This window comes from Suillus paluster (genome assembly GCF_016628075.1).
Source record: "Suillus paluster strain FC165 chromosome Unknown EDB91scaffold_16, whole genome shotgun sequence".
In the NCBI taxonomy this organism is placed as follows: domain Eukaryota; kingdom Fungi; phylum Basidiomycota; class Agaricomycetes; order Boletales; family Suillaceae; genus Suillus; species Suillus paluster.
The window spans coordinates 5,249-272,347 of record NW_024537576.1 but is presented as its reverse complement, the minus strand read 5'-3'; the positions used below and the strand labels follow the sequence as shown (position 1 = coordinate 272,347).

The window sequence follows — 267,099 nt, the reverse complement described above, 5'->3', positions numbered from 1 at the left end:
CTCGAGTTCATTCAATTGGATACGTACGTGCACCAATTGCTAGGATGGTTTAGTATTGATTGATCACCTACTCGGAGGAGTGACTGGGTTGCTGGGTCTGAATCACGGGTATAAAGGCAGGGCATCAAGATCACTGGCCTCATCATTCTATCGCACTGACTTTTCCATCTCATCGTCGACCATGTATTTTCCTGAACCCGACAGAATCTATTACCTCCAAAGTTCCAACATACCGGATTGTTATGCTACCATCATCCCAAGCGATACAGCACTTCGTAGAGTACCTCTCAATCCCGACAAGTTCTACCAGAAGGTAAACTCAAAGATTGTCAAACTTTCCTGCCACCCTGAGCGCTCACGTCAAGAGTAGTGGCTCCTGAAGTACGTTGACAATGACGGCGACTCCGCCGACAACTCTCAGGTATTCTGCACTTTCACTGAGGTCACGGGTGCGCGCTCATTGGGTGTAAACTCCGTCGATCAAGTAAGTGACCAACTGTACGATTTAAATGGATGCTTAGATATCATATGTAGTTCGAACCTGTCTACACCTTCGACAACGCGCAGACCTGGATCCTCAAGAAGTCTCTCGAGGGTTACACGTGAGCAACGATCGTTCTTGTGTTGATTCTTCGTACTCAAACTCAAGGGTCGTAGTATCGGTCAGCGCTCTGGGGACAGTGAATTTGTTTGGACCGCCAGAAAGGAAAGCGAGCCGGTGCGTGCATTTCCCTTGTTCGTAAAGTGTCTCTGATTAGTCCAGTGCAGATTGTGATTGCCAGGGGCATTGTGAATACCGAGAGCTGGAGGTTTGTACCGGCACCTGAACAATGAGCAATGGAACACGGAAGCTGCGTCGCGTATTCGCTTGTTTCTGAGATCAGGTAGTAGTTAGTGTACGATTGGTCTACGCAAATGCAAGCGTGACAGGCGGTGCCGAATTCTTTCAATTCATTTGTTTTCCATTGAGAAAAGCTAGGTACAAGATTCTACTAGTAAGCAAGATCGGACGTAACTTGAATCGAGCAACCGATGGGGGTAATTTATTTCGTCGTCCTAAGTAATCTGACTCCAGCTTGGCTGGCCTGGGGTAAGAAGCACATTGGAACATTCTTCATACGTAAATAGCAAAGAATAGAAGGGTAGTAACATCACGATGACGTAGTTTATCGACGTGGAAGAAGGTATTCTACTAGTAGTGTGTCATCGCGTCGAGTTTGATGAACACGTGAATGCCTGCAGGTATGCGGAAGGAGGAGACATGAAGATTTTGTCTGAAAAAATAACAACTTGTAGATAGAGCGTGAAGGACACGAATCAAATATCCAGGTAGAATGAATTGACCCGCCTTCAAGCTTCGAGTCCGATAGATTGGCGTTCCAAGCTACAGGGCACGACAGTGCGAGTAAGCAAACGAACAAGGGAGATGGGCTGGATATGGGCTGAATGGTAGACAGAATGACTAGTGGGACAAGTCGGAGAGTATGCATACGAGAAGTGTGGATGAAGTTTAGGCGAGAGGGAGAGGAGAAATGGGAGAGGATGCATGATATGCTGCATGTGTAATTGATGGCTTGTCCACACGATGGATGCTGGTCCTGATTCCACTAAGCGCTAAGACCAAAATATGAGACTAATGGCAGCGGGAGAGCCTGTGCTAAGGGGCGAGCGATGTCATGGTCAGTCATCAGCGGGGGTGGTATCATGGATCAGGCTGCTGGAGCGAACATGGGAGTTTCATGCCAGTGGCGCCTTGCGACTCTTAGGATACTAGTTGTATCACTTATACCAGCAATATAGCAGACTGCAAGGTAATAATAGAATCCGGTGTATTTCGTAGTGCATATACCGAGTCCACAGTCGCGAAAAGCGAATCCGGTCTGTACGAGTTCGACTGAGCTGCCAGTGATACTACGGGAGAGAATGACCGAGAGCGTCGTGGAAACAAAAGCGACGATTCGCGCCAGTATGACAGCTCAAAAGTAAGATGAGAGCCTGCATACTTATGCAGCAGCTAACACGATGAGTGATGAAGAAGGCATGACTTGAAGCAACAGTCAGAATGCGCAGAGTGACTCACATGGTACCTATGCATCCTGTTGGCTTCAACGAGCTTGTGTCTGTCCTTGAGGCCTGAGGTGCAGGAATTGTACTTCCACGCTGTCGTCCGACGCATTTTTCACTTGCATACGCGGCTGGCAGCGAGACGCGCGCGACTTGGACTTTGCAGTGTAGTGGTGACTGGGGTCGAGGATCGGCTTACTATAGTAAACGTTATCGAGCATCAAAGACGTGGCTTGCAAGGACTTGCACAACCTACAGCGTTGGACTGAATTAATCGCGTGCACATTCGCATCACCCGTTGATCCGCTAAGGCAGACTATCATCCGGGTCTCAGCCACAACAGAGACACACTCGTTTATTTTTATTTTTATTGGAAGTTTCATTGTATTTGTAAATTGCAATAAGCGCTTGCAGTTTTGTTCACTTTTAATTTCGTCCTCGGTAGGCGCCACCCAAGCCACACACTCGGCCTTCAACTCGATGCACCAACCCCTTCTACGGCCACAAATGGGCGCTTTCGCTTTCCCGTTTAATACCATCCTTCGTCCTCCCACTCTCTTCAGGCCGTTCTGCCTTGCTTTATCAGAATATTCAGGTAAACGTTGTACCCATGTATGTCATTCGACGACAAACAACAATTCTGGCTAGCCTGAGTTTATCAGATACATGGCGAGAGTTGCAGTCACATCTGTCCGCCTCGCGTTCATCCCATTGGACACGCAAGTGGACCAATCAGAGGGAGTGAATGAATTGCTGGGTCTGAATCATGGATATAATCATTAATGGCATTCAAGACCACCGGTCTCATCAACTTGTCATCAACCATGTCTTATCCTAAAGCCGGCATCTATTACATCCAAAATCTCAGCACATCGGATTGTTTCGCTGGCACTAGTAATATCTCCCAGGAAGGAGAAAGTGTACTTCTTGGATAAGCTGAAGGATTTTAGGACCCTCCTGTCACCCTCAGGAACGCTCACGTCAAGAATAGTGGAGCCCAGTCTATGTTGAGCAATCCGAGGACCAGGCACGCTGTGTTCTCGAGCAGGCTGGTGTTACATTAACATCAGGTATAAAATCCGTCCAACTAGTGCTGCCGTGGTCCAGTCCCGAACCACAGTTCGAACCTGACCAATGGTCAGGTTCGTCCTTGGTTCGGTCCATGGTTCTGAATTTTGCGCGGACCGAACCGGAACGAGGTTCGTGGTCCGCTGTCTCCCGAATGGTTCAGACATAGGTTCGGACGTTCCTGAACCATTCCAAACCCCAAACCGAAGGTTCCTTGCGACATTGGCGAGGCACACACTTATGGTCATTTTGACTTCTGGATCCTCGAGATTTGCACCGACTTTGAATTCTGTCTGGTTCCCCATGGTCACTTTGACTTCTGGGATCCTTGAGATTTGTATTGACTTTGAATTCTGTCCGGAGGCTCACATCCCGCACCTCCTGCTGTCCAATAAAGCTCAAGGTATGAAATTTGAATTAACTGTCAAATCAAGCGCAATAAACTCAATAAACTAATAAGGATGCCAAGGATATCGTCTTTTACAACAATCCCGACAATAGTGTGTGGCGATCAGTTAATGCTTATCGCAACTATCCTAACCCCTGACACAGGACTCTGCACAGCTCATGGCACCAGAAGAGGGAACCGACAAGCTTCCAAGCGTGACCTCTGCCCATGCTGATGTATTTTTGACAGACCCGTCCCCCTCTCACGGTGATCGAAATGTGAGTGAGCGGTCTTGCGGAATGCCTCGTACTTCTCAAATCACCCAGATCAAGGTCAGACAGCCTGTGGCGCTGAATCAGATGTGCGTGATACAAGTTTCTTTAGCCTGTTCATAATGCAGAATATGCTATGACCAAGATTTCGCAACCCATGCGACCAGCAAGCCTGACTCGGAAGCGGTAGATGCAGCTCGCCTAGAAGCTCAAGAGGCTGTCTCTGAGTTAAAACCTGTTTTTGGGCCCGTGCAAGCTGTAGTGTCAGGCATCAATAACGCAGCGATTTTGTCATTAACGTTGCAGCACAGATCCATCCATACGCCAAGGCAGCATGGGGTGTTTTGTTGGTTGTTTCTAAGGTATCCAGCTACAGTGTACCCAATATTTCCGACCGCATGCCTGACCAACATATATTTCTGACAGACAATCATCTGTCAGACAACTCGTGACGACTCTATCAGCCAGCTCCTTTCAAAAATGGATGAAGTCTACATATTTCTCACAGAGAACGATCTGGTGGTATCATATCAATGAAAAGTGTTGTTGTGCGAATATGTCAGCAGACCCTCGAGTGTTCCTATTTTCTCCATGATTACTCCAAGAGCAAGAATTTCTGTGAGCCGACAAACTACATTTGGTTGTCGGTGAGCTCACGCTAGCTGTTTTTGCAGGGTCCAGACTCGGCAGAAACGTCGTATCGGAAGCCGATGACACAGTGACAAGATACAACGCCATGTTTGATGACCTCATGAAACAGTTTCGGGATAGGGCAGCACGAGATACGGTGGTGGTCATGCACCAGATGTTGGAAGGTGTCCAGCAGTTGAGTAAGTGCTTGATGCAGTCGAATCTTCATTTTTTGACATCCGTGCTCCAGGTGAGAGCGTGGACCTGAGCGAGATGAAGGGTGCAAAAGGAGCAGGATTGGACACTAGAAAGAAGTGTTTACCAGGGACGCGAGAGGACATCCTGGATGAGATCATGGCTTGGATCAACGACACTGCGGATGATGCTCATACTGTGTCTATGTTTTTTTTTTTGCTAGCTGTAAAAAAAATTGGGTTCGGTTCGCATTCGAACCGAAAAAAAAACCGAACCTGACCATTTTGAACCGTTCGCAAAGGTCCAGTTCGAGGTTCGGCGAGTCTAGTAGAACCGGACCTAGGTTCGGTTCTCGGTTCTTGCTCAACCCTCTATGAACCGGACCAAACCGGAGCGCGGCAGCACTACGTCCAACCTGTAAGTTGTCTACTGTAAGATTGAAATCGGTGCTTAGATGCTGTCTGTAGGGTCAAACTGTCTACGGTTTGGACATCACGCAGATCTGGATCCTCACGGGGACTGTAATGGGTTATACGTGAGCGACGATCATGCATGTTTTTGACTCTTCAGGCTCAAGCTAAGATGCACAGTATTGGCCAGAACTTTCACGACCCAGATTACTGTCTTGGTACCTCGGGAACGAGAATCAGTCGGTGCGTGCACATCCCTTATTCGTAAAGTGTCTCTACTTAACCTGGTGCAGGTCGTGATCAACATCGACGAGCACAGAGCTGGCAACTCGTGTCAGTATGAGAATCTGCATGTGATACAGAAGTCGCATCGTGTTACATGTATTCGCTTATGACACGTTCAAGGTTAAACGTTAATTATTCAAGGATCTCGTGACACGCCAGCAAATCAGAATACTGTGGTTAGATGTGCGAAGCGCCTAAAACTTAAAGAGTCTCTGTCATCTACTGCGGCGTGACCTGCTGACTTGTTGCTGGCTACTAAAGTTACAGAACACGCCAATTGCCGGAGGATGGATATGGTTCTCAGTATGTATGTAGAGTCTCCTCTACTACTACACTTCTCTCCTTATCCAGTTCCTCTCACACCTCGTCAGCGTCCAGAATGAATCAGAAGGACATCAAAGAGTTTGTTGAAGTAACTGGCGCTGCCTGCCTCAAGTTCACACTTACATTAATGTCATACCTCAGAATAACCTCAAAGACAACGGCTTCGTCATCTTCATCCGGACTTCACCGCCTTGCTACTACTCCCAGCAAGCTCTGGACTTCTTGCAACAACACCCGGAGCTCCATGGTAAATCAGTCGAGTAAGTGATTCGCTTGATCGGACCCTCAATAGCTTGACAAGTGCGCACAGCCTTAGCGAAACCGGGGAGCAGCAGGCCATAATCGGCTACCTTGGCAGCCTCCCTGGTTCTGCGGCCACATTCCCTCGGGTTTTTGCTAGTGAGTTACAAACCATCTAGCCTGTCCCGCTTCTAGGTGGTGCTGACGACATGATCTCGCGAAAGACAAGGAATTAATTGGTGGTATGCGCATATTTTTAGGAGTTGTATTGCATGAAGGCTGATTTATCCCACTAGGCTATTCGGATTTGGAGGGCTTGGGTGCATCTGGTGTAAAGGCCATTCTCCAGAAGGCGTGAGTACGGACAGCCTATGTTAGCAACGACAATGCTTAATGAGACTGCAGTTCAAGATTGTGACCACGTGATGTCGTACAAGCAGTTTACTTCTGAGATTGGGCAAGTAGATCAAGTTGTACGATTGATCTACACAAATACTGGCGTGTCAAGCGGTACCGAACATTATCGAGTTCACTTGAAGAAAGACATGGTCAGTGACTAGGTACGACATGCAGGACGAATCTAGATCAACAAAATCGATGAATGGAGTGCACGGAATTATCCAAACATCTCAAGTTCCAAAATCTGAGAAGAACATCTTATCAGCAACAGAGCTTCATGTACTTACCACTGAGTACTACTGTTATCACCGGATGTTACCTGCCAATCTATTTCCGCGACACACCCAAAGTCCGAACATGGATGGTCTCCCCCTAGCCAGACCAATCGAAGCAAGATAGTCGTTCCTTCGCATTAGAACACGGACCCACGTGCCTGAGTATTACGGACCGGGATATCAAACTAATCTCTACGAAAAATGTTGACCCATTACTTATTCGTTCACATCCTGGCTGATCCAGCCTCGCTCGCCCGTTAGCATCACCCGACTATCCGCTGGCAGGCTATCAGATATATCATACCGTACCCATGAGTTCGTTAAGCGCCTGTAATATGGTCTGTTCTAAACTTCGTCATCGGTAGGCGCCACCCAAGCCACACATTTGCTCACTATGTATACGAAGCTGTCATTCTCCTCCACGTTCGCCGCTCCTGTTCTCCTCCAGTGCTTGAAAGTGCACTTCCCCACCGCTTGGGGATCTTTGGGACATCAATCATTTGTCTTTTCATGCTCGTTTCCAAGATATGGATGACTTCACTTGATCACTGGTATATTGAATCCAACCTTTCAGCCTTTGTCTTCCGAGCTGATTTTGCTTCATCTCATTTCCGTCCTGCACAGACTCTTAGTGTTACGCCTGCACTCTACGACTGCCATCGCCTGCTTGAAGACCCGTACGCACGGGCGTCTGGGCAGTGGGTCCTACTCCGCTGTCTCACAACTCTATGCCCGTTCTTCGCAAATTGACATGCGTGAGGTGCGGCATCGTCGGTTCCGCGACACTTCGGTTACGATCTATCGAGAGTCGAGACTGCGTGTACTATGTTTTCGTGCGGTGAGGCTTTCTATCAGCAGAAGCCGAAAGCAGGGACTAGCATCATTTTGCACCAAATATTGCGTCATCCTGGTTTCGGCAAGCATGTACAACGCCTTTCAACACAAGGGAATGGTGGAAACCATGAACGGGTGGGAAAGATAGATCCACGATATACGTCGGTAGATGGGTAAATGAGAAGCACATCGCTCACTGAAGAGCTCATTTAGGTGACGCATGTGATGTTCTACAAGCCGAGGATCAGTTCTCAAATCACGTATGCAAGTCCCTGGATGCATTACAGGATCACGACACCACCCCACGCTACAGATTTCTTGGTTGATAGGAGTCACATGGTTGATTTCCAGCGTCTCGTCGCGCTGAGTTTGAAGGACACGACAATGCTTGCGGGTTGGAAGGAGGGATCATTGACTTCCAAGCTACCGGGCATGATGACGCAATTAAGAAAACGACGAGGGTGAACTGAGTGGTGGACAGAATGAGTAGGACAAGGGTATGCGGTGCATGTTGTCGATGACTTTTCGACACGATAGACACTGGTCCTGATTGCACTAAGCGCTGAGACCAAAAGACGAGATTAACGGCAGCGGGAGAGCCTCACACAAGTCGTTTAGCGCGCTGTAAGGTAATGGATAGAATCCAGTATATTTCGTAGTGCGTACAATGGGTCCACAGTTGCGAAAAAGCCGATCCAGTCGATATGAGTTCGACTGAGCTGATACCTTGGAAGAGAATGATCGAACGCGTGGTGGAAACAAAAGGAACGGTTCGCGCGGGTGTGACAGCTCGAAGGTAAGCCTAACGACTCATGCAGCAGATAATGCAACAAGCGACAAAGAAAGCGTGAGCGTGTAATGCGACTCGGAGTAAACGTGTAAAGAGAACATACCTAGGCACCACTGTTTGCTGCAACGAGCCGGCGTCCGTCCCCGAGGTGCAGGAGGTGTACTTCCACGCTATCATTCGGTGCATTTGTTGGTTCACCCCACTTGCATGGCTGGCAGCGAGACGCACAGAGCCATAAGCTCCAGTGGTAGTTGGTTGTGGCTTGGACTTTGAAAAAGTCAGAGATTGGGTACAGGCTTCGATGGTGTAAATGAAGCACTATGGGAGTCATTCGGGGGAGCGGCTGGAACGAGTATTGGAAGGACGTTCGTACACGTGTTTTAGTAACGTCGAGGGACATGTGCACATGCTTAGGAAGTGTTGCTAGGACTGGACAGCGGGAGTGGCTCAGAGCTCAGGAACATCGACTAGTGAGTGATCAAGCATTTTTTTGATGCGATGTGAATGGACTGAAGGACTGTGGCAGCCTCTGAAGTTCGTTGTCTACTTTCGTAGTAGTCACGGTTACTGTCGGGCTTCGAAGAAAACAAGTTGCTCCTGCTCCCCAGTCGATTGAACTCAATCGAATGTCTTCAAGAAGCATAAATGCCAGGAGCATAAGTAATATCAATATGAAAGCAGGCCTGTATATCACGAGGAACTTCAGATTCCCAGACAAGCGGCTTGGTCATACATAGCACATGATTCATGCCTGTCATTTCAACGTCCCGACTTGGGTCCTCAGCTGGGCTAGATATTAATCTCCAAGGGCTTGAAGAGCCCACAATTGCAACCAGCAGGAAACGCAGCCACTCGAAGAGAAGAGTCATTCACTGTCGTCCCAGTTCGCTCTCGAGCCAAGTTGAAGTAAGTATGTCTCTCAATGTTCATATTCATCCTATCGTTTACTTAAAATCTATGTTGTCCTTACTTATAGTCTCATGTTCAACTCACAGACTGAGGTTACTACGCAACAAATGGGTAGAGCCTCAGTCAAGAAGATCATGTTTGCCTTGCACCTTGAGGCTGGAACTTCCTTCAATGAAGAGTGCGTGGTGTAATAGATACAATGACTACAGAGGTATTGCCCTTCTCTTCTGTCCTCTCTTCCTGAACTCCTAGCATGCACGCTTTCTGTACTTAAGTAAGTCTTTGGCTGTTCCTCGGTCGCTCTTCCTCGCTTTGACGGATATATGTTCAGGTGACTTCATGAAAAATGCCCGAACTGTTGCATGCATATTTCGGTAAGTCTTTCGCTTCCAGTCGCTCTTCCTCGCTTGACTGAATGTTCAAGCAAACATGCACCCATGTGTCAACGGCGGACGATATTCCCGGCCGGTTCATTTAATCAATTATGGGAATGACGAGAGTCGCACGAGATCATGCCAATGTACACGCAAGTGCACCAATCGGAGGGAGAAATTGAATTACTGGGTCTGAATCACGGGTATAAAGGTAGGGCGGTCAAGATCACTGACCTCATCGTCCTATAACACTAACTCAGGTATTTTTTCAATGTCTGGATCATCATGGGCCGATCGCCAGTGTGATCTTAAAGAAGGCATCTATTATATCCGAAATTCCAGCTTGGATTGTTATGCTGGCATTCTCCGCAATGGTAGTGACAACGCACTTCGTGGAGTGTCCAATGATCCCAAGAAGTACTACATGAAGGTAAGCCGAACAACTGTAGGACCCCCTGTTACCCTGAGCGCTCATGCCAAGAGTAGTGGCGCGTGGTTGATTCTGTAGATTGGGGCACCCGTAAGGTCTACTCGATCACCGAGGCCGATAGTGGATTCAACTTGGGTCTGGATGACTCGGACCTCAGACAAGTAAGTGGTGTACTGTAAGATTGGAATTACTGCTTAGAAACCGTCCGTAGAACAAACCTGAGGCTGTCCAGCGCAGCCGATACAGCGGCATCTGGTACTTCTCGAAGACTGACACAGGTTACATGTGAGCGACGATTATCCTTTTGTTCACCGTGCTCAAGCTCAAGGATCGCAGGATTTTTGACGGTCGTGACAAGGTGTGGAACCTCGACAAGAGAGGCGAACCGGTGTGTGCATTTCCCTTATTCGTAGAGTGTCTCTGCTTAATCCGGCGCAGATCATACTCTCCGACAAGGATATCTTCGGCGAGGGTGCCTTCAACAGAAATGCCATCCGCAGACGTGCCCTCGAAAAATATCCGAAACCCCAGAGCTGGCAATTCGTGCCAGCCAATGAAATCCCATCCATCATCGATTATCCCACAACCGGCGTATATTACATCCAAAATCTCAGCAAATTGGATTGTTACGCTGGCGTTCGCAAGGATGACTGCGCACTTCGTGGAGTAGCCAATGATCCCGAGCAGTACAGCGTGAAGGTAAGCTGATGGACTTTAAGACCTCCTGCCACTCTGAGCGCCCGCGCCACGAGTAGTGGCGCGTAATTTATCTGCATCCCAGTGAGGACGATCCAGACTGGCACGCCCACCGTATCATCGATGTCAATGAAGTATGCGGTTTGGGCATGGGTGGTGGCGTCGGACAAGTAAGTGGTGTACTGTAAGATTGAAATTTCTGTTTAGACATTGTCTGTAGAACCCAACTGTCCTCCCCGAGCACCACCTTGGGTTGTGGTTCATCAGGAAGACTGGCACGGGTCACATGTGAGCGACGATCATCTTTGTTTTTACTCTTCGTGCTCAAGCTCAAGGGTTGCAGTATTTCTCCGTTCCATGACGACAAATACACTTTATACCTTGGCAACAAAGACGAGCTAGTGCGTGCATTTCCGTTGTCTATAAAGTGTCTCTGCTTAATCCAGCGCAGATCGTGGTCTCCGACGAAGCAGATCCCCAGAGCTGGCGATTCGTGCAGGCTGAATAACACCGTGTTGCTGAAAGCAACCGCATTGGGAGAAGGTTGGGAGAGGGCAAGTATTACCACCCTGAAACAATAAGAATGCAGTCCGTCGTTTCGAGTGCGTAATAAGTTGTTTGCAGGTGCTGAAGATGAGATTGGGCATGTTGTGTATCGTTGATGCGGACTAGAGTGGTGGTGGATGGTTGTACTTTGATAGGTATAAAAGAAAGATGACTGCCACATCCTACTCCAGGTTATTTACTAAAAATCTATGTTGTCCTTAAGGTCTCATGCGAGGGTTAATCTGAAGAGCCCTGCCAGTGTGAGAGGAACATTGTTGGCATGTTCCCGAACCTCAGCTTTTACCCAGTGAAGTCGCCGAGGCCCCCCACGCTCTCAATTGTTCAGGCTGTAATACACCCACAAGGTTCAGCTAAATTGGAGCTAAAATGGTTAGAGACTCGTGTCACTAGTCAGGTATTTACCCCGCACCTCGAGGCTGGGGCTTCCTTTTGAAGGGTGCATGTGTGACCTACAGATGTAGGGTCCTTCTCTTCGGATCTCTCTTCCCGAACAGTGACAGTTGGACTCCAGTTGATGCCGACTTCTGAATGAAAGGGGTTGGCATGCACACTTTTGGTATGCAAGTCTGTAGCTTCCAGTTGCTCTTCCTCGCTTTGACGGAATGTCCAGGGAGTAAACGTCGTGGATGCATAGTCGAGTTTTACCTCACATCGCCCCTCACTGATCAGCAAGACCATGCCCTGCACCTCGCTAAGCCTTCCTTTTGAAGGGTCCATGTGTAATATTACTACAGATATGGTCTTTATCTTCTGATCTCTTGTCCCGAACAGTGACAATTGGTATGTTCAAAGTGGCTTCTTTATGGAATGGGCTGGAATTGTCACATTCATATTTCGGTAAGTCTTTTGTTTCCGGTTGCCGTTCCTCGTTTTAACAGAATATTCCAGTAAACTTGTACCCCTGTATGCCCTTCGGCGAACGATAATCCCGGCCGGTTCCAATCAGTTACGGGAATGACAAGAGTCGCAGTTGTAATTGTCTGCCTCGAGTTCATGTCATTGGATGCGTGAGGGGACCAATGAGAGACAGTGATTGAATTGCTGGGTCTGAATCACGAGTATAAAGGTAGGGCAGTCAAGATCACTGACCTCATCGACCTATCACACCAACTCACAAATGCATTATCCTGATATAAGGTTCAATTATCGTATCTACAGGGCCACCCCAGACCCAGAGCATTATCGCGTTACCAGTGCCTGGGCCATTGGCGAGGAACACAAGGTTATAGCACTGGAACCCGATGTCTTCGACGAAGGCTCCTACGATAAAGTAAGCAGAAGGATTTTATGCTCCTGCCACATTGAGCGCTCACGCCAAGTGTAGTGGTCGTTCACATATATTAACAATGATGACGACGACACTCGGAGATTATGCACCATCACCACATCCGACAACGAAAAGACCTTGGTTGCATCTGCGAGTGTTGTTGGTGTAAGTTGTTTCCTGTAAGACTGAAATTGCTGCTTAGACACCAACTGTAGGACCCAGATGTCAGGGCCGAAGACGACGAGAGTTACCAGCCGCGAATCTGGATCCTCAGAAGGACTCCAGCGGGGACATACACGTGAGTGACGATAATCTTTGTTTTGACATTTGTGCTCAAGCTCCAGGGTCGCAGTATCAGCATGCTGCCCTGGAATTCAGATGGCCCTGAGTACAGTTGGTACCGCGAGGACGACAACAGGGTGTGTGTATCCCCTTGTTCATAAAGTGTCTCTGCTGAATCCAGTACAGATCGCCCTCAGGGTGAATGAGGAAGGCGTGGCGGCCCAGACTTGGGAAATCACACAAGCATAATAAGCGCTGGGATACAGAGGTCGTACCACGTATTCACTTAGTTTCTGAGATCACGTAGTTTTTGTACGATTAGTCTATGCAAAGTTGCCTCCCATTGAGAGAACACATGGTCACTTGTCACGAAATGCAGATCACTAAGTGCTAGGTTGAACATAACTTAAATCGGAGTAAAACGTCTTCAGCAATCTCAGCTCCACTGGGGTACGGAGCACGTAATTGAAACATTCTTCATGGGTGACTGCATGCCGAGTTTATCCTGAAATAACGAAGAAGGATGATCGAGGCGGAGGAAGAGATGTAATAAATGAACGAAGCGGTACAGAATGATAATCAAAAATGCGCGAATAAAGAAGAAATCAGCTCCCTGTCCCATGGCCTTCAGCACGAATGACTGACATATAGACGGAGCTCTCTGACGAGAAAAGCATTACCACACCGGAGATGATGAAGTCGACTAATTTCATTCTGCATAGCACTGCCAGTACATACCTGGGCGAATGGGTGGCTTGACGTCCGCTGTACATCTGAATCCTCAGGAAGACTGAAGAAGGTTACACGTGAGTGATGAGCGTCCTTGTTTTGACATTCGTACTCATGCTCCATGGTCGCAGTCTCGGCAAGACGTCCAAGGATTCACCCGAGTATACTTTGTACCGCGCCGAAGACGAACGCGATAGGGTGCGTGTATCTCCCTTGTTCATAAAATGACTCCGCTTAATCCAGCGCAGCTCAAGCTCCAGAAGAACGACGAGGGCACGGAAGCCCAGACTTGGGAATTTGTGCGAGCAGAATAAACAGAGGTCATGTCATGTATTCACTTACTATTGGTTTCTGAGATCATGGAGTTGTTGTACGATTGGTCTGTGCAAATACTGGCGTATCACTGCAAATTGTTCGGTCGCTTCCCGTTGATGAAGACGTGGCCAGTCAACGCCTACGACATGTAGGATTCTAAATCAGTACGGTCGAACATGTTAAACTTGAATCGAGCAAACAGGAGTAAAATGTCTTAAGCAATCCTCAGCTCGGCTGGACATTCTTCATACCTATAGCATGCCGATAACGTAGTTTATCCTGAAAGAATGAAGTGGAAAAAGCAATGTACTTTAAATGAACGAAGCGATCAAAAATCAGGTCCAGAATCATAATTGGCTCGAAGAAAGAAATCAGCTCACCTGTTCCACATCTTTCTTCTCGTAGAGAGCCACTTGACTAGAATGCACCATCTCATCGGTGAAAGTGCGTAAAGATCGGAAGTGTGAGAAGGCGAGGGCTTGATGGAAAAAAATCGAGTAATAGGCTAAAGACCGAGGGGCCAGCGCAATCCGTATTACAGTTATATCTGCGACACACTTGTGTCAACCTACATATTTCTGTAGTTCACATTGAGAGAACGACTCCGTATCTAAATCGAGACCGCTGCCGGAAAACAAAAATAAACATAGTACGGACCTCCGCACCAGAGCAGGGTGGATCGTGGAAAGACGAAAGACATACGACCCATAAATAAGCTCGCGAGCTCTACTCGTAAAACGGATCAGCGTAGGCCCTCAACCCTCCACCCACCATGTCATCCATCGCCGTCATTTCTGCAGGAGCCATGGGCTCCGCAGTAGCCAAACGTCTCGTCACCGCAGGATGCACCGTCTACACAAACCTCGACGGGCGCTCAGAAGCCGCTCATCAACGAGCACGAGACGCAGGAATGGTAGATGTATCTTTGGAAACATTGGTATCGAAATCAAGATGGATCCTGAGCATAGTACCCCCACGCGAAGCGTTTGCTTTCGCAGAGAAGATACGAGGAGTCGTTGATCGGCGTGGAGAGTCACCGTCCAATACCCATCCCCGCGTATTCGTCGACTGCAACGCTGTTAATCCGGAGTCTGTGAAACGTATTGGAGGGCTGTTCAAAGGGACGTCTATGAAATTCATCGATGCAGGTATAGTGGGAGGACCACCACGACCTGGGTTCGACCCCACTTTTTATGCTTGTTCAGAAGGGGAAGAGATGCTGGAAGAGTTCGCCGCGTTATCGCAATACGGACTCCGGGTGTCCTTGTTGAAAGGTGACGGTGCTGGAGTTGGTGATGCAAGTGCTTTGAAACTTTGCGAGTCGGTGAGTGATTCGTTTCGGTAAAATCAGACGGGGCTTACGATCCTTGTCATGATAGATGATGAAAAAAGGCTCTATAGGCCTCTTCATGACGATGATGTTAAGTGAGTCCCTCTTTTGAATCAATTTGCACCTTCATAATATCTGCCGTGCCATGAACAGCTGCCCATCGCTCGTCACCTGCGACTGCCAACGCCCTAATGAAAGAACTCAGCATGTCACAACCCGCATTGATGGGCAGGCTGATCCAGACTGTGCCAGAAGGAATTCCAAAGGCTTACCGATTCGGATACGAGATGGAGGGGCTGGGAGAGTTTGTCGGAGGTGGGGAAGCAGATATATTCAAAGGTTTTGCCAGGGTATTCGAAAGAGTTGCGGGATCGCTGGCAGGAGACAAAGCGGACATCGAGACTCTAATGAGAGGCGTAGAGAAAGCTGTGGAACTGCAAGAGACGTCGAATTCAAAGTAAACGTCGATTTCCTCGTAGTAGCACAGCGCGCTGAGCACTAGAATGGCTCTCGATATCAATATCAATCAATATGACTTTGCAGAGACCAGAGACCAAATGCGCCTCTTTAGTGGCAGGCTTCACTGGCTACCTGTTACTAGTTAGTAAGTACTAGGTTAGACAGATTTGTGGTCAGCACACTCCTTTGGCGCGGTCGCCATGAATGTTTCAGGCAGGAAGACATACGCACCGAGTACTATCACATAGTACGCAAAATGCGTGTCAAGGCTATCAGGGACGCGAGATCAATGGCAGATCACAGAAGAACGATGTATTGAGGTCAGTCATATTATTGAATAACTTCCCATAGGCAAAAATAATGCGACATAGATTATAATTTCACATTTTAGGAAGGTGTGCCGCGATGCCGGTCGTTATTTCGTCACCGTTTGAAATTCAACAAGGATCCACGATCATCCACCCTCGCATTGCCTTTTCTACGACTTGCACTTGCCGCCAAACCACCCATAGATGTAACTCTATGCCAGATTCGGGCAGCTGTACGCCGGCACTCAACTTCATTCCGTTTGTCTGTGCAAAAGGTATACCCTGTTTGTATTTTTCCACTCTCCCCAAAGGTGCTGGAGAGGTTCACAATGCTATACATAATACTTAGATCACATGTCGTCACTAATGTCATTTGTTCATCATTTATCGCAGTTGCATTGCGGTTTCGACACTCCAGCTCTGGTGGCCAGGAAATGCTGGGCAGATAATTGACTATACTCCATTGACCTATGGTTTCGTATTTTGCATAGATTAATACTTTTTTTTTGCTCATTTTGCAATTCGTTTTTGAACTCCGGTAAATGTTAATCCGCCTTATTTAGCCGACGGGAAGTCATATCTACCAAAGCATGCAAATTTCAAAACACCACCTGTGACATCGTCCACCAAAAACCAGAGCAGTGAATAAACGGGGATAATGTGTCACTAATGAGAACGTAGGTTACTCTGAGGGAAAGAGAGAGAAAACGAGCGAAAGAATTCCGAAGCAGGAGCAAGTAAAAGAATAAAATATACCCAACAAAAACACTAGCAGTCGAAGTCCAGATTCATATGTAGTAAGATCATAGTATCGAATAAAGAAATCAGTTATCTTGTTCCATCGTTTCTTTCTCGTATTTCTTCTTCAACGAGCTCACTGGAGATCTGTCAGTACAGGTTTGGACGAGAGGAATACAGCATTGCGTACCTTCTCGTGATAGTTGACCCGAGTTCAGCCATCCAGTTGGGAAAGCTGCCACGATCTGCGCGAATGAGCAATCTTCTGAGGTTTGTCAAGGAGAACATACCTTCTGATAGAGAATCTTTCTTGAACCCTGTTCACTAACGAGCGCATTGCTGCCGTCTAGATCACTGAAACTACAGTCAAACACAAGGGTGAAACTAGATAACCATGACGCCTTACTTCTTCTCGTTCTCAAGCCGACAGCATTCATTACTGAGCATCACGAGTTGCCAGACAATAGACTTCATCTGCTCTGTCAGACGATACTTTTGTGCCGGGGGATGCGCATCCCTAGTACCATCCGCCTTGCCTGTTCCTGGCGCATTGTCACCATCGGCACCGCTACCGGCACCGTCGTCATGGTGCTGTGCATCTGCGGCACTAGGCGTTGTTGATGCGGCGCCCGCTTCCGCAGATTCGTTCTTGGCTTTCTCTTTGCGACGCTCTGCGGGAAGGAACATGTCAATGAACAGGGATAAAAGCGTGGACGGACGGGACGCACCCCAAGCAACGACGCTCTTTTCCCATTCCTCTTGAGCTTTCGAGAAGCCCTCTTTCGTGAGTACGGCGAGTTGCTGGAGCAGCTCGTCTTGTCTGTCAGTCAAAATCTTGAAGTGGTCGGTAAAGATAGTGCGTTTGATGAGCTTCTGTGAAATAGCGCATTGACGCGTGAGTGTGAAAAGCGGGCTTTATAATATTGCGAACGTACGGTCATAGTGAAGCGATTGTAGGGGAACAGCACAGGCATAAGATTGAAAAAGTCCTCGTCGTACTCGCCAAGGTTTACAGCCTTTAGGGCGACGTCGGCGAGTATGGGCTTTACTGAGGGTGGGAACTTGCCCTTGACATCCCAAGATTCTGTGACGACATAAGACAAGCAAGCGTTGGTAGTGAAATATACGTACCCTTAGATATGGCAACCTTCAGGTCTTCAATGGCCAACTGAAGCTCAGCATGGAAGTCGCGCTGTTGCAAGTGAGTGCACGGGCATTGGGTAAGTCGACACACGTACGATATCCACAACCTTCCTCTTCTTACCATTCTCCTCGACCACTGTATAGTTCTTGCGTTTCTTGCTGGCCTTGTCTTCACCAAGCAAGCTAATGGGATGCTCCTTGGTGCCGTCCTCCTTGGTAGTAGGACCTTTACTTGGACCTGCTGTAGCAGCTCCTTCAGCAGGAACTTTCTTGGATTTGGGCTTCTTGGGCGTCCTGCTGCACAAATGAGATGAGCAACGAAGGCACATCATATCACATTACAACGCGTACCTGTCTTTCATGAGGGCAACTTCACCACTCGACACGTAAAAACCTTGTTGCTTTGTTTGGGCAAAATGTGTGCGATTGTCGATGTTCAACTCGGAGTCGTCGATAAAAGGGTCATTAACGTCGTAATATTCGGATGTGGTATGTTTTTTCTAAGAGCCCCTTAGTGTTGATCGAATACCCCTTGTAGTGGTGCGAATTACCTTCTTCTTTTTTGGTTTGTCGTGAGCATCGTGGTCGTCTTCGCCTTCGCTTTCGGATGTGTCAGCTTTCGGGGGCGGTGGAGTGGGCTGACGTTGACCGGTTGTCTTTGCCATGCTAGCAATATCGACCTCATAATTATCTGGACCTCCAAGTTTTATTTGAAGTCGAACAGTTTGAAGAGGGGGTGGCGGAGGAGGCGGCGGAGTTGGAGAAGGTGAACGAGGACGAGGCGCTTTTGACTTTGGTTTGATGGCAGTTGCGCCTATGGTAGATACAGGCTTGGAGCCGGTAGCCGATAATGACGACTTTAATTTCTTTGACGGTGGAGGTTTGATATCGCTATCGTCAATGTTGTTGTGTACGTCGCGGTCTGTTAGGTAGTCGAGAGAATTGTCACGACTGTTGTTGTTGATAATGTCATTTGGAACAGAAATTGAAGTGTTCCGACTTGAAATTTGAGGATGAGGATCATTATCATGCATTTCAATGTCTTCAGACATGATTTTTTTCAGTGTTGAGGACGTTGGAAGGTGGGTACGAGGAGACGACGATGTTGCGGTGGAAGTTGCCTAAAAAGGAACGTCTCAGGTGTCGTTCTTCCCCTTTTCTCAGCATCTTCAGCCTCCATTTTTTTCCAAGTGCGAAGCAAAGGGAACTGCAGTTGGCCTGGCAAGACAATCCGGATTGCTGACTAACAATTTCCCATCACCTAAAATCTTTCATTCCGGCATCTCCCGGTGGCGCAAAACGACATGTTCTCCTCCTCCCCTCCTTCCAAATTCTACGTGCAGTGTCTTGTAGAAAAATCTACGGGTGTGTCTCGTTCTTAGTAGTAATTGATGGCTACATGTCTTCTTACCTTCTATTCAATCGCGGTCCCAGTTTAAGCTTGTTATCAGCCAATCGAAACAGCTCGAGGTTCCTTAGAGTTCACGTGCCATATTCAGCGTCAACATCTCTCCTCCTCCCACGTAGATCATACCCGAACATTAAGACGACATTCGCGACACGTCAGAATCATACAAGTACTAGCGATATGGCTTTACTCCAGCACACCGGTTCATCAACCTATTACACGGAATTAGTAGAGCTTCCGGTTCCTGTATCTGCCGATTTCGTTGGTGGTGATGGTGCGTCCATCAACACAATCAGTAGTCGTTGAGAGTAATATATAGACACCTGCCCAGTTGTACGAGTCACTTATTCTGTTCGCGATCACGAACGTAACATCAAGCGATCTCTTACCAAGACGTTCCCCGTCATTACTTCTGATGATCAGATAACCTCTGCCATCACCCATGATTCATCTGAAGTCAAGGCGTTCACAACGTCTCCCTCCAAGTCTCGTCAGGCAATCCTACGAGAGGTCGGTAATGGCACACATACAAAACGATTCGTCGAGATCTGGGCAGGCACCCAGATGGAGGCATCCTTAGATGTCACCAAGTACCATGATGTCTTTCATACAGATGGTAAGTTGAATGAATAAAGGCCCCCAAATACCTGCTCATCAGATGCCAGATGTTTTGTCGTCGCTTTCTTTCTCACCATCAGAGACATCCCTGCTATACACTGCCGAAGCAAATGTCAACGGCGACGACGACGCTTCAGACGATCCTTACCCAAAATTCAGATATACCCCGAACTTTGGAGAACCATCTCGCACCAAGAAAAGACCCACTATCTTTCTATTCCGCTGGACACGGTCCACAGCGTTCACCAGGGCCGCTAAACAAGACATGCTACTTTTGACCCTTTCAATGGCGCAGCCTACCCAAGTACCTGTCTTATTCGGACAAGCTACTTTCGCAACAGAAGATGTCATCTTCGCCACTGGACACGACCATACCAAAGACGGTCGACTACTTGGGGTTAAAGGGTGCTTCAACCGTCCAATGGGCATATGGGAACTCAGACTTCCCGAGTCCGCAAGCTTGCATGGAACCCCCTTCGGCACTACAATCTCGTGCAACTCTTTGAGGCTGACACCACCAGAACGCTCTTGCCGTTCGCCTCGTGTGTTTTTTGCTGACAATCAGACACCCTATAAACTCTTTTGGTTCTCAAACCCCGTTGGTGGTGCTCATGCATCTTGCGTTTCTCTGGAATCTCGCGATCTCATCACTGGTACCCACAAGGTTCTCGTGGACACCGTCATGGAGCCTGCCCCCGAAAACAACTTTCCAGGACTTTATACCGAGTATAATATACCTTCCAGCCCCTTTCTACGTCGCGGAGACAATGTATTCATCGTGCTACAGTCCTTATGGCGCTCGCGCACAACGGTGCTCTTCATTGATAAAGAAACGGGAGAAATCACAGACGAGACAAAAATGCGCGACAGCGAACCCATGTACAGTTGGAACGTACTTGCTACAGATGGCAAGACGCGCTTCATCTGTTCGAGGAGCACGCCTACTACCCCATCTGAGGTATTACTGGGATACTTTGATCCGCATGGCAACCTTAATTGGAAAGTCCTAGATAAACCAACGATCTCTGTAGAAAGTACGTTCGAGTCAATTCGAATCCCTTCCAAGTCTCATCGTGCCTTTCAGCTGAGAAAGCGCTCAGCGACCTTGCTGCGTCAATTATACCCATCGGTGCACGTCCTCCGACAGAGACTCTCGTCATTCAGTCAACGAAGCTCTCATCAACGCCTGGTCCCAAACCTGTCTGCGTAACCGTTCCACATGGAGGACCTCATGCAACGTCGACGACAGGATTCTCTCCAGCCACCGTCGCACTAGCCCTAGAAGGATGTAAGCCCCTCTTCCAAGCTATTTTATTACTGATACTACCAGCACGGTCACAGATACCATCTCTCTACCCAACTATACCGGCTCCATGGGATTCGGCGAGAAATACATAACAAAACTTCTCGGGCATTGCGGGTCGATGGACGTAGAAGACGTGGTAGAAAGCGTCAACGAGCTCGTCCGACTTGGCATTTCAGAGCACGGGCGACAAGTCGTCCAAGGTGGAAGTCACGGCGGTTTCCTCGCTGCGCACCGTAAGACCCTTTCACCAACAATGACGCCTTTCTCACACACTTCACACTTGCAGTCATAGGACAATACCCAAAGCTATTCAATGCAGCAGTCATGCGCAACCCTGTCATTTCCGTAGGTGAACTCACAGGGTCCGACATCCCCGACTGGATCTACGCCGAATTCGGACTCGAATTCACCCCCCAGTCGATCATGACGCCCGCCACGTTCAAAACGCTATTCGAAGCATCGCCAATCGCGCATGTCGATCACGTGCGTGCACCGGTTTTGTTACTACTCGGGGAAGACGATATGCGTGTGGTTCCAACGCAGGGAATGCGGTTGTATCATGCGCTAAAGGGGAGAGATAGGGCGAGTGGAGATGTTGACATTCCCGAAGGAGACGCATCCGCTTGAGGGGGTTGAGGCTGGGAGGGTTTCTTGGGAGGCTGGGAGGGATTGGTTTAAGGCGTTTGCGGAGGAATGTTGACCGCGTAACGGAATGCCTGAATTAGGTTAGCCTACATACCTCAAGACTGAAATTACAAGCTGTGTAATATTTCGCTGAATAAATTTTATCCCGAACAGTCACGACTGAGGTGAGTATATCCTACCAACACTTGTAGAACTTTACTGACAAGTATTAGTGTTTCGCATTGTTACTAGTCAGTACTTAAATTTCAGTTGTTCCGCTCATGACTGAGTGTTCGCGTTGTTAGGTACCCAGCGCATCCATGGATCCGAATGAACTCGTTCGTCTCATGGAGCTTTGTTAACAGAGATGATCCTCATGCCTTAGATGAAGTAATATCTCTTCACTACGCTGCGTTAAGACACTACAGCACGGAACATCCTCAGCGAGGGCAATTGCTGTGTAACCTGGGTTCCGCGCTGTTGACTCGTTTCAAGCATCGAGGCAATGGCCAAGACCTTGATGAGACCATGTTACTTGAGAGGGAGGCCCTGACTTTGTTTCCTGTCGGTCACGCAGCTCGGTTTTGGCCATTACATAATCTGGGTTTCATACTGTTCACCAGCTTCCACTGCACCGAGGCAACGTCCAAGACTTGGATGAGGCTTTTGTGATTCTCAGCGAGGCGCTGGGGTTGTGCACGATCAATCACCCAGATCTATCCAAGTCATTGAATAACCTTGGGAATGTTCTCTTCGCCCGCTTCCAGCTCCGAGGCAATGGCCAAGACTTGGATGAAGCTATCACGCGTCACTAGCGAAGCGCTGGCTTTGCAGCCCGTCGGTCACCCGCATCGATTCATGTCAATAAATAACCTTGCAGAACGACTCTCCACCCGCTTCGACCACCAAGGCAATGATCAAGACTTGGATAATGCCATCGTGCTTCACAGCGAAGCGCTGGCTTTGCACCCCATCGATCACCCGGATCGGTTCATGTCATTTAATAACCTTGCGCGTATTATCTACAACCGCTTCCAGTACCGGGGCAATGACCGAGACTTGGATGAGGCTACTTCGCTTCAGAGGGAGGCACTGAGGCTGTGCCCGGTCAGTCGCCCAGATCGGTATCCGATATTGAATAACCTTGGGGGTTTTCTCCGCGACCGCTTCATGCACCGAGGCAATATCTAAGACTTGGATGAGGCCGTCGAGCTTCTCCGCGAAGCGCTGGCTTTGCGCCCCGTCGGTCACCCAGATCGCTCCGGGCCATTGAATAACCTTGGGGGTTTTCTCTCCACCCGCTTCGATCGGCGAAGCAATGACCAAGACTTGGATTATGCCATCGTGCTTCACAACGAAGCATTGGCTTTGCGCCCCGTCGGTCACCCAGATTGCTCCGGGTCATTGAATAACCTTGGGGGGGTTCTCTCCACACGCTTCAAGCGCCGACGCAATGACCAAGATTTGGATTATGCTATCGTGCTTCACCGCGAAACATTGGCTTTGCGCCCCGTCGGTCACCCAGATCGCTCCAGGTCATTATGTCGCGTTGCGGATTGTCTTGTCACTCGCTTTGAGCACCGAGGCAATGCCCAAGACCTCAACGAGTCTCTCGAGAAATACCGCTATGCATTAACTCTGTTGAAGCCAGGCAATCCTTCTCAATCACATGTCCATGTGTCAATAGCTCGGGTCTATCTGCTGGTCCATCAATCAGGACTCGATGGCATTGGCGAGGATATCGATACTCTGAATGCCGCAATACGTCACCTCAAGGCATCAATAAATATTATCTCTGGAGGTTTGCGATTTCGCTTGAGAGCAAGTCTACTCTGGGTTCTCCTTGTTGATCGACATACACATGTCACTCAACTGGAAGCGTATGCAACTTCCATGCAACTTCTGGACGCTTACATGTCTGCGACAGCTTCGGTGTCATCTCGCCATCATGCCATGAAGGACTTCCCACACACACTTGCAGTCGATGCTGCATCGTGTGCTCTTCGTCGTGGCGATGTGTACCGCGCTGTGGAGTTACTGGAACAAGGCAGGACTCTTATCTGGACCCAGATGGCGCGATTCCGCACACCTCTTGACAGCCTCCAGGAACACGGAGATCACCCACAAGCACTGATGAAGAAATTCCGAGACCTCTGTTCCCTCCTCGATAAACCTCCTGTGAATGTTTTAGAAGGAATGCAAAGAGTTGATGTAGAAGCAGAAACTACCCGGTACAGACGTCTGGTGGAGGACTGGAATACAACCGTGGGAAATGTTCGGAAGGTTGAGGGCTTCGGTCGCTTCCTCCTTCCCCCCTTGTTCTCCGATCTTCAAGATGCAGCTTCTGATGGGCCTATCATTGCTCTCGTTGCAAGCAGGTTTTCTTGTGATGCCATCATTATCCCGCACAAACAACCTCCTGCTAGCATTCAACTCCCCACCAACTTAGAAAACCTCGGGAAATTGGTGAACGCACTCCGAAAGACGGTTGAAAAGCAGACCGGTCCCAAAGAGACCCAACCGGTGCTGATAAAAGCTTTGCGGGAGTTATGGGATGACGTAGTCAGTCCTGTGGTCGAGAACCTGGGTAGATTTGCACGACCAGGATCCCGAATATGGTGGTGCCCAACTTTCGTCTTCAATTTCTTGCCGTTGCATGCTGCTGGCGAATACAAGCGTGGTGGAAAGTCCCTTTCGCAGCTATATGTTTCTTCATACACTCTATCCCTCACCACGCTGATCAGGGCTCGCAGAAGTCACGACATATCCTTGTCCGCGTCTTTTGCTGCTATCGGCCAGAACCAACCTCCAGGATATTTACATCCTTTGGAAGCTGTCGAGCCTGAGCTAGAATTGGTGCAGAGTCTTCTACCCTCTTCCCCGACCATTTCCTTCACCAAAGTCACAAGTGTCGAATCGACGAGATTGAGAGTCCTGCGCATGTTGCAAGGTCATCACTGGCTCCATTTTGCTTGTCACGGAACACAAAGTTTCGAGGAACCATTCAGGTCGGCTTTTCTCATGCGCGACGAACCGCTTTCACTCCTCGGCATCACACAAATGGATCTTTCTCGGCATGAATTCGCATTTCTTTCCGCCTGCGAGACCGCAGTCGGTGACCCTAAGACTCCTGACGAAGTGGTACACCTAGCAGCTGGCCTACAGTTTGCTGGGGTGAAGAGTGTCATTGGTACATCATGGAAGGTCAAAGATGCCACTGTGCAGCGCTTGGTTGATGCATTCTACAAAAGATTTTGCGGGGGTGGCACAATGGATTCAGGAAGAGCTGCCCGAGCGCTGCACCAAGCGGTCCAGTCGTTAGCTTCTGACACGGACATGCCCTTGGACCATCGCATCGTGTTTGTGCATATTGGAGTATGATCATGTTTTGTGCGTCATTTCACCGTATCGATCAAGGCGGCCTTCTGACGACCTCACGTGTAACATCCAGCTGAGGCTATCGTGCAGCCTGTGGTGAAGGAATTACATGCTGATATTTCAGACTTTAGCCTGAGGACTGTACACCGGTACCTAGTAATCAGATATGTACACCTAATCTCGACTTTTATTTGCATTTCTCAGTCTGTTGCCTCAAAGCCTGTGACCGTGCCTACCGTATAATGCGTAGATAAGGCGAAGTTCGAAGTTGTAGTATACCATGTCTGGCAAAGGTGAAAACGAAACACGGTGGAAATGTAACATGATCCATGCGTAGTTGAGACATTAGGGTGGCTCTTAGCTTGAGCTTTAATTGTTAAATGACTGCAGGATAAATGAGGATGCAAAATCACTGAAGGATCGTTGGAGGCACTCAGGTCGGTGGCGCCAGGCGGCCAATTGGATCATGTTCCGATCTCTCATACTTTTATACAACGAGGGCCTACAACAATCCTTCGGTGATTTAACATTCTGCACCCTCATTAATGTCCTGCAGTCATTTAACATGCCACCCTAGGCATGTTGTCTCAAACTCAACTACCCATGGATTGTGTTATATTTCCACCGTGTTTCGTTGTCACCTCTGCCACCCTGCTTTTTCTCTTATGCCCACAGTGTGACCCGATTAAGCCTTTCGAGATCGTCTATCAATGATATCTTAGCGCCAGTCAAAAGGTATATAAGGATGTTCAATGATAAAGGCTCTGCCCATCATCTTAAAGGCTCCGTTGCTTTCCAACATCGTTGGGATGAAGTACGCGTCACGAAAGTTCATCGACCTCATTCAGGGCGCTGCATCTAAGTGGGCCAACTGGGATCCACCAAAAAAAATTGCAGTATGTAAAGACTCTGCTACTCGGCTTCAATTGAGCTAACACAAAACACAGGTGGGTGACTATGGGTTGATCGACAACAAAACCGGAGAATTCGAGTGGGAGGGGAACATATATCGCCCACATTTCCAGGAGCAACTCAAATCCTCAAAGTACAAGATCGACTTAGATCTAGCGGATCCGGCACTTCAACCCCAAGAACAAGAGAGGGGATGACCAATTTATCATCAAATCGCGGGGTGTCACTACCAAAAAAGTCAATATGTCTTCTGAAGTGTAGGTCCTATTGCAATACTTGGCTCATATATCTGACTGTATTGCAGTGGTGTGCAGAGTGTACTGAATGTCGCCTTTGAAGCCGATTTGCAGTTTGATGGTAGAAAACGAGCAGCTGTGCTGGTTATGCACGAGCCAAGATACAGCAGCCTTCCGAATGACGAACGCATCATCGAATTACTCAAGTCCATGCCTGATATTCTCAAAGGGAAGTTCATCGTCACCGAAGTGATATCTTGCGCAGCGTATATGATGCATTTGTCTGAAAAGAGTAAGTCTGGTGTGCGAGTTCAAAATGTCTGCGCTGTGCTCACTTGGCGTAGAGGCGTATAGCATTTCTGCAACACTCAAAGCCAATGTACCTGTCGCGCCACCTGCCACTGCTGGAGGTGCAGTCGGTTTCGCCTGGTCTTTAGAAACTACCAATGGCGTATCTCGTCAAGGAAGCGACCCGGCTGCAAAATACGTACCCTTGTATAGGTTGAAACAGCCTCGTTCTAAGTTCTGGCTGTGGCCTTATGGTCACCGCGGGGATGAGAAAAATGACGATCCGATCGACAGGTGAGTTCAAATTGTCTCGTGACTCAGTGGTGCAATATGGGAACTTCTATGCAGGTGGGAGGATGTCGAGCCACCTTGGGACCCTCTCGACGACGAGGGCGAAGAGGACGAAATATATGATGCAGTATGTTTTCAGTTCCGTTTACTGGAACCTGATTTGATCCGTCTCACTCCAACAGGAGATGCATGGCGACTTCGGCGTTTTCAATGATGGCTATCCTGAGTAGGTGTTGCTCCTGCACAAACCTTATGTGTCTTATGTACCTCTCGTAGTGACGATGACGACTACTCACCAATACCTGGGGCTCTGATGCATAACAAACTTTAGAGGGCACCCGAGTCTATAGGACCTCTTGTACATCAATTTGCTATATTATACACGACTCGCTCGGGTTCGGCTGGTATTGTTGGAATATGGAATCATTCACGCTGTCGCAGACGAAAACAGAACACGCTGAACCTATTCAACACGAAAAATGCTGTCTGTAGCTGAAGATTTTTGTGACATACGTGGCACAGCACTCGTCTATCGAAAGTCTCCAGATGTTCTAGGAACCAGAATTCCGAAGGTCCTGGAACGTATGGTTCGAGGTTGATACATTGCGATAATATCAAAAGAAAGAAATATCAAAGGGGACTCGGATGAGCACATAAACTCAAAGTTTACTCTCCAACAAAACAGGCTCTCTGGTTTGCGTTCGTAAGCACACATTTTTGGTTATGTGTTCAGCATCTCCACTAATCGCTACTGAAGTCGTAAGCGTTCATTTCAGTGGTTTTGCAGATGTGGGACACACATAGTTTATTGCCTCCGTGGTAGATGGCCAAATGGATATCCTATCAGCACCCTGACGAGATGTAAGTAAGTACCGTACAGGTTCGAAACGCGCCTGCTTCATCGCCAAACACAGACTACTAGTGATAGTATTCGCCAAATACGACATTCTCCGGTGTCAGATTTGAATGTGACTGCACATCATATCGAGTCGTGCGTGCGTGCGTTTGCGTCTAGCAAACCATCCCCCGTGCTCTTGGTGACTCTCTGCTCGTCCCTGTCGAAAGAATTCAGAGCACAATTTGAGCATTGACATCAATGTACCTGCATGGACCACCATCCTTCCAAGACTTTACCTTCTGCCAGTCGCCCACCAAGTGCAGAAGTGTCTTAATGTGCAGCTAGTCGACTCGGAACTCACACCCGTATGAGTATCCTATACAGACGGTTGGCAATTCAGGGGCTTGCTCGCACCTGGGGATGCACAAACAGCGCACATACATGCACAGCGGTCTGGAAAGGGGTAATAATTCTCCGAGAATTGGCGATCATGCATAGAAAGAACCACTGGTATGGTGTCGAGGGGAAGCACTCCATGTCAGGATCTCTGTATCCTGCAGGCGAGATGCATGTACGAAGGCGGGTCCGAAATACCCCATATCGAAGAGAGAGCTGGATGTATAGGAAAAGATAAGCAAAAGTATCATTACTAGGGCGTTGATGGTGGCGGGGTTCATAGACTTTTCATCAGCGGGTCAGCAGATTGGAGTTGTAAGCGACTCGGTCGTCAGACATGATGCGAGTAGCTGTAGATGATACTTACCATTCTACCTCGCCATTATATGCATAACACGAAGACAATACAGTAATCTATGAGGCGATCAGAACTTCAGAAGGTGATGGCGCTATTGAACGTTAATTAGCTATGATAGGGTGTAGACGCCTGAGCCATTCTTAATGTGACTGTGATGAGAGTGGAATCTAAATGATCGGGCTGCAGGTATCGATGAGCCATTGGAGTCCAAGACAATGTGAAAGCACGAAGTTGATCCATGCCATCATGATCGACTTCCATGTGCCGTCGTTGGCAAAATACGGCGCGGGATGGGGAGGCCCGACGCCGACTGTTCGAAAAATTCAACCTGAGCGCACATGCGTCGTTGAAACGTTGGCCTGAGGCGGTGATACGGTGGAACGCGAAAGCAAGCAACAGGACACGAGGTGCTTTCGAAACTGAACTTTAAAAGTGAATTTCTGCGAAATTTCAAATGGTTCGACGTACAGGTACATACTGGAAGTTAATCTTGGCTACAGACCCTGCTATGAGGCAGGTAGAGATCTGCCAAGACTCAAAGCGGAGTCGTAAACGCAAAAGAAAACACAACGGACTCAAATTCTATACGTGGTAAGAGCCAGGTGTCCGACGAGACCGGAGGCGTGTTGATCCCTGCAATCTACATTGCACTATTTTGCACTTCAACAGAGCACATGCATCGTGATATAGAGCGCTCCGTAGCGGTAAATCCTTTGAAAGCCGGCAGCAAAGCGGTTTCGAGACCAAAGTGAGGCGAGGATCGGGCAAAGACTGGCGAGGAGGGATATGGGAAGAGGATTACTAGGGGAGGAGGATGGAAGCAGTTTCAAGCCGATGGAAGCTGTCATCATGGGGATACACTATGTAGCAGCCCCGACAGGAACCCATGTGATATCGCCAAGAAAACGATCAAATAAGGGAAAAGGACATCGACGAAGCCCTGCGAATAATCTGCGGGATGTCACGGTAGGTGAATGACAATGCGAGGCTTCTATTGTCAGAGAGCGAACGTGCAGCCAGCTTGACATTTCTTCCAAAAGAAGGTCGTTATCAAGGAAGATGGAGTGACGGAGGAAGAGATGCAGGCTTCGGAGCTGCGTGAAACCAGCGAATTGAGTAACAGCTGCCAAAAAGAAGTCTGAGGGCTCCTGAACTCCTGGATCGTAGACCACCATAGAAATGTGTTCAAGGGTCTGCCATGCTTTGCACTGGGACAGTGCACGAAAGAGCTGCTCAGCCTCTGTCCAAGGCAATGCAACGACAGCCATCTCGAACCTTTTCAGCGCGGGGAATACCGAGTGTTGCAGGACTGTCATGATGTACGCGGCCGTATTCGTATATGATGAGAGAGTCGTGAGGTTGAGGAAAGGTGCGAAATTGAGATTATTGAGGTTCGAGAAGGCACATTGCTCCCCCCCTCTAATCCTAATTGTGAGAAGGGTAGGAATGTTGGAAATATGCTCCCATGCTGCCCAGTCGAGCGATGGACCAGATAAAGTTACAAGCTGCTTGTACAACGGACACTGTCAGACAGCAGGGGCAGCTCATCGTCTACGCTGAAATAAGAAGAGGGCTTGATGGATAGGTCCTCCAAAGCAGCACAGCGGGTGACAATATATTTCAAGTGCGGAGGAACGGCTGGTAGGGCACAACAACGCAACGTGGGGGACGGGAATAGACGCAAGTATCTGCTTGAGTCTAGAACGGTTATTAACGACAGCAACCCCAGGAACATGCATGTCTCGATGAGGAGGATTGAGAGAAGGTGAAAATTTTGATCAGATTCCCATGATAGATTCAATGAGCAGACACGGGCGGCATGACGCAAAAATTGACAGGTCTTATGCTCAAATAATGGCTGGAGGTCTCGAGAGTGCCATGACTGCATTTAATAGATGCTCGGTGAGTCAATGAACAGAGCGCGAATAGGTCGCACTGACCGTAGACCATAAATCGTGACGATATATGATGATCGGATGTAGCCTCGGTACACAACCTAGCAGCAGTGGGTTAATTCATCTATATCAGCCCAGAGCAAATCTGTTGCAGGCTCGTGGAATAATTTGCACGTTCTGGCAAGTGCGCAAGGGACCTCCGGGACAATGATTTGTCGACAGTACCATACAAGGCACATTTTCTGACATGCACGAATACATCGAGGAGTATTTCGGAAACAAGTAGAGTGCGATGCATCACGAGTAGTAAACGTTTAAACAAGTAGTATGACAACAGGAGTCCTAGCGCAAAACGCACAAAACAGACACAAACAACCTTGCAAGCCCCAGAGCAAATCTATTATCACGGCAAACTCATCTGACTGGCATGCTCCCACGTCCACTTTTCTTCGTCGATGACCGGGTCTCCGGTTTTGAACTCCTTGAACATGACGCCATATCGCGGCTGAGGTGCATCATGTGTCAATGAATTTCTTTTTAAAAAAATGGTACAGTAACCTACAAGGACATTGTCGCTTTTAGTGACCTTCAAGTGGTACGTCTTGGCATTGCCTCCTACAGAGTCATTGACAGTGATTTGCAAACTGCATCAGACAATCATTATGTCCACGTCAGTAGTCTGAGATAGGTTTGAATGACGACCTGATACACACGGTGACCCTTTAGATATTTCGATTAGTGTTCCACACTGCCAATCAAAAGTGCCCGCGGCGACCATTTTCAGTTTCGGCGGCAAGTTAACCTGTAAAATCGGTGAGATTCGAATGAGAATACTTTATAGGCTCTCAGACAGACTGACTCGGTCATTCCATCCGAGGTAAGGATTAGGCTCGCGAGGCTCGGTCACGATTTCCATCGGCCCACCCACTTCCATGGTTTCGGTGTTAAGTGGCGCCCTCCACTATTGATATCCCTTGTCAGCACTAGGCTCGGAACATTTCTTCCATATAATAGCCACGTACTTTTTGATTTTTCTTGTCTGTGGTAGGCGGGGCTACAGTAACCTCATTGTTCTGCAACGTTAACACGTAGCCGGAGTACTTGACGTTTGTAAGAACACCCTCGATCACGAACGACATGACGCTACTTGATTCGTTGTTGGAGAAATTGGAGGGAATGCGAGTGAGTTGGTCTTCAAACCTATGATTGCAACATTACATATATACGTCCTGGCACGCAGGCTCGGCATTCTGCTATCCCGGCCGAGCACCACACGCGCCCCTGAATCATGTAAGTGATTCAATCCAGGTGAATAACTGTAACCCGGATTTGCTGTAACTCATCGCCTGGTGATCGGCCATTGTGATGAAATTGGTAAATCACCCTGGCACTTCCATTGCAAAAGAAGTTACAAACATTCCTCCTCTTCGCTTGCGAGGAATGCGATACGAGAGGATTGTTACAGAGATCCACCGATTTCTCGGCGACCACTACTAATACTATAGGGGACTAACGTTCATTACAAAAGAGGTTACAAACATTCCTTGATCGTTTTCGCTTGCGAGGAATGTTTGTCATGGTTTCTCGGCGGTACAGTGTTAGCCTATCGGGAAAAACCTCTCGCGTCTAAGGGCCAGCTAGATAGATGTAGACCCAGTCACTCAGGCCAGTCTCCATAATACAAAACTACACCCATCTATATAACAATTAATGAAAATGTATTACATTCTTCGAGGACACTGCTGCTCGTCCAATGACGAGCCGTGACTAGTCCGAACAGGTGTATACTTGCAAATATTTGAAACAAGGATTGCACTGGCAACTCTCTCAAACGAATGAAACGAGGAATTTTGTACATGCCGCATATAACATTGTAGCGCATGTCAGTGATTTATATCATGTGTCAGCAGTACGTTGGAATATGGTGGGGGCCGACGGATGTGATTAATGAGTAATGATCTACCTTGTTCGTCTCCACCTCTCTCCCTAACTTGGAATCTAAGGTATAGATTACAAACCGCAGCAAGATGTCAGCCAAGATCCGCAGAAGAATTGGGAGATTCGAGATGCCTGTTGACATCATGCCACGCGTACCGGATGTAGCATCCAGGGAGTATAGGGAAGATGATATGAGCGACGGCTTCGCTGTCCGCTACGTGAGAGGAGCGCACATCCAATGTTTGTAGGGATGTGTGTTGGAATGACTGGAGTCCAAGTAGTTCTGTAAGGATTACCCAGGAACTGCAAATGATTTGAGCTGCCGGTTGATTTCGTCCCACACCAACTGGCTTTCACTGTTGCGATAGCGAACCACGGAAACACGAGGAAGTACCGAGGAAAGAGTACACATCCAGCATGTGTAGGGTGGGATGTTGAAATGAATCAGCTGTAGGATCGATGTATATTAGAGAGCTCTTCCGTCACCGTAATAGAGCTTGAAATGTAGGTTCGAACTTCGTGGCGAGTCAGTCACGGTGTGGTTTACCATCCCGGACGGTCCCGCAGTCAGCCCGTCAGAGTCCACTTTAAATTTCTAGTAAAACCCCCACATACCTTTCTTCGGTTTGGAGCAAAGGCAGACGAGGCCTAGGACACGCGCTCATTAATCAACCAACTTCACACTTCACAGTCATAGGACAATACCTCGACCTATGCGATGCCGCTGTCACATTGCAACCCAGTCATTTCATACCCCCCAGCGGCTCATGACACATCTCCGATCGCGCATGTCGACCGCGTGTGTGCGCCAGTTTTATTGTTGAAGATGATTAGCGTGTGGGTTCGCGAGTTTTCGAAATTTCAACATTGGGGTTCGATGCTGGTACAAGTTAAGTATCAGCTGCGAATCCCAAAGCCCAAAATCGGAGAGAGAGATGGCATGCATAACATGTTCTGGTAGCTCCCATCATGACTAGGGAGGTCTCTAAAACTGCAGACCTCCCCATTCACGACAGGTCTTCAAACCATAATGCATGAGGTACGAACCCGGAGACCAAGTTCTGAAGTGGTCAGTGCTGAATTCAGAATGTGGGGTAGTAGGGTACCGGAGTTTGTAAATTTTCGTCTCGTTTATTTCAATTTGGTCTCGAGGGCTTTTCAAAGTCTGGCTGCGAGTGGGGGGCAGCAGCGGGAGGCCCGCCCGGAACTTGGAGAGAGCCTGAAGGATCTGAGAACCTGTCAGTCAGCAGCAGGGCGTTGAAGGCGACCAGCGAGGCCTATTTTCTGGTCAAAGAATCGCCAGGAGAGCTGGGGGTGGACATGGGTGAGAGAGAGAGAAGTGGGGGAGAAAGACAAAATTCGAAGGTGCCAGTGGGTTTTTAAGAGGGACGCCGCTGCTGCTTCTATCAGCGCGAAGCGCACGCAGCGAGGATCCGCTTTCACCATCGTTGCGAGACGTGGCGGTTCGAGTCAAGAAGCCACGGCAAGTGCCGTGCACCACGTCCCGCCGCCCGTTCTTCGGCGCTCGTTCCTTCACAACCTAGGGCCTTTTCTTTCTTTTTTCAATTTGGGCATGCTCGAAGTTTGAACTCAAGCAACGCGTCCATTTCGTGTCCTGCCATTTATATCGGGTATCTGATCTGACTACTGCTAATAGTGGCACTGTGCAGTACTTACGAGCAATGTTTCACATGTCCCAGCTCTGTCCGACAACCGACAACTGCAATCACGGGAATACAACAACGAGGCCTCATCCCGAAGAGGCTGCGGACATTACTCGGGAGTTTCTTTCGGAGAACCATCCCCAGCATTTCTTGAACTTTAGATAGGTATCACGGTTGCAAGGTAGCGTGTCACTGTTACATTATACCATCACTTCAAATCATAAATGACCCTACTAGAATGTGACTTGCTTGCGCTGCCACATGATCAATGTTCCTCCGCAAACGCCTTAAACCAGTCCCTCCCAGCCTCCCACGAAACCCTCGCCGCCTCCACCCCGTCAAGTGGATGCGTCTCCTTCGGGAACGTCAACATCTCCACTCGCCTATCTCTCCCCTTGAGCGCATGATAAAACCGCATCCCCTGCGTCGGAACCACACGCAAGTCGTCTTCTCCAAGCAGTAACAAAACCGGCGCACGTACGCGATCGACATGCGCGATCGGCGATGCTTCGAATAGCGTTTGGTACGTGATGGGCGTCATGAGCGACTGGGGGGCGAATTCGAGTCCGAATTCGGCGTAGATCCAGTCGGGGATGTCGGATCCTGTGAGCTCGCCTACTGAGATGACTGGGTTGCGCATAACTGCTGCGTTGAATAGGTTTGGGTATTGTCCTATCACTGAGTGTGAAGTTGGTTTATTAATGAGCGCGTCGCTGTTGGGTGGAGAGAAGGGGTCTTACGGTGCGCAGAGAGAAAACCGCCGTGACTTCCACCTTGGACGACTTGTCGTCCGTGTTCTGAAATACCGAGTCGGATGAGCTCGTTAACGCTTTCTACTACGTCTTCTACGTCCATCGTCCCGCAATGCCCGAGAAGTTTTCTGATGTATTTTTCGCCGAACCCCATGGAACCGGTATAGTTGGGGAGGGAGATAGTATCTGCGGGCGTGCTGGTAGTAATCAGTAGTCGCATAGTTTGGAAGAGAGACTTACATCCTTCTAGGGCTAGTGCAGCATTGGCTGGTGTGAACGCTGTCGTTGACGTTGAATGAGGTCCTCCATGTGGAAAGGTCACGCAAACAGGTTTTGGGCCGATCCTCGACGAGAGCGTCTTTGACTGAATAACGAGGGTCTCTGTAGGAGGACGTGCACCGATGAGTATAATTGATGCAGTGAGGTCACTGAGCGCGTTCTCCGCTGAAAGACAAGATGAAACATTGGCAGGAACCGAAATGACTTGAACGTACTTTCTACAGAAATCATTGGTTTGTCTAGGACTTTCCAACTGAGGTTGCCATGTTCATCGAAGTATCCCAGTAATACTTCAGATGGGGCAGTAGGCGTGCTCCTCGAACAGATGAAGTGTGTCTTGCTGTCTGTAGCAAGTACGTTCCAGCTGTACATAGGTTCGCCGTCGTGCATTTTTGTCTCCTCTGTGATTGCTCCTGTTTCTGTGTTAATGAAGAGCACAGTTGTGCGCGAGTGCCATGTGGAGTGGAGCGCGATATATACGTGGTCTCCGCGACGCACAAAGGGCCTGGAAGGCATGTTATACTCCGTATAAAGCCCTGGGAAGTGATTTTCCGGGGTAGGCTCCATGACGGTGTCCACGATGATCTTGTTGGTACTATTAGTGAGATCGCGAGATTCCAGAGAAACACAGGATGCATGAGCGCCGCCAACGGGGTTCGAAAGCCAGAAGAGCTTCACGGGTGTTTGACTGTCGTCGTATAATACACGAGGTGAACGACAAGATCGTTCTAGTGGTGTCAGCTTCAGTGAGTTGCACGAGATTCTAGTGCCAAAAGGCGTTCCATGCAAGCTCGCTGACTCGGGAAGTCTAAGCTCCCATATACCCGTTGGACGATTGAAGCACCATTTAACCCCCAGTATTCGACCATCTTTGGTGTGGTCGTATCCAGTGGCGAAGATGATATCTTCTGTTGCAAAAGTAGCTTGGCCGAATAAGACAGGTACTTGGGTGACCTGCGCCAGTGAGAGCGCACAAAGTAACATGTCTTGCTTAGCGGCCCTGGTAAATGCCGTGGACCTTGTCCAGCGGAATAGAAAGATCGTGGGTCTTTTCTTCGTACGAGATGGTTCACCAAAGTGCGGGGTATATCTGAATTTTGGATAAGGATCGTCTGAAGCGTCGTCGTCGGCGTTGACATTTGCTTCAGCAGTGTAAAGAAGGGATGTCTCCGATGGAGAGAATGAGAGCGACGATAAGACCTCTAAATCAGATGAGCATGTATTTGTGAGCCTTTACAAAGATCGTTCAACTGACCATCTGTATGAAAAATGTCATGATACTTAGTAACATCCAAGGATGCCTCTATCTGGGTGCCTGCCCAGATCTCGACAAATCGTTTTGCGCCTGTGCCATCGGTGATCTCTCGCAGAAGTGCCTGACGAGACTTGGAAGGAGACGTTATGAACGCCTTGACTTCAGAGGAATCATGGGAGACGGCAGGGGTTGTCTGTTGGTCAGACTCAGAAGTAATGATGGGGAAAGTCTTGGTTAGAGATCGATTGGTGTTACGCTCGTGATCGCGAACAGTAATAAGTGACTCGTGCAACTGGGCGGATGTCTACTATTAATGTGAAAAGTCACTGATTGCTATGTTGACGGACACACCATCACCGCCAACGAAATCAGCAGTCACAGGAACGGGTAGCTCTGCTAGTTCCGTGTAAAACGTTGATGGACCGGTGTGCTTGAGTGAAGCCATGTGTGAGTGAGTGGTATTGGTAAATGTATGATTCTGACGTTTCACGAATGACCCGTCGGTATTCGGGTATGATTTACGGGGGAGCAGCACAAGACATACTGGCGCTGAATTTAGCACGTGCCATCTAAGCCTGAGGAACTTTGAGTTGTATCGATTGGCTGATAACAAACTTAAATTGGGACCGCGGTGGAGTAGCCGGTAAGAAGATGTGGATATGATAGATGCACCACAGAAAGACGCACCTAGGCCTGTAAATTATATTTATTCTGCAAGACACCACACATGGAAGGAGGTCAGGAGGCGAATGCCGGGAAATGCCGGAATGCACCCGAACATCATTAGACTTTATTGAACTTCATATGTGACATTGTGATTGCTGTGCAGCGCTGCACAACGCTGCACATAGGGTTAGGGTTTTGCTGATGTTCTGGTAAACCCCCGCATACCTTTCTTCAGTTTGGAGCAAAGGCAGATACTGCAGACGAGGCCTAAGTAGTTGTGCCGCGGCCTGGCTATGGCTGACTCAGGCTCGGCATTTACTGGATAGGCTACCGGCAGTTCGGCCAAACAGGTGAGCCAAGTCACCAGTAAGCTCTTTAGATTGGTTCAAAGTGTTAGTCAGCCATGCAAACCAGCTATGAATCGAGAATGTATGAACACTGGCTTAAAACGGCTTAAGCCATTTTAAGCCAGCTCCAACCAACTCACAAATGTGTATGAAAACATTTTCTCGTTCCCTCAGGCTCCAGGACTCAAGATTGCAGTGTTGATTGGATTGTGTACCATGAGTAAAGTCCCTGTTCGAGTCGATGGAAGATTTAGACTGGGAGATGTTCTGGGATCTGGTTCATACAGTATGTAACTATGTCATTCATATGGTGACTATGTTGATTCAGACGGATTCTCACTTAGCTGTCATGTACTGTGCATGAAACATCATAAATAATGATGTAGTTGCCATCAAACTGGAACCCATTGTCAACAATTTGTCTTCTCTGCAGCACGAATACCACATTTTGAAACAACTCGAAGGTGGGGTTGGCATACCCCATGTACTTTGGTTCGGTAGAGAGTTGACGTACCATGCTCTGGCTCTCAACCTCCTTGGTTCATCACTGCATGATATATTCCTCATACACAGTCAGAAATTCAGCCTTCATACTGTCGTCAATCTCGGTGACCAACTGGTGAGTTGGTCTGTGGTGGGTTGTTGCAGAGGCTAATACATTTACTCAGCTCTCACGTTTCGAATACATTCACTTGCACAATTACGTCCATGGTGATATCAAACCACAGAATGTCATGGTGGGTCTCAACGATTTGAGGCACACTGTCTTTATTATCAACTTCGGTATTGCGAAGGAGTACTGCAACACTTCAACTAGAATGCACATACCATTTCACCATGATCAATGTCTTACTGGCACCCTCGCATTTGCCTCAATCAACAACCACTTAGGAGTCGAGCCAGGTCCCCACAACGATCTCGAATCACTGACATATATGTTGATATATTTCTTATGTGGCTCCCTCCCATGGTTATCTGATGGCCATGAGAAGCTTTCTAGCGCTGCCATACTCGAGCATAAAGTAAACACTACCATTGAAGTCTTGTGTCATGGAATTCCTGTCGAGTTCGTGAGTATTCTCATTTACTCGCGCTCTCTTGCATTCTCAGAGGATCCTGACTATGACTATCTTTGTTCATTACTGCATGGTATTCGTGCCACATTGCCCGCATCAGCTACGTGCTTGCTCGATTTCAGCAAGCCCAATGATCTTTCCACACATACTCCTGCAATCCCTGATGAATATCAGGTGACCGAGGTGACACCCCCATATCCACTGAAGGCAATGCCTCTTTGCCGATCAACTCGTATGTGAGTAGTCCATTTCATCTCACTTGTGAACTGAAGTTCAAGTTATCTGGAAGTTTACATCCACATAACAGCTCCCAACCACATGCCCCAACTTCAACTCCATGCAGCAAAAGTAGCTGACACTGTTGATGGAACACATGTAGCTACTAGTACTTATATGTACATAAAATGAATGCATGTATTCATGTTGCTACAGCCCCAGTGAGTCTCGTCTAGTCTGGGCTGTAGGATATTTATTATTAGCCAATTATGAGTCTCCCACCACCATGCTCTAATTGACATTGCGCAGTTATGGAACCTCCATGAGGTACTTGCCATTAAACCAATGAGTCACTTCCCTAAGTTCCCTTTCTGACTTTATTGCAATGTGATATAGATCCAGGCTAGTGTTGCTGTCGAACTGAAGTGACCTCAAGGTAATTCGGGTTTGGTTTGAAATTGAGGCAGTTCGATACAACTTGATTTGTTTACACCTCATTGTAGATAAGCATTGAATTAGGAACGAACTGCCAAATGAAATGCTAAATCTGGCCTGTGACTTGGTGATTTGTTAGAGTAGTACTCCATCAACCTCACATCTCTAGCATTTCCTCAATGTATTCTGCTCCTCCGTTTCCCATCCTCGAACCTTTTGGTCTAGAACATGATTATACATATTTTCATCAGACCGCAGTACTGCTTTAGCACCAGAGGACAGGCACCTGCAATGCTGTACAATACAAATGTTGAGCAATCCTCCAGCGTGGTTAGGTGACCAGTGTCTAGGTCATTGTATAAATTTGTGCGTTGTACTGTGAGTTTAGTATTGTATTCACCAAACATGAGTTTTCACCAGTGGAACAGTTCTGCAGCTTCTGCTACTAGTATCTCTTCGGCATCTGAGCAACAGCATCATCACTCTCACCCAGGCTACATGAGTCTGCCATGGTCCGCCGCTCATGCACATCCACCATTTTACCCTCAAGATGCTCTGCATGAGCTTGAGCATTATGAGCGTGAACCAGTCACATTCAATGCGGGCGAGCGTGTGACTGATCTTGTTCGCTTCTGGGAGGTGAGCTCGACTTTTCCTTCACATAAGGAAGGCGCTAAAGTCGATTTCAGTGCATGGAAAAAGTCTATCCACTATTTTTCTGCATTGCTATGGATGTCCTGCCAGCTCAGGCATCCTCTGTGCCGTGTGAACATGTATTTTCATCCAGCAAAGAAACATGCACACTCCATTGAAGCAGACTCTCACCACAAGTATTGGAAGCACTCCAGATTCTCAAGTTTTCTTACAGACAGGAGAGACTATGTTTCACTAGGGATTTGATTGCAAAAGAGGATGACTATCGGATTTCAGGGCCTGTGACATGAAGGGCTGCAGAGGAATTGATACATAGTTACGGGGAAGTTCGACGAGCTTGCTGATCTATTACAAAATGTTGATGATGATAACATAGAATGAAACATAGCCACTTCATATCTACTTCACTTTACAAACACTTCTCATTGGCTGGAGCTTTGAGCTGTATTCATTATACTTCAGTTCATTTCACCTCGACCCATCAAACCTAGAACAAACTCCCACCTCGTTTCGATTGGGTTCAGTTCGTGGCAACACTAATCCAGGCTCATCCAGCACTCAATCAATCAGCGGCTATGTTCTCCACCCACTACTTCTCTTGCACGATGACCATCCCAGCAATACTACAGTGATATCTGGATACTTAGAAGTTTTTTCTACCTTCCACCTTTGCTCGTACCTACTGCCTACATACTGGTTCTGGGAGAGCTATATGCAGGGGCGTTGAACTTCAACTTAGTATGAATGACCAGGAAAAGTGCTTACTGAGCACTGAGCGGTGGTTGAGGTCTTTGCCTCTGATGTAATCAATTATTGATGGGGTTCACTTATATCCCACCCTGCAGTAGTTACTGCGGAATGCTAACAGGGCACCATATATTCCACTCGACATCGATCATGGGCATCTGCTATGGCTAGTCAACCAATCTGTGCGTCGCGTTTTTATCAGTATTGGGTAGAAACATTTTTCACTCACATTTCCTGCAGGGAATATCCAATCAACAACACTGTTAGGTACCGTGCCGGCTCAAGAGGCAGAGGGGTCGGGGCTTGACTTCAGCTCTTGCGCTGCGCCCTTAGCCGAGTATGTGCCCCAAATTTGGAGCGGGTCCGACGTTGTCCGACGATAGGACGAGTGGACCGCTTTGGTCCGCTTTGAGGGTCGGGGAGTAAGAGCTGCTAGCGGTGGGCCGACTAGGAACGGAGCAGAGAAGATGGGGGATGATGCAGAGGGTGGATAGGAGCAGGGGAATGTTTGGCAGGGGCGGAGAAGGCGGAGGATGATGCAGAGGGACGAGGGAGAATATTGGATAGGGGCGGAGTATATGGGAAAGACTTAGAGCACAGCTCTAAGTCGGAGTGGGGGATCAGAGGGTCGGAGGGGACGACAAGTTGAGACTTGTGTCCAGGGGAGGCAAGGTCCTACTGAGAATTCTCACAAGATGTAACTGTGAGAAGACAAGTAATATTAAGACTAAGGAAAAATATCTAAGTACATGATATGTTATATACTTTTATGTATGAGGCAGTGACCAGGATAACTATGTAGTAAAGCTATGTACCAAGGATATCATTTGTAAGTACTTTACATAGGAAAGACATAAGTCGGGGCGGATATCAATATGTACACATCGGATCAGTGATCGAGCGGTAATAGGAATTACCGGTGATCCGGAAGTAATGGTCTAAGTACTGAAAAGGAAAGGCATATATCTAAAAGGGGAAAGAGGTCCAGTTGAATGGAGAGGTTTATGGAAGGGGACCAGTTGAGTGGTTGAGCGGAAGCGTAGGGCAGAATGCGGACTTGTGATAGGACGGAGTGGAGGATGAATGGGGCAGAGGGGTCAGAAAGCAGAGCGGATATTAGTATCGGAGCGGTCGAATCAGGTATATGACAAACACCTTATGTCTAGTTTCAGCACTCAATGAACTGATCGGTTGATCATGAGGGTGAAGGCACGACCCAGGAGTTGCCATGCTGTCTAGACTCTGGCTCTTCACCTTGTACGGCCACCTACACCCTATTGCTCAGCACCCTTTGAACTTTACAAGTAAGTGGTCCAGAACTCCATACTACTTTCTACAGTACTCATTGATATTTTTCCATTTATATAAAGAGGGATTGCATTGTTGGGTCTTCATTACTACTAGTCTACTACAGTACTACCAATATGCCACTTCGCCGGTGTGCACCCAAGGTCATTACTGCTGCTCCCATTCCCACTCCAATTGTCGCTACCCCCACTGCTGCCGTCACCGCTCCTATACCCATTCCCACTGCTGTTGTCGCTGCTCCCATCTTGGCCCCTGCCGCCATCATCCCCATTGCTGTTGCAGGATTTACAAACCCACATTGAGACCGGCAGCTCCCTTGCAGATATCGAGATGATGATGCAGCTTGTGCTGGTCCAAGTCACACAGATCCTACAGTGGAAGAAGGGGAGTCTTTCAACCTTGAGGATGTCTCTGCAGACAAAGAAACGGACAGCTTGCCTGCACCTACGGTCAGGGCACCTACAGGCCCTAGCCCACTGCAAACTGCAAACTGCAGTCAACACCATCCATTCCACTACAACCGACCCTTTGGCCACCGGTGGTCGCGCCAAAAAACCTAAAAGCTCTGACAACATTCTTTTCTTTTTTAGGGAAGATAAAGTTGCTAAGCGCAGGATCTGCATACATTGCGAGTAAGTATCACGTCTGCGTCAGTGCAAGACATTTTTTCTTTCTTACATTCTTTACCAGGCAAATGAATCAAGAGGATGCCTCATACCCAGCAACATCATATGCTAACTCTACTGCCTCTGGAGGTCGTTGAATGCACATTTTCAATTGTCACACTGACCTTTACTTAGAAGAGGCAGAGCACCATGAATGGCAGATACAGATCAAGTCTTTGAATGATCTTTTTGATGAAGGTTGGACCCTTGCAATGATCCGTAGATGGTTGAAGAAGGATCCGACTTGTACCATTGATTCCCTTGGTTCACCCTCTGATTGTGATGACATGCAGCTCAGGCAGTTAGGACCTCTGCAAGATGAATTACCCGACTTCACCATTGATGAAATGCATTGACAGCTTGTCAAGTTTATCGTTGTTGATGACCAGGTGAATCACTGACTACTTTCTACAAGCTATCATTACTAATGTCTTCAGGCAATCAATCTCATCGAATGCCCTGAATTTCATCGACTGATCTGTCTTCTGCAACCGGAGTTAAACGATTCTGACATCTGTCACTGCACCAAATTGCGGGAATTGATCCTTGATGCTTTCAATGACTACTTCGAGGCCTTAAAGAGCGACCTTGCGGTAAGTGTATTACTGTCGAGAGTCCCATGAAGTGTCTTATATTTTTTCAGAAGGCGCAAGGAAAGATCTCGTTTACCTCCGACCTGTGGTCGGATTCTAATCTCTGTTCATTTATGGCAATCACTGCTCACTGAATCGCCAAAGAAGATTGGACTAATGTGCTCATCTTAAAAGCAGCACTAATAGCTTTTCACCATACCCAGGGAGTCATGCAGGAGATAGCCTGGGCTCATCCATACTGGGCCTCCTCGATCGTGCCAATGTAACAGATAAAGTAAGTATCTAGTTTTTTCAATGTGACATGCACTGACTTCATTTAGTCAGGTCATTTTACTCTTGATAATGTGGGAAACAATCATACTTCCATGCAAGAGTTATCGTGTCTATTGGAGTCACGCGGGATACATTTTCATCCTGTCGAACAGAGGATCCCGTGCTTTCCTCACATCATCAACATCTGTGTGAGGCATGTTCTCAATGACTACTGGAAAGCCGACTTTTCAGGTGTGGTTGACAGATGGGTAGTTGAGGGTAAGACCATTGACAAAGATACGTATGTTGAAGCCATCCAAGGCAAAGCCCTGGATTGGGCGAGGCTCCTCATACACACCATCCGCACATCAGACAAACAACATAATAGTTTTAGTGTAATCATTACCACAGGAAACGATGAGAAGTGGTTCCAAGACAACTCAGGTGCAATCATCCAACTCCCTGTCGTGCAACTGCTACATGACGAGCCCACAAATTGGGATTCAACCTATGTCATGCTGAACTGTTTATGAACCCTTCGCCAGGTAAGCGTCCACCCCACTAAATACATGGACTAACAGAGAACTAGGCCGTGGATTTATTCTGTGACTCCCCCCTTCAACACCACATGATCGACAAGAAGTTGAGTCTGATGGAATGGCTCGTCCTACAGGATGTCGAAGTGATTTTGGAGGTCAGTACTTACATGTTTGAAACTTGCAATCTGTTTTAGCATTTTATATTAGGTGCCGCACGCTGCTCAGCAAATGATGTCCAGTGAAAGCACTCCCATACTGAGTGGTGCAGTTCCCACTTTCAAGAAAATGATCCAGCACTGGAACAAGTTGGTCCTAATACCACACCTTGCGCCTTTAGTTGACATAGGGTTGGATTGGACGGACAAGTATGATGATCACATGAGCGCCACGAACACCTATGCTGTTGCAATGTGTCAGTCCTGTGTACTTTAATCAAGTTTAACTCTCATCATTCCTCTCATAGTCATTGATCCTACAATGCGCATGTCATGGATGGAAAAACACTGGGGCCAGCAGCGAGCCAAGGATGCCAAGAAGCACATAATCAAACTGGTACGTCTATTTCACCAGTAACAGTACAACTCTGAACTTATATCCTGCAGATGCATGGAAAGAGAGGGACAAACACCTCTGGCTCTGCGCCATCTCCAATTACTGAAGTGCCACAACAGCCAGGCACACTAGGTGCACACATCTACGGACTTCCTGATATGGAAACACTGTCAGATTGTTATGATAGTGTCCAAATGGTTGATCAGGAGTTCAAGGCTTACAGTACGGCTACCTACAGCCCCAAGGGAACAGATATACTATCATTTTGGAAGGTAAGCCTTACGTCTCTCTTGCACTTTTGTCATTGACCATGAAGTGTCAACCAGGCATCTCAGGGCATGTTCCCAACTATTTATGCTGTTGCGATGGACTACCTCCCGACACAGGCATCCACTGTTCCATGCGAGCAGGTGTTCTCATCGAGTAGTGAGACATACACCAAAAAACGGAATCGCCTCAGCCCAGTCCTGATGGAAGCGCTGCAGATCATTAAGTTCATCCTCAAAAAGGAGAGACTTAACTTTACCAAAGGATGGGCGGCATCACAGCGAGACATGGAATATGCGCTGCTACGCAAGACAGGGTCTGACTCTGATGGGTCTTTCACACTTAACACCAGTGGAGTTTCAGGCAACAGTTCTGCACATGACACTCTTCTCAATGCTATTGCAATCCAGGAGTGCGACAACATTGAAGATGCTGCTATCATCTATGGCATATTACATTGATTTTTCTCATTTTCATCAGTTCTGATCTCTTGCTTCTTGTTTACCACTACCTTTACTTGTTCTGGTGCTTGTCCTTTTTATGTTCTCCCGCCCTTGTTTTTGCGACATGTTCTCCTGCCCCCGTCTTCACAGATCTATGTCCCATTCTCCTTATCTCTGCTTGTTCCGCTTGTATCTTACGAGCATGATTGAGACTACAATACAACTAATTCGACTTAGCTTTCCGAACATTGGATTAGAAGATTCACTTACGTCAGCTTGGGGACCCATCCTGATTCATGATCGTCAATATCAGATGTGATTTTAGAGTATGTCTAATATATCTAAGGATGAAACATTTGATCCCATGGAACCAATTCACATGACTCTCCTGTCTGCGCTCCACATGAGCTCCACACGCTGTCTGATTTGCTTGAGCGCTCACTATCGTTGTGCACTCAGCAGTCTCCTATTTGCATTGGCAGTTCGCTTTCTCTCATACTCATCGTCAGAAGCAGTGCACTGTGTGCAACTGCATATAAACATGGATGGACTGCTCATTACATGTTTGGAATACCCATAACCGAAGACAGTGTGGCCCTACATTCCAACATCCATCCCTTTTCCGCATGAGCTGATCTCATTTGAAATGCAAGTGCAATCATATGGGATGAATTGCTGATGACAAATAAAGCTGCATGACAGTGTGTCCACGACTTATGCTGTTGAATCATGAATGTCTATGACAAACCTTTCGGTGGAATTCCACTCATCGGCTTGGGCGATTTTCGCCAAGTACAGTCATTGACTGTCATTTGAGTTCAAAATTTTCGGATGTCTACCACAACACAACCCGACACAATCTCGAAAATTGCTTTCGGGGATGTCATGATAGATAGCTAATCTACTTCAAACAAAATTTTGAAGAACATCAAATGAGACATTATTCCGCAATGAAAAGTGCATAAATCTTGGTGTTATCATACGTTCACCATCATTTGAGTTCACCCAAAAAGGCAGATTTATTCCCTAGTCGCGCAGATTAATATTCTTCCTTGCTATCATTTGACTCATCCTCTTCCTCGTCAATGTGGGTGAGTGCTGGCTTTGGGAGTGGGGCCTCGAGTCTCCCAAGCTTCAGTTTGACATGTGTCATGCGTTGTCTCTCCAACTTTGCCTTTGCTCGCTCTTCCTCCCACTGCCTCAACTCCTCCTTATATTCTTGCCTGCGCACTTCATTTCTCTCCAGCCACTTTGCATCCTCTATGGCATGAGCAATGGCTTTTTCTCGTTCATGAGATGCGAGCCATTTTTTCATCGAGACAGACTGTGCATGCTTGGCCATCTCGAGTGGTGAGTAAAGGTTGATGGACTGAACAGCACACTCATGGATTGCCACTGTGTTACTACTGTACTCAACAGACGTGCATGAAGTACACCTGTATCAAAGCGCGACACGATGATCCTTGATCATATATCAAGTTCATGTTTATCGGATCTCGCTTATTTTGCTTCGGTGACACTGATAAGATACTATTGAGACACTCTGCACCGGCAACATTCTGGCAACACACACACTCATCAGCTCCCTTGCGGAATAGAACAGTGATGTGCTTGAAGGTTGTTTGCATGTATTTCTTCAATTTATGAATCCGATTCTAGTTGTTTTGCTTTCAGGGACGTATAATAGTGAAAATTTCACAACAAAACATAACATCGCACAGTTGTTCGAGGTCTTTTATACCTATCATTACTGCCAATATGTAGTTAGGCATATAACTTGTATGATAGAACAAAAATGTTACATGGGATAGTATTAAATTCGAGTGTCATACAAGGTAAACGCAAATGATGGTGAAAAATCAAATGATGGTCAATGACTGTAGCGCCTGTCGTGAGCATTGGAGACCCGACTTACACCAACTTCATTGATACATAGGGAGAAGACTGCTCAGGTGTACGTCAATCTCTGGACCTCATCCATCGTGTCTCCAACATTAACGATGCTCTCAATTTCCTCTTCCCTCCTCACATTCTCGATGACCCCATGGCTTGCCTCCAGCACGCCTTTCTATCTCTGCGGAACGTGTTTGTAGCTGAAATCAACGAGATCATGTTAGTTGCCCTACCTGGAGATTATGGTGAGCATCACTGCAACCTGACAATGAAAAAAAAGACTGAGGAACATCACAGAATCGTACTTCAGTTCGGACACTCTCAAAGAAGCAGACCAAGCTCCTCCAGACACTCCAGAGCAGACTCCAGACTATCTCGCAATGTTGACCCATCCGAACACACCCCCTCATCGATTAGATCTCAAAGTGAATGCCGTGTGTGCAATACAACATAACATGTCAGTCGAAAACGGATTGGTGCAAAATGCGCGTGTTCGGATCACCGCTCTTCATCGCAGATTTGTCGAAGTTTAGATTCCTCATACCGGAGAGATACATTGCTTGCCTTGGATCACGTTCACCTTCAATCTAGCACGTTCAAGCTGGACTGTAATTCGCAAACAGTTTCCTCTGCGACCTGCCTATGCAACAACATTCAACGGATGTCAAGGGCTGACGCTAGAGAAAGCCGTGCTTGACTTGCGCACAGATTTGTTCGCACATGGTCAGCTATACACTGCATTATCGAGAGTGTGATGTTGACGAGACATTCAATCGCTGTTCGGAAGAGAGGGAGAGGAAAAGACAACAGCAAACATAGTTTACAGACATCTCTTATTGTGATTGATGATGGAAAATGCCCAAAGGTGTAAGGAACACTTGTATTGTGTAGTATCAAGGATCAAATGGTAGTGTTTCCTTTTTGGGCATTTGACCCTAAGTATTATTATTACCAATGTATTTATAATTAAGCGCAAATATATATTCTAATTTTAAAGCTGGCTTGAAGCCTGTAAAACAGGTCCATTGACTGGACCAAGCCATATATTACATAAGCTATAACTAGGTACACAGCTCGGCTAATTACAGCTCCACCCACAGCTAAAGCCAACAAAAGCTGGAACCGCGGCAACACTACATCCGTTCACTCATATAATTGTTATGACCAACATCCCTTAATCTAACTAGTAGATGTTTGGAGGCCGATTCACACCACAGGACTCGTCTGAGAGAAGAATAACAAGGGGGTAGTATTGAGAGGGAACGTCTAGGTCTACGATGACGTAAGAACGAAGAGGTTAAGTCTAAGGAGTACTACTGACTACTACCTCTACTATATACTATACTTGTGTCGGAGATATCTGAGTATGAAAGGTGGTAATGTATCTATATACGGTCATAACATTGCACCTAGGGTATGGGGTTTCTTACCAACCAATCAACTACAAGAAGGGGTTCATAGGAGTTAGGGTATCGGTGATTAAGCAGGGTCTCAGGGTACTGCTTCTATTCAGGGTGAACGGATATGAGGGAGTGAGAGAGTTCTGTGACAAGAAGTCTCGAGCGGTGATTTAAGGATCTCGATAGAAGGTAGGGTCTGGAGATGCATCGAGTACGATTGGATCTAAGGGTTTCTCCAGGGTTTTCGATAATGAGCATGCTTCTTTATGAGTGGCGCTTCTGTGATAGGAGTTCAGGGTTTTAGTTGTGACTGTGCAACAGGTTCCAATGTAAAAGGTTCGGTGAATGACAGAGGTAACTCTTAACGTGTCATGTGTGGGACGTGAAGGTATGCGATGTGAAGAGGTGATGACTTTGAGAGACGGCTCATAAGGGACTCTCGGTTGTGGTTCGATCATAGAGGCATACTGATGCTTATGATGTAGCCGGTGCCTGATCGTAGGACTTTTAAGGATGTGATGAGCGTCGGATGTCTAGGGTTTCAGATATAGATGGATGACGTCGATATAGTATAGATGTGAATTGAAGATAGTGATCGTTAATCGGTTATCCATCTTATCTTATCAGGGATCTTATCTAATCTAATCTTATCGGATAGATGACTTAGGTTTTGATAATTGAATTTTAGATGCAGTAGGGAGCATTCATGACATTAATACAGAGTTAGGTCACTGTAGTATGTGGCTGAGTTTGCTTCTATTTTTGCATGCAGTTTTCATTTACGCAGTCCAAGCTTGTTGATGCTTTCATCAATCAGAACTAGATGTGACCTGTGGTCAATCAAAGCATCAATGCATTCAAAGAATTGGAAGAGGGTCCCATCAAGAGACAGGGCCATATAAGGTGGGCGGTTTCAAAAGGGGCTATGCACATATCATCTTCAGAGTCTGACCCATCATCAAGTACTGATGACAGCATAACAGTGCCTACAGCTCTGACAGCAGCCATGGTCTTAGTCTTTGGTTTGGCTGTGATGGCATCAGATTCCATAAGTGTCTTGTAGGAGGATGCTTCAGGCGCACCATCAGTGCATTCCTTCAACTAATGCAAGACATAGAACTTTTGGCACTTGAAACAGCCTTTGTGTTTCATCAGCAAGGTGCATTAGGCTTCTGACAGAGTCCCTAGACAAGAAGATGATGGGTTGTACGTCTTTGAGGATGTCATTTTGTTGGAGGATGTGGTACACTTTGAGGACTTGTATAGATCCTTGTCAATCTTTTTGTGGGAGGCAAGATCCTCAAGACATTTGTCGTCAAGATGCTTGACCTCCTTGATCCATTTCTTAAGAGTCAGGTTGTCAACGAGTTTTTCTCTGAGTACGGGGATAGTGAGCTCATCACAGATGTTAGCTTTGAGTTGGTTGTGTAGTTGAACGTTCAACAGGTGAGCTGTGTTGCCATACAGTAGCACATTCTGATTCTGTAGCTTTAAGGCCCATTCATAGAATGTGCAGTTGCCTTGTTGTGATCCCAGAACCTTCCTGCAGAGCTTGGTATCCCAGTGGGTTTTGAGCCAAGCATCTTTGAGAGCAGCCATATACTCAGCAAAAGTTCCAGCATCTAGAACAGCTCACTGAGCCAGATACTAAGTGTGTAGATGTGGGTCCAGCATTCCAAATGCTATCATCTTCACTTGGTCTTCAGTGTTGATTCCTTTGTGCATGAAATATGTAGCACAAGCATTGTCCCAGTTGCGGGTGACCTCAGGTGTAAGTTCACCTGCCAAGAGTTTTGGTGGCTTGCTGGGAGCAGACTGTTAGACACTAGCAGATCTAGTCATCTTGCAAAAACAAGAATATGGTATATGCAGGTTGTCAGGCTCTGAGTCTAATGAAGAGTCACAGTATACAGTTGTAGGAGTGACATGCTTGATGGGCATGTTATCCAAAGATATAGACATTAGAGGAGACAAGGGTGGATCTGGGGGAGGTGGTTGTTTTTTGTTCTTCGCATGCTGTCACATGCTCAAGGGTTCAGAGATGGTAGGTTTCCTTCGTATGGAAGGCAGTTTGACAGGTCAGGTAGTGGGCAGGTAGCCTGGCAGTTGAGAAGTAGTCATTATAATGAGTTTAGGAGATCAATGAGTTTCATTTCTGTTAAAAAAAAAGTGAAACCTTGTCAGGGAAACGACAAGGAACACTAAACAAATCAGATGAAAGTAACAGGACAAAACTGTGGATTCTTTGAGTGTTGTACAAACAAATATGTGATGGTAGGTAGGAGACCCAAGTCTAAACCAAATGGTACAAAAGTGGCAGAATATAAGGGGATGGGTCACATGATATATGATAAGGTAAGCATGTAGTAAGCAGTCAGCTTACAAATGCTCACTTAAAATGGGAGTGGTTCTGACATTTGACAGCTTGTCACACCTTGGCTGTATCATCACCAAAATTCCTCAACCCAGACATGGCTATACATAGCAATGTCAGACCTACCACATCTGCCACAACTATCTGGCGCAAGCCCTCAATGTCAGACAATGTTAGGAAACTCAACTCTGCCATTCCACCTGTCATATGACAATACCCTGGCATTAGGCTGGTGTCCCGATATATCAGACATTGCTTGGTATATCAGGCATTTCAATTTCACTCAGATTGATCAGACATTGCAATCTTGTTCCAATACAACAAGGCATTGCATTGAATTAATGATGGTACAAAGAAGTGAGATGCAATTGAGTACATTGTTCCAAGCCTATGTATGCGAATGCAGGAAATCAAGAGCAAATACCAGAACCAGGAAATGTGCAATCCATCAGTGGGTTAATGATACAGGCAGCAATTCAGTAGCAAATGAAAGCAAATGTGCATTGTGAATACATGAGGTGTGGACAGCTACTTCCTTGAACTTCTTTGCAACTTGGCATGCACAGGCGCGGGTGCCTTGCACTTTGAATGGCCACCAGCCTGCGGTTCAGGATCCTTCAAATTAATTGGAGCGTGGACTCTTGCTAGGTGACCTAGGTCATTATCCCTTCCTTCACAAAATCTGTTAGTGATGTATGTTCTTAGTGCTAATACAAAATGAACCTTGGCCAATGTGGGAACACTCAAAGACAAGTGCGATATCATTGACATGTCCATCCTGAGGGAATTCAACCTCCAGGGCATGAAGTTAAACACAAAAATTAGCATACAGAGGGATCCTGAAGAAAACCCACCCTAAATACAAAAGAACAATGCTAGCCATGCTAGACGTCACCTGCTATGAAATGTCGGAATGTGAACAAGAGTGAATGTTAATGTTGAAGAACACAATGGACATGAAAACTGACTCACCAATTCAGACCAATGCAAACTGTGGTAGACAAGCAGAAATATGCAGCAGGACACACAAACAATTAGTCGCAGCAGGCACAGACAAGCAGGGACAAGCAACAGATAAGTGCAAAATATCCATTAGTAGTAATTATGAGAGTCAGTGTGTGTAACTACAAACTGTAATGAATACATACCTCAGCAAGAGTGAAACAATCTGAAACAATGTGCCAGTAATTGGTGTTAGAAGCAACAGAGACAGCAACAGAGATGGGGTGACATAAGAGACAGGGTGACAGGGCAAGAGAGAGACAGGGTGACACAAAAGACGGTGCATGAGAGATGGGATGAGAGAGAGATGAATAGGGCACAAGAGAGGGGGGGCACAAGAGGAGGGGGGCACAAGAGATGGGGTGCAAGAGCACAGGCCTATGAGAGAACAGAAGGCCTGCAAGAGAATGGCCTGCCAAACTGTAAAACACACAAGGCAAGTGCGAGAATTTTCAAAAAAGTAGTACATACCTTAGATTTCAGTGCCATTAAGTGCATAATACACGCATATACTTACTATAATCTCAAGTTGCAAAGATTTCCAAGGGTCGCAGAGTAACTTTATGGCATCCTTCAAATGTGATATAATTTTCTATAGTATATCAATGTCATAATGAGAAATCAAAATATATTGAAAACACATACCAACGGCCCTGGGTGTTCTGATGTAAACAACATTGTCGTGGAAGTGATGTTGTATTGGCGAGGTCGAGGTGATCTTCAGTATTAGTGATGAGCATTATAGAGACAATTAGAATTTACGGTGATGGTATAAGATTGAGGGGAGATAAGGAAAAATCAAGGTGTTATTGACACTTTGTTTATTGCTGTTAGGAACCGTGCTTGGACAGAGAAGCAGAGGGGTCAGGGCTTGGCTTCAGCTCTGTCATATACCTGATCAAACCACTCCTCCGATATTAATATCCGCTCTGCCCGACCTCATACTTCCCCTGCTCTCCTACCACCTCTGCTCCGTCCATCCTCCACTCATCCCATCGGCTCCCACATTGGCTCCTATGGCTCTGCTCAACTGCCTCATTGGTTGTCTTTCGCATCATCCATTCTACTGTAAAACTCCTTTCCCCATTTAGGTATATACTTTCCCCATTTGCACATAGTACTTACTTCCCGGATCACCGGTACTTCCAATAACCACTCAACTAACTGATCCGATGCATACATATTGATATCTGCTCCAACTCATGTTTTTCACCTGTGTCTACTTACAAACGATGCTCGGTACATAGCCTCCTACCAAGTACTAACTAGTCACTGCCTCCTAAATAGAAGTATATAAAACATATCCTGTACATAGTTACTCCCCAGTCTTAATATTACATGTCTTCCCACTGTCTCTACTAGTGGGAATTCTCCATAGGACTTTGCTCCCTCTCCAGACACAAGTTTACCTTGTCATCACCTCCAACCCTCTGCTCCGACTTAGAGCCACACTCTAAGTATTCACTCTTACTTCTCCAACTCCACCAACCAACCCCCTTACTCCTCTCCATCCCAATAAACTTCCTCCACCTCCCCTGCTCCGCTCCTAGTCGGATTACCACTAGTAGCACTCACTTCCCAACCCACCAAGCGGACCTAAGTGGACCACCTATCCTATCATCAGACATCATCAGATCCACTCCAAATTTGGGGCATGTACTCGGCTAAGGGCGCAGCACAAGAGCTGAAACCAAGCCCCAACCCCTCCACTTCTCCATCCAAGCACAGTCTCTAACAAGCTCTTGCACTGCACCTGTTAGGTACCATGCCGGCTCAAGAGGCAGAGGGGTCGGGGCTTGGCTTCAGCTCTTGCGCTGCGCCCTTAGCCGAGTATGTGCCCCGAATTTGGAGCGGGTCCGACGTTGTCCGACAGTAGGACAAGTGGACCGCTTGGATCCGCTTTGAGGGTCGGGGAGTAAGAGCTGCTAGCGGCGGACCGACTAGGAGCAGAGCGGAGAAGGCAGGGAATGATGCAGAGGGTGGATAGGAACTAGGGAGATATTTGATAGGAGCAGAGATGTCGGAGGATAATGCAGAGGATAGGGAAAGGGGTGATAGGAGGATATTGATAGGGGTGGGGTGATAAGGGAAAGACTTAGAGCACGGCTCTAAGTCGGAGCGGAGGGTCGGAGGTGACAACAAGTTGAGACTTGTGTCCAGAGGAGGCAAGGTCCTACTGAGAATCCTCACAGGATATAACTGTGAGAAGACAAGTAATATTAAGACTAAGGAAAAATATCTAAGTACATGATATGTTATATACTTCTATGTATGAGGCAGTGACCAGGATAACTATGTAGTAAAGCTATGTACCAAGGATATCATTTGTAAGTACTTTACATAGGAAAGACATAAGTTGGGGCGGATATCAATATGTACACGTCGGATCAGTGATCAAGTGGTAATAGGAATTACCAGTGATCCAGAAGTAATAGTCTAAGTACCGAAAAGGAAAGCATATATCTAAAAGGGGAAAGAGGTCCAGTTGAATGGAGAGGTTTATGGAAGGGGACCGGTTGAGTGGTTGAGCGGAAGCGTAGGGCGGAATGTGGACTTGTGATAGGACGGAGCGGTCGGATCAGGTATATGACAGCACCCTTAGCTGAGTATGTGCCCTGAATTTGAAGCAGGTTCAACAATGTCCAACAATAGGATGGGCAGACCACTTTGGTCCACTTTGCGGGTCAGGAAGTAAACACTACTAGTGGTAGTCCGACTAGAAGCGGAGTGGGTGAAGCAGAGGAAATGTGGGGGACAGAGGGGCATAAGGGGATTGATTGGTTGGGTCGGAGAGGTAAGAGTAAGTACTTTAGAGCGCAGCTGTCATATCCTGTACCTCCAGACCCAGAACTCCAGATTCTCCCCTATGAAAGTCTGGGTCTCCATCCTTTCCTCTGTCCTGTTGTCTGCCTGGTGCTCCACCTTCATCTCCAGACTCACATCTATCTCCTTTTAGAATATTGCTCTCCGGTTACTGGTTGTACATCTTTCCATTTTGCTTACTGATCCATCCATCTTCACTTCATTTCCGACTTCATTTCTTTGATCCATTGTACACTTACTAATAGACTTTCCATATGCTTCGGGCATAGCTTTTACTTTGCTGACTGATTACTTACATGATATCTACAGTATATAAACTCCTGTAATACTCCAGTACCCCCTCAGTTCAAATATAATCTTAGTTCCTACTCATTCCTGCTCCTCTGGACTTGAGTCTGATCTCTTGTCAACCTCCGAGTCTTAGGCTTATTGCTTAAGACTACATCTCCAGCTCTACCTTAGGGTAGTCTATCTCTGTTCCATTTCTACTCTGGACTTGTCCGAAGTAGTCTTACTCTATTTACTCCTAGCCTTCCGGAGTTTCGCTGAACTCCCCCTGTGTCTGACCTCCAGACTTACCCGGACTTCTGTCAGACTTCCCTTCTACCTCTCAGAAATTAAGGGCACCTACTCAGGTAAGGGGCGCAGCGCATGAGCTGAAGCCAAGCCCTTTGAGTTACTCTTCCCTTGAACATGACCTTAACAGTGGCTCTAAGTCAGAGTGGAGGGCTGGAGGTGACAACAAGGTAAACTTGTGTCTGGAGAGAGCAGAGTCCTACAGAGAATTCCCACTAGTAGAGACTGTGGGAGATGAGTAATTCGACTGCGGAGTAGCCTAAGTACAGGATATTTTTTTATATACTTAATGTAGGAGGGCAGTGGAATGAGTAGTCCTTGGTATGGGGTATGTACCAAGTATACATTTTTAAAGTTCTTAACAGGTGAAAACATAAGTTGGAGCAGATATTCAATAGTAGCGTCGGATCAGTAGTCGGGAGCGGTTATAGGAATTACCGGTGATCCAGGAAGTAAGGTCTATGTGTCCAAGGGGGGAAAGTATACCTAAATGGGAAGAGGCTTAGTTGAATGGGTACCAATATGGACGGTAATCAATGAGGCGGTCAAGCTGAACCTGGCGCAGATGCGCGGAGCATGACATGTCTGAGTGGAGAACGGGTTGAGCGGAGGTGACGGGGAAAGCGGGAGGGATGAAGAGTCGGGTGGAGCAGATATTGATATTGGTGGAGTGGTTGGATCAGTATATGACAATTGCTGGAAAATACCAACTGACTTTGAACTTAAAATCACACTTGTCATTGGATTCTCACCCAAAGCCATGCCCTTTCACATATTGCGCACACCAGTAATGATATCTATTTATAAATTACCAGCATTGCAGTGTGACTTGAGACTCACCATGCTAGGCAATGACATTTCCTTTTTCATCACCACTTACTATTACTTGACTACTAATCTTGTCACCTCACTGCTATCCCCTCCCATTGTCTTCAACTGTTAAGACCATGCTCAGGGGTAAGACGGAGTCTGAGGGGCTTGACTTCAGCTTGTATGTTGCGCCCCTTACCCGAGTACATGTCCCTAATTTTGGATTGTAGTCCGACTTGAGTTCTACGAGCTTGTTAGGTACTGTGCTGGGCTCAAGAAGCGGAGGGGTCGTGGCTTGGCTTCAGCTCTTGCTGCTGTGCCCTTAGCCAAGTATATGCCCCAAATTTGGAGTGGGTCCTGACATTGTCTGAAAGGTAGGATGAGTGGACTGCTTTGGTTTCGCTTGAGGGTCAGGGAAGTAAATGCTACCAGTGGTGGGCCGACTAGGAGCAGAGCGGAGAAGGCGGAGGATAGTGCAGAAGGTGGATAGGAGCAAAGGGGGTTCATTGATAGAGGCAGAGAAGTCAAGGGGAAGACTTAGAGCATGGCTCTAAGTTGGAGCGGAGGTTGGAGGCAGGCAACAAGATGAAACTTGTGTCCAGAGGAGGCAAGGTCCTACTGAGAATTCTCACAAGTAGAGACTGCAAGAAGATAAGTAATGTTAAGACTGAGAAAACCTATCCAAGTACAGGATATGTTATATACTTCTGAGTGTGAGGCAGTGATTAGGAGACTTATGTTGTAAAACTATGTACCAAGGATATAGTTTGTAAGTACTTACACAGGTGAAGACATAAGTCGGAGTGGATATCAATATGTACATGTCAGATCAGTGATCAAGTGGTAAGAAGAGTTACTGGTGATCCGGAAGTAAGGGTCTATGTACCGAAGGGGAAAGTATATGTCTAAAAGGGGAAAGAGGTTCCAGTTGAATGGAGACATTATAGAAGGTGACTGGTCGGGTGGTCAAGCAGAAGCATTAGGAGCGGATGCAGGATGATGATTGGACAGGAGCGGAGGACAGGATGGAGTGGAGGTGGTCAGAAAGCGGGGAGGATGCAGAATCGGCAGAGCAGATATTGATATCAGAGCTGGTCAGATCAGGTATATGACAGAGCTCCCAACAGGATGTCAGGAGCAGAGGTCCTCCAAAGGAGGACCTGACAGACTACTGGGTGAGCATGGGAACATTGGGCAGAGCTTGGTCCACCTGACAGGGGAGAGTCGGAGGTCTACTGCACTGGAGCTAACAGTAGGAGCTGGAGCGGAGGAGACTGCTCGGATGAAGTCCAAAGCAGAATAGAAACACAAAGGATAGTTGTATGAGAGTATTGGTCGCAAGTCCAACACGCAGGAAAGGCGGCGGAGGCATGGGAAGTCAGATGAGCATAGAAGGCAGCTGACCTAGGGAGTCAATCCCCTAGGCCAGCAACAGGAGTTGTCAAGGGTTTTGCCCAAGAACAGGGATAAGAGAGCAGGGCTTAGAAAAGGTAATATTCAGACTATGTACTGCGATGGATCAATAATCACTCAGGTATAGGGATTACTGGTGATCCGAAAGGAGGAACTATGATACTAAAAGGAGATAGGACCAGTTGAGTGGTTCCTAGTCTAGGAGTGGACTGATGAGGTGGTTGGACGGACTGATAGTCAGGTGGATTGATATGAGTGAAGGTGGAGGAACCAAGTGGGTCGGAAAAGCTGGAGATGGTGGAGGGAGTAGGATCGGTCGGACCAATAGGGCGGAGGAGTGGAGCTCCAGATAGGGTCGGATGGTAGGGATATGGTGTCGGAGGAAATAGGGGTAGTGTTGGAGGAGTGGAGTGGAGTCGGGCAGAGGTAGCAGGGCTAGTCCTGCTGAGATGCACTTCGTGCATTGTCGGAGAAGGAGGGATGGAGCAGACAGGGAAACAGGGGGTCGGACCAGCAGTGGGAATGTTCATAGGTGGTATTGGAGGTGCTTGGGTCCAGTATATGACAGATTTACACAAAGTACACACAGCAGTGCGGCTCATTCCAAACACCACTGATAAGCAATGAATAGCATCCTTGGGGCTTGAAGACAGGTGTTGTGTTGATGTCTTGCTAATAACTCATCCCAAAAATCACATGGCTAATAATGCTAATAACCCTCTATATGGCTGCCCGTGCCTCAGATATCCATGTATACACCGCAGATCAGGTCAGGAATATCATTGTGAGACTTGAGTTGACCCACCGGCTAGCTTCTACTGACATATTATCAACTAGTTACCATACTATGTAGCAGCCATACAATGTTTAAATATTTTACAGCAATTGGTGTGAGGCTATGAGCCCTCACCTGTGCGTTGCACTTTCGACTCACCAAACCCAGTGCCCACACTGAGGGATGAGCGCATTGATGAGCCTTGCGAATACCGTCGAGGTGCATGACCACACCGAGCATCATGGTGATGTTGCATTCATGCAGATCTATTCCATTCCAGAGCATCTGGCCGCCACTCTTTTTCCCACCTCAGATCTTCCCATCTCTGCATTCATACAGTTTTCCATTCCATCTGTGACTTCTGCCCCTCAGGCTGTTCTGCCTAATACTATTCAGCAATACTTTTGTTTGGAACACCTGCACCCCAGCCCAATTGATCATGCTCTCCTATCTTCGCTGCCAATCCCAACTGAGCCAATCATTACGGCACTTGTGCATGTGGCGCCAGAGGCTTGGAATGCTGGGAAGTGCTCTGTTATATATGCTCACACCAACTCAACTTATAGATACCCCTTCTGGCTAATCGCATTTTGGGATCAAATTGCAAAAGACATTATACCTCCATTGATGAAATGGCAGGCAGCACATTGTTTTGTAGAGCAACAGTTGCGTGCCTCAGAGGCCAGTTCATCAGTCGCATCTAACTTTCAAATGCATTTATCAATGCTTCCTTGGGAGGGTAATGTTTGTGGCTTCATGGATCACTCGCCTATCAGCAAGCTGGCACAATTTGCCTCGTGGAGCTGGCTCTGCGACAACAATATCAATTTTGCTCTTGAACTCATCCTTTGGCAGATCAAAAGTAGTATCATCCTTGCCCCATTTTGCAACATTCTTCAAACCTACTTCACCAATAAACTCAGGACCACCTTCGAGGCACGTCACCGTAAAGACTATTTTGGTGCAGACGATTGCTCACAACTTTGCGAGGTTGGGCAGGACATAGCCAATGGCATGAAGACCTATTGGAATGACTTGCTTCGTCCACTCCAACCACTGGCTATCTCTTGTTATTGACAGCTCAAGCCATACAATTTACTTTGGAGACTCGTTTGGATGCCATGAAGCTCCAGATTCAATTTGTCACACAGTTGAGTGGTGGCTTGCATTCACACACATCTGTCTTGTTCGGATGGCAACCTCTTGCCTGCACTTGCCAACAAGATCAATATTCATGTGGTATACTTGCCATCAATGCCATCAGCCCATCACTTTCTTCCGGAATCTTATCCTCTCCTCTCATCCACTTGTGATGCACTAGATGGAGGTTGGATGCAGATTGGTGTGGCCGTCATTGATACCCACCTGCACACATTATCTGTGAGTAACATTTTTGTCTTTTCACTATCAGTCACTCTTTGCTAACGCTACTCACAGCAGCTCAAATATGGATAAATCTTCTTACCCCAGCCACCATCTCATGCCGCTGCTTCGACGATTTTGATGACACCAAAGTAACATTTGTGTCTTTCCGCTATCAGTCACTCTTTGCTAACGCTACTTACAGCAGCTCAAATCTGGAGAAATATTCTCACCCCAGCCACCATCTCACACCTGCTGACTTCGACGACTTTGGCGATTTCGATGACACCAACAACAGCAATAATGACAGCATCACAGGGAAAACCATCAGCGAGTCCCTGCAAAAGTCCATCCATAAGGCAGCTCCTGCTGCACCAAAGAACTCAGCAGCCTGTCAGTGTTCAAAAGAGCCCTAAAAAGTGCTCGTTTGTCATGGTGAGGTTCGAAACCGATTTTTTTTCAATGGCTAGCTAACAAATAACCAAAGTCAAATGGTAATACAAAGTCGAAGACTGATGTACCATCAAAGAAAGTCAAGGTGAGCTGATCCATTGGGCAGGCTGCACACAAGTGTTCTTGATGATGTCTTTGAGGCATATTACCCCGACCCAATGCAATGTGAAGCCAAGGACCAGCATTTTTGGTGTCTAGGCAAAGGTTGTGATTATAGCCTTGGTTATCCACAAAACCTCGCCTGTTGCCTCAAACATGCAGCCACTTGCAGTAAAGTGGATGATTCACTTCGTCAGGCTGCAAGTCAATACTTGGGTGGTGAAAGTGTTAGTGCGAAGCTTGATATCGCTTTGAAGGCAAGTGGATCACAGCAGCTGCAGGTGCCAGCGCCTAATCCTGCTCTGGGGGACGAGCAGAAGGCTGAAATTATACCAACTAAACCTACAATGATTGAGCTTGACTTCGGGAATGCAGGATGGAAGGTCCTTGGTCTTCACATGGACCTTGCCATTGTCAAACTTATCTGCACTGCAGCTCTACCACCACACATCGCGGATTATAAAGAATGGAAGGATCTGTTTGTGATTGCCAATAAATCATACCATCCATCATCGGGTTCAATCATCGCCGACAGCCATATCCCAAAGGAGGCTGCACATGTACGCGTGCTAGTCATTGAATTTCTCAATTCACACTTTAACCTGACCGTCTCATTTGATGGAGGAGGAACTGAAATGCCAGCAGTCAGTATATACCATACACTTCACGACACCAGATGGATTTGAGCTTCCTAATTCAAGGTGAGGAGAACTCTGATGAGTCACACACAGGCAAGCTCCTTACTTGGATGGTCCTGAGAGCAATTGACCTCATTGGACGTAATCATTTTGTGGGCATCACGTCCAACAATACAGGAAACACAAGGGTCGCTCGTCAACTTTTGTGTGCTGATATCAAAACTCTTATCCAAGTTCCTGATATCTGCCATCACCTCAATCTTCTCTGTAAGGACATCACACAGCTGAGCATCTTTTCATCTGTGAGTGTTCACCTTTGTTGCTCGCTCGCAAGTTGAATCAATACTTTGATTCGATGCACAGATGATCAAGAATCTTCAATCAATAATCACCTACTTCCGAAAAATTCGCATGCAGCCACTGATGCTCTGAACAAAGCCCGCAAGTCACTGGATATCGGGCGTGGTCTGGAAGGCATTGGAAAGACTCACTTTGCGACTGTTTGCGTTTTGTCCCTCTCACTCAAGCGTTGTTTCCCCTGCACTCTGCCAGGTTGTTGACTCTGGTCATGTAAAGTTCCCATCTCACAAATCACACGTCACTGGCCTCCTCCTGAGCAGCTCACCTCGTTCACTTGATTTCGAATCTCAGGTAGCTCGCTACATACTCATCATGGCTCCAATCGCAAAGTCAATTGCTTGTCTCGAGTCATCACAGACTGATTTATCAGACATTGGCCTGTACTACTTTGCAATAGGTGCTACATTAAAACAAATCTTCGACTGGTGACAACAATCCGTTCTCACCAGAAGAGGCTGGCCAGATCCGTGCGATCTTTAACTCTCAGTTCCGTGAAGCCCTGTCAGAGGGTTCAACTGATGCTCCCATCTCCACCCTCTATTTACATCCACGTAAGCATGCCAAGAAAGTCTCATTCACCACACTGACAACATCATATTACAGGCTATGTTCACAGCAAAATATTTCAGAAGAACCTAAACCCACTCACCCTCACTATTGTTCTTCCTGCATCAAGTGCGAAGACTTTAAGTTCCAAGTCTTCCGGTCCCACCATTCAAAACTATGTTGTTTTTGTTCATGTCCTCACGTTCTTGAAAGCTCTTCTTGAGGCGAAGTGGAAGGCAAAAAGAATGCAATTCTCAAAAAATTACTTGGTCATGAGGCTCAGCAACTATTTCTTTGTCAATTTGAATGTTACGCATGTGGTCAATATCCATTTGATACCCCCCTCAAAGATGGGCAATCAACACTATCATGGTGGATGCACTTGATGAGAATTCCTGAGGGGAATATCCTTGTGGTCAGTTCATCTCTCACACAAAAATATGGTTCACTTACTCCGATAAAGACACTTGCCATCAAGATATTCTCTGTTCGACCTAGCTCGATGCCAGAAGAGCATACAATGTCCATGTTTACGCACATGAACTCTGCACTGCAAAATCGTCAAGATGTCCATACCATGGTGGATATGTTGGAAATTTCCTAATTGGGTTTCGTCGCCTTGTAACATGTTGCAATGATCCAATGACAAGCCAAGGTCCCAATAGGTTGCAATAAAAGAGTGTGACATTACATTTGTGTTACAATTCATGTTACAATATTGAGTTTGTGTCACAATCATGCCTTCAATCAGGGTTTCAACCCAGTCAGCAACATTGACCATTGGCTGCAACTGTCCAAGCTGATTTTGTGGTACCTTGAAATCTAGATCCCAAGGCTTATCCAAATAACCTAAGTGTGTCTCAACGACATTGGAATACAAACAGGCAGGTTTCAATTCAATTCAAATATCATTGAGAGCAAGTAAATCCAATTGCAACTAGCACCCATCCTCAACAAAACATATTGAATAATACAGTAATAGCAGTCTGTAGGTGGCAGGTCCTTAATACTACTTCTTCTGGGATCGTTTCGGTTGGCTGGCCTCCTCACCTGCTGGCCCACTCGACACAGGCACCAGCATCCCCGCCTTCCTTCCTCAGCCCCGATGACCAGAGGATGGAGCTGCTGCCGCCACCAGTAGAATCTCTATGTCATTGGGTACTTCAGGAACCTCAATAGCGGCTGCTGGAGGGAATTCAGAGGCCACAGTGACTGTAACAGCAGCTGTGCCCGCAGATGCCACAGTTGGGGTCAGAATAGCAGGCAGGAGGGTTGTAGGATTGGGATCCAGAGCAGTGGTAGTTTTTGCAGGGCCAAGCACTGGGATGGCCAGTGCAGCAGGAACAATGACCAGTACTGCAGGTTCAGGAGGGGGGGCTGATTCAGATGCTGCCAGAATGACTATGGGTGAAATGGGGGTGACTGGTCCAGGAATATCATTGTCAGTAGTCAGGTCCAGGAAAGTCAGATTCCTTGCACCCTGCATTTGTGATGGCCAAACGCATCAGATCAGAAGGTAAAGTCTTCGCTGTCAGTGTCAGATGTCACAACATTGGAAGTCGAGGACGATTGCCAGACGTAGGTGTCGATCTTTTTGTGGATCAAGCAAATACAAGGTTGATCCCAAAGGGTGACCCACAGCTGCTTGTAGGCCATAAACATGGCAGCATATGGTAGCCGAGACTTTGCGCCAACTCCAGCTTTCATGAATGAAGTGTTGGGAGAAAGGATGAAGATCAACTAAAGAATAATAGTTAGATGCTGATTCAGACGATCGACCATAGCAGAAATAGAACTCACTGTGACCCAACCCCATGTAAGAAGACCGGGAGTACAGGATGTTGTGCCCCATTTTTGAGCATTGCACTTAGCACATGGCCACCTGGAAATGTCTAGTGAATTCTTTCCAAACATCACGATCCTAATTGCCTATGTAAATCCGTTAGCACGAAATGATATTCTTCAAAGAGTGAAGCTTAAAAAATTACCTTTGCAAGTGGTTCCCAATTACCGAACACCGTGGACATCGTGGGGTCCATCTCTTGATTTGTAAAAAGGACGGGCGGAAATTTTGACGGGGAGGAGCGACCACCAGCGGTACCTGGTCCAAGCATCTTCTGGATCTCAGGAATGGTATCCCACTTCATGAAACTCAAGTCACAGTAGGACAAATCCAGACCGAAGATACACCCTGCCATCAAGCGTAGTTTGCCAATCTCACTCGAGCACCCACCTTGGAGATGCTGCTCTAGCTACAATACATATCAATCAGTGTTTGGTTGCACAATGAAATATATGAACTAACATACCAATGATTGAAAATGAGAAGTAGGTACGAAACAATAGAGGTGATCCAGTAGAAGTGAATACACCTCCATCACAAGACAAAGTTCTTTGGCACTCTTGCTTGCGTAGCGACTAGCAGATATGATGACAGGCGGAGGGTTTGGCACGGGCAATCTGAGAATGCGGTGCTCAGGTGGGAACATCTCAGCAATAACACCATATTTGCGGGCAAAGGTCGAGAGTTCAACGTTGTAAGCCTTCAGCTCGTCAGGAACTTGCACACTCGAACGTCGACATTGATTGGATGCCAAGATTTTGTTCTTCTCTCCCAGAGTCCTATTGTTATTTTTAAGCGACTGGTTTTCTAGTTGCAGACTTCAAATGATCTTGAGATGCACAAAGTTAGGGTCACCAAATGTGAGTGAAGCAAGGCATTAACATTACTTCCATGTCTCCACCCTGCACAGAAGCTGATGACTGAGTGGTTGACGAGATCCCTACTGCGACAGATGATGGTGCATCTGATTCAGATACGTCATTGTAGTCTAACTCAGACTCCGAGTCATCATGTGCGATGGGACGCTGAGGCATCACAAGAACTGGTACAGTCGAGTAAAACACAGTGTGGAAAATAATGACGGACGGACCCACCATTTAGTCAAAAATATTGGCTGTGCAACTTGGACCGGGACCAAACAACATGATGAAAGAAAACACAAGGGCAATTACATCATGCATAGCCTTGACATGTAATTGAAATCAGCATGCGGGTGAATGACAATATGACACAAGGCAACTTACCTGTGTGGCGCCATCTCTAAGTGCTGATGGCCAGCTGGCATTGAAACTTAAATGCACCATTGGGACCAATGACAATGTTAAACAGTCTAAGCACTGTTTAATATTTAAAACCGAGAGATTCAGACGTCATGCTATTAGCTCAACATGCTTTGACCTAGAAGACTAATGATGCAGACTCACCTGCACTTGCTTGACATCCATTGAATGTGCTTGAATTGTGGTCCCAATTGGCTTGGGACTAAGATTGAGAAGTTGCAATATTGAACATTGAATTCAACCAGTGAACTTAGTGAGAAAACGCGATTAAATGCTGACATAATCATATTGACAATTCATTGAAACGCGCCTTTTTAGTATGTGGTATGAATGAAAATCTCAGAGGATGGACTAGATATTAGTTTCAGTAGGACGTAACTAATACCGTAGTAGTTACAGTGAACACGGTATTCAGAACACCTGCACCTGTATCAGAATATGAGCATGGTATCCATACGGTGCAATTGAGTTGCATTGGCATTACTACTGCCACCCACATTTGCATCAGTCGTCCCCTGCCGTTCTACACACTTCATTTGTTTTCTGCAGTGGTTGCATATGGTACCAGGCCCTTCTGGCCCAGGTCCCCATTTTTCTATGCACTTGCTGTTTTTGTAGCACCCTGGTAAACCACATTGGCGGCAGATGCGCTGGCCGATTGAGTTGGTTGGGGGGAAAGAGGTGGTGGGAGGAATAGTGGGTGGAGTTGCTGGTGTGATGGCAGGGACAATGGCATTAGGAGATGTTAGTGGGGAGCCATTGTGAGCTGGTGCTACGTCATCAACTCAAGATCCATTCATGAAAAAAGGCATGCACTGATATTTGTACTTGACCCTGGGGTGCCCGTGACGGCAGGGGCAAAATATGGGTTTGATAGGTCCTGAGTTCGCCAGGTTGATCTAATGGACCTAGTGGGATACCCTTGGACTGGGGGGCAGCCAATACAGCACAGGGAGACTGTGGCTGTTGGTCGTGGGCATTGAGAGCACTCCTTTCATCAGTGGCAGCGTCAAGGAGGTAGGTCCTCGATGTCCTGTGAAGTAGCACGGACACGGGAATCGGGATCAGCTGCTGGATCGGGAGTGAGATTTATGAGTAGGCTGAATGGTGAGGTGATGGTTGAGGTGTTGAATTTGAGGAAGCTGTTGGGGGAGGGGGAGTTACAGTAGTTACAGTCTGAGGCACCATGTATCGCAAGATGGAAGAAGACCATAATGGCAAGAAATGGGTTTGCTCTGATGAGGATCGAGGTGGCTATTAGTCTAAGGCAGGGATTCAGAGATAAGGGAGGAAGTAAGAATCCAATCACTGGCTGTGGATGTCCTGCATTTGAAGGAACATACCTGTGTCAACAACCAAAAACTCATCAGGTCTGCTGGCATCCTCTACTATCATACAACCCCGAATAATTGAGTGAACTGAAAAAAACTCTGCAGAAGCCCTAGGCTTTGTCCTTTTGTGGACGAACACCAACCGGTTGGTCGTATGGAAGAACAAGCGTGATAGCATACTGAACATCCCCTACCATACAGGTGAAAATCAACATCAATTTTCCAAAGATGATGCGAGTGTTGGTCTGCAAGATGATACAATCATATCGTGGTGAGCCGTGGAACATTGGCGTGCATCGAAGGTAGTCCGTCGACACTCACCAGTCGACAAACAACTCAAAATTGACTTTAAGGAATTGATATTCTGTGATCTGAGCAGGACTCAGAGTAAGATACAAATTATATCATTTTGGAGCTGCAAACATCATCAACTCACCATCTCGCTGGCAGTCAGTTGGATCCGTCGTCCATCCGGAAATGGTATCTTGTTGGCGGCAAATGAATGGTTCAGAAAGCTGTTTAGCTTGATCCGAAATCTGTCAAATGCTGGGTTACCCACACTACCTGCCTTGATGTCTATGAATGACATTGCTGCCTGCTTTGAACCAAGACTAAAATGCTGTGCATCAGTTGGTTCTGTCGGATCAACTTCATCAGCCTCCAGTGCAGTATCAGGTTGATCTTCTGAATTGGACACACTGAGATTCCAAGTGTCGAGGTAATCCAACTTGCCACGAATATATTCTGCAACCAGGCTGTCATGGTTGTATTGGAGAATCTTTAAAATTTAAATTATCATGCAGACTTGGATTCAGAAATCGCTTACCTGTTCAGCAAAGTTCTTGAAATTTGTACGATCTTGATAAGTGTCTTTCAACAGGCCATGCATTTTCTCATTAGGCTTGGTGCTATAGTTTTGGGAGACACCTTTCACCTCAATATCATCGAAGAGATGGGTGGAAAGATGTTTCTTAGGAAAATTCCAGGACTTCTCACAAATCTCTGCTGTATCTTCAATGTATCTCTGATTGTAAAATTTGAATCAACACCACAGATCAATAATATACTAGTATGAGGGATACATACATCCAACAATTCAGTGAGCTTTGACAAAGCTTCTTGGCCATCTTTGATGGTGTCTTCAGTATGGACCTGTAATGAAGCATAGATATTAAACTCTACATAGCTTCAGATACAATGGAGCAGGAGATATGCCTCCGGATCCGTATCACAGTCAAACACATTATGTGCTGCAAAGATGATAAGCTAAATTGATGTGAATAATATGTCAAAAAGTGAATAGTCTAGGCTTGCCTTCGATATGTCTTCGTATTTTGTTCCATCGGAAAATGATACTGATATAACCTGATTGAAGTGATTCAGGTTTCGCCAACATGGAACTGATTGAAAGCTGACAATCTAAATTAATGCCTACAAAAATCCAGCTGAAAAAATGACTCACAAGCTGTCAATCTGCACAGCAGCCTGTCGACCAAAATGTTCGACCCATTTCTACAGTTCAGCCCATGTGTGATCACTGAACAATCCCTCGTCGTTGAAGTGGATTTTATCATGAGATAGAGCCTTGTGAACATTGGTGTGCTCGAGGACATCAAATGAGCTCTGATAACAATGGTAGATTATTAAGTAAAATACAAACAAAAGAGAGACCCACATCAACATCACAAAGGCTCTGGGAACTCAAGATCTGCTCTCTTGCCTGCAATGTAGTAGACTCTCGGGCTTGAGCACGTAATGCCTTGGTGTCTACAGATGTGCAGAGAGGATACACATTAAGTGTATTAGAAAGCTCGTCATGAGGCACTAGACAGATAGGGCAAGGAAACTTGCCCATCAAACCATGAATCAATGCCATTACAGCCCTACAACAGTGAACATATCCAGATGTTATCTAATAGTACCAAAGGAACTAATAGCATTATACATACTGTTCTTTGTAGTCTGCAGAGAGTATGAGCACAATTGGATAGAAAACACGAATAACATTGTCCCAGCATTTAATGGCAGAACTGAACTTCGATAGTGGTGCAAGACAGGCAAGAATCATCAGAAACGCTGCGTGCCATACCGCATTCTTGAAGTTGACAAAAGCAGGCTTTCCGGAATGCTTCTTATCTTCCTTTACCTGTCAAAGCTCTGAGTGTTAATAATGTCAGCATCATTGGCAAGGAATTGTAGAGCGAACAATAGGTAGCCAACCAACAACATGCCCCCCACCCAAGCCTTCTCCATTCCGAACCACAATAGGAAGATTAGCACAGCGAGCAACTACAGGATAACCTTTCACATGACCAAACGACAATAATTTGGCTTTGTCGGCATACAAAATAAATGCAAGAGGTTTTGCGTCCGGTGGGATTTTTGACTACAATATTAATCCTCAGTTGGTACATGACGCAGACACTTAACAGGATATTAAAAAGGACGTGACCTACTTGATATTCCCAGAAATTATTTGCAGTCCACGGCTCATGAATGAACCGAATGAACTTCTCACCGTCGAACTTCAAAAGCCTTTGGGGATCGAAGATGAAATGCGGACCTACTTGTGGATCTTGAAGTAGATCCATAGCCCAGTCCCACAGCAAGCAATGAAATAACGGGAATGTCTTATCGATCCCTTGGAAGGGCACAACAACTTCCTCCTTCGTAAACTATTACATGAAAGGAGCACAATAAGCATAGACTTTACATATGATGTTAATGAATAGTACATACAGGTGTCATTTTGAATGACGCCACCTCCCACGTGTCTCGCACATCTTTGTGATTCCAGAGGGTAAACAATTTGAACCTACTGTGATGAACGAGTTCAATGAGCCGGTCCAGCTGCTCGTAAGAGAGTGCAGCTTCATGGGCAAGTTCTGCAACCTCGAAGTTGATACGAGTGCAAAATGGCTTCCAGGGCTCAGGATCTGCTTTCGGAACAGCTGTTGGGGCACCGGCGCCACGACCATAGTCCTCAAAATGGTACACTTGGGTAGGGTGACCACTACTGGGGTGGTATTCCACTTTTATATCATCCACATCGTGTTGAGGTACAGGTGATGCTGTTGCAGATAGTGGTGGAAGATCTATATGGATGTAAGTTGCAAACACAATAATACAAAAAAAAATCATAAAGACATACGATCGGAATCAGTCTGTCCCATGTCAGCGTCATCCGGATAGTCTATCTGATTATCGAAATCGAAATAAACATCCTCTGAACGATTGATGGTAGCTTGCATCAATGTCCGATAAATCAGTATTAATACAATGACTTACGAAGAGATGAGCTGCTGACAGATGGATGTTCACCGATAAACACACTACTCTGTTGTGCCTGTTCTCGTTCTACAATTTAGAAATTAGTCAACGAGCATGAAACCATAATAATGTTATAGACAACGTACCTCGACGAATTTCCCTAGCAAGCTCTATCTCCTCTTGCCTTTGTTCCAATCGCTTCTGGCAAGCTTTTTCGTGTGTTCGGAATCCTTGGCGATGGAAGGATTGGCCACAATGATCACAGGATCACTGCAAATCGGCAGGCATCTATGTTGAAACAGGGACAATTCAAGTCCAGTCTAAGTGTAAGGGCACCCAGTACAGGAATAGTGTACTTTTATGGAGAAGCGCTGGCAGGTGAAGCTTGAAGGATCTGAATCAGTTAAGGGCTGGTGGACTGACATTTAAATTATTATTACCAGGCGAAATTCTGATTTGACAGTCTAAGATCCAGATGGTAATATTCAGATGAATCAGACACTGTTTGTCTCTGATTCGGAGGCAACTGTAACAAGTAGAGTGGAAGATACTAACGAGGGCTGAAGTTGATGGTGAAGGAGTGTTGAGAGGATGGTGTGGCAATAATTGATTGTTGGCAGTGCTGCAGTGCTTGTTGGAACAACATTGTAATTGATGTACTAAAGTCAAGACCTGGTATCAATAGTACACATCAGTATCAATGAAGTGACTTTGGTATAAATATTACTACTGGGCATTAAGAATAGAACTTAGGTACCGATATCTTGACTTGGTATCAATATGGTTGAAACCGAGTCTCACAGGCACGCTGTTGCAACCAACTTAGGAAATTTCCGACATATGACTCAAATTAGGCAGTGGCATATGTATGATCCTGCTGTAAGTACTCACCGATATTTTCAGCTCCTTGCTCACGCGAGCATAGTCAAAATGTCCAGAGTGTCCGACCATCAATTTCTACAACCTAGATGCTTGAATATTTGGGTCAAATTTGAAAGATGGCAAACGGGAACATGATGCAATGAACAGCTTACTGTCAACCAATAGCCATGATGGAGATGAAGAGATCGAAAAAGATGAGGCTGGTACTTGGTTGGATGATATGCAGGAGAGTTCCATGACACTCAACGACATCGAATTCAATGTGGAACCCGAGATAGACTTGAGTGCTGATGGGTTCCTTGTGGTGTTGGCTGACTCAGCTCCTGATGGCACAGGGAAGAATAAGGGTAAGGGTAAGGCGGAGGAGATCCTGGAACTTGATGATGGTGATGACAAGTGGCCAGTGGAATGGTCTTAGGTGTGTTTTCTGCGCTGGCTAAGTAGCTAGAATTTGTAGTGACTTCTTTGCTGGCTGAAAACGATCACATGATGACATCACATGACTGGCTAAAAAGCTTGCTAATATTTACCTGAATAGTTTTATCCCAAACCCTAATATTCACCCTTACTTCTCCAACCTATCCAATCAATCCTCCTATCCCCCTCTGCCCCTAAACACTTTCTCTGCCTCTGTCATATACCTGATCTGACTGCTCCTCTGATATTAATATCTGCTCTGCCTGACCTCATACTTCCCCCACTTACCTACCACCTCCACTCCGTCCACCCTCTGCCCGACCCAGTCAGCTCCCACATCTGCTCCTACAGTTCCGCTCGACCACCTCATCAGTTGTCTTCCACACCATCCATTCTACTGTAAACTCCTTTCTCCATTTAGGTATATACTTTCCCCATTTGCACATAGTACTTACTTCCCAGATCACCGGTACTTCCCATAACCACTCAACTAACTGATCCAATGCATACATATTGATATCCGCTCCAACTTATGTCTTTCACCTGTGTCTACTTACAAATTGTGCTCAGTACATAGCCTCCTACCAAGAACTAACTAGTCACTGCCTCCTAAATAGAAGTATATAAAACATATCCTGTACATAGCTACTCCCCAGTCTTAATATTACTTGTCTTCCCACAGTCTCTACTAGTGGGAATTCTCCATAGGACTTTGCTCCCTCTCCAGACACAAGTTTATCTTGTCGTCACCTCTGACCCTCTGCTCCAACTTAGAGCCGCACTCTAAGTATTTGCTCTTACTTCTCTGACCCAACCAAACCCAATCCCCTTACTCCCCTCCATCCCGACACACTTCCTCCGCCTCCCCTGCTCCACTTCTAGTCGGACTACTGCTATTAGCTTTTACCTCCCGACCCACCAAGCGGACCAAAGTGGTCTACCCATCCTGTCATTGGACATTGTCAGATCTGCTCCAAATTCAGGGCATGTACTCGGCTAAGGGCGCAGCACAAGAGCTGAAGCCAAGCCCCAACCCCTCCACTTCTCTGTCCAAGCAAGGTCTCTAACAGCCTCACCCGCTCTGCTTCTAGTCAGACCGCCACTAGAAGCTCTTACCTCCCAACCCATAAAGCAGACCAAAGTGGTCTGCCCATCCTAGCGTTGGACATTGTCGACTCCACTCCAAATTCAGGGCATGTACTTGGCCAAGGGTGCAGCACAAGAGCTGAAGCCAAGCCCCGACCCCTCCGCTTCTCCATCCAAGCATGGTTCCTAACAGAAGAAGGCTATGGCACCCTTTAGGTGTTTCACCCATATCTATTTGGAATTACTCTACATAATACATTGAATATATCTGAAAGTATCTGATGTCTGTCTGACAGGTATACTACTAGATGAGTTATGTCTGATAGTTGGTATGTTTAACGTCATCATATCATGTTGATATTTCAAATGTCAGATATCACGAGGATCTGTTGTTAGTGGCATCAGAAATTTCAACTTGTCATGTGATGTCTGGATTTGGTAATTTTGGTGATGGTGTTGCAGGATAGTGATTCTCTCATTTATGGTGACACCTGAGACAGTACTGAGTTTGATAGAGGAGAATATTTGGTACATATGCTATAAAATATTTTAGACATTTCACCTAATATGTCAGTGAAACAAATAATGGGCAAATGTAAAATTAGATCTTAACTTTGATTGCCTGTCAAATTTGACTTCAATTGTTGAATCTATTGTCATTTATATTTAGAATATAAAGGGGGACATCTATTTTAGTGACAGATGTATTGCCATATTGAAAATATAATGATAATATTTTATTTGTGTAGATTCAAAGTGTAATATTCTCAATTTGTTCTGTTATTGCCCAATAAGAACACTCCATTCCAAATATGTATGCCGCTCATATTTGTCAACAAGTTTTGAAATTGCTTACCTACAATATTCATGCACAAATGCTAAATATGTCACATATCTAAGGGCAAAGCAGTTTGAATTTCAAAATTTGAACATGTCATGCCATCAAATTTAGCATATTCTATATACAGTTATCAATGGGTACTTGAGACACAAAATTGAAAATTTATGTACCACACCTATACAACACATGATAACAACTCTGTCATATTTTTCCTGACAAGTAGTCTACCTCAACACTCCAGATCTGAATTGTTAGAGAAAAATATCCAACCACTCGAGCACAACGTCCAAAACAGTGAGGGGACCTCTTTTTTGCCCATTATTGTTCCTTGAGACACGTGACTGCTTAGCTAATCTTAGCTTATATCCAACTATAGCAAAACAGTTCACACTCGTCTAAGCTCGCAACACTAGCCAACACTGTTTTCTACACCACACATGATGTTTTCCAGCTATTTTACATGTTCTGGAGAGCTTAGATACTTGTTAATACAGTTTTGATTGTTTTATGCATGATAAAGCAGTTTAGTGTTGAATAATGTTGAATAAGATGGATTATAAATTTCAGAATGAGGCTTCGGGGCGTGAAAACACACAACTCAAAAGCAATTTCCCTGATTAAGTTCATAAAAATTTTGAGACCATGTGAGAGGCAAGGTCAATTATCCTTGTGGAAGTATTTTTGAGACTATGAAGTGTGTTGTGAATGCGGGAGATGTGTTTGTATCAAGGAGTGATAGTGTCTCAAGGACCCATTGATAACTGTACAATTTGTATAAGTATCATATAACTCACAAATTTAAGGTCTGATATTGAATATACATGGTTGTCAAATGGGTCAAAATATGCACAATTTGTTTCCAAATTTATATCGCATCTGCCATTAAAACTTTTTCGGCTTTGCCTCAGGTGTGAGTAACAAGCTGCTTGTACCGCCTGATAGTTGCTGACGAAATTATTTGCAGCAGGACTTTCGTGGTGAGTCAGTTAAGTACCATCATCGGTGCGGTTATAATAACCGGGTTCATACTAAGTACTGAGGCAGTCTGCATCTCTATAACTCTGCAAGCGATGCCAAAAAATGGTCGGAGATTGATGCGGTAGTGTATTCACTGCGCGCAATCACGGTAACACGACAACGAGGCCTCATCCCGAAGAGGCCGCGGACGTTGCTCGAAAGTTTCTTTCGGAGAACCATCCCCAGCATTTCTTGAACTTTAGATAGGTATCACGGTTGCAAGGCAGCGTGTTACTGTTACATTATACCATCACTTCAGATCATAAATGACCCTCCTAGAATGTGACTTACTTGCGCTACCACATGATCAATGTTCCTCCGCAAACGCCTTAAACCAGTCCCTCCCAGCCTCCCACGAAACCCTCGCCGCCTCCACCCCGTCAAGTGGATGCGTCTCCTTCGGGAACGTCAACATCTCCACTCGCCTATCTCTCCCCTTGAGCGCATGATAGAACCGCATCCCCTGCGTTGGAACCACACGCAAGTCGTCTTCTCCAAGCACTACCAAAACCGGCGCACGTACGCGATCGACATGCGCGATTGGCGATGCTTCGAATAGCGTTTGGTACGTGATGGGCGTCATGAGCGACTGGGGGGTGAATTCGAGTCCGAATTCGTCGTAGATCCAGTCGGGGATGTCGGATCCTGTGAGCTCGCCTACTGAGATGACTGGGTTGCACATAACTGCTGCGTTGAATAGGTTTGGGTATTGTCCTATCACTGAGTGTGAAGTTTGTTTATTAATGAGTGCGTCGCTGTTGGGTGGAGAGAAGGGGTCTTACGGTGCGCAGAGAGGAAACCGCCGTGACTTCCACCTTGGACGACTTGTCGTCCGTGTTCTGAAATACCGAGTCGGATGAGCTCGTTAACGCTTTCTACTACGTCTTCTACGTCCATCGTCCCGCAATGCCCGAGAAGTTTTCTGATGTATTTTTCGCCGAACCCCATGGAACCGGTATAGTTGGGGAGGGAGATGGTATCTGCGGGCGTGCTGGTAGTAATCAGTAGTTGCGTAGCTTGGAAAAGATACTTACATCCTTCTAGGGCTAGTGCAGCATTGGCTGGTGAGAACGCTGTCGTTGACGTCGAATGAGGTCCTCCATGTAGAAAGGTCACGCAAACAGGTTTTGGGCCAGTCCTCGACGAGAGCGTCTTTGACTGAATAACGAGGGTCTCTGTAGGAGGACGTGCACCGATGGGTATAATTGATGCAGTGAGGTCACTGAGCGCATTCTCCGCTGAAAGATAAGATGAGACATTGACAGGAACCGAAGTGACTCGACCGTACTTTCTACAGAAATCATTGGTTTGTCTAGGACTTTCCAACTGAGGTTCCCATGTTCATCGAAGTATCCCAGTAATACTTCAGATGGGGCAGTAGGCGTGCTCCTCGAACAGATAAAGTGTGTCTTGCTGTCTGTAGTAAGTACGTTCCAGCTGTACATAGGTTCGCCGTCGCGCATTTTTGTCTCGTCTGTGATTGCTCCTGTTTCTGTGTCAATGACGAGCACAGTTGTGCGCGAGTACCATGTGGAGTGGAGCACGAGATATGCGTGGTCTCCGCGATGCACAAAGGGCCTGGAAGGCATGTTGTACTCCGTATAAAGTCCTGGGAAGTGATTTTCCGGGGTAGTCTCCATGACGGTGTCCACGACGATCTTGTTGGTACCAGCAGTGAGATCGCGAGATTCCAGAGAAACACAAGATGAATGAGCACCACCAACGGGGTTCGAAAGCCAGAAGAGCTTCACGGGTGTTTGACTGTCGTCGTATAATACACGAGGTGAACGACAAGATCGTTCTAGTGGTGTCAGCTTCAGTGAGTTGCACGAGATTCTAGTGCCAAAAGGCGTTCCATGCAAGCTTGCTGACTCGGGAAGTCTAAGCTCCCACATGCCCATTGGACGATTGAAGTACCATTTAACCCCCAGTATTCGACCGTCTTTGGTGTGGTCGTATCCAGTGGCGAAGATGACATCCTCTGTTGCAAAAGTAGCTTGGCCGAATAGGACAGGTACTTGAGTGACCTGCGCCAGTGAGAGCGCACAAAGTAACATGTCTTGCTTAGCGGCCCTGGTAAACGCTGTGGACCTTGTCCAGCGGAACAGAAAGATCGTGGGTCTTTTCTTCGTACGAGATGGTTCACCAAAGTTCGGGGTAAATCTGAATTTTAGGTAAGGATCGTCTGAAGCGTCGGCGTCGGCGTCGACATTCGCTTCAGCAGTGTAAAGAAAGGATGTCTCCGACGGAGAGAATGAGAGCGACGATAGGATCTCTAAATGCGATGAGCATAGTATATTCGTGAGCTTTTATAAAGATCGTTCGACTGACCGTCTGTATGGAAAACGTCATGATACTTAGTAACATCCAAGGATGCCTCTATCTGGGTGCCTGCCCAGATCTCGACGATTCGTTTTGTACCTGCGCCATCGGTGACCTCTCGCAGAATTGCCTGACGAGACTTGGAAGGAGACGTTATGAACGCCTTGACTTCAGATGAATCATGGGAGACTGCAGGGGTTGTATGTTGGTCAGACCCAGAAGTACTAATGACGGGGAACGTCTTGGTTAGAGATCGATTGGTGTTACGCTCGTGATCGCGAACAGAATAAGTGACTCGTGCAACTGGGCGGGTGTCTACATCACCGCCAACGAAATCAGCAGTCACAGGAACGGGTAACTCTGCTAGTTCCGTGTAAAACGTTGATGGACCGGTGTGCTTGAGTGAAGCCATCATGATGTGTGAGTAGTACTAGTAAATGTATGATTCTGGCGTTTCACGAATGACCCGTTGGTATTCGGGTATGTATGTGATCTACGGGGGAGCAGCACGAGACATGCTGACGCTGAATTTAGCACATGCCATTTAAGCCTGAGGAACCTTGAGTTGTATCAATTGGCTGATAACAAACTTAAATTGGGACCGCGGTGGAGTAGCCGGTAAGAAGACGTGGATATGATAGATGCACCACAGAAAGACACACCTAGGCCTGTAGATTATATTTATTCTGCAAGACACCACACATGGAAGGAGGTCAGGAGGCGAATGCCGGTGTGTATGTGTAATGCCGGAATTCGGCCGAACACCTTTAGACTTCATGGAACTGAAGTAACTTAGAGCCAATTTCCCCAACCAGAAACTTGTCAGAGGGTTCCACTGGATTCCAGCGGTATTAAATCTCGACGTCACCATGCATGGAGGAGTCACACAAGCTACTAGCCGCTGAAATCCCGCCAGCGCGATGTTGGATGTAAGACGACCTGTAATGGCATCACAATAATATTGAACTTGAACAGGGTTGCAATAGGGCAATTAACAAATATATCCGCAGAACTTGCAGCTGCGTGAAATAAAGAAACTGTCTAATCGCCGTCACATAGTTGCTTGAGCGGTCCGTCCAACTCAGAGATTGGGTTTCGATATAATAAACAGTGCGGATTTCTTTGCACTGTGATAGTGCATGGAAAAGTTGCTCAGCCTCTTCCCAAGGCAAAGTACCAGTTGTCGAGCACCCTTGTAGCGAGGGGAATTCAGAGTCTCGCATGACCGTGATTACATCGCATTCATATCTGAACCAAAGAACCTTGATGTTGAGGAAAAGTGCGAAATTGAACTTATGCCAGCCCGACGGGGAAAGGACTTTGACTTCTCCACCCAACCCATAAATCACCACGTTGGGAAGGGTAGGGAGGTCGGAGAGATGTTCCCATGCTGCCAGGTTTAGCGATGGACAACGAAGAGCTACGTGGTGCTTGCATGAACGGATGGCGTCAGACAGCAGGGACAGCTCATCTACTGTTTCCTTATGAAGGATTGCAACGGTTAAGCTCTCCAGAACAGCACAGTGGGCCATGATAGATTTCAAATCGGGAGGCAAGTCCGGTAGATAACAATGACACAGCATAGGAGGCAGGAAGAGATGTAAGCATCCGATGTTTGGAAGTCATTCCAGCCAGGATGAAGACAGCAGTCTTGGGAGCCATGTCTTGATAGGGAGGACTATGAGAAGGTGAAAATGTTCGTCGGCGAGTATACGCATTGAGTGCACACGGGGGGCATGGCGCAAAAACTGACGGGCCTTGTCCTCACATAATGGTTCGACACCTTGGGAATAGACACCGGGTTAGGTGGCAGGTGTGCTAATAAACGAAAGAAATGAATATAAGAAGAGGCAGTGTGACTAGTCCGCACTCACCACCGTGCCGGCAACGTATATGATGGGATGTAGCGTTGATCAGGCAATGCAATTTGATTGGGATGCGCGAATATGTCCAGGAGGACTTCGAAGAGAAATAGAGCGATAGACCAATATAGATGTTACTTTTTACACGCGCACCACCGTGTTCTTCGAGAACATGTCGGGCAGGTCACCCTCGCACTTGTGGTTCACGTCTTCCTGCTTCTCGACGGACACTGCGGTTCGCGAATGGATGTGCTTGTCCAATACAAACGGACGGCCCCGATGTCCCAATATAACAGATCCAACGTTGTGCTCCCACAACGCGCCATCACCAGCCGATTCAGCGCCATCTCGATAGGTCAAAGGGTGGTGTTGTCGTCCTCGGGCCTAAAATCAGATTTGGAGAGCTTTAGGAAGGAATGATTATGCAAGAGTCGTCATCATTTACTTATTCTCAGGTTTTGATTAGTATGGTCGAAGTTCATGCCACGCATGATGGTCGAGGGGTGTAGCGCAATCCAGTTGCATTCTGGATTTCTAGTGCATCGACTGAGAAATGACGGCTGGAAGTGCTAAGTAGATATAACCAAGCCTATGACTGAATGAATGAGAAGAGCAAAATGATGTAAAGTTGGTCTCACCCGATTGAGCCGTGGCCCAAGGGCCAACGTTAACACCGTGACTGATCTTCTCTTTCATCAATCTGGAAATCCTGTATTATCTGCTGGTAAAGCCTATCATCTAGGCAGCTGTATGGGCCATTGCCAGCTTTTTGCGTTTCGTGCACAATGTCGTCTGCAAACTTCCTCCCAAAATTATCTTCACCTGACGTGCAACAAGCAGCGCAGGTACATACTTCAAGTCCGCGCCTCTTTGGGGAGATTTCTTACGACGCTTCCATAGCTGATACAACAGGCATATTCGAGTGCCCAGGCCCAGGTGGATCAAAGACGGATACAGCAAGAGCTGGTCGAGATACAGAAACGACCAGAGGCATGGGGATTGATTGTACCTTTCCTCGAATATCCCGACCCAAATGTGCAGTTCTTCGGTGCACATACTGCGCAGGTCAAGATCATGCGTGATTGGTAAGTTCTTCACCTTCCCTACCTTGCAATGGTACTGATTGCTGCAGGGATTCATTTCCTGACGAAAACGCCGAACATCTGCGTGACTTGTTGCTCAAGCTCACCTCGCACTCGATATTGACTGGCAAAGGAAAGGTAGTATGCCGTAAACTATTCGTCGCAGTGAGTTCAATTTTTAGATGGAAGTTCCTCTAGTGATCGTTTGTAGATCACATCACTTGCACTCCGCATTGCGCCGGGTTCACCTTCGAGGTGGCCAGACTGGATAGTGTCGGCAGTGAATTCTCTCTCTTCGTCTGGCATGCCTCCAGAACAACTCCTTGCATTCCTTACCATAGTCGCTGAAGAGGTCGAAACGGCCGACCTTCTAGGGTCCAGTAAGTGAGTGCGGCGATTGTATTCACTCTGCATCATCACCAATCTCGTTCCAGGATGCAAATGCATCAATCTCTTCTAGACGCGTCTCCGATGGTCGTCCAAGCTGTAGTAATATCTATCACTCGACCAAGTCTCATATTGCCCGAGCTCCAATCTGCGCTCAAGTGCTTCCAAGCATGGATATACACATTACGGGCCAAGTAATGTTCTTTTACACGCTCTGTTTGATTTATAACTTAATGCGTCACTCAAGTGATATCACCCCCATCATTCCGCTGTTGATCACCATTATGACGCCCGCACCAGACTCTGGATTCGACGAGTCGACTTTCTCAGCGGCTTCTGACGTCTTGCAGGAGATCATGACAAGGTCCTCGTTGGCTGGAGGTGCGGGTGCGTCCACGTTGACAGAGCCGCTTCTTGTTTGGCTTGATGCCTATGGAGATCGCGGTGAGCCCTGTTGGTTGCGGGCGCTAAATTTTATGAATCCTCATTGTATCGGATATCCAGCTGGTTCAGTCGACGGTGTGTCTCATTCACTTTGTAAATTACTAGTCGCCCTCGGAGATCACTCCACAACATATTTCGCGTCCAACATCACGTCGTTGAAACCCGTACCCTGGAACACCCTACCAGCGCGCCTACTTCGTACAGAAGTTCTTGCATCTCCTTTTGAAATACACTGGATTACCGGGTTATTACGGTGTCGACGAAGAGGCGAGCGAGATGACTCTTGGCTTTTGGTACCTCTTTCAAGAGTCCTTGTGGAGTGTGGAGTACGAAGACCAAGCTGACGATCAGGAGGGTAGTACCTTCCCTTGTCGATGTCGAGGAAAAGGAACAATGGGCCGTTGTGAATGCGGTATATGTTCAACTCGTGGAGGTGCTGAGAAGGAAAGTGATGTGGCCCGACCAGCAGTACTCTCAGTTACTGGGCAAAAGGTGATGGTTTTGTATCACTTATACTTGCGTTGTGCTAAAACGAATTGATTTGCAGACGAAGTCGATAGGTTTCAAGTGTGAGTGAGAGCATCGTTCATAAACTCACGTGGCGTTGACGATTCACAGATATCGGAGGGACGTTGGTGATACTCTGATTAATGCGTGAATAAGATGATCGACATGCCAGTGTTTTATGTTGATGCGTTCTCAGATATTACATCCTGCGAAATGACATGATGAGGTACTACCTCGAGGACATGCAGAAGCGCTTTGCACAACCCAATGGATCCCAAGGGTGGGAGGTGAGTGCTTCTTTCCACCTATGAGACACTCATTCAATAAATTCCGCCAGGAAATTGAAGCTACTCTGCACTGCATCATGTCAATCCAAGAAGCGGTTCCGCTGGAAGACAATCCGTTCCTCGCCCGATTGTTTGGACCTGACTGTGCTCGGTCGTCTACCAACATCAGGTCAGGATCGAATACGTAGGACTATGCTTGGCTTGATTGGTAGGAGCATCGCACACACGACTTTTGATCGTCTGTTTAACCTTCCCTGTTCAGCGGCGTACTCAACATGGTTCACCACCCAGCCCAAATCACCGACACCCAGCTCAACTCCATCTCTTCTGATGAACGCCATTTCTTATGTTGTAGCTGCTTTACCAGAGCCTGCGTTATGCCTTCCGGCTGCGAATGCCCTTCGTGATCTGTGCGATTCTAACCGTGCTGCGCTGGCGCCTCATATTGGAGCGTTTGCGGAGCTGCATGCTGGATTGAGTGGTATCCCGGTCCGTGAGATGCATCTATAGTTTGCATCTTCGCTAATATGTTGACTTGAGCAGGATACGGAAAAGAGCAAGGTCCTTCAATCAATCGCGAGCGTAATACAAGCATTGCCACCTGAAGAGGAGATTCCACCCATCCATGCGATTATCAGCCCGGTAGTCGAAAGGCTTGCGCAAGCCCTCCACGTGTCCTCCTCGGTTCGTATTGGGCTAAATAGAGGACCCTGGAGGCTGAACTGTTTGTCTTGTGCAGCTCCTGGACGAAACTCGCTTTATCATCATTTCCCAGCTTCAGACACTGTCAGGGGTAGCCAAAGGTCTCACACGCACGCAAGACTCGTTGCTCATCCTTGACGAATCACCCGAAGAGAGAGCCGAGGCTGAGCGCCTACAACGAGCACGTGATGATTACACGATGGTCAAAATTCGCGAAGATCTGTTTCACCACGATAAGAAACACAGCGACGCTTTGGTCTACAGACGCTGGTGTTTCGGATGTACGTTTCCAGCTTATTGCCTCACACTATTCGACTGACAGTGAACAAGGCTTTGAGCGACTTTTTCCGCTCGATAACCTCTTTGCCCTCGGATACCACCCTGCTTTCGCTTCCTGCGGCTCCGATTTTTGAGATCATATGTCTTGCTTGCCAGAGGCAGCTTACGGCTGTGTGGCTTTCCCTGGCAAACATGCTCGTCATACAGCTTGATCCGCCGACATTGTTTACGGCCTCGACGCTTAAATCCGCACCAAGTCCTGAAGCGCTGGGGGTGATCTCGACTTTGCTGCCGCTTTTGCTTGAAACATCGCTAGGGATGCTAGGGCAGCCAGGTGCGATGGAAGCTGTAGGTGTACCCTATCGACTGAATGAGGGCACTAATCATTTGTTGGTGTAGAACCCTGATATCGTACAGGCATTTTTCGGGTGCATGGATACCGTGAGTACTGGGTGCGGAATTAGAGACTCAATGCAAGGTTGATATACATTAATTAGATCGCGAAGCATTTCCTTGTGGTCTTCTATCGACTGCCACCCGGTGCCCTCGATGCGCTGATGCAATGTGCCGTGACTTCATTGTCGCTGCAAGAGCGATATTCGCTTGTTGCAACATGCACTTTTCTGGTACTTGTGCTTTTGCACTGATGCTTATCACTTCTCAATGTTGATGACAGGAAACGCTCATCAGGCGGACGGCTAGCAGTGATGATCTGGGAGATGCAAGTACGATACTGATCCAAGGACACGGTCGGCCGATCCTCCAAGCTATTTTGTGTGGCTTCGCGGGCGTAGCGCCAAGATCCGCGACGCAAAACCTGATTGAGTTGCTGTCCATAGTGGCGTCCAAGTTCCCCGCAGAGACGAGAACTTGGATGAATGATATCTTGTTTGCGGTATGCGTTGCTTGTTGCTGGGCTGTGAGTAAGTCTGACACGGTTTCAGGACGACTTTGTGCAATCAAAAGCAAGCCCGGAGGCAAAGCGGGCTTTCGTAAAAGCTATCATAGGGTTTGTCAACGCCGTTCACACGACCTTGTTATGCTGATTATGAGCAGGTCTCGATCGCCAAAGAAAACGAGGGAGGCAGGCACAGCAGTTTACGCTTGTCGCTCGGGGCTTGGAAGGCACTAGCTTTGGATATGCCTCTGTTAATATTTGATGTGGGGTTTTCCTACTGGTCCTCTCACTTCAACATTGCGTCTGGTATGCACTTGTACTTCGTCGGCGATGTCGGTCAGTACGTTAACGTTATCAGTTCAATGCGTACCTTGTGCCAGCGTGCTGCCCGTGGAAGGCCTGCGTGAGTTCGGCGGCCACGGTGTAGCGTGCTGTATGATCTCGCGGTTAGTCTGTCAATTGGTGCGAAGCTCCCACAGCACGCAGAGATGGTTGGTATGCTTCCATATTATCGTGCGACGGCCTCCGATGTCGATTAAGTGGAAGGAACATGGATCGTCGGCGTGTCGGCTCTGCTGAACGATGCTAATGATGACCGGTTAATACGACTGAAACCTGTGATATCGGATAGTCCGGGGCTGGTCAGGGTTGGTCCGGGGAGCATATCTGATAACGTGGGGGAATCAAGGGGAGTCGGCGGAAGAGCGGCGCAACGAGGCCGGGGTCCGTCAAAAGCAGGAAGTGGTTCGGCTGTAGCGGGAATAATATTACAAATCGCGAGCTGTGATTGGCTATCAAGCGCCCATGAATCACAAGCATAAATTGGCAACTTTCGGAACGCAAATGTCCGAGCACACGCTTTTCTTCAAACTTGCTTGTCGTCCACAAACTGCTCGTCGGTCTGCTCGACGATGCCTATCCTCTCTTCCTCAACGCGCGACGCGATGCGCTCGCTGCAGCGGCTGGCCGCGGGGATGGCCACTGCTGCCCCAAGAATCGGTGACACAAAAGTTCCCATGTCGCTCCTCGAGAAGGGCGCGTACATAAACTACCAACGTATTGAGGATAGTCTTGCCGTCGTTCGTGACAGGTGAAAGCAATCATTTAATTGACTTATAGTTTGGTTTCTAATGTAATATGTGGTCCGCAGGCTTCAGCGCCCGCTTACTCTGTCGGAAAAGATAGTGTACGGACACTTGGATGATCCCCATAACCAGGACATTGTCCGAGGCACAAGTTACCTCAAGCTCCGCCCTGACGTATGTCGATCCTTCTCTTCTGCTCTGAGCAACCATTTGATTTCCATTATCCTTATCAACAGCGAGTAGCATGTCAGGACGCTACCGCCCAGGTTCGTTCATACGTCACTGCTTCGTCTTCTTGCTGACGTAATTGATAGATGGCCCTTCTACAATTCATGTCTGCCGGCATGGACACAGCAGCTGTTCCAACTACAGTCCACTGTGACCACTTGATTGAAGCCCAAGTCGGCGGCGTGAAGGATTTGGCACGTGCCGTTGATCTCAACAAGGAGGTGTACGATTTCTTGGCTACCGCAACCGCAAAAGTTAGTTTCTGTCACTTTGGGTTTTGCATTTGCTCATGGGTTCGCAGTATGGTCTTGGTTTCTGGAAGCCAGGTTCTGGTATCATCCACCAGATCATTTTGGAAAACTACGCATTCCCTGGTGGACTTATGATCGGTACTGACTCTCACACTCCAAATGCGGGTGGTTTGGGTATGGTGGCTTGTGGTGTTGGAGGTGCTGACGCTGTTGACGTCATGGCGGACATTCCTTGGGAACTGAAATGCCCCAATGTTATCGGCGTAAAGCTTACTGGCAAAATTGGAGGCTGGACTACGGCCAAGGGTGTGTGCATTCTTCAAATCGCTCTTTTCCAAGGCTGATGCCTCGTAGATGTCATCCTCAAGGTCGCTGGTATTCTCACGGTCAAGGGTGGAACTGGTGCCATCGTTGAATATCACGGTCCTGGTGTTGAATCTTTGTCTTGCACGGGTATGGCCACCATCTGTAACATGGGTGCCGAAATTGGCGCAACTACCTCGCTCTTCCCCTTCAACCGTCGCATGGTTGACTACCTCGACGCTACCAAGCGTTCCGAGATTGCCCAATATGCACAACGCTTTGCACACAACCTTAAGGCTGATGAGGGCTGCGAGTACGACCAGAACATCGAGATTGTGAGTAATGTCACTAATGTCCTCGTCGTCTTTACTAATGTCTTGCGCCTAGAACCTCTCTGAACTCGAGCCTCACATCAATGGTCCCTTCACTCCTGATCTTGCTACCCCGCTCTCGAAATTCGCAGAGGAGGTCAAGAAAAACAACTGGCCCCAAGAACTCAAGGTTGCTCTCATCGGTTCCTGCACTAACTCTTCGTACGAGGACATGTCACGCTCTGCTTCCATTGCACGTGAAGCTGCTGAGCATGGTCTCGATGTCAAGAGCAAGTTCACTATCACTCCTGGTTCTGAACAAGTTCGTGCTACTATTGAGCGTGACGGTCAAATCGGTGCTTTCGAAAACGTTGGTGGTCTCGTTCTGGCAAATGCATGCGGTCCTTGCATTGGTCAATGGGACAGGAAAGACGTCAAGAAGGGCGAGGTCAACTCAAGTGCGTCGTCCGTGTCTATTGTATTACATTATCTTATCGGCTGTTTACAGTTATCACGTCCTACAACCGTAACTTCACTGGTCGTAACGATGCTAACCCCGCCACCCACGCTTTCGTCGCCTCCCCGGATATCGTGACTGCAATGGCCTTCGCTGGTGACCTCACCTTCAACCCAGTTTCGGACACCCTCATTGGTTCTGATGGCAAGCCATTCAAGTTCTCTGACCCCACTGGCAACGAGCTTCCTCCTCGTGGCTACGACCCTGGCCAGAACACCTTCCAACCTCCTCCTGCAGACCGTGCTAGCGTTGCAGTTGCAGTTGACCCTAAGAGCGACCGTCTCCAACTCCTCCACCCCTTCAAGCCTTGGGACGGCAAGACCCCGACTGACCTCCCCGTTCTGATCAAAGTCAAGGGCAAGTGCAGTAAGTACCACCCGCTGTTGATTCCTCGCATTAGCCTGATTGGTGTGTCCAGCCACTGATCACATCTCTGCTGGTGGTCCCTGGCTCAAGTACCGTGGTCACCTCGAGAACATTTCACGTAAGTCCCCATGCCCAATAATTCACTAGACCTCCATCTCACCTTTGGATAGAAAACTGCTTGATTGGTGCTATCAACGCCGAGAACGGCGAGGCAAACAAGGTCAAGAACCAGATCACCGGCGAATACGGTGCAGTCCCCCAGACTGCTGCTTACTACCGCGACCAAGGCATCAAGTGGGTTGTCGTCGGTGACCACAACTACGGTGAAGGTTCATCTCGTGAGCACGCTGCCCTTGAGCCCCGTTACCTTGGTGGTCTTGCTATTATTACCCGGTCTTTCGCTCGTATCCACGAGACGAACTTGAAGAAGCAGGGCATGCTCGCTCTTACTTTCGCTAACCCTGAGGACTACGACAAGATTCAGCCTAACGACAAGGTTGACATTTTGGGCGTGGAGACCTTCGCCCCCGGAAAGAACTTGACTCTTGTTGCCAAACATGCGGATGGTAGCAAGGATGTGAGTTCTAGCTAGACCGTGTCTTTGTGTGGTGTTGACGTGATGTTCTTGCAGGAAATTCCTCTCGCTCATTCCTTCAATGAAGGCCAGATCGAGTGGTTCAAAGCAGGCTCTGCTCTCAACTTGGTTCGTTCGATTGATATGCTGCAGGGGCATTTCTGACCTCGTTGACAGATGGCTGCCAAGGCCAAGCAATGAACAGCGACATAGACAGAAAGAGCATGTGTCATGTCCTGACACAGTAGACCTCATTTCCCGTTCAGTTACATTCTCTCGTTTGACATTACTTATTTACTTGGTTATCCACATCACGACGTCGACATCTTTTTTTATAACATTTTTGTAATAACACTGGACGACATCAGAAAACATTTCAATTCTGGAGGATACTCTGGCTGCAGGATCAGAGCATCGTGCTACTCATCCAAAGGTTCGTGCATCGTCATCTTCCGTCTTCTTTCCAGCAGCGCTTTCCTTGCCATGCTCTCTCTCCCAGACAGGTGACCGGGCTGAGGTGCACGTAACAAATCTGATCCAAATGATATCATCGAAGACGCCGACGATGATTCATGGTGAATTGGTTTAGGTCTTGAACGTCTCCGCTGCCCACCCCTCTTTCGCGACGACACTTTGGAGCGCCCAGACTGCATCGTGTTCGTACGCGAGTTCGGAACGTCGTCGTTGAAAGGGAGTGCCTGATGCGATTGTGTGAACCCGTACCCGTAGTTCTTCAGGTTCGACGAGGCTGCAGCTACAGACTCGGAGGTGTAAACGCTGCTGGAGCTGGCATGTGAGGCACGACTCTGATCCTTTGCTATGCCAGAAGGAGCTGCATTGTGTTTCAGTGATACGCGGGACTCTTGCGTCCATACAGGTGTCATGTCTGGGCGAAGCGTTACCTGGCTATCGCTGAATCCCAGCCCCGACTGCGATATGCCAGGAGAGCAAATCTGATCTCGAGGATGGCCACCCAGTCCGCGAATGCGCAGTCCGTTTACGTCGCTATTGTCCTCTGCAGAGTATGATGATAGCTCGTGAGCAGCGAGAGGTACATCATATTCGGGATCTGGAAACTGTTGTGGCCAATGGTGTTTCGCAGAGTCCAGCGAAACGCCGCTTTCTTCGATGGTGGATGAGCGCGATGTGCGGTTGGCTGCAACAGTGCCGAAGGCGGTCATGAAGTTGGATTTGAGGGTGGAGGCCCAGCCTTCTGGGGGTGGGTATTCATGGACTATTGCTGGGTCGTGTGGCACGACGTCATCGGGGAGTGGTACGTTGTGCCAGTCTCCAGGGCTGATGACTGGAGTGTTTTCCATAACCTGTGGTAACCTCTCTCTAGGCGTGCGTTGGGCATAGCCCGGTGAGGGTAAGAATTGCGGTAGACCATCCCCTTCCAGCGGCAGGAACCGTGGTGTGGGATACTGGACGGCGCTTCTGGGTGGACCTAACACGCCTGCCCTTGTGCTGTGATACGTTTGGCCACCATGGCTCGACTCGTCACCAGAAGTCAGGTCACCAGGGGCTATATTTGCTACTTGGAGCCGCCCAAGCGTGCGTGGACTTTCCTGTACGCTGTACGCACTTGCGTGCTTGTTGAATGCGGGTCGCCGCTGCTCCATGGGTGGATAGACGTTGCCGAATGCCGCTCTTGACGGACTGTACCCTGGTGCTCGATCACAGGTTTTGTAGAAACCCGCAGCTGTTGGTGTACCGACGGGGCTGGAAAATGGATCGTTCGTATGTCGCCTGACGAGGGATGCAGGAAGGTAATACTCGGAATCTTCATGCGGGGTGCGCTCCTGCAGACTGGGTTCGTGGCCGTCCTCGAGTACGTCCCTCGCTGTCCAAAGTTCGTCGTCGTCTCGCGTCTTCCGCGCTGATGCGCGCGAGCGCAGCCACCATGCTAAGAATGCCAGGCAACAAGCGAGGACGCAGACGGTGCCCAGGATGATGGCAACGTAGAATGGGGCGGAGAGGTTTTTGGATGTGTGCATGGACGCGGGAGAGACGAGTGCTGTCGGACGAGAGGATTGGCTAGTGCTACTTGGGGAGTTGGATGGAGTGCTGGTCGTGGTGCGTATATATGAGGAGCTTGGAGTGGCGCTACTGAGCGATGAGGACATTGTGCCAGTTGAGGGAGCTGAGGTCTTTGCCAAAGCAGGAACAGTGGTCATCGATTCCCTTGACTGTGTCAACTGGCTTGCCGTCTGAGTTCCAGCTGCGCTGATAGGGTTGGGACTGATCTGCGTTTCCTGAGCGCCCTGCGGTGGCACAGAATCCGGCCTGCGGTTGCCTTCGGGGTTGAATGAATCCTCTCCATGTCCTGCTGGAGGGTCTGAATTCACGATTGACGGTTGCCCGTTTGTTCCCAGAACCAAGTGGGAATCCGCTCTGCGATTATGGCCATAGTGAGCAAAGAATGGCATGCGTGAAGCCAAAGATATGGGCATGATTAGTTGTATATGCGCACCTGGCGCTGAGCTGCCAGAGCCCTGTAGAAGATGAGGTGACTTTTCAGAATCAAGCGTACTTTCTTGTTTCTTAAATCATGGAACCTGGCTTAAAGTTTGAGTTCAGACTGCTAGTCTGACAGGGGATTACTATATTTGGCGAATTGATGGAGATATAGTTATGTTCAAGTCGTCGAAACAGCCGGCGATGTGTTGGATGCCACTGCCAGACGCGCCGAACCAACATGAGCGACGCATCATGCTAATCAAAACTCGCGACCTTGTAAAAAGCGATCGGGCTCAAGTCAAATCGATGCGAGAAGGTTGTTTGTGTATGTTTTGTATGACCGCTCTCGGGCTCGAGTCTCAATCTGATGCATCCAGCTCTACTTATTTCTGAAGTCCTCTTGGATATATTCACGCATGTGAATAAAATCCCAGGACCACCAAATGGCAGGCAACTATCCCTTGCAGCGCTTGCCAGGACATGCAAAACTTTTCACGAGCCTGCGATGGATTTACTTTGGGCTCAGTTGAATGGCATAGAACCACTGCTAGGCTGTGTAACGAGGCTACACGCGATGATATATGGTCATGTTGTATGGGTTAGTCACGCTCTCGTTCATCGGCTGACCGAGCATCTAACCGTAGTGCTTCCAGTCTGACCTCAAACCATTATCTGAGCACGAGATCAATCTATTTTTGCGTCACGCCGTCCGTGTGCGCTTGATGCACATAACATCCCATGTCCATTTTCACCTTCTCTCAGTTCTGCCCAACGACACATGCATGTTCCCAAGATTGCTGTCGTTATCAACAATTGCACGTCCAACTAAATACTTGTATCTCTTCCTGTCCCCCACGCTGCGTTGGTGTGTCCTACCGAACATTCATTTGGATTTAGAATTTATTGTGACCCGCTGTGCTGGTTTGAGGCACTTATCCATCAGGAGCTTCGATGAGAGCGCATCAGATAAATTGTCACTTCTGTCCCGCAGTGTCCGTTTGTGCAGGCAGCTTGTAACTCTGTCCTGTCCGCCGCTCGACTTGGCAGCATGGGAGCACCTCTCTAACCTCCCCACCCTGCTCGCCGTCGTGATAACTAGGACGATGATCACTGTCCCTTGCCCATTGGACCTCGTTAATCTCAATTTCGCATCTTTCCTCAACCTCACGACTCTTTATTTCTTTGTAAAAACGGCTGAATATCCTATCGCAGTTATGCAACACTCAGGATTCCCCGCGCTGAAAAAGTTCGAGATGGTTGTTCATGCATTCTCTTGGACAGAGGCTGAGCAGCTCTTTCGTGCACTGTCCCAGTGCAAAGCATGCCAGACCCTTGAACACATTTCCATCGCCTCCTATGATCCAGACGTTCAGCAGCCCTCAGGCAACTCTTTCACAGCTGTTACACATTTCCTTTGTTTCACGCAACTCCGTACCCTACGGCTCATGCTTCGTCACTTCATCTTCCTCAACAACGACCTCCTTTTGGAGGCCATGTCAAGTTGGCCGCACATCCGCTCGCTAGAGTTAGTGGACCGACAGATGGCATCTGCCGTTACATTCCGCGGATTGTTCACAGCACTCCGTCGATGTCCCCACTTGCATACACTGCATTTATTATTGGACGCCCAGCATATCGATATCGATCCTAAAGCCGAGTCATTTCAACATACTGCCCTACAAATATTGGACTTGACCTGGTCTCATGTAGCTGATGCTGAAGCTGTTGCTCGCATCATATTCTCCATGCTCCCCTGTGTTGACCGAGTTGCCCAAATAGGCACCTGGTGCACCGGGTCGCGCCCCAAGGAGGAGTGGTACGAGGTGAATAGGCATCTGAAATCTTTGAAATCTTCTGCGGTTCTTGGCTGCCATATCACAGGAGAAGCCGCGAAGTCCTGAGCTAGTGTGGGATACACTGAGGTCGGGGAATTGTCTGGGTCTGTCCTCTGCCCAACATGCGTTACGTTTCATTCAACCATTCAATGTTTCGCTGAAATACATGGCAATTCGTTCCTGTTAAGCCACACCATCGCCTGATACAGTAGTACTGTTTCCGTCGCCTACGCTCTTCTGGTTTCTTAGTTTGTAACCTGCACTGAGTGACAGCATCACTCTCGCAGAAACTTATCGGACTCTCGAAACGCATCTCGAACCTTGTGACCTGCTTTCAACGAATTTCTCGCCGCAGGGCGCTCCTTATCACCGATGATGCATGAGCGCTTTTGAGCAATGTAATCTGGAATGGATGAGTCGACATGCCTCAGGCCTCCTCATCCGCACGTCGTGTTTTGCGCCTTTGACGGCACGTGGAATTTCATGGTGTGTAATTGTAAATGAACCAACTGGTGGATGCTTCCGGTGACTGACGTCGTCTAGAGTCCCGATGGGCCATGCATCGCAACTTGGGTTGATCCACTCTGCTCCTGACGCCTGCAACCCGATTCCGCCCTTCACGAATCCATGTTATGTAAAGAAGTCGTCTATCCAAATCACTCTCAGAAATTCACGGACCACAAAAATTCGAAAATCCGCATAGCAAGCAGCGAAAAATAAAGCACCGGAGTGGGTATGGTTTAGTACCGCTGGTTTTAAAAGGCAAGACCCTGGCCAGGAAGTCGTTGTGCATCATGGAAACACGCACCAACTAGATAGCTACTACCTTGGAAACGTGCTACGGACAAGATCTTCATCTTGTATCGATAGTGGACCAGTAACAAATTGGATTTCCACAAAGTTCAAGACTCGTACAACCCCTGCGTTCGAATTGAGAATACTTATCGATTACGCACCTTCTCCTCAACGTGAGATTACTAGCAGAGCATACAACGGCGTCCGCGCATCTGAGAATAACAGAGCTCCAGTCTTACCATCCGATCTCAAGTCTCAACCAAAACGTTGAGAAGCGACAACGATGTGCTTACCTTATTTCTGGACTGCCTGGACAGGCTTGGGACCTAGTCAAGAAGGGGTATTCTGCGAATCTTACAATAGCCTCATTTGCTAAAGCTGTGACGGTTATATATGCCTCTTTCCACGCGTCCGCTGCACCATAAGCCCAGCGGCCACTTGCCTTGTTCATTTCCTGGAGGTGCCTTGATGTTGGTGGTGTGCGGGAGTTAATTCCTGGGTCTGGGATTTGAAAGCAGTCAAGCACTCTCATTCCACGAGTGAGTGAGTGACTTCTTATCAGGGCCTGGGTTGGTGATGCAAACCTACCCGTCGTCTGACCACTGCAAACGTCTCTCGGATAGGTGTAAAACGACGGTTGGAACTTGGCACCGTCGGTGACGTGTAAATCGTCGTTGTCGAAACAGAATAAGCCAGCGAGGTCATCAAATGCGTCAATCTGACATCAAGCTAACTAAAACCCGTGATTCCACTGCTCGAGTTCACTCCATGTGTAAATGATTGGAGCAGAACTAGAAGTTGCGTTCAACATAATCCCCGACTCGTGGAGGGCTCTATGATGATGATTGGAGATCGCCCAGCCAAGGACTGTGCGCGTGAGTCTTTTTCGGAGGCGGAATGTCTTCCTCGGCGATGCGGCAGAAGAGAAAGTGGAGCTCAAGAATTAGGACACTTCTGTGCTTGGTCAATAGATGAGCGGCAGGAGACAAAGCATTGGTTGGTATATGATATAGCAGCTGGTAGGGGTTACTTCGAGTTGTCGCATAGGATTGAGCTAGAGTACCGAGTGTCATGGATTGATCGTTAAACAATGAAGACGGGACATTCAAATGGAGCCCACAAGAGGATGTGCAAAGCCAGAGTGTCAGAAATAGGCGGTAGACTAAGATTGCATGTGAGAGCGTTGCCTGCGACCGGAGGACTCCAGGAAGGTTCCATAGTCATATTATGGATAACGTGGAAGGAAACCATAACAATAATGACAGGGCATGAATGATCATGAAGAAATATAACAACTGCGGGATAATGCACCGAACATGAGTGTATCCCAAACTCAGGTTCTCGAAGCGGCTCCTGAGACCTGGCGGCCAAGCAGCGCAGAAGCTTTGAAAGCTTTGAGATGCATGTTGACTTTCTGCCATTCCACTGCGAACTCGTTAACTTTGTCGACGCAAGGAAGCATGGAAAAAATGATACGAGCAACAGCTTTAGCATCTGCTATGTGAGAGGCGGTGATCAAGTCCAATGCTCGTAGGGTGGTATGTTGAAATGACTCGGCTGTAGGATCGATATCAATATTCTCGACGTTCACTAATAGCTGCAGTGTATGCAAATGAGGCCATCGACGAAGTGCCGCGAATAGTCCGCGGAATGTGACAGTAGGTATCGCTGGGGGGTCCACCGCGACTATTTCCAGCGAGCGGATGTGCGGCCAACTTGACATGGCTTCCAAAAGAAGGTCGTCATCAAGGAAGATGGAACACGGAAGAATGAGCTTTAAGGTTCGGAGCTGTGTGAAACAAAGGAATTGTGTGACCACTGTCAAAGATTTTCTGTGCTCATGAAGTCCTTGACGAATGGAGTGAATGTCGATTTTTTCCAGGGTCTGGCATGCTGCGCACTGTGACAGCACATAAAAGAGGTGTTCGGCCTCTGCCCAAGGCAAAATATCGACAATCATCTCGAACTGTTTTAATGAGGGGAATTCGGAGTGTTGCATGACTGTTATGATGTATGCAGCCCTGTCCAAATGGAAAGCCAGAGTCGTGAGGTGGAGGAAAGGTGTGAAAGTGAGATTATTGAGATCCAGTGGGAGAGGCACTCTGTTCCTCTTATGAATGATAACTGTGCGAAGGGTAGGGAGGTTGGAGAGGTGCACCAATGCCGCCCAGTCAAGCAATGGACAAGACAGAGTTACAAGTTGTTTGCACAAACAGATACTGTCAGACAGCAGGGAGAGCTCATCTGCTGTGCTCTCATCAAAACACCTGATCGATAAGTCCATCAAAGCAGTAGAACGGGTCACAATACATTTGAGACTTTCATTGATGGCCGATAGAGAACAATGCCGCAATGTATGGGACAAGAAGAGGCCCAAGTTTCTATCAGTGTTAGACTCCCAAATTAATGATCGCAGTCTCGGGAAGACGCATGTCTCTATGGGGAGGACTGATAGAAGGTGCAAATGGACGTGGAAAGATATACGCAATGAGCGAACACGGGCGGCGTGACGCAAAAATTGATGAGCCTCGTGCTCAGATAATGGATCGACGTCTTCTGACCAGTTGTACTACATATTTAGATCGGTGAGCCAAGACGTGAACAAAGCGCGACGCGTCGGCACTCACCGTTGCACCCCTACGATATATCATTGGATGTAACCTCGGTACACAGCCTAGCAGTGGTTCAAGTGGTTCAACCCAATGAACATCTGTGTTAGCCCAAAGCAAATCCATTGCAGGCTCGTGGAAGGTTTTGCATGTCACTGCAAGCGCTGCGAGGGATTGCCGCGCCAATTTAAAGGATTTCTCGAGAGCGGACGATGGGTTCGGGATTTGATTCACATGTGCAAATATGTCCAGGAGAATTTCGGTAACAAGTAGAGCCTGGTGCATTAGTTGATGGAGTAGTGGAGAGATATCGGACAAACAGTAGTCTGCATTTTTGATATCTACCGTACTCAGCACAAGTCAAAATTTGACATTCCGACGGAGTGCCGCAAGTGCCGATTCTGCAAATAAAGCCACACAACGCGAGACGCGTTGAGGAATGTATGTAGCTGCGTGTCAGTGCAATATGAGCTCTCGCAATGATCCTAATCGATACGTGTTCAACTCAGACGAAGGTCGCTCATACATCCTCAGACAAAGAATGTCTCACGACACTCATGATTTCCAGCTCGAGACTATAGGGTGTTTGTTGGATGGTGAGGATGCGAAGGTGCTGGAGGTTGAGATGGTGTGTAAACAAAGGCTTGACTGGACAAAGATATTCACGATCAGCACAATAGGAAGAAAAGATACGAAAAGCGAACCTCACGGCTCTGGCAATCAACCAGGACACTGTCGAAGCTGCCCGGAGAGAGAACAATGATATATACAAGGCTGCGAGGACTGGTGTAGCAATGCTCCTCTTGTCGCCGGAGCGCTCCAGTCTGCTGCATTCGAGAGATTCCTGCAGTACAAGAGCTTTGGGAAATGGTTATGCATGATGAGGGTTGACGAAGCTCACCTCATTATTGCTTGGGGGGGTTTCGAAATGACTACTTGGAGATAGGTTGGATGCAGGGGCAAGGTTTCCGCAACGAGTTGCCATTATTGCTACTACAGTGACAAGCCAGGCTAGAGAGCCAACGAGTCGGATCTGCAGGACCCTGTGCTTCCAGGACAGCCGTTATCGCATAATCAGACGGTCTAATTCTCACCCTGACATTCAACTGATATTTTGCACCTTGATCTCAGGGGTCAACAATCCTAATCTCGTGGAGCTGGATTGGGTCGTGGACAGCGCTGAACGACGTCGAACACTGATCTTCATGAAGACCATTAACTTTGTATTCCACGCAGCAGTTTACCTTCGAAATAAACTTGCCCGTGATCCTGATCTGGACATACGAATCCACATTTTTAACGCTCTCAATGACAAGGGATACAATGACCAAACACTCAGCTATTGACGCACGAATCACCCCGCCACTCAGATTGCTATCGCCATTAATATCCTGTCTGTTGGCATTGATGCGCCCACGTTCAACAATGTCATTGTCTAGCGTGAGCCGTTGGATCCAGATAAGTTGATGCAGTACTGGGGTCGACTGCGCTTCAGTCGTGCTAAATCCCCGCGCGCGTTTCTATATTTGACATCAGCTGCTATCATAAAAGCTGAAGAAGCCTGTCATTGCAGATCGAAGCGGAGAAAGAAAGGTCAAAATTCACGAATCAGACAGAATGTCTGCCGCCATGGCCAAGCTTCTTTTAGCGCCCTGAAAAGTCGTGTACTTCATCAGCTCTACGACAACCCAAAGGATGAGACACCATGCCAGTGCCTCTTCTGCGAGGTCAATCCACGACCACAGCGAACAGAGTCTTGCAACTGCTCAGGATATCAGCCTGAACCTCCTGCCCAAGATACAACCAGAGTCGCACCCCAAAAGACAATGAGGAACCTGCCAAGCAATATCATGGCTGCGATGGTTATTCATGCGTTTCCCTGGACAGAAGCTGAGCAACTCTTTCATGCACTGTCCCAGTGCAGAGCATGCCAGACCCTTGAACATATTTCCATCACCTCCTATGATACAGACGTTCAGCAGCCCTCAGGCAATTCTTTGACAGCTGTCACACATTTCCTTTGTTTCACGCAACTCTGTACCCTGCGGCTCATGCTTCATCACCTCATCTTCCTTGACAATGACCTCCTTTTGGAAGCCATGTCAAGTTGGCCGCACATCTGCTCGCTGGAATTAGTAGACCGACAGATGCACACCTAGTAAAGTAGGAAAGTGTCAGATAGGGTGAGAAATAGCACCGCTTTCTGCAAGGTTTTTGGTCGAGTTTAATATCTTGTATGGGAAAATATTTTAAACAGAACGCACATCTACCTATCATCTCGCTTCAACTGACAGTGGGCCTTCTGTGTTCGAGCTATGAGTGGCAGTTGCGCATCTTGAATGGGGGTCGGTGATGGTGACGCGGGTTCCCGTAGAGACTACTGGGAGAGCATGCAACAGTAGGAGCGTGAATTTGACACCCAGAGGAACACTGTTATCCAGACGTGTTCCTTCTTCAGGAGGATGATCGTCGCAGAGTGAAGGATTATTCAAGCAGGTACTACCTAGGCCTGGGGGAAGCTCTGTACCATGGGGCTCGCGGAGAGCAGAGTTCGCGAGTGATGTTCTCGCGGTTGAGCTAACGAGGGTAATATACTGTGAAGGTAAAGGGGAGTTCATCGACTGCCATGGTCAACAGAGGGTGAATAATTAGAGGGGGGGAGGAAGCTGAAAGACTCGTTACTCGAATATGAGCAGAAAAGGCGAAAATAAAGCCATGCGTGCTGACTTATTGATATCCGCGTAGAGCTCGACCCATGACATTGTGTAGCTCGCAACTCCCTCAGCTCGAAAAGCATGTCCCAAGGCCCAACCGTGTGCGCTACGCACGCAGTACTGTGTTCCGGGAAGACATATGACTGCTAGCCATGTAGCGTGATTTCTTCACCATTGATCTAACTGACTACGCACGGTTAATGGCGGCCAACTGAGCTTGAATCGCGGTGCCTGCCTTTCAATAAGAACTGTAGTGGGTACATTGCTTGACAGGGGAGAAGTAACTAATGTTCAACTTGGCCTTCCGTCGACAGTATGAAGTTCGAAGACACGAACGTCAATGGTCAAGATGTCTGTAATTCGGAGAGTCAGCAGAAATTGGGTAAAATATAACTGGCTCACCTAGATGGTTATGGGACGGTACCGAGGGGATTTTCTTGTTCGTCAATGAATGGGAGTGCCGGAAACGTACATATGACCGTACTCCTCGCCCGTCCCCCGCTACTTTACTTTGCCAGCTGAGGCAAGTGGCAACCTATCATAAGCATCAACCCCGGTAGGATAAGCAGAGACAATGCTTGTAGTACTTGTATTAGATAAAGGAGGACAGTACTCGCACGCATCGACAGCATATATTCGGTTGACATGCGAAGATACACGGCAGCTGCGTGTTACAGCCGCATGCCCAAAGTCCGTGCCCGTGAAGTTGTGGCTTCAGACTGCTCTCATGAAATGGCAATGTCGTAGTCAAAGACTCCTAGTGCGCCCGTCTAAGGCCAGCATTTATATTTGCAAAGGGAGAGCAGGCTGTGCGTGCGAGACGTCTCCGTCGCAAACTGCAAGAAGAGAAAATATCAATAGCGCTCAAACCTCACCTTCACCTAAAGACAAATAGTGAGAAGCTATGTCCATGCGTCGGTTTGATTGTCCTGAGCCAGAACATCTTCGCATGCTCATCTCTTAGAGGACCCTCCACACCGGAAGTGGATTCCTGGGTCTGGGTGTTGGAAAAAAATGCAGATCAAGAGTTCTTGCGTTACGAAATGTGACACAAAGTTCTTCCCATATACATCAATATGAACGACAGCCTTGGTAGCGATGCAGGGCTGCCAATTTGAATAGTTTGACCAGTGCAAAGCATCTCTCGGCAAAAATGATAGCGGGAGCTGTCAGTGATGCTGTAAATGAAAGAGGCATGTCAGCAGTGTGTTGGATGGCCGTAAGACGCGTCAACCTGCTGAATAACGCGTTACAATCATGTAAAAACACTGCAGCATGGCACCTCCGAAGCTCCAAGATCGCTGTTCGGTTGAATCGGTTCGTCACGGCCGCGACGGTGGGCCAAGCCTGTTTGTGTATGTTTTGTGCGGCGCTCCAGTACAAGTCAACTCCATCACAGCAACGATGCATCGAGCATTACTTCTTTCCGAAATCATCTTGGACATATTTGCACATGTCGATACAATCTTGGACCCATTGTCATATGTCGAGAAATCATCGGTTCGGAAATCTCTTGCAGCCCTTGCCAGGACATGCAAAACCTTCCACGAGCCTGCAATGAATGAGCTTGGGCTGACATCTAGGGGTTAAGGCCACTGCTAGGTTTGTGTAACGAGGCTTTATCCAATGATATATCATAGCGGAAGGGTCAGTACTAATCACACTGTTCATTCATTATCTCCACGAGCCTATCTACTAAACGCAGTACCTCTGGTCCTCTGAAGGCATTGAACCATTATGTGAGCATGAAGCCCGTCAATTTTTTGCGTCACGCCGCCCGTGTGCGGTCATTGCAAATACCATTCGACAACCACTTTCACCTTCTCTCAGTCCTCCCCATTGAGACATGCACGTTCCCGAGACTGCTTGTCGTTATCAATGGCTCTACATCCGACTGGATTCTTGCATCTCTTCCTGTCCCCCACGCTGCGTCGTTGTTTTCTACCAGCTATTCATCTGGATTTGAAATCAATTGCAACCCGTTGTGCTGCTTTGGAGGACTTGTCCGTCAAGGTCTCTTATCCTTATCAAAGCACAGCGGATGAGCTGTCTCTACTGTCTGACAGTGTCCGTTTGTGCAAGCGGCTTGTAACTCTGTCTTGTCCACCTCTTGACTGGGCAGCATGGGAGCACCTCTCAAACCTCCCTACCCTTCGCACAGTGACGATTTGTGGCGAAGTTCTTTCCCCATTGGACAGGGATAATTTCATTTTCGCATTTTCCCTCAACGTCACGACTCTTTCTTTCCATGTAAACACGGCTTCATATGTTACCTCACTCATGCAACACGTAGAATTCCCCTCGCTGAAAGAGTTCAAGATGGTCCTGCGTAGTTTGCCTTGGGCAGATGCTGAGCAGCTTTTTCGTGCACTATTACAGTGCAAAGCAACCCTTGAACACATTGACATTTTATCCCGTGATCAAGGAGTTCGGGAGCCCTCATGTGGCTCTTTAACAGCAATTACACAATTCCTTTGTTTCATGCAGCTCCGAACCCTGCGACTCGCTTTTCCTCATTCCTGCATCGACCTTGACAACGACCTTCTTTTGGAAGCCATGTCAAGTTGGTCAAACATCCGCGATCTGAAATTAGAGGACCCAAATCTTCGTTCAGCTACTATTACATTCCGCGGATTGTCCACAGCCCTCCGTCAATGCCCCCACTTGCATACTCTGCACATACTAATGGATGCTGTGAACATCGATATTGATCCTAAAGTCGAGTCATTTCATCACACATCCCTGCAAACATTGGATGTACGCTCCTCTCACGTAGCGGATAGCGAAGCCGTCGCCCATATCATCTTCTCTATGCTTCCTTGCGTCGACAACGTTATTTACGGCTACAGTGGACGCTACATCCGGTACGCGTGGCACGATGTCAACAGGCGTCTCGAATCTCTCAAATCTTCTGCGGTCATCGGCCGACATACCACCGGAGCAGCCGCATAGACCTGAGCTCAGGATATGTACATGTTTGGGCAATCGTTCTGGAGCTGTTATCGCATATTTTCATATACTTAGAATGCGGGTTTGGGAGGTGGGCACGAACAAGGTAGTTCATTCCTCACCACGTGCTTCGATCTATTGTACCATTAGTACAACTAGCTCTCATATGTTGTCTGAATATTCTTCCCAACAGAACATCTGGGAATTTGAAAATCAGTCCCCGTTCTACTGCGTCTGCGTCTATCCTGATCCGTGTGCACCTCAAAAATATAAATCTTGCACACGGCCGCATATATTACGACAGTCCTGCAACACTCAGAATTCCCCTCGCTGAAAAGGCTATCTATGCTTTGCCTTCGACGGATGCTAAGCAGCCTTTTCATGCGCTGTCCCAGTGCAAAGCATGCCAGTCTCCAGACCCTCGAACATATTTCTAGGATGCCTTACGGTCTAGAAGTTCAGGAGCCTTAGGCAACTTCTCTTTGACAGCTGTTACTCAATTCACCCATTTCACGCAGCTCCGAACCCTGCATCTGGTCCTCCGTCGTCCCATCTTCCTCGATAACGACATTCTTTTGGAAGCAATGTCAGGTTGGCCGCACATCCGCTCTCTGACAATAGAAGACTTGCATCGTCGTTCACCTAGTACCGTGACATTCCGTGGATTATTCGCAGCACTTTGTCGATGCCCTCATTTGCATACGTTGCGAATATTAATGGACGCTGTGAATATCAATATTGATCCTAAAGCCGAATCATTTCGACATACCACCCTACACACACTGGGCATGACCTGGTCTGATTCAGCAGATCCTGAAGCTGTCGCTCGCATCATCTTCTCCATGATCCCTCAGGCTTGCGTCGAGCGAGTTAGCCAGCTATTTACTGAAAACTACCTACCGCACGCGTGGCACGAAGTCAACAGGCATCTCGAATCTTTCAAATCTTCTCCAGTCCCTGGTCGCCATATCGCAAGAGCACCCTCGAATACCTGAGTTTGGGATATTTTCACTCGTGTTCGGGAATCATTGGAGTTGCCACAGTCCGTGTTCGTTTGTGCACCGTCATTGCTACTATGGTCGCGATGGTTTTTCCACGCAGTTGCGAACCCTGCGGCTTCATTTCTGAAAGCCGCGTCGAGTTGGCCGTACATCCGCTAGCTAGAATTAAAGGATCCGTCTCTTCGTCCACATACCGTTACATTCCGTGGACTGTTCGCAGTGCTCCGTCTTTCTCTCGACTTGCATACCCTGCGACTATCAATGGATGCTGTGAACATACTGATGTGTTGATGCGGTTCGTGAACTCCGTCCATTCATCTGACTGACGTTTGTGTTTGAGGTTTGGACTCTGACTTTCCCTGCCCATACAGGAAGGACAGAAGGATTTGATCGAGTGCGCAGTGCGCAGCTTCACGTTTAGCTGATTGAAAGGAGAGCTGTCGATCGAGGTCTCAACATGCCATCCCGAGCCCAGTCGTACAATTCTCGGATCTATCATCAATTCTGCGCTGTGAAATGGTCCAAGTGAATTCGACTGGGAGTGACAGTGGAGATATTGAACCGGATCGGTGCGTCATCAATTTCGCAGCACGTAAGATGGTGAGGGAGGAGTATCAGAAACAGCATTGTTCTGGCCAGGGCCCAGATTAAGATTGCAAGGATGATTCTAATAGGGGGATCATATGATACAACTGGCCAATGCAAGACGCGACTATTTGGCAATTCTCATGACAGATGATGATCTACTGGCATACACCCGGCTGTCTGCAGACGAACATTGCTTCTCCTGTTAGGTGCCTCGTCTCCCCCACCTCTTTACATCACGTTTAGCACTTATTCTTCACAGTTGCTGTAGACGGACAAGTGTCATCCCCGCCTGCAGACCCGCCGTTGGACTGATGATCGCCAGTAGGTCAACTGAGAACAATGAACTGCACAATATCCAGAAAGCACTTACGGTGTAATACATACAGGATACTAATGCGCCGCCATTCAACTTGGCACTGTAGTAACTGCCAGCCTATCAGTGACTTTGTTCAATGAAGATGTGTGTACGACGCACTAGCAAGATGTAAGTAGGCTGCTTGGGTATCCTGGGATGGTGTCGGATAGGTACACGAGAGTATTGCCAGGCTCGAACCTCGCTGCGGCTGGGCACTGTATACAGGCATTAGCGCCAGCGAGGGAGCTGAGCAGCGCAAACATGATTGAGCGGGACGTAAACATGATTGAGTTCGTGGAAGAGAATGAGGGAAATTCATAGTACTAGGCAGGTGCTTTATAGCCTGAAACTTCCAGTGTGGACGTAAAGGCGTTGCTCGCTTTTGCTGCTGAGATGCCCTACATTAGGCGAAAGCAGTTGAGCCAAAATGTATAATGATTTTCGCAGACTCGGTGAACCTGATGAGAAGCTAATGTAGTACTCAAAGGGAGATGTGCGGAACGATGGGGTCGTGGGGCACGAATGAATCTCCGGGTCCTGGAAGGCCTTGGCTCCGCGTTCCTAGTCAGATATGCACACGTTCATCGGACGATGTGACTTCCCAAACAACACTCCAATACCACCGCATCCTTGAATCGATGAAGCTCAGCACGGTCACCCCATAGATCTCAAAACTCCTGCGTAACGTTTTGGTTTTGGTCTTCCGCAGAAGGTTCGTGGTCAACAAGATTGATCTTCGTAGGGTACGATTGAAAGGTCAATGGTTATAAGGAGGTGCCAGATATTCCGGTTGTTAACTGTTTGTAGCACTATTAGAATGTCGTTCTGTGATTCGGCGACCTCAGTCCTTGTCGCCTTCTTTTAATGAATTTTTATTCACGTGACGCTTTGTGGCATTGGTTGAGTCCATCGGTCATCGTGTTGCCCCACATTAAACGCTCTACTCCAGGGCACCTGATTGTCCTATCACTTCTGAGCTCACCTGCAGGGCCTTCGAGTTTTCCTTCGTTTGCGGCAACCAAAGTTGTCAAGTGACAAGACCAGACCAGACCATGTGGCCGAAACTCGGTTGCAACCAAGTGTGGCGTTGTCACGATCGAGGATAGAGATCGAGGCAGAAAGAATAGACGAAGCCAAGAACTAGTAGGTGCCTAAGCCGACGTTCGTGGCTCTAACTTAGATGTGACTCGAGTGTCTTAGAAGTATTTGATTTCTTTCTATCACGGGCTCAGTTCACATGCTACTAGTATTTACATCTCTTTGCATAAAGGATGGCACTGGCGTGAAATTTTCGTTCAATTAGGAAATGTTAGACTTAGTGAAATTTTGCTCACTGTACACTCACATCCCCTGTAATTCATTATCATCATGCCGTTTATAACTATTTCTGCCTCCAAAAAACACAAGAACCTGCTAGAGCATGACAGTGACATTGATTCCAATGGGTCCGATGAGGATGATATTCGAATGAAAGAACTTTCGGAGGAAGAGGAACCTGACTCTGATGACGACGGCGAAGATGACGAGCTTGAGCAGTCCCAGCCCATGAAGATCCTTACACCACCTCCGACCATGTCCAAAAAGCGAAAGCGTGGAACTAAAATCTGTGACTAATGATCCCTACTACATGGACCTATGGCTTGATTGCTTCTTTTCGCAGCACCTTCCGACCCTGACCCTCTAGCAGGTGTAAAAGAGGTCACCTTCATCACGAGCATCACCTCCGCAGCTGAGATGAAGAAACCCGCAAGCAAACGTACCTCGAGGAACCAAACCTTCACACTCAATCTTGACGAGCCTTGGGACACCATGAAAGCACAGACTCGTCAAAATCTCGGATGCACTGAACCCCCGACTTCTCAGCTACGAGGATTACGAGGTCTCCTGGTTCATTCCGCGTGTCCTCCCCAAACCTGGCTTATCCAGATTGGACTTCTACACAAACGGACTTCTACGCAAACAATTGTGCTAATAGCCTGCATGCATACTGTACATTTTTGGACCTTTCATTGCTCTCGCTCGCTAGAAGTACCCTGCATGAATAAAATACCCATGTGCATCATCCGCAGTGATGATCTCCAGAACCGCCTGTCCTTGATCGTCCATAGCGTCTACCAGGTGTCCGCTCATCTTTTGACGTCTCGTCAATAAATCCCAACTCTGATGGATCATACTGAGCCATGCGTGCGATGAACGCAGCATGGAGAGTCTCGTTGCGTTCCTTGGCAATGCGCTTGAGTTTCTTGTAACTCACATCAGCACGTTCGAGCTCGCGGAAGATTGTCGTGAAATGGACAGATATGAATTGGTTTGTCGCAAGGAGGTGCATGAGCTCATCCAAAATAGTCAGGATTCTGCCTTACAAGGCGAAGCAGGCAATCAATATCTTCACGATCGAGAGCACGCAGACGACCACGCATTGCTGTGTTAGGCTGACGGTCCACGACATCGCCGGTTTCGTGCCAGAGCTTCAAAATCCGAAACCAAGTGCATCTGGAAAATCCGCAGCAATCTAGGATATCACGAAGGCTTAGAAGGTTCCGTTCATGGAGTCGGATTGCCGCAAGTTTCACATCACGACTGATCTTGCGAAATCCCATGTTGTGAAGATGATAATATAAGGGTAGTATGAGCGTACACGAGCAAAATTTCACGCCAGTGCCATCCTTTATGCAAAGAGCTGTAAATCCTACTCGTACTGTAAAGATCCTGTGACGGCTGTGAGAAGTCAAAGACTTTCGTAGACGGCACAGGAGAGAATAAGACGCTCGAAAATAACCAGATACAAGTCAAGTCAATTCAAGAACGCCAGCGTTACAAGTTCGAATTACGACTGCCTTTATACTAGCGAGTACCATAGGCTTGTGATAACAAATAGAGTAGGGAATGTTTCAGATTGCGTGACTGGGAAGTTGGTCTTGGCCTTGAGTTGTCCTGATAACCCGATATTCGCAAGTCCGAAAGCCAAACGTTCACAGATCCCTTAGTTCTTTTCCAATCGAATCAGACTGGTATATCTGGTGACTTTGCGAGAAAGACTCTATTCTATTCAATTCCATTCCTTGTGCCGACACATCAAGTCTTATCAACTTCGACTGCCGTCACACCAAGGTTGCTTACGTCTGTTTTGTATGAGCTCGACATCCAACTGATGCGGCACCGCACTCGACTTGTTCGCGAGATCCTCGAGGACATATTTGCGGACGTGGATCAATTCCTGGTGCTATTAATATTGACATATGCCAAGATACCGTTGGGTCAAAAATCCCCTCCAGCGCTTGCCAGGACATGCAAAACCTTCCACGAGCTGGCCTAGATGAGCATGGGATTCAAACCGCTGCTAGGCTGTGTAAAGAGGCTACATCCCAATACATCCAATGGTATATCATAGCGGTAGAAGGGTGAGCTCGGAGTTGCACTTTGCTCATGTCTTGGCTCACCGATTCAAACAATACACGTAACACCCGACCAGAGGCTCGTCAATTTTGGCGTCGTGCCGCCCGTGTTCGCTCATTGCTTGTACCATTTGGCGTCCCTTTTCACCTTCTGTAAGTCTTCCCCATCGAGACGTGCGTCTTCCTGTCAGTCTCCACATTTCACTCGATTGTAGTTGGGGCAAATATTGATGCCATCTCCCGATCTCTAAGGGTATACTTCTCGTGTAATTGTGTAGGTCCGAGGCAGATGAAGTTCCATAACACTGGCTTCATGGAGGGCCTACGTTTCCCGACATGTCGGAGACCTCTCTATCCGTCGCCAGGATCATATGCCACGAAAGCGCTAGGTCTCAGATCCCACCTTTGTCTTCTGCACGTATCAACTGTGATTGACATGTGGTCGGTATTCTCGACACTGCTACGAGGTGCGCCTCCATCACTACGTCCTAGAGGTTGTGTTAAAGTTAATGTTTGTATGTTTACAATTAACAATTAACATAACATGTTCTGGATTGTTTATCTGCCGACCCTGCGGTCCTGCCTATACTCTCTCCCTCAAGCGAGTCCGCTAGGTGCAACCATTCTGATAGAACTGCCGAGTACTTCCGTCTACGACATAAAAGCCTACTGCTAGTATCAGAACTACTATTCGAGATCCCCCTTTGACGCATCCCATATTACCTAGCACAAGCCATGCGTTTCTCATTCCTTTTCGCTGTTGTTGCTGAGCTGATAAAAGACACTCATGCTACTCGACTTGCGTACGTTAATTTTCATGAATGGACAAGAAAACCGGTGTATCCAGCCAATCGAAGTGCGTGTACATGTTCTTGAATATCATCCAGGAGGCTAATAGTGCCGAGGACACTCGACCGTTGCCATTCTGTCGGACCTCTTCGAGAGCCACTTGATGAGTGCGAATAAATAGAGAGGAACGTCTCAAACATGGTATTGATTTGTATACATGACATGTGTAGCTCCCTCGGCACTGATTTATTATCATTTTGCTTTCATTGGCATCTTCCGTGCGTTGTTCTCTTTTAGTTTTGTAGCCCTCGGCGCTGTTTGTTTCGTGATGGTAAGCGCTGATGGCAACTTGAAATAGCGCCGGTGAGACTCGAGTTACTTGGGCAAAGAGGCAACGAAGAGACTGGTTACAGATGGGCCTGTCAGGTATGGTGTCAACACGAAATCTGGATGAATACCCAATGCAACTACTTATAGTACATGCCACTGCACCATCTGGCGGGGCTACCTTTGCGGCACGATAAGTATCACACTACGCTACATTTCTTACTCGGTCACGAGCAGCTCATGTGTGCAAGAATGGTGCACATCGTGTTACATGTTGTAGTACAACATATTGTATAATTATAATTCCTAGAAAACAGTACGAAACATCAGCGAGAATGCGGTCGTATTTTAGCAGGAAAGCGGGTGGATAATGGCGGGAAAGTAGTTGAATGATACAGCAAACAATGCCCGCCGCCGCGTAGGTTAAATACATTATACCATCGACAACCTGCTGATCGTGTTTCAGACCTAGATATTTATCGAACAGTGGACGAATGTTCAAATCAGTAAGCATGACAGACACTCGCTGATTTTGTAGCCTCTGATTCGTAGGACTACCAAAAAGATAAGCACAGGGCCATACAAAGAGAGAAGAGACTTGCGTCTTGTTATTATGTACTAGTGCATCCCAGTAGATACTCGAATCTAGAACCCGTGAGTCTTTCTTGACCAACGCGATCGACTATTACTGTTCAAAGTGGTTGAAATCACGCACCTATAGATACACGAGTGTATCAGCCATGTATATTGACGAAGAAAAACTTACAGCAGGAAGGGCAGAGAAAGTATTGTCTTTGAGAAAACTTCATCGAAGGGATTGAGTGGGCCACTGGCAAGTATAGTGGTAGCATGACATGGTGGTAAGGGAACAAGAGGCATGTACGATCATAAAGCCGGACTTCATAAATCCAAGGCTTTATGAGTGCATCTGCACCAGATACAGTCAGTGAAGCATTGAAGCATTGCTGGAACGCAGCAGAAATCGTGTAATTGGATGTCGGTGTGAAGGAAGTGCTTGTCTTTCATCTGCACAGCGTGTACGTTCATGACTTTCACTGGAAACCGGTCAGATGGTGAGCGCGACTTGGACGCTGGTGGTGGTGGTGGTAGTGGCGGCGACAGGCAAGGCGTGGGTGCGCTGACTGACGCTGGTGGTGGTGGCGAGGTACAACGTAGTAGCCCGTCATTGTCCTTGCCGACGCCAAGGTTGTCAAATTTCAATGTTTATGTCTATTTTGTACGACACACTTCAACTAGTACATCCAACTGATCAATGCATACCGCTCTACTTCTTCCCAAGATTCTCGAGGACATATTTGTGCATGTAAATCAAATCCGGCCATTATTACTGTCATATGGCGAGATACCATTGGGCCGGAAATCCCTTGCAGCGCTTGCCAGGACATGCACGACCTTCCACGAGCCCGCAATGAATGAACTTTGGGCTGACTTAGATGAGCATGGGATTGAACCACTGCTAGGCTGTGTAACAAGGCTACATCCAATGGTATATCGTAGCGGTGGAAGGGTGAGCGCGGACGAGTTGCGCTCTGTTCATGTCTTGGCTTATCGATTCAAATACTTAGTACACCTGGCCAGAAGGCGTCGATCCCTTATCTGAGCATGAGGCTCATCAATTTTTGCGTCACGCCGCCCGTGTTCGTTCGTTGCATATATCATTCGACGTCCATTTCCACCTTCTGTCGATCTTCCCCATCGAGACATGCATCTTCCCTAGACTGCAGTCGTTAATTTGGGGGCTTCCCACTGATACAAACTTGGGCCTCTTCCTGTCCCCGATGCTGCACCGTTGTCGTCTATCGGCGATCGATGGAGGTTTCAAATGTATCGCGACCCGTTGTAATGCTTTGGAGGACTTGTCCATCAGAATCTTTGAACCCTGCACAGTAGATGAGCTGTCCCTGCTGTCTGACAGTGTCCGTTTGCACAAGCGGCTTGTCACTCTGTCTTGTCCAGCGCTCGACTGGACAGCATGGGAACATCTCTCCAACATCCCTACCCTTATCACAGTCGTGATTAATATGGGGAACAGAGTCCCTTGCCCACCGGATCTCGACAGTCTCAATTTCGCACCTTTCCTTAACCTCACAGCTCTTTCTTTATATGTAGACACGCCTGCATATATCACGACACTCGTGCAACACTCAGAATTTCCCTCGCTGAAAAAGTTCGAGATTATTGTCAACGCATTACCTTCGAACGAAGCTGAGCGGCTCTTTCGTGCACTGTCCCAGTGCAAAGCATGCCAGACACTTGAACACATTACCATGGGCACCTATGGTCCAGGAGTTCAGGAGCCCTCGGACAACCCCTTAACAGTAATCGCGCATTTCTTTTGTTTCACGCAACTCCGAACCCTGTGGCTCATGCTTCATCGCCCCATCTTTCTTGATAATAACCTTCTTTTGGAAGCCATGTCAAGTTGGCCACACATTCGCACTCTGAGCTTAGAAGAACCGCATTGTCGCCCAGCTACTATCACATTCCGTGGATTATTCACAGCGCTCCGTCGATGTCCCCACTTACAGACGCTGGACGTATTAATCGACACCGCACGTATCGATATCGATGATACAGCCGAGTCATTCCAACACACGACCTTACGATCATTGGGCTTGATCCCTTCCTCTCACGTAGTGGATGCTGAAGCTGTCTCTCGCATCATTTTTTCTACGCTCCCTTGTGTCGACAGACTTAGCAAGTGCACGGAGGGGTGGCAGATTGAAGTCAATAAGTATCTCGTATCTTTCAAAGCTTCTGCGTTACTTGGACGCCATGTCACAGGAGCCGCCTGGAATACCTGAGTTTGAGTTATATTCATATTCGGGAAACACCTTGGAGTTGCTACATTCCTTCGTGTTCGTTCGTGCTTGTCGTTGTAGTTGTAGTTGCAATTGCTTTCTCCCATCTGACAATTTGATTTCTGTATCACATGAATTTCTATCACAAATTTCTATAGATACTCTACATCTATCTCCGTCCACCTGAAAGGACCTCCCGAGTCCCTCAATCCGTTTGTTGAGGCACAAATGCCACTAATGTTCCTTCTTACGGCGTCTCCTATTACGAAATCCACAAAGCTATTCCCGGACGGCTGCACAGTCGAGAAAATCTCTCACACGAAGGGAGGGGAGGTGTACCCCGGGGATAGCCACTTCGACAAGTTGAGCGGACATGGGCTTTGGTGGTAAGCAAGATCATGTTCGTGCAGCCTGGCAAATGCGGAATTGACGAGAATTGAAGGAGATCAGAGCGTACGATGCCTGAGCTTGGTCTGCTAGATCTCGTGGCGAGCTTCGAACTAATGTCTGTACCACCCCACCAAGGATGAAGGACTAACAGGCCCCATGAACCGCGGTTAAGGTTCAGCAACTTTCAAACCAGAGAGAACCATTGGCGAACCAGGATCGACAGGAATGATGACTCTCAAGTGGCGAGCCAGGATCGGCAGCACGTAGTATGAGAACGCCCAGTGCGACTCGACCACACTTTGCCTGGATCCTTGCTACATGACAACACACCATCGTGAAACGTACACTGCTGCGTGGATGATGTATCAAAATACGCAAATGCTGAATTGGGGCACTGAAACGTCTATGCGTCAAATGCTAGAACTGGAAGATGTCAAGTACGCAACTTACCATAAGACATATCAGCAAACGCCTCGTCAATACAAAAAATATCAGCAAGTGCCTCGGAAATGGTACGCAAGACAGTCTCTTCGTCGAGCTGCAAAATGGTGCTAGCGTATGGTAGACTGTTGAAGACCTCTGAACATATTAGCGAGTAATTATAAATGAGATTATTGATGAGGTATATTCAAATGCGGGTCGAGTCGTGACACCATTCCATGACCCAACGGTGCTGTATGGATGCGCGAGACAGAATAAAACGCGGTGACGAATCGAGGGTCTGATCTTGTTACGAGTCGGGCTGTTGTTGACCAGGCAAGAACTTGGCTAGGATATAACCAGCATTTGGCGGGCACTGCCAGTTACGCGACTCAACAAAGACAAGTCAGGCTGTCAGCAATGTGTTGATGGTCGTAACTTGTAAGACGTGTCATTCTGGCCCATCATGATGGCTGCCAAATTGTAAAGGCTGTTTGTGTCCATTTGTCACGGTGCGAGTCTGTGCGAGTCTGCCGTCAGTACACTACTCCCTCGACATAGAACTGATGCCATCATGCGCTACTTGTATCAGAAATCCTCCTGGAGGTATTCGCGCATGTGAATAAAATCCTGGATTTATTTTCTGCCGACAAGAAATCGTCGTCTCGACAATCACTTGCAGCACTTGCCAGGACATGTAAAAAGTTCCATCAGCCTGCAATGGATTCGCTTGGTCTGACATGGATGGTATACAACCACTACTGGGCTGTGTCGAAAGGCTACATTCAATGATATATCGTCACAACTAAAAGGTAAGTGCATATTCCGGACTAGTAGTCGCGCATTGTCCATTCTTTTCGTTCATTGGCCCACCGAGCATCTAAACGCAGCACTCCTGGTCCTCTCGAGGCGTTGAACCATTATCTGAGCATGAGGCCTATCAATTTTTGCGTCACACCACCCGTGTTCACTCATCGCATGTATCATTTGAAAAGCCACTTTCATCTTCTCTCAGTCCTCCCCATCGAGACATGCATGCTTCCCGAGATTGCTGTCGTTATCAATGATTTCAGATCCGACTAAATACCTGCATCATTTCCTGTCCCCCACACGCGTCGTTGTCGTGACCTACCGGTCATACATCCCGATTTGAAATGTGTTGCAACACACTGTACTGCTTTGGTGGACTTATACATCAGGACCTCTCATGAGAGCAGGGCAGATAAGCTGTCCCTGCTGTCTGACAGTGTCCGTTTGTGCAAGCAGCTTGTAACTCTTTCTTGTCCGCCACTCGACTGGGCAGCATGGGAGCACCTCTCCAACCTTTCTACCCTTCGCACAGTTATAATTTATAGGAGGACCAGAGCGCCTCTCCCGTTGGTCCTCAGTAATCTCACTTTCGCACCTTTCCTCCACCTTACGGCTCTCTCTTTCCATGTAGACACCTCTGCGCACATCATGACATTCATGCAACACTCCAAATTCCCCACGTTAAAACAGTTCCAGATGGGTGTCGACGTTTTGTCTTGGGAAGAGGCTGAACACCTCTTCATGTGCTGCCACAGTGCACCGCGTGCGAGACCCTGGAACAAATCGTCATTTACTCCCTTGATTATGGAGTTCAGGAGCTCTCGGACCCCTCTTTCACAGCAATCACACAATTCCTTTGCTTCACGCAGCTCCGAACCCTCCGACTCATGTCTCGTCGCCCTATCTTCCTTGACAATGACCTTCTGTTGGAACCCATGTCAAGTTGGCCGCACATTCGCTCGCTGGAATTAAGGGTGGCACAGATGGCACCTACCGTTACATTCCGCGGGCTATTCGCAGCACTCCGTCAATGTCCCCACCTGCGTACGTTGCAGCTATCAATAGACGTCGAGAATATTGATATCGATCACAAAGCCCGAGTCATTTCAACATACCAGCCTACGAATATCGGGCTTGATCTCTTCCTCTCACATAACGGATGCTGAAGCTATCGCTCGCATCATTTTCTCCATGTTCCCTTGCGTCGACAAGGTCAGCGCGCTAATGCAGCGGTGGCGTGAAGTTAACACGCATCTCACATCTTTCAAAGCTTCTGCGCTGCTTGGCCCTACATCATAGGAGCCACCTCGAATACCTGAGTTTGGGATGTTTTGGGAATTATTAGAGTTACTACATTTCTTCGTGTTCGTTCGTGCCTGTTGTCGTCGTCCGAGCCATGGCTGGCGTTATCCATGGTTGCAATCGTATTCTCCCGTCTGACTGTTGAAATGCTTCATAACCATCGGTATCTTTTACACATTTCTGTAGACTATCTATGTCCATCTCCACCCACTTGAAAGAACTTCTCCGAGTCGCTCGATCCATGTTGCAAATTTTCCGTCAGCACAAATGCAATCCACATTCCTTCTTGCTCAGCGTCTCCTACACAATCTCCACAAAGTTTTTTCCCGCACACCAAACACTGCTGCACATCTTCACGATCCAACTTTGTTCAGTGACAGGCACTGCAAACAGTCGCAAAGCCCCGTGATTGCATCCGATACCTGCGCTCCTTGGACGTGGGGAGTATGAACGAGGTAATTGTACACAGAGCTAATGTGATGCGATAAAAAATACATGTCGTCAACGCGGAAGGGAGAGGAGGATTGCCCTAGGTATGGCCGTTCCGACTTGGCGTGTCAGGCGGGACAGTGTTCGTACCGCAACCGTACGGCACTGTAATTGTGGGGTCGACGGAAAATGATGAAATGAGAGTATTTTCAATCTTGAGCTTTGTCTGCTAGATCTTGTGGCGAACCGGGACTACCTCCATGAGGAGAACGAATGAGATTCATGCGCCATAGTGAGTGAGGGCTCAGCAGATGCGGAACCGTAGAGTGAACCATTGTTATACTAGTGACGACGAGAATTATAATCTCGGGTGGTGGACCGTCTAGTCTGCCCTAGTCAGACCAATCGAAGGAAAACAGTCGTTCTATGGACCGTCGTGGTTGTCGCGTCGACTCCAAAAGTCACGTGTAAAGCACGTGCATCATCCCTACGCGTGTTGCGTCTGCCTCGTATTCATTATCGCCTACCTGCAAGAACAAGATTTTAGAGGACCTATCTGGACATGGACGAAGATTTGGAAAGGTCAGTCATGTCTATCGCAACTTACATGGTTTCTTCTTACCAGACGAGTCAGAGTGCTTGCTTTGAGTCTCCAAGAATCACGGGCCAACGCATCATCATCGAGGGCCATTTCGATCAGTGATTCTGAAGACGATGACGACCATGACTTTCAGTCTGAGCTGCAACAAGCAATAGAAGCGTCCAAGGCTGAAACTTTGCGGTCCACGACGCAATCTGTCCATGATTCTGAGCCTCCATCTCAGAGCTCTCGGAGCACTCCAGCAGCAAGCTTTTTGTCCGAACGAGCACAGATGGAGAGAGAACGCCTTGAACGGCTGAAGAGGGTGCGTGGGCAGGATGCAGATGATGGAGGTCCCAGCTCAAAGAGGCAACACGTTTCCTCCTCTGAAATACGCGCTAATGGTAGAGCAAACAATGTTGCTTCTGCTTCTTCATCTAGTGTCTCTTCGGGCTCTTTGACAAGTTCGCGAGCAGCCGGCGCTACTAAACCCCCTATACCAACTTCTGAGCAAATGTTCTGGGATGGCGAACTACGCCCAACAGCCAACAAGCATTCCTGAACCCCGTCAAGATGGAAAGCCCACTTTCCGCCTCACAGAGGTACTGGGTTTGGTACGCGCTGTTTCTCCTGTGTGCTTATTCCAGAGGCGTGATACTGTAACTTCAGAAATCTGATATATCCTTTGCCATCATAGCGTCGTACTCGACGTCTGTCTCTTGGATATATGAATTCTTTGCGCCCTCTACTCCAGTGATTATTGTGGCACAGCCTGACCAGTCAGGTCAACCAACCATCAGGAATGTTCTTCCAAACTGGGTCATGACCGCCCCTTTTCTTCGTAACGGACGAGGTTGCCAACATATGAAAGTAGGTTTGGTGGTCCAGCATTCCACAACGCTCCATTGACTTCACCACCACCCTAGTTCATGCTTGTGAGTTCATGCAGATCACTTACACAACACTGACTGAAATTTTGTCTGGAGATATTCTACAAGACTGGACGATTACGCGTTGTAATATCCACCGCCAACCTAATCGATTATGATTGGCGCGATATTGAGAATGTGAGTTCTGCACTCAATCCAAGGGAGTCCTTGAACGGTTTTACAGGCCGTTTGGCTGCAAGATTTGCCTTTGCGATCTGCTCCGATACCCCACGATCCCAGAGTTGTCGATGACTTTCCGTCAGTCATGCAAAACGTGTTGCGTGCTGTCAACGTTCGCTCGGCGCTTGCGAACATGCTGACAAACGACGTTAGTCACGAAAGGAATCTCTCTTGCTGCACTACTAACCATGTCCCCCAGCACCCAAATCTACCTCTTCAAACTGTCAGCGACTTGCGAACGAAATGGGATTGGTCAAAAGTAAAAGTCAAACTCGTTCCTTCTATTGCGGGTAAACATGAAGGATGGCCTAATCTCATCTTGACTGGTCATACCCGGTTGATGAAGGTGATCCGTGACATGGGGCTTCGCACCGGCAAGGGAAAGGCTGCCAAGGACCTCGTTATCGAGTGTCAGGTATGTGAACATTTTCAGTTCTTCCGCGGGAAGGCTTATGTTGTGTAGGGCTCGAGTATTGGAACTTACTCAACTCAGTGGATCAACGAGTTCCACTGGTCAGCACGTGGAGAATCAGCCGAAGACTGGCTGGACGAGCCAAAAGCTAGACGTGCCAAGTTACCATGGCCCCCAGTGAAAGTTATCTTCCCCAGCTTGAAGACCGTGCATGATAGTGTTCTTGGTGAACCGGTCAGTCGTCTGTCTTTGGCGATCCCTCTTGAAAATCTCAAAATGATTAACAGGGAGGTGGCACCATGTTTTGCCGCACTAACCAGTGGGAAGGATCAAAATTTCCTCGAGAGCTATTCCATGACTCGAATAGTGCTGGTGGACGAGTACTGATGCACACCAAGGTATGCCAGTACAAGTGCATTTACGGATCTCTGACCCCTTGACTCTTCAGATGATTATAGCGACCTACCGCCAGAAGAAATCTATATTTGAGATGGGCAGTCAATCGAAGGGGAAAGGAAAGGAGGTCTCTGACAGTGAAACCGAGCCTGAATCCGACATCGAGATTCAAAACGAGCCAATCGGCTGGGCTTATGTTGGCTCGCATAATTTCACGCCTTCAGCATGGGGAACGCTGTCTGGCTCGGGGTTCAACCCAATACTCAACGTAAGTCGGTTCCAAGCCCCTTTCACGATGCTGTGCTGATGGCGTTCATCAGGTGGTCAACTATGAGTTGGGAATTATCTTCCCTCTTTACAACGCGAAGGATGTGGAGAGGGTGTCGTGCTTCAAGCGTCCAGCGAGGAAGTATGTGAGCGGACAGGATAGACCTTGGGTGAGTTTAATATCCGTGTGTTATTGGCGCGTAAACTTATGAGATGTTTGTCTTAAAGATACAGGAGGAGTCGCAGTTACTGCGGCAGATCCAGCAGTCGTGATGCTACATACTTCGCTAACATGATCATTACCTAGAAGCTCTTCGATGGTTGTCGCATACGATTCAATTCTCAGTCAGATCCAGTCTTTCCCGTAATACACAAGTTGCGAAAGTGAACAACGGTTTGGGCAACGACAAATCCAACTTGTTAGAAACTATACAAACGATTCATGTATGCTCTATGCCGATAGCGCTTAAGTTGCCGGTTCTCGGGGAGAGTGAGCGTTCAACAAAGACGGCAATATATTGATTTTTTTTAAATCTCTTGAGATGATAAACTTGAGAATTTGGGTCTCACTTAGGCTTTAGGAAGGTGAGTGACTTAACAGTCATATCTGTGCAACCTGACACTGAGCTAGGCTCGTGACCAGCCTGTGTAGCACTGAGCTTGAAAGGTGTGTATTAAAATAACAGACAGCAATACGATAGCATCTGCCAGTCAAATCGGCTTCGGACGTCAATAGATAGCTAGCATGTGAGTACATCTACATCCACAGATATATCCTTCGCAGATGTCAAGATAAAACAAACCATCAAAACAACACAGCACAACATAACTCATACATTCGTTCTCTCTACGTCCTCTTTCACCTCCCTCCTCGCCTTCTCATCACCATCGGTGCTCGACACCTCGCTCTCGCTCTCAAATTGGTAAAGTTGCTCAGGGGTGGGGTTCTGGAATAACACAAACTTCTTGAAGCCGTAGGGTATCTGCCGCAGGCCATATGCAGCGTGCGTGCTGAGTGGGACAGCGAAGATTTGATCGAGCTCCTCCAGAGTCCTACCCTTCGTCTCGCGCACGAAGAGTAAAATGAGCACCCAGAGAATACAGCACCATGCTGCGTACCATCCGAAGGCACCTTGTGGCTTGAAAGCCAAAACCAGCGAAGGCCAAGTGATCGATAGAACGAAGTTCCAGAACCAGGTGGTCGCGGTGGCGAAGGACATGCCGATGTCACGGATGTATAGAGGGAATGCCTCTGCAGAGTAAGTGAACGGCACTGGGCCTTCGCCTGGAGAGTAGAAGATTGCGAAGAGGTCTGAGGGAGTAGATATCAGCGACGATATCTAGTACCAACAGGATGACATACATATTCCAATACTAACGCCAGTCACACGACCTGTTTCCGTAGTGCTCCAGAAGGAGAAGCCCGTGATCAGAAGACAGATAGCCATGCAGGGGAATGTGAACAAAAGCAAGTTCCTCCGCCCGTAAGTGTCGATCTATGGTTTCAACTTTCAATACTTATGAAAACCGACTATCGAAAAGTCGACTCACGGTGAAAACAGCAGGCAGCGCGAACAACCAGTTAAGTGCACCGAATCCGAGGGAGGAAGCCAGTGCCGCAACCTGTGTGAAGCCAGAAGACACGAAAATGTTGGATGAGTAGTAAGCTGCAATCGCGTCAATAGCTATTTCAAAACACGAATAGGAATATCATACCAATGACGTTGACACCGCAAAACTGCTGACCAAACATGACAACCCAACTAGCAAGAGCAGCATGCCTGTTGCGCGGAATCGTGAACATCTCAACGACACGGTTGCGGCCCTTCCTCATCTCGTTCTCAGCCTCGAGCAAAACGTGAATGTAGTACAAATCGCGGGCAGCCTGAACGCGCGAGAAACGAAGCCGACAAAGCTCATTGAAAGCATCCTCGTAACGACCCTTGGAGATCAACCAACGAGGAGACTCGGGTGCAAATAGGACTTGCATACAGACGAGAAGACCGGGGATGCCGGCAGAACCTAACATGAGACGCCAGTTCAAACCAGTCACACCTCCGCTGTCCGGAATGAAGTAGAATGCCAAGTCGATAAGGTCTCCTAAAGCAATGCCGAAAGCGGTCCACATCTGCCACATCATGACGAGAGCACCACGTATGGGAGCAGGGGAACACTCTGCGGCATAAACTGGGACAGTGGCAGATTTAGGACCGATACCGAAACCAAGGAAGAACCGTGCGATGAAAAGGTGCCACCAGGAATTTGTGAGTCCAGACCAGATACATGTCAGGAAGGAGATCAAGCAAGTGACGAAAATGGTCTTTTTGCGCCCAAGATAGTGGTTGAGCGGGTGCGTCATCCAACAAGAAATGGTGGCACAGCATCTGTGAAGTGATAAGGGGCGATACTTTGCAATGAGAACGAAGCACACACAGGTAGGGTGCAGAATTGACGAGTCCAATCAACCATGAATCACGACCTGCACCACAGTTGTGAACGATGATCATTGGTGCAATAAAAAGACTTTGGCGCACGGCTATTAGTATCACCTATGCCAAACTGCTTGGGATAAAGAATTTGGGCCCCATTGATCACAGCCTCATCCATCCCCTGAACTGCAGCTGCAAGTGAGGACATCACGACCATCTAGTTTAACGGGTGAGCTATGGCTGACTCGGAATGAGGGACACCGACGTAATACAACATGGGCGTTTGCTTCCATTTGTTCGTAACTTCTTCCGTCAGAATACGTTGATCTTCATCTGTAAACATGTCTAGACGAGTGTGACCTGCATACCAAGAAGTTTAAATCAGGCAGTGAAAATATCTCGCTTCATCATACAAGTGGGATCCTGTGCAACAAGCGCCCCTTTCTTGAGCTCAGGCAGCAAATGAGTCAACCCTCTCTCCTGGGCAAAAATTTCGACCTCCGCCATAAGACGATCATAAGGTATACCATGTAGGGGGTTGGATAACTTGGCATCGGCGTTACTGACAAAAAGCGTCAGTCTGGGCGGTGGACACAGGGGCGATCTTATACGCACGCTATAGCCCTGGTTTCCGCATCCATATTTGGTGCGTGGTGGTGAGCCGAGTGCTCCGTTACGGGGTCGGATTTTTCGTTCAAGGGCGACGACATGGATATGTCAATAGGCGCGCTGGAAGGAAAGAGGGCGGAAGGCAGCCTTGCTCCTATCGGCTAATTCGAAGTTGGAATTATATAGCACGGCGCTCGGTAGCCCAAAAGAGCATAATAACTAAAAAAATAACATGCGCTATGCCGTCATCGATTCATCTCTAACATCCGAGGTTGCCACGAGCAAATCAAAAGGCCACCCCAATTTCTGCATGTATTTTTATCCAGCCATGTGACTGAATACGCTATGACCTTGCGCCTATCGTCGAGAGGACCCCAACGACTGCGTAAACCTTTCACACTAATCCGCGATGCCGCCGACTCAGTTGTGAGCTTTACTGTAACGGAGGACAAACCATTTGAGCGCGATCAGAGCGTTGCCAACTTGCCAACGTTAAAGAAGACACGTTTTATGAAATGCTAACAATTCGTCTTACGCATCACGGGTCCAGGTCGGAGCCTATAATATTCTGATGCGAGCTCGGTCTGACGGACGTATTGGAAAAATTGGAAATCTGTGGAAATGAGTATCAATATGCACTGGCCGAAGTGGTAGATTATATCAGAGGTAAGTACCACCACTGCGCAGCAACAGACTGACACGTGTGGGGCCCCGAGCGTGATCGTTGCTTGACATAAAATGGCTAGTTCGCGGAGTTGCTTTCGCAGCCATATTTGGACTCATCATTCTGCTAATGACTCAGGACTCTTCCTGTGAAGGCTGAAAATCACAGCCTGACTTCCATGGAGTATTAACAAAATTTCTGAATGTGTGGTATTGCTGTGGTATGTCAGGTTCACTTCCAACTATCCCCACATTAATCAGCAAGTCTTCTCGAGAGGTTGATGCCGGCGCATCTAATGCTTACCCCAAAATGTCCCGCTTCTTCTAGCCACAGCATCCGAACCATATCATGATATCCTGTTCATTGTTCTGACCGTGGTATCTGGGGTACGTTTCACACAGCTGTACATCCTGCTCCAAAATGAAACTACGGGTACATAACAATGTTCCATTGGTACAGCCGGTGGTCCGCATACAAGATGGCTCGGATCCAAAAATCTTACACAATGTTGTTCGAATCAGAAACAGCACGCCAACCCCATCGATATCTTCTCACAGGCGGTTCGGTTGAATGGGCATATACACCGCAGCAGTTAGTACTTTCACTGCCTCCTCCGAGTGGGGCGGGTATCGACTCGCCAGGTGTGGCTCAGCCCTATCCAGGTTGAGATCAGGCTTTAAAACGGCAAAAAGTTAACTGAAAGAAGAACTCACTCCTTCGGCATGTCAATAGAGCTACGAAGCTGCGTAAACGTATCGTACGTATGTTTCATAACCTGGTATCCATCTGTCACGGCATTCAACGTCAGTGGCATTCTCCGCGCTCCCAGGTGGAGTGGAAACTCACAACCTGACTCGCCTACCCCCGCAAATGGTAGTTCGTTTACTGGCCGATAAAAGTGGGTGAACGTCGGTCCAAGTATGACATCGATACCGCCAAGAAACATACCAGAGAGCTGTTGGAAGGTGTCATTAAAGACAATACCACCGCTTTGTGTTTCCGAGACAACTTTTAAAATTAGATTGTAACATTTCAGCATGGATCAACAGGATTGGCCAAGAAACGTACGCTGTTGCTTCACGCTGTCGTTGTCGCTAAAAGCGTACAGAACTAGCGGATGAGATCTTTGTGCGGAAAGTCAATCAAACGGCAAGTTGGATCATGGGGATGAGAAGCACTTACCGTGAATTAACGAAATCGATCGCCTGCTTCAAAGAATCCACAGGCACAATAGGCAATATCGGACCAAAGAGTTCTCTGTGAATGCCATGCTGTCAGGATCACATCTCCATCCACACAAGGCAATACTGACTCTTCTAGCAAGGAGTCGCCGTCCGCGACGTTCTTGACAATGCTAGGCTCAAGCCTCCTCCTCGCAGCGTCAGCGCGACCCTGGAGAACAATCTCACCCTTTGTGCGGGAAAGGAGCGATGTGAGGCGTTTATGGTGCGAATCTGATACGATACTTCCAAACAATGGGGAATCCAGCGCACCCTCGGGGAAGAAAGCTTTGTAATGCTTCTGGAAGGCTTTGACCAGCTCATCCTGCTTGTCTCGCTGTACGAGGACATAGTCAGGTGCCACGCAGATCTGCCAAATTCCCGTTCAGTCCGTTACGCCTTGCTGAATTAAGGGAGATGCCCGATCAACTTGCCTGTCCTGCATTGTTGCACTTGCCCCACAAGATTCTCTTTGCAGCAATATCGATATCATATGTGGAGTCAATGATAACAGGACTCTTTCCACCTAATTCGAGCGTCAGTGGCGTCAAGTGCTTGGCCGCAGCGCTGGCGATGATCCTGGCAACCTTGCCATTTCCTGTATAGAAAATGTGGTCCCACTGAAGTTCGAGAAGCTTTGAAATTTCAGGCACGGCACCGTTGACAACCTGGTACGCATTTGGGTCGAGGTACTTTGGCACAATTTCTGCCAATAGCTGCGAGAAGGTTGGGACAAGCTCGGAGGGCTTCAGTGCGGCAGTGCAGCCTGCTGCGATTGCGCCAATGAGAGGTTGGAAAGAGAGGATCATAGGGTAGTTCCATGGTCTGTTGAAGCGCGATGTGAGGAAGTGAAATTGAGATAGCACCTTTCGTCTCACGAGATTATCAACACAGTCCCCCTCGGGGCCTTGTAGAGCCTAGGCATGTATGGTCATCATCAGTCACATCGATGCATCGAATCCGATCATCCGATCGCTCACGTTGGCTTCCACGACTTCTGCCAATCAGGCACGTCAGGATATTCGGTCTTGGCCCACTCTGGGAGCTGCTCTGCACTCTTCACAGCTCTCTCAACGACAACGCCCACTTCAGCCATGAGGACCTTCTGTTTTCGGCTTTCCGAGATCCTTGTGTAGGGCATCGCAAATGAGCTCTCGTTCATTCTGCGCCATGCGTGCAAGCTGGTATAGCTGGTGCTGACGCCACGCTATAGGGGCGGGCCAATCCGCTGCGGAATGTCGCTCGAAGAGCATCTCTGATCTTCAGCGCTAATGGAATCGTGCAACAAGTGCTGAACAGATAGCACTCACCTTTGGGATTGTACTGATGGGAGTTGACAGCATGTCGATCGATCGATCGAGCGGTTAAGCGATCAAGCTAAGCTCTACCGAATAGTGAGAGATAGTGCGGCTTTGGTTTCATTCACACCAATTCACACACTGGCAAACACTGGCAAAGACAAGCAGCCGAGAATTGTGACTGTATGCATATGTGATATTAACACCCGGGCCCGTCGATGGGTTGGTGTTTGTCGATGCTTCGTGGCATACTATAGTTTCGCAACGGTTTGCGGTGAGTTTTCGCGACAGCCAAACGCGAACTTACATGTGTCAGTTCGGACCCGATAAGCAGAAGGGGGGCATCATGATATCATGATCATTGGTACAGTGAAATCGTACTCCAAGCTTCAAATTCCAGCTCGCACATAAGTAATACTAGTACAAACAACCCAAGTGTACATTAAGTACTACATACATACAAGATATAGTCCGCGCCCATTCTGTCGACCAATTCGAGATGAAAAATCACAGTTCCTCGTCAACAGTGACCCAGCTATCTCTCTTCGCAGATCTGTAACTCGACATGTCGGTCACGCCAAATTCCATTGAATAGGAGAAGACTCACGTAAGCGCGATGTTTGGAATGTCAGACTTCTTGGTTTCCAGAACTAACTTCACAGTCTTCACTTCGAAACCTCGGAATTCGAGCTTAATTGTGCTACCATTCGCCGTGCACATCAGGCCAAGTTCCCCTTTAGTGTCCTCCAGAATGTTCGTGACATACGCGCGCTTCACAGGCACATGTTGACCAACATGTAACTTGACAGAACCATGTCCACCGAACGCTTCGTACATGCGCAAGATGACAGTTGTGCTGGAAGCCTTCGGTTCGAAATCGTCTTCTCCTCTCTTGATAGTCTCCAAGAATATGTTCGGTGCACCTTCGAACCAGAATGGGAGAGACGGAGCGGCACGGCCCCCGTTCTGTCCAGGAATAGTTCTCACTGATGATAGCATCAGGCTCATGACTGCAGACATATCAGGGGATTATCCTGACCGTGTAAGGGCGAATTATAAATAAAGGCAGCCATCGGAACGTCGGATTCAAGGAAAGAGCCTATGTGAGGCATGACTGCCCACGAGAACTCGTGCCTGCCTAAAATAACATGTGAGGCTGGTTTAACATTCGTTGAAAAACTCGAGTCAAACCTTGGTCTTGCTCTGCGTCAGGAGCCGTGGCAGCTCTGAGCAGGGAGATACGAAGGACGTTGCCTTCGCATGCAAAACCATATTTGGATTCCGAGAGGAACGCAACACCATATCCATACTCGCTGAGATCCGCGAACTGATGGTTCATGGATGAGTCTTGACGGAAAACAAAATAATCAAAAGGAATACACGCACCTTATGCCCACAGACCTCAAACTTGGCAGCGTCCAACTGTTGTGTTCTTGTGCGTCGGCCGCTGAACGAAACCAAATTGGGACTCGTAAGTCGCATAAGTGTTGTTGATGTCCAGCGGTAATTCGACTGCAGTGATACATTAGAACAATGCCGCAAGAGGTGTTACTGTCACGTACATTTGAGGAACTTGTGTCTCTCATGCCAGTCAACTACGGCGTCGAAATTGAAGAAAGAGCGAGAACTTCCTTTCACCGTTGCTAGGCTTCCGCTGTAAGCACTTGCTTCTGCATTTCCGGAGTTTCTTACCAGTGATGGCATCAAGAGAGATCTGCACAGCCGGTACAATTGATCAGCATCGGAACGATGACCGTGAGGACCGCGATGGAAGGAATGAAGGCGTGGCAAGTACTAGATACGCACCGTGACATCGATTGTACTCTTCCCGTACTTAACCTGCGTCTGAACAGCGGCCCGAAGAGGCCCTTCAGCTATAACCCGAACTTGAGAGAATGAGAGTGGAGTAGACGTTTCGAGGTGGTGGAATTTCCACATCTGCAACATTCAAGATAAAGTCACGTCATCTCTGGCCCGAAATGAACAACATAATGAAAGAACGGACCCCAGGCATCCCAATAATTGGGACGATCTTCGAAAATGACCAATCCACCGGAACTTCCTTTGGGAATAAGTTCACGGCTTAGAGGTAGCATTGAGTGGGTTACGACGGTCAAGGAAGACACGACTAACCCAAGTTTCACGTCGATCAGACTGCTGATTCGTCCTTGCAAGATAGTGAGCTGGACGTTGGCGTTTCTGAGGACAAAGTGGTCCGTTCCATTGGTAAACACTATAAGGGATGTTCAGTATCAATATGTACTGGGGAACTTTATCAGACACACCAGATGCAGGCATGCAACCCGAAAACATCCCCACAGGTTGTGACGCGACATTGTTTCCAGCCGAGTGCATCAGGGCATATCCGTACTTGCCATCCGCAGATGCTTGCATAACTTGCGCTTTCAAGCGAGCAGCACCTCCGGACAGAGGAACCTTGATAACATCATGACGTTCGAATGACGTGGGATTAAACGCGATGAGCGTTTCGGATGCCGGGGTCGATAGAAGGGGCGAGGATCGTGGGAGAAGAACACTGAATGCATCCTCGAGAAGACCCGTGCACACTTCGCGAACTTCGGCGTACAACTTCTCTGCGTCCTCATAGACCATGCCGCTACAAAACATATTCAAACTTTAGCAGGACATGAAGAACTGCGACTCACATTGCAGATCCAGGCAAGACTGACACGGTCATTTTAGATACGATAGAGGTGCCAAAACTACAAAAACTTACCATCATGGACTGTCGAAAGGATGAGTACGAATGATAACTAGTACATTATGCATTATGGATATAAAGCACTTACACTGATTGAGCAACACTTTCTCCCAGCACTCATCAATGGCCTGCTTTGGATACACATACGAATGTCCCTCAGGCTTGAGGAGCGAAGTCAGGGTAGCCACGCGCTGTGATTGTTTAGGATAAGAGTGCAACCGCGGACCAGGCAAAACCGACCTCTACGTCTCTCAGAAGTATCTCGCCCTTCCTATTACCTTTCTTGATAGAACCTACCAAGCATATAATCAGCGTTGAGGGCGACAGGTAGCATTAACCGCTTACCATGAGAAGTATAGGTTCCCCTATGGAACTGTCTCTGGGCTTCAGGACTGTCTGCTGACGCTGCTGAACACACTCACTTCAAGGTACAATTCTCCTTTCCTACAAATCATGGTACGTCAGCAAAAAGTGACGACAACGGGAGGCTTGACATCACCAAACTGGTAGCGTCTTTCCCGCCTTCGAATCTTCCTCAATGTCCTCGAAGAACTCCTCGACAGAGCTTCCCATACTAACAGACGGAAGTTCTCTGTGTTCGTTAGTAGCCGCGCGAATGCGCCGCAGCTGTCAAGTATCATCAGGCTGGACTCGAAGGCCCGAAATCAATGCCCTTACGTTCTCTAGCATCTTAGGCAACGCTCCACCGCCTCCATCTCCGTTTCCAAAGACAAGAAGGGCAGTAGCGTTTGACTCAAGATTCTAGATGCCAGTGAGAAAGAAGACTCATGGCCAATTGTGTCGCCCACACCTTATGATTCGTGATCCCCTTGTTGACGTCTCCAACTGTCGCTTGTGCAGTGTAAGTATCTGCGCGGATGATTTAGTTAGCATTGGCAGGACTGCTAGCTGGACGTGATCTTACCAACGGGCGTCATATGGCAAAGCACTTGCGAGCCATCGATGCCAACCCAATTGAAGGTGGAATGCGGGAACACATTTCTTTCCTCATCATCAACAAACTAGAAAAACAACTCAAAATGACACCAACATGTTATTCCTGCCACCATATCGTAAGCTAACTGCAAACGAGGTGCATATATTCACGTACCAGCTCAACTTCTGCGTGAAGAAGTACTTCATGCCTGCATCCCTGATCAACTGCGGGTACGCTGCAGTGAGCCCGAACGAGTCCGGGAGCCACGCAGTCTCGCACCGCTTGCCAAACCGTGACTCGAAATAGCGTTGCCCGTATAGAAATTGCCGGACGAGGGCCTCGCCTGAAGGCATATTTCCATCGTTCTCAACCCACGAACCACCAATGAGATGGAATTGGTCAGAAGCCACTTTCTTTTTGATACGTTCGAAAAGCGGAGGATATTGCTACAAAGAATGCATACATAAGTAAGTGAACTGAGAGGAATGGTCAAACACACCTCTTCGAGCCATTTGAATTGCTGGGCTTGCGAACAGGCAAATCTATGTTCTGGATAGCGTTCCATCAAGTCAATCTGAGTGGACCAGGACCGCGCGGTCTTCTGCTGAGTGACTGAATACGGCCACAACCATGCTGTATCCTGTTTAAAGCACAGATATTAGAAAAATGCTCATGGCCTGCATCGGTAAATCACTAACGATGTGGCAGTAGGAAATTCCGACAACCTGGGCCTTTTTGGGACCTTCGTTGTATATCTTGTCGCCTTTCGCGTGCCAACCTTTTCCGAATACATCCTCAGCAATTCCGCGCAAACGTTTCACGTTCTCGGGATCTCCAGATTTAAATGCATTCATGATTTTATTAGCTGTGACAAGTGCCTTGTTTTGAAGGGCAGTGTTGCCAGGGACAGTGTCCACAATTTCGCGAAGAGTGTCGAAGTCCCACATTAGATGCCCTGAGTAAGTTTGAGCCGAGCGCACGGTAGAAATGTGAAGTAACATACAAGCATCTTGGTTTGGGACAACTAGGTCTGCAGACGCAAGCTGAAAGTACCTGTTCATCTATATGGAAATAAGCGTCTGCGTCGCGCTAAGGATATGACAAGTTTACATCTGGTGGAGCGATGGTGTCTCCATTCCATGGTACACCAAACATCCCGTTGCAGCTAGACTCGATGACCACAGCATAGTGGCCGTCACGAACCGCTTTAGGTGGAATGATATGTTCTACTCTGCGATCTCCGCCATAACCTCCCGTAATTCCTGAACAGCATCATTCATTTGGGATTACCAAAAAGATTACCCAAAATACCTTGGAGCGGAACGCCATCCGTGGAGAATATCATAGCTTCGCAGCCAGGGTCAAACTCGACTGGAGCAGGCATACTTCAGTATTATTTACTGGATGGAAACCCTTGCCTTACATTGTACGCGCTCATACTGTTGCCAGTAGGAAGGAATCTTGAGAGTAACTTTCCACCAGTGGTTTGTCTGCAAACAAATATACTTGTGAGAAACAGATACGATCCCATAGCATTGACATACCCCTGCGAAGAGAGGGTGAGTTGAAAATAAATGCTGAACATGAAACGTGACCTACAAGATGGTCCAAATGAATCGCCCTTCTTCGCTGGCTTGAATTCTTGTTTCATTGCCTCCCGAAACGAGGGCTTGGTAAGACCTGGTGCGCTCCAAACCTGGAGATCTACATTGTGCGAGCCATCGACGCGATGAGTGAAGAGGATAGACGTCAGGTTGACATCTTGGAAGTGACCGCCAAGGAAAGTGGACAGTCGGTTCTGGGTCAAACTCTTGATCCATTTTGCCCCAGATCCATAATTGAGTTCGGGGTAGTTCTTCTGGTTTTGGTTGTGTGAACACATCGTTGACTACAGCTGTCGCAGTACCTCAACAAGCTGCCCGGTAAGTAGTACGTCGTTGAACCGACGTGGGGCCTGGGGATGAATGAACGTGGGACAAGCGGCCCGTAGGTGGGTTGCGCTCTTCACATTGTCACACGATGTTTGACTCAAGTTTCCTCCTGGACAAGACTAGCGCTGACTGCCGTACTATAGGTATAGACTGACTTAAAGACTACGTTATCTCTAACACTCTGATGATGCAGATTTGTTGCATTCAAACTTCAATGCCTTTTTTTCTTCAAGAGACGTCATAAATCTGTGGACCATCCAGGTGAAGCCTTCGTTCTTCGATTGTTCTGAACGGGTGCTCCATTCCTATTCCTATCTTTATTACAAGGCGACACCACAGCTCACAGATGCCGGTATAATCAGCCTGGTATAAGCACTATAATATGTTTATGATATCATCAGTAGTAACAAAATGTCGTACACTGGAAAGCAAGCGGCAAATCCCGGGCCTGCACCGTAGGTAAATATCTTGAAATTACGTCCTCAAGATATTTAGTATCACCTGCAGCTTCAACGTCAACGACAGCACTCATCATTCAACTTTCAATCTGTTTCAGCATAATTGACCCCTTTCTCTGATCTCCGGCTTTCGATAGTGCCAGCGGACTGTATCCCTACTCATCTCAAGTCACACCTTCCGGGCGTCTCGACTTTCTCTACATGGGCAGTGGTGTCAACCGTCATTGTCTCCTGTCTTGTTTCCATCTTTATGGCACGCGAGCTCATGAAAGATCGACATTCATTTAAGCTACAGACACTCTTCAGATTTCACAATGCATTGCTCAGCGCTGGTAGTTTTATTCTTCTGTTGTTGATAGCGGAAGAGGTCGTTTCAGTATGGATAGAAGTTGGAACATACGATTCGGTGTACGCACCATCGTCCTGGAATGATGTGAGTAGTGGCCTATAAAAGTTGCGATTACACTCACACGACACACACGACGAGTGGTGCAGAGACTAGAGCTCTACTACATGGTGAATTACTATTTCAAGTACTATGAGTTCCCCGACACGTTATTTTTGGTCTTGAAGAAGAAATCTCAGTACGTGGTCGAACTTGAATATCCTTTGCGAACAATTGTAGACCATACCGCCAGCCTTTTTACACGTCTTTCATCATGCCTGAGCTGCATTACTGGCTTTCGTTCAATTGAATGACAAATTGAGCCCAGTAAGTGGAGTCATGTGTTTTCATTTTATCCACCCTCCCTGCCTTGCATTTTAGTCTCGGACCGCTGTCTCCATCAACCTTCTTGTCCACGTTGTGATGTGTAAGTAACATGACACTGTTCGAATGTCGTGGCTTCTGAAAATTTCCCGCAGACTGCTATTACTATGCGACTGCAGGAGGCGCCAAATTCTGGGTAATCGCACCACCACTCTGCCCAACATTCGCTCACCGTCACACAGTGGAAGAAATACCTCACAGCCATGCAAATCATCCAATTCATCATCGACCTCTTTGTATTTTATTTCGGCCGTGCGTGCCCTTATTTCTCATCTGTTCTCTGGCTCAATTTTCGCTCAGTGTACCAGCACTACGTCCACAAGTATTTCCCCGCACTTCCGCACCTTGGCGATTTAGATGGCGATAATCCCGAAATATTGGAGAAAAAAACCAGTGTAACTTCCGTGGCGGACGACCGAGTACGGCCCCATTGTCACAAGTCGGTGCTCTTTTCTGATGCTAAGGGTGAAGCCCCAAACTTTCCTAACGTCAACGAAAAATAAATCCTGAACAAGCCGCCAATTGTGACAGCAAGACTGCCGGCGAGGAAAAGGGGGCTGATTGGCTTTGATTGAAGAGCGCGCACAAGTTGCACAGCTCTCAGGCTAGCTCAGTGCTCTGGAATTTGTGAGGGATCTATATGCGTGACGGGGATATTTGCCACTTCGGCGCACATATCGATACTGCCCATATACTGGCCTGTTAAATTGTTCACGATCTAAACAAACGACGACTTGAGTATACTAGGAGTGTCGTACCTTCATAAAATACAAAACGTGAAGTTCTGAAAACCATTTGGTGAAGAATTCCAACGCGGTGGAGGGCACCACTTTCTCTTCAGACGACGGTGGCTGAGAAGTGGTCGAGCAATGTACGCCAATGGCCGAAGCTACAATCAAAATAGACTCATGATGAACCACTGACCTCTCTTTAGAGCCAACGAGTCGCGTTAAATACCTAAAGCCTCCGAGTCTAGCATAGCACAGTTTCACAGGCTTGACGTTCTGCGCTATAAATTTGAATCATCTGTTGTGGTAGGCGTACGCAGGAATGGAATACTAGTCTGTCAAACTTGCCTTGAGTGCCTTCTTGTCGGTCGAGACTATTGTTGACGATAAGCCATTAGGTACTTTTAATAGGTCGAAGCAGAACCAGGCATAGTATGGATGTCGAGGGTTCGGAACCAAGTACTTACCGGACCCCACGCACTTGGTTCTGGGATCCCGTGAGCGCCTCGGGGCCCTGCGATGTAGCCAAAGTAAGAGCACGTGTGCTTCAGATGCAACAATATAATCAGTGTAAGGCGATGAGGAAGAGCGAAGAAGCTACCGGCGAGGCGCTGTGCACAAAACAAACACAAACAACCTTGAGATACGACGGACGAACAGTTGAACTGGATCGGTGTGCTGAAATAATTTTGATATGTCGTTCATGGCGTCTGACGATGCATCCAACACCTATCTGACTTGCCCTATTTCTGTGACGGCGATTTGCAAGTCACTGGCAGGGAAATAGAGGGCATTATAGAGAAGGAATGACTGTCTTCCTTCTATATGGGGAGACTGCTGGCAGGGCCCGCTATCACTTTGCATCTGCAGTGGTCAAACTCCTGACAGGCCTGCATCAAATCTCACTACCATTGCAAGGCTGCCGTGCATATGGTAAGAATTCTTTGTTACATTCTGCGAAACAAGAGTTCCTCATCTACTTTTTTTCGTCTCCCAGAAATCTACTTCAGCAAACCACCCGGTATTAAGGCACCTCCAGGGGATGAGTATACGAGGTCGCGCTGGTTCAGTCCGACGGATGGACATGCCCAGGTGTGGCCGAGTATTGTTGCAGCTTCTCACTATCAGTTTCGAGTCTTTGGAAGATGGCAAGGTTGGGACGCTATCACGTCGGTTTCTCGATGTTTCCGTTCTCGCTCTTGCATCTCTCCCAGTACTAAGTAGTCTCGACGTGAAGTTGTGTCATCTTTATCACCCGTTGAAGATGGTAACAGCCTTTCAAACCTGGAACGCGGAAGACTTTGACCTCGCCTAACAATTACTTAAAAACGATGATGGACAAATGTGAGTGCTGTTCAACATCTTTCCTCATACGAGTCTTAAATTTTTGGGAGATTCGAGACACTACAGGTTTGCTACTCGACGCAGCGTCACCTGAAGATCCTGTTTGTAACGCCTTAGAGCATCAGTGCAGTCTGCGACTCCACAATGCACAATGACATCCTCTGACATCCTGGGCAAATTTCTGCCTGGTAAAACAACTGAACTATGGGATCATGCTGATCTCTGCCCTCGATTTGTCGCTGCTTGCCCTGAAAACAGGACGATAGGACCAAGGTTCCGTCTCACATCGGTTAGACCCGTTGAGCGACCACTGGACCACTCATCTGAGCTGGCCATCCTGGGTCACTCGCTGCATCATTGCAAACTCCCTCGAGCCTGTCACATGAACGAAATAATCTCTGCTGCCCTTCTCCACGGACCACGGCATCGTTGGACTGTTCAAAGAAGACACTATTTCTCCGTCTTGCCTGACTTGTAGCCAGCCCTTCCTCGTGTACACAAAATCTGGCTCGTGTACTTTGGTCCTGACCCAGTTCCGAATAATCCAAACTGAAGGCTCTTCGTCAGAACCTTCGCCTCAGCGCAACGTCCTGAATCTATCACAGCGACGCACTCATTCTCGCTCTTTTTTATTTGCCTCTCGCGCTGTCTACCATGAAACCTCACTGGCGTCCTACGCTCGCACACAATGGCGCAACGCCATCGCATCTATAAAATATCGCGGTATCATCATAAAAGAATTGAGACGGCGGTTCAGAGCTTCTGCCTATTGCTGACACTCTGTTTCTCCCCTTGTAGGTTCCGACCAACAACCGCACGGCCCCGTGGTGTGTATCACGTCTCCCTCATTTAATCATCACTCGAAGACTAGAAATCTCGACCAAGATTTCATGTACCAAACATAGTACTTACAGTATACTATGTCCAACCATGATCATTGCACATATATAACTTACACGGCGCAAATGTGCCAGAAATGAAAGGATGTTTGTCGAATGTAGAGTAACGCATGATTATATTTTGCGTGGTTCAATGCTGAGTTTATATAGAGGGTGTTTGGTAATATGGTATTGTGGATCGAGTAGCGTACAGAGAAGAGATGCGATGGAGTTCCCACTCACCATCACGATGATCAAGTGGATCAAGCGCCAGCACCCCCCTTACAAGGTCAACGCTTCGTGAATTCGCCCACAAATTTGCCGGCAGTCATACTACAATGTTACCATGCACGCCCATCCGTCACCCACCCAGCGCTGACCTACACTACGTACAAAAGAACGTCAGTCTCTTCCGGACCTTCCTACTCTCCGAGTCTCCCCTCGTTTACCATGCTCAAGTACATGCACAAACTCCAGCTCGTTATATCAATCCTTGGATTTCTCAAAGTACGCCGCACAAAAGTCCAGTGGTCACTCTGAGTGACAACCTCCTTACGAGTCGATATTCAACAGTCCCGATCTATACATACGATTGCGTGTGTCTCTTCTCCATCCATTCCTTCTCATCCTTTCCCAGTCATGACCCTCGTCACAAACATCCTCGACGCAGCCCTTCAAACCGGCCTTCAAGAACGTTTCCATTCCTATATCCTCTATCATCCTAGACATCCGCTTCGTCCAGTGCGGAGACTATCTCCTCAATGTCCAAGGCAGTTGTCAGGTCGTCGACTTTATCGCATACGGCGATTACAAGTCCGTTGGTTCACACCATGAGCGTGTCTCCTATCTATTTCACGTCCCTACTGACTCTCTCGCCAGCGTCATCGTCACCCTCTTTGCTGGCCTCCTCGACCTAGGGCTAATATTACACACCCTCGTTTTCCTTTATGCGTTCGTTGAAAATGCCTTTTTCATCAGCGCTATTATGCTGATACCCACTCCTTGCAGCTTCGCTCACTCTGCTCGGTCGTCCTGCCTGATTCACCCGCCAACGTTGGCACTGCCAATCCCGCCTCCAGAAAGTAGCGCATCATGTTTTCGTTTTTAGAAGCAGTATTACAGGCAGTGTGTATAGGTAATGTTGCGAGGGTATGAGTGGTGGGTGGTGGAGAAAGATTCAGTTCGCTGGTGGGTTATTTTCATATGCGCGAGCTGGTTCATCGAGAACGGCGATCGCATTCAATCGCTCAAGCTCATGAATCACGATTCACGTGAGTCTATTTGCATTGCGATGAGGATTTGCTACTATCTTACTGGTATATTGTATACCAAGTTTATCCTTATTACTTACTGACTCCCTGCCATTGTAGTACACACTATATATTATCCACCCGAAGTCCGCTTTTCTCTCCCGGAGGCTGTGATCAAGAGTAGCAATGTGAACCGAAGATGGAACCTGATACTCTGGATTCCGCACTAGATGCGAAATGGCAGATTATGGCGCCACCTAAAGCATTGGTGCAGGATAGCAAGGCATGGAGAACGACAAGCGTGACATGCTGTCCAGTGTGGGTGACATAAGAGACGAACATGATGTACTCGCATATGTCGTCGAGGCCCGAAAATAATTATGTCCACCTACATACGTCAGACAAGAGTAATCATGGACATGCGACGGAGAACAGAAACCACTTATGGTACCTAAAATCATACGGTGTGCTCGAACAGGGGAGTCAGTTTCCATAGATTTCTTCTCCATACCATTGTCCTCCTAAGCCTCCTCTTTCGACACCGGGGGTTCAACTTGAATCAACTTCTTCTCAATACCCTTGTCCTCCTTATGCTCCTCCAGCTTAACCTTCACGCGTTCGTTGTAGATTATCCCGTTCTGGTCGAAACCCCTGAGCGCGAAAGTCCCACCAGCGGTTGCCATAATGAGATGAAGAGTGTTTGATACGTCAAAGCTGGTCCTGTGCCGATCAGTGTGTTTCTCTCTCCAAAACTGCACAAGACTGTACACGGCGCAGAAGATAATGAGAATGGTGATAATGGTGATAGGAAGCATGGCGAGAAGATATGTCGGGGATCGGTTAGTCCAACCTATCGTTGATATGTACATAGTCCCATTGACCGGGGAAGAGAGGTTGTTTGGGATAATATTATCGGGGAAGCTACCCACGACCATAAACCCCGAGCGCAAGAACTGTGAAGTGATGTCAGGTCAATATGGATTGAAGGGACTCAAAAACCTCACTGTAGCAGAGAACTCAACAACGCCAAGCCAGTACTCCTCCTAAGAAAATCATAAGAGCTTAACAATAATCTTGCGGCATGAAACTCACAAGCTCTGTATATATCTGTTTTTGATTTCCGAGATTGTCGTCGATGGATGTGTTGGTTGTCGAGGAATAGATCGAGTACAAAGTATCTCCGATTGCGCTGCTCATAAGCCCCTGCGAGTTGGTCGCCTGAAACCTGACAACTCCAGCGACGAATGACAGCAGATTGCTATTCTCTGGCCGGAAAGGGGTAAACGAGGTGGCAACGGACGAAATTAGGTCATTGGAATAATCGACGAGGACTGTTGTCAAGAATGGGACCACTTCGCACACAGTTGCATTAAGGAATTGATACTTATAAAATCCTTGTGACAAAATCGCTATAGGAACAGAGTCTGCCAATAAGTACCAAGGTAGATTTCAATGGCTTACCGAAGCTTGTGTAAGTTTGATTCATATTCATAGGGCCTGGGCATACGACAGATGGAAGAAAGCCACTCCCTGACGGGTTCGCATTTCCGCTTTCATCCACCATGGTCACATATTCCTGCGTCGTCAGCGTATCTGGGAGCTGGCAAGTGAATTTGAGACAAGATATGCCCGATCAAAACTCACTGATACCACAGTCTGTAGTGATATTCCATAAGCGTAGGCCCGCAATGGAGTTACTCGAGTCAGAAGCAGCCGGATTTGAGTAGATTACGTTGGAGTTATTCGTCTCCCAAAGGTACTGCGTTTGACTCGCGTCGATGGACTGACAACTGACGGTAGCCGTTAACCCCTGCTGCCACATCGAGTAGTTCCTGCTGAAGCCTTGAGGAATAGAGAGGCTGGTGTGTTTTTCCGGTATGGTTTGTGTGTTGACCGTAACATTTCCACCAGAAAACGAGAGACGAGTACCGTTTGTGGCATTTGGAACTCCATCCGAGCCGGAATATTCCTCAATGGTGGGAACGATTCCCTCTAGATTCACAACACAATATGCAAAGCGGTCTCAAGTGACCTGAGGGACTAGACGTACGAGTGGATATGTGATATTTTGCGCCATTGAAATTGAATGTCCCAGGAAGACCATAGGTATGTCCTGCAGCAGCGACTCCACTCAGCATTCCGCCGATATCGAGAACCTCGAATGAATTGTCCCGCACTTGGGTGGCCTATGTTATGAATAACCGATGTAACAGAAAGTAGGGATACACACTGTTAGTGAGGCCCTGCTTTTGAAATTCTTCGTAGAGCAAGGCGGAAAACGCGCTTCCGGTTATGTCAAGTTCGGATCCATTCATCTGTATTGGCCATAGGAAGTAGGTAGGTGTCAAGAGAGTTGTCCACCTATGTCCGCATTCAGATTAGACATAGAACGATGCTCTTAGAGACGATTTACCCAGCTGTCAAGAGCCTTTGCACGCCAAAGACGAACAGCGTCAGGGTGGTCCATAGCATGAACTCAGGTCTCAAAATAACAGAGCCCTTGGCCAAAGCGACAAAAGCACTTAGACGAATGAGAGAGATGGGTAGCGACATCCGATGTCTTAGTGCCTCTCTGACTGAAATGGCGAAAAGACTGGATTTCTTTTTGGTGAATGGCAAGTTAGAGAGAGTAAAAGGGTATACCGACATAGTGTTAGTGACGGAAAGCACAGTTGCTATCAATGTGACAACCATTGTCAGATCTCCGGGGTGACGCCTCATTAAGTGGCTGACTTCATCGGATGGAGCAAAGCAACCATAATATAAAACAGCAGTGAGGAATCCGTACCCAAATCCCAGGATAATAACTTGGACAAAGATAATAGCTGTGATACGCAGAATGTTTGTGAGGCTGGCGGGTGTACAAGACATTGCAGAAATAGGGATGAGCGCAGCATCGATGCTGGTACTCGGATAGAAATATGATCTATTTGGCGGAGTACTAACCTATAATGTTTCGGGCGCCTTGCCTGCATCGTGATACGTTCGTGGTGGGTTTACTTCATTTCATAGCCTGGACCTTCATAAGACCATGAGTTATGGAAGCATGCAGCGGATCTCATCACACCAACATGTGTGCGACGGGACATAAGATGTGTGTTCAGTTGGAGACTGCCCTTTGACTCTATTGACGGCTAAGTTAATAGAACAGGACCTGCATCGATGCACAAGTAATACAGCTTAAATGTTGCTCGGATTTTTTGTCTAGACACAAATTAATTTCAGTATTGCCATAGAAGATGCTTCGAAAGTTGATGCACACTTACACTTACAGCATTTAATCACCCAATACTCGTGGAGTGAATTGTCCTGGGGAGCTGGAGAAATATATCGCTGTCAACTACTAAGGTAGTCTAGAAAACTGCAAGTCTCACCAATTGATCATCCTTCACCCGAGGAATAAAGCATCCCATCAAAGATAGATGAAATGACAGTCGTATATAACGCGTGGTCAACACGTCAGTTCGTCATGTAGCCACGAGCGGAGGATATTAGGGAACAGAGAAGAGCGAGGAAGCCAGCGGGAACGTCGGGGAGGACATACAGTTGTACCGTGACATTAAATCCTGGCACCCCGCGCCGATATGCTCATCAAAAATGTGAGTAGGCTGTGAAATAGGAGGTCAGAACATGATGTTACGGTCTCGTACAAGATTCAACCGACCTTGTCGTGATCACGGACAATACGGTGGAAACTAGAGATATTACCAAAGTCAAGGGCATGAGGTACTCGACGATTAATCTGACTGCCCAATCTGGGAGGGCTAATGTATCTGAAATACGAGAGGGCGCCCATAGAGGCCTATCCAAAATTGTCTGTGTGACCATGGAAAGATGTGATGGGTGAAGAACGGCTCTGAGCATCGTGTAAGAAGCGCAAATATGCAAGTGGATATACCTTGAATTTGAAAGGTGACGATGCCATCGTTGATGGCACTGCTGGTGAGCACGCTGCTTGGCCACCCCAACTGCGCCATCAGAGACGTAGCGAGACAGTCTGCCGCATTGTTTATGCGAACTTGTAAGATCGGCGGTTCGGAGCCTCGTTTCTTATCACAGGGCCAGGTAATACAATGGCTCGAAACCCACACGTCATCAAGGGCTCCGGCGTACTATTAAACAGTTGGAAAGTGCCCGAGTCAGTATTCCACGGGAATCAGCACTCATTCCGAACGCGTGCGGGCTTGACGGATTCATGAGAACTGAACTGCTCGGTCTCCGTAACGAAACACATCTGCGGTGCAAAGTGTACACGAGCTGCCTGATGGAACAGGGCTGTGGTCCTCACAAATAAGCGCTGATCGCATATGCACTCGTCAAGTATGAGACACATTTGAAGGAAACTCACCCTAATAGAACCGTCCGCCGACAGTTCCAAGTTATCTCCAAGTCTGGAGATCCATCCGGACCGACCTACTTCTGCCTCAAGGTGCCACTGACGAGTAATGAGGTCCTGGCACGACGACATTAACGAGTGTCAAGATGTACGTACTATGGTGAATCATTACATACAAGAAACCACACAGCTAGTGTTGCCGTCGAACCAAGGTGACCTCGAGGTAACTTCGGTTCGGTTCGAAATTGAGGCAGTTCGATACAACTCGATTCGTTTACGCCTCGTTTAGATAAGCATCGAATTAGGAACGAACTGCCAAATGAAATGCTAAATCTGGCCTGTGACTTGGTGATTCGTTAGAGTAGTACTCCAGCAACCTCACATCTCTAGCATTTCCTCAATGTACTCTGCCCCTCCGTTGTCCGTCCTCGAACCTTTTGGTGTAGAACATCATTATACGTATTTTCGTCGGACCTTAGTACTGCTTTAGCGCCGGAGGACAGGCGCCTGCAATGCTGCACAATACAAATGTTGAGCAATCCTCAAGCGTGGTTAATTAGGCGACGAATGTATAGGTCGTCATATAAATTCGTGCGTCGTACTGTGAGTTTAGTATTATATTCCCAAAACATGAGTTTTCACCAGTGGAACAGTTCTGCAGCTTCTGCCATCCCTTCGGCATCTCAGCAACAGCATTATCACCCTCACCCAGGCTATACAAGTCTGGCATGGTCCGCCGCTCATGCGCGTCCACCATTTTACCCTCACACACCATGTGGGCTCCCGAACAACACTTCTGCATCTCCGCATCTCCCACATCCATTGCCTGTCGCAAATGCATTGGCAAACATGCATCACTTCGTGCAAGCCCCTTATTCACCAGCTGCAGCAAGCTTTGCACCGTCAAATCCATTTGCCGACATCACTCCTACGGCTGTCAATAATATCGCTCCAACTACTACTACGAGAAAACGCAAAAACGCGGCTGCGACAGGACCGAAATCCCGCGCAAAGAAACACAAGAACGCACAGCATGCTAAGGCACTCGAAGAGGACCGAAAAGATGCCCTGCGTGAGCTTGAGCGTTATGAGCGTGAACCAGTCACGTTCAATGCAGGCGAGCGTGTGACTGATCTCGTTCGCTTCTGGGAGGTGAGCTCGACTTTTCCTTCACATAAGGAAGGCACTAAAGTCAATTTCAGCGCATGGAAAAAGTCTATCCACTACTTTCTGCGTTGCTATGGATGTCCTGCCAGCTCAGGCATCCTCTGTGCCGTGTGTACGTGTATTTTCATCCAGCAAAGAAACCTGCACACTCAGTCGAAGCAGACTCTCACCACGAGCAATGGAAGCACTCCAGATTCTCAAATTTTCTTACAGACAGGAGATATTATGTTTCACTAGTGATTCGATTGCAAAAGAGGATGACCACAAGACTTCGGGGCCTGTGACACGAAGGGCTGCAGAGGAATTGATAGTTACGGGGAAGTTCGATGAGCTTGCTGATCTATTACAAAATGTCGACGACGATAACGTAGAATGAAACATAGCCACTTCATATCTACTTCACTTTACAAACAATTCTCATTGGCTGGAGCTTCGAGCCGTATTCGTTACACTTCGGTTCGTTCCACCTCGACCATCGAACCTGGAACGAACTCCCACCTCGTTTCGATTCGGTTCAATTCGCGGCAACACTACACACAGCACAGTTTATGGAGCCGCCCGGCACCCGATGGCTGTGCAGTAGCTGGCATTGCTACAGTGGAGAAGATGCAGTCATGTATCAGAACGTTATAACATTGACGGTGTGCGTCGAGGGTTTTTTATATTACCACAAGCGGTGAGACCTCGAGGCCTATCCTGATTCATGAATAATAGGCCCCAGGATTCAGCCAGTACTTGACACGCGCCTGCCAGGCCGGAACCGGATGGAACAATGCGTTGGTAGCGCATCATCAGGTGCCCGTGATCCATGCGGCAGGTTCAACGAGTACTTATTACTGGGGATTGAATATTGATGAGTATGGAACGTGGAACGTTTGCACGTGTTAAGCTTCAAAGCTTCACCACCTGAGGAATCAAGCTGCCGATCATGTTATGTATGTAATAGCGCGTGCTCGACACGTCAGTGCGTCATGTCACAGTGGAAACGACTCAATGTAGGCTAGGAAGGCGACGAGGAAGAGCAAGGAAGCCGCCGGGAGCGTCGCCGGGCATCAGTGGCGAGGGCAAGAGCAGAGTGTCTTACTGCAGTGATGTAAATCATTTGTATGTGTTTCGACATACATGTACAGTCTCCAACTTGTCCTGTTTCGATGATGGCATGACGATTTGCTAGTCACTGGCTCACTGGTGCTTGCTATCATTTTGCACCCGCAGTGGTTGAACTACCAGCAGCCCTACATCGAATTTCACTACCAAATCATGACTCGTCCGACTCAGCACCCATGGCAGCCTCGTGTTCTCCTGCAGCCAGGCGAACGCCCACTCGTCCTTCAACTGTGTTCCACCACCATCCGGCAAGCTTTTCATAGAGAATACTTGCGCCCAGTGCATTCCAGAAATGCGCTTCTTCTGTTTATTATGCGCTGTCAGGTATGTCGCACAGTGATATCTTTCGCCTCACCATTTCCTGGTATTTCTTGATCGATCTGGCTGTATGAATAAACACTTCCTCCACGTTGCGTCCGTTCTTGAGCGATCACTGGGTGAACGCAACATCCATCTCCTCTGCGAGTTTATTTCCCTCTTCCATAGCATCCGTCAGTCATCTAGCCTATTATGTTAGTGCACTCAAAAAGTCTCACCTTCTCAAGCAGTGACTTCAATTCATGTCAACCTGTCTTCGTCATCTACCTGAATAGCCACGAGCATTATCGCATTGTCCCGCTCGTGCTGCTTCCTCTTCATGATTCTCTTTTGCCAGCTCCAGCAACTTGTGATGGTCGGTAGAGTTAATGAAGTAGAACCTGTCGCCTTCAAGTTGCTGAATGTATTCCATCCATGTTGTCGAACCCTCGGGCAAATATTGCTGCTGACAGGATGTTGGGACCATGACGTCTTATCTCACTATATGACACAACTTTTACATAAATGTTATATACAATGACCAACGGAGGGTCGGGGACAGGTGCCCGCGCTGCGATCTAAGTATCGTACAAACCAGACTGTTCTATGCACACATGACTACGTCCGGTCACAAATTCTGAGTAATGAAGCGGGGCGTTGTACATGGTTGGGAATAAGAATTTCAGCTTCGCGGTAAGACATGAATGATGTAGGACTTTCTATGATGCAAGTTAGAAGTGCAAGAAAGAAGTGAAAAGAATATCTCACCTGGAGACACCGATGCAGTAGGCGTACTGGACTCTACAATGGCCGTTTGGGAAGTAGCGTGACGACTCGGTCTCGGTTGACAGTCCGACCATCTTCCATGCAATAGCGGGCGGAACTGAGGTACCATTCCAGCGGACCAACAATTATGTTCTGCAGTCCTTGCCCGTAGAGAGCTACCTGTCTGTCAATCTCTTTCCCCCACGAGGGGAGATTCACTCGGTTGTCTTCAAAGCGCTGAATGGCACTCTTACATGGCTGGCCCGCATAGTCGACGGCACCTTGCAGGTCCAGTCTTTTCTCGTGCATGAGCACGGTAACCAGATTATGCGTGTCGGGGCAAGATTGCTCCTTGTTGTAAGAATAAATATACTGTCAGCAGTGATGTCAGTAATGCCCCAGGGTTCGACAACGGAACGTGGCATCACGTTGGTCCAAGACATATGATTGATGACTGCCTCCTCCATGGCCATGATAACTGGATGTGAAATGACCTCGTCGGGAAGATCTATCTGAGCTGCGTATTCGACGAGGATCAACATCATCTTGCCACCAACCGTGTCCCGCCTCAAGGCGATATAAGACTTAAAATCATGGATACATCCCTTGGCACGGTCTTCCACCTCCTTAACCATAGCCGTGAGTATCAAGTCGAATGAGCGGATCAATCGCTCGGTGCAGCGGGTACCGCTGGTCTCCCTAAAGCGACTCATGAACCTAAAGGAGGTATGCATAGGCTTAGAAAATGTGTGTGATGAAAAAAGAATCGACGTACGATTTGCACATATTTGCATAGGTTTTTTTCCATCTGGAAGTCGACGGGATCTTGGCACACGGAAATACAGCATTCACGCAATTGCAACGTATCGTTAACATCAAACTCGTCCAACAAGTCGTCGAGTCTGAACCCCCATATTATTATGTCCACGCAGACTCGGAGATGGAAGGCATCTGCATCAGGATAGCAAGTTGCGACGCTCTCACCTACGCGCAAGCCCTTCCATTTGGTGATTTCGGGCTCTAAAATATGCGCTTCGGTAAAGAACCATTGTTCAGCAGCGCGAGCGACCTCATCACAGTGGGGATTTGATTCGCAGGCGATAAGGACAATCACCGATAAACTCAGGCAGAATGAACTGTGTAGGCTCAGAGTCAGAACGAGTGCTTGTGTGGGTCGGAGTAGGAGCCATGGAGTTCATAGGACTCGTATCGTGAAGGTCAAGATGAGTTCACGGGAGTTGGAAGAAAGTGACTTTGAAACATGCTAGACTTTATAGTGGGTATATCGTGTTTGCTCCAAGTTCGCTCCGATTATCGCGTGTTTTGAAGTGCGGTTTGTCACATTTCAGGCAGTAAGGAAACGTGGTGTAGACACGACATGCTGACTGTGCCCGATGATCAAAATACCTGATCAAGATTCAACATGAAATCCGTGAGCAAGAGTTAAGATATAAAAATTCTCCAGCTTCAAGGGTTCATAGCAAACCGAGGGCGACATGATCTACTAATCCAGGGGACTGCGAGGGTATGTTGGGATGTCACTGGAGTCTAGACTTAGCGAGCGATATCTGAACGGTGGTATTATTATTTTTAGAGCCGTTCTCAATTTTAAACTCAGCACAGTTAACGGGTTCTAATAATAACTTCAACTACTCGGATTTTGAGAAGTCCACGCTGCGGTGGGAAGCTGATACTCATCCGAGTCGCTGTATCCTGATAGGACCTAGCTAGTAGACTCAGACAACAATCTTCAATTTGCCCAGGGATATCAACACGAAATCCTGAGTTGCAAGAGTTACTTAAGATAAGTATTAGAGTGTCGAGCACCCTGTTATGACTCGAACGTTCTTGTCTGAATACTTACCCTCACACCGTTTCGAAAGGACCCTTTACCAAGATGTTCACACAGCCTCTGTGACCCTCGTGTTTTGCCATGCACATATCTTTGATATCCGTCTGGACTCTGGAGCTTGCGCTACTCCCTTGGCGTTATGATCACCGCTTTCAGCCTCCCGTAGTACTGCCCAAGCGCCACCCCCACCTTCAACCCCGGCGCTGCTCACAGCGGTCCTGCGACATGCCATGGTACCTTCCCTCTTCGCCCCTCCTGGCCATCTAGCGCACATCACCACCTTCTGCACCCCAGTAATCGATCCTGCCGGCCACACCCACTGCTAGCATGCACTTCTTGCTGCCATGCCACTCCGTGCTACCTCTTTGTCCATCCAGTCGAACGCGATTTTCCTTCCTTGATGTTTTACGCGACAGTGAGTTCAGATCCCTCAAGACGCGCATGTTTCGCTTTACTATGCAGTCTAGTCAAGGCTCGCTCAACGAGACTCACTTGAACACCGTGAGCCTAGATACACATCCCCTACTTCCACTGTTTCACAGGGGGGAAGTCCGCACGCTGCATATGGAAAGGACCACGTCCCGTCTGATCTGCGAACGAGTGAGGCTGTGTTTCGCTACGATCTATTAATTTACGTTAAATTCTTGACGAGGTTCCACGCAGCTCCCACCAGAATCCAGTGCCAACACCTATCTAGGTCCCACGAAGCCTCTATCGTCAATGTCTCTTCTTTGCGCCTCGCCTCGCCTTCTTTTCTTCCCCCTCCCTCCACACCATCTCTCTCTTTTTCATCCAATTCCATGGTATTGTTACCTCGTGCGATTTTACTCGGGTTCAGGTTCTAGTTGGATTGATGAGTTTAGGCTAACATTATGGTGAATTCGGTCGTAACTGCTTTATTGTCTTGGCGGGTGGAGTCGCTGGTTTCTAGAATCCAGATTAAGGAGAACGAAGACTGAGACGGTCCCCAGATTCAAGAGAAACCTGACAATCAGTTTATCCAGCGATCTATCTACATAAGCCCATAGATGATCATCATGATAAGTCATTCGTAGCAGAGCCGCTACCCACTGTTGATGCTATCGCTCTATATGCGTAGTTTAAATTCGTTGTCCTTGGGTAGTACAGCTGGCACAAGGCGTCGGCAGCTGCTTCACACTGCAAAACATAAACTAGTACTCTAGTAGAATCAGTACCACCCCAACCCACTTCGAACTTCGAATGCATCCTACATAAAGTGATCCACACAAGTCAGACAAGAGTACGCATGGGTACGCGATTGGGAGGAGATGGTCATGCGATCTCCTCCTTCGACATCACTAACATAAACTTCCTCTTGGCACCAATATCTTCCTCCCTCAGCCGAACCTTCACGCCCTCGTTGTGGATTATCCCTTCCCTGTCGAAATCTTCTAGTAGGAGATGCCCAGCAGCGGATGCCATGATGAGATGAAGAGTATGTGACACATCGAAGGTAGCCCAATAATTACGTTCATCTTTCCAAGTCTGCACGATGCTGTACAAAGCGCAGGCGAAGGTGAGAATGGTGATGATGGTGATAGGAAGGATAGCGAGAAAACATGTCGGCGACCGCGTAGTCCAACCTATCGTCGATATGTACATAGTCCCATTGACCGGGGAAGAGAGGTTGTTTGGTATAATATTATCGGGGAAGCTACCCACGACCATAAACCCCGAGCGGAGATACTGTGAAGTAATGTCAGGGCAATATGGATTGGATCGAAGGGACTCGAAACCCTCACTGTGGCAGAGAACTCAACAACACCAATCCAGTACTGCTCCTAAGAAAATCATAAGAGCTTGACAGTGACCTTACGACATGAAACTCACAAGCTCTTGGTAAACCCGATGTTCGAGATCAGTCCGAGTCCATAGTCGTGTTTGCTGTCGAGGCATAGACAGAGTACAAGGTATCTCCGATTGCACTGCTCAGAAGTCCCCTGCGAGTTGATCGCCTGAAACTTGACAACTCCAGCGATGAATGACAGTAGATTGGCATTCTCTGACTGAAAGGGGGTTTGTGATATGGGAGCGGAAGAAATTAGGTCGTTGGAATAATTGACACGGACTGTTGTCAAGAATGGGACCACTTCACACATGCTTGCTTGAAGGAAATTATACTTATCAAATCCTTGTGACAAAATCGCTACACACAGGGATTGGGCCAATGAATACAAAGACAGATATCAATGGCGTACTGAAGCTTGTGTTCATACTAGGTTCTAGGCACACGACAGATGGAAGAAAGCCGCTCCCTGACAGGCTCGCATTTCCACTGGCATCCACCATTGTCACATATTGCTGCCTGATCGGCGTATCTAGGAGCCGACAGTGAATTTGAGACAAGATATGCTGGATCCAAACTCACTTGTACCACAGTTTGCAGCGATATCCCATAAGCGTAGGCCCGCAATGGAGTTGTCCGAAGCAGTCCAGTTTGCGTAGATAAGGCTGGAGTTGTTCGTCTCCAAAACATACTGCGTTTGACTCAAATCAATGGCCCGGCAGCTGATGTTTGCTGTTAGCCCCTGCTGCCACATTGAGTAGTTCCTGCTGAAGCCTTGAGGAGGAGAGAGATTGGTGTATTTTCCCGGTATGGTTTGTGTGTTGAACGTAACATTTCCACCAGAAAACCCGAGACGAGTACCGTTTGGATACGGAACTCCATTTGAGCCGGAATAATCCTCGATGATAGGCACAATCCCCTCTAGAAACACAACATCACACACCAGTTCCAAGTGACCCGAGTAACTGGACGTACCAGTGGATACATTGTATTTTGCGCCATTAAAATTGAATGTCTCAAGAAGACCATAGCTATTCCCTGTAGCACAAAATCCACTTAGCATTCCACCGATGTCGAGAACCTCGAACTCGTTGTCCTCGACTTTTATGACCCGTTTGATGAGTAACCAATAGGAAACAGAAAGTAGGGATACGTACTGGCAGTGAGGCCCTGCTTTTGAAATTCCTCGTAGAGCAAGTCGGAAAATGCGCGTCCAGTTATATCAAGTTCGGATCCATTCATCTGTTTTGGCCATAGGAAGTAGGTCGGTGTCAAGAGGGTGGTCCACCTATGTCCACATTCAAATTAGACGACAGTGCGATAGTGCGACGCTCTTAGAGACGAGTTACCCAGCCGTCAAGAGTCTCAGCACGCCATAGACGAACAGCGTCAGGGTGGTCAGTCGCAAGTACTCGGGTCTCAAAATGGCAGAGCCCTTGGCCAAAGCGACGCCAGCGCTTAGATCAACGAGAGAGATGGGCCGCGACATCCGATGTCTTAGTGCCTCCCTGATTGAAATCGTAAAGAGACTGGAGAAATTCTCTCTCTGAATGTAAGTTAGAGAGAATGAATGGGTATACGGACGTAGTGGTGGTGACTGAAAGCACAGTTGCTATCAATGTGACGACCATCGTCAGCTCTCCAGGGTATTGCATCCATAAGTTGCCGACTTCATCAGTTGGAGCGAGGTAATCATAATAGAGAACCGCACTGAGGAATCCGTACCCAAATGCCAGGATAATAACCTGGCTAGTGATGATAGTTGTGTGGCGCAGAAAGTTGGCGGGCAGACGAGACATTTCAGACACTGGGGTGGGTGCAGAATCGATCCTGGTATTGGGGTAGAAATACAACGTACCTTGACGGAGTGCTGACCTTCAATGTTCCGAGCGCCTGGCCTGCATCGTGATAGGTTCACGGCGAGTTCACTTCATGTCGTAGCCTGGACCTTCACAAGATCATGAGTTATGGAAGCATGTCACATAGTTCCAAGCGGATCTCGTCACACCACATATGAGTGCACGGTATAATGAAGGTGGGTATCCAGTCGGACACTTCCATTCGGCTCTGTTAGAGGCTACGTTAATAGAACACGGGCCCATAGCATCGCATCAAGGTATAAGTGACCTGCGGCTTAGCAAGACACGAATCAATTTCAGTTATACATAATATCGTTATAGGTGTTTCGAAAGTACTTACAGAGTAACAGTACTCGCTAGACCAACCCCAGTGAATTGGCTTGGGGAGCTGGAGAAACCCGCTCGCACCATCACTGATAACTATGCATTGCAAGGAAAGCTGCAAGTCTCGCTGTGCGATCATCATATCCTTCACCCGAGGAATAAAGTATCACGTTAATAGTAGATAAAATAGCAGTTGCGTATAGCGTGTGTTCAACGGGTCAAGTCATAGAGGATGTTAAGTGACGAGGGAGAGCGAGGCGGCGGCGGGAGTCTAGCAATGAGGGCAATCGAACGCTGTCAATGTTTATGTCTGTTTTGTGCGGAGCATGCCAAACGTTGACTGATTTGCATGTCACCGGCACGAAGCTACGAGACTATAGTAGGTATGTACTATCTCTGGCCCAGAGTTGCAAAACTTTTCGATGTTCGCGTGATAGCTCAACAATAACGCAACATTTAAAAACGGCAACAACAGGGGGACGTAGGATTCAGTTCAGGCTTCAGCGCTATGTAAAACACATTTGCAAATTTTGTTGAGGCTACGTTGCCAGAGAGAAGCCGGCGTGAACAGTGTTTGAGCACAGAGTTGCAAAATTTCTCACCTGCACAGAATTGATCACGTCACACTGTGTCTTGACAGTACAACATTTGTGTCGCACAACACAGCTCGGTTTTTGTGTCGGAAAAATTTAGAGCAGTGTTAGAAGGTAATGAGGAATCATGCGTAAAATTCCTGATTTTTTGGTCGATGCGATGGCTTCCCTGTGATGGATTGGCGTGGAAAGTACACTTTCTGAGCGGTGTTTTACTCCCGCAAGCACTTCTCGTCCATTTTTTGTGAAATAAAAAATACAGACAGTGAGGTATGCATTGATCATCCTTCAGAATCATTGTGCAAAGAAAATGAGTGAAAGATGAGTGTGCTACATCGCATTTTGCAACTCTGGGCCAAAGATAGTAGTTCTGAGTATGAATGTGGAATTGTATAACAGCTCAGCACTCAGCACTCAGCGAGGAGTCATTAACATTACTAATGCCGCCAATGATTGTCGAAGTACTTATTTGTAGCTATGTTCCAGGCGCTCGAAGACTCCAAACAATGAAGTCCTGCAGTCCATCGTGCATCCTCGCCATACGGAGCTGCTGTGTCATCGACATCATTCCGGTGCTGGCATCTGCGCGGAATTAGGCTGCGGTTCCGGTGCTGGCATCTGCAGGGTAGGCTGCGATTCATGACGCGAACACCACCTCCGCCGTTTCTCGGCCTTCCTTCCCTGTTTGCTAGTCTTCCCTTCCACGTGCCAAATCTCAATATCTTCATTCCTCTTCAGACCATGAAGCTGACCTTCTAGCCCACCAGCCGCAGCAGCCGTGATGGGGTGGATGGGGTTGCAGTAGTCAAACACGACATCGTCTCCTCGTGGATGTTGCAGTTCTTTCCTCAGACTGAATCCGGCGGCCATAGCAGTAACCAGCCAGATCACAGTGGAGATGATAAACAGAAAAAGGTAGATGAGACGCCCTTGTTACCAGCCATACGTATTGACGAACATATTGCCATTCGTAACAACCGACGTGTCAGAAGGTATTTCTGTCCAGGGAAGACCGCCGGTGGCAGAGAAACCAGATCTCAAAAATTACCAGAGATAAGGGCATCAGCGTCTTCCGCCCCAAGAGGTAATTACAACTTACTGTGCCACTAAATTCTGTAAGGATTGCATATCCTCTACGCACCGATCACGCTTCAAAACGAAGACGACCTGCCTCCGTTACTCTTCGCATTCGAGTCACGCGGATACAGTCTTTTCCATTTTCATTTCCTTTTACGATCTTGCCTTGTGCTCAGACTCCACGATCCCCTTGCCTTGACCGCTTCATTTTACCTTCACCGTATGCTCCTTATGCTCATTCTGGCCTAGTCAAGTGCCCGAAAACATATATATACCACCCATGTACTCTCGTATCTAGCAGCAAATTCTATATTCAGATCCCCGCTCCAAGCACGACCGAAAAGCCTCACAGAAAGTCTCCGTCTTATACGTTTTCCTACTCGTCTCGATTACCTTTGCGCTCGTCTCCTATCTACTTCGTTTCGTTAACAATTCCCTGCAGAACTCATACACAGCCTTACAATTCTACCACCCCGCGCCATTAGCTTTCCTGCAGTTAACAAAATATTTGCATCTGAGTAAAGGAGTGGTCGGCTTCCTTACCAGTTGACGGTAGAGGACACCCGTTGAGTTGCTGCCGATATAAGCCGTTAAATAGTCCCCAATAACATTGGTCTGGAAGCCTTGATTATTCCCTGCTTGATAGTCGATTGCACTCGCGATGAACTCAGTCAGGCATGTTCGAGTCTTCGAAAAGACGACGATCGGTTACTGCTGCCGAGACTACCCCTCGATCATATCTGACGTCCACCGTCGTCACGCACAGGGTGAACCCACACACGGTCATAAGCAGGAACGCATATTTGGCACGACCTCCCATCAGAATATCTTTCAGGAAGTAGCATTAGTGAGCACGAAGTGAATGGGCGCGCTTGTTCACTCACCGAATTTGTCTGGGCTGAAACCTGGAGAACCCGACTGCGAACATGCAACTGTTGGAAGAAATCCCTCAGTATCTGGGTTCATTTCAAGAGTGGTCGCATTTGCAAAGGTGGAATACAACATGGTGCTGTTTCCTGTAATGCAAGAGGTCACCTTCTGCTTAACACGAAAGAGGTAATTTTGCTTGCCATTCGGACACTCTGCGATCACTTCCCACATTATCAAGCCGACATTGTCCCCGGTGGGAAATGCAACTGTAGAGTTATTGGAATTGGCACTGTAAGAATACATAGAGGTGTTCCGCTCTTGGCAGTTGACATCCGCAGTGAGGCATTGCTGGGTCGTGGTATAGTTCTTTCTCAGACCCTGAGGAGGGGAACCAAAACTGTGGCGACCTAGGTCGATTGACACGTTGATTGGCACAAAACCACTGGTAAATGCAAGCCCGACTGTGGTTAATTACAATGAGTTCAGAAAAGCAATCATCCCACAGACAGCGACCGTGAGCAACACGTACTTCCAGTGCTCCCTTGTCTCTGCAGACGACGAAAGTTGGCTTTGTCAGTGCAATTGTAACGCGGAGGCCGTACAGTGAGATTATTTTGGCCGGGTCATGCCTCGGAGTCTCCTTCATCGAAAATGTGAGTAGGCTGAACAATAGGAGGTCCGAACATGATGTTACGGTCTCGCACAAGATTCATTCCTGATGAACCGACCTTGTCGTGATTACGGACAATACAGTGGAAATTAGAGATATCACTAAAGTCAGGGCCGTAGGGTACTCGACAATTAATCTGACTGCCCAATCCGGGAGGGCTATGTACTGAAAATACGAGAGGGCGCCCATGAAGCCCCATCCAAAACCGAGGATAGCGGTCTGGGCGACCATGGCTGCCACTAATGGAAAGCTATGACGGGTGAAGAATGCCCGCCGGGGTTCTCAGCATCGTGTAAGAATGGCAAATATGGAAGTGGACATACCTCAGCCCATTGTTGAGGACGCTGCGGGTGAACATGCTGCTTGGTCACCCCAACTGCGCAATCTGAGAAGAAGCTATATAGTCGGCATATTTCCGAAGAAAAGTAACACCTGTCTCATTTTTCTCGTAACGTATTGTCAGGGGCAACCATTAACGCCATGGCTGGGCAGCATGCATCGGTTAGCGAGATATTATGGCACATTCCTTTTACGAACTTGTATGATCGATGAGTAGATCAGCAGTTCGGAGTCCCTTGGTTCTTATCACAGGGCCAGGTAATGGAATCGCTCGTGAAGGAATCGAATCGAACAGTGGAAACGCACCACTTCCAACATGTGCGCGCTTGATGCAGCTCGTTCCCTGAGACGAAACGCATCTGCAGTGCAAAGTGCACACAGCTGCCTGATGGAACGGGGTTGTGGTCCCAACAGATCAGCGCCGAATCTGTAAAGATCCCGGGTATACTTGACAAGCATGAGAGCACGTGTTTGATAAGAGACCCGCCCAAATCATCCGACAGTTCCAGGCCCAAGGGTATGTTCTTGATTCAAGTTCTGAAGCCGCCCGAGTGCAGGGAGACAGTGAATTTCGAATTTAGCATTGGATCAGGATCGACCAACTTACCTGCCACTAACCGATCTGTCAGCTGAACCGTGGGCTTGATACAAATAAAGCCAGACAGAACCGAATGGAACGTTGCGGTGATAGCGTACCATCCCTGACAGGAGTCCTTGATCCATGTGGCAAGTTCAATGAGTACATTTTGCCGGGGATTGATAAGTATGGAACGTGGAGCATATGCCGCACGTTGAACGTTGACTGCCACGGCTAGTGCTAGGTGGGCTGCTTCAGTGTGTCACCCGTTCAGGGATTCCAGGGTCCTGACGTGTTCTGACTACTCTTGTTCAAAGTGGGCGGCCGTGCATACAGTAGAGAAGAGAAAGGACACCAACCATAGGTAATGTTTCAGGAACTTCGAAGACAATTAATCGCCACCGTCAGCGCGACATCTATTGGGTTCGGGACTCGGAAACTAGTGACTATCCGACGGGCCGAACCAGTGATTTCTGTGATAACCAACAAGTACTAGACTCGTGTGCCATTCCTATTATCTGGCCACCAAGAACTGCGAAAGATCTGTAGGATCTGAGATTCGTAGGCACGGGGAAGAATGGAGAAAATGACACGAGCATCCACGACATCCGTTACCAAACGCAGGGTATGCAAGTGGGGGCATAAATGAGGTGCTGTAGATAATCTTCGGAATGTAACGGTAGGTGCATGAAGATGCGGGTCTACTAATTCCGGCGAGCAGATGTCATGCGAGGCCAATTTGACATGGCTTGCATAAGGTCGTTGTCAAGGTAATGGGGCAATGAATATGGAGTCGCAGGAGTCGCAGCTGCGTGAAACAAAAAAATTGCTGACAAAGAGCCACCTGAGTGTTCCTGACCTTCTGACGCCATCCCAGGGAGAATTATAATGTGTAACAGTGTGAATGCTTGACACTATGTCAGTGGACCAAGGAGTCGCTTAGCCTCTGCCCGAGGCGAGATGCGGACAGGCGTTATGAACTTTCCTAGTGAGGGGAATTCTGAGCGTCGTATCACTGTGGTAATGTCTGTGGCCCTTTCTACATTGAAAAAGATTTAGGAAGGGCGCGAAATTGATATCATGCCAGTCCAACAGGTAGAAAATTCGCCCCAAAATTGGTACTGTGCGAAGAGTGGGAAGGTTGGACCGTTGGACCGTTGGAGAGGTGCTTCCGTGCCGCCGAGTTGAGCGGCGGACATCGCAAAATTCGAGTTGTGTCCATGAACGGACAGTTTCAGGGACTAGGGACAGCTTGCGTGTTAGCTTAGTGGTCGGGACGCGTAAGTTCTCCAAAGTAGCACAGCGGGTGTCCCAATAAATTTCAAATATGAATGAATGGCCGAAGGGAATATTAATGGGACAGGAGGGGCATAGAAAACATGTGCATAAATGGAACCATCCAAGTTCAGGACAGCAACCTCGGGAACAGGCATAAGTTCTCGAGCCGATAGGATGAGGTCTTGAAAATGGCCGTTGGTCCGAAAACATTAAATATCATTTGAGCAAGGTGTTAGCTTGGGGAGTGTGAGGTCGTGCACTTGGTGGGCAGTTGGGGGCTGTGCATTGACAAAACAAACACAAACAAACTTGAGATTACACTCGTCACTGGAAGGTCATGATGCATCATCACGGTCCTGAGAGCAAGAGTTCCGAATGTCACTTTATTCAATTACTTTTGACAGGTCGTGATAAGCTCGCGAGTTCTGACCACGTCCTTGACGAGTCTGACGACTGTCCAGCATATCGCTGCCTTGTCCTGTGTTGACGATGGCGATATACACGTCTCGGCAGTGCCCAGTGACTGTCATTTTACACCCCTCGGAGACATGTTTGCAGTGGTCAAACGACGGGCAGGTATGCATTACCACCAAGGCAGCTGTGCATATCATGGCAAGAATCTTTGACACACTTTGTCCAACGACGTACGTTATCTTTTCATTCAGACTCCAGACACAGGAATTAACTTCAGTACACCACAGGATGGTTCAGGGCGATGGTCGTGCCGGCGCGTGGACAGACACATGTTGCCGAGTATATGTCAAGGTGGGCATAAAGTTGTCGTTCCTCGGCATTTGTATTAAAGCCCAGGATGATGGTACGATTGGACTGTCGGATCCCTCGATGTTTCTGTTCGGTATTTTGCATGCTCCCCTAGTAATCTCACGCCGAGGGGAAAGTATGCATCCCTCACTGTTCGTCTGACATGCAGCTGAGATGCATATTCAAGATGCGACATAGCCGTGCTTAACTCAAATGCAGAGATATCGCTTTGGGCGGCTGCTAAAAGCCACTTGAATGGAGAATGGACCAATGTGAGAGCTGTGATACATGTTTTCCCTGGGAAACAGGGCAGGTTCTGCTGTATTTTTCAGGTATATATACGCGCGTCATTTTTTAATGATTGATTTGGGTGCAGGTTCAACAGAAACAGCGAATTAGGAGGCTCCGTCTCGTGCATCCATACAGAATCGTTGAGTGACCACTGGATCACGCATCTGAGCTGGTCACCTTGGGTTACTCACGGGGCTGGACAAGGTAAGCGTTCTCGTGCCCATCGTATGAACAGGCTCAAAGTCCATTATGGCGCAGGTTAATCTCTACTACTGACCAAGGCAACATAGGGCTGGTCAAAGTCAAAGGCACTCGTCTAGTTCGAACGTCGGTTTCCTGCCCGAGTATACGACCAGTGTTGTATTTAACGCTCAGGGTCCAATATGCGAGGCTGATAAAGGAGGCGTGACCGCATTGATGTGGGTTGAAGAAATTTACTCTTTCTCCCTCTTTCTCCGGTCTTATCTGACTTCCGGTCGTTTTTCCCAGCCCATCATCATGTATACAAAACCCGGCCTTGTGCACCTGTGGTCCGGCCCAGTTCCGAAGCCACCTGGTACTGCACCCGCGTACTCCTCCTCGAAACCCAAAAACTCTCCGTCGACCCTCCGCCATAAGCCCTGTCTCTGGAGAGTCTTACATTCTTCACCGCGACGCACTTGTTCTCTCGCTTTTCGACGGTTCCTTCCACGCCATCTAAATATATCCGCGGAACCTACCTGGAGTCCTCTGCTCGCAGGCGACGCTTTCACCTATCACGACCGTCACGACTGTTGTTCGCCAAGGTTACTCCTGCGGGCATTTCATACATGGATGTCAACAAAATTAGTTGCATGGTGTCGTATGACTCGTAGTTGATACTCACGTGAATATACGAGTGAGTGCCATCAATGATATCGTTTACAATCACTCACCGATGTGTTTGCTTTTCTAGTGCCCTTCGACCTGCTGATTTCATATAAGCATGAGCCTCAGCATGAACGTATACTGCTCACTGCACCATCTTGGCACCTCGGCGATGAGACTGTCTTGCATACCGTTTTAGAGGCGTTTACTAATATCTCTTCTGGTGAGTCACCCATTCGGCAGCTTTCATGACCTGGTCATTTGACGTCTAGATGGTTAAGCTTCAGGAAGTGCCCCAATTCACCATTTGCGCGCTTTGATGCTTCATCTGCGCAGCAATACGCGCTTCCCGGCGCTGTGCCCTCGGGGCTGGAGATTTTATTTCAAGTTCCACCAGACCAAACAACGATAATTGTCTTCTCATCCTGGACGCAATTACCCCTTGCGATTCCAGCTCTGAAAAAGTCTGACCACTGACTTGTTTGGCTGGCCCACCTTCTACCGCTGCGAATGAGGCTCTTCATAGCCGACCTCTGTTGGATGCGTTCAAGATCGTTCACCTCGGTATACTTACCAAGTCCTGTTCACCACAGAAACTCTGCAAGGACCCAGAGATGCAAGCACAGTGTGGTCTAGAATCGCACAGGGCCTCCTAGCCTCCATCTCACACTGCCTGCTGCGGATCTTGGTCCGCCACTCAAGAGTCATAATTCCCGTCGTCACTGGCGCACCGATAGTCCACTCTCTTTTCTTATCTGCTGAGGACTCATCATAGCGCCTGCTATCCCAGTCACCCTCCGCAAGGTAGTACAGTCATTACTGCCCAGCTCGCTACAAGATCTAGTTGATGAAGCTAAAGCGTTAAAAGACGCACACACCACATCATTCCATATCGATCCCGCAATCGCTGCGCCACACAAACACTGTCCCGCCCGCCACATCAAAGTCCCACTCCACGACATTACCCGTGCAACTTGTCCTAACGGCCATGACTGCGGTACGGCTCCCCTCTTTCGCAAAGCTAACAATACGCATCTTATGCTTTAACTTATCTTATATTAGCTCGTTGTACGATCACCTCATTCATACTCTCGACCTCAAAGGTGCGCACGTGCATCACATGCGGTTGGAAGGCCTTGCTGCCGTTTGCAGCGTCGGATGAGGGCCAGTTGCCTGTCGCTGCACAGAGTTGGATCGTCAGGGATTTGCTGGAGGCTGTACAGCGGTGTTTGTTTTGCGGAAATGGCTTTGTGGAAATCTACAAAAGGTGATTTTTTTCGACCACCTCGTTCATACTCTCGACGTCAAAGGTACGCACGTGCAATAGATGCAAGGCCTCGCTTCAGCGTCGAATGAGAGCCAGCTGCCTGCCGCTGCAGAGTTGGATTGTGAGGCATTTACTGGAGGCCGTACAGCGGTGCTTGATTTGCGGGAATAGCTTTTTGGACATCATAGGACACGCGGTACAGGAAGCGACTGTGAGTTGCGTGTGCTGAATCTGCTGATGTAAAAATGTATCAAACAACTCGACTTTCAAGTGGGCGGAGATAGAAACTTGATGAGAACGCTTCGTTTTTCGAAGAAACTCGTATTATATTATAGCAATTCGATGATCCGAGGGGAGAAAACAATTACAACCATTGTGAACAATAACAGCCGCGATCACAGCAGGGCACATGCGTGACAGAAACTCATAAGATGTAGCAATTCGACGGTCAAAGGGAAGAAAATAATTGCAACTATAGTTAACTACCAGACGACTCGGACGACGACGGAAGAGCACGAAGGTATGGTTGCAGGACAATTGAGTACATCTCGAACTCAGGTCTTGGAGGTTGCGCCTGTGATAGGGCTGCTAAGAACTGCAGACACTCTAGAAGATTCAAGACGCCTGTTGGCCTCGTGCCAGATTTGAGGGAAGTTCGAAACGTATAGCGGTCCAACTCGGTCGACGAAAGGGAGCATGGAGGAAATGATATGAGCAACAGCTTCAGCATCAACTGCGCCAGAGGATGTCAAGTACAATGCTTTTAGGGATGTGTGTTGAAATGACTCGGCTGTAGGATCAATATTGACGTTTGCAGTATCCATTAATAAGCGCAGTGTATGTAAGTGGGCATAGACGGAGCGCTGTGAACAAACCGCGGAATGTCACGGTAGGTAGATCGAGACGTCGGTTACCCCTCAAATCCAGACAGTGGATGTGCGGCCAACTTGACATGGCTTCCAAGAGAATGTCGTTATCAAGATAGATGATACAATTACTAAAAACGAGCCGCAGAATTTGCAGCTGCGCAAAACACAGGAATCGTCTGACCGCCGTCAAAGAGGGCTCCTGAACTTATCGATCAATAGAGGAGATGATGACGATATGTTCAAGGGTCTGGTATGCTTTGCACTATAACAGTGCACAGAAGGGCTGCTCGGCCTCTGCCCACGGTAAAACACGAACATGCATCTCGAACTCTTTGAGCGAGGGGAATTCTGAGTATTCTATAACTGCGATAATGTTTGCAGCAGTTTCAATATTGAAAGAAAGAATCGTGACATCGAGGAAACGCACGAAATCGAGATTTTTCAGGACCAACGGGTTATGTCCAAACCCATTGATCCGCATTGTGAGAAGAGTGGGGAAGTAAGAAAGGTGGCTCCATGCTAGTAAGGAGGGACGGTTCTGTGTTCTGATCAGAGTGCATAATGGTTAAAACCTCCAAAGCTAGGCAACAGGTCCCGATGAATTTAGAATCCGAATGAGCGCTCAATAGGACACAATGACGCAGCGCAGTTTCGGGAACAAGCATGTCTTGCTGGGGAGGACTGAGAGAAGGTAAAAATGGTCGTCGAATATTATACCCATTGAGCGCACATGGCGTGACGCAAGAATTGGCAGGCCTCATGCTCAGACAATGGTTTGACGCCTTTAAACCGGAAGTGCTGCATTTAGATGATCGGTAAGCTAATGAACGAACAGAGAGTAACTGGTCTGCACTGACGGTTCGGTCGTGATCATTGACATATTTCATTGGGTGTATCCTCGTTACGCAGCCCAGCAGTGGATGTATACCATGATCATCCATGTCAACCCAAAGTACATCCATCACAGGTTCGTGGAAGGCATTGCATGTCCTTGCAAGAACTGCATGGGACTTCCGAAACAATATTTTCCCGCCCTGTGATCATGGGTCCAGGATCAATTAAAATGCTCGAATATCTCCCGGAGGATTTCAGAGACAAGTAGAGCACGTTGCATTATATGTCGATGGAGTATTCAAGTCGAAGTTATTATAAACAGACACAAACAACATTGCAATTGGACGGCCCGTTTCGAACCCGGCGAGCGTGTGGCGAAGGCTAAGGCCTTCCAGCTACCTTCAGATCGATAGACCAGAATCCATTTTTGTTCATTCACCGCTTTCGTTTACTTGTGGAGCTGGACAAACAAAAGGGTCCCGCCTGTTACGATACTTCGTCGGGTGAGATACTGGACTGCGCAACTTCTATGATACGGTATGCTGCTCGTTTGATGCTGCATCTGACACCCCTCTGAGCTCACTGCTGGTATGACTACTTATCACCGACTCATTATGGTATGTTTAACATCGTCTCTGTTACTGATCATTCCAGCATGAGCTCAGCATTAGTACTCGCAGGTTTCAACATCATCCGCTCAGGGCTAGCAACCTGGTCATTAGCGCGACGGCTTTCTCGTCTTCTCGAGTCTTTGACTTTGATGATCTCAGGATGATCCGACCGATACTGTTCCCCAATCCCCAATGGCCAACCTATATATAAGTGTTAGTGACTTGTGCTATGGCCTTGGATGACATTTGGGCAGACATAGTGACCCATTATTGCTTTATGGCTGCTGGAATGTGACGGCGGTTTCCAACTATGGTGAGAATGGTGTCCGAAGACAGTACCGAATGAGAAATTTGCGCAGTCCAGTCACCAGTGCCATTCTGGGGTATCTCGCTCGACGAAGTATCGTAACAGGCGGGACCCTTTTATTTGTCCAGTTCCACAAGTAAACAAAAGCGGTGAGTGAACAAAAATGGATTCTGGTCTATCGATCTGAAGGTAGCTGTCAAGTTCGTGCATTCATGGTCACTGACACCCTCTCGGGCCAATTATTCAGCAGCTACATACAAGAACTCCGATAAGTGCTCAGCCTAATGATTTAGGGACTTCGGCCCGGGGAAACACGCCTGGCACAGGTTGTTGATAGCCTCGTGATCAAATTTCCTAAAGGAGCATGACATGCACCAGACCTTGTACCTTATAACGTGTGTACCCGCAGTTCGCACATGATATCCTCCGATGCTAAGTACTGCCACAATTGCAATGGCATAACGGTCGGTGGTAGTTGAGATCTGAGAACCGGCGCGTATCAGTTACTACACCGGCTGCGCTAACGAATGTCGCCTGCAGTCCTACTAATCCGCTTTTGCTCCTCCGAGGTAGTCACAGCATCTCGTGCGCAGCTATCAACCACTTCTGTCGAAGTGAGGAGTGTCACTTTGAAATATGTAAACGCGACTCCATCGGCGACGAGGCCCTTCGAGCACTGCCCTTTGTTCACCACGACTTTATACAAAAGGCAAGCAGTCAACGCATCCTTTCCCTCATTTTTATACTTCTTCCTTCTTCGAATTCTTAAGGAAACATGGCTCTCGACACTCGGGGCATCCTTGCAGCGGTGACAATCGCAATGTATATCCCCTTCCTATTTCTTTCTGTCATGGTGGTGTACAGGTACGGCATATCGCGAGGTGATGGGTGGGTCCTGTTGCTGGTATTCTGCATCAGTAGGTTGTTTGATATTCTAGTCATCTATTAGTTTTGACCCAAATTATATCTACAGTCCGAGTATTGGGTGGTTCTTTGCTTGTTGCAGCTGAGGACATTACACCTGTGAACACTGGACTATACATCGGTGGTTATGCCCTTGAAGCATCTGGCTTATCCCCGCTGTTGGTTTGCACGCTGGGTCTGTTGCATTCAATGTGCGTTCAGAATGTTGTTGTTTACGGATGGGATACTAAATATTATCATAGATTCCAGACGCCCGATGGCGAATCAAGACATAAAAGGCTATTCCGTCTTCTTCAACTTCTTGGCTTGGTCGCTCTCATCCTTACCATCATTGGTATCTCCGATGCGTCAAGTTCCAGCTCAAGCTCGAGTGGGAACACCATGCGCCGGGCAGGTGTCATCCTCTTTGTCGTCCTATACATTATTCTTGTCGGCATTTGCCTCTTTCTATGGAGCCAAGTCCGCTTTGTCCTGAAATACCGCAAGCAGGTGAGCTTTCGGGAGCACACTCATCTCCGACTAAAGTTCTTACGCCTTGTCTTCAGCTCCTGAAGGCCATCTCTATCGCACTTCCATTCTTGGCGATTCGGACGCTGTACAGCGTCCTGTCCACGTTCTCTTCGAGCACGTTTGATATTTCGTCAACATCCTCCCAACCCAACACCAGCGACCTAGCGAAGTTCAACATTCTCACAGGCGAATGGCAAATTTACCTCGTGATGGACATGCTCATGGAGTATGCGGTTGTGATCATCTACACTGTTGCAGCCCTCGTGCTGCCCCTCAATCAAGATTACAATTCCCCAGACTTGAATCAAGACAACTACCCCTTGAATAGGCCTCAATGGTGAGCCTCGAAGCGCCGGTGGACTAGAGTCGTGACACGTCCAGTTGTGAAGTCGGTTCCATAGATTTGACGATATTATGCTTACGACACATCTACTCATAAAGTAGTGTACCCACCTTACAACTGCAGGTCCGTTCTGATATGTTTTCTTTCATTATAATAGTTTCATCAAGGTGTGATGATAATTTATTTATGTCATGTGTAGAGACCTGGAAAACAATAATTGATGGTTGAATGCAGCGGACAGTCGAGCGTGATATGAGGATAGTACTTAGGAAGGCTCCAACTCGTTATGCACTATCGGGTGAAGATTGAGAGGGCTGATGACCATCTAACTCTTTGTTTAGTGTGCGATACCGGTTTTCGAGGGGCTACTTCCGTCACCATGGAACGAAATGCTGCTTGGACTTGCTAAGCTTCGCATGCATACGGATAAAACTCTTGGATTTTATTACTACAGGAATTCGCAAACCGAGGTTAGTCAATATAGTTATCTCCAATCGCCCACTGCAAGCGTGGATGTCTCACGAAGCTGTGCGATGATTTAGGGGTGATGATCCGCAACCACCATTCCCCAGACAACCGCAGATCATATTGAATTTGTGCGACTGGTGATCCATCAAAAATACGACTCGCCTACGTAGAGGTCAAGGAATGGGTCTAGAGATGTCACTTGTTCGCAAAGATTCCTGTGCTCGAACTCCACAAACTTATAAATAATCACTGATCAGATGAGACTCCAGCATATCAAATGCAGCCAAACTCCAGCACCTCGGGCGAGTAAGGAGTCACAAATAAATAAAAATCAAGACGGCACAACGCTAGTGAGATTCATTGCGATCTGGTAATCAAACATGACAGTTATTTGATATAATATGGAGCGTGGTTGAAACACCACCTCAAGAATCCTGGTGGTATGATGCAGAGGCGTGTTGTCTAGTGTTGTCAAAATTGCCTGCGAGATACGGAGATTCGGTCACTACGATGTATCAGGTAGAGTTCGATGGTAAATGACGTTGGTACATGGCGATTCCCTGCACAGCTAGTAGCCCGCTTCGTTAACTCTAACGTGGTGGGTGCCGACGCGTGACCCGGCACAGCAAAACGACGATGGAACGGAGGGATTTAGCAACGACAATTACAGCAATGATATGACAATTCCAACCTCCTCCAAGTCTACAAAAACTATATTGCAGGAAGACAATTATTCCTTCTTCGTTGGATAATTCCAAAACCTGACTACATCCCAAACTCAGCTATCGGGGCTGTTTATATGATACGCTGTCCATGGGCCGCAGAAGATTTTAAACATTCAAGGTGCCTATTGACCTCGTGCCACCCATCCTCCCAGTCAGCACCTAGACCAACTTGCTCGATGCCAGGAAGCATGAAGAAAATAATACGTGCGACAGCTTCGGCGTCCGCGTCCTCGTGGTGAGATAGGCACAAATTCAAACTTGTCAAGGAGGTATGTTGGTATGACTCGGCTTCAGGATCGATATCGATATCATCAACGTCGATCAATATTCGCAGGGTCTCCAACTGGGGGCATAAACGGAGCGCTGCGAATAATCCGCGGAATGTCACCACAGGTGGAGGATAAAGATCTGGGTTACTCCCTAATTGCAGCTGACGAATGTGCGGCCAACTTGATATGGCTTCCAAAAGAAGGTCGTTGTCGAGGTAGATGGGGCAGTTATCACAAGAGAGCCACAGCGTTTGCAGCTGCGGGAAACAGAGGAATTGTCTAATCGCCGTCAAAGAGTTGCATGAGGGCTCCTGGGCTGCGTCATCAGATGAGAATATAGCGATGTCTTTGAGAGTCTGGCGGAATGATTTGCACTGCGACAGTGTCCGAAAGAGCTCCTCAGCATCTGCCCAAGGTAGAATGTTGACATGCATCTCGAACTCTATTAGAGAGGGGAATTCTAAGTGTCGGATGACTGCGATAGGGTATGCAGCCGTTTCTACATATAACTGGAGGGTCACGATGTTGAGGAAAGGTGCGAATTTGAGATCACTCCGATCCAGTGGGAGACATCCGTTGTCACGAATGCGCACTGAGAGAAGAGGGTGGACATTGGAGAGGTGGTTCCATGTCGCCCAATCGAGCGGTGCACAATCCAGATATTGGAGCTGCTTGCACGAACGAACGGTTCTAGCCAGGAGTGACCGTTCATCTGCTGTGCTCCGATGGGAGGCCTTGATAGCTAAGTGCTCCAAAGCAGCACAACGGGTTCCGATAGATTGCATACTTGGATGAAGAGCCGATATTGAACAATGGCGTAGCGTAGGGGACAGGAAGAGATGAAAGTTAATGGTATCTGAACGCGGAACCTCCCAGGTTAACGACGTCAATCTCGGGAACAAGCACGTCTCGGTGGGAAGGATATTGAGAAGGTGAAGATGTTCGTAAAATGGTATACACATCGAGCGCACACGGGCAGCATGACGCATGAATTGACGGGCCTCGTCCCCCGATAATGGTTCGATGCCTTCACAATCGAAGTACTGTGTTTGAATGCTTGTTGAGCCAATGAACGACAAGAAATGAAGAGCGTGACTAGTCCGTACTCACCCGTTGACCATCACGATATACCATTGGATGTAGCCTCGCTACACAGCCTAGGAATGGTTCTATCCCAACCATATTAGCCCATATCAAGTCCATTGCGGGCTCATAGAAGGTTTTGCATGTCCTTGCAAGCGCTACAAGGGATGCCCACCCAACCCACTGGTCTATGTCGGCAAACACGCCGCCCCCAGGCCATGACGGCACACTAGTGCTAATTAGTATGGCAATTAGCACCTGTAAATTAGCATGCACCAAATTTATCATACGATATTTGACAGGCCGGTCGCCCGCGGGACGATGGGTGCAGGTATCTGAATATCTCCAAGAGTATTTCAGAGATGAATAGAGCTCGATGCATCGGTTTGATTGGTTTGATACCGAGTACGCAGCGAAACCTATGCGAGTTGAAAGGGAAAAGATGAATCAAGCAGGATCAGAATAGTAGAGTCGTAGAAATACGAGAAGTAATGCGGAAACTGTCGAGCTTCGGACGGATAACGTTGGTGCAGGAGTACGAGGATACATCCTGTCTAAGTGCAAGTCTAAGTGGCTCAAATACCATGGTAATTGTATGCGAGAGGCTGAAAGGAAACTAGGGAGTCAAAGGGAAAGACGTCAAACATGCAAAAATCGGAGGCATGCCTTTGTTATATATAGCTAGGCGTGTTGTGATAGTAAAAACGTGAAGTGTGAAAATGTGAACAGGTGAAATGTTGCTCACGAATATAGTAAAAGAAATTCAATGCATCCGCGTACCTGAGAATCAGATGCGAAGAGTGAAGCTTCTTGACCGACGAGGTAAACGGATGCGGCCTCTCAGGCTGAAGCGTTGGTCGGGCGTAAACTTGGAGTAGGACTCCTTACAGTTGCGATGTACGTGACAATGATATGTAGTGGAGTATGATATATTAAGATGCATCATTAAGCACGTTCTCAGCGACAATTTGAATCAGATTACTGGAGGAACGAGGCCTCTAGGGGGGAGACATGGTAGGTGTAGAGTCCAGACTTGGTCCAGACAGTTATTTTTCTATACATAGAATAGATATTAGATTAGATATCCATACAGATAGACAAGTATATACTTCATCTTGAACAAAACGTTTGCAGTGAGACGAATATCATTGATACAGTAACTCGACAACCAGACCAAAGGAAACGAAAAAGAACACAACTGCAACCAGCAACGACGAACAACAACAGGGCACGAACGAAAAAAAATAATCGAACTAACCCGTAACAAATTGAGCAACGAGCAAACAGTATCACTAACCACCACACAGTATCACTAACCAACTACAGATATATACAAAAGCACTCGTCGCGCTCAAAATCCGACCCAGCCCATCCACACGCAATCTAGGGTTAGGCACCATCCGAAATGATACTCCCGATACTCAACACATTCTTCTTCCCTTGATGCCCTACACGCGCGTCATGCTCAAACGGCGCGCGCGATAGATGGATGAGCGGGTAAGCCGCCCCACCACCACCACCTCCCCCCGGCGTGCCCGCCACAGGCGACGACGCGTCAGATGAAGACGACGAAGACGAAGACGCTTGTTGACGGGCTGATGACGACGGGTGTTGGCGGAGCGGCGCAAGCTGGATGAGACCGTGCTCGCCGGCTGTGGATACGGAGCTGGGGTTGTTCCATGCAGTTGCGGGGGTGGCTGCTGGCCACTCGTGGTGAGAGCCTGCAGTTGGGTGCTGGGAGGGAGGAGGTGGGGGGAGGTTGTACCCTCCTGTAGACGCGGATGCATATGCAGATTGTTGGTGGCGCGGGTAGGCGGGTTCATTAGAGGAGCTGGGGTACGGTTGGTTGGCGTATCGAGAGGGGGGCGAGGAGGTGACGCGAGGGGTTTGAGGCTGGGAGTGGGCGTGGGCAGAATTAGACGGTTGGTAGTAGTCACTTGCGTTGGAGTTTGGATAGGGCTGTTGATGGTTGAACTCGTATGATTGGGTATGAGATGGCGCGGATGATGAGTAGGGCTGTGGATTAACGGGAGGAGCAGGGGTATTCCATGACGGAGTGTGAGCGGAGGATTGACTGGAGGGGTAGTAAGCTGTTTGTCCATGATTGTGAGACGGCCCAGTTGAGGTAGTCGGAGAGGACTCGTAATACGAATCACCGTTTGGACTAGCGTATTGTTGCGACTGTTGAGGTGGGTATTCATACCTAGACTGTGATTGCGAATATGGCGCAGGTGTAGGGTATGTATTGGACGGAGGTGCTCCATATTGCGACTGAGACCGCGATGATGAAGGGTATTGCGGGTGAGATGAAGTCGAGGGGTGCGGGTATTGATTAGAGGTCGATGGCTGACTGTTGTATTGCCCAGCAGAAGGATATGGCTCCTGAAAAGTGTTGGATGGGGTGTTCTGACCATCATAACCGGATGGATAGGCATTGCGCTGGTTTTCAAACTGGGGGCGTTGTGGCGGAGGCTCATACGCTGTTCGAGAGGTTTCGTATCCTCGTTGATCTGGCTGTTCATACGCTGCCCTTGTCTCGAACGACGGGCGTTGATTAGGGCTGCTTTCGTAAGGAGGACGTGGCGGCTCAAATGCGGAAGCGCGGGGAGCTTCATAGTTTATTCTGCCTTGCGAGTTGAACACGGGAGCAGATGTCGGAAATGGTGTAGACTGTGGAGGCGGATGCATAGTCTGACGTTGAGAAACGGTGGAGGACGCAGGCGGGATGGACGGCTGTGCGCTGCGAGGGTTATCGTATGTCGGTGCTGCAGGCGGGGATATCATTTGCGCTCCAGGTGGCGGAGGTATAGAGCCTCCCAGACGCGAGCTTTCGTAGCTCGCACCGCGAGGTGGTGGGATTCCCCCACCTGCAGGGGCAGGCGGTGGAGGATGCGTTGGCGCAGGAAGTTCGACACCGCCGGGCGCACTTGGAGCACCTAGCATAGGATCTAAACTGGTTGAAGATGGCCATGCGGGTAATCCCGCTAGTGACCCGGTAGGGGTCTGCAAGTCTGATGCGCCGCTAGAAGACACTGTACCGTGCCGAGCGCGTTTGGAATGTCCCGAAGAAGGGGCTGCAGAAACTGGGGTATCATTTTCATGCTCGTCTTCGTTATTGTTGTTCTCGGTATCGATGGGAGCGGTGAGTGCAGCGATAGGACGTTTACGAACTCGAATATCTTTACGGATGCGGATCTTGATGCCTTGGTCGGCTAGCGAACATGAAAGAGGTGTGGACTCTGATAAGAAAGTGCAAGCCAATCATATATAACAAATAATTAGCAAAGAACGAGGCGTTGAGCAATTAATTTGGATCATTAAACCTTAGGCCCACCTTCCATACCGGGGAACTTCTTTGCAGTGTAGACATAGAATGGCGCTGAGTAGATCGATTTACAGTGGCGGACGGTATTGCTGAGGAGAAGTCAGGGACGTGAGTAGGATGTGGTTAGTCAGCAAAATTCGAACATACCCGACGACTTCGAAGAGGCTGAGCTTTAAGCGATAAGAACCCTCGGTTCGAACGCTGAGGTCGGGGAAGACGAAGAATCCAGCATCCTCGTTGCGGTTTTCGGTATCTTTGAGGTGATATAGGGACGAGACGACTGAACCTGTAGTACACCGTGTTTTCCCATCCTGATAACTAGCAATCAGAAAGAGATTACGGTGATCATAAGATACTAACCTTAAGCCAGTGTAGTTCGGTGTCATCATCTGGTTTTGCTAGACTTGCGAACATGAAATAATAGGGATTCTGAAGGAAGCTGTGAGCATAACTGGGGTCTGATTCGTCACCATCTAGGCGAGCTGGGGAAGGAGGTTGACGAGTTTGTGGGTCGATAACACGAAGTTGGATGATGGGAGGGGGGTCGATGGGACGCCTGTCAGCTAAGCGAGAATAAGTTCCTGCAAGGAGAGATAAAGGCAAGTGACTTACCACCAACACCGCACATACGGGCTTGTTTTGGCTCCTGCCTGACGGTAAGCTCATATTCCCTGGGTGGACGATTGAACATGTTAGTAAAGAAAAAGACGATAGGAAGGAAATGGAAGTAAGTTATCAGATATGAAGGTTGAACGGTTAACTTTGATGCCCTTAGTTGTGGACGGAACCGTAGCATTGGAACGATCTTTTGGTGTGTGAAGTTGAAAGCGCTGGAAGGAGACTTACAGCCTATCCCTCTCATGGTATCCTCTGTCTCGGTCAGCTGCGTAACCGTAACTGGCTGCGATAGGATGGTAGGTAGAAGGGTCCATTAATGTTGAGCTCGTCGTCGTCGGCGATGATGACGATGAGTATCTTGATAGGACCTTTGTAAAATCGATGGTCTATTGTTTTTGCTGGCTGGGAACCACGTTCCAAACCCAAACCCGGTTTATGACATGGCAACCCAAAAACACGGCTCCCACACACGTGGCAGGCGTCTGTCAACCTCCCATGCCCGTACAATTTCCGTTCCGCCGGCCTTCCTCGAGTACTTCTTAGTCTTCGACGACGACAGGCTATGGTAGGCTACTTATAGGCTGTTATAGGTCTATCCGCTAATTTTTACCTTGAGTCAAAATTCGAGAACCTTATCATCTCACATGTTCACCTCTGAACTTTATATCTTCAGGTCAATCCAATTATATTGACGCTGTCGATCTTCCCATCTAACCACAGTAGTATGGATGTCCATGTGTTGTGTCATCATCGGACCACACAATTTCCCTGCAACGGATCACTTCCACCACGCGACACTGAACTAAATCCCACCCCGAAGATTAACTCACATCTTGGCGAACTCCGTCCATTCGCAGGTAGCAGGATTTTTAATTGACTTGGTGGGATGGTACTCTCATGGTCGACCTACTTTGCCGTATGCGCCCCACTTATTCCATGTATGCCCGTGGACTCCGCGCTTCATCGCACGCTGAACAACATTTTGAATCTTGCGAACATGTTAGTCAAAGGTGAGTCTAGATCTTGCCAGAGCGCTCTAAATACCTTCGTAGTTGAGAACTACTTATGTTCCTTTCCTTGTCTCTGAAGATTTTTCAGGTAAGCAATCATCTAGTATGGTACTCTGCTTTTTCAACCTGCGTCCCGGAAAGTCTAGAACCTATCATATTCATTCACTGACTTCACCGTTCCCGAATGTCATTATTAACGCTTCGTTGAAATCGGCTTTGTGATTTCCACGACCAGCTAACGACCATCAGTCCAGAGCTTCTCGATTCTTGGATGATATACCTGGGCCTTCCTTGATATTGATAGTAAAGATGACGCATGAGCAAGGTGGCACAATGATCGTCGTCCTTTTTTTTTTTTTTTTTTTTAATCCCATGGACGTGATTTGTCTATTAACATCGCCTTCCTTCCTCTTCCTTCTCAACGGGCATACTTATCAGCGACGAGGGCTGCGCAAGGCCGTGCAGATGGTATGTAATTCATAACAGTCGTCTTCTGTGACGACTATTGAAGGGAAATAATTTTCCCTTCCGCGCTGCTTACTCTTTTGGGACTTGGCCACCGCATCAGACATTTTGCGATAGGACAATCGCCGATGAAGGAGCGCGATATATATTATGCTATGCGACTACAGGTCATGTTAACGTTCACACCAGCGGGGAACTAATTCCCTCGACTGCCCTTTGCGTTGGTTGAGTTCAGAGTTGTCGCCCTCCAGTTGATTTCAATTTGGTATACTGCAAACGTCGGATAATGCATATGACTGACGCGAAGGCCTGGGCAGACGCCGAAGAAGAGTAGCATTGCTCTAGTTCGTGTCTGATCGATGATACTTATATATAGCCTGCCATTCCTCCGGTCCGTAGGCAACATGCAGTGTAGGCGTGGATGACGCGAGGGCAAGGATGTAACTTTCATAGAAGACCGTCTACTTAAATTATTGAAGCATACTACAGTAGCATGGGCCAGCCAGTATTCCAATTACTACAAGTGATAACGTCGCTGCAATTACATGCCCAAAACAACACGTGCCAACGCTGCAAAATTATTCATCAAAGAAAGAATCAAGTGCTCGCCGTGTTTTCTTCCCATGGTTCATCTGTGGAAGGTCGTCACAGTAGACAATCAACACTAGCGGACAATCAGACAGCGGTAACGTGGATGAGCGTATGGGATTCGGTGATACGGTAAGAGATAAGATATCGATACATCAGCGGTGAGCTATATATACTGAATGAGCGTTAGCAGCCAAACACCGACAATTATGGCACGGTGTCCAATCAACGAAGGGCGCGTTAATCACATGAAAGTAAGCGCATGCTTACAATCTGGTGCTGAGGCCACAGCCGGAATGTCTTGCCGAAGTTTGGAAATGGCCTCTGCATTGATGCTATACAAGCGCATCATATCAATGACTTTATCCAGTATATCCCGATCCGTGCGGGCCAGGAGTGTCAATTCCCTGTCATACAACTGAATACGAGTATGAACTTCCTCGCTCGTCGGCGAGGCGAGGTAGGAAGCCACCGCAAGCTTGATGACCCTAGGAGACAGTTCCTGACTTTCAGATACAAGATGAAGTATCTGCAACACGAGAGTCAAGTCGACAATGTAGGACATGAAGCGCTGAAGTACGACGCGGCTAACGAGGATCCATCAGTACCTCTTCATGAAGGGTAGGTAGAGGTACTTACGACAGTTGGTACACCTCGTAAACCCATCGGGCGAGTACAATACCTGCCGCGATCGGCACCACGATGGGAGTCGCAGATCCTGCCAGGGCGGACAGGATGCCCGCAATGGTACCCACAATGGAGAGCCGCCCAGCACTGTGATCATTTGATGAGATAGAAATTCATCTATTCTGAAAAAGAGCGGCCTACATGGCCTGATTGGGACCAGCCGTAGGTCCGTCTTCTAACTCATTGACCATGTTGACCATTAGTTTCCTGAACTCTGGGCTGTGCAAGTACTGTGCACAAATCACGTCAGAGTTGATGCGACGACATGGAAGACAGTCATTACATGATGCGGGTCATGAAAGTTCCACACAGCGACAATGTCGGTGTGGAGCACATATAGACAGTCCCACATTGTACGATCCTTGAATGCTGCGCATGATGCGAGCACCTTCCAGTATTCTGTAAGAGACATGAAGACTTAGATCGTGCTCAGTAATTTTCAACACGGAATCGGGACAGACTTTTCTTCCCAACCCTAACGCAGTGTGAACCTCGGGTTTAAAATGAAGAAAGCAAGACTTACTCAATGGACGCCTTGAATTTGAGTTCAGGATCCACGCGCTGGGCGATGAAGGTCATCACCGATGCTTCGATCGCAAAATTCTGACGGACGTGGTCTTCAGTCACTTTGATCAGACGAGCGAGTGTTTCCTTATGGCTTCTTTTTGCTGCGTTCGTACATTTAGGAAGCACGTATGAAACGGTCAGAGTATTGGTACCCACTAGAAATCGTAGCGTGGGGGATACCAGGCCCCGCGAATTTCTCTAGGGGTCTGATGCAGACATCCTGTAGCTCGATGTCTGCTTTGTTCTTAACGAGTTCCTTGAAGGCATCTTCGTCCGATCCTATTTCGTCCAAGGTACGATCCAGGCAGTCGATGAGCATGTCGAATTTCGTGAATACGACAATGACGGGGACTTTGACAAAAAGTTGAGCTGCCACCTGCGCGGAGCGATAGACATCAATCAACTCACTTTTCCCAGCTTCCCGTCACGCTTCAGTGTCAGGAATTCTTCCGTACCGGTCTCTAGTAAGCGCCCGCCTGCACGGGGTATCTCAAAACAAAGCCTTCCACGGGTTTCGTCAGTTTGTTATATGAACCGATCAGCACAAGGCCCTACCAAATAGCGTGCAGTTGATCTTTCAAAGCAGGCATGTTTTTCCGACGTTCAATGAAATTTTGGACTATTTTGAGGTTATCTTCTTCCCCTGGTTCAAAACCTTTGCTATCATGGAGAACGAATCTCTCGTTCTGTTCTGAGATGAACTCGGTATCAATGTTAGCATCACCTCGCCTATCATGCGAAGTGAGCTATGGAGATAGCATCAGCAATCTTCCGTGTTTAGTGTCGCGAGCAACTCACAGCTTTTTCCACTCCAAACGCGCTGTTTATGAGCGAAGACTTGCCGACGCCGGTCTATTGGAGCACAGTGTCAACAAATACGGGCGTGACATCAACGACGACTCGTTACCTTTCCTATAACCAGAATTCGGAACCTTGGTGCGTCTCTCGTGTCAACCTGATGAATAGCACTCCCTGGTCATCCTGACTCACCGAGGACAAATCCGGATGATTTCGTCAGTGGTGGGCTGGAGCTCCCGGTTTTCATCGGAAGAAGAGACGGGTTGCTCAGCCTGTTGGTTCACGATTTAGACGGCTTCTTATTCAAGACATAGACTCTTACTTCGGTTGTCGCATTCCTGGAAAGTTCGACGACGATCTGGAAATTTTTATGAGACTTGTTGTACGCTGCACATGTAGCGTTGTTTGTGAGCGATCTAAGACAAAATATTGCTGCCTCACCTTGTTTCTCGAGTTCTACTCTTTCACGAGACTCACGGAACATGTCTTCGGTATCGAATACAATGTCTTGATGTTCGATCCTCATTCCAAGGAATGTCTTGTGCCGTACATGTAAGGAAAATGAATCTCCGAGAGAAAGCTTCCTATAATAAGACAATTTAGACTGCGAACTATTTGAGTATCTCAAGTCCTCACATGGATGGAGAAAATGTCTGTCGCAAAGTCTTCCCTGCACCTCGTTCGATCTGCCTGTGCGACTTGCCAATCCGTGCTTCAGCAGACTCTACATTCTTTCGTGACCTGCTGAAATCGACGGAGACACCTGTTCGGTATAATATTCAGTGAAATTGATGGTTCGGCTGATGTGAGAGTTAAGTACCAGAGATATGGAGCAGACAGTGAACTGGTGGTGCGTGGAGAGAGTCGGCCATGCTGATTCGAGTTAGGGAAAACACGGGAAAACACTCCAAGACTCAGTTCTCGCAGAACCCGTTACTGTAGATTTATCTAGGCCATTCGTCAGCTGCGCCAAAGTGAGGTAACCTATAGTCTTACCTGGGAAGGCCAAATAGAAGGAAGGCAGTCGTTCGTTCTGGCACCCTCATGTATGCCTCATGCGCACCCAGCTATTCATGAAACTAAAATGAATGGGAAGGCCGCACAGAAGGATGACAGTCGGTAACCCAACGGTAACCTCGTGTATGCCTCATGGTGCACCAGGCGCAGGCTATTCACGGTCAACGCTTTGGTCGTTGATATGAAATTGACACATCCACAAGCGGCCTTGTGCCGCACCTGGGAATATTAATGGTTGAAGGTGGTGGAGTGACTATTTATATGGAGAATTTTGCACCATACTGACTCGAATTGTGGAAGACTATGGAGGTTCTCGCGGGAGTGTCTTTGAAGTAGGAAGAGTCGAAGACTATCGCATAATGAGGCAGCCGGATAGAACGCTGGAGGTGAACGGCTGATGACTGTCGACGTCGCGTCCGGCGGAAAGTGTTGGATCTTGGTGTGGGCAAGGGCAAGGGCAAGTGACTGGACTGTAATGCAGTAACTTCTAAGAGATGATCGATACAATCACGCCTTTCACTTACTAAATGCTTCTCAGCGTGTCGCTGACGAGTACGTGTACTTGTCTGATCGAAGTGTAGTAAACCACTGCAATATGTCGGGATATCTGGAAAAATTGACGATTAGCTAACGTAAATTGTGTAAATATGAGACACTATCATGATTGATAGTATCACGAGATTTAAGATCTTCGTGTCGGCCAGTCGCCTCCGATTGGTACGCGCAGCCATATGCCCATTGCCCACTGAATCTTATGGCGCTGGATCTGTTCAACTATTCTTCACATGCAAAACTCACACACGCACAGACGCCACACACACACAAACGAGACGCACACATAATCACTCCTTCGCATACACATTCTTGTATTGTAGGAAAATTAGTACTGCACTATGATCATTCATAAAATTCATTGATGCCCCAAGGTATCCAACTCTGCACGTGTCAACATTGGGCCAGGCTCCGTGATCAGAGCTGCCAACAACTGCTGAGCCGATCTTGAAACGCCTCGCAAGGCTGCCGTGAGGTTGAAAGAGTCTAGGAGACGAGTATGCGCACCTTGCATAATGACGAACAAATACATTCAAGCCTCGGAAGGCATCATGTGGCCGTGGGAGACTCTCCAGACCTTGCCGGACCTTGTTAGATTTGGGCACTTTTGCTGATGGCCCTTCTCATCGACACTTACATCAAGGATCCACCCAGCGCGAACATCTTTTTGACACCAATACTGGTAGCTTTCCGTTTTCTTTTCTCGCTCTCGTCCGCCAGCCGAGGTTTTGCTGCCAATGCTGGCGGCTTCGGTGCGTTTTTTTTGCCCTTGGACTCTACTTGATTGGCGCTTATAGAACCCTTCATTAGCAGCCTTGTCTGCAATATAAATTGATCATCACTCCGAGACCTACTCACTTCTCATCACTTCGTCTCGTCCACCGGCCAGGCCTTAAAAAGATTCGAGGCTTTGCTGCCAATGCTGGCGACTCTCAGTGCGTTTCACTCGGAGACCTACTCACTTCTCATCGCTCCATCTCGTCTACCAGCCTGGCCTTAAAAAGATTCGTCTATAGAACCCTTCATCAGCAGCCTTGTCTGCAATATAAATTGATTATTGAATCATGTCAGATCTAATAGTGCAGTACTAATTTTTCTATGGTACGAGAGTGTATGCGACGGAGTGATTATGTGTGTGCGTCTCGTTTGTGTGTGTGTGGCATCTGTGCGTGTGTGAGTTTTGCATGTGAAGAATAGTTGAACAGATCCAGCGCCATAGAATCTAGATGTGACTTGGGTACTCACAGAGTTCACACACGCCAGTGTTTATAACCGAAGCCTAAGCTAAGCACTCCCCAGTCTTCCTTGCCTTCCTCAATGGATCCTTCAAAGATAAGACAGAAATGCGAACGCTTCCGAATCCTCGTAATAGGGAGAGCGAATGCAGGAAAAACAACTATCCTCAAGAGGGTATGCGATACACAGGAGAACCCAGAAATATATGATAGCTCCGGGGAAAAGGTGTGAATAATGATACATACTAGTAGCAGGCTGGTGGTGATAATTGACCCATCCACATCAGATCGATGCCGCAGTTTTGAAGGCATCCAGAGAGGTAATGTGTACACGTACACGTGCATTGAATTGGCAACATCACCTGATGCGTTATCAGCGTGGAGAGCACGATATTGAGAATGAGATGGTGTTTCGAAGCAACCCAGGATTCATCTTCCACGATTCACGTGGTTTCGAAGTGGGCGGGCAATCCGAATTCGACAAGGTGAAGGCATTTATCGCAAGCCGTTCCGAGAGAAGAGGCCTAAAGGATCGAATACATATCATATGGTAGTCATCATCGATCAAGTTCGCGACATGTGCTAGCTCACTTCTGTGGCATAGGTATTGTATTCCAATGGATGAGGCGAGCAGGTCGTTCACTGAAGGGGAACTCAATTTTTTCTCTCACTGTGACACAGGGACCAGTAAGCTTTCGCATGCGACATCATGAACAATCGAGTGATTCGCAATCCTTAGTTCCAGTGATAGTAGTGTTCACCAAATTCGATGCCTCCTACAATGTCGAATTCGCTCAGCTGAGAGAAAACGGAGCATCTAGGAAAGATGCTAGAGAACTGGCCCCAAAGAGCGCTGAAGAGTCATTTGCGAATGGGCCACAGTTAAAGTTCCTATACAACTCCAAGGACATACGACGACCTCCAAAATGTCACGTATGCCTCCCCAGTAAGTCGGTTAACCATTGAATTGTCGTACATGATAACATTTGATCTACACCCCATATCAGACATGGACAAGGATGGTGCAGACTGCGGGCCGCTCATTGCACGCACAGCGGAGACTCTGGATAATCAAGTGCTCAAGCAATTGTTCGTCTCAACTCAACAGACCAACTTAGAGCTCTGCATGAAATATGCAGTTGAAAGGCAACTCCTTCATTCTTGTTCGTCTGTAGCGAGGAACAACTGACATTGTTGGTAGAACCCTTGCGGAACTTGTCGACTCCACTCAGACGACCTCGTCTGGCATATTTAGGAAATCTCGAAAACCCGAGGGTCATGACGTGGTAATAGGCAAGTTGGGTGCCTGGTTTCCACATATATATGTAAGATTATTGGAATGTTCGAAAAATACTCATTCAGGGTGTGCGGTTGCTCGCAGGCAGTATGTATACTGATTCTCTCTGGCATGCTGATTGAGGACGTATTGATCCATTGACAGCAAGGGGTCAGTGTGTTGATCCTCCATCGAGCCCCAGCCCTGCTGACCGAAGGCATTGTCGATCTGCTGACAGCGAGTCAGTGTATTGATCCTCCGTCGAGATCGAGCCTTACTGACCTGAAGACATCGCCCATTCATTGATAGGAAGTGAGCGCATCAATCCTCCGTCGAGCCCGAACCTTGCTGACCGACGAAATTGCTGATCCGTTGACAGGCTGTGAGTATGTTTCCTCCATCAACAGGTTGATCGTTACCCACTACTGGCATTGCTCATCTGTTGATAGGATGTGAGTGTATTTGATCTTTCGTCCATCTCCAGTCTTGCTCACCAATGACATTGCCTCAATCTGTTGTCAGCATGTGAGTGTGTTCCTCCAGCACTGAGCACCAGCCTTCCTGATCGGGCAGGTTGTAAATTACATCAATAGGCTGTGAGTGTGTAGATCCTGCATCAAGTTCGAGCCTTCCTGAGCAAAGACGTTGCTGATCCATTATCAGTATGTGAGTGTGTTTATTCTCCTTCAATTGCGAGCCTTACTGATCAATGGGCCCGCCGACCTATTGACAGAACGTGAGTATGTTGATTGTCTGTTGAGCCTTAGTAACTGATGAGCCTGCCGACCTCTTGATAGAGCGTCAGTGTGTTGATTGTATGTCGAGCCTTGCTGAACGAAGAATTTTCCAATCCGTTGATAGGTTGTGAGTGTGTTCATCACCGCAGACCTCGAGCCTTACTGATGAATAAAATGTCCGGTCTGCTGACAGCGAGTGAGTGTATTCACCCTCTGCCCAGCTCGAGCCATCCTGACCCAAGATATTGATAATCCATTGTCAGGATGTGAGTGTCTTCGTCTTCCGTCGACGTCAGGCCTTGATCACCAATGAGACTACTGATCTGTTGATAGGCAGTGAGTGTGTTGATCGATCTTTGAGCTCGAGCGTTGCTGAGCAGAGAATTTTCTTATCCGTTGACAGGTTGTGAGTGTGGTTATCACCGGTCGAACTCGAGCCTTACTCACCAATGACAATACTGTTCTGTTGACAGCGAGTGAGTGTATCTGAATGGATCCCCCGTCAGACTTCGAGCCTTACTGACGGAAGAAATTGGGAATCTGTTGACAGCATGTATGTGTGTTTATCTTCTTTAGATGTCGAGCTTAACCCTTGCTCTCCGATGAAATCGCTGACACATTCACAGGATGTGAGTGTATCAATCCTCCATCGACCTTAACCCTTTCTCACCAACAACATTGGTTTTTCATTGGTAGCTTGTCGGTGTTCTGATGCTCTGTCAACCTCGAACCTTGTTGACTCTGTTGACAGGATGTGAGTGTGTCCATACACCTTGTACCCCGAGCCCTGCTCACCATCAAAATTACTGATTGCCTGACAGGTTGTATGTGTCTGTCGACCTCATTGAGCCTTACTGACCCAAGGCATTCCCCATCCATTCACAGAGTGTGAGTGTGCTGATCCTCTGTCGACCTTGAGCCTTGCTGACCCAAGGCATTCCCCATCCATTCACAGGGGGTGAGTGTGCTGATCCTCTGTCGAACTCAAGCCTTGCTGACCCAAGGCATTCCCCATCCATTCACAGTGGGTGAGTGTGCTGATCCTCTGTCAAACTCAAGCCTTGCTGACCCAAGGCATTCCACATCCATTCACAGAGAGTGAGTGTGCTGATCCTCTGTCGACCTCGAGCCTTGCTGACACCAGGCATTCCCCATCCATTCACAGTGGGTGAGTGTGCTGATCCTCTGTCGAACTCGAGCCTTGCTGACCAAGGCATTCCCCATCCATTCACAGATTGTGAGTGTGCTGATCCTTTGTCGACCTCGAGCCTTGCTGACCCAAGGCATTCCCCATCCATTCACAGGGCATGAGTGTGCTGATCCTCTGTTGACCTCGAGCCTTGCTGACCCAAGGCATTCCACATCCATTCACAGTATGTGAGTGTGCTTATCCACTGTTGACCTCGAGCCTCGCTGACCCAAGGCATTCCCCATCCATTCACAGATTGTGAGTGTGTTGATCCTCTGTCGAACTTGAGCCTTGCTGACCTAAGGCATTCCCCACCCATTCACAGAGGGTAAGACAATTATGTGCTGATCTTCTGTTGACCTCGAGCCTTGCTGACCCAAGACATTTCCCATCCATTCACAGAGCGTGAGTGTGCTGATCTCCTGTCGACCTCGAGCCTTGCTGACCCAAGGCATTCCCCATCCATTCACAGAGCGTGAGTGTGCTGATCCTCTGTCGAACTCGAGCATTGCTAACCCAAGGCATTCCCCATCCATTCACAGTATGTGAGTGTGCTGATCCTCTGTCAACCTCAAGCTTTGCTGACCCAAGGCATTCCTCATCCATTCACAGTATGTGAGTGTGCTGATCCTCTGTCGACCTCGAACCTTGGTGACCCAAGGCATTCCCCATCCATTCACAGGATGTCTGTGCCTATCCTCCATCAACTTCAAGCCACACTGACCGATGACATTCTCAATTTATTCACAGAATGTGAGTGTGTTGATCCTCAGCTCACAAAGACCATGTCATGATTATTTCACCAGGATACCCACCCTCTATATAAGGAGATGAAATCTAGCCTAAACTCCTTGGTATGTCCCACAGGTCACACACCTATCCACAAAATTCTGATGTTAATATTGTGCTAGGCTTCTGGCTCATCAACATTGGAGCAAATTGTGCAGCTCAGTTCAGGTAAAGGTTTAGGTGAGATCAAAATGAGGCTGCTGATTATTGAGTGACTAGCAACCATCATTATTCTTGAATACTCTTTCTATCTCTGGGACCAGCAACGCTCGGTGGATGGAGACTCTGTTTGTCTTGCTGTCAAGCAGTACATGAAATCTCTGCATGCAGCTGCTGTCAGGGAAGCTGTGGGCACTGCTATTCGCACATATCAGGAAAATATGCCATCTGTTTGGAAGGCGAAGCTATCTTCTGGAGGTCCTCAGAGGAAGGCAGAGTTAATTAATTCAATTCTTGAAGTCACCTTATGCCACCACCTGTGTACGTTTCAACTCTCTTCATTGTAACAGTGCTGCTGACATGTTTATTTCCAGCAAGGTCTTGATGCTAGGAAGTGTGGCACTGTATCAATGGTTTTTGGAGTTGAGGTGAGGTGTCTTGCAGTGAACAAAGGTTTCTGGAGGTTTCTTTGATGGTTTACTGTGATGGCTTGAGGGTGTGGCACTGTACTGAATGGTTGTATGATCATGCAATATGTATTTTCATGGGATGTCTATGTGTGTCAATCCTTTCTAGGGCCGGTCACCATAACTGTACACAGTTATGGCCATACAATTGTATGGTAGCCATATGGGTACTGCCCATATCGTACTGTATGTCATATGGTGTACTCAATATTGTTGATAGTACGGTGTGGGTCACTATATGGTCATACAACTGGCCAATACAGTCATATGGGAGATGAAACCATACTGAATTACAGTAGCTAGTATGTAGTACAAATGAGTATCATTCAATCAATCACCGTGAAGGCATTACGAGCCAGGCTCAGCCGTTGTTTGACCAACATTAGTGTCCTAATAGTCTTGTGTTGGAGACTAGCATGTTGAAGGGAAATCATATCACAGCCACCCGAAAAAATGTGCTCGATAGTGACGGCAGAGCCTACACAGTGTGCAAAATTAGTATACCTATAGACAATAGTTTTGAGCAGGTTGAACTCACCAGGAATAGTGAGAATATTGTGAGCCAGATGCGAGAGATTTGGAAATTGTGAGTTGTGGCCTGCCCACCATTGGATGGGGTCACGGGCATAAAAGTCCTCCATGAGCAGCCTATAGTACTCCTTGAGCTCATCCCTCAAGTTCATTGGGTGTTTTTTTGTACCAAGCTGTGAAATTGACTTTCTGTGATGATCCAGATAAAGTTTCTGCTGCTGCAGGTTGAGGAGCAACAGGGGAAGTTGAAGCTTGCAATGAAAGGTAGTTGTCTCGATAATACTGACACATCTGATCCCTTGCGTGGTCCAAGTGGCTTTGAAGTGTGTGGTCATTGCCGCAGTCAGTTGAAAGACCTTTGAATGAAATTCGGGGGTCAAGGACTGTCAAGGAATAAGTAGACAGAACACAAAGAGACACTCAGTGTTTTTGGGACATTTCCTGCAATCAAGAACCTCCTGAAAACCTCGGTTGACAGTGGCAGGTTCACCATTTGAAGGGCTCATGGAGGCCTTTGATTGAAGTTGTGTTTTCTAAAGGTGGGGACAAGCAAGCACAGGTAGGGGAAGGGAGCAGTACTTGTGCATATTTTGACGAGCATAGTGGTAATTCCCCCTGGATTGGGCATGAGAATCAACAAGGTATTCTCGACATAAGAACTTCACATTAGAACTCATGCCACTGTCTGTTCATGCAATCAACTCAAACATCTATTTTATCCACTGCTCAAATGGCAGCATGGTCCAACCTCTCCAACCTTTCCACCCTTCTAACAGTGAGGATTAGTGGGTTCATACATGTCCTGTTGGTCCTGAAAATTTTTGATTTTGCAAGTTTCATTGATGTTGCAATTCTTTATTTCAATACTAGAACCACTGCGTACACTATCACAATCATGGAATGCTCAGAATTCCCCTTGTTAAAAGAGTTCAAGATGCATGTTGATGTTTTACCTTGGGCAGTGCAGGCCATGCGCCATGCACCATGTGCACGCCTCATCTACGACTCAAGTGCCCAGAGGTCAGACTTTCGCAGGTACTGAAAGAAGGCTATATGCACCTAATAAATGTCTCTTGAATCGTGGTATCTATCTTGCTCCGTTGCTGAGATGAAAAAAAATCTTTATACTTGATCGAGAGCGTGATGATGAAGGATATCGAGAGCAAGACGAAGAAGACGGGCATGGGTATTGATTGGAGGTGGCTGAGCGGAGGTACACAATTATTGGAAAGTCCTTGTTGAATTACATTCTGAGTTGCTGATCACTCGGTGGCTTGTCATTCGTTTGTAGGTCCATACACAGCCTGCCCCAAATGTCTCCAAAGAACAATAAGGTCATTCAAAATAAAGGGTAACTTAGAAGATCTGAGCAAGAATGTATGCTGTATGATGAACATACTTCACGGACTCAGCTGCTCATACCACTCCACATATGTATGTGTGTAGAAGACTATTATGGGAGTGAGTCCAATGATTCTTGAATATGAATGACCTACCAATTGAGGAGCTTGAAGGGTTGTATAGTTCAGGCCCCGTGGTGGGTGAACTGTGATGGAGGTGAACAGAGATCTGAGTCTGACAGGAGATATTGGGGCACCCTGACAGTGGCAGCACAGTGTATGAAAGGAAGAGGATTGTTTACCCATGCGGTTCATGATTGTGGTTCATAGTGCAGTGTGTGCAAGATTGAGTGGGGGAAGGCTTCATATGTGCGCTGAAAAGGACTGGAAATATCAGGGTATAACCAGCTCACCTGTTCCAACTGAAAATATCAGCATAACAATGAAGATAGACCAAGTGGGATGATTTGTACAAAGCAGTAGCAAAATGTGGCATTGAAGAAGAAGAGTGGATGACATGAGGAGGTCATGAGGCCATCAGAAGAGAAATCCTAGTGGGGCAACATTGATATGACAGAGAACTGAATAACAATGCGGATGCTGAATGAAAAAAGTTGGTGGATGGTGTGAGAGAATTCATGACTGAAAGAAGAAGGGTAGGAGAAGCAGGAGTGAACAGAAGAAGATGGGTGAAGGAGGAGAGGATTGGCCGGGGGAAGAGTGGAAGTTAAGAAGGTCGGGTGCTATGTGGCACAGTGGGGCTTGAGTTGAAGGTGACTGGAGGAGATATTGAGTGAAATGACCGCGGGAGGCCTCGGGGCAAGTGATTCTGACCTTGTGGTGTATAGGGCTATTGAACTCACATTATTGGTAATACAGATGATGAGTAGTATGGTGTCTATGACAAAGTGTGAGCGTTTGTGAGGGTCTAGACGAGACAGTTGGAGAGAATATTGTTGGATAAAATATGGGACTCGAGTCACTTGACGTCTACCGTGCAGGTAGTAAGTTAGAGGAGGCTTCCTGGAAAATCCCACACAACAATGCAACAGGGACCAACTGGAATGATTGAGACCAAGTGGGTTTTCTGAGTTAGCCGAGGAACGAGGCTAACGCAGAAGTTATTCTACGCGTGAGTAAGCGGTGTGACAGTAACTCTCTTTGTTCTCGTCCACACACAATACCTATTATCGTAGATGACAGCAGCCCTAGCTCTCTGTCTTTGCTCATTCAATCTAGCACACAGTTCTCATGCTAGACAATCCCAAGTGATGCAGTCTTACCAGACTTCACAACAGCCGAGTATGGAGACGCCAGGGCGCGTCTGATAGAAAAAGGCATTGTGGATAACGTGCTAGCAGCAGAAGCTCTAGCAGCAATCTGGACTCTGAACAACGACGCAGCGAAAGACGCTTGGGCAGATCAAGAAGAAGCAGAGACCAGACGAGCCCACGAGGCCCGTCGTCTCGCTACCGAACAGGAACAAGAACGCCAACAAGCGCTCGAAGATGAGCTAACCGCAGCACACAAAGAAGAGCACAAGAAAAACAAATCCAAGTTCGTCCCAGTCGCTACAGCTAAGATACCTACTACTCCCGTCATTATTCCTTCCAATTATGCAGTCCAAAAACTCAAAGCAGGCGACTATTGCGAACTCTATTACTTCACCAACAAAGGCCTAAATGAAGCTAAGAAGAACCTCCTATCGACAGAGTCGCGAGGTTTGATCCTACTCCCAGGAGCAGATGGCCAACAGACGTGGGTCAACGCAGACGAGACCCGCGACTTGAAAGCCGTCATCACCAAAGACGAAAACTTCTCATGGGAAGAGTTCAATGAAGCCGCCCCTTGCATGGTCATCGCCATGAAGCAACAAGAATGGCCAGAAGACCGCATCAACATGCACATCAGCTTTTGGACAGCCCTGCAGAATCATCACTGGTGCCATGCCATTGACACCCTGAAACAGCGTGCACTCTTACTCTACCAAAGTCAACAGCGCAGAATGTGGCACCTCACAGCAGGTGACCCACACGGCTGGTCTATAGCTGAACTCAGTCATGAGCTCATCCTCGAAGCGAGAGAGGAAATCTTCAACTTGGACCGCGATCAGGCTCTCAACGCACTTAAACAGGTGCGAGATCTCTTAACAAAACTAAGCTCCGTCTGTAGTCTGCTAATCCACCCCCCCTCATTTTTCCTACAACCGTTATCAACCAACCGCATCACGCGTTTTTGCCTCATCCATCAAAAATCGCTGCTCGTCATCATGATCGTGCGGCAACCATCATCATTGACCAACATGCGTCACATCGGCCATCACATGCCACTATTCAATCCATACCATCATGTGCCATCATGCACCTCCTAATACCCCACACACCAGGCCATCCCTGCTGTTAATCAAAACACAGGCTCCAGAGCTTTCAGTGGACAAAAGAGACCAATATTGCCTAACACTGAGGCGAGAGACCAGAAAAAGAAACCGCGATCCTTTCGAGACACGCACAATACACTCACCACCCTCCCTTGCTGCACGGTCTGTCTCAGACGCAACCCGCATCGCACAGTTGAGTGTTCCGCCTCCCGAACATGGGATAACCTCTTCGACGTCTTCTCCGAGCGCATCAAGAAAGCGCTCTGGACCAAAGACGGCCGCCAGCTATGCACTGCCTGGCAACGCGAAGAAAGCTGTGACAGCACATACCACAACCACAAACACCTCTGTTCAGGCTGCGGTTCTTCTGAGCATGGAGCCCAGCGCTGTACTCGCGCTCAGAAAACTTAAACCACTCACACCCTACAAAGCTACTGCATGGGAACGAGCGCTTCGAGACACGCAGGCACTGAATCGCTTCTCAAAGATCCCAGAAGGTTTCCGCTCCAGTTTCATACTAGACTTCCCATTAATCTCACATGTACAAATCCCTCCAAACAAAGACTCTGTTAATGAATACCTATCCGAATTTAATTCCGTCATCCAGAAAGAACTACAGAAAGATAGATACATAGGTCCCTTTCTTCCCACAACTCTCAAACATCTTATCGGCCCTTTTCAATCTTCGCCACTATCCATCATTCCTAAGCCGGGCAAGCCAGGCAAATATAGACTAGTACAAAACTTCTCCTTCCCACATTCCCTCACTAGCACCCTCCCTAATCCTTCAGTTAATTCGTTTATCGACTCGGATCGCTTGCCCACCACTTGGGGCAAATTCTCAATCATTTACCTTTTGATTTCGAGGCTACCTACAGGCTCAGAAGTAGCAACCCGAGATGTCGCCGAAGCTTACCGAACCGTTCCACTTCACCCGTCGCAGTGGCCAGCAGGGGTAGTCTGAGTATCAGACTCAGAATTCTGCATAGATACCTGCATGGCATTTGGAGCCACCCCATCGGCGGGAGTATATGGTCATGTAGCAGACGCCGGGGCCGAAATCTTCAGGCACCAGGGCATCAGACCATTAGACAAATGGGTAGATGACCACCTGTTTATCCGCATCCCGCGTGAATTCTTAGCCGATTACAACCTTCAACAGCGCGAGTGGAATAAAGACCTTGCCGAGAAAGGCATGCAACAATCCGGGAGCCGCCTCTGGTTTGGCAGGCACATGTTTGACGATGGGTCAAGGGAAGAGTTCAACGAGGACTGTGCATGGCCCTTGAAAGACCTATCAGAAGCATCTCCCAGATCAGAACACGATAAGCGCTTCAGTTATAGTCTGACGGATATCGATGATCTATCCACTGAACTAGGAATCATCTGGGAAAGACAGAAAGACCAACCCTTCGCCTCATCAACCATCTGCATCGGATTTCTCTGGGACATAAAGAATCGCACCGTCTCGCTCAGCTCACCCAAAGTCAACAATATCTTTTAGCGATTCACAACTGGCGTCGACGTGAAAGACACGTGCTGCAAGACGTGCGTGAACTATACGGCAAACTCTTACACGCCTGCGAGGCAGTAAAGCGCGGCCGAGCTTACCTCACTTCCCTAGAAAGCATGCTCGGTATCTGTGCAAAGAAACCCTATCTCCCGCACCGCCCCATTAAGGACATCGAGGCGGATCTAATATGGTGGTCGGATCTCCTACAAAACAGCGGCGCCATCAAACCAATTTACCCACCAGTACCATACTCTAACCCCCTTGCCTTCTCTGACGCGAGTTCCACCATAGGAATAGCTATAGTAATAGGTCATCGCTGGAGAGCCTGGAGACTCATTCCGGGGTGGCAGACACAGAATGGACAAAGAGATATTGGATGGGCGGAAGCCATCGGCTTTGAACTTCTCGTTTGATCCCTATCTACTCTCCCCAAACTCGGAAATACGCTCACCGTCTATGGAGACAACATGGGAGTGGTCGAAGGATGGTGGAAAGGTAGAAGCCGCAACAAAGAAGTCAACCTCGTATTCAGACAGATACATGAGCACATCCGTCTTATACCCAAGCGTTTTGCAATTCGAATGTCTTATGTCCCCAGTGAACACAATCCAGCAGACAAGCCATCGCGAGGCATCTACCCTCCAACCGAGTTTCTACTCCCTCCAATCGATATTCCCCCCGCAATTCAACAATTCATCGTCGACGCCATCAGCCCCCACACCCTTGCTGAACTCAAGCTTCTGCGCAACAGGCATTACCCCCCTGCTGCCGCCAAAATCATCAACAGAGCAGTTCTCCGACAACAAGGAGCCGAATACAACAGGACGCGCCGAGAAAAAGAAAACCAGCTCCTTCGCGAAACCCTCAGCAACAGTTCAGAGTAACACGCGGCCTCGGTTCGATTCACCGCTCCCCAACAGCATAACACCATCCTCCTCTGCCCCACAACAATACAGACCCAACCTCACCCCCATGCCATCCCCTCTTCGTCCTCACTGCCTAGCCCGCGACCGAATGCGCCTATGGCTACCACCTGGCGAAAGCCTGCGCCAAACCATCTCCTCAGGCAGAGAGAACGACATCCGCATCTCCGACGAACAACTCGACCGCATTCTCGAAGTCATGGGCGCATGCTGGGCACCCTCGACCAAAGAAACCTACGGGGGCGGTCTATTAGTATTCCAAGTCTTCTGCGACTCTCACAGAATCCCAGAAGAAAAGAGATGTCTGATTTCGCCCAACTTACTCCTAACCTTCCTATCGAGCTGCACGGGTTCTTATTCGGGCTCCGCACTTACCAACTACGCCGCCGGTCTCAAAGCATGGCACCTGTTGCATGGACAACCCTGGTTCATAAACGCTAGAGAACTCAAAGCGACGCTAGACGGCGCCACAGCACTCACGCCAGCTTCATCCAAACGAGATAAGCGCACTCCTTTCACTCCAGACATCATCATTAGCATATGTGAACACCTGCATCTCGACGAACCCAGAGACACCGCCATCTTCGCTTGCATTACAACATCCTTCTATGCAATTGCCCGCCTCGGAGAATTTACTGTACCGTCCCTGAGAAGCTTCGACCCAGCAAAACACATAACCCACGCCCGCGTCACGCAGAAAACAGATCGCAACAATCTACCTGTTACCTCATTCTACTTGCCTAGTACGAAGTCCTCCCCCATACAGGGCAAAGAAACCTACTGGTCTGCTCAGGAAGGTCTTTCAGACCCCAAAGCCGCCATGGAGAACCACCTCAGAGTTAATCCGGCAGAGGCGTCAGCACACCTCTTCGCCTGGAAACACCACAAAGGCCTCCGCCCACTCTCAAAGATAGAAGTGACCAAGCACATCAATCAGATTTCATCCGCGACAAACCTACCCAACCTCAAAGGCCACAGTATCCGCATTGGGGGCACGCTAGAATACCTCCTGTGCGGAGTTCCATTCGACGTAGTCAAGGCAATGGGTAGATGGTCGAGCGACGCCTTCACCATCTATTTGCGAGACCACGCCATAGTAATAGCACCCTACATACAAGCATCACCAGTGCTGGAACCGTTCACGCACCTCACGATGCCACCAGTGCGCTAAACGTTCCGAGTGAGCACAACTCCTTCTTTACTGGGGTTACAAGCTGCGCTGTATGCGTCGCTGCACTCCTAATACTCCGGGACTCACAGCTCACCTTTTGCACCCAGGTTCGGGCCAGCGTTTCGGGCCGGAAAACCCTGCGGGTTTTCGCCCAAACTCTCGTATACCTAGTCACCATAATCGTAAACACTCCCGATAGAATCCACTCTCGCTTGTTTCTCTGACTGATCACTTAAGCATCGAAACGCATAGAATGACAGAAGTCACACGCAGAAGTCACACGTCAAAATAAAGGAACAAACAAAGATTAATTTTTGAAAATGTGCGTTGAGTTATCGACCATCACGTTGAACACCGTAATTCGATGGGACCGACGCCCAGCTAACCTATCACTAGCATTAATATCATACTATCGAGCTCTCGAGATACAAATTGGACAGTCCCTTCCTCTCAACGCAATCAAGCACCCCATCCTGCATTTCTCTGAGCGCGTCCGTCCTCCCCCATGCAATCATTGTCTTACCCTGGTGAAAGCTCCTATATTGTATATATTCTCCCCCTTGCGAGGCATTTCCACTGTGACAGTTCCCTGACATGAAGCCCTGTATGATCACAGTCCCACTTGTGTATTCATGCAAGAATAGAAGACACAGCTTCCTCGATAATCAACGTCACGATAGCCACATCTCGTTACTGTACAACTGCTTTCTGATTCTGACTCAATTTGTGATCAAATATCATGGGCAAAAGTTGAACGTACTACCGGTTGTTCTATTCGTTCATCGTTGATGGCAAGCTGACAACAAGGGTATGTCTTATACGTATCACACGAGGCAGCGCTAATCATCTATTCGCAGGTTCATATACTTGTACATACACCTTTGTCTTTCATCTTGGCTGGTTGTTTGCACGCCACAATGCCCAGCGCATCATCCAAGCATGCCAATTGATTTTCTCCTATCTAGCTCAAGCCTTGCTGATCCGTTGACAACATTGTGGGTGTATTGCTTCTATGTCGAGGTTGAGGGTTGTCGAGCTCAGAATATGCTGACCTGTCGACAGCGAGTGAGTGTGTCGATCCTCCACGGAGGTCGAGCACTGCTACCGAAGACGTCGGTGATCTGTTATCAGGATGTTGATAGAATACAGTCTATTGTAACGTACAGCAGCCCGTAAATTTACTACAAATCATGATATCACTGCAATCCGTAACCAGATACCCTGCCAGAACTGCAAATCATACTCAAAGGAAAGAATGAGATCTATGCCTTGACGTCTTCCCACAATTCATCCGGTAATGAACCAACAGCTGGAATCTGTTTCCGAAGGTCGAAAATTGTCGCGGCATCGATGCTATACAGTTGCATCAACTCGATGATTTTATCCAAGGCATCACGATCCGCGCGCGCCAGGAGTGTCAAGTCCCGGTCATACTTCCGAATTCCAGCATGAACTTCTTCGCTCGTTGGTGAGGCATGATAGGCAGCGACAGCGAGCTTGATGGCCCTACGAGATAGTTCCTTGCTTTCCGACACAAGATAAAGTGTCTGCAACACAAGGGTCAAGTCGACGATATATGTCATGAAGCGCTGAAGCACCACGCAGCTGACGGGGATCTCTCAGTATTCTCTCGATGAAGGATAAGTAAAGGTACGTACGACTGCTGGTACACGTCATGAACCCATACGGCGAGTACGACGCCCGCCACGATCGGCACCACGATGGGAGCCGCTGGTCCCGCCAGGGCAGACATGATGCCCGCGATAGTACCTACCATGGAGAGCCCGATAGTACTGCGAACATTTCATGAGATGACATCTGTCGCGTAAAACACCGGCCTACATGGTCCTGCTAGGATCAGCTGTAGGTCCAGTTTCTATCTTCTTATCCACCAGGTTAACCATCAATGTCCTGAATTCGGGGCTGTCTAAGTACTGTGCGTAAATCGCGTCAGAATAAGTAAATGCGACGACAACAAAAAATAAGATCACTTTATGAGGGTCTTGGAAGTTCCACACAGCAATGATGTCAGTATGAACCACACCCAGACAGCTCCATGTCGTTCGGTTCTTGAATGCTGCGCTTGATACGAGCGCTTTCCAATATTCTGTAAAACAGACACGAAGATTCAGATCGTATTCAGTAATCGGAATTGAGACTGACTTCTCTTGCCGACCCTAATGATACGTAAATCGCGAGATAACAATGAAGCAAACAAAACTTACTCTATCGAGGCCTTGATTTTGAGTCCAGGGTCCACTCGTTGAGCGATGGAGGTCATCACCCACGCCTCGGACGGAAAATTCTGTCGGACGTGGCTTTCAGTCGTCTCGATAAGATGGGCTAGTGTTTCTTTGTGGTCTTCCTTGGCTGGATATATATCAGAGGACATGCACGAAACGATCGCAGTAGTAGTACCCACTAGAGACCGTGGCGTAGGGGATGTCAGACCCTGCAAATTGCTGTAGGGGTCCGATGCAGACCTCCTGTAGCTCGGTATCCGCTTTCTTCGTGATGAGTTCGTGGATCGCGCTGTTGCTCAATCCTTCGAGCAAGGATTCATCCAGGGTGTGATCCACGCGGTCGATGAACATGTCAAATTTAGTGAGAACGACGACGACGGGGACTTTGACCAAAGGGTGAGCTGCCACACGCTCAGAGCCATAGTCATCGATCGACGTACTGTTTCCCAGCGCGCCCTCACGCTTTAATGTCAGGAATTCCTCTGTACCAGTCTCGAGTAAACGCCCGCCTTCGCGGGGTATTTCGAAACAAAGCCTTCCGTGGGTGGCGTCAGCTTGCTATACAAACTCATCGAGACAGAAAACTTACCAAATAGCATGCAGCTGATCTTTCAGATCAGGCATCTTTCTCCGACTTTCGATGAATTTTTTGACTATAGTGAGGTTGTCATCTCCGCCTGGTTCGAAACCTTTGCTATCGTGGAGAACGAATCGGTCGTTCTGTCGTGATATGAACTCGGTGTTGATGTTGGCTTCGCCCGCCTTATCATGCGAAGTGAGCTATGGAGATGGCATGAGTAACTCTCCGTGAAGTATCGCACGTAGCTCACCGCGTTTTGCACCCCAAATGCGAGGTTGATCAACGAGGACTTGCCAACGCCGGTCTATTGGAAGCACCGTATCAATACTGACCCGAGAACAGCGAAATCCTGATACCTTTCCTATCACCAGAATTCGGAACCTTGGGAGCCTCTGGTGTCAACCCGAAGAACGGCCCTTCATAGTAATCCTGACTCACCGAGGACAAATCCGAATGATTTCGTCAGTGGTAGGCTGGAGATCCGACATGGATCCTACTTCGGTGGTTGCGTCACCGGAAAGTTTGATGACTATCCTGAATTTTTTGTGAATCTTGTTGTATTCTGTGAATGTGGCGTTGAATGATTAAGGTGAGAGAGCGGTGGTTATTGCTCGACCTTGTCTGTCGTGTTCTGAACCAGACACGCGGAACATGTCTTCCAGTTCGAAAACAATGTCTTCATGATCGGCCTTCATGCCTAACCATTTCTTGTAGTGTATACGTACGGAAAATGAATCTCCAACAGAAAGCTTCCTGAAAAGGACAACAGCAGGTCAGACGGGCACATTTGTCCTGGCCAATCAAGTCATTACATGGGCGGAGAAAATGTCTGTCGCCAAGCCTTTCCTGGACCGCGTTCGGCGATTGGCATGTGCAATTTGCCGATTCGTACTTGAGCAGATTCTACATTCTTTCTCGACCTGCTGAAATCGACAGAGACGCCTATTCGGTATATTCAGTAGGACTCATAATTCAACTGATGCGAGAATTGAGTACCGGAGATGTGGAGTGGACAGGGAACGGCGGTGTGAGCTTGAAGAGAATTGGCCATGGTCACTCGAGTTAGGGAGAACGAGGGAAGGGTCGCGGTAGATGTACCTAGAGGTTGATCGCGGGCCATGCGTCAGCTGCGCTAAAGTGAGGTATCATCGTGAATGCCTCATGGTGTACCCTGGGCCAGTACGGTATGTATTAACGGCCAACACTTTGGTCGTCATTCTGAAATGGAAACATGTGGGTGAAGAGAAGAAGGCCCAAAATTGAAAACAGCCTGGAAATTAGGCTGGAATGGTTGATGTGGATAATCGATAAGGCCTTGAGGCCCAAGGGTGATGTGTATCGATACTACATATGCCATATGGAGACTCGGACAAATTGGTAGTAGGGTTTGAGTAGGGTCGATAGGTTCACGCACAGAACAGTCACTGGCCGCATCATGGGGGCAGGGCGCTTTGTGCTAATACAGAATCGGAACAACTGTCACTTCTTCAAGTTGAAGGCTTCTCGAATCTATCATTTGGAATCTACACTGCCGCCCAGGGTGAACATGCGCAGTGCGCATGCACTGAGTTGTAAACTTGCAGTCTCACCACGTCCTTCTGAATGTAATTCATATGATTATCACGATCGTTCAAATTTGCAACACAGAAGGGCAGTGACTTCCGAATCTTCGATGTGAGGTATTCTGAGTCCTCGTATATGCCTCCTGGCACACATAGCCATATGCCCATTGCCCACTGGACCTGTGCTTGTGCGCTCGCAGAATTCACCCACTCCGGCAGTGGTTATAAGCCGTGCTGGACGCTCCCCAGCTGTCTCATTCACCTTCCTCCATGAATCCTTCAAACTTCAGACAGAAATTCGATCGCTTGCGAACTCTCCTTGCAGGAAGAGGCCGTGGTCATAGGCCTGTGCTGGACACTCCTTCACCTTCCTCCGTGGATCCTTCATCAAGAGACATCCAGAGCGCTGCTTCACCTCCCTCCATGGATCCCTCAACGATAAAAGAGAAATGTGGACGCTTCCGAATCCTCATAATAGGAAGGGCAAATGCAGGAAAGACCACCATACTCCAGAGGGTTTGTAACACACGGGAGAACCCAGAAATATATAATAGCGCTGGGGAAAAGGTGGGCATAATGATACTCGTAGTAAGACGCTAGTTATGATTACTCATCTCGATCAGATCGATCCCGCCGTTGTGATGGCATCCAGAGAAGTAACATGTACTCTTATCAGGTGATAAAATGACCTAATGCGTTCTTAGCGCGGAGAGCACGATATCGAGAATGAAATGGTATTTCGAAGCAACCCAGGATTCATCTTTCACGATTCGCGCGGCTTTGAAGCCGGTGGGCAATCCGAATTCAACACGGTGAAGGCATTTATCGCAGACCGTTCCAAGAGAACTAGTTTGAAGGATCGACTCCATGTCATCTGGTAATTGTAATTGATAAAATTCAAGACGTGCGCTGGCTCACTTCTTGACATAGGTACTGCATACCGATGAATGAGGCATGCCGGTCTTTCACTGAAGGGGAAATCAAATTTTTCTCTCACTGCGACACCGGAAGCAGTAAGCTTTCGCATCTGACCATCCTTGATGATCAACTGATTCGCAATCATCCTAGTTCCGGTGATAGTATTGTTTACCAAATTTGATGCCCTCCACACCATCGAATTCGCCCAGCTGAAAAGGGATGGAGCATCCAGGAAAGATGCTAAGGAACTAGCCCCGAAGCGGGCTGAAGAGTCATTTGCGAACGGCTCGCAATTGAAGTTTCTATACAACCCCAACGACATTGGACGGCCTCCAAAATGCCATGTATGCCTCCCGAGTAAGCCGCTTAATTATCGATTTATGATTTATGATGATTCGTTATCTACACGCGACATCAGACATGGACAAGGTTGACGCAGACTGCGGACCGCTCCTCGAACGGACGGCTGAAACTCTAGACGATACAGTGCTTCAGCAGTTGTTCGTCTCAACTCAGCAGACCAACCTGGAGCTCTGCATGAAATATGCAGTCGAAGCGTAGCTACCTAGGTTCTCATTTACATGTGGCGAGTATTAACAACCGAATTTTGTAGAACACTCGCAGAATTTGTCGAATCTGCTCAGACAATCCCATCTCGCATATCTGCGGGTCATGTAAATGAAATAGGCAAGTTGCTTGCCTGGTTTCCACACATTTGGGTGAGATTCTTGTAATATCCAAAAATTGCTCTCATTCATGTTGAGCGGTTGCTTGCAGGTAGTATGTCTATTTATACTCTCTGGCGCGTTGTCCAAATTGATGATCCATTGACAGGAAGTGAGTGTGTTGATCCTCCACCGAGCTCGAGCATTGCTGACTGATGAAATCGCCGATCCCCGATGACAGGAAGTGAGTCGTTATCCGCCGTCAAACTCAAACCTCGTTGACCAAAGAAATTGCCGATCTTTGGACAGCGTGTGAGTGTGTTCTTCGTCTACTGACATCGAGCCTTGCTCACCGATGAGACTTGCCGACCAATTGGTAGAATGTGAGTGCGCTGATCATGCATGAAGCTCAATCCTTGCTAACCGAACACATTGCCGGTCTGTTCATAGCGTGTTAGTTTGTTCTTGCTCCGTGGAGCTCGAGGCTTACTCACTAACGACATTACTCATCCGTTGGCAGAATGTGAGTGCGCTGATCCTCCCTCAACGTTCAACATCGAGGATTGCTCATAATGAAATTTCGTATCCACTGACAGCAAGTGAGTGTGTTAATTATCCGTCCACTGGAACCTTTCTGACCAAAAACACCCAACCACTGACAGGACGTGAGTCCATTCATCCTCCATCAACGGCGACCCTATTCACACATGACATCACACATACGTTCACAGAAAGTGAGTGTCCATCGAGCTCGGACCTTCCTCACCGATGATGTTGCTTATCCGCCGACAGGTTGTGAGTGTGTCCGTCCTGCACCAAGGTCGAGCCTTCTTGACCGTAGTGGTCGCCAATCTATTGACAGGTTGTGAGTCTGCATCCTCTATCGAGCTCGAGCTGACCTGACCGAATTCATTGTTGATCTATTATCAGCGTGTGAGTGTGTTCATCCTTCGTCGACGTCGAGCCTTGCTCACCGATGACACTGCCCTGTTGACAGGCTGTAAGTGTGTCGATCGTCCATCGAACTCAAGCCTTGCTGACTGAAGAGTTTGCCGATCTGTTGGCAGGTTGTGAGTGTGGTCATTCCTCATCGACCTAGAACCTTACTTATGAATGAAATGACTGGTCTTTGACAGCGAGTGAGTGTATTGGCCCTCTGTCCGAACTTGAGCATTGCTGACAGAATAAATGGCCATTGGCGAATCTGTTGACAGAAGGTAAGTGTGTTCGTCTTTCTTCAACATTAAGCTTTGCTCTCAAATGAACCTGCTGACCCATTCATAGGATGTGAGCGTGTCAATCCTCTGTTGACCTCGACCCTTGCTCACGAATGAAATTGGCCATGAATTGGTAGATTGTCAGTGTTTCAATCCACCATCAACCTCGACCCTTGCTGACTCTGTTGACAGGATGTGAGCATCTGAACACCGGATATGTTGAGTCCTGCTCACCAACGAGATTCCTAATTGTTTGACAGGTCGTGAGTGTTGTGATCCTCTGTGGTGCTCGACCCTTGCTGACCGAAGCCATTCCCCATCCATTCACAGCCCGTGAGTGTGCTGATCCTCTGTGGTGCTCGACCCTTGCTGACCGAAGGCATTCCCCATCCATTCACAGGTCGTGAGTGTGCTGATCCTCTGTGGTGCTCGATCCTTGCTGACCGAAGGCATTCCCCATCCATTCACAGGCCGTGAGTGTGCTGATCCTCTGTGGTGCTCGACCCTTGCTGACCGAAGCCATTCCCCATCCATTCACAGCTCGTGAGTGTGCTGATCCTCTGTGGTGCTCGACCCTTGCTGACCGAAGGCATTCCCCATCCATTCACAGTTCGTGAGTGTGCTGATCCTCTGTGGTGCTCGACCCTTACTGACCGAAGGCATTCCCCATCCATTCACAGGCCGTGAGTGTGCTGATCCTCTGTGGTGCTCGATCCTTGCTGACCGAAGCCATTCCCTATCTATTCACAGGCCGTGAGTTTGTTGACCCTCTACTCACATCGACTATGTCATCATTATTTTGCCAGGCTACCCATCCTGTATACAAGCAGATGCAGCCTAGCTTACACTATCTGGTATGTCCCATCAGTTACATACTTTCCACACAATTCTCATATTGACCTTGTGCTAGGCCTCTGGCTCATCAGCATTAGAGCAAATTGTGCAGCTCTGTTCTGGTGAATCTTTAGGCGAGATTGAAACGAGGCCACTGATCATTGATTGACTAGCTACTGTTATTATTCTCGAATGCTCTTTCCACATCTGGGACCAACGACGTTCTCTCAAGGACTGGAAAGGGTCCGAAGACTGCGTTCGCATTGCTGTAGATCATTACATGAGATCTCCGCATGCAGCTGCCGTCAGGGACGCTGTGGGCACTGCCATCCATACATATCAGGCAAACTCGTCTATCGAAAGCTCTCAGAAGACGGCGGAGTTAACCAAAACTCTTGTTGAAGTCACTTTGCATCATCGCTTGCGTACGTTTCAATTCTCATGATTGTGGCAGTTCTGCTGATTTGTTGAACTTCAGCAAGGTCTTGATGCTAGGAAGCATAGCGCCATGTTGATAATGTTCGGAATTGAGCTGAATGTGTGCTGTGGCGAATAGAGGTTTCTCGAGGTCTCTTTGATGGTCTGTTGGGTGGTTCGAGAGTGTGGCACTGTACCAAATGGTTGTATCATCACGCAATATGTAACTTTTCATGGGATGTGTATTCGTGCGTCAAACATGTCGGTCACCCGACATCCCGAGACGGCGGCGAGCTCTGTTGACCATCTTAATTAACCGCTTGATGTACATCTCAAGCGGTATTGCATGCGAGTTTTTTCAACGGTTCTCTCTACTTAATACGATCTCACTCTCCAGCTAGCTTTTCTCAATCCGCGCAGAGTTCTCACAGGTCCTTCTCCGGGCCAATCTGATGCGGGCGGGGCGTTGTTGAGCGCGGATGGAGCAACCGTGGTACTCGGAAATGGGCGTTTATCACGAACGGCGGTGGATCTCAATTCCAGTAAGTACTATGTAGTGCAAGCGAGGCTTTGGTGTAGTACATACTTACCGAATATGTTCTTTATCCGCGTCTGCAGGTACAGTGGCGCGATATCTGACCCACTACTCATTAGTTCAGGGCCATGTCGTTGTTCTCGGTTCTAGATCTAGAAGTCAACAGCGAACATGATCTACCAGACAAGCATGCAATTCAGAAGACGCCTATATTCATAGCGCCGCCTATCTTATGTACTACCGCTGAGATGATCACCAATAACTCGACTATGTGCATTAATGACAAGTCAATGATGTGGAATATCGCGGTGCGCCGATCCTGATCGAGGTGAGGGGCCGTTGATCGTTATTGGAGGTTGACGTGATTGAGTGTCGAGATGCGCTGGGACGTCACGGTGCTGGTTATGACTTGGTTGTAAAGTTTGAGTTCGAGGTGGGAGGGAAGCCTATGTAACTCGTTGTGGATAAAGATAGTTGTGCGCTCGTGACAGTAGTATCGATGATGAGGTCGTCCGGGTGTAGTAACGATACATAATTGGGTGTAGAGGGTGATGTGTGATGCGAAAGTGAGCGAGGAAAAAGCTGAAGAGATTGCCCGGTGGTGCACGTAAGACCAATTGAGAGCACAGGAGAGCCGGTCAGCAATGTCGTAGCTTAGGGTTCGTTCGTAGGCGCATACATGGACTGGGTCTCCGAAGGACGATAAGTAAGCTCAAAGTAAAGGTAACTCACGAGGCACCGAATATGTGCCGAACGGTCAAGGTACATTTGGTAGTTCGTAGACTCAGCTACTCGTTATATGTACGTATCGTGGAAGACTATTTTGGCAGTAAGTTTCCCAAGTTCAAGTGAGGATTCTTGAATAACTTAACAATGGGGGGCTTGAAGGGTCGTATAGTTCAGGCCCCGTGGCGGGTGAACTATGATGAAGTGAACTGGGATCTGTGTCCGATAGGAGATATTGGGATACCCTGACGGTGGCAGTACAGTGTATAGAGGGGCGTTCCCCTGTGCGGATTGCGATCGCGGTTCATAGTGCGGCAGCATGCGATTGGGGACTTGGTATATGCACTGAAAAAGACCGGGTATGACCAGGTCACTTGGTCCGCCTGAAGGGAACTGAAAATAAGAGAGTAGCAACATTAAAGATGTCTACTACTCACGAGATTTTCGGTCAGCAGATAAATCTGTGAGAGGGGACAGTGACGTAGCTTGCCCTCAACCTTTGGGATGACCGCAGTTAGAAGGGGCAGGTGGTACGAGTTTTGAGAAGCAGCAACAAAAGACACCACTGCAGAAGAAGAGTTGACGACGTGAGAAGGGGGCCAGAAGAAATGCTAGTAGGGCGACGTTGATGTTACGGAGGAGTGTTACGACGAACAAAAGGGGTAGTGGATGGCATGAGGACCGAAAGAAGAAGGGTACTAAGAATTCGAAGGAGGAGTGAGTAGAAGGAGATGGAGGAGGTCGGAGAGGATCGGCCGGAGGGAGAGTGGAAGACCGGGTGCTGTGCGGTACGGTGGGGCTTGAGTTAAAGGTGATTCGAGGGGACATCGAGTGAAATGACCATCGGCGAGAAATCTACGAGAGGGGACAGTGATATAACTCCCCCTCTTAGCGCCGTTCGACCTTTGAGAGATGACCACACTTAGAGTGGGAACCAAGATACGAAGCTGCAGCAAAGTGTGCCATTGAAGAAGAAGAGTGGATGTCGTGAAGAGGTCATGAGGTCAGAAGAGAAAACCTAGTGAGGCGACGTTGATATGAGAGAGAACTGAATAACAATGCACATGATAAACCAAAAAAATTGGTGGGCGACGTGAAGAAATTCACGACCGAAAGAAGAAGGGTAGGAGAAGGAGGAGTGAACAGAAGGAGATGGAGGAAGGAGGAGAGGAGTGGCCCGTGGGAGAGTGGAAGTTAAGAAGAAGAAAGGCCGGGCGCTATGCGGCATGGTGGGGCTTGAGTTGAAGGTGATTCGAGGGGACATTGAGTGAAATGACCGTGGGATACAGGCCTCGAGGCAAGTGCTAGATTGTAAGTTGCTGCTGCTGACCTCGCGTAGTAGGGTTGTTGATGCTTGAATTCGGATAATCCATCCGAGTTCAATCACAAACAACCCTGGATTAGTGGATAAGCGGAGGACTGACTGGATGAATAGTAGAATGCTTGACCAGTCACAGAAGACGGCGCAGATCTATGGTGAGTAGGACTGTGGATTAGTGAGTGAGCGGAGGACTGACTGGATGAATTTGTTGGATTCAGATGTGAGTGCGACTAAGACAGATGAGAAAAATGTGCGGGAATTACCGCGACGTTCCAAAGCTTCGTCGGAGCAGCGGCAGCAAAAAAAATGCATGCATCCTCTCCTGAGAACAAGGTAAATCAAATCAAGGAGCGCATTATAGGTGGATGTACATGTACTATTCTACAGTGAATTCAATTGGGTACCGCCCTGTGCATGCCACCGCCCCCGTTTTCCCTAAGTATTGTAAGTTTATTGATCGTGTCATATATCTGGATGCATCTCCTCGAGGGATTGAGCTAAAACGACACCAGGAAGCCAAGTTACAAGATGTCTATTCCAGTGGCATCCTACCACCACTGCAGTCATTAGCAGTTGGTAAAACATGAGAGATGTGGTCTAAATCCACGAGCCAGACTGTAGTACTTGCTAACACAAGAATGCTATTGCCTGAAGGCGACCTATGATACAACACAAAATTAGTACGGAGTAAATAACAGGAATTATGAGCGAGGACTACAAGTGCGGTAAAAAACTAGTCCACGACACCACCTTGTACACGTCAGGAGGAAGGTTGCGTAAAGTGGTGAATACAAGTATGAAGGGGATAGCACGCGATATGATGTACAATGAGGGACACGTCAAGATAAACATAGACCTCAGACTCGCTAGAGTTGTTTTGCCAGTTGTCGGTATAAACAACAAGGAGGCCACCACGAAACCAAGCAAGGGTGTAATAATTATAGCGACGGTGCTCGCGCGCCATAAGACCTGTTCTTGATATGTGGGGAAGACATAGAACCAAGCGATACAATGGATGCCGCCAAAGATGGTCGCCACGTTAAATCCAACGAGCGTAAGAAGATTGCATTCCCAGCGTTCTAGGTTGATGCTGCGGATGCCATCAAACATCGGAACTCGTAATTTTCGAGGGGACATGGCATCAACGCCGACGAGGCGCAGAAGCGAGTCGACGAGTGAAAGAACAACAATCTCCGAACGCATTACGAGCTCATGGTTTTCAAAGACTCTAAGGGGGACATAATCAGCAGTGGTAGGATTTATTGAGCCATAGACGTACTCATCAAAGTAGTCCTCTGCTGGCTCAGCGGACTCGGTTGACTTCCAGTATACTGGATGAGGACATTGTATATCAAGAGGTTTATTCCACCACAGAGCATAGGTAATGAAATTGAGAACCGCAAAAGCGAGTGTCGCCGTCTCAAGTTGTGTGGTCTTGAGGTGATAAACGGCACGAGAAATGAGCTGCAGAATGAACCAAGCCACCTGAAGGATGATCAATCCTTTTGATATCATATTTCCTTTGCTACGGTCGCGGATCTGCTTTTCCGTCAGCGTAGGGGCATCAATAGATCCAGCACGTATCAGATCGAGAAGGTGATTGGGCAATAGTGTATGATAGGGCTTCCCGTCCACATAAAGCATAAAACCGCCCATCAGCGCAAAGAAGCTGTGAGTCTGAGTCCATGTGTAGTCTACCAAGGATGCACATGAGCAAGGTTTTAGGTAGTATGGTTTTAGAGAGGACGAGTCAATCTTACCTTCAGATTGCTCTGAAACACAGTTGACCTTGAACCACTCTGCTCGTTATATGGAGTTGGTAATGCGGGCATGGGTGCGGGACACTGATGGTAAGAGCCTGCGGTTGGGTGTTGTGAGGACGGGGTTGTAAGCTCCCGCATATGCGCATACTGGCTGGTGGTGCCGCGTGTAGGTGGCTTGCATTAATAGTGGCTAGCGCTGGAGTTTGGGTGTTGAACTCGTATGATGGTGCGGATGATGAGTAGTACTAGGTGGAAGAGTGCGCAAGGTTATTCCACGAAGATGCGTGAACGGACTAGAGGGATTGTAGGATGTTGTGAGATACAGGGATTGGCAGTTATAGTAGGCTTCTTGGCGAATCCCGCACAGTAACGCACCAGGGTCCAGGTTACCACTACAACTACCTATCTGTGAATCGAGCAGTAGAAAGTTAAGCAAGAACCAGTAAGTCGCACAACATTATTTGTCTCTGTTAGGATCTGAAGCTTTCGGCACAGCATTAATATTACAATCTATCATCCTGAATTCCTCTGGATTTTTTAGGCACATATCTATTAATTCGCCCGGATGATTCTCAGCTCACTCAGCTCCTGGATTTTGTTGTCAAAAAAGTCCGAGTTGCCCAAGCCTCATCACTCATGACGCCCTTGGCTAATTCGTGCTGCATCTGACACGCGTCTTCACCGAGTCATCAAGGCTGAATGAAGTACGTGTGCATGCTCCTCGCCCACCCGGCTATCAAGGTACAACGTGCAACGTACTGGACAAGGACTCGGGAGATCCGCTGGACACTCTTGCATATGGCGCTTGTGCGGACAACGTCTCTGCTGCGCAGCGAACGGTGAAATTTACCGGTCTTGTCTTACTGCGCAGTGCGTTCTAGAATCATCCTTTCGAAGCGCGTATCGATGCATCTATCAAGGACCTGGAAAGTTATACCACATATAAGTCGAGCTGTAGGTGCAACGGATGAAGAGCGTTAGCTCTTGCAGAGCCTTTTTAATTTACATCCGAGTAGCTGACAAGTTGTTCTGCAGCTTGGGTTCTAGTCAATACCAATGCTATTATGCAGCCGCTCTTTAAACATTCAAGCTAACATTCGATCCAAAGAAGTTCCACAAGGTAAGCTGTATTGCAACTTTTGGACTGTTGGAGATTATAAGCGGATGTAAAGGACAAAATTTGTGATGGGCTTGATCTTCGTCTGTAAGTCACTTGCATAGTTATTTTCTCACTTGACATCCTTGCATCGCAGCATATAATAAAAGGTTGGAAAGACATTATGTAGTGCTTCAAGAGTCCCGTCACCCTTTTGACGTTGCTCTTGAACAGTACATGGCGTCCCCAATTGGAGCTGCTGTCGGGGAAGCTCTGAGCGCTGCCGCTGACACATAAGCAAACTCTACTAAGCGGTTAGCAGAGGCAATCGACAGATTTCTACACACGCTCTGGGGAAGGTAGAGTAATCGATGATGATGGTTCCCATGACGATCAGGCCTGGTCAGACAAACTGAAGGAAAATCGATAATCTTCATGGCGTTGCTCGAATTTGTGTCTTTTGGTATGTATGGACTGTCGTTCCTGTGACCGTACTACGGCAGCATATGGCAACCTGGACGACTCTGATGCTTTTCGTAGTTTGTACCTGTCATGCCTAGGCACTCTAGTAAGTTGAAGAACGTAATGTCGATAGAAGACGAGGACAGTATATTGTAGCGCACTACTGTAGTAATACAGCCAGAATTCCAGTCATAAAAATTACAACAAATCATGCAATCATGTACTCACGCTCTGCAAATGACACCAACGAAAGAATCGAATACTAGGCCTTTTCAACTTCCCATAGTTCATCCGGTAATGAACTGACAGCAGGAATCTTTTTCCGAAGATCGGAAATTGTCACGGCGTCAATGCTATAATATTGTACGAGCTCGATGATTTTATCCAGGGCATTGCGATCCCTGCGATCGAGGAATGACAATTCCCGATCATATTGCTGAATTCCAGTATGAACTCGTCCACTGATCGGCGAGTCGTGATAGGCCTTCACCGCGAGCTTGATGACCCTGCGAGAGAGTGCCTCGCCTCCCGACACAAGGTAAAGTGTTTGCAATACGAGAGTCAAGTCGACAATGTATGAAATAAAGCGCTGTAGCACCACGCGACTGAGGAGCACATGTCAATATTCTGTTGCTGAAATATAAGTAGCGATACGTACGACACTCGGTACACGTCGCGAACCCATACGGCGAAGACGACACCTGCCGCGATCGGCACCACGATCGGAGCCGCAGGTCCGGCGAGGGCAGCCATGATGCCTGCCAGTGTACCCACCATAGATAGCCCAACAGCCCTATGAACATTCAATGGGATCAAAATTCAATCGTCGCGTAGAAGACCAGCCTACATATTCTTCTTGGGATCGACCGTAGGTCCAACATCTAGCTTATCGATCATATTTACCATAATTGTCTTGAACTCTGGGCTGTCCAAGAGCTGTGAGTGAATCACGTTAGGGTAGTACCGTGAATATGACGCAACGTAGAACATGGCAATTACTTACATGATCAGGGTCATGGAAGTTCCACACAGCAATGATATCGGTGTGAAGCACTTGTAGACAGTCCCATGCTGTACGGTTCTTGAATGCTGTGCATGATGAAAGCGCTTTCCAATACCCTGTCAGACGTGAAGGCTCAGCTTTTGCTCAGAAATCAGCAACACGAAATCGAGACTGACTTCTCTTTCCAACCCTAACGATAGGTAAATCAAGAGATAGGAATTAAGCAAGCAAGGCTTACTCGATGGAGGCATGGATTTTCAATTGAGGATTCACTCGCTGAGCGATGGAAGTCATCACCGACGCCTCGGGTGCAAGATGCCGATGGACATGGTTTTCAGTCATTCGGATCAGACTGGCCAGTGTTTCCCTATGGTCTTCGTTGGCTATGCTCATATATGTCAGAGGGATGGATCGGTCAGGATGTTGGTACCCACTTGAGATTGCAGCATGGGGTATATTAGGCATATGATGCCCTGCGAATTCCTGTAGGGGTAGGGTGCAGGTATCCTGTAGTTCAGTTTCTGCTTTGGTCTTGCTGAGTTTCTTGATGTCGTCCTGGATCAACCCCTTGACAGATGATCTATCTAGAGTGCGCTCCATACGAACGATGAGCTTGTCGAATTGGTGAAAACTACAACGACGGGAACTTTGACCAAAAGTTGAGTTATCACCTGCACGGAGCGATGGCCATCAAGTAATGCACTGTTTCCTAGCTCTCCTTCGAGCTTCAATTTTAGGAATGCTCAGTTCTTGTCTCTAGTAAACGCCCGCCTGCGCGGGGTATTTCGAAACAAAGCCTTCCGTGTATGTTGTCAGCTTGCCATATGGTCTTGTGAAGGCGGAGGCCTTACCATACAGCATGCAGCTGGTCTTTCAGATCAGGCATGGTTCTCCGACGTTCAATGAAACGTCGGACTACGTTGACGTTGACTTCTTCGCCAGGTTCGAACCCTTTGCTATCGTGGAGAACAAACCTGTCGTTCTGAGGCGAAGTGAACTCGTGGTCGATGTCAGCCTCACCCGGCTTGATATGCGAAGCGAACTATGGAGACGTTATGAGTAGCGTTCCACACGTATTGAAGTGTCGCGAGCAGCCCACCGCGTTTTCCACTCCGAATGCATGATTTATTAGAGACGATTTTCCGACGCCTGTCTATTGGACGCATGGTCAACACCGGCCTAAGATCCACGAAAACCTGATACCTTTCCGATCACCAGAATTCGGAACCTTGAGGAGCCTCTAGTTTCAGCCTGGGGGAATGGCGCGGCACGGTAATGTTGACTCACCGAGGACAAATATGAATGATTTCGTCAGTGGTTGGCTGAAGCTCCACGATATCATCGGGAGATGCAAGCTGCTCAGCCTGCTTATCTACGACTTAGCAGACGTGTTCTGATGCGAGACATGGACCCTTACCTCAGTTGATGTATTCCTGGAGAGGTCAACAACGATCTTGATTTTCTGATGAAACTTGATGTATTCTGTGTATGTGTCTGTGAGTGACCAAGGTAAGAGTTGCAATGATTACTGCTTGACCTTGTTTCTCGGGTTCTCCCCTTGCACCAGACACCCAGAACATCTCTTCCGTATCGAAGTTAACGTCTTCATGCTCGATCTTCCTTCCAAGCCATTTCTTCCACCGCACATGTAAGGAAAATAAATCCCCAAGGCAAAGCTCCCTATGATAAAAATACATAACAATTCAGATAGCGCATTCGTCCTGATGAAATTTTTACAAGGGTGGAGAAAATGTCTGTTGCAACGCCTTTCCTGCTTCGCGTTCAATTGGCCTGTGCGACTTGCCAATCCGTACTTCAGCAGATTCTACATTCTTTCCCAAATTGCTGAAATCAATAGAGACACCTGTTCGAGCGATTCAGTGGGATGGACATTTGAACTGATGTGAGAGATACCAGAGATGTTGAGAAGACGGGGAATGGTTGTAGTGTGGTGAGGATTGGCCATACTGATTCGAGTTTGGGAAAACAGGGGAAACCTCTCTACCATGAGGAAGAATCACGGCAGATGTATCAAGAGGTTAGCTCAGGTCGCGCGTCAGAAGTGAGGCATCCTCGTGAATGCCTCATGGTGCACCGAGTAGGGTATGTATTCACGGCCAAGTGATCAGAAGAGTTGTCATTATGGAGAAGGAGGGCCAAAATTGAAAACAGCCTAGAATTGGTGTTGATGATCGATGAGCCTGAAACGGTGATGCATTGATGCAAGGATAGAGCCGGGACTAAGTTGATCGATGGGCACAGGGCCGCATCGCCGATTCGTGGAGCTCTGGAGGCCGGGCGCTTTGCAAAGTTCCGAACGTTTGTAAGTAAACAGATTATGATTGGCTAATTCAGATCCCTACTAGCATCATGAATCATGATAGGGTGAACCTGCATGCAGAATTCACCCACTCCGGCCTGAGTGGTTATAAACCGTGCCGGACACTCCCCAGCTCTCTCGTTCACCTTCCTCCATGGATCGTTCAAACTTGAGACAGAAATTCGATCGCTTCCGAAGTCGCCTCATCGGAAGAGGCCATTCATCTTCCTCCGTGGATCCTTCGTTAAGACAGATCCAGAGTGTTCCTTTACCTTCCTCCGTGGATCCTGCGTTGAGACAGAAATTCGATCGCTTCCGAATTGAACGCTTCCGAATCCTCATTATAGGAAGAGCGAATGCAGGAAAGACCACCATACTCCAGAGGGTTTGCAACACACAGGAGAACCCAGAGATATACAACAGCACTGGGGAAAAGGTGCGCACGATGATACTAGTGGGAGGCTAGTGAAGATTGCTCATTGCGATCAGATCGATCCCACCATTGTGATGGCATCCAGAGAAGTAACATGTGCCCTTCTCAGGTGACAAAATGACCTGACGTGTTCTTAGTGTGGAGAGCATGATATCGAGAATGAAATGGTATTTCGAAGCAACCCAGGATTTGTCTTTCATGATTCGCGCAAGTTCGAGGCTGGTGGGCAATCCAAATTTGACACGGTGAAGGAATTTATCGCAGACCGTTCTACGAGAACCAACATGAACGGTCGCACACCTTTCAGTCTTATAGTACTGCAGAACCTGTTGATAGGACGTGTACATTGACCTGCAAAACCAGGTGTACAGGACACCGGCCGGCCCATGCACTGCCTGTATAGGCCGGCCATGCAGAACCTTGCAGGCCGATGCCTAAGACAGAACATGATATGTCTGCACTGCCTGTGTAGGCCGGCCATGCAGAACCTTGCAGGCCGATGCCTAAGACAGAACATGATATGTCTGCACTGCCTGTATAGGCCGGCCATGCAAAAACCTTGCAGGCCGATGCCTCAGACAGAAAATGATATCTCTGCACTCCCTGTATAGGCCAGTCATGCAGAACTCTTGCAGGCCAATGCCCCATAAGTAGAAAAGATATATTTTGCTGATGATGTAGGACTCCTGCAGGTTCATGCCTCATAAAGAGAATGATATTTCTATGCTCCTTATATAGGTGAAACCAGCATATCAAAGTACAGTTGTCAATCAGTACTTGAGATGTGAAATTGAAAAATGAAGTACTGTGCTTTTACAACACCTTATACAAACTCGGTTGTATTTTTCCCAGCAAGTAGTATATGTCAAAATTGCATATCTGAAGTTTCAGAGAAAAATATAAAACTGTTCACGGACAACACTCAAAACAGTGAAGGGACCTCTTTTTTGCTCATTATCACTCCATGAGACATGTGACTCATTAGCTAATCTTTGCTTATAGAACATTAGCAAAATCATTATCAGTTGCCAAATAGCAGTTCAGAGGTATTATTGAGGCCATAAAGTGAATTGTGGATGTGTGAGATGCATTTTGTAACATGGAGTGATAGTGTCTCATGGACCAATTGATAACTGTAGATCTGGCCAACCTTGCACCCTGAATATTTATGCAGGCTGTCCTAAATTCTCTAATATAAAATGAGATTCCATACAGGAGTAAGTCTAGCCAACCTCACTCATGTAACCAAAGATGTATCTCGTATGGGATAATATAAATGGTGACTGAATAAAAAATAAAAATACAGTCTACCTACACTCCTTACATGGTGACTAGGGAGGCTGGCTTAATGGGCCAATATGTTATTCATAGGGCGGCCGGCCATGGTCTACACACTGCACAGACTGGCTGGCCCAATGGAATATGTTATTCATAGGGCGGCCGGCCATGGTCTACATACTGCACAGACTGGCTGGCCCAATGGGCCAATATGTTATCAGTAGCCTGGCCGGCCATGTCCTACATAATGCACAGACTGGCTGGCCCAATGGGCCAATATGTTATCAGTAGCCCGGCCGGCCATATCCTACATAATGCACAGACTGGCTGGCCCAATGGCCCAAACAGTGTTCAGTGGCGGCCGCCCCTGCCCTGCATATAGCATAGGGTAGCTGGCCCACTGGGCCAATATAATATCAGTAGGGCGGCCAACCATGGCCTACATGCTGTACAGACTGGCTGACCAATAGGCCAATAAGTTATCAGTGGGTTGGTCATTCCCTCTGTGCATACTGCTAACATCAATGTTACTCAAAATATACATGAAAATCGAGGTGTATATGACAACAAACTGCAAGAAGGGAATTCTAAGGTATTGTGCTAATGATAATGTCTCAGTTCTTATACTTCTTTGAAGCTACTTTGTCTCTGGCAGAGCGACGAGGAGGATTAGGAGGAGCAGATGTCTTCACCTTTTTCATGACTGAATCATCCACATCTGTTGCTGGGCGTTTACCCTTCCCTTTTCCCCCAGTGTTAGTACTGCTTGCCTTCTTTGATGTGGCAGCCCTCTCCTCAGTGATCCGAGATGCCTCAGCAACCCTCTTCTCCTCAGCAACCCTCTTCTCCTCAGCAACCCTCTTCTCCTCAGCAGCCTTCTTCTCCTGAGCAACCCAAGCCTCCTCAGCCACCCTCTTTTCCTCTGCCACCCTTGCCTGCTCCACCTCCCTCCTCTCTTTCACCTGCCTTTTGTTCTCCAGATGCCTCATATGAACTTCTTCCCCCACTGTCATCTGCTTCTCATTACCATCTGGAAGCATTGCGTCCACCTTCACCTGGATTCTGGTAATTGCCTCTTCAACCTTGTCCGCTACCCTCGATGCCAAGGATGGAGCCGCCCAAATATTGAGGTACATCATCTCCAGCCTCATCTGCTTCATACTCCTGAGTGCAGCGACACTCACGAAGGAGGAGTCCAAGGCCCAGGACAACAATCATACCCCAACCACGGGATTTGATGATATAGTTGCCTAGTTCCTCCAAAGCCACAACGGATGCCTGAATATCATTGTGCATATTTTGAGGTAGATATGCCTCAGACCACATCCAAGATGCCCAGACAGGCAGATGTTGCTTTCTAGCCTTGCCCTTAGGATCTGGAGTTTGCTTTTAAAAAAGAGTCAAATTTAATGCTGTATCACAAAAGTAGTGAATTATACATACTGTGTTGGAAAGTTTTTGAACTGTGGCCAACAGATGACGGTATGATGGGAGGTTAGAGAGGGATTGAAGATAACTGACTGTGTCACCACCCATATGGAATTTCGGGCAGGAATTGGAAAGAGATGGGGTGTGGCATTCCAAGTCTTCCTCTTCGTCAGAAGAAAGATTGGCTTGGGGGGTCTTCTTCAGTACCTCGTCCTCATCCGATGATACTTCGACATATTTTTGGTTCTTCCTTGATTTTTTACTTACATCCCCCTTCTTAGCCAGTGAATCATAGAAGTCGCCTTCCTTATACCCAACAAACCGTACAATTGGTTCATTATGGTTAGCACAATATTTCCAAAGTGAAAAAATCATACTGATAGCTTCCTTCTGCAGGTGAGAAGGATCCTTGATGACGACATTCCAAGGGATACAGTCCATGTCAAGGTAATGGTCTGGATCTTGGGTAATATGACCCCAGGGGACTGCAGCCCAAGGGTTGTTTGAGATGACCGCTGTTGAATGTAAGCCGTCAGAAAAATACAGTACTTCGAAAATAGAAATGAATCACCATAAGCCTTTTGAAATACCTTTCGTACGACCTTCTGCTGGTTTTTGAGCATGAGAGATTCAAAGCCTGTTGGTAGGCAAGGATAGCCCTCATCGTCTACATCCACTGTTAAATCGGGCAACTTCTCATCTTCCTCGTCAGATTGGTCCTCAGGGTCTATGTCTGTCGCTAGATCATTAGCGATTAAATACATTACAGTATCCAAGACTTACTGTACTCGGCTTCATTCAGCCAGTCAGCAAGTCGGTCTTGCGACTCTCCAGCCCATTTCTTGTTTTCTTTGGAAGCCAGAGTAAAAGTTTTCTTTGCTGTCCTGGGACAGGATTCCCAGCTAAACCAATAGATTATTGATAGTGATGTCAATAGGAAAACATAACACTGACATGGTTGTTCCAGGCATTTTGCCCTCCCCTCGATCATGAGCTACGAGCATGACGACATGTAAACCCATAGTTCTTCCTGCCATCTTTATGAAGTCCTCCATGATTTTCTTCTGGTGTCGGCTGCTATATCTGTAGATACACATGAGTTTTTCCTAAATATAGCAATGTAGTGTTAAAAACATACCTGTCCTTGGCGTCGGAATGAGCACCTTCCTGGTTCCACTTTTCTGCCACAAGTCTGAGCTCCTCATGTACATCTGGTGACAGGGCATTGTACCAGGACCGGACCAGCTTTGTCCTTGTCCCCATGGACCTTAGGTCAGAGGTGTCACAGTGCTTCTTGTCATACTCCCCAATTCCTTCTTTGAACAATTTCTGAGCGACATCAAAAGTCGAGAATTCAGTCTTGAATGCTGCAGCATCCAGAGGCTTATCATCCTGACGGTCTTTGACCATATCTACAGTGATGATGCCTGCACCAGATGTGAGTTTATGAGCTCCCTCGATGATTTTTTGCTCAAGATCGTGGTCCTCGTCGTCCTCCAGAAAACGCAAGTAATATGTACAGATAGCCTATAAAATTAGATTAATATAGACAAAGAGACTGGAAGCTCACCTTCCGAACGTTATTGCCTGGAAGCATAGTCGAAGGATCCTTAGCCTCGTTGCTTTCAAGTATAGTATCTTTGATGTTTTTGAGGATTTGTGCCCTCTCAGCAGGGTTTCCTTTAGCTGAAACATAGGAAATCTCGTGCTCATCCAAAACAGCCTTGAATACATGTGTTCAGTCAGCCATTGTATGCAAAAATCTTGAGAATGCAGGCCGGTATAAGTTTGCAGAACGTGTAACCAGTCCCAACTCACTTGACAACAGATCAACAAACCATGTCACATGATTAAAACACGGTCACATGCTAATCATGACTTCACACAAAAATCACGTCTAAGTACATCTGGCTGACACAAAAATTCAATGACATTAGTTTATACACCAAACCTCAAGATTCACAAACACCAAACAAATCATTAATAAAACTAGTAACAGTGATCACATTGAGCAAAAGTAAGACATGAGGTAAATATTGCTGAAAAACACGTAAATCAAGCCAACTTTGAAGCCACAGGAATATCCAACCAAGTACCACCATGCTTCCTACCAGAATACAGTATGATGGACCCTGGTGGCTGAGAGAACAAGTGGCTTACATTGCAAGAGTCATTTTTGCACTCAAAAATGTAACTCTTGTCCTTGCTCCCATTGACAAAGGCAGACCACCATGAATTAGCCCAACCACATCCACTGCATTGGATAGGCAGGTGGTTGCCCCATGGACGGAACTCCAAATGAGCCCATGCAAACCTAGAGATCTTGAGGGCTCCCTCCATGACAGGTGTCAGCAGAAATACGTCAGAGTGGCGGCCAAGGTCACAGGACTGCGCAAGCATATCCTTGAATGCCAACCGAATTGGGCACCGTCCAACAAGAACCTTCTCTGTGAATGCAAGGAGCAAATGAGAGGCGAAAGATGGTTGAAAGCGAGGGGCATTGAATGCCATGGTAGCGGTCAAGTTGTGTCTATTGAAACATTAGATCAAGCATGTCAAATAATGGTCAAATACACTTACTGAAGAACGGCGTCTTGCAAGCCAAGGAATGACTCGGAGATGGTGACAACTGAGCCGCAACACAGCATCCACAGGTATGATTCCTCAGCTTGGTCGATTATACCTTGCCAGGGGTGGAGAAGAATTTCCAAGAACTAGAACAGAAGTCAATAACGGTCATGTTGAAAAAAAAGAAAACTCACATCATTGACCGGAGTGCTGACATAGGCCGTTGGATCATCATCCCCATACCCGGTAAAAGGGTCTCCGTATTGGTTGTCAGTGTGAGTGGACATGCCAATGATGACGCGCTCCCAGACAAATGATTTCCCCAAACCTTTGATCATCTGGCGCACTTGATTTCGGTAGGGGGCAAGCTTGGCATCCGTAGCGATGTCATAGTAGATCTCGAGGTATCGAATGCTGGCGCCAGAGAAGTAAGGCTTGAGGAATGTGTGAGCGAGCGCAAAAGGGCTAGCAGCTGGATGGAAGCCGATGAGGATAAGGTGGATGAAGAGGACAGGAGCAGCCGATATTTCGGCTTGCTCGGACACCTCAAGTGCGCCTTTGATGGCCAAGAACCTGTCCAACAATGGAAGGCCATTGGCGTTATAGAAACCCTGTAATCAAGTTATCTATGAGTTGTGAACAAATCAAAAGAAAATCGAAAAGACTCACAAAGTAGGTGCCACGTTGTTCCATCTTGATATGGCAACAAATACACCTGAATGAGATGTCCTCTTGCAGGACTTTAGTGAGGATGTCAGGCGGCAGCTGCAGGCACATTTTGCAGACTACTCTGGGACACAGAGCGCACATGAAGAGAGTATTCTCTTCAGAGCGCTCTGCACCGTCCCTGCAGATGATGCAAAACTGAAAGACAAAGTAGATTAGCAAATAGAAGAGAAAGAAAACACACACTAGACACACCTCATTGTGAACAAAACTCTTCTCTAAGTCGCCACCTCCCACAGGTAAGGTACCCTTGGTAGTAGACGAAGCCTTCTTGCGCTGGCCTTGTCCTCCAGAAACACGTGTTCTTGAGGCCTTGAGGAGGACGCGTGGCGCTGAGCCACCGTTTGACTTCTTGGCGGTCATCTTGGTGCGGGCCATGGCTGCTGATGAGGGAGAGCAGGCAGAAAAGTTGTAGTCAGTACACCACACCTACAAACGCCAATAAAAATGAACAAAACAAACTCACATGAGAAAAAAGACTGGCTGATTAGCAAAACAGACGCGTTGAGAATACAGATGCAGTGAGAACAGAGGACAAACTCACTTGACAAAAGAGGCGTAGACTGGCCGGTTAGCAAGACGCGTGAGAAAACAGACGCGTTGAGAACAGTGGACCACTCACAAGACGAAAGTCCTAGGTGCAGACTGGCTGGTTAGCAAAAGAGACACGTGAGAAAACAGATGCGTTGACAAAAGAGGACAAACTCACATGTCAAAAGAGACGCGTTAGCAGAAGAAGCGCCTTGAACAAAAGAGCAGGCAACAAAACACACTCAAGAGACACGTTGAGAACAAAGACGCGTTGACGAAAGACACGTGTCCAAAACCAACCAAACATGCACGTGACATCAGCCGGCAAAGTCCAAATACACAGAAATTTGGACTTGGTGAAATTCAACCGTTCTTTCTGACTGTGGCAATACCCGGTGCAAACATGAACAAATAAATACATGTACTTCAACCATGCTCACTCTATCTTTCCTTCTTGTGCGCGACATATCAACTTGTTCTGTGCCTGTCCTTTGGCTACTTGCAGACTGCAGCTGCAAGTAGTCAAAGGCAGTGCTACAGTAATTTTTCAAGCGCACTATGTGACAAAGTAAGTTTTTTTTTACATGTCCTTCACTGTACTAACTTGCTGTTTGTGATTCACAGCTGTGCTTCATGCTGGCGCACTATCAAATCCTTTTGATTTGATAGTGCGCCTTAAGGTCAGTCTCTTAGCTTACTGACAATATACTAACTTGTTCTTTGTTATTCACAGCTATGCTTGATAGCTGGCACACTATCAAAAAGGTCAGTCTCTTTTGATTACATCCACATCTGACATATGTCTTTAGGGAGCGGATTTGACTTTGGGATCTGGGGGATATTTACATGGCTATCTATGTCCCCAGGGACTGGCGGCTGTGACCTACAGCTATCTATGTCCCCAGGGACTAGCGGCTGTGACTTTGGGATCTGAGGGATTTTTTCATAGCTATCTATGTCCCCAGGGACTAGCGGCTTTGACTTTGGGATGGGACTAGCGGCTGTGACTTTGGGATCTGAGGGATTTTTTTCATAGCTATCTATGTCCCCAGGGACTAGCGGCTTTGACTTTGGGATGGGACTAGCGGCTGTGACTTTGGGATCTGAGGGATTTTTTCATAGCTATCTATGTCCCCAGGGACTGGCGGCTGTGATCTATAGCTATCTATGTCTCTAGGGACTAGCGGCTGTGACTTTGGGATCTGGGGGATTCTTTTACTAACTTGTTGACTAGCTTTTGCGCCTTCTTTGTTTGTTGATCTGGTCTTTTTCAGTTTTCAAATATACGCTGTACTAACATTGTTTCTTTGTCTAGCCTTTTATCACACTTTCTGTTTGACTGCGCCTACCCACTGGCGCCTTTACTTTTGTCTAGGTTTTGTGCCTCTCTCTTTCAGATTTTGCGCCTGCCTTGTTAAGCCCCATTTTTTCTTCTTCTTCAAGTATACCCCAGCACTAACCACATTTTTTTCTCTAGCTTTCCATAACAGTTTCTTGCTTTGTGCCTGTCTGGTTGAGCAGGTTTTTCTTCTTTCAATCATACTCTAACACTAACCGCATTTCTTTCTCTAGCTTTCTATATCATTTTTTGATTTCACCATTCCTTGGTTATTTTTCAAACTGGTAAGTGCCGGTTTAATATTCAATATCATACTGACTTCCACTACATTAGATTATTAGTTCCTGCGCATTTTACCTATATTTTGTACTCTAGGGTGCAAGGCTTGGATGGAGAGGGCCCCTCCATCCTTGTCTTGCATCACTTACATTAGTTTTTTGTCTTTGTTTGCCAACTTTGTACACTTTAGATTAGATGTGAAGCCATAGCGCAAATGTACTGCCCTTTATGGGCATTTTGATGTCATGTGATCCTTAATTCTTGCCAAAAATAATTGTCACGTGATCGTGAGAGTGCACCTCAAAGGGTAATAATGTCTAGAGATTATATCTGTCTATGGCGACTGATAGGGTGCATCATGGTCATTGTTGCGTTTTTCGCCTGGTATTCCAAAACACAAGCCCGTGCCAGTACCACCGCCATCAAAACACAAGATGTTCGCATTCGCATTGCCAGCTGTTTAGTGGTGGCGACTGATAGGGTGCATGGTGGTCATTGTTGCGTTTTTACTATTGCCACTTATACACCCATTTTCGCCCTTCTCCATATCTCAGCGCTGTCAGTAACGGTGAGTTTATTTACCAGGACTATCTATACCCTATGCTTCACTTACTGCATTATCATCCATATGTTGTTATTTACCAGGACTATCTATACCCTATGCTTCACTTACTGCATTATCATCCATATGTTGTTATTTACCAGGACTATCTATACCCTACAGCATCATTACTTGTTTCTCAAGGAAACTCCGGGAGCATGCCTAGCCCAAGACGTCGGATTTGGTAATGTTTTACGGTCAAAGATCAAGTCTTCTAACCATCAAAGATTAAGTCTTTTAATTAGCTTAAATCTTGACTTTCACCTTCATTCACTCTACCAACACCACCATAGCAAGTCATGGACTACGTCAACCTCCAGAACGAAGATGAGATGCTTATTGACGAAGTGAGTAGTCAATTAGCTTAAATCTTGACTTTCACCTTCATTCACTCTACCAACACCACCATAGCAAGTCATGGACTTCGTCAACCTCCAGAATGAAGATGAGATGCTTATTGACGAACATGAATCCCAAATCACTAAAACAGTGAGTAGCGTATATCTTGTATTCATTTATATTTACACTTCATTCCTTCTTTCACACTACATAGGGAGAGATGGACGACGTCAGCCTCAATGACGAAGAGGCGATCCTCGTTGACCAAGACGACTCAAACAATGTGAGTTTATTATATTATATTTTGCTCCTATATATTGACACTGTACTCCTCCTACACTATCATAGGATATGGACGTCGACAGCCTTGACGAGGAGGATGTGATGCTTATTGACCAAGACGATTCAAACAATGTGAGTTTATTATATTATATTTTGCTGCTATATATTGACACTTTTTACACCATCATAGGATATGGACGTCGACAACCTTGATGAGGAAGATGTGATGATTATTGACCAAGATGACTCAAACAATGTGAGTTTATTATATTATATCTTGCTGCTATATATTGACACTTTCTACACTATCATAGGATATGGACGTCGATGAGGAGGATGTGATGCTTATTGACTAAGACAACAAAAACAATGTGAGTTTATTATATTATATTTTGCTGCTATATATTGACACTACACTCTCCTTCTACACGATCATAGGGAGATATGGACGTCTTCAGCCTTGATGAAGATGATGTCATGAATATCGACGAGGATGAGATTCTGGTATAGGAAGGCATTTGGATGTAAACAGTATGTGATTTGCGGATTTATCATTTACCAGGGAATCTGGAGATACCCCTGAATGTAAACATTGTACTACTATCATAGCTATCATACAACCACTTCTTTTTTTTTTCTGAGTTGTAGGTACCCTGTCATTGCGTTCGCATTGCCGGCTGTTTGGTGATGGTGACTGATAGGGTGCATCGTGGTCATTGTGGTGTTTGTTCTGTCGCCACTTATACACTCATTTTCAGCCGTCTCGATGACGCCACTAACATATACACTTTCATCGCTGTTGGTCACCATCAGTAGCGGTGCCTTTATTTACCAGGACTATCTATACCCTACAGTATCATTACTTGGCCCAGTGTCATTCTGGGACCATGCTTCACTTACTGCATTATCGAGGCATTCAATGCCCCTCACTTTCAACCATCTTTCGCCTCTCATTTGCTCCTCGCATTCACAGAGAAGGTTCTCGTTGGACGGTGCCCAATTCGGTCGGCGTTCAAGGATATGCTTGTGCAGTCCTGTGACCTTGGCCACCACTCTGACATATTTCTGCTGATACCCGAACATCTTGTCAAATATGCCTTAATTAGCAATAATTAGCCTAATCATGTTTATTTATAGACTCATTAATTACATCACAACTAAGTTTCAAGTCCGTGAGAACTTTGGTTCATTTTCTTTTTTACATCCACCATGGAAGAGAACCTGAAGAGCCAGGCATCTGAAGTAAGGGAAGCTCTGAGTAGCAGGATCAGCAAGATACTTGGGAATTCATCTGAAATGGGTGTCCTGAAAGATGGGCAAGTGGTAACTAAGCTGTTGCATAAAGCTAGGTATCTATGGTGGATCATCAATTTTAGCTGAATTCTAATTGATTAATCTTTTAGAATGAGAATATCAGTGCACCTCCAGATTTGCTTGGCAACGCCGGATCACACTACATTTACCAATACATCAATTTTGGAATATGAAATTGATTGGGCCGCACTAACTATTGCCCATGCAATGGTCAATCCCAGTGAGTGTCCCCAAATATTTCTAATTGTCATGAATTCTTAAGCAGAAGTATAGTCAATGTTGATTGGGATGTGGATCGATATGCTGACAGGGTCAAGTTGTCACCACCGAATCGGGATGGGTCAGCAACCTCTGAGCCGGAAAGGCTAAAGAAGTACTTCTCTGAGGCAGTGCTCGGCAAAATTTCAACTCCAGCCACCATTGTAGACAGGCATGGCAGAATTTTGATGGTTTACCTGCCCAATATTTTGTCACCTGCTCGCCTGGTATGTTTCTGGATGGGATTTTCCCTCAGGGACTGATTGATTAATTAGGAGTACATTAACAATGCCACCTCAGGCTTACGAAATTCTCTTCTTGATACCCTGCCGCCCATTTCGGATCAAAAAAAGAGTTGGAGAGATGATGGCTTTGTGGTGCCAGAGGGAGGGGGTGAATTTGGGGCTGGTAGGATTACTGTGTCACCTGCATATTTCATGCAAAGACAAGAGGTATTGTATTTTCAGTGCTGAATTTTCCCAGTTCTCACTTGGTTATTAGCGATTGATAGATCCTCTCGTAACGTCGGAGTCTTACAACTCAAAGGAGGTCCAAAAATGGCTAGAAGCTTTAACAACATCAGAACTTCTATGGAACTCCATTACTGCAGCAGTGGCACCAGAACTTTTTGAATCAGGCACCTCTGCATTTTCCAAGGTTGTCAAGGAGGTTCGGCGGCGAAAAAATAATTCGGCTCCAGTGGATTCTTGGCCCTCTATCTTTTCAGGGTTGGAAATCATTGCCAACCGAACAACCTTCAGCCACAGAGATCCTGGTGGATCTCCTTCACTTTTTGATCTTCTAGTCAGTTTAGGTCGGAACCATCATGCAACTCTTTCTTTGGCCGATGTTCATGCAGAGCTAGACTATTCCCCTGGTGCAATGGTCTACATCGCCGGTAGGGTACTGGAGCACTCTGTGGGTCCTTGGATTAATGGAGAAAGAATTGTGGTTGCCCATTTTATGAAGGATGCTGTGCATGATAGAGTTAAAGTGCCAAGGCCAAGTTTTCCTTTGCAGAGGAACTTTTTAGAGTTGGTAGGGAGGAAACCCAAACCCGCGGGTTGGAGAGCCAATAAATTACAAATATAGTTAGGATAGGAACAGGACTGTTTTGGGGTGTGTGGGCGGTGGTGGTGGTGGACTGCCTGGATAATGTCAATGTTCTTGTTGTTTTGTCCCCTTTGACAGACTCTCGATTTCATGAGCTTGCAAATCACACCAAGGAATAGAAACAGGGTCAGAGTCCAGCCATCTTCATCTGGAACTCGCCCATCAAAGAGAAAAAGAGGGGCTTATAAATATGCATATATCCCTTCAAAAACTCGGAGGGGAAAAGATTCGTGGAAAGAAGCTAATGCTTCATTTGTCTATGAGGACTCTGATAGTGAGATAGAAGTGGTTTCACCATCAAAACAAATCAGGCATCACCATATTGAAGATCATATACCGCTGGAATACAACACAGAGGTTCATGGTGATTTTTGGATGGGAGGGAAAAGAAAAACAAAAGTGAGTTTGTTGAATTTTGGAGTCTCAAGTTTTTAAAAAAAATCATGTGCAGGCCCAAAATGATTTCCTTTGAGATTATTTGCCTTGGCGCACTGAATATCTTTCAGTGTTATTGGAGTTAGAGCAGCTGGTGAACAATGGGAAATGCGAAGATTGTGGAGAAGGAGAGGGGTTGATCCGGTGTTTGTCTTGCTCAGGAACACATGCTTGGTGTTCTTCTTGTGTTCTTAAAGCTCATCAACACAACCCCTTCCACAACCTTCAACTCTGGAATGGCAGGTTCTACGAGACTACTACCCTGCAGGCTCAAGGGTATATAATGTATCTTGGCCATGGGGGGGAACCTTGCCCCAATCTCTCACATCAGCCAGACCCATCTCCCTGGGAAGATCTTGGGTCCATGGAAGATGTGTTTGCACAGGAGGAGGGGGATACAATTAATGACACGCAGTCAGGAGTATCTAACCTGGTCATTGTACACTCTACTGGTGTTTACTCACACAGTGTATCATGGTGCTGGTGTCCTGGAGCTGAGAAGGCACATCATCTCCATCTCATGAAAGCAAGGTTATTTCCTGCCAGTATCACTCGCCCTCAATCTGCTTTCACATTCGATGTCCTGGATAACTTCCTCATAGACACTTTGGAGTGCAAGACTTCAGCCATGAGTTTCTATCAAAAGCTCCGTCGGTTCACAAACAATGCTTTCCCTGATAAAATACCAGTGAGTAATTTTATATGATTGTGTGCCCTGCTGATAGGACAAAAAGGATCGATACCGTGAGCTTATGCGAGTGTCACGTATATGGTGGGATTTGGTCAATAGAAAAAGGTTCGGGTTTGGACATGACACGGAACGGTCCCCTGGTCCAGGGGATTTAGCCCTTTATTGCCCAGCATGTTCACAACCTGGAATCAACTTGCCAACGTCTTGGAGATATGACTATGAAGAGTAAGCTGACTCATAACTATTGCAGTAGTATGTCACTCATTATTGGTCTGTGGTAGGTGGTTAGTTATGCGAAGATATGTGGTCGATGGAAATTTCACAGCACAACATATGAAAATGAAAATTCCGGAAGACGATGTTTCTCTAGCAGATGGAAAGGGATACATGGTAACAGAGGGACCTTATCAAGCTCACATCCATGATTCTGTAGAAGAGAAAGAGGCAAGTGATGATTTTGAACGATTGGTTACTCCTGACTTATAATATTTTTGAAGAAATCCACTTGCAGCAATCATCGGGCAGTGAATGCAACAAACATCCAAAGAAGCAACCTTAGAGCTACAGGGGTTGGGGCAACAGCATGTGCCAGGCATGGATGCTTTGTTCCTCACGCAGTGGTGGACTTTCAAAAGGGAGAGCAGTCTGTAATTGTTTTGTTGTTTCAGACAATGGACTGACCCTGTAGTCAGGCACATGAACATGGACTATTCCATTTGCAATGCGGTTAAATATACACCCGAACATATTGGCAGTACGCTCATCATCTATGATGTTGCATGTCAGTGGAGTATTCACTTTGCTGAACGGGTGGACCAAAGCTATCATCTGTCCCTTCCCGAGGGGACCGAAATATTACCTGCAGTTGGCAAGTTTCATTTGAGTGCACATAAGCTTCAATGCTTTCCTAGGTTCAGCCTGAATTTTATGACCAGAGCCGGGCATATTGATGGGGAAATATTGGAGACGCTCTGGGCTCCTTTCAACAAGATTTCCCCTACTGCAAGATCCATGTCTTTGGCTCACCGAAAGGAAGTTTTGGATGACCATATGCGGGATTCCAATTGGAAGAAGCTGGTTGGCATTGGCAAGTCCAATTTATTCTGGTTTCTGTTACTTCGCCTGACATAAACTTGGCAAAAGTCAAGTCATTACTCAAAAAGTATCGTCAAGCCCTACAGGGTGTTAGTGACACTCAGGGTCCATATGAGGAATTAACCAAATTGCTTGACTTGGATGATGTTCAGGAGTGGAAAAAGGCAGCCGAAAAAGCGGCTCAGGACCGTGGAGAGCTTCTTGACATCTATCAGCTTAAAATGGACAAAGGTAGGTCTTACATTGTGGACATTGATTTTGCCCTGATGGAAAATAATTCAAAGCACCCTCTATGGCTGAAATACGTCTCAGATTGACTGAAAATGAACTATCTGCTAATGGTAGGACTGGGTCTGTTGCATGGTTGATTGAGGGTATAAATATAGAAAATTCTCAGTAAGGTATTTTAACTTTGGGATTGGATTGACTTAAATTGTGTTACTAGAGATGCCTTGAGATTGTCTATAAGGCAGCTGCCCCAGGATCCGACTGCTTCTCAGAGAACTGCGATTGAAGAAAAAAGGCAAAAGCTCATGGCACGGATTATTAAGTTCCATGAGGCTGCAGAGGTCATGACTAATGGTATGGAATTGAAGGGAGGTGAAGGAGCGCCACTGGACAACCCTGAACTGTGCCTGGAGGAGGCTGACATATCCAATATGGAAGATCCAGAGGAAGAGGACATTTTGGACTTTGATGGTAATATTGACTCACCTGCAGAAGTCACCGAGATTTGGATGCCATCATGGGCAACCTCTGGTCACATCATGGATGATGCCATCTTGGCATTACGTCAAGAAGAACTCGAGCTTCGGAAGGGCCAAGCAAACGACTGCCTGGAAAAGCTTTGTCAAGCCCTGGGTGATAGATCAGTTGTCTTTCGGGAGAAAATACACTCCAACAAATCAGTCCATCACCAGGGCACTAGATCTAAAAAGGAACTTCAAACGATAACTCTCTCCATCAACAGACATGCAAGAGGCTACAGCCGGGCAAGGGCTGCAATGCTCCGCCTAGGGGCTGACTCTGATACAGTGGCAGTGTATCAACCCCTAAAGCCTCAGGACCTAGTGGTGAGCAAAGAAGTCACAGAAGAAAACAGACATGGGCAGGGTTCAGATAAATTGGCTTGGTTTTGGAGGATCAACAATGCAGAGGACAGTCAGAAGAACGTATGGATGAATGAGTGTAAGTTTCATTGTGATCTGTTTTTTATCAAGTGAATTAGCTTATATTCCCCATTTCCAGTTTATCGTGTGAATTGGTTGAAAGCTAAAGCAAGGTACGACCGTTGGTCAGAAGAACTGAAATTGGTACAACATGAAATGTTTTGGACCATATCCTGGTTTTGGACACAGGAGGAGAGGTGGAGAGTTTGGGCAGATGAAAGCATCAAGAATGGGAATAGGGCATATGCTGAGAGGCAGGCATCTATGTGAGCAGAATTTTCAGCTCAGGGCCTCAAGAATTTTGAAGGAAAATTACTTATAACAAGTTGATAGTTCACGAGTTGATAAGCTAATGTAATGTTGATCTTCCTGACTTGTAAAAAAAGTGTGATGTGAGTATTCAGAATGTAAACAGATTCTGGCCTAGTAGGCCTGCCCAGCTCTGTGGTATGTGGGCTGTGGCCGGCCGCCCCATGAATGATTTTTTGCTGGGCCAGCCCCCCCTTACTGTCTGCAGGAAGGGGCCGGCCAGCATCATGTGGGCATCTGGCCCAGCAGGCCTGTCCATTTCTGTAGTATGTGGTATGTGGCCGGCCGGCCTAGGAATGAATTCATGCTTGGCCAGCCTCCCTTTGCAGCCTGCATAGATGGGCCGGCCGGCGGGCTTTGGGCATCTGGCCCAGTGGCCTGCCCACCCCCTGCAGTATGTGGAGAGTGACCGGCCAGCCTCAGAATAAATTCTTGCTGGGCCAGCCTCCATGTGCAAACCGCAGGCCATGGCCGGCCGATGTGCTGTGGGCATCTGGCCCAGTAGGCCTGCCCACCCCTGCAGTATGTGGAGAGTGGCCAGCCGGCCTAGGAATAAATTCTTGCTGGGCCAGCCTCCATGTGCAACCTGCAGGTCAGGCCGGCCGATGTGCTTTGGGCATCTGGTCCAGTGGCCTGCCCACCCCTGCAGTATGTGGGAGGTGGCCGGCCGCCCTAGAAGTGGAACTTGACTTAGTGTGGTTAAGTGTGATGATAAGGGGTACTCCATAAATGTGTTAGATAATGAGTGTATAACCCACTGGAGCTTTACTGAGTGGTTGGGTCAGAATGGGGAGGGGGTGTACTCTATACATCAATTGTAAGGGCAAAGGTGCCAGTCTCCAACTCTCCTTTGTGGTCAATTCTGTGGACAGATAAAAGACAAAAGTACTGAGCAAGTATGTCCCAAGAGTCCACAAATTGACTCTAGCACATGCAATTCTGATGGAATCCTTATGTATGTTTTATTTAGGTTCCCCCCAACATAATACACAGTGCCATATTTTTGTTTTGAAGAAAATCCAAGTAGATCTCTTCCCATGGCCAACTTATTGGTGCTGGAGGCTAGTTTTGTGGTTGGCTCTAAAGGTCAGATCACCACATAAAGTTCTGGAATGCAGTATGCAGAAGTAAATGAATGTGTCATAAGCTATAAATTGAGCACACTACACACCCACTCCAATAAATATCTCTCCAAATGTACTGAAATTTGCTTCAAAATGACAACTTTAAAATCTATGAATACTATTGTCAAATTTGTTATGTGTCCTACTAGCTCTTGTCTCACATGTATGCCAGCAGTATGTCCCATCCATGCAGACCATAAAAGGAGGCTGACCCAGTAAGAATTCATTCCTAGGCCGGCCGGCCACACTCCACATACTGCAGGGGTGGGCAGGCCACTGGACCAGATGCCCAAAGCACATCGGCCGGCCATGACCTGCAGGTTGCACATGGAGGCTGGCCCAGCAAGAATTTATTCCTAGGCCGGCCGGCCACTCTCCACATACTGCAGGGGTGGGCAGGCCACTGGGCCAGATGCCCAAAGCCTGCCAGCCGGCCCCTTCCTGCAGACAGTAAGGGGGGACTGGCCTACTCAGCCAGATATGAGAAGCAAACCGGCCGTCCCCTTCCCACAGACTGCTACTGTGGGCTGGCCTACTGTGCCAGAAACCAGCAGCATGCCGGCCGGTCACCCCATACAGCCTGCATGACCAGGCCTACCCACATGTCAACCACAGCCTGGATATGTATATAGGTAGTCTGTATCACCGGCCTACACAGATACTGCAGAGATATCATTCTGTATATAGGACACCGGCCTGCCAGGGTTCTGCATGACCGGCCTATACAGGCAGTGCATGGGCCGGCCGGTGTCCTGTACACCTGGTTTTGCAGGTCAATGTACACGTCCTATCAACAGGTTCTGCAGTACATATGACTGAAGGGTCTGAGGGTCAAATCCATGCCATATGGTAATTGTAATTTATCGATGATAACATGCGTTAGCTTACTTCTTTGGCATAGGTATTGCATACCCTTGGACGAGGATAGCAGGTCCTTTACCCAAGCAGAAAAGAAATTTTTCTCGTGCGACACTGGTGGTGGTAAGTTTTCGTACCTGACCATTGTAAGTGATCGAGTGATTCGCAGTCCACAGTCCCAGTTATAGTAGTATTCACAAAATTCGATGCCTTGTATGACGTCGAATATGCACAACTGAGAAGCGATGAAGGCTTATCTTGGGAAGATGCTCAAGAACTGGCCCCAAAGCGCGCCGAAGAGTCATTTGCGAACGGGCCGCAATTAAAGTTTCTATACAATGTCGAGGACATCGGGTGGCCTCCCAAATGCCATGTATGCCTCCCTAGTAAGCCGGTTAATCATGATACATGATAACTGTTGATCTACACGCGACATCAGACATGGACAAGGATGGTGCAGACTGCGGGCCACTCATCGAGCGCACAGCTGAAACCTTGGACGACGAAGCACTCAAGCAGCTGTTCATCTCAACTCAGCAGACGAACTTGGAGCTCTGCATGAAATATGCAGTCGAAGTGTAGCTACCTAGGTTCTCATTTACCTGTGGCGAGTATTAACGACCGAATTTGTGCAGAACACTCGCGGAACTTGTCGAATCTGCTCAGGCAATCCCGTCTCGCATATCTGCGGGTCATGTAGATGAAATTGGTAAGTTGTGTGCCTGGTTTCCACACATTAATGTGAGATTCTTGTAATATCCAAAAATTGCTCTCATTCATGTTGGGCGGTTGCTTGCAGACAGTATGTCTATTTATACTCTCTGGCGTGTCGTCCGAATTGATGATCCATTGACAGGACGTGAGCATGTTGATCTTCTGTTGAGTTCGAGCCCTGCTCACCACTGACATTGCGGATCCGTTCACAGCCAGTGAGTGTGTCGATCCTCCATCGAATTCGAGCCATGCTGACCGAACACATTGCCTATCCGTTGACAGAAAGTCAGCATATTGATCCTCCACTGAGCTCGAGCATTTCTGACTGACGACATTGTCGATGCTCGTTGACAGCTTGTGAGTCTTTATCGGCCGTCAAACTCAAACCTCGCTGACCGAAGAAATTGCCGATCTTTTGACAGTATGTGAGTGTGTTCTTCGTCTACTAACATCAAGCCTTGCTCACCGATGGGACTTGCCGACCAATTGATAGGATGTGGGTGTGCTGATCGTGCGTGAAGCTCGAGCCTTGCTAACCGAACACATTGCCGACCTGTTCATAGGATGTTAGTTTGTTCTTACTCCGTAAAGCTCGAGGCTTACTCACTAACGACATGGCTCATCCGTTGGCAGAATGTGAGTGCGCTGATCCTTCCTCAACATCGAGGCTTCCTCACAATCAAATCTCGTATCCACTGACAGCGAGTGAGTGTGTTAATTATCCGTCCACTGGAACATTTCTGACCAAAGACACCCAACCACTGACAGGACGTGAGTCCATTCATCCTCCATCAACGACGACCTTACTCACACATGACATCACACATCCGTTCACAGATAGTGAGTGTCCATGGAGCTCGAGACTTCCTCACCGATGATGTTGCTGATCCGTCGACAGGCCGTGAGTGTGTCCGTCCTGCACCAAGCTCGAGCCTTCTTGACCGTAGTGGTTGCCAATCTGTCGACAGGTTGTGAGTCTGCATCCTCTATCGAGCTCGAGCCGACCTGACCGAATTCATTGTTGATCTATTATCAGGGTGTGAGTGTGTTCATCCTTCGTCGACGTCGAGCCTTGCTCACCGATGACACTGCCCTGTTGACAGGCTGTAAGTGTGTCGATCGTCCATCGAACTCAAGCCTTGCTGACCGAAGAGTTTGCCGATCTGTTGACAGGTTGTGAGTGTGGTCATCCCTCATTGACCTAGAACCTTACTCATGAATGAAATGACTGGTCTTTGACAGCGAGTGAGTGCATTGGCCCTCTGTCCGAACTTGAGCATTGCTGACAGAATAAATGGCCATTGGCGAATCTGTTGACAGAAGGTAAGTGTGTTCGTCTTCCTTCAACATTAAGCTTTGGTCTCAAATGCACTTGCTGACCCATTCATAGGATGTGAGCGTGTTAATCCTTTGTTGACCTTGACCCTTGCTCATCAATGAAATCGGTCATGAATCGGTAGCTTGTCAGTGTTTCAATCCACCATCAACCTCGACCCTTGCTGACTCTGTTGACAGGATGTGAGCATCTGAACACCGGATATGTTGAGTCCTGCTGACCGAAGCCATTCCCCATCCATTCACAGCTCGTGAGTGTGCTGATCCTCTGTGGTGCTCGACCCTTGCTGACCAAAGCTATTCCCCATCCATTCACAGTGGGTGAGTGTGCTGATCCTCTGTGGTGCTCGACCCTTGCTGACCGAAGCCATTCCCCATCCATTCATAGGGTGTGAGTGTGCTGATCCTCTGTGGTGCTCGACCCTTGCTGACCGAAGCCATTCCCCATCCATTCACAGTATGTGAGTGTGCTGATCCTCTGTGGTGCTCGACCCTTGCTGACCGAAGCCATTCCCTATCTATTCACAGGCCGTGAGTTTGTTGACCCTCTACTCACATCGACTATGTCATCATTATTTCGCCAGGATACTCATCCTGTATACAAGCAGATGCAGCCTAGCCTACACTCTCTGGTATGTCCCATCAGTTACATACTTTCCACACAATTCTCATATTGACCTTGTGCTAGGCCTCTGGCTCATCAACATTAGAGCAAATTGTGCAGCTCTGTTCTGGTGAATCTTTAGGCGAGATTGAAACGAGGCCACTGATTATTGATCGACTAGCTACTGTTATTATTCTCGAACGCTCTTTCCACATCTGGGACCAGCGACGTTCTCTCAACGACTGGCACGGGTGCCAAGACTGCGTTCGCGTTGCTGTTGATCAGTATGTGAAATCTCCGCATGCAGCTGCCGCCAGGGAAGCTGTGGGCACTGCCATACATACATACCACGCAAACTCGTCTATTGAAGGCTCTCAGAAGACGGCAGAGTTAACCAAAACGATTCTTGAAGTCGCTTTGCAGCATCGTCTACGTATGTTTCAATTCTTATGATTGTGGTAGTTCCACTGATTTCTTTAACTTCAGCAAGATCTTGATGTTAGGACATGTAGCGCCATGTTGAAGGTGTTCAGAGTTGAGCCGAAAGTGTGTTGTGGCGAATGCAGGGTTCTCGAGGTTTCTTGGATGGTCAGTTGGGTAGTTTGAGAGTGCGGCACTGTACCAAATGGTTGTATCATCACGCAATATGTAACTTTTTCATGGGATGTATATTCGTGCGTCAAACATGTTAGTTACCCGAGATCCTGAGACGGCGGCAAGCCCTGTTGACCATCTTAATTAACTGCTTGATGTACATCTTAAGCTGTATTGCAATGCGAGTTTTTTCAACGGTTCTTTCTACTTAGTACGATCTCACTCTCCAGCTAGCTTTTCTCAATCCACGCAGAGTTCACACAGGTCCCTTCTCCGGGCCAATCTGATATGGGCGGGGCGTTGTTGAGTGCGGATGGAGCAACCGTGATACTCGCAAATGGGCGTTTATCACGAACGGTGGTGTATCTCAATTCCAGTAAGTACTAGTACAAGCGAGGCTTTGGTGTAGTAGATACTGACCGAATATGTTCTTTATCCGCGTCTGCAGGTACAGTGGCGTGATATCTGACCCACTACTCATTAGTTCAGGGCTATGTCATTGTTCTTGGGTCTAGATCTAGAAGCCACCAGCGAACATGATCTACCAGACAAGAATACGACTCAGAAGAGGTCTATATTCACGACGCCGCCTATCTGATGTACTACCGCTGAGATGATCATCAATAACTCGAATATGTGCATTAATAACAAGTCAATGATATGGAATACCGCGGTGCGCCCACTCTGATCGAGGTGAGCGGCCATTGATCATTATTGGAGATTGATATGATTGAGTGTGGGGGTGCGGTGGGACGTCGCAGTGCTGGTTATGACTTGGTTGTAACACTTGAGTTTGAGGTGGGAGGGAAGCCTATCCAACTCGTTGTGGATAAAGATGTGCGCTCGTGATAGTACTATCGATGACGAGGTCGTCCGGGTGTAGTAACGATACATAATTGGGTGTAGAGAGTGATATGGGATGCGAAAGTGAGGGAGGAAAAAAGCTGAAGAGATTGCCCGGTGGTGCACATAAGACCAATTGATAGCACGGGAGAGTCGGTCAGCAACTTCGTGGCTTAGGGTTTGTTCATAGGCGTGTACATGGACTGGGTCCCCGAAGAACAATAAGTAAACTCACTTTGGTCACCCCATTTCAGACACCTCTTAGGTTGATTGTGGCCTACAGAGGTTTTCACCTAAGAGGTGCTTTTCTGGTGGTCTGCCCGATGTTTTGTGGTCTTTCCCTGTTGTGCTTGGGGACCAAAAGACCATGAACCAAAGACCATTGGGAATGTGTTATGGGAGGACCATAGGACGACTTGGACCACTTGAATACAATATAATGCAGGGGTGTCTTGGGTCCTCAAATACCAATTTCTTTGGAAATTTCCCACTATATGTATTGCATCTATGCCCTGCACCCTGCCTCCTGCACACCTCCATAAACCTGATAAATCTTCCTATATATAATTGAACAATATATCTCGTGGGTATATCGAAAAAATGAATGGTCATTATTTTGATTGAACCTCTTAATGAAAGTTGTAGTATATATTAAGGCGAGTCTATATGTGGTCATACCTTACCAAAATTTTAATGTGAAGGTGAGATATGGCCATAACAAAAATCGTTGTTGGGCTTGTTTTCAAAAAAAAAAAAAAAGTCATTATCCTTGATGAAAGTCATAGTCCTAGTTAGGGTATGTCTGTACCTACTCGTATTTTATCAATTTACAATCATTTGGGAAAGATATAAGCTTTTGGGAAAAACAATAAACAGGGAAGACCATATGCTTAATGGGAAGACCATAGGCATAATAATATTCATCTAATAGGGAAGACCACATGCTTAATGGGAAGACCATAGGGACAATATTCATCTAATAGGGAAGACCACATGCTTAATGAGAAGACCATAGGGACGATATTCATCTAATAGGGAAGACCGCATGCTCAATGGGAAGACCATAGGCATGATATTCATCTAATAGGGAAGACCGCATGCTCAATGGGAAGACCATAGGCACGGTATTCATCTAATAGGGAAGACTGCATGCTTAATGGGAAGACCATAGACATGATATTCATCTAATAGGGAAGATCACAATCTAATAGGGAATACCACATGCTCAATGGGAAGACCATAGGCATGATATTCATCTAATAGGGAAGACCACATGCTCAATGGGAAGACCATAGGCATAATATTCATCTTATAGGGAAGAGCATGACAATTACGGAGGATAGGCATTGGTTCAGGTCACTATAAATGACTAGCATTAGTAACTGACATTACAGTATAATAACAACCAACTCACAAAAATCTTTGACTGGTGGATCCATCTATGTCATACCAACAACATTAGCAGACACTCGAGTGCAATCACTCCTTGAGTGTCTGGATGTTCTTTACCAAGCTGCTCAAACAGAACCACTGGATCTTCAAGGATAACACCAGAGGTGTAGATCATGTGGGAGCCAAATGTTGAGAGCAGGTTCATAACAAGGTGATAGGTGCCAGAAACGCCAAGTGAAAACCATAAATTCTATATGCGGTGATGTTTATGTGCTAATTTAATAGGGGAAGAAGGCATATAGTCATCATCAATGTCATTGGTGTCATCCACCAACTCATTGCTGTGATCATACCTGTACTCATCCACTAATGCAATGTCTTCAATAGCATCCATCAGTTCCTCATCTTCAATCTCACCATATCCCATGTCTTCCTTGCAATCACCCTCTTCCTCTCCTTCCACACTATCATCATCATCCTCATCCCGAAAAGATGACCACACCTGATCACAAGCAGCTTGAAGTAATGCTTCATCAGAGGGTCCCCAGCTTTCACCAACTGACCATGCACATGGAATACACTGAACCTTTTTCTTCCAGACTACACAGATGTTAACAAGTTCATCCGCACAAGACCGAAGGTGGAAAGACATGACTGCATCTGTTGCAAAGTCACTAAAAACTATTGATAACATTGTAAAGCCACATGTACCTGCAATGTTCAAGGCACCTTGTATGGCCTCCCACTCCACCAACATCCATTCTTGAATGATAGCCCTCTCCCGCATCAGTCGAGCTTCCTCCTCCATGCACCGATCAACTTCAAGTTGCAAGCGGATACCATTCCTGACGGCATCATCTGATAGCCATGCTGGCGGCATCGTAGTATCATCATCAAGCCCAACATCTTGCCAGATGTCATCATCAACATCAAGCAGAAAGATGCCATCACGGGGGATGATATGAGGGGGAACAGCATAATGGGGTGCTCGACGCTGCCGTATAAGAGATCGTAGTTGAGAACACAGACCATTGTATGTTGAAACTAATTTGAGGATGCTAGGTTCTTGCCGTTTGATTGAGTGATGGGTATTGGCATGAAGCTTATGCTTGGCTGGAAAAACATGAGACATGCACCAGTCCGGTTAAACTGTCAATGCACCATTGATTGTTGCTCTGTACGATCTCTTGAGTCTCTCCAATTTGAACTTGCGTTGACAAAGATGGTCGTGAATATGAGTTTTGACTGCAAGAGCATTCAAGCGAACTGTAAGATAAATATCCTTCTTCATCTTTTCCAGGTTGACCTTGTCCTCCGTTCCAAGTGCAGCTTGACGATGTCGGAGAGTGTCAGCTGTTTTCGCTCGCCGGGACCGGGTGTCTGTGAGCTGCAGGTCGAACTGCACAATGTCAGGGACACAGCCACCATGGAGCTGCATCTCGAGCTCGCAGATAGAAGCCTCCTGAGCTTCTAGGGTCTTCTCCAGTGCCAGGATGGTAGTAATCACCTCTGCTGCCTTGTTTCTAGATTGTCCTACATGGGGTTCAGTCGAGGACTCTTAGCACACTTGGTCATTACACATGTACGTGGTGCGGGTTTCGTCTGGTGATCAACCTGAGCCTTCCACTCTACACGAAGCATATGCTTGTCCACCTCCAAGTCATGTAAACTGTCCAGTGCACTGTTTTTCTTCGTTTGACAGTGGATCCAGCGCCAATGGAGCCAGTGTCCAAACCCTTGTAATGATTTTGAGTCCAGGTGACGAATTTGTGTGTTGAGGATGAAAAGCCGCTGATTAAACTTCATAGGGAGGAGTGAGATCCATAGAATGGTATGAATAGAGTATACGTACCCCAGAAACACACAAGGAGGGGATGAGGGGCTTGAGGAAACTCCACAGTCGTTCACATCCTTCACCGTCAGACAGTCCAAATCCTTCTCGCTTCCTGGGGTGGTAGATGATCTGACAAGGCCACTGGTGGCCATAGGCATGGAATACAGCAACAGCAAACGCAATGCGAGATAGAATAGAGTTGTCCATGAATTTCCACTTGCGACAGCTCCATTCGAGTTGGCATCCAATGTCATATAGAAGCCCAATGGTCATCTGAGCAGGGAGATGTTTAAACAACCGGTCCAATAGCGCAAGCGCATAATGTTGTTTTTCTCCCGCCGATGTGAGGTTCGTGATCCACAGGACACGATCGTGTCTACAAAGGAGGGCCATCAGGCCTGTATCGGTAAAGAAGTGAGTACTTGCCTTCTCTCGCTTTTCATCTGCAGCGATGAAGGAGTCTCCACATCCATTCAAGACTGACACTGGTATACGCATGCCCTCTTCATAGCAATCTTTGTCTGGCTCCACCCTGGAGGCCCTTTTTTGACATTTTTCTCCGCAACACCTTTCAACAAAATCTTCCATTGCTTTCACATTGTCCATCGGTAGAAAGAAGGACAATGTCAGGTTAGGAGGATCGCTACTGGTAGCACCACGGGCATTTGTGGAACATTTTTGTGTGAAGCACGCGTCAATGCAAACAATAACATCTGGCCTGGAAATAGTCAACTGGTGCAGTAGAGTCATAATAAATAAATAACGCACATGGAAGGAGAATCTCTCGCTTCATTTCACCAATTGTTCCCTCCGAAACAGAGTGGGCACTGCAAACGAAGATACTCACTAGGCTGGTCCACACGAGAACCATCCTTCTGAGCATCAGTAATGAGGGTAGAGATGTGATCACGAGCCAACACAGTCAAGACCCAGTACCAGTGAAACGCATTACTGAAGCGACGCCGCAAGTTATTCTAAAAGAGGGTTAAGTATACAGGTGCACCCGTAAGCAGGAAAACACTGACCTTCGATGTCAACTTGTATCCCATTCCATCAAGAAAGGTCTCCAATGCATTGCACCAAGCAGTTTGGTTGGGGGACTGACAAATGAACAGGAGGCGGACGAACTCGAGAACTTGTAAGTCTACTGCCAGAGAGGGTGCCATGGGTGCACATGGAAAAAGGCCGTGACAAAGAAGCTGAAGTGGGGCGGGAAAACAAGGGCAGGTTAAGATGGTGATTTCTTCGAAAGCTGTAATGTACATCAGACCAATGTTAGAAGACAAGAAAGACAATAACATACCGTCGAAAAGTACACATGCAACCTTGATACTACGAGTTCTGCACCCAGTCCTGCACTCTCCATCGTTCTGATGGCGCTCTCCTGGTACATTGGCATGTCATAGTGATAAAGTCTCCTGGATATATGATAGATACGGTACTACCATGCACAGAATGATGTCTTTTGACCATCTGTGCCATTGATTGACCTTTTTCTGCGAGCTGGTGAGACGGCGGGGACCAGGATCATTAGAGAAATGTAGGGAGCCGCTGAATGGAATGGTAGCTTTGTCATCCTCCTGTTCTAGTTCTGTCCTAGACATGGACAATGAACAAGGTAAACTTTGCTGTGCTAAATGTCGTCGTTCTGGTATAACCAAGACAGGAGGCGGGCCAGGGAGATAGAGGTTGAGTTTCTTAGTCTCGCGAGGGCGTTTCCACGTCTTGACCATCCAAGGTTCACAAATAATAGTGCTCGGCTGTTGTATTGACGGAAGTGATGGTGAATTGTGGGTGGTTACTTTATGATGTCGAGGCTTTGGACGACGGAGCGCCATCATGAAATTCCTTAAGACCCGAAGTCTTACACAGAAGAAAAACAATGACATGAAGTCAATTGGAGAACCTCAGTTCATGGACACGTAGTCCGGCAGAGTTCGCTGGGACAGTCGGAGAGAGTTCAACGGACAAAGGCGAGTAATGGAGTGTCCTACACAGGAACATCAAATAACGCTAGAGGCAGTGTCACTCACCATGTCACGCAAATTCAAACTGGTAGGAATACGGCAACATCAATATATCATGAGGTAACGAAATAGGAAAACATTGCTACCGACACAAGACAATACGGCAAAATTATGAAATCATGATTGCATGGGGAGCAAATGGGGTACGATGGGAGGCCTGCCAAAATGATCAAAGAATGTTTGAACGTAAAATGTCGTCACCACACGCTTAACCTCCCAGGACTTCGTATCTGTGAAATTGTCTGAGGTCAGTGGTGTCGTAAGACAAGGCAGCACGTCATCCCAATCGCAAAGCAGTCGCCGGAAATTCTCAAGGTAAGGAAGACAGCCCATCAAGGTGTTGTTCCACAACCCATAGGTCTCCAACGGAAACGACTCTGACCACATCACTAAACCAGCCTCGCCCAGGAAGATGCTATGGAGGAGCTGCTCACGACCGACTGTATCATTGTCCCAGCATCCCCATGCCAAGTAACAATCGAGATCCCTCAACTTGTACCAAAAGCCAAGTTTGAACAACTCCCATGTGATCTTCTGAACCAGAAGCGCAGGAGGGGTGGCGAGACTAGCAATGGAGATTTGTTCACCCTGAAATTCAACAACTCCTTCTGGTGAAAATATATCGCCCTGAGTTGCCAATAGGTCATCACCGAATAAGTCCTGCATCGCTCGCTTCCCCTTCTTTCCACTTATCCCTAGATTCACCTGACTGGATACGGTGAGCATCAATTGGATCTGAAAATTGCGTGAGCATGCAACATACACGAAGAAAAAAGGGTACTTACAAGGCTGATGCCATTGTTTGCCCTTTTGTTTAGGCGCCTTGCCAAGAGTAGACGATTTAGGACCAGAAGCAGGATGACTCGAGCTGGACAATGGCAGAGACGATGTGTCAGCCCCAGGGTCTTGGTATGTCGTGCCTGCATACAGGCGGCGAATGTGTATATGACGATTGCAACCACCTTGACCACGGTGTATGACTTCAAATGGGCGGATTTTTCTACCCTCTGCATACATGGAAATAATGATGTGATCTGGTCGTGTGAGCAAAACGGGTTCAATGACCTTCATGTGCGGGGGTATGTATGCGCTTGCACGGACATACCAAGCGGGGACGCCAGCGGAGAATAACTTGTTGCAGATGTCACTGCTCTGTGCGAACCCTCCCATCTATTCTCTGTTAACCTCATGGCAAACGCCGAGAATAGTATGAGGTTGAGTGATAAGTACCCAGTCGATGTAAGAGTATATGTCGAGGAAGAGGTGCTGAGTGTTGGTGACAAAAATGAGAAGATCTCAAAAAGTAAGGGGGTGGGACTTCAACTGTGTGATGGCGTGACGGAGGCACAAGAGGCGACTGTATATAGTTTGACCTCTGTCCGGCTGATCCTTTCTATAATCACGGACTCATTGCTCTGCCAGTTTGAGAAGGGATCACAAGCCATCGACCTTATCAGGAGCCAGCATGCCTACAGGAAATGAATTCCCTGGAATGGACTTAAGGTCATCCTGGCTAGGGGTGAACCAAGCCCAATGTAGCGGGTGCGGGAATGGAAATGCCTCCTTCTGAGGGATGCAAAGAGTGTGACAAAAAGCTTTGTCATAGGACTGAGGCCACTGGAAGCAATCAATAACGCCAAAGCAGCCATCTGCACAGGCTTGTAGGTCTTCTTCTTCAAAGTGGTGAAACTCTGGAATGAAATGCATGTTGGGCGTCGTGATAACCAAATTGCCCTGCACGGCGACAGCGCGGGCATCAAAAGCTTCTAACCAACCTGTTTTAAGCATCAGCATCAGCACATGACAGAGATAGATTGAGAAATATGTACTATCTCTGGAGGTGCAATTCGACTTGAACAACGTCAGAGCATTGGGCATGATGAGTGCTACAAATCCTAAGTGGATGTTTGTAACAAAAGCGAAAAGTCAACGTACCTTGTATCGCATTGTGGAGTATGATCGTGAGAATTAGTGTCGCTGCTCACGACGAGAGCAATGAGACCAGGAGAAGGACAAGTGGGGGCAGATCAGTAGAAGTAGATAAGAGACAATAGGTGCGCTCACCGGTGAAAGACTGAAAGTGAAGATCAAAGAAAAGACAAAAGTACAATGCACCAGATAGAAAACGGATGTAAGGCACTCTCGCGGAAGATCTTCAACCCTATTGGTGCAGCAACAAATGAGCAGCCAGGGCGACCCTCCAGACACGCACTCTAAGAGTGATAGATCAGTGACATGAAGTCAACTGATCAAGAATTGAACGGCACGAAGCCAGTTCAGATGGAAAGAGAGGGCCATGAGTCGGAAGTTGAGCCTGGGAGTTGAGGGCGGCGATGATGGGAAGGACGAGAGAGATGGGAAGGATGATGAGGAGCGAGAAGAGGGTCAATGAGTAGCAGTAGTAGATGGAAAGTGTAAGGAATTTAAGAGAAACGCAAAGTGGGAAAATCCCAAATGAAGTTCCGACAATTGCACCCAGTTGGAACTTCATTTGGGATTTTCCCACTTTGCGTTTCCATCAAATTCCTTACACTTTCCATCTAAGTACTACTGCTACTTGTCAACCCTCTTCTCACTCCTCATCGTCCTTCCCATCTCTCTCGTCCTTCCCATCTCTTTCATCCTTCCCATCATCGCCGCCCTCAACTCCCAGGCTCAACTTCTGACTCACGGCCCTCTCTTTCCATCTGAACTGGCTTCATGCCGTTCAATTCTTGATCAGTTGACTTCGTGTCACTGATCTATCACTCTTAGAGTGCGTGTCTGGAGGGTTGCCCTGGCTGCTCATTTGTTGCTGCACCAATAGGGTTGAAGATCTTCTGCAAGAGTGCCTTACATCCGTTTTCTATCTGGTGTGTTGTACTTTTGTCTTTTCTTTGATCTTCACTTTCAGTCTTTCACCGGTGAGCGCACCTATTGTCTCTTATCTACTTCCACTGATCTATACACTGTCCACAGACGATTGGAAAGAACTGAAGTCTGAATTTGAGCGACTATGATCTAGCAGGTAGGTGCCAAATCCTCAGAAAATGCCAAAATCTTAAACATCATCAATAAACCACGTCTGGACGTGTTCACCCCAGCACATGGTTTGTTGCACGTTGCACTTAAAAAGGTTTCCGGCGACACGGTCGATTTCGAGTAAGTTCTGTCGAGCGAGGTCTTAAACACCCTTCTTACTGTCAAATCATAGTGAACTGCGAGCCCTGCTCGAAGGCAGGCAAACCAAGCAGAGGCCTAAATTTCTAACAGCAATCAATGTGTTACAATTGATTGTCCGGCAGGTGCCCAACTTGTGAGTTATACTAATATTACATTTTCATCAGTAGAAGCTCATCTTTCTTCTCTGCAGGAAATACCCCAATAACACTCGTGGATGGCAACTTGCATACCCAAATATAACCAGGGTGCAACCCTCATCTCAGACATCACTATCGTCATTCATCCTGGCACCTGCATATTTGGGCGGTCCATTCAATCTGTTATCGTTTTCGGTCTTTTATTGGTGAGTGCACACTTCTGCCTCTTATCTACTTCTACTGATCCACCCTTACATGTCCATTTTGTACACCGTCCATCTACGATTGAAGAAACAGTCATCCCCCACAAATGGAGCACTGGCAGGAGGTCCTACTGGCATCTCTACTATGCAGCCAAGTCTGGATTTGAGTGACTATGATCTAACGGGTGAGGGCCAAATCATCAGAACACGCAAAAATCTGAAGCATCTGTATAAACAGGACCTTCAGCCTCATCATCAATTTCTCCACTACCTGCATATTATAGCGGTCCATTCACACCATTCTATGTACCTTCTGTTCCTGGCCCTTATAATGCCATACCTTATGACTCGATGTCCTGTGCACAATGAGCCAACTAGTGCGTCTTATGATCATGAGCGATGAAGTATGACCCTACTACTTATTCATTTCTTCAGAGCGCTCTCATTGTCGTGAGCAGCCATATCAATACTCTTGGTCCTGGTGCATCAGAACAACCCATCGCCATCATCTTTCACCAACTCTTGTGTTCTCTGTTGTGTATAGCCTGCTTACGAACACCATACTCCTAGTCTCAACTTTATTTCAACCGTTGTTTTGGCTCCATCATATCACCATGACACATCCCTGAGTAAGGGCCACCATCTACTAACTTTGTTTGGGCGTGACATCTTGACATCCTGATATGCAAGCAAGTTCCATTTCAGATAAATATTTAATTAACACACTAACTCTCTTTGTAGAATCTGGCCGCTGTATATAATGTGATGCGATGCGATATTCAGACACTCTAAATTTCAAGCCCCTCCAATATTCACTCTAACATTCTCAACTCTTTCAAATTTTTCGTATCCTTACCTGACTTCGTGTCGGTGAAATAAAACTGTTGAGGCAACTTCATGTTCTTCAACTCGTCTTCTTCGTATCTTTGTGATTGTTGAAAGCAGTCTCAAATGCCTCTTGTTACCTGTTTGGGACGCCAGACTAAAGCCCCATCACCGGCCGACTATGTTCGCACTGACGCATCCAAGGACCAAGGGGCTACCGAATCTGATGTCGATGACAACCAGGTAATGTGTTACTTATTATTCATACTGCAATCACTACTGATTGCTCAAGGCCTCTAAATGTACTACGCAAAAGACTCGCTCTCATGCTGGCCCAAAGTCTATCATGGGTGTCCAAACCAAAGACCATGTAAGCTTATAATTATCATTTGATTATCTACTGAGTCAACATCAGCCGCATCCTCGACCCAAGGCTCGTCCCCTTCCAAGGTCCAAACATTCTGGTCACCTGACATCATCTGCTGAGGATGAAATTTTTTTCTCTAACTTCACCAGATGTTCGTCACTTAGCAGGAAGAAGTCCAGTGACGTGAATGAGGCTCCCGAGGTCCAGTTGGCTGATGGTAGTGTGCTGATGCAGGCTGAGTTCTCAGCCAATGGGTCCACCAATGGTGCAGATGACAATGAGTCATCAGGTAAGTTTTCTCTTGGTCTTTTACTCATTATTAACTCTTGTTCTCCAGCTGGTCCCGGGGAACATAGTACCGTATCTGGCAATAATGATGATGCTAATGAGAATTCAGGTATGTGTTTTATTCATTTGCAGGATGGATTTAAATATTGACGTGCTGCAGTTACAAACGGCAGAGAGCAAAATGCAAGTAAGTACTACTGTACATTTCATAGTAAATAACTAACATGTTGTATTACAGTTCCATCCGATGGCGAGTGCCGTGGTGCTGCAGCAACGAACAAAAGGGGGATGAATGCTGGTAAGTTTCGTGATACACTTTGTACTAAAGAATTAACATGTTATATCACAGTTTCGTCCGACGGTGAATGCGGTAGCGCTGCAGCGACGAACGAAAGGGAGAGAGATGCAGGTAAGTTTTGTTATATATCTTGTAGTACACAACCAGCATGTTTTATTGCAGTTCCCTCTGACGGTGAAGGTGATGGTGCTGCACTCACAAGCGAACAGGAGAAGACTCCAGGTAAATTTCAATATATATTTCGTTGTACACAGCTAATATGTCTTATTGCAGTTGCATCCATGACTGTTCGCCCGCGTAGATCTGGTGCCCATAAATCCTATGCTCCTGACCATGAGAGCAAACCCGCAGAGAGCTCTGACAGCGACTGGGCAACAGTTGAAGGGAAGCGAAGGGAAGCAGAACGCGCTGCAGATCCCGCGAGGCCATTCACGAAGACTGCAGGTAAATTTCAATACATATTTCGTTGTACACAGCTAATGTGTCTTATTGCAGTTGCATTCATGACTGTTCACCCGTGTAGATCTGGTGCCCATTATCCTATGCTCCTGACCATGAGAGCGAACCCGCAGAGAGCTCTGACTCTGACAGTGACTGGGCAACAGTTGAAGAGAAGCAAAGGGAAGCAGAACACGCTGCAGATCCCGCAAGGCCAGAAAAGCAGAAGGGACCAGCGGCGGCAGCCGACCACGGTTACGATGCCGAGGGCTGTGATGAAGAAGACCCATCTGAAGATGAGGATGGAATCACACATAAATCAGGAAGACTATCCAAAGAAGGTGTTTTGAAAGCGGAAGAATTTGGCAAGAGGGTTATGGCCGAAGCAACTGCAATCGGAAAAGAGTTTGGGAAACATCGGAGGGTGATTCTTATTGAGGTGGGACTGGCGACAAAGGCAACTCGCAAGGAGTCTCCCTGGAACCAGCATCAAGCCTGGTTCCGGACTTTACTACACCCATCCAAAGAACGTAAGTTATTGTATTCATGGTTGTTTCAATATTTATTCATGACCTTCCAGTGAACTTGGCATCATGGAAAGTCAAGCAGAAGGCGCACTATTATACCCACTTGTACAAAGACCCTGATCATGAACCCCTATGGAATAAAATCCGACGCCATTGGGATAGTGTGGTTGCCAGCCCTGAGGATCTATCATCACGTGAGTCATCCAGTCTCATGACAGCAGTTCATGAAGTGTTTGCGAAATCGGTAAGTGTTCTTTGGTGACTGATCTTAATCAATGACTCAATCTTTGCAAGGCTTCATATTGGTACTGCACCCACGGAATTCATATAGCTGGTATCACCATTTATCCAGGAGATGAGGAATCTGGCCACCAGGCCTCTGGCCTTTTTGCGGGGTCCAATATGGTGAAGGCTCTCATTGACGCTCGACAAGTAGATGTAAAGCGGTTGATAGACGAGTTCACTACAATCCTTAAGTGTGTTTTTTTTTTGTCTTTTTCTTTGAGGGGATGTGATACTAATATACATGGAATGCATTACAGATACAATGACTTGGAGGCTGCGCAAGCAGAAGGCAAGGGTTTCAGTTTTCTCCCCCCGCCTGTCGCAGTCCCCAATGCTACCCTCTTGCAGAACGGCCAATCCGACAGGGATAGAAATCGCATGGTGGCACCTCCCATCATTAGTGAAGCATTTGGTTGGTGTCTCACTTGATTCCGCTGTCGGTGTACTCACATTTTTCGGTAGTTGCTGCTGGTCACCCCTTCAAAACATCGAACAGCAGGTGGACCAAGATGCTTGACATCCTTTACTATATGCAACTTTGCATCCACAACTGGCCAGCAGGAGTTCCACCCCCTGGTCATGATTTCGATCTAAAATCGCTGTCTGCCAGTCAGTTACGCGCCATAGTGGGTCCATATCTCAGGAAGGAACTTGGTGATATATATCTGGATGATTTGGGCTGAGACGAGGACGAGGACGATGCAGAGAAAGCTGTGTCGACAAAGCGGAAAGGTAAATCCAAGTCCAATGAGAATAGGAGAACCTGGGGCACTGTTGTGGAGGAGCCTGACGTCGTCTTATCTATTGAGGATTGGTCTCCTCGTGCATTTTCAAGTAGTCTGCACCCTACATAAGCTAATATTTTTTTGTATTGTAGTTCAGCGAGCAGACTTGGCCGGATACTGTGGCGAGGTGAACTTAATCCCTCTGGTCATTGCCATGGATGGCATCATTCTGTGTCGTCTCCAAGACTCAGAGAAATTTATTAAGGACCTCCCTCCACACGTTGCTCGCAAAATGTCCACAACAGTTCGTGAAGAGTCTCCAAACTCAGATGCAGACGCTGAGCACTTGAACACTGGGGCTTCATGCACTATGGGAGCTTCGCAATCTAACCCAGGAGCTTTGCGCTCTCACTCAGGACCCTCGAGCTCTCACCAGGAAGCTTCGCACTTGCACCCCGCAGTTCTGTGCTCTGACTATTGGGCTCTGCACCCTGACTATCGGGCCCCATGCTCTGACTATCGGGCTCCATGCTCTGACTATCAGGCTCCGCACTCCAACTCTGGGGCTCCGCACTCACAACATGGGGCTTCACGCTCAAATCCACCTGTCCCTATGCACGCTAACTATGATGAACTTCTGGACTATGATCTTCCACCATGATCTCCACCACCATCTCCACCACTGTCATATCCTCGTGTGACCCCTCAAGGTTTGAATGCAGCAGCAGGACGATACCAGTACAACTGCCTACGTGAAGGTATGCGCCGCTCGATGGCCCCTGAGCTAGCCACTCAGAAATGGACTCGTGATGATTATGAAACTGCGAGGGAGGCTGAGGACATTGAGACTGGAATAGTGGATGAGAGGTATCGGAGGAGGATCCATGTGCGTATTTTTGCACCATATATTTTTCTTCATTCTCACATACCTTTCACACGGCAGGACAGGGCAAGCATGGATATGAGGTCTACTCTTGGCCACAAGTATTTCGTTGTTGTGTTGCCAATTTTACTGTGTTAACTGTTGTCTATTCCCTTAGTAGTCCTGAGCCATATGTTTGTGCTCCATCAAAGGCACACATGGGACCTGCCCCGAACCAGAACACTATGCGCTTACCATCTCATTCGTCAACCATGCCCTACTCTGAGGGCTCTCCATCTCCGCCGCACCAATATAACTCACGTGTTCGGTCTGCTCATGTCCGCCCAGTGGATCGCCGTTTACTTGCACCTGTAGATGAGTAGGAATTGGAGTATAACTAATGTTTACAGCTGTTCTCACTGCCTTTCATATTTTCCGATCTCAATTGTGATACTTACCATGTCGTGACTTATGCTACTACTTGCCTATGACTTACTTTACTCATTGCATGCCGATGACTCATGTTAAAATCCTTATGCCTATGCAAACACCCTTTCTTAAGCTATGGCTCATGGTTTATGTTTCATCCTTTATGTTGCATGTCAATCACAATTGTCGAGACTTACCTGATATTGAAAAATCTTACTGTGTGCAGTCTTCCCTTATATGTATTGTCTTTCTATATATCCCTTGTGCAGCATCTGCCAAATGACACATCAGTCTCATCCTGTGGTTATGAACCAGACATGTCCATTAACTGCCACTTACGACGAATCGGAAAGAGTCCTATGCCAGAGTCAATGGAGACAGTACAGCACTTCCTTCTATTATGTCCCCAATACGCGAGGGAATGTCACATCCTCACCAACACCCTCAAATGATGAGCTCTCTATCTATTGTGAATGTAACTGACTGTTTGTGCACATGTTAGACTATCAAGACTCGAGTTGTTGCCATGCTCAGTGCTTCAGATATTGATGTGAGGCTTGAGGTCTCCTCACGCAGATTGTCTCTACCGTTCTCTAGTGGCTCAACAACAAGAGTGTAAAGGTCCGACTGCAGACTGCAGATCTCACAACCAGGCTGGCTGTTATGATCAAGCAGTGTGGGGAAGTTCAACTTCTCAGCACTCTGGGCCTGATTCTGTTTGAGCAGCTTGGTAAAGAATATCCAGACACTCAAGGAGTGATTGCACTCAAGTGTCTGCTAATGTTGTTGGTATGACATAGATGGATCCACCAGTCAAAGATTTTTGTGAGTTGGTTGTTATTATACTGTAATGTCAGTTACTAATGCTAGTCATTTATAGTGACCTGAACCAATGCCTATCCTCCGTAATTGTCATGCTCTTCCCTATAAGATGAATATTATGCCTATGGTCTTCCCATTGAGCATGTGGTCTTCCCTATTAGATGAATATCATGCCTATGGTCTTCCCATTGAGCATGTGGTATTCCCTATTAGATTGTGATCTTCCCTATTAGATGAATATCATGTCTATGGTCTTCCCATTAAGCATGCAGTCTTCCCTATTAGATGAATACTGTGCCTATGGTCTTCCCATTGAGCATGCGGTCTTCCCTATTAGATGAATATTGTCCCTATGGTCTTCCCATTAAGCATGTGGTCTTCCCTATTAGATGAATATTATTATGCCTATGGTCTTCCCATTAAGCATATGGTCTTCCTTGTTTATTGTTTTTCCCAAAAGCTTATATCTTTCCCAAATGATTGTAAATTGATAAAATACGAGTAGGTACAGACATACCCTAACTAGGACTATGACTTTCATCAAGGATAATGACTTTTTTTTTTTTTTTTGAAAACAAGCCCGACAACGATTTTTGTTATGGCCATATCTCACCTTCACATTAAAATTTTGGTAAGGTATGACCACATATAGACTCGCCTTAATATATACTACAACTTTCATTAAGAGGTTCAATCAAAATAATGACCATTCATTTTTTCGATATACCCACGAGATATATTGTTCAATTATATATAGGAAGATTTATCAGGTTTATGGAGGTGTGCAGGAGGCAGGGTGCAGGGCATAGATGCAATACATATAGTGGGAAATTTCCAAAGAAATTGGTATTTGAGGACCCCAGACACCCCTGCATTATATTGTATTCAAGTGGTCCAAGTCGTCCTATGGTCCTCCCATAACACATTCCCAATGGTCTTTGGTTCATGGTCTTTTGGTCCCCAAGCACAACAGGGAAAGACCACAAAACATCGGGCAGACCACCAGAAAAGCACCTCTTAGGTGAAAACCTCTGTAGGCCACAATCAACCTAAGAGGTGTCTGAAATGGGGTGACCAAAGTGGTAAACTCAAGGTAAAAGGGCTGCTCAATTCTAAAAGTTCGTGTTCACTTGGGATCCGAGCACCACTAAGCATCGCCAAACCTTGTCCTAAACAGGACTTGTACCTAAACCTTACGGCACGTAGTGCCAACACTTGGTGTTGTAAATTATCTGCAAGCAGTCTGAAAGTATATCCTAAACCTCAGCAAGACTCCTAAACCTCGTCATTCCTAACCCTCAGCAGAGCTGACCCTTATCTCAGCCAGCAATGTACAATCAAGTGCCCATTTTTGAGTGAGAAATGATTATATTATATTCACAAACATACTACATATGATGTGCTCTATGAAAATGGTTAGGAAAAGGTTCAGGAATGTTAGGGTCAGACCTGACAAGGGTTAGAAATGTAAATGATGAGGTTTAGTGAGGTTTGGGATGTGCTTTAACATCACCAAAAGTCCTCAAATCAGATTTTGCCTGATTTGGGTTGACATCGCGCCACAATGCTTCTCTTATGTGCCACGTCAGCAATTGTGAGTACTACATCATGCTAATACAACTAGACACCTGCATCAGCAAATTCACACATTGCTTATTTCAACTTATTTGGCACTTATCCCTACTTTTGTCACTTATCAATAATGGGATCTACTTATTTTTCTTCAACTAGCCACCTGGGCCCACCACCCTCAACTAGAGTACACCAAAATATTTGTTAGACTATAGAAGCTCATTTGACAATATCAAAACAACCACATTGGTTGTTTTAGTCAAGTGGAAATGCCAAAACAGTAGCAAGAAGATTTTGACTTAAATGCTTTCCCTAGGCAGCTACACTTGAGAAGACTATATTCTATCATTATCAAACATGTATTTGATAGGTTATTAGCAATTTGAAACACTCAAGTGGAGGGTGGTGGACTGAGGTGGCTAGTTCAAGAAAAATAAGTAGATCCCATTATTGATAAGTGACAAAAGTAGGGATAAGTGCCAAATAAGTTGAAATAAGCAATGTGTGAATTTACTGATGTGACAGCAAAATAGATAATGAACACCTCACTCTGCTATGAGGGTATCTACATGATATGCAACTGATATTACCTTAGCTATCCCATGTGTAGTATATCACAATGTAATCAAAGTGCACCATAACCTTCTCGTGCGAGAATGTCATCATCAAGTTCTTCGTCCGAATCGGCCTCCACCTGATCTGGGTCCTCTTCCTCTTCCTTCTCACCGTCATCCACACCGCTGACTTCGTCATTCTCACCATCATCCTCACCATCATCCTCACCTCCGACATCGTCTAAGTCCTTGTCATCTTCCTCCACATCCTCCTCAGCATCCATATCAATATCCGAATCCCTGTCATCGAAACCAGTGACATTTACTGGAGCCCCATCACTCTGTAAGAAATTGTCCCATTCCTGAGTGACTTTATGGCCAATGCCTCCACCACGAAATCACATGAACATATCTCGGTCTATGAACCTGCAACAATAGTTAGAACTGTGAGTGGAATAAAAGTAAAATAGGACATAGATATTGACGTAGAAATACCGCCAGTCTTTGTTACCATCACGACAGACAAATGAGGGTCCCATGTAATGATCAGTGCAGTCATGGGCGAATGCAGGAATAAGATGAACCCCGCGGATTACTTGATCTGGGTCAAGGAATCCAAAACATGCCGGGTCATTGCCTGGAAAGAATCCGAGTTGGTGCAAGCGCTTCGCAGACCAGCCACTGTTGAATGTGACATTGTGCCCAAACCAGCGTATGAAGAGGACATGCATGCACAGTGGTGCTAGTCTTGCCACATTCTCACCACCATAATACCAGACATCTAGGTGAAAAATTCAGACGACATGTGCATACCAATATGGATGGCGTTCATCATCATCTTCATGTGAGAGGACCATGATGTTGGCATGTGTTCAAGGGTTGATGGAGTCTTGTTCCCTCCGAAGGTCATATGTAGTGTAGTTTACCCATAGCACACCATGTTTGTGGATTTGGTTGTTGGTGAATAGAACCTGCCCCCGATCTTCGCCAGTGAACTCATGCTCGTCGCCTGAGTATTCAATCCCTCAAAGGCAGGCTAGGAGGTGGTCTTTCAGTCGCGGAATAAAATTCTGAACCACAGTAGATAAGTAATAGCGAGTTAGAGTAAAAAAATGACATACCTCCTTGGCAGGATCATCTTCAAGCTCGCTCAGCCATGCAGTGAGATCATATGATGCCTTCGGGTACTTTGAGATATGGTAGTGGTCGGATTGTGAAGTGCATTGATGTTTCCTTCTACCATGACCAGCAGCTTGGAGTTGCTCACGTCGTTTCAGGATCTTCTTCATCAGTTGGTGTCAGGCCTCTTGACGAACCATGCTTTTGAGCATGGTTTTCTTGTTTTTTTTTGGAGTTCGTGGGTACCAGCGTTTAATACTGCGATGTTCCAATTCACCCTAGGGTGTGTATGAGCATGCAACACCTTGGTTGAAAAAAATCGCACCGTTTGTGTACTAAAATTATCAGTGGTTCCCATCTGTCGGATGGTGTTGGGATAGTCCCCGAGTGTGTGATACTTGTAGGTCTTGAGGTTAAGCCTCTTCAGCTTCAGTCCAGTCACTGCCTCTGACTCATACGTAGCTTTTTGCTTCCCTTCCTTAACAGTCTGCCGACTTGCCAATGCAGCCTTTCATCATCCACGAGCAGCATATTCTTGAGGGAGCTCGTTGGTGTGGTAGACCATACACGTTGTTTTGAGGAATTTGCAAACTGATTTACCAAGAACAACAGTTGCTGTGTCAACAAAAGTCAGGGTATCATCAGTATGCAAATGAAGCTTTGCATAAGCATGCCACACAGCCAAGTCAAAGAGAAGGTCGAGGATGGTCTTGTTGTTGTCAGGCAAAAGGCCCTCGAATACTGGAAGAGCACACTGTAGAAGGTCTTCAAAATCTCTTGCTGTGAGGTGTTTCATAGATGAAGCATTCTTGTTGAAATGCTGAATGGTGCCCCAACCGAATGTAGGAACCAACCAATAGCTGTATTGTCGTGTCAGTTTATTAACAGACATAGTGTCTGTGCCCCATACCGTTTATTAAGTTGTTGAACAGAATCACCTGCTGCAGCATGCAGGATGCGCATCAGATGAGTGAAAATGGCCTTCCATACTCCAAGTTCGAACTTGTGTAGGAGGTCCACAACAAACAGCTTGAACAAATTAAAAGCGAACTCGACCAGTTTCTCGGAAAATGCGTTCTAGGAATGGGTCAGCCTAAGGACCATATGAGGTAGTCAATCCTTACATGCATAGGTACCAGTGATTTGTCATTCAGAATCTGGTTCACCCAGGCCCTGGTGACAGGAGCACCATTTTCAAATATGAGTTTACATGCCTTGGCAACTCCCTGCCGCCGCGAATCATCATCGACGCGCTGCAGCTTATCTTGCCGTCTCATGTCGAGTTGGGTTCCCATCTTCAGAACATCGCACTTCTTCACCAGACAGCGAGGGCAGGGACATTGTCTTAAAGATTTGATACTTGCAAGTAGAACTCTGGAGTGGGGTTGACAGAAACAGCGTGCATTGGTGAGAAATACTTCTCTGGGTAGTCAGCTGAGTAAGAGAAAAATCAAGGAAAGACTCTGCGAGTCACGCTGTCAGAACATTTGATGATGATACCATGTTCATAAGCATCCATGAATTTACCGTCAAGGAGGAGCTGCCAGATTGCATGAATTAGCTCTCACTTGCAGTAAGTGTATACCTCGTCCGTCGAGGGTTCTCCGAAGAAGTCCAAGTATTTTTCTTGGAAATCATCGGGGAGCTGTTTCAAGATGTTCAGTTGGAACATTGCACAGTAGATATTAAAATGTACCGTTGGTATGTAGGCGACGTGATGACAAGCACTGGACATTGGCTTTCCTCGCATATACTTGGATTGATTCCCGAAAAATAAGTAGAAGGGCCACATGGAAGCATCCCTGAAATTTGTCAGATGGGTTGCGTCAGACCAAAGCATGAGGGAAGCAACAATGCATTCAAGATCATCACCAGCTTCCCATGGCAATGCATTGATCTCTGCATACATATCAAGCATGGCGGGGGAGCTATGGGCCTCTGAGAAGACTCGGACTGTCTTTTCCTTGGAGACCTTCCAGTATTGACTAAAAGGTGTCATGTGGAAGGTCTGGGAGACATTGTCCTCAAACACAGCTGTGATAATGTCAATGAATGAGCGGTGATATACACCAGGTATTTCCAGCTCGGGAGCATCCTCCTCTGATGCCCATTTCTGCTTCTCCTTTGGTAGACGGATCCTGGTCATTGACTGCTGCCAGCCATGCTCTTGCCGGAATGGATTGGACTTGTCATCCAAGTATTTGTGAAGTAATTTTGACTCACAAGCATGGCTGATGCCACATACATCTTTACTGCAGAAGAGAGGATCCTCAAAGAAGGTGCCAAGGCAATCAAACTCAGCAGCAGACTTCATGTTAGTACCAGAATACTGCCACGCCATAGTGATGTGGCATCCGAATGGTGCGTCCAGAACGGTGCGATACAACTGGGGGGGACAGTGCTGATGGCTCTGCAGCCTGCTATGATATTCATATCAGAGATTAGAAATTGTAATAAAACACTCACATCGTGTTCGTGTGCAGGGGGCACTATATCATCAGTTACATGTGACGGGCCTGCCATGGCATTATCCTGCTAAAATATTAGTGTGAGTGATACTAGAGAACATGAAATACGTACATTGACTGCAGGTAGAACATTGCCGTCAGCTGGGTCAGCCCAGGTATCATCATAGACACTCTGGATTCCATCCCTGATGATCTCATCCAACTCCTCAATTCGAGGCCGTTTTGCCTTCTTACTGTGCTTATCCGACTTGCATTTCTTCTTCTTCTTCTTCTTCTTCTTCTTCTTCTTCTTCTCGTATACAGCATCTGTCAGCTTGACAGACCTGTTGTGCCCACACTGCATAGCATGAGATGATAGCTGCCTCGTCGATCCAAACTGTTTCCCACAGCTGAGGCAGGTTGGATGGTCTGAAGACATAGTTAAGAATGAGAATGCAAATAAAGTATTGTATGGGGAGGGGGGGGGATGACATACCTGGGCAACTCTGAACATCTTTATAGTTGCTAAGTATTGAGGATCTCCGCCATGTGTCAAGGGATACAAGAAGTTCGATCCGAGAGGATCATACTAGGACGCTGGCCACCAAAGTGAGTATAAGAAACTCAGACCTTGTGGATGATCCTATGCAGAAGACTGGGCACCCACCTATCATTTCTTGTGCGATCTTATTTTCATATTTGCAGGAGGCGAGGGTGAGCACATTCGGGAGTTTACTGTTATATATATAAAAATGTATATATAAATGTACTGTATAATCACGGTACATAACAAACAGCATGCGCCTCATAAGCCTCAGTCCCAGGTCCCTCCACCTTACATAGTATGATACGACTGAATGACTGCCACCGCCGCAGGGGTGAGCAACTATCATTCAATGAACAACTGTGGCTTGTGGTGAGGAGTTGAGTAGTTCGATGAAGCATCCGAGCATGCTCTTCATCCAAGGCATGGGGATCATCCGTGTGCAAACATAACTCTGCTCGACGAGCAAGTTCATTCAGGGACGGCAGAAGCATAGATGCAATGGGCCCCTCCACCCTAAGTGTATTTGCATCAGTGCTTCTGACCAAAGTAGAGGTTTTGATTGCAAGCAGAGCTGCTCTGGATAGGTGGCTATCGGCAAGGGAGACATTGCAAACTTCATTCAGTAACTCTTTAGCTGCATCAGCATCTGCTTGAAATCCCCGTTTCGCGAAACAAGACAGTAGAGCGATGGCAAGATGGAGTTAGGTAAGAGGTCGGTCTGGATGACTTGTGAGATGCATATCAAGCGCATCTTGAAAGAGAGAGATGGGGATGTCGAGGTCAAGGTAGGTTCCATTAACCTGGCAACTAACGAACTTTGTGGTAGCTAGATTGAACAGTGCTGCAGGGCAGCATGGATTATCGAGATCCCTACTGTTCTGCGTCCTGCGGCATTGTGCGAGGAGACAATGTCCAGCATCCGTCGAAGCTTGTCGATGACGATGAGTTTCAAGGAAGAGGCAAGAGGCAATGTGCGAAAATATTGATGCTCGCCTTTGTGCGACGCATCAATGACAAGGGACGCGGAGGATCGAGGATGGGCCGAGTGGTGGGCGGAATGAGCGATGGGACAAGACAGAGGGTAGGGATACTGGAGGATGAGGGTCGTGATACGATCTGCCATGGGTTGAATGCCTCCCCCGAGCCTCTGAATGACACTCTGTACATGTCCCCAAACGTGCTGTTCGGGACTAGGAGCGCGTGAAACGAGTCGACTAGGTACTTGGCTTGTAGGGTCTGAATTCAAGTGTGGCGATCGCGGACGACGAGATAAGAGTTCTGAATTGACCCAGTCGAGTACACCATGCGGGAGTGTATGAGCATGGTGCACATGCGGATGTGGGTGTGGAGGTGAGCTTGCACCCGGGGTAAAGGACTTGCTGAGGCCTGGTGTAGGGGAGATGTGTGGAGCGGAGGATATGTATGTTTGATCAGAACACCTTACACAACAAACACTCGACCCTCGCTAAACTTATTCACCATACAGATATTAGCCCTACATACAACAAATTGATGAACGCGCGTCGACAGATACTAAAAAGACAAGAACGCACCAGAACTCACTCACCCAAACCAGCTTGTTGAATGTAATCTCAGTGGGGATGAGCGACGCAATGGTCTCGAAGATAAGCTCCTTGCTCTGAATGACCTTCATCAACTCTAGTTCGCGATCGGAGATGAAGAATTGCCAGCCATCCTCGCCGATTTCATCCGTTGGACGCAATGAGAGCCTGCGGATCATGAAGACATCTATCAAGACCAACTCCCTTTAAGCGAATATCTCCAGAACGCGCATGGTAGATAGAGCACGCGGACGCCTTTGGCGAGTGGGATAAATTTACAGAGGGCAGTGAGGGTATCACTGATGTGGTGAGGTTATGTAAGAGGCCAGCGCGGACTGCGGTTGCATGAAGTTTGTAGGAAATGAAAGAGGAAGGGTTGGTGGCAGGGAGGTGTATTGAGGATGGGACAGTTCCGCTGAGTGCAAGTGAGAAAGGAAAGACATGTTTGCCTGCTTTGAGGGTATGTGAGTGGCGTTTCTTGCCTTCGAGGAAGGACTAATCATATGTGCAGAGACTGAAACTCTGGCTTAGGGTGATTCTAGCGAACCGAGATGAGACAAGGAGATTGAGATGAAAGAAATGACGTACAGGTCATGAAGAGAAGGTGGTATGCGAGATTTATCATGAAATTGGAGATTGATCTCTTTGATAGAGGTCGCCTCTGAGAGAGTGAGGATGAGGTGACCAGAAAGTTAGGTGAGGTGAGGACGGGCGAATGTGTTGGTAGTGCCAAAGGTTCCTCTGGTGGAGGGGTATGAGGAGCGCTCCTCGAACCAAGCTTTGGTTTGGCGTCTGCATGTATCGGAATGGGATGTCAGCTGGACTTCCAAGGATGGCTCCTCCTTATGAGCGCCATGAATAACAGCCGTCAAAATTTTGTTTGACCTCAAAGCTAAGACCTCCGGCTTCTGTAGTACTTGATGAGTGAAGACCAGTCGAAAGGCACAAAGTCAATATACTATAATTTTGCAGATGTAACCAATAGCCTGCAGGGTGGCAATCTTCAAATTGGTGTCATCAGATGTGTTGATGAAACTGAGGAGAATTTTGATGAGATCCGGCCATTGGCCGATGGGTAATTCTACCACTGTGATCGCTAGCAGCATTTTGATGTGTTTCAGTGTCTGTCAAAGGTACGTGATGGGTTAGGACGAGTAGATTTGAAAGAGAAAAGAGGCTTACCAGGAGATATGGTATTAGCAAGGAGTGCACTGGTGTTCACGATGATTTCAGAACTGTTTCAGTGCAACAGTCATCAATATAAAACTAAAAAGAGATATGGGTACAAGAAAGGTCAGTAGCTAGCATTGGTGAGGAGAATAGCAAACAGATAATCAGGGGATGTGGTGGAAGGGGAAGTGGTGCTCCGCTACTTAGCCTTAGGGCAATCCGCCAAACCAGGCTAAGTAGGAAGGGGACTTTAAGCAAACCAAAAAAGAAAAGACACTCACCATGACGCCCAATGGTACTAACTAAAGAAACAATAAATCAAAGTTTGAAGTTTCTGTTTGCGCATGTTTTCAAAGTCCGGCAAATTAGTTGACGCATACACAGATTGCATACCCATATCATTTTAATCTTATACCACTACATACTGCTTTTTCTAATGCCTTTGCCTTATGGACCTGTCGACTTCAGCGACAAGTTCAACACTGATGGCAATTATATTGTCCTTGATGTCAAAAACCTTCTTAAGGGCTGGCCTACATATATCATAGAATTCACGCCTCAAAAACCGGGACCAGTGGTGTGTACTACTAGCATCATAATACTTTAACTGACTCATGTTCACCCTACAGAAACTGCTGTTGCGCTTGAGAGATGCAAAAAAGCTCAGATGGATTGATGATGGTGACAGTGAAGCCGATGAGTTGATACTGCAAGGGACTTGCAGAAAGACCCCAAAAAAGTAAGCTATCATTTTTGTGAGCATACTAACATATGCTGAAGACAATCCAGCTCCTCCACTAGTGCCATCAAAACTGATCCAGACACTGGTACCATAGGTTCGAACACTCCCAGTGCCTCTGAGCTGTAAGTTTTATTTCTCTTTGTGTTATTTTGCTGACATCTTTGTACTTTCAGGGGCAGCCCCACACTCCTCGCAAATCCTGTGCAGTTCCTGGGTGTATTGGAAGACCCGCCAGTGAAGAAACGCAAGTTTGCTGATGAAGACTCTGTTTGGCCTCCTCATCACTCTCAAGCCTACAGAGACGTCCTGGATCTACCCCTTGCTGCTTTTCGTAACCTCATGATTCTGTCTGCTCCTGTGGAAGCAGCAGTTGATAGTCCCATGTAGGATATTTGTCGCTCATTCCTATTGCTATTTTGCTCTGTCATTTATTTCTCTTTGCAGCATTGTCATCTCATTTGCAGCTCAATGTCTTAGTAGCCCTCGTCTCTCTTTTGTTGTCATCATTGTTCATCTACTCACTTGTCCGTACTCAGTCAAATTAAATTGTATTTCTTGTCCAGCAACAATTAATGTACGCCCACTAGTGAAGTGTCGCTTGCATATGTCTCACTTAGTGTATTTCTTGTCCATATGCGCATGTAATTATATTTGTGAAACACATCAATGGAACCAAACATGGCTCATAACTTGATATGACGTGTCCTTTGTTTCTGATCTACCCGTTATCATGCCCAACAGAAAGTGCTCATCTTCCATGTCCAGCAGCTCATCATCGGGTAGTGACTACTCAATGTCAAGTGATTCGACACCTAAGTGACATACTTCGCCTCCGACAACTTCACCAATGCCAAGCAATGAATCAAAATCAACGAAACTACAGCAAAAACGCAAGAGAGGATCATCAGATACCGACATCAATGACAAGAAACGTAAGAAACGATCAAAGTGAGTCAGATTCACGTTATCGACGCGCATATATACACATCTGATCACTCCATCATAGGAAGCAAGAGCATAGCAGAGACTCAGACTCAAACAACAAACTCCATAAGTAAGTACAAATGACACCAATAAATTCTATGTGCTAACAGTCAGGTACAGGAAAGGAATGACACCATGAGAACAGTGTTTGCACATTGCACGTTGGATTCCCCAAGGGATAGACATGTTTTGCAAGCTGACTGACGAGTTTTGTATTGCTCCTCTCATCAAGCAGCAAGACGCAGCTGAAAAGGCCGATGATGTTGAGGACGAACAGAAGAAGAACGACCATGAAGCGATTTTGAATAATGTGTAAGTACAGCTTGCAATTGTTTTGTTTCGTCTTGCGGCTGATCACACTACTCCAGCTCAAAGGATGTTGAGGTCCGAACAATCCGAAGCTACAAGAAGATCACTACCGCTGCCCCATACCTGTTGACTTTGGTGAATGGTAAGAAGAAGCAGTGACAAGAACTTGAGGGTCTTCTTGCCAAGGTCAGTAGCATATACGCATGAGGTCATGACTGATATCTTTGATAGATGCAAGTTATCATTGGGCAAGTCTGTTCAGAGGACGCTAGTCATCTGAAACCAGTCATTGGACAGTACGCAGCACCCGAGCCAGAGGTAAAAGGCCTGGAGCCTCCCATCTTTGCCAATAATCAAAAATCACATGCAAAAATGAGTATTAATCACCCGCAGCTTGCTGCTATGCTATGCCCTGTCAAGCACTTGGGTGAATACTTGGATGATCCTAAAGGGTAAGCACTCTCCACTGCTGGTTTGTATTTGCTGATGGTCACTTATAGGACACGTCAAAAGTTGGAAAATGGAGATATCAAGATGCGTGCACATGTCTGGCCTGCTATGGTATACTCCGGTAAAATCCCAGGAGAAGACTTCAACCCTAAGCGGGTGCAGAATGGGCTGCTTGAAGGATACCTCATTGAGCGGGTGAGTTTTTTTAATACATTGATTGATCTTTGAGCATTCATGATGCATACATCAATCAGGTGATGAGGCATCTCTTTACAGGACCATCCTCTGTGCTTGGTGCAGATGGTGAATCTGTTGGGACATGACCATGTAATGCACGTCTCCACAGCATGACAGAGGTCGAGGCAGAGAACATTGCATATGGTGTGATTCAGGTCTGTCTCTCGATGAACTCTCCGTTGCAGCATTTTTACTAGTACACATATATAGAGCCAATTCACCATCGGTTCACACGACAAGTGGAGGGAAATCGATGGAAACTACAACTATCGAGACACTTACTATAGGATCATTTCTACTATTCGGGATGCCCCAGACCACGGATGGGCAAAGACGTTGCATGAAAATTGGAATATGTATGTATCAATTTTCATCACAAGCTGTAACTAACCTTGATCGGTAGTAAAATGTTCAAAAATAAACTAGGACTTCATGCCTCATCCTCCAGGAATGCCACTGATGTCGACGACGATGACAATGACGATCTCGCTCTGATGAGGAAGCAGTACGAGGAGAGACTTGCAGAGGAGGCCACTGCACCAGTGCTTGGGCCAATTCCTACAGATTTCAGACGTAGAGAGGACCTACCTACTGCACCAAAGAGCCCATTGGTCCCTATCACATCTGATGACATTGAATCCAGCACGAGTGGTTCCCACCCCCCAGAGGAGAGTTCAGTTTCACTTCCAAGCTCAGATCCGAAGCCCCAGCCATTACCTTTGGATCCAACCAATGAGGAACTCAGTGCTCTCAGTGAAGACGAAGAACCTCGGCTACCAAAGCCAAAACCCACAAGGACCCACATCCACAAGGCTGTCGTGGAGTGGCCACTACCATTGCCCAAGAAGCCCCGGGCCAAGGCGACCCACAATGCCAAGAAGAAATAAGTCTCTGTGCACCGTCCAAGTGTGCTTTCCTTACACCTTGCTGAATGCTCATATTTCAGGTTGCCTCGCATATCATTCCACATCGCATCATCGCATATCATTCCATGTTGCACCATCGCATTTCATCGCTTTTATGTATCTGCAGTGTTCTTCTCACATCAACGCTTTCGCAGTGCTTTCCGTCTCTTAGTTTTCACGACTCGGAGTCTCATCAATTGTAATACCATCAGGCCTCCTCGTTCCATCTGCAACATTTTCGCTCTGTTACCTCACCCCAGCTTACAGTACCATCAGTCCCTGTAATTGTTGCTAATGTCATGTATTATAGTAGCAAATTGACATCAGTTTAACATAACATATCAGTGTGATAGCTCGAGAGAACTGCTTAGCACGACATATCAGCATGATAACGAGCTAGCAGCTGAGGGAGCACTGGCAGTTGAGCAGTACATTAATGAAAAAAAAAAACCTAGATATGACCAGATAAGCTGACCCTGTGACCTGATACACCTGCGAGACCTTAGAGACCTTCTAAGGTCTGATATGACCTTAGCTTACCATCTCTGAACTGGGAAATTTTGGTGATGAAGACTGCTTGTATATACCAAGTGTTGGCGCTGTGCGCCGTAAGGTTTAGGTACAAGTCCCGTTGAGGACAAGGTTTGGTGATGCTTAGCGGTGCTTGAATCCAAGTGAACTCAAACTTTTAGAATTGAGCAGCCCTAAAGGTAACCCACAAGGAACCAAATATATGCCATATGGACAAGGTACAGTCGGTGGTTCGTAGACTCAACTGCTCGTGATATGTACGTGTCATCGAAGACTATTTTGGCAGTAAGTTTCCCAAGTCCAAGTGAGGATTCTTGAATAATTTACCAATGGGGTAATCTCGGCTCCAGATCCTATGCAGGCGGAGATTGAAAGCGGAGGCAAAAAACATACACCAAAACACACACAACAGACCTGCCTAGGATCTGGTGCATTTTGTAGAGAAGGGGATAGATCGTAGCCAGCCCGGAGTAGTTACTGTACCAGTACTTTACTTACCACCTCAATGGACGACTTCAAAGATCTTTTCTATCCTGAGTTGGAGTCCTTGGAAGATGAGGATGACTGCGAAAACACTTGCACCTGCCCTGGATGTCTCTTGTTACACGAACCTAGTGATACTGAGGCTGCAATGTCTGATGAAGAACCTGAGCCACAGGCTCCCATACAACTAGAGCAAACTAGACAAAAAAAGTTGGTGCTAGAAGTACAATCCCTCGCACCCAATGTGCTCAAGATTCTCAACGCAATCTCGGAGCAGGGCACAACACTGTCCCTCTTCCTTGATGCTCTCAGCTGGGGGGACAAAAGTTGTCATTCCAATGACAGAATCCAGTTTGCACAAACTGGCTTGATGTTGAGCGAGGAACTACCAGTAATCCTTGAGCGCTGGTACCGTCCACCGAGAAACCAACACAAAGGCTGAAGACCTGTGGGTGCACGTCAGAACCTGTAAAAATTCGCCGTTAAGTGCGTGGCAGACTTACTGGAGTACGAGATAGAGCATATTGCCCCACTCTTTGCATCACCACCTGACGAGCTCTCTCAAGCACATCTGACAAGTTTCAATTTTGAAGACTTCATCAAAAAAGTCTCTGCCAGTGCACCAGTGCTGTGGGATGTACTTGAACGTCTCGTGTTCAGTGCAAAACAGTGAGCACGTAACACACACAAGAGTCCAGCAATGGTGCTCCTCTTTAATACTCTGAAATGCAAAGACATTAATATGTGTTACAGGTAATCTTGCACTTAATATTGCAGGCGCAATATACACGATCACATCGTCGGGGACGCATGACAACGCTGTGGGCAATCTACTTGAAAGCATGTGGGTTATCAGTGCGTGCCTTCGATGCCCTTCATGGACTTGGCATTGTAATGAGCCATAAGTGGGCAGCCAATGCGTACGGTTCATTGTCGAGCTGTGCTATGAAGGAGGTCAGGGAAGATATTCAGTGCTTGCCATGGGTAATCTCACACGACAATGTCAACATACCGATGTGTGTGTTTTTGCAGCACTTGCACAATAAGAGCCACTTTACAAGTGGTTGTGCAGCTACAGTATGGGTCTTCCCTGCTGATGCTATGCTGCCTGCTGCTGCGAGTGACCATCTTTAGTCCTGTCGTGCTGAAAATGGCCAAACTCATTTTGCACTTGATGAGGTGCTTGATGGAGATCCATTAGCTGCCGCACGCATCAAAAACCAATATATCTACCATGTCCTTTCGATGGTCTTGAACTCACCGGAGTTCTTTGACTATGCCTTCTGCGACAACAATCTGTTCAAGCCTCCTCAACCTGTTCACCTGCTTCCAAGTGGTCCAAAGAACATTGTCAAGCAGTACATCCTTCACACAGTCGATATTGAGGAAGCTAGCTATGAGGGAAACAATAAGGTCATGGCAGAGTGGTTTTGTCAGCTTGGGATGGACAGCGAGGATGCAAAGAAACACATAGGCACCGGAAAAGTGATACCATGGATAGGAGACCAGATGACAGTGGAGAGGCTGCATGGCTTATACAAGTACCGACATGAGGACTTCAACTCCTTTGACCGCATGGACTATTTGATTCCTGTCTTTGGCTGGTTTCATCTGCAGATGGCGTTTGCAAACTCGCTACACAAACAGTACCTTGGAATGTCAGTGAGCATGGGAAGCCTACAACAAGCTTTCGACTTACTGCAACACAAGGGACTGCACAAATCAGAAATGAAAGGTCCTTTTTGGCATCACCTTCACAAAGCGCTTCATCACATCAGTGAAGCGCACATCCGAGCATCATGGCTTGCTGTTGGTGGTGTTAAATCACCAGCGAACTCAAATCCAAGTCTCCAACTGAAATCCTCACCCTTGCAACAACACTTGTTGATGAACATGCCTCACATCATGCGATTGCAAAGCTGAACCATCTTGATGAAAAGGACCGCAATGCTGTTCTGACACAGTGGACTATGTTCAATGTAGACGTACTTTCATATATTGAACTCACCGCTGCAATGAAGATGGGCGATATCAGGAGGATGGAAGACGTGTTGCCAACCCTATTGTTCCGTTTTGCAGGCGGCGGAAACTCCAAATACACCATTGAGATCCTCGAATTGTTGCAGGGGCTAAAGCAGGAATGGCCAGGGGACATAAAATAAGTCACGAAACATTGAACTGTGGATACACTCACCATCAGCATGAGCAGAAACCATGTATGCCAGCATTGCTGGCTTATCAATCGATCAGGATGTCCAGATGGGTGGACACCTATTGACAAAGGACAGGAGCAAAATATTGGCGACATTAAGGTCACATATCACTTGTTTGGCCCAGGAGCAACTTGGACATACCTCCATAAAATATCCCCTGCAATCCCAACACTACGTGCATTGCAGCGGCATATGGAAAGCAAATTCAAAACAATCACACGAGGCGCATATCATGGGATCCCTGACAAGGAGGCTGATGTCACCAAACTTACAGATCAATACATCAAGTCAAACCTTCATGTTCACGAACCAGGACGGCAGATTAAGGCTACCGCGAAAAACAAAGCTGAGGATTTTGTGACTACGGGCGCAATTGACATTGAGCGCCTGGGAATGTTTGATAACTGGTGGCGCAATCATGCATACAAGAGGTCAACTGATGAGGAATGGGATGATATTGGCAGAGGCTAGCTAGTGTCAACCTCAGGAGGCGAAATGCCATGGAGAAGGGTATGGGGGAAAAGTTTGCATAGAAGAGATGGGTGTAGGTGTGGATGGGGGATGGTATGGGGGAAAAGTTCGCATCAAAGAGATGGGTGTAGGTGTGGATGAGGGATGAAACAAGGGAAATGTTCGCATCAAAGAGACGGGTGTAGGTGTTGATGGGCCAGCATGCAATGTTAGAGGAGTGTGATGGTTGTAACATGAAATTGGTTTATTGAGGAGGGAATCGTCAGAGTCGTCAGATTCGTCAGTGGTGTTGCCTTCGTTCTCATTGCCGCACATCTGGAAGACATGAGGCTGGTGGCCAGCAATGTGAAGAGTTGGCAAGGAAATTTGATTTGGAGTGTCTGAGGCACTAAGCACAGCCTTTTTGGCACAAGAGGTTTGAGGCTTCTTGGGAGCAGTCTTCTTGGCTTCACGAACACGAGCCCTGTCCTCAATAGCCTTGAGATGTTTCACCTCATTCTGCTCTTGTGTCTCTTTCTTTTTTGCCTCTGATTGTTGCAACTGCTCTGCCTTCCGTTTATCATCTACTTCTGCATCAAACACTCTCAGCAGCTCCAACACCTCCTCACCATGTCTTCATGCTCAACTTGTGCTCCACCCAACTCCAACAAGATCTCCAATAGTTTTCTGGTTTCCGGCTTGAAGCGATTTTGCTCAGCATGAGGTCAGGGAGAAGTCCCTTGGGTCCATACGGAGCAGCTTCAGAGTAGACAGTCATCCAAGTTTTGAACCGCCAGTTAACAAGTAAGTCTTTCACATCTTTGAGGTTGTCTTCATGGCGAGTGGCAGGCCCATGTTGGACCATTGGTCGCTTGCCGTTTTGGATAGGATACTTGCTCGGGGTGAGGGTAAGGCTGGTATCAGTAGTCTCTGGAGATACAGCTGGCAGAGGTGTTTGAGGGCGGGGAGGATGGCAATTGTCACAGCAGTCACCGGTGGGAGCTGCAGGTGCTTGTTAGTCACGCACAATAACAAATGCTACATATGTATGTCTTCTTTTCACACCACTATGGAAGTACTCATCTGCAGCATCACGACAACGCGTTTTTGTTTCAAGCCAGGTGTGCAGGCCTTCATCAATCATCTTAACAAAGAGAACTTCATTCTCATGGCCAGCAGATTTTTTATGCTTCTCTTGAAATACACTTGGTTGCACCAAGAGGATTGCTCGTGCTTGCAAGGTAGTTGCACGCCCCGCTCAGCCTGCGCGCTGCATCCATACTGACAATGATACAGGTACCTTAAACTGTATGACGAGCTTGATATGTGGCATGTCACAGCCCTACATCATCGTTAGCTGCAGTTTTGCTATTGTTACAACAGCTCACCATTCCCGCTGCCTCTGTGGTAAATAGGACCTTGATCTCACCCTTTTTGAACCGTTCAAGTAAAATTGTCTTTGCTCGAACAGTACATCGTGAGTGGTACACAGCTATCTGACCATGCAACTCGACAGGGCATTTCTCGCGTAACCAACGACACGCTGACATTAGTATAGCAATGTCGTCACCAAAAACCATAGTTAGTTTGAAGTGAGTCTCTCCTTCTCCTGAGCTTGTTGGTAACAGGAATGAGAGTAATTCGAGGTCACTCTTTCCAGCTTTCATGTGTCGGACCTCCCAGGCTATATTTGGGCAGTCGATTCCTAGGTTGACATGGTAGGACATCAAAGGATCGATGTGCATGGCTGCACATACCTCTGTGAGGACAGCTGGTGGAAGGGTTGCAGAGGTGACCAGGACGGGGATGTGGCTTGGTACAAATGCTTGTAAGGTCCCCAGCTTTGCATACTCCTCATGGAATTTCTCACCCCACTGAGAGATGCAGTGGGCTTCATCGATCATGATGGCAGCTATGTGACCAGCGAAGCTTGGGGAACTAATCAATCCCCTGAACTTGTCGTGATTCAAGCACATCTCAGGTGAGGTGATGATCACCTGATGTTTTTGCAGTTTGAGTTGCTAATTTCAAGTTAGGGCAGTCAAAGCAATAAGTCATGATACCATACTTGATGTAGATGTTGATTGTACGAGTTGCCGTTCACTGCTACATCTGTAAGATTCATATCTTGGAATTTTTTGGCCTGGTCTGCCTCAAGAGCATTGAGCGGGGATATGATGAGTACGTGTTTGTTTGGTTGTGCAAGTAATGGGAGCACGAAAGGCATTGTTTTGCTGGTGCCAGTACCAGCAATGACTGAACAGTCGAGACCTAACAGAAGTGCCTCGGGGAGGCCCTTGACTCTGAACCACCACCATGGTCAGATTTTCCCATGCATGCAAACTGCGGGCAAGGTAGAGCCAACAAGGCTCACAGCTAACAACTGGCCATACCCACCTGAACCACTACAATAATTACACCGATTAACAAAAACAATACCCACTACACATAAGAAACCCACCAAACTGAATCACAATCCAACACCCACAGCACTTAAGAGCAACATCAACACCCCCACCAACCATCACAACCGCAAAATAAAAACACACCCGAATGTAAAACAACAGCCCTCAAAACTACAATAAAAACACAAAAACTCCCCCAACACGAACAACAAAACTCTGAGAGCCCTACCCAGAAACAAAAACTGCAGACACCACAACAAACCCACAAGTATACTGACCCCTCAGAACAAAACCCCTCACTCCAACACCCCAAACTAAACACACAGGAAAACCCATCAAGAAAGACTCTAATAATCACTAATACTGCAATATCATCCAATCATGAGCCTAATAAACATGCACATGTATAAAACCCTGCGAGAACAAACCAAAAAGACCCCAATTGACAAAAAAAACCCGCGATAACCACTAAAATTGTGGTATACAGACTAACACACTGCCCAAATGCCAACTAAACCTCCCACAATATGTCAGATCAACAGCACTCCACCACCCCCAAAACCCCTGACAGGGAAAACACCTCCTAACCACCAAGATAAACCAACCTGACCTGCCCTATCCCCAGAACCTCAACAAATATAAAAACCTAGTCGACACCCCATCCAACACCCAATGAAACATGAGATACCCAACCCTCCTCCATCAAATCCCTCTCTCAATCCCTCCGCCCATACCCCAACAATACATGCCCCAACCCCTCCACCCTACGCGCTGGGCCGCTCTTCTTCCTGCAAAATGTTCTCTGTGAAGACGACAACATGGATCTCCATCCCAATGAAGAAACCACCTCGCAAACACCTCCCTCCCCCACATCACCCACCTCCCCACCTACCCCAACTCCCGTCGTGAGAACACTTCATGCACCCCCCCCTCCTATAATCCCCATTACCATGTCAGACCCACAGCCCCCCACGGCTAAGGATGCCCTCCCCATAGAAGGGAGCAACCTAGCTCTATCAATCCATGCGCCCAATGCACCAGCGGAAGACCATAACATGAGCTCAACGGCCACCACAGAACCTACCTTCTTACCATCTGAGGAAGACCAGGCCATCCTGGCCCACATCGCCCTCGCAGAAAGAAACTGTTCTGTCATCAAACATGACGGCCCCAACAACACCACTGTGCTCCCCCAATTCACCCCAGTACCAATCGGAGGATTTCCACTCATGCACATGTCACACTTGGCACAAATATTTGACCATCTAGACAACAAGGTGCTCCTCGCCTGGCTCCAAGTCAAACACCCTAAGCTCATAATCCAAGTCTTCGACCACACCAGTAAAGAAGTCCATGAATCAGCCGCCGTCCTCACAGAACGCATTAGAGCAAACATCTCCGTAATATCCAACTTCATTCAACAAGAAGCCCCTCCCATCCGTGTCTCCCCACCCCGACCCCATAGAGGGAAAGACGCCAAGGAATTCCCAACATGTTTTCTTGTACACAGCATATCTGTCGAGACGAGAGACCTCCTAGTCGCCCAGCGCATCTGGTCCACAATGGACATTACCATTGAATCCCACCCCTTTAGCTGCCAACGCCCCCCCAACCTCTTATTCTCTGTCTCAGGTTTTACCACCTCCGACTGTGAAATCATACAGCAAACAGTAAAAGATGTATGGTCCTATGAAGACAATAGAACCCAGATAAACGACATTCTATCTATGAGCGAAATCCCCAAAGAACGAGTACACATTGCCACCTGGAACCTCATCAACTCGACCCAAGTTGAGCGCCTCAACTTCAAAATTGCGGGTGGCCTACCAGTCCCCTGATACAACATCTTTGCATACAGTCCCACCTGCAACGTGAAAGCATGGACTGAACTACGCTCTGTCCTATGAATCCTAGACTACCCTACCAGTCTAGACGGATGTGGTACCGCAGTTGCCCTCTCCCCATGCCTGATCTGCGACTCCATCACACACCCCCGCGGGCTATGCCCCTTCCCATTCGTCACACAGTGGAACGGACCCAAGACGAACAGCAAAACCCCACAATCTAATAGGAACACAGGAAACGGGAGGGGAAAAGGACGCCGTAACTAGTAATTACCCCACACAATACCAGCTCACACATAGGAACTGTTGTCACTTACCCGCCACTGACTACCCGTAAAATACAATACATATATCACAACCCCGCTCAACCATTATGCACCCCCCCGTCAGACAAATAACCCACCGATAACACCGACACACCCCCACCCCACAATCCACTGAATATCATACAATACACTCCTTCTACCACCATCAATATACTTGTCCCTGAGAACATCACCTAAAAACTAAACAAAAATAAGTGCCCGTGCCCGCTAAACCACAAACAAAACTGATCTGACTTGGGCCCAAAACTCAATGTAACATGAAATGTTGACCTATAAGACAGGTTCAAAGGAGACAAGAACCGTCACCAGAAAGACTATCGCCCACATACACTGATTGTGAAAATGAGACAGGAAAGCGAAAGTCGTCTCACCACACATGGGGTATACCAGACCACGGAAACCTATTCAGGTTCGGACGAGCTGTGCCGAGAGGCTGAAGTTTTCACTAGTAGACGATACAAATGTTTTGGGCACTCAATATCCCTCGAAAATGCTAACATAGTCCACTGACGACTGACCAGGATACGCCAGTCCTAAGCTACAACATGATCGTAAAATAGCATTAGTAACACAATCACACAAAACCCACAACACAACCTGCCCCCTCAATACGGTCTCTTTTCTGGTTTCGGTGCTCGCCCCCCGAGGCATGGAGGAGGGCTGCCTCAAACCACTGGGAGGCCCTCTGATGACCCTCCTTGGGGTTTCAGAAGTGGAAATGCCCAACACCAAGGGTAACAACACCCTCAAAACTCAAATAACATAATCCCCCCCCAGCCCCAACAGGCACACAAACCAACAAGAATAAGCAATGCAAACGCGAACAAGAAAATGAGAGCAAACATAACCATAGGCACTCTCAATATCAAAGGACGTGCGTCCAACGAACTAGGCCCAGGTCAAGTATCTAAATGGACCGCCATCAATCAAACCATGCAAGAAAAGAAGATCGGCATACTATGCCTCCAGGAAACCCACCTAACCACAGAACACCAGGCCAGATAGAAACACTGTTCTCGAGAAGACTAATGGTCCTAAACACAAATGGCCCCACCCGCCCCAGGAACTCAGCCAGAGTAGCTTTTGTTCTAAACAAAGAACTCACCAATACCGCCTCAGCCAAAATGAAGACTCTAATCCCAGGATGCGCAGCCACACTCTCCCTAAAATGGCACAATAATGAAAACATAAACATCCTAAATGTATACGCACCAAACAATGCGAGTGAACACCCCTCCTTCTGGGAAAAAGTAAAACAGAATGGCAAAGGAGCGACATCGGACAAATAGACCTTATGGTGGGTGACTTCAACCTCACAGAAGACCCCATCGACTGAGCACCCGCCCGCCTTGATAACAAAAGAGCAATTGATGCACTGAGAGACCTGAGATCAGCTCTAAACATGCAAGATACATGGCGGATGACATACCCCCAACACAGAATGTTCACGTTCAGCAGCAACCACAACACCCTGTCCCGCCTAGATAGAATATACTCATCAGATAAACACAATGAGAGCCTTATAAACTGGGACTCACAAATTTGCCAAATCCCTACCAACCACCACATGGTCACAGTAAGGTTTGCACCACCAAACCTCCCACACATTGGTACCGGCCGATGGTCATGGCCAATGGGAATAATATCAGATGATGCACTACAAAAAAATATCATCACACTAGGTCTTGAAACACAACAAAAAATAATAGAGAATGAACAAAGGAATGAGGACACAAACCCCCAATTAATCTGGGAAAAATTCAAAGACGACATGATCAACCTCACTAAAAAAACCGCAAAAACCCACCTCGCCAGAATCAACCAACATATAAAGCGACTGACAAAAGACCTACAGAAAACATCGAACATCAGAGATATCGACACGTCAGAGGACATGAGACTGAATAGAATCATACTGGAAAAAGAAATCGAACATCTACAAAAAAAAAGATACAAAAACGCAAACCTTAGAGCATGGGCCCAATGGGCGAAACATGGCAAGACAATAAGTAAATACTGGTCCAAAGTGAATAGTCAAAAGACGCCAAGAGACATCATCAACAGACCAAACACACCTAACACCAATAAATACACGACAAAGTTCGAGGAGATGGCCGAAACCGCCAGAGACTATCACGACAAAATTCAACAGCAGGAAACATCAGAACAAAACAAATGCACCAGACAAGAAGCAAAAACGGCATCAATGAGAGAAATACCAGAAATACAAAAACTCGACACACCAACAAGCAAAATGCACGGACCACTACAAGAAGACCACATTCTGAACACACTTCTATCATCAAAATCAGGAAGCGCAGCCGGCATAGACGGAATCCCATATGAAGTATGGAAAAACCTAAACAAAAAACACAAGATAGCAAAAAGAGATGATAAGCCAAGCTTCGACATAATCAAAACACTAACATACATTATCAACGACATCCAACTCCACGGAGTGAACGCGAAATCAAACTTCACACTAGGCTGGATGTGCCTGATCTATAAAAAAAAAGACCGTGATATGATTGAGAACTATCGCCCAATCACACTACTAAACACAGACTATAAAATATTCACTAAAGCGCTCACGATACATCTCGCAAAAGAAATACATACCCTGATACACCCCAACCAAAGCGGGTTTATCCCAAAAAGATCCATCTTTGACCCAATAAGACTAGCACAGACAATGACGGCCTATGCAGACCTGATGGAAGAAAACGGGGCGATAATAGCACTCAACCAAGAAAAGGCCTATGACAAAGTAAAACACAACTACCTTTTTGAAACCCTCAAAACCTTCAAACTACCACAAATCTTCGTCAACATGGTAAAGAACCTTTATAAGTTGGCATATACACAGGTAGCCATAAACGGCTTCCTCAGCTCACCCTTCAGAGTCATGAGAGGGGTGCGCCAAGGTGACCCCCTATCATGCCTGCTATTTGATTTAGCCATAGAGCCACTAGCGTGCGCAATCTGCAACTCAACTAAAATCAGAGGATATGAGGTCCCCGGCATACCAGACAGGGTAATAGTCACCATGTACGCAGACGACACTACAATCTATCTATCACAAGCGGATAGATACATAGACCTAGAAGAAATACTACAGCACTGGTGCCTAGCATCAGGCACCAAATTTAACCTAGAAAAAAACAGAAATATTACCTATCGGAACAGCCGACCACAGAGCAAATGTAATATGCACACACAAAATAAACGCCCTGGATGAACCGTGGCAAGAACCAATCAAAATCGCAAAAGACGGAAGTCCAATAAGAACCCTCGGCGCATGGATAGGTAATAACATAGAAAACGCAACATCCTGGGAGCCTGTACTAGGAAAGATTGAGAAAAACCTAGTGTGCTGGAACAAATGCCACCCCACCTTAGACGGGAAAAGACTAATTACTCAAATGGTTGTCGGGGGAATGACCCAATTCCTGACGAAAGCGCAAGGAATGCCCCAACAAATAGAAAATGCTATATCAAAAATAATCAAAAACTTCATATGGGATGGAAAAAAAGACCTCACCTATTAGCCTGGAAAGACTGGAATGCCCCATATCTAAAGGGGGCATCAACCTACTTAACATCAGCATGAGAAACGAAGCAATAGATATCACATGGCTAAGCTCCTACATGGACATCTCAACATCACGCCCGACATGGGCCTCCGTAACTGACAATATAATTAACACCTTGAAACCAAGCAGGACCAAGAATAACGCAGACCTAATCCCCTTCCTAACCATCATGGAATCCGCCCGTCCAAGGCCCAAAAGCCAACAAATTACTGAAACAAATAACAAACATGCTCAAAACTGCCCACAAACACAACATAAGCTTCGCACCGCTAGAAAGATACTAGATAACCTCCTCCCAAAATTCAATCCAAACATGTCGCCTAAGAAAGACGACTTAACACTAACACACCAAAGACTAGAGAAAAACGCACAAGCAATGAGACAACAATGAGGCGAGATCATCTTCAACCCATCGGTAACAGAGAAAAACAACCTATCTGAATGCTTCCGCATCTTTGTTGACACAGAAAGAGAAATCCAATTACCAGCATATAGACTAAAGATCCCTGCAATGAGAAGATTAACGAACAATAACAAAGTAGTGATATACACAGACGGATCCTGCACCAACAACGGAAAAGAAAACGCAAGATGCGGCGGCGGAATATGGGTAGAAGAGAACCACCCGCTAAACCGCGCAATCAGAATCCCTGGCCCAAACCAGTCAAACCAAGTAGGAGAAATAGCAGCTGTGCTAGTGGCACTACAAACAATAAGTCTGACAACTCCAATCACAATCATCACCGACTCACGATATGTTATCAATGGAATGACCTCCCACCTCACTACCTGGGAAGACCAAGGATGGATCGACATTGCAAATAAACAACTATTCAGGGCCATCTCATACCAACTACGGCGGCGATCAGCCCTGACTGCCTTCCAATGGATAAAAGGCCATAGTGGAAACCTAGGAAACAAAAAAGCAGACCAATTAGCTAACAAAGGCGCACAAAAAAATGAATATGACAACATCGACACCTACATCCTGATAAACTTCAACCTTCAAGGTGCGAAACTAACAGCCATCTCACAATGACTAGCATACAAAGGAATCATGGAAAAAACACACCTAGAATACAAAAGATCAACCCTATCCCTACTCGACATCACCCGATATGCCGTAGAGAACGTGTCATCTACACTCGAATCCGATAAAAGCATATGGACCAGCTGCTAAAGACCTTCAAAAAAAAATACAAATGTTCATATTTAAAACGATCAACAACACATACTGAATAGGGGACTTCTGGACAAAGATCCCAAACCTCGAACAACGAGCAAGATGCCAACACTGCGGCGAAAACCCGGAATCTATGGAACATATATTAATCACCTGTGAAAACCCGGAAAAAAAGAGGATATGGGAAGTAGCGAAAAGCGCGTGGCCCAAAAAACACAAACAATGGCCAACCCCCACCCTAGGACTTGTCCTGGGGTGCAGCACAATCACCGTCCCACATACCCCAAATGAAAATGACAACGATAAAGAAAACGCGAAGAAAACTGCGATATAAAGGGGGCAGCTAGACTACTCCGCATCCTAATCTCGGAATCAGCATACCTCATCTGGACCCTGAGATGCGAAAGAGTAATCAAAGAAACATCACACAGCAATGAAGCTATCACAAAACGATGGACCAACACAATAGACAGAAGACTACAACTAGATAGAGCAATAGCGAGCAAGGACAGAAGAAGCCAGAAAGCAATAACGCAAGTCCGCAACACATGGAACGATATAATCAAAACAAACACAAATACACCCCTACAAAAAGACTGGGTGACAACCCTAGAGGTTTTAGTGGGTATTAAGCTACCCAGGCCCCCGCAGAATGAGGATACCAGGTAGCATACAGAGCCCCACACTACTCTATGACAATAGAGTGTGCGTTAGTAGCATTTTCCCTCGGACGACACCCCATAGTGTTGCTATAAGTGTTTTATGTAGAGCCAGACAGTGTTGGTTGCTATATAATAAACTCGCTTTTCCAAAAAAAAAAAAAAAAGAAGTGCCTCAGACACGTCTAGCTGCCATGGATAGGGAACCTTGCCTCCTGTCCGCTGTTCAAATTCTCCAACAATTATTGCACGCATCGCAACAGAATCATACTTGTGTGCCTTAGCAGCGCCGCCACGTGCTTCTTGCAGAATTCTGAGGGATCTTGCAACTTCGCAGTCATGATCAAAGTTTGTCCTGGAATGTACAGGGGGCATCAGTTGAAGAAGATACCCAAAGGGAGTCAATGCAGAATGAAGACAGCTTGAATTGGTAAATCAACAAATGCGATGATGAGCGCGTTTCATAGCACACGTGATATGACATACCCCCCTCTACACGAAATGCACCAGACGTTCTAGGGCACACTCACACACACAAATCAAACATGTTTTTTGCCTCCGACTTGAAACTCCGCATATGTGGCTGTGCTACATTCTCATGTGCCCTAGAACATTGGGAACGAGACTACCAATGGGGGGGGCTTGAAGGGGTTTTTTTTTTTGTATCCAATTTTTGTCCATTGAGAGTGAGACTCTATGTAGGACATTACTATCTAGTCTCGGGACCCCGTGTCCCAACCCTGCCTCAAATTCCCAGATGCAATGATGTAGGGCATACCCCCATCATTCTGCCGTTCCCACCGGCCATTTTAGGTGTCGCGTTTGAGGCGCATTTCAACCTACCATTCAAGAAATCCACCTTCCATGACAACCGTGCAAGGTGGTTCCGTGCACCTCAGACACTTCGTGACAAATACACGCAGAGCGGTGCAAAGCCTGCACTATGGCCTGTATTCTTGGCTAAGTATCGCGCATGGGAGCTTAGGGCAGTCTAGACACCAGTATCTTCATTCATTCGTTTTGTATCATTTGTAACAAGTCTAGACACCAGTTATTGATTTGTAATGAGCCTTTCATGTAGTATATTCTAAAGATTCAATGGACTCCCACTGCAACGGCCTCTGGTGCTCCCTCTTCAACTTCTCTAATGTAAGGCGGTTCCTGCACAGGATGACCTCATCTAGGTAGAAGTCAAACTTAATGGGCATCATCCCTCAAGTGATTGAGTTGAACTTCCCAAACCACAAGTTTGTCTGCTCACACACAGACGAGTTGAAGTACCACTTCCCATCACCATCAACCGTAAGCTCCGGGAAGGCCATGGGGTTGCAATTTTCTTGACAAAAGAGGTCATTCTTGGAGTGCTTGCAATTGAAATGAAAGACATCAACAGATAGGCTGATGTCATTGAAGAATGGGTCATCTTTGACATGCTGAGCGAGATGGCAGTTGTTATCATAGAAAATATGTGATGGTCTTGTCAGTGGATCTGTCCGTCAGTAAAAAGACTCGAGTCAAATTCACACCGGCACTGACTCAGGCCATGGGGATAACCGAATTGTTCGAACAGCGAGTGGGTGTTGTGCTGCAGCGTGAATATGTCTTTCCAGATATCATGTTTTAAGGTGGACCAGCAGATTCGCACTGAGTCTTGTGTCAGGGAGCATGCGGAGCCCAAAAACAAAGACACGCTAGGAGGCATGAAGTCCGGAGGTGTAGATACATCATATGTTGCAGGCTGGGCTAATATCATATCTTCCTTGACAGCAGAGACCAACGTAACAAAGGTCAGAATAGTCTCGAGTGAGAGTCCATGAATATTCGAAAGTGCTTGGCCTAAACATACGAGCTCGACCATTGTGGCAACTGATCAATACAACGAGCCGCACTACTACTAGCCGCAAAAAATGCTATGTTTGGTGCTATTTGTGGTCGGCCGGATCAGGCAGACAGACCGGACAGACGGACGGACAGACGGACGGACCGGACTTTCGAGAAACCAGGTGCCCTCATGACAGAAGTCACACGTCAAAACAACCGAACAAACAAAGATTAAATTTTGAAAATGTGAGTTAAGTTATCGACCATCACGTTGAACACCGTAAT

General features: G+C 47.3%; 84 protein-coding genes across 84 annotated transcripts; 45 read left to right on the top strand and 39 right to left on the bottom strand.

Moving 5' to 3' along the window:
- Positions 1-181: 181 nt before the first annotated feature.
- On the top strand, positions 182-834 carry EDB91DRAFT_1080697 (uncharacterized protein; the record flags this gene model as incomplete). The annotated part of the gene is made up of 5 exons (XM_041315271.1): positions 182-313; positions 422-484; positions 535-602; positions 658-718; positions 769-834. 5 exons carry the CDS (start codon positions 182-184, stop codon positions 832-834), a joined length of 390 nt encoding a protein of 129 aa, XP_041178943.1.
- Positions 835-1,055: 221 nt separating this feature from the next.
- EDB91DRAFT_192696 (uncharacterized protein) lies at positions 1,056-1,625 on the bottom strand. Its single transcript, XM_041326384.1, has one exon. The coding sequence runs from the start codon at positions 1,488-1,490 to the stop codon at positions 1,167-1,169; it is 324 nt and encodes a 107-aa protein (XP_041178942.1). The 5' UTR covers positions 1,491-1,625; the 3' UTR covers positions 1,056-1,166.
- Positions 1,626-5,557: 3,932 nt separating this feature from the next.
- Positions 5,558-6,386, top strand: EDB91DRAFT_192506 (uncharacterized protein). Its single transcript, XM_041326383.1, has 6 exons — positions 5,558-5,724; positions 5,778-5,896; positions 5,947-6,035; positions 6,101-6,118; positions 6,173-6,230; positions 6,282-6,386. Exons 1-6 carry the CDS (start codon positions 5,692-5,694, stop codon positions 6,292-6,294), a joined length of 330 nt encoding a protein of 109 aa, XP_041178941.1. The 5' UTR covers positions 5,558-5,691; the 3' UTR covers positions 6,295-6,386.
- Positions 6,387-9,728: 3,342 nt separating this feature from the next.
- Positions 9,729-11,358, top strand: EDB91DRAFT_1272638 (uncharacterized protein; the record flags this gene model as incomplete). Its single annotated transcript, XM_041324603.1, has 9 exons — positions 9,729-9,887; positions 9,944-10,048; positions 10,099-10,172; positions 10,224-10,275; positions 10,326-10,586; positions 10,643-10,753; positions 10,804-10,871; positions 10,927-10,984; positions 11,035-11,358. The coding sequence occupies 9 exons, from the start codon at positions 9,729-9,731 to the stop codon at positions 11,089-11,091; spliced, it is 945 nt and encodes a 314-aa protein (XP_041178940.1). The 3' UTR covers positions 11,092-11,358.
- A 3,157-nt stretch (positions 11,359-14,515) lies between these two features.
- Positions 14,516-15,966, top strand: EDB91DRAFT_1080691 (6-phosphogluconate dehydrogenase C-terminal domain-like protein; the record flags this gene model as incomplete). Its single annotated transcript, XM_041315270.1, has 6 exons — positions 14,516-15,067; positions 15,123-15,168; positions 15,227-15,530; positions 15,619-15,677; positions 15,801-15,852; positions 15,924-15,966. 6 exons carry the CDS (start codon positions 14,516-14,518, stop codon positions 15,964-15,966), a joined length of 1,056 nt encoding a protein of 351 aa, XP_041178939.1.
- Positions 15,967-16,509: 543 nt separating this feature from the next.
- EDB91DRAFT_191861 (uncharacterized protein) lies at positions 16,510-18,923 on the bottom strand. Its single transcript, XM_041326382.1, has 10 exons — positions 18,273-18,923; positions 18,073-18,221; positions 17,817-18,018; positions 17,710-17,770; positions 17,514-17,662; positions 17,307-17,451; positions 16,985-17,249; positions 16,869-16,932; positions 16,769-16,823; positions 16,510-16,717 (listed from the first exon to the last, which is right to left on the bottom strand). Exons 1-10 carry the CDS (start codon positions 18,771-18,773, stop codon positions 16,665-16,667), a joined length of 1,644 nt encoding a protein of 547 aa, XP_041178938.1. The 5' UTR covers positions 18,774-18,923; the 3' UTR covers positions 16,510-16,664.
- Positions 18,924-19,309: 386 nt separating this feature from the next.
- On the top strand, positions 19,310-21,753 carry EDB91DRAFT_1328331 (Alpha/Beta hydrolase protein; the record flags this gene model as incomplete). Its single annotated transcript, XM_041325277.1, is given in 7 exon segments — positions 19,310-19,403; positions 19,461-19,745; positions 19,855-20,781; positions 20,832-21,035; positions 21,089-21,286; positions 21,340-21,604; positions 21,624-21,753. The coding sequence occupies 7 exon segments, from the start codon at positions 19,310-19,312 to the stop codon at positions 21,751-21,753; spliced, it is 2,103 nt and encodes a 700-aa protein (XP_041178937.1).
- Positions 21,754-22,454: 701 nt separating this feature from the next.
- Positions 22,455-25,058, top strand: EDB91DRAFT_1272627 (CHAT domain-containing protein; the record flags this gene model as incomplete). Its single annotated transcript, XM_041324602.1, has 2 exons — positions 22,455-22,784; positions 22,881-25,058. 2 exons carry the CDS (start codon positions 22,455-22,457, stop codon positions 25,056-25,058), a joined length of 2,508 nt encoding a protein of 835 aa, XP_041178936.1.
- An 806-nt stretch (positions 25,059-25,864) lies between these two features.
- Positions 25,865-27,012, top strand: EDB91DRAFT_1080688 (uncharacterized protein; the record flags this gene model as incomplete). Its single annotated transcript, XM_041315269.1, has 6 exons — positions 25,865-25,951; positions 26,003-26,100; positions 26,272-26,495; positions 26,548-26,785; positions 26,840-26,909; positions 26,965-27,012. 6 exons carry the CDS (start codon positions 25,865-25,867, stop codon positions 27,010-27,012), a joined length of 765 nt encoding a protein of 254 aa, XP_041178935.1.
- A 1,998-nt stretch (positions 27,013-29,010) lies between these two features.
- EDB91DRAFT_191808 (uncharacterized protein) lies at positions 29,011-29,781 on the bottom strand. The gene has a single exon (XM_041326381.1). The coding sequence runs from the start codon at positions 29,688-29,690 to the stop codon at positions 29,235-29,237; it is 456 nt and encodes a 151-aa protein (XP_041178934.1). The 5' UTR covers positions 29,691-29,781; the 3' UTR covers positions 29,011-29,234.
- Positions 29,782-30,373: 592 nt separating this feature from the next.
- EDB91DRAFT_1123153 (uncharacterized protein) lies at positions 30,374-31,604 on the bottom strand. Its single transcript, XM_041318309.1, has 6 exons — positions 31,511-31,604; positions 31,292-31,452; positions 31,129-31,230; positions 30,983-31,071; positions 30,832-30,913; positions 30,374-30,774 (listed from the first exon to the last, which is right to left on the bottom strand). Exons 1-6 carry the CDS (start codon positions 31,557-31,559, stop codon positions 30,673-30,675), a joined length of 585 nt encoding a protein of 194 aa, XP_041178933.1. The 5' UTR covers positions 31,560-31,604; the 3' UTR covers positions 30,374-30,672.
- Positions 31,605-34,136: 2,532 nt separating this feature from the next.
- EDB91DRAFT_1272620 (Alpha/Beta hydrolase protein) lies at positions 34,137-36,602 on the bottom strand (the record flags this gene model as incomplete). The annotated part of the gene is made up of 6 exons (XM_041324601.1): positions 34,137-34,549; positions 34,612-34,809; positions 34,864-35,067; positions 35,118-36,104; positions 36,158-36,449; positions 36,501-36,602. 6 exons carry the CDS (start codon positions 36,600-36,602, stop codon positions 34,137-34,139), a joined length of 2,196 nt encoding a protein of 731 aa, XP_041178932.1.
- A 784-nt stretch (positions 36,603-37,386) lies between these two features.
- Positions 37,387-38,486, top strand: EDB91DRAFT_1272611 (CSNK1A1 protein; the record flags this gene model as incomplete). The annotated part of the gene is made up of 3 exons (XM_041324600.1): positions 37,387-37,456; positions 37,557-37,789; positions 37,839-38,486. The coding sequence occupies 3 exons, from the start codon at positions 37,387-37,389 to the stop codon at positions 38,484-38,486; spliced, it is 951 nt and encodes a 316-aa protein (XP_041178931.1).
- Positions 38,487-39,049: 563 nt separating this feature from the next.
- On the top strand, positions 39,050-39,639 carry EDB91DRAFT_1123131 (uncharacterized protein; the record flags this gene model as incomplete). Its single annotated transcript, XM_041318308.1, has 4 exons — positions 39,050-39,275; positions 39,326-39,473; positions 39,506-39,536; positions 39,587-39,639. Coding segments are annotated over exons 1-3 (227 nt in total), but the record flags the coding sequence as incomplete, so codon positions are not given.
- EDB91DRAFT_1123129 (uncharacterized protein) lies at positions 39,626-39,993 on the top strand. The gene is made up of 2 exons (XM_041318307.1): positions 39,626-39,670; positions 39,715-39,993. Exons 1-2 carry the CDS (start codon positions 39,630-39,632, stop codon positions 39,839-39,841), a joined length of 168 nt encoding a protein of 55 aa, XP_041178929.1. The 5' UTR covers positions 39,626-39,629; the 3' UTR covers positions 39,842-39,993.
- Positions 39,994-43,229: 3,236 nt separating this feature from the next.
- EDB91DRAFT_1050699 (uncharacterized protein) lies at positions 43,230-43,649 on the top strand (the record flags this gene model as incomplete). The annotated part of the gene is made up of 1 exon (XM_041313550.1): positions 43,230-43,649. One exon carries the CDS (start codon positions 43,230-43,232, stop codon positions 43,647-43,649), a length of 420 nt encoding a protein of 139 aa, XP_041178928.1.
- Positions 43,650-45,956: 2,307 nt separating this feature from the next.
- On the bottom strand, positions 45,957-46,259 carry EDB91DRAFT_1246702 (uncharacterized protein; the record flags this gene model as incomplete). Its single annotated transcript, XM_041322698.1, has 1 exon — positions 45,957-46,259. The coding sequence occupies one exon, from the start codon at positions 46,257-46,259 to the stop codon at positions 45,957-45,959; it is 303 nt and encodes a 100-aa protein (XP_041178927.1).
- Positions 46,260-58,178: 11,919 nt separating this feature from the next.
- On the top strand, positions 58,179-59,060 carry EDB91DRAFT_1246698 (uncharacterized protein; the record flags this gene model as incomplete). Its single annotated transcript, XM_041322697.1, has 1 exon — positions 58,179-59,060. The coding sequence occupies one exon, from the start codon at positions 58,179-58,181 to the stop codon at positions 59,058-59,060; it is 882 nt and encodes a 293-aa protein (XP_041178926.1).
- A 177-nt stretch (positions 59,061-59,237) lies between these two features.
- EDB91DRAFT_1246697 (uncharacterized protein) lies at positions 59,238-61,827 on the top strand (the record flags this gene model as incomplete). Its single annotated transcript, XM_041322696.1, has 10 exons — positions 59,238-59,367; positions 59,421-59,691; positions 59,744-59,780; positions 59,833-59,883; positions 59,939-60,545; positions 60,599-60,802; positions 60,899-61,035; positions 61,088-61,292; positions 61,345-61,446; positions 61,499-61,827. 10 exons carry the CDS (start codon positions 59,238-59,240, stop codon positions 61,825-61,827), a joined length of 2,073 nt encoding a protein of 690 aa, XP_041178925.1.
- A 1,159-nt stretch (positions 61,828-62,986) lies between these two features.
- Positions 62,987-63,510, bottom strand: EDB91DRAFT_1016563 (uncharacterized protein; the record flags this gene model as incomplete). Its single annotated transcript, XM_041312493.1, has 3 exons — positions 62,987-63,181; positions 63,242-63,370; positions 63,430-63,510. Coding segments are annotated over 3 exons (405 nt in total), but the record flags the coding sequence as incomplete, so codon positions are not given.
- Positions 63,511-65,826: 2,316 nt separating this feature from the next.
- Positions 65,827-69,146, bottom strand: EDB91DRAFT_1236508 (uncharacterized protein; the record flags this gene model as incomplete). Its single annotated transcript, XM_041321469.1, has 17 exons — positions 65,827-65,876; positions 65,908-66,010; positions 66,033-66,140; positions 66,225-66,266; positions 66,332-66,531; positions 66,595-66,673; positions 66,722-66,919; positions 66,982-67,034; positions 67,092-67,161; positions 67,210-67,306; positions 67,412-67,518; positions 67,571-67,778; positions 67,845-68,041; positions 68,102-68,281; positions 68,352-68,570; positions 68,635-68,990; positions 69,047-69,146. 17 exons carry the CDS (start codon positions 69,144-69,146, stop codon positions 65,827-65,829), a joined length of 2,367 nt encoding a protein of 788 aa, XP_041178923.1.
- A 1,022-nt stretch (positions 69,147-70,168) lies between these two features.
- On the top strand, positions 70,169-70,465 carry EDB91DRAFT_1050501 (uncharacterized protein; the record flags this gene model as incomplete). The annotated part of the gene is made up of 1 exon (XM_041313536.1): positions 70,169-70,465. A coding segment is annotated over one exon (297 nt), but the record flags the coding sequence as incomplete, so codon positions are not given.
- A 3,250-nt stretch (positions 70,466-73,715) lies between these two features.
- EDB91DRAFT_1246693 (Alpha/Beta hydrolase protein) lies at positions 73,716-76,142 on the bottom strand (the record flags this gene model as incomplete). The annotated part of the gene is made up of 5 exons (XM_041322695.1): positions 73,716-74,122; positions 74,191-74,388; positions 74,443-74,646; positions 74,697-75,683; positions 75,740-76,142. 5 exons carry the CDS (start codon positions 76,140-76,142, stop codon positions 73,716-73,718), a joined length of 2,199 nt encoding a protein of 732 aa, XP_041178921.1.
- Positions 76,143-76,811: 669 nt separating this feature from the next.
- EDB91DRAFT_1246692 (uncharacterized protein) lies at positions 76,812-77,262 on the bottom strand (the record flags this gene model as incomplete). The annotated part of the gene is made up of 2 exons (XM_041322694.1): positions 76,812-76,857; positions 76,922-77,262. 2 exons carry the CDS (start codon positions 77,260-77,262, stop codon positions 76,812-76,814), a joined length of 387 nt encoding a protein of 128 aa, XP_041178920.1.
- A 1,115-nt stretch (positions 77,263-78,377) lies between these two features.
- Positions 78,378-82,440, top strand: EDB91DRAFT_1236507 (armadillo-type protein; the record flags this gene model as incomplete). Its single annotated transcript, XM_041321468.1, has 23 exons — positions 78,378-78,437; positions 78,493-78,677; positions 78,725-78,839; positions 78,886-79,058; positions 79,109-79,255; positions 79,309-79,505; positions 79,566-79,669; positions 79,692-79,831; positions 79,857-79,973; positions 80,124-80,159; positions 80,209-80,299; positions 80,350-80,443; positions 80,469-80,507; positions 80,562-80,788; positions 80,843-80,983; positions 81,039-81,186; positions 81,248-81,282; positions 81,332-81,628; positions 81,680-81,721; positions 81,778-81,912; positions 81,957-82,175; positions 82,225-82,289; positions 82,353-82,440. 23 exons carry the CDS (start codon positions 78,378-78,380, stop codon positions 82,438-82,440), a joined length of 2,895 nt encoding a protein of 964 aa, XP_041178919.1.
- Positions 82,441-82,961: 521 nt separating this feature from the next.
- Positions 82,962-86,213, top strand: EDB91DRAFT_1123091 (aconitase family-domain-containing protein). Its single transcript, XM_041318306.1, has 12 exons — positions 82,962-83,268; positions 83,329-83,437; positions 83,500-83,529; positions 83,578-83,745; positions 83,793-84,048; positions 84,097-84,380; positions 84,433-84,814; positions 84,865-85,239; positions 85,292-85,357; positions 85,410-85,816; positions 85,871-85,942; positions 85,991-86,213. The coding sequence occupies exons 1-12, from the start codon at positions 83,090-83,092 to the stop codon at positions 86,012-86,014; spliced, it is 2,352 nt and encodes a 783-aa protein (XP_041178918.1). The 5' UTR covers positions 82,962-83,089; the 3' UTR covers positions 86,015-86,213.
- On the bottom strand, positions 86,214-88,346 carry EDB91DRAFT_1123089 (uncharacterized protein). Its single transcript, XM_041318305.1, has 2 exons — positions 87,156-88,346; positions 86,214-87,086 (listed from the first exon to the last, which is right to left on the bottom strand). Exons 1-2 carry the CDS (start codon positions 88,264-88,266, stop codon positions 86,233-86,235), a joined length of 1,965 nt encoding a protein of 654 aa, XP_041178917.1. The 5' UTR covers positions 88,267-88,346; the 3' UTR covers positions 86,214-86,232.
- Positions 88,347-88,619: 273 nt separating this feature from the next.
- On the top strand, positions 88,620-90,205 carry EDB91DRAFT_191157 (uncharacterized protein). The gene is made up of 2 exons (XM_041326380.1): positions 88,620-88,871; positions 88,927-90,205. Exons 1-2 carry the CDS (start codon positions 88,641-88,643, stop codon positions 90,172-90,174), a joined length of 1,479 nt encoding a protein of 492 aa, XP_041178916.1. The 5' UTR covers positions 88,620-88,640; the 3' UTR covers positions 90,175-90,205.
- A 1,901-nt stretch (positions 90,206-92,106) lies between these two features.
- On the bottom strand, positions 92,107-93,841 carry EDB91DRAFT_191052 (uncharacterized protein). Its single transcript, XM_041326377.1, has 2 exons — positions 93,531-93,841; positions 92,107-93,472 (listed from the first exon to the last, which is right to left on the bottom strand). Exons 1-2 carry the CDS (start codon positions 93,795-93,797, stop codon positions 92,237-92,239), a joined length of 1,503 nt encoding a protein of 500 aa, XP_041178915.1. The 5' UTR covers positions 93,798-93,841; the 3' UTR covers positions 92,107-92,236.
- On the top strand, positions 93,807-94,858 carry EDB91DRAFT_1345956 (uncharacterized protein; the record flags this gene model as incomplete). Its single annotated transcript, XM_041325868.1, has 3 exons — positions 93,807-94,140; positions 94,193-94,334; positions 94,644-94,858. The coding sequence occupies exons 1-3, from the start codon at positions 93,952-93,954 to the stop codon at positions 94,856-94,858; spliced, it is 546 nt and encodes a 181-aa protein (XP_041178914.1). The 5' UTR covers positions 93,807-93,951.
- Positions 94,687-95,715, top strand: EDB91DRAFT_191076 (uncharacterized protein). The gene has a single exon (XM_041326378.1). It carries the CDS (start codon positions 94,979-94,981, stop codon positions 95,669-95,671), a length of 693 nt encoding a protein of 230 aa, XP_041178913.1. The 5' UTR covers positions 94,687-94,978; the 3' UTR covers positions 95,672-95,715.
- Positions 95,716-97,871: 2,156 nt separating this feature from the next.
- On the top strand, positions 97,872-99,236 carry EDB91DRAFT_191096 (uncharacterized protein). Its single transcript, XM_041326379.1, has 3 exons — positions 97,872-97,873; positions 97,932-97,965; positions 98,057-99,236. Exon 3 carries the CDS (start codon positions 98,105-98,107, stop codon positions 99,176-99,178), a length of 1,074 nt encoding a protein of 357 aa, XP_041178912.1. The 5' UTR covers positions 97,872-97,873; positions 97,932-97,965; positions 98,057-98,104; the 3' UTR covers positions 99,179-99,236.
- A 3,171-nt stretch (positions 99,237-102,407) lies between these two features.
- On the bottom strand, positions 102,408-103,742 carry EDB91DRAFT_1123055 (uncharacterized protein). The gene is made up of 2 exons (XM_041318304.1): positions 103,566-103,742; positions 102,408-102,586 (listed from the first exon to the last, which is right to left on the bottom strand). The coding sequence occupies exons 1-2, from the start codon at positions 103,717-103,719 to the stop codon at positions 102,501-102,503; spliced, it is 240 nt and encodes a 79-aa protein (XP_041178911.1). The 5' UTR covers positions 103,720-103,742; the 3' UTR covers positions 102,408-102,500.
- A 2,022-nt stretch (positions 103,743-105,764) lies between these two features.
- Positions 105,765-106,578, bottom strand: EDB91DRAFT_190898 (uncharacterized protein). The gene is made up of 3 exons (XM_041326376.1): positions 106,397-106,578; positions 106,233-106,290; positions 105,765-106,184 (listed from the first exon to the last, which is right to left on the bottom strand). The coding sequence occupies exons 1-3, from the start codon at positions 106,479-106,481 to the stop codon at positions 105,869-105,871; spliced, it is 459 nt and encodes a 152-aa protein (XP_041178910.1). The 5' UTR covers positions 106,482-106,578; the 3' UTR covers positions 105,765-105,868.
- A 97-nt stretch (positions 106,579-106,675) lies between these two features.
- On the top strand, positions 106,676-108,842 carry EDB91DRAFT_1080672 (uncharacterized protein; the record flags this gene model as incomplete). The annotated part of the gene is made up of 4 exons (XM_041315268.1): positions 106,676-106,795; positions 106,931-107,158; positions 107,217-108,385; positions 108,611-108,842. The coding sequence occupies 4 exons, from the start codon at positions 106,676-106,678 to the stop codon at positions 108,840-108,842; spliced, it is 1,749 nt and encodes a 582-aa protein (XP_041178909.1).
- Positions 108,843-112,365: 3,523 nt separating this feature from the next.
- EDB91DRAFT_1246682 (tyrosyl-DNA phosphodiesterase-domain-containing protein) lies at positions 112,366-114,840 on the top strand (the record flags this gene model as incomplete). The annotated part of the gene is made up of 13 exons (XM_041322693.1): positions 112,366-112,385; positions 112,438-112,801; positions 112,860-112,997; positions 113,053-113,253; positions 113,310-113,318; positions 113,370-113,450; positions 113,497-113,640; positions 113,692-113,907; positions 113,956-114,138; positions 114,192-114,302; positions 114,353-114,568; positions 114,621-114,737; positions 114,796-114,840. 13 exons carry the CDS (start codon positions 112,366-112,368, stop codon positions 114,838-114,840), a joined length of 1,845 nt encoding a protein of 614 aa, XP_041178908.1.
- Positions 114,841-115,222: 382 nt separating this feature from the next.
- On the bottom strand, positions 115,223-117,759 carry EDB91DRAFT_1123024 (uncharacterized protein). Its single transcript, XM_041318303.1, has 9 exons — positions 117,612-117,759; positions 117,410-117,558; positions 117,262-117,356; positions 117,102-117,213; positions 117,001-117,046; positions 116,284-116,951; positions 116,119-116,234; positions 115,931-116,063; positions 115,223-115,879 (listed from the first exon to the last, which is right to left on the bottom strand). The coding sequence occupies exons 1-9, from the start codon at positions 117,704-117,706 to the stop codon at positions 115,398-115,400; spliced, it is 1,896 nt and encodes a 631-aa protein (XP_041178907.1). The 5' UTR covers positions 117,707-117,759; the 3' UTR covers positions 115,223-115,397.
- Positions 117,760-118,820: 1,061 nt separating this feature from the next.
- Positions 118,821-120,832, bottom strand: EDB91DRAFT_1236503 (aldehyde dehydrogenase; the record flags this gene model as incomplete). The annotated part of the gene is made up of 13 exons (XM_041321467.1): positions 118,821-118,923; positions 118,983-119,055; positions 119,116-119,154; positions 119,218-119,277; positions 119,338-119,393; positions 119,452-119,526; positions 119,582-119,859; positions 119,924-120,314; positions 120,368-120,406; positions 120,470-120,554; positions 120,592-120,670; positions 120,696-120,749; positions 120,800-120,832. The coding sequence occupies 13 exons, from the start codon at positions 120,830-120,832 to the stop codon at positions 118,821-118,823; spliced, it is 1,365 nt and encodes a 454-aa protein (XP_041178906.1).
- Positions 120,833-121,294: 462 nt separating this feature from the next.
- EDB91DRAFT_1236502 (glycoside hydrolase family 38 protein) lies at positions 121,295-126,328 on the bottom strand (the record flags this gene model as incomplete). The annotated part of the gene is made up of 29 exons (XM_041321466.1): positions 121,295-121,340; positions 121,395-121,710; positions 121,806-121,925; positions 121,979-122,114; positions 122,174-122,188; positions 122,211-122,299; positions 122,350-122,414; positions 122,583-122,725; positions 122,776-122,869; positions 122,921-123,020; positions 123,073-123,404; positions 123,454-123,472; positions 123,598-123,700; positions 123,750-123,802; positions 123,855-123,882; positions 123,932-123,953; positions 124,009-124,136; positions 124,188-124,271; positions 124,321-124,379; positions 124,435-124,531; positions 124,557-124,569; positions 124,621-124,892; positions 124,946-125,086; positions 125,145-125,401; positions 125,472-125,476; positions 125,549-125,708; positions 125,758-125,817; positions 125,870-125,917; positions 126,046-126,328. 29 exons carry the CDS (start codon positions 126,326-126,328, stop codon positions 121,295-121,297), a joined length of 3,288 nt encoding a protein of 1,095 aa, XP_041178905.1.
- Positions 126,329-126,448: 120 nt separating this feature from the next.
- Positions 126,449-128,114, top strand: EDB91DRAFT_1272521 (GNS1/SUR4 membrane protein; the record flags this gene model as incomplete). Its single annotated transcript, XM_041324599.1, has 9 exons — positions 126,449-126,832; positions 126,973-127,268; positions 127,331-127,419; positions 127,544-127,547; positions 127,602-127,647; positions 127,700-127,740; positions 127,787-127,856; positions 127,905-127,999; positions 128,025-128,114. The coding sequence occupies exons 1-9, from the start codon at positions 126,760-126,762 to the stop codon at positions 128,112-128,114; spliced, it is 804 nt and encodes a 267-aa protein (XP_041178904.1). The 5' UTR covers positions 126,449-126,759.
- A 652-nt stretch (positions 128,115-128,766) lies between these two features.
- On the top strand, positions 128,767-129,647 carry EDB91DRAFT_1080667 (uncharacterized protein; the record flags this gene model as incomplete). The annotated part of the gene is made up of 4 exons (XM_041315267.1): positions 128,767-129,005; positions 129,102-129,265; positions 129,330-129,424; positions 129,447-129,647. The coding sequence occupies 4 exons, from the start codon at positions 128,767-128,769 to the stop codon at positions 129,645-129,647; spliced, it is 699 nt and encodes a 232-aa protein (XP_041178903.1).
- Positions 129,648-130,734: 1,087 nt separating this feature from the next.
- EDB91DRAFT_189783 (uncharacterized protein) lies at positions 130,735-131,718 on the top strand. Its single transcript, XM_041326375.1, has 4 exons — positions 130,735-131,061; positions 131,128-131,367; positions 131,434-131,505; positions 131,563-131,718. The coding sequence occupies exons 1-4, from the start codon at positions 131,005-131,007 to the stop codon at positions 131,638-131,640; spliced, it is 447 nt and encodes a 148-aa protein (XP_041178902.1). The 5' UTR covers positions 130,735-131,004; the 3' UTR covers positions 131,641-131,718.
- Positions 131,719-132,235: 517 nt separating this feature from the next.
- Positions 132,236-134,959, bottom strand: EDB91DRAFT_189737 (uncharacterized protein). Its single transcript, XM_041326374.1, has 9 exons — positions 134,452-134,959; positions 134,218-134,397; positions 134,035-134,165; positions 133,855-133,980; positions 133,449-133,796; positions 133,266-133,397; positions 132,897-133,213; positions 132,809-132,847; positions 132,236-132,757 (listed from the first exon to the last, which is right to left on the bottom strand). Exons 1-9 carry the CDS (start codon positions 134,673-134,675, stop codon positions 132,326-132,328), a joined length of 1,929 nt encoding a protein of 642 aa, XP_041178901.1. The 5' UTR covers positions 134,676-134,959; the 3' UTR covers positions 132,236-132,325.
- A 4,553-nt stretch (positions 134,960-139,512) lies between these two features.
- EDB91DRAFT_1236500 (isoprenoid synthase domain-containing protein) lies at positions 139,513-141,560 on the bottom strand (the record flags this gene model as incomplete). The annotated part of the gene is made up of 4 exons (XM_041321465.1): positions 139,513-139,848; positions 139,905-140,213; positions 140,252-140,545; positions 141,540-141,560. The coding sequence occupies 4 exons, from the start codon at positions 141,558-141,560 to the stop codon at positions 139,513-139,515; spliced, it is 960 nt and encodes a 319-aa protein (XP_041178900.1).
- Positions 141,561-142,743: 1,183 nt separating this feature from the next.
- On the bottom strand, positions 142,744-145,187 carry EDB91DRAFT_189485 (uncharacterized protein). Its single transcript, XM_041326373.1, has 9 exons — positions 144,720-145,187; positions 144,485-144,664; positions 144,293-144,423; positions 144,111-144,236; positions 143,718-144,056; positions 143,548-143,667; positions 143,180-143,495; positions 143,092-143,130; positions 142,744-143,035 (listed from the first exon to the last, which is right to left on the bottom strand). The coding sequence occupies exons 1-9, from the start codon at positions 144,932-144,934 to the stop codon at positions 142,933-142,935; spliced, it is 1,569 nt and encodes a 522-aa protein (XP_041178899.1). The 5' UTR covers positions 144,935-145,187; the 3' UTR covers positions 142,744-142,932.
- Positions 145,188-146,475: 1,288 nt separating this feature from the next.
- EDB91DRAFT_1080662 (uncharacterized protein) lies at positions 146,476-146,781 on the bottom strand (the record flags this gene model as incomplete). Its single annotated transcript, XM_041315266.1, has 1 exon — positions 146,476-146,781. The coding sequence occupies one exon, from the start codon at positions 146,779-146,781 to the stop codon at positions 146,476-146,478; it is 306 nt and encodes a 101-aa protein (XP_041178898.1).
- A 547-nt stretch (positions 146,782-147,328) lies between these two features.
- On the bottom strand, positions 147,329-148,030 carry EDB91DRAFT_1122900 (uncharacterized protein). Its single transcript, XM_041318302.1, has 4 exons — positions 147,873-148,030; positions 147,532-147,816; positions 147,450-147,478; positions 147,329-147,400 (listed from the first exon to the last, which is right to left on the bottom strand). Exons 1-2 carry the CDS (start codon positions 147,991-147,993, stop codon positions 147,656-147,658), a joined length of 282 nt encoding a protein of 93 aa, XP_041178897.1. The 5' UTR covers positions 147,994-148,030; the 3' UTR covers positions 147,329-147,400; positions 147,450-147,478; positions 147,532-147,655.
- Positions 148,031-148,391: 361 nt separating this feature from the next.
- On the bottom strand, positions 148,392-148,973 carry EDB91DRAFT_189470 (uncharacterized protein). Its single transcript, XM_041326372.1, has 3 exons — positions 148,852-148,973; positions 148,553-148,778; positions 148,392-148,498 (listed from the first exon to the last, which is right to left on the bottom strand). Exons 1-2 carry the CDS (start codon positions 148,884-148,886, stop codon positions 148,568-148,570), a joined length of 246 nt encoding a protein of 81 aa, XP_041178896.1. The 5' UTR covers positions 148,887-148,973; the 3' UTR covers positions 148,392-148,498; positions 148,553-148,567.
- Positions 148,974-151,211: 2,238 nt separating this feature from the next.
- EDB91DRAFT_1080660 (uncharacterized protein) lies at positions 151,212-152,392 on the top strand (the record flags this gene model as incomplete). The annotated part of the gene is made up of 6 exons (XM_041315265.1): positions 151,212-151,298; positions 151,414-151,487; positions 151,600-151,620; positions 151,672-151,797; positions 151,861-151,979; positions 152,265-152,392. 6 exons carry the CDS (start codon positions 151,212-151,214, stop codon positions 152,390-152,392), a joined length of 555 nt encoding a protein of 184 aa, XP_041178895.1.
- Positions 152,393-153,125: 733 nt separating this feature from the next.
- On the top strand, positions 153,126-153,880 carry EDB91DRAFT_1028668 (putative zinc-finger of transcription factor IIIC complex-domain-containing protein; the record flags this gene model as incomplete). Its single annotated transcript, XM_041312683.1, has 4 exons — positions 153,126-153,175; positions 153,234-153,357; positions 153,426-153,618; positions 153,684-153,880. Coding segments are annotated over 4 exons (564 nt in total), but the record flags the coding sequence as incomplete, so codon positions are not given.
- Positions 153,881-157,284: 3,404 nt separating this feature from the next.
- EDB91DRAFT_1246671 (uncharacterized protein) lies at positions 157,285-158,284 on the top strand (the record flags this gene model as incomplete). Its single annotated transcript, XM_041322692.1, has 4 exons — positions 157,285-157,426; positions 157,483-157,624; positions 157,676-157,922; positions 157,979-158,284. 4 exons carry the CDS (start codon positions 157,285-157,287, stop codon positions 158,282-158,284), a joined length of 837 nt encoding a protein of 278 aa, XP_041178893.1.
- A 1,122-nt stretch (positions 158,285-159,406) lies between these two features.
- EDB91DRAFT_189270 (uncharacterized protein) lies at positions 159,407-161,527 on the bottom strand. Its single transcript, XM_041326371.1, has 3 exons — positions 161,122-161,527; positions 160,880-161,066; positions 159,407-160,791 (listed from the first exon to the last, which is right to left on the bottom strand). Exons 1-3 carry the CDS (start codon positions 161,211-161,213, stop codon positions 159,550-159,552), a joined length of 1,521 nt encoding a protein of 506 aa, XP_041178892.1. The 5' UTR covers positions 161,214-161,527; the 3' UTR covers positions 159,407-159,549.
- Positions 161,528-162,937: 1,410 nt separating this feature from the next.
- EDB91DRAFT_1050696 (velvet factor-domain-containing protein) lies at positions 162,938-165,088 on the bottom strand (the record flags this gene model as incomplete). Its single annotated transcript, XM_041313549.1, has 6 exons — positions 162,938-164,070; positions 164,166-164,245; positions 164,304-164,467; positions 164,517-164,719; positions 164,769-164,827; positions 165,003-165,088. Coding segments are annotated over 6 exons (1,725 nt in total), but the record flags the coding sequence as incomplete, so codon positions are not given.
- Positions 165,089-167,081: 1,993 nt separating this feature from the next.
- EDB91DRAFT_1246668 (uncharacterized protein) lies at positions 167,082-169,761 on the bottom strand (the record flags this gene model as incomplete). The annotated part of the gene is made up of 16 exons (XM_041322691.1): positions 167,082-167,424; positions 167,477-167,611; positions 167,666-167,754; positions 167,808-167,923; positions 167,986-167,999; positions 168,048-168,192; positions 168,248-168,467; positions 168,500-168,593; positions 168,647-168,837; positions 168,890-168,943; positions 168,999-169,023; positions 169,082-169,161; positions 169,212-169,276; positions 169,331-169,473; positions 169,526-169,652; positions 169,710-169,761. 16 exons carry the CDS (start codon positions 169,759-169,761, stop codon positions 167,082-167,084), a joined length of 1,893 nt encoding a protein of 630 aa, XP_041178890.1.
- Positions 169,762-171,682: 1,921 nt separating this feature from the next.
- Positions 171,683-172,370, top strand: EDB91DRAFT_1328319 (uncharacterized protein; the record flags this gene model as incomplete). Its single annotated transcript, XM_041325276.1, has 4 exons — positions 171,683-171,919; positions 171,981-172,013; positions 172,071-172,243; positions 172,298-172,370. Coding segments are annotated over exons 1-4 (423 nt in total), but the record flags the coding sequence as incomplete, so codon positions are not given.
- A 6,609-nt stretch (positions 172,371-178,979) lies between these two features.
- On the top strand, positions 178,980-180,755 carry EDB91DRAFT_1272466 (uncharacterized protein; the record flags this gene model as incomplete). The annotated part of the gene is made up of 4 exons (XM_041324598.1): positions 178,980-179,051; positions 179,114-179,185; positions 179,440-180,315; positions 180,732-180,755. 4 exons carry the CDS (start codon positions 178,980-178,982, stop codon positions 180,753-180,755), a joined length of 1,044 nt encoding a protein of 347 aa, XP_041178888.1.
- Positions 180,756-185,290: 4,535 nt separating this feature from the next.
- On the bottom strand, positions 185,291-187,330 carry EDB91DRAFT_188635 (uncharacterized protein). The gene is made up of 9 exons (XM_041326370.1): positions 187,239-187,330; positions 186,998-187,188; positions 186,849-186,943; positions 186,588-186,791; positions 186,391-186,535; positions 186,329-186,342; positions 186,008-186,272; positions 185,824-185,958; positions 185,291-185,770 (listed from the first exon to the last, which is right to left on the bottom strand). The coding sequence occupies exons 2-9, from the start codon at positions 187,030-187,032 to the stop codon at positions 185,428-185,430; spliced, it is 1,236 nt and encodes a 411-aa protein (XP_041178887.1). The 5' UTR covers positions 187,033-187,188; positions 187,239-187,330; the 3' UTR covers positions 185,291-185,427.
- A 1,122-nt stretch (positions 187,331-188,452) lies between these two features.
- EDB91DRAFT_188335 (uncharacterized protein) lies at positions 188,453-190,425 on the top strand. The gene is made up of 9 exons (XM_041326369.1): positions 188,453-189,117; positions 189,174-189,206; positions 189,255-189,427; positions 189,481-189,563; positions 189,619-189,825; positions 189,887-190,025; positions 190,082-190,187; positions 190,246-190,305; positions 190,375-190,425. The coding sequence occupies exons 1-8, from the start codon at positions 188,821-188,823 to the stop codon at positions 190,297-190,299; spliced, it is 1,092 nt and encodes a 363-aa protein (XP_041178886.1). The 5' UTR covers positions 188,453-188,820; the 3' UTR covers positions 190,300-190,305; positions 190,375-190,425.
- Positions 190,426-192,135: 1,710 nt separating this feature from the next.
- On the top strand, positions 192,136-192,740 carry EDB91DRAFT_1246662 (uncharacterized protein; the record flags this gene model as incomplete). Its single annotated transcript, XM_041322690.1, has 4 exons — positions 192,136-192,204; positions 192,261-192,306; positions 192,358-192,609; positions 192,667-192,740. 4 exons carry the CDS (start codon positions 192,136-192,138, stop codon positions 192,738-192,740), a joined length of 441 nt encoding a protein of 146 aa, XP_041178885.1.
- A 2,958-nt stretch (positions 192,741-195,698) lies between these two features.
- On the bottom strand, positions 195,699-196,845 carry EDB91DRAFT_1122754 (uncharacterized protein). The gene is made up of 2 exons (XM_041318301.1): positions 196,463-196,845; positions 195,699-196,411 (listed from the first exon to the last, which is right to left on the bottom strand). Exons 1-2 carry the CDS (start codon positions 196,837-196,839, stop codon positions 195,898-195,900), a joined length of 891 nt encoding a protein of 296 aa, XP_041178884.1. The 5' UTR covers positions 196,840-196,845; the 3' UTR covers positions 195,699-195,897.
- A 1,764-nt stretch (positions 196,846-198,609) lies between these two features.
- Positions 198,610-200,870, bottom strand: EDB91DRAFT_1122748 (uncharacterized protein). Its single transcript, XM_041318300.1, has 14 exons — positions 200,795-200,870; positions 200,711-200,735; positions 200,607-200,660; positions 200,359-200,549; positions 200,273-200,304; positions 200,211-200,249; positions 200,143-200,153; positions 199,942-200,119; positions 199,746-199,890; positions 199,684-199,685; positions 199,508-199,623; positions 199,352-199,440; positions 199,163-199,297; positions 198,610-199,109 (listed from the first exon to the last, which is right to left on the bottom strand). Exons 4-14 carry the CDS (start codon positions 200,391-200,393, stop codon positions 198,767-198,769), a joined length of 1,125 nt encoding a protein of 374 aa, XP_041178883.1. The 5' UTR covers positions 200,394-200,549; positions 200,607-200,660; positions 200,711-200,735; positions 200,795-200,870; the 3' UTR covers positions 198,610-198,766.
- EDB91DRAFT_188112 (uncharacterized protein) lies at positions 200,302-201,766 on the bottom strand. The gene is made up of 8 exons (XM_041326368.1): positions 201,422-201,766; positions 201,245-201,371; positions 201,045-201,187; positions 200,925-200,989; positions 200,795-200,871; positions 200,711-200,735; positions 200,359-200,660; positions 200,302-200,304 (listed from the first exon to the last, which is right to left on the bottom strand). The coding sequence occupies exons 1-7, from the start codon at positions 201,513-201,515 to the stop codon at positions 200,550-200,552; spliced, it is 642 nt and encodes a 213-aa protein (XP_041178882.1). The 5' UTR covers positions 201,516-201,766; the 3' UTR covers positions 200,302-200,304; positions 200,359-200,549.
- Positions 201,767-201,805: 39 nt separating this feature from the next.
- Positions 201,806-202,849, top strand: EDB91DRAFT_1335536 (uncharacterized protein; the record flags this gene model as incomplete). The annotated part of the gene is made up of 3 exons (XM_041325499.1): positions 201,806-202,263; positions 202,398-202,601; positions 202,802-202,849. The coding sequence occupies exons 1-3, from the start codon at positions 201,982-201,984 to the stop codon at positions 202,847-202,849; spliced, it is 534 nt and encodes a 177-aa protein (XP_041178881.1). The 5' UTR covers positions 201,806-201,981.
- A 1,303-nt stretch (positions 202,850-204,152) lies between these two features.
- EDB91DRAFT_1246658 (uncharacterized protein) lies at positions 204,153-208,638 on the bottom strand (the record flags this gene model as incomplete). The annotated part of the gene is made up of 13 exons (XM_041322689.1): positions 204,153-204,568; positions 204,621-204,924; positions 204,982-205,481; positions 205,538-205,699; positions 205,750-205,868; positions 205,921-206,049; positions 206,105-206,493; positions 206,537-206,689; positions 207,127-207,496; positions 207,547-207,680; positions 207,729-208,145; positions 208,204-208,398; positions 208,456-208,638. The coding sequence occupies 13 exons, from the start codon at positions 208,636-208,638 to the stop codon at positions 204,153-204,155; spliced, it is 3,471 nt and encodes a 1,156-aa protein (XP_041178880.1).
- A 2,084-nt stretch (positions 208,639-210,722) lies between these two features.
- Positions 210,723-211,987, top strand: EDB91DRAFT_1080645 (uncharacterized protein; the record flags this gene model as incomplete). The annotated part of the gene is made up of 8 exons (XM_041315264.1): positions 210,723-210,977; positions 211,134-211,199; positions 211,304-211,357; positions 211,422-211,499; positions 211,564-211,632; positions 211,698-211,763; positions 211,822-211,887; positions 211,946-211,987. 8 exons carry the CDS (start codon positions 210,723-210,725, stop codon positions 211,985-211,987), a joined length of 696 nt encoding a protein of 231 aa, XP_041178879.1.
- Positions 211,988-214,893: 2,906 nt separating this feature from the next.
- Positions 214,894-217,976, top strand: EDB91DRAFT_1050678 (uncharacterized protein; the record flags this gene model as incomplete). Its single annotated transcript, XM_041313547.1, has 9 exons — positions 214,894-215,439; positions 215,486-215,667; positions 215,724-215,910; positions 215,940-216,085; positions 216,135-216,519; positions 216,591-216,768; positions 216,822-216,933; positions 216,983-217,725; positions 217,786-217,976. Coding segments are annotated over 9 exons (2,670 nt in total), but the record flags the coding sequence as incomplete, so codon positions are not given.
- A 2,029-nt stretch (positions 217,977-220,005) lies between these two features.
- Positions 220,006-220,579, top strand: EDB91DRAFT_1050456 (uncharacterized protein; the record flags this gene model as incomplete). The annotated part of the gene is made up of 3 exons (XM_041313534.1): positions 220,006-220,120; positions 220,174-220,383; positions 220,437-220,579. 3 exons carry the CDS (start codon positions 220,006-220,008, stop codon positions 220,577-220,579), a joined length of 468 nt encoding a protein of 155 aa, XP_041178877.1.
- A 2,030-nt stretch (positions 220,580-222,609) lies between these two features.
- Positions 222,610-223,842, top strand: EDB91DRAFT_1080641 (uncharacterized protein; the record flags this gene model as incomplete). The annotated part of the gene is made up of 7 exons (XM_041315263.1): positions 222,610-222,678; positions 222,832-222,934; positions 222,958-223,083; positions 223,141-223,196; positions 223,414-223,455; positions 223,509-223,620; positions 223,760-223,842. The coding sequence occupies 7 exons, from the start codon at positions 222,610-222,612 to the stop codon at positions 223,840-223,842; spliced, it is 591 nt and encodes a 196-aa protein (XP_041178876.1).
- Positions 223,843-225,729: 1,887 nt separating this feature from the next.
- Positions 225,730-228,917, bottom strand: EDB91DRAFT_1236494 (uncharacterized protein; the record flags this gene model as incomplete). Its single annotated transcript, XM_041321464.1, has 9 exons — positions 225,730-226,160; positions 226,191-226,592; positions 226,641-227,012; positions 227,066-227,279; positions 227,332-228,031; positions 228,112-228,287; positions 228,339-228,565; positions 228,632-228,692; positions 228,759-228,917. The coding sequence occupies 9 exons, from the start codon at positions 228,915-228,917 to the stop codon at positions 225,730-225,732; spliced, it is 2,742 nt and encodes a 913-aa protein (XP_041178875.1).
- A 540-nt stretch (positions 228,918-229,457) lies between these two features.
- On the bottom strand, positions 229,458-230,006 carry EDB91DRAFT_1050639 (uncharacterized protein; the record flags this gene model as incomplete). The annotated part of the gene is made up of 1 exon (XM_041313543.1): positions 229,458-230,006. The coding sequence occupies one exon, from the start codon at positions 230,004-230,006 to the stop codon at positions 229,458-229,460; it is 549 nt and encodes a 182-aa protein (XP_041178874.1).
- A 261-nt stretch (positions 230,007-230,267) lies between these two features.
- Positions 230,268-230,510, bottom strand: EDB91DRAFT_1022234 (uncharacterized protein; the record flags this gene model as incomplete). Its single annotated transcript, XM_041312587.1, has 1 exon — positions 230,268-230,510. A coding segment is annotated over one exon (243 nt), but the record flags the coding sequence as incomplete, so codon positions are not given.
- A 1,126-nt stretch (positions 230,511-231,636) lies between these two features.
- EDB91DRAFT_1080639 (uncharacterized protein) lies at positions 231,637-233,009 on the top strand (the record flags this gene model as incomplete). The annotated part of the gene is made up of 7 exons (XM_041315262.1): positions 231,637-231,724; positions 232,095-232,192; positions 232,234-232,243; positions 232,352-232,481; positions 232,534-232,635; positions 232,693-232,845; positions 232,937-233,009. 7 exons carry the CDS (start codon positions 231,637-231,639, stop codon positions 233,007-233,009), a joined length of 654 nt encoding a protein of 217 aa, XP_041178872.1.
- Positions 233,010-233,793: 784 nt separating this feature from the next.
- On the top strand, positions 233,794-237,256 carry EDB91DRAFT_1246650 (uncharacterized protein; the record flags this gene model as incomplete). The annotated part of the gene is made up of 17 exons (XM_041322688.1): positions 233,794-233,910; positions 233,960-234,037; positions 234,083-234,323; positions 234,372-234,431; positions 234,483-234,509; positions 234,561-234,620; positions 234,672-234,731; positions 234,783-234,842; positions 234,894-235,064; positions 235,116-235,129; positions 235,180-235,588; positions 235,639-235,829; positions 235,880-236,061; positions 236,128-236,282; positions 236,333-236,479; positions 236,555-236,692; positions 236,748-237,256. 17 exons carry the CDS (start codon positions 233,794-233,796, stop codon positions 237,254-237,256), a joined length of 2,619 nt encoding a protein of 872 aa, XP_041178871.1.
- Positions 237,257-238,286: 1,030 nt separating this feature from the next.
- Positions 238,287-239,049, top strand: EDB91DRAFT_1080637 (uncharacterized protein; the record flags this gene model as incomplete). The annotated part of the gene is made up of 5 exons (XM_041315261.1): positions 238,287-238,361; positions 238,389-238,436; positions 238,484-238,656; positions 238,687-238,711; positions 238,942-239,049. The coding sequence occupies 5 exons, from the start codon at positions 238,287-238,289 to the stop codon at positions 239,047-239,049; spliced, it is 429 nt and encodes a 142-aa protein (XP_041178870.1).
- A 7,757-nt stretch (positions 239,050-246,806) lies between these two features.
- EDB91DRAFT_1027004 (uncharacterized protein) lies at positions 246,807-247,004 on the bottom strand (the record flags this gene model as incomplete). The annotated part of the gene is made up of 1 exon (XM_041312653.1): positions 246,807-247,004. A coding segment is annotated over one exon (198 nt), but the record flags the coding sequence as incomplete, so codon positions are not given.
- A 197-nt stretch (positions 247,005-247,201) lies between these two features.
- Positions 247,202-247,615, bottom strand: EDB91DRAFT_1272409 (uncharacterized protein; the record flags this gene model as incomplete). The annotated part of the gene is made up of 2 exons (XM_041324597.1): positions 247,202-247,417; positions 247,469-247,615. 2 exons carry the CDS (start codon positions 247,613-247,615, stop codon positions 247,202-247,204), a joined length of 363 nt encoding a protein of 120 aa, XP_041178868.1.
- Positions 247,616-248,115: 500 nt separating this feature from the next.
- Positions 248,116-248,808, top strand: EDB91DRAFT_1080634 (uncharacterized protein; the record flags this gene model as incomplete). The annotated part of the gene is made up of 4 exons (XM_041315260.1): positions 248,116-248,256; positions 248,309-248,418; positions 248,460-248,543; positions 248,595-248,808. 4 exons carry the CDS (start codon positions 248,116-248,118, stop codon positions 248,806-248,808), a joined length of 549 nt encoding a protein of 182 aa, XP_041178867.1.
- Positions 248,809-249,945: 1,137 nt separating this feature from the next.
- On the top strand, positions 249,946-250,392 carry EDB91DRAFT_1050645 (uncharacterized protein; the record flags this gene model as incomplete). Its single annotated transcript, XM_041313544.1, has 2 exons — positions 249,946-250,166; positions 250,215-250,392. 2 exons carry the CDS (start codon positions 249,946-249,948, stop codon positions 250,390-250,392), a joined length of 399 nt encoding a protein of 132 aa, XP_041178866.1.
- A 1,950-nt stretch (positions 250,393-252,342) lies between these two features.
- Positions 252,343-252,762, top strand: EDB91DRAFT_1080632 (uncharacterized protein; the record flags this gene model as incomplete). The annotated part of the gene is made up of 1 exon (XM_041315259.1): positions 252,343-252,762. One exon carries the CDS (start codon positions 252,343-252,345, stop codon positions 252,760-252,762), a length of 420 nt encoding a protein of 139 aa, XP_041178865.1.
- A 974-nt stretch (positions 252,763-253,736) lies between these two features.
- On the top strand, positions 253,737-255,004 carry EDB91DRAFT_1236493 (uncharacterized protein; the record flags this gene model as incomplete). The annotated part of the gene is made up of 5 exons (XM_041321463.1): positions 253,737-253,978; positions 254,008-254,097; positions 254,152-254,305; positions 254,342-254,439; positions 254,530-255,004. The coding sequence occupies 5 exons, from the start codon at positions 253,737-253,739 to the stop codon at positions 255,002-255,004; spliced, it is 1,059 nt and encodes a 352-aa protein (XP_041178864.1).
- A 495-nt stretch (positions 255,005-255,499) lies between these two features.
- On the bottom strand, positions 255,500-255,836 carry EDB91DRAFT_1026642 (uncharacterized protein; the record flags this gene model as incomplete). The annotated part of the gene is given in 2 exon segments (XM_041312647.1): positions 255,500-255,617; positions 255,631-255,836. Coding segments are annotated over 2 exon segments (324 nt in total), but the record flags the coding sequence as incomplete, so codon positions are not given.
- Positions 255,837-255,998: 162 nt separating this feature from the next.
- Positions 255,999-257,508, bottom strand: EDB91DRAFT_1236492 (P-loop containing nucleoside triphosphate hydrolase protein; the record flags this gene model as incomplete). Its single annotated transcript, XM_041321462.1, has 6 exons — positions 255,999-256,188; positions 256,270-256,325; positions 256,372-256,980; positions 257,052-257,286; positions 257,377-257,380; positions 257,472-257,508. 6 exons carry the CDS (start codon positions 257,506-257,508, stop codon positions 255,999-256,001), a joined length of 1,131 nt encoding a protein of 376 aa, XP_041178862.1.
- Positions 257,509-258,338: 830 nt separating this feature from the next.
- On the top strand, positions 258,339-259,226 carry EDB91DRAFT_1080629 (uncharacterized protein; the record flags this gene model as incomplete). Its single annotated transcript, XM_041315258.1, has 1 exon — positions 258,339-259,226. The coding sequence occupies one exon, from the start codon at positions 258,339-258,341 to the stop codon at positions 259,224-259,226; it is 888 nt and encodes a 295-aa protein (XP_041178861.1).
- A 6,862-nt stretch (positions 259,227-266,088) lies between these two features.
- On the bottom strand, positions 266,089-266,851 carry EDB91DRAFT_1080627 (uncharacterized protein; the record flags this gene model as incomplete). The annotated part of the gene is made up of 3 exons (XM_041315257.1): positions 266,089-266,154; positions 266,259-266,482; positions 266,530-266,851. 3 exons carry the CDS (start codon positions 266,849-266,851, stop codon positions 266,089-266,091), a joined length of 612 nt encoding a protein of 203 aa, XP_041178860.1.
- Between the last annotated feature and the right edge of the window lie 248 nt (positions 266,852-267,099).

Coding starts and splice junctions, on each gene's coding strand:
- EDB91DRAFT_188335 (XM_041326369.1), top strand. CDS start 188,821: ATGAATCCTTCAAACTTCAGACAGAAATTCGATCGCTTGCGAACTCTC. Junction 189,207..189,254: donor TTGTGATGGCATCCAGAGAA/GTAACATGTACT, acceptor ATGCGTTCTTAG/CGCGGAGAGCACGATATCGA. Junction 189,428..189,480: donor GATCGACTCCATGTCATCTG/GTAATTGTAATT, acceptor TTCTTGACATAG/GTACTGCATACCGATGAATG.
- EDB91DRAFT_191157 (XM_041326380.1), top strand. CDS start 88,641: ATGCATCCAGCTCTACTTATTTCTGAAGTCCTCTTGGATATATTCACG. Junction 88,872..88,926: donor TATATGGTCATGTTGTATGG/GTTAGTCACGCT, acceptor TAGTGCTTCCAG/TCTGACCTCAAACCATTATC.
- EDB91DRAFT_189270 (XM_041326371.1), bottom strand. CDS start 161,213: ATGCATCGAGCTCTATTCATCTCTGAAATACTCTTGGAGATATTCAGA. Junction 161,067..161,121: donor CGACCGGCCTGTCAAATATC/GTATGATAAATT, acceptor CATACTAATTAG/CACTAGTGTGCCGTCATGGC. Junction 160,792..160,879: donor TAGCGAGGCTACATCCAATG/GTATATCGTGAT, acceptor ATTCAAACACAG/TACTTCGATTGTGAAGGCAT.
- EDB91DRAFT_190898 (XM_041326376.1), bottom strand. CDS start 106,481: ATGCTACCACTATACTTGCCAGTGGCCCACTCAATCCCTTCGATGAAG. Junction 106,291..106,396: donor CTTTCTCTGCCCTTCCTGCT/GTAAGTTTTTCT, acceptor TGGTCAAGAAAG/ACTCACGGGTTCTAGATTCG. Junction 106,185..106,232: donor CTAGTACATAATAACAAGAC/GCAAGTCTCTTC, acceptor TCTTTTTGGTAG/TCCTACGAATCAGAGGCTAC.
- EDB91DRAFT_1123091 (XM_041318306.1), top strand. CDS start 83,090: ATGCCTATCCTCTCTTCCTCAACGCGCGACGCGATGCGCTCGCTGCAG. Junction 83,269..83,328: donor CTTGCCGTCGTTCGTGACAG/GTGAAAGCAATC, acceptor TGTGGTCCGCAG/GCTTCAGCGCCCGCTTACTC. Junction 84,815..84,864: donor GAAGGGCGAGGTCAACTCAA/GTGCGTCGTCCG, acceptor GGCTGTTTACAG/TTATCACGTCCTACAACCGT.
- EDB91DRAFT_189470 (XM_041326372.1), bottom strand. CDS start 148,886: ATGTTCACCCGCAGCGTCCTCAACAATGGGCTGAG. Junction 148,779..148,851: donor GTCCTCAACAATGGGCTGAG/GTATGTCCACTT, acceptor CACCCGTCATAG/CTTTCCATTAGTGGCAGCCA.
- EDB91DRAFT_192506 (XM_041326383.1), top strand. CDS start 5,692: ATGAATCAGAAGGACATCAAAGAGTTTGTTGAA. Junction 5,725..5,777: donor ACATCAAAGAGTTTGTTGAA/GTAACTGGCGCT, acceptor GTCATACCTCAG/AATAACCTCAAAGACAACGG. Junction 5,897..5,946: donor CTCCATGGTAAATCAGTCGA/GTAAGTGATTCG, acceptor AAGTGCGCACAG/CCTTAGCGAAACCGGGGAGC.
- EDB91DRAFT_1123055 (XM_041318304.1), bottom strand. CDS start 103,719: ATGGGATTTCGCAAGATCAGTCGTGATGTGAAACTTGCGGCAATCCGA. Junction 102,587..103,565: donor CTGGCACGAAACCGGCGATG/TCGTGGACCGTC, acceptor AAGTTCTTTCAT/TCGAATATCATCCTCATCGG.
- EDB91DRAFT_188112 (XM_041326368.1), bottom strand. CDS start 201,515: ATGGTAGAGAGGTTTCCCCTGTTTTCCCAAACTCGAATCAGTATGGCC. Junction 201,372..201,421: donor CCGTCTTCTCAACATCTCTG/GTATCTCTCACA, acceptor TCGCTCGAACAG/GTGTCTCTATTGATTTCAGC. Junction 200,736..200,794: donor ATCATTCATATTTGTCCTCG/GTGAGTCAACAT, acceptor AGGCTCCTCAAG/GTTCCGAATTCTGGTGATCG.
- EDB91DRAFT_1122900 (XM_041318302.1), bottom strand. CDS start 147,993: ATGTTGTATTCCACCTTTGCAAATGCGACCACTCTTGAAATGAACCCA. Junction 147,817..147,872: donor TTTCAGCCCAGACAAATTCG/GTGAGTGAACAA, acceptor ACTTCCTGAAAG/ATATTCTGATGGGAGGTCGT.
- EDB91DRAFT_1123129 (XM_041318307.1), top strand. CDS start 39,630: ATGTCCTGCCAGCTCAGGCATCCTCTGTGCCGTGTGAACAT. Junction 39,671..39,714: donor CCTCTGTGCCGTGTGAACAT/GTATTTTCATCC, acceptor CCATTGAAGCAG/ACTCTCACCACAAGTATTGG.
- EDB91DRAFT_1122748 (XM_041318300.1), bottom strand. CDS start 200,393: ATGCCTGATCTGAAAGACCAGCTGCATGCTGTATG. Junction 200,305..200,358: donor GACCAGCTGCATGCTGTATG/GTAAGGCCTCCG, acceptor CATACACGGAAG/GCTTTGTTTCGAAATACCCC. Junction 199,110..199,162: donor CGCGACGTGTACCGAGTGTC/GTACGTATCGCT, acceptor TGTGCTCCTCAG/TCGCGTGGTGCTACAGCGCT.
- EDB91DRAFT_1123089 (XM_041318305.1), bottom strand. CDS start 88,266: ATGCCCATATCTTTGGCTTCACGCATGCCATTCTTTGCTCACTATGGC. Junction 87,087..87,155: donor GGGCTATGCCCAACGCACGC/CTAGAGAGAGGT, acceptor GGCACAACGTAC/CACTCCCCGATGACGTCGTG.
- EDB91DRAFT_1123024 (XM_041318303.1), bottom strand. CDS start 117,706: ATGTCGTCGCCCTTGAACGAAAAATCCGACCCCGTAACGGAGCACTCG. Junction 117,357..117,409: donor TGTTGCACAGGATCCCACTT/GTATGATGAAGC, acceptor CTTGGTATGCAG/GTCACACTCGTCTAGACATG. Junction 116,235..116,283: donor TTGCGGTGTCAACGTCATTG/GTATGATATTCC, acceptor ACGCGATTGCAG/CTTACTACTCATCCAACATT.
- EDB91DRAFT_1123153 (XM_041318309.1), bottom strand. CDS start 31,559: ATGATTCAGGGGCGCGTGTGGTGCTCGGCCGGGATAGCAGAATGCCGA. Junction 31,072..31,128: donor ACCTCGGATGGAATGACCGA/GTCAGTCTGTCT, acceptor CCGATTTTACAG/GTTAACTTGCCGCCGAAACT. Junction 30,775..30,831: donor CTAAAAGCGACAATGTCCTT/GTAGGTTACTGT, acceptor GATGCACCTCAG/CCGCGATATGGCGTCATGTT.
- EDB91DRAFT_189485 (XM_041326373.1), bottom strand. CDS start 144,934: ATGTCTCGTCTGCCCGCCAACTTTCTGCGCCACACAACTATCATCACT. Junction 144,665..144,719: donor CTTTCAGTCACCACCACTAC/GTCCGTATACCC, acceptor GAATTTCTCCAG/TCTCTTTACGATTTCAATCA. Junction 144,424..144,484: donor CTGAGACTCTTGACGGCTGG/GTAACTCGTCTC, acceptor ATGTGGACATAG/GTGGACCACCCTCTTGACAC.
- EDB91DRAFT_188635 (XM_041326370.1), bottom strand. CDS start 187,032: ATGCCTGATCTGAAAGATCAGCTGCATGCTATTTG. Junction 186,792..186,848: donor TGAGGGCGCGCTGGGAAACA/GTACGTCGATCG, acceptor CTTTGGTCAAAG/TCCCCGTCGTCGTCGTTCTC. Junction 185,959..186,007: donor GCTGATCCTAGCAGGACCAT/GTAGGCCGGTGT, acceptor AAATGTTCGCAG/TACTATCGGGCTCTCCATGG.
- EDB91DRAFT_191808 (XM_041326381.1), bottom strand. CDS start 29,690: ATGACAGTCCTGCAACACTCGGTATTCCCCGCGCTGAAAAGGTTCGAG.
- EDB91DRAFT_191076 (XM_041326378.1), top strand. CDS start 94,979: ATGCAGTACTGGGGTCGACTGCGCTTCAGTCGTGCTAAATCCCCGCGC.
- EDB91DRAFT_192696 (XM_041326384.1), bottom strand. CDS start 1,490: ATGCATACTCTCCGACTTGTCCCACTAGTCATTCTGTCTACCATTCAG.
- EDB91DRAFT_1122754 (XM_041318301.1), bottom strand. CDS start 196,839: ATGGGCGGTTTTATGCTTTATGTGGACGGGAAGCCCTATCATACACTA. Junction 196,412..196,462: donor GCAGAGGACTACTTTGATGA/GTACGTCTATGG, acceptor TGTCCCCCTTAG/AGTCTTTGAAAACCATGAGC.
- EDB91DRAFT_191861 (XM_041326382.1), bottom strand. CDS start 18,773: ATGTCTGAAGACATTGAAATGCATGATAATGATCCTCATCCTCAAATT. Junction 18,222..18,272: donor ACAAACCAAAAAAGAAGAAG/GTAATTCGCACC, acceptor AGGGGCTCTTAG/AAAAAACATACCACATCCGA. Junction 16,718..16,768: donor GGGTCAACTATCACGAGAAG/GTACGCAATGCT, acceptor ACAGATCTCCAG/TGAGCTCGTTGAAGAAGAAA.
- EDB91DRAFT_189783 (XM_041326375.1), top strand. CDS start 131,005: ATGCTCAAGTACATGCACAAACTCCAGCTCGTTATATCAATCCTTGGA. Junction 131,062..131,127: donor CAATCCTTGGATTTCTCAAA/GTACGCCGCACA, acceptor GATATTCAACAG/TCCCGATCTATACATACGAT. Junction 131,506..131,562: donor ACCCTCGTTTTCCTTTATGC/GTTCGTTGAAAA, acceptor CACTCCTTGCAG/CTTCGCTCACTCTGCTCGGT.
- EDB91DRAFT_191052 (XM_041326377.1), bottom strand. CDS start 93,797: ATGCACCAGGCTCTACTTGTTACCGAAATTCTCCTGGACATATTTGCA. Junction 93,473..93,530: donor TATATCGTAGGGGTGCAACG/GTGAGTGCCGAC, acceptor CTAAATATGTAG/TACAACTGGTCAGAAGACGT.
- EDB91DRAFT_189737 (XM_041326374.1), bottom strand. CDS start 134,675: ATGTCTTGTACACCCGCCAGCCTCACAAACATTCTGCGTATCACAGCT. Junction 134,398..134,451: donor CTTTCCGTCACTAACACTAT/GTCGGTATACCC, acceptor AAAGAAATCCAG/TCTTTTCGCCATTTCAGTCA. Junction 133,214..133,265: donor TCAAACTTACACAAGCTTCG/GTAAGCCATTGA, acceptor CTGTTCCTATAG/CGATTTTGTCACAAGGATTT.
- EDB91DRAFT_191096 (XM_041326379.1), top strand. CDS start 98,105: ATGGCTCTACATCCGACTGGATTCTTGCATCTCTTCCTGTCCCCCACG.